The 243793-nt window shown below is 43.8% G+C and overlaps 1 protein-coding gene across 1 annotated transcript; it reads right to left on the bottom strand.

Moving 5' to 3' along the window:
• Positions 1-8209: 8209 nt before the first annotated feature.
• On the bottom strand, positions 8210-170597 carry C1QTNF7 (C1q and TNF related 7). Its single transcript, XM_083366940.1, has 3 exons — positions 170562-170597; positions 30236-30481; positions 8210-8957 (listed from the first exon to the last, which is right to left on the bottom strand). The coding sequence occupies exons 2-3, from the start codon at positions 30471-30473 to the stop codon at positions 8326-8328; spliced, it is 870 nt and encodes a 289-aa protein (XP_083223066.1). The 5' UTR covers positions 30474-30481; positions 170562-170597; the 3' UTR covers positions 8210-8325.
• Between the last annotated feature and the right edge of the window lie 73196 nt (positions 170598-243793).

The following is a 243793-nucleotide window of genomic DNA, read 5'->3' as shown; positions in this document are numbered from 1 at the left end:
TCTAAAAATATGACAGTATCACAAAAGGCTGTTTTAGAAGAGCTAACGGGATTTGAAATAGTTAAAAAGATTAAATATTTGGGGATATATCTGTCAGCCTCAAATGTTAAGTTATAGAAAAATAATTATGAAATGTTATGGGGAAAAATACAAAAAGAATTAGATAGTTGGAAAAATTACAATTATCCTTATTGGGAAGAATTGCAGCAGTGAAAATGAATGTTTTGCCAAAATTTTTATTTTTATTTCAAATGATACCTATACTTAAAAAGGATTTAAATTTGGAGGAATGGCAAAAAGGAATTAATAAATTTGTATGGGCAGGGAAAAACCCACGAGTTAAATTTAAGATAATGCAAGATACACGTGAAAGAGGTGGTCTTAAAATGCCTAATTTTAAATTATATTATGAGGCTGCTGCTTTGTCAGCGATAAGTGACTGGTTTAATTTAACACAAGGGAGATTATTAAATCTTGAGGGTCATGATTTGTTATTTGGTTGGCATGCATATTTATTGTATGATAAGAAGGTGGATAATGTGTTTAAGATACATATTTTAAGGTATGCTCTGTTGCGAGTTTGGAAAAAGTATAGACATAAGTTAAATTATAAGATACCCATTTGGGCAATACCTAAACACGCAATAGAAAATATAAATGTGGGATTTAAACATGATGAGACTACATTATGTAGTCTTATTTAATTCTTTTTTAATTTTTGTATTTTGTATTTTTATGTGCCCTGTTCACTGCCCTGAGTCCTTTGGGAGAAGGGCGGTATATAAATATAATAAAGATAAAGAAGATAAAGATATAAGGAAATCTTAAGTTTAGAGAGGAATGTATGGCAATTAAAGCCATATAATATTTTAAAAGAAGAAAAGATTGTACAAACTTGGTTTCAGTATGGGCAACTACAGGCTAGATGGAAAGAGGACCAGAAAGTTAGTTTTTCGACGATTGATTTAAATTTGGTAAAACAAATTAGAGATCAAGGTCAAGCACATATAAAAGGATATATAATGCTTTGATAGAAATTGATTCAGAAACGGAACTTGTTAAAGACTGTATGATAAAGTGGGCTCAGAATTTTCAAGAGGTTATAACAATGGATACTTGGGAAAAGATCTGGGTTAGAAATGTAAAATTTACACAGGCCCAAAATTTAAGAGAGAATTTTTATAAAATGTTTTATAGGTGGCACTTAGATCATAAAAAATTAGCAAGTATGTATCCGAACTGCCAGCCCAAATGTTGGAGGTGTGGTTGTGAGGATGCAATGTATTTTCATATATGGTGGACTTGTAAAAAGGTTAAAGCTTTTTGGATTAAAATTTGGTGGAATATGCAAAAGATATTTAAGAAAAGGATAAAGTTTTCTCTGCAATTGTTTTTATTGGGTATTATTACAGATACTACTGTTATAGATACTAAGTTGATGTTGAATTTAATTATGGCAGCGAGACTTTTAGTAGCGCAATATTGGAAGAAGGAAGAACTGCCAACTATAGAAGAGTGGACTTTAAAAGTTTCTAACTTGGTGGAAATGGCAAAGATTTCAGCACATTTGAAAGACCAATTGCAACAGAGATACATTGTGGAATGGAGGAGATGGATTGAATATATTCAGAATAAATATGGGACTAAAAAGTTTCATTTAGCATTTGAATAAGTAGTGGATCTGTATGATGTATAACTAGTTAGGAGTTATTTTATTAATATTTTGACGATGGAGAGTTAAAGTGCGACAGAACTTAATGTCTTATTGTTGCTAGCATATTTTAGATTATGCTTGTTTGTATTTTTATACCCTGTATTCAGCTCTGGGAAGTTGGGGAGGGGGGAGGGTAGGGTAGGGAGGGGTTGGGGAGAGGGGAGGGGGAGGAGGGGGGGTTGTATTTAAAAATGTATTGTAAAACTTTTCAATAAAAAAAAACTTCTAGAGAGAGTACAAATAATAATGCTGATAGTGGGCAACCTTGTCTTGTACCTTTTTGTATTTGGAAACTTTTTGTTATAATTACTTTTGCTTCTTGTTTAGAATAAATTGCTTTGTACATGTTTATCAACCTTTCCCCAAATACCATATGTTTAAGTTGTGTCAACATGAAATCATATTTGACATTGTCAAATGCTTTCTGCGCGTCGACGAAGATCAATGCCATTTGTTTTTCATTATGCAATTTGTAATATTCTAGCATATCTAATATGATCCTAACATTATTTATTTATTTATTATTTATTTATTTTAATTCCATTTATATCCCGCCCTTCTCCGAAGACTCAGCGCGGCTTACAATCTTAGCAGTAGCCTTCATTCTATGTATATGCCTGCTTATTAGGGCTTTCATACACCCCCCAAGCGGCATTATTACAAAGTCAACTTAATTGCCCCCAACAATCTGGGTCCTCATTTTACCTACCTCAGAAGGATGGAAGGCTGAGTCAACCTTGAGCCTGGTGGGATGCGAACCTGCACTAATTGCAGGCAGCTGGTGTTACTTAAGGAGGCATTAGCCCACTGCTCCACCAAGGCCTCTTGGGCAAGAAACCGTTTTGATCAGTATGGATAAATTCAACCAAGCATATTTTTAGTCTTTCTGCCATTATTGTCATAAAGATCTTATAATCCATATTTAATAAGGATATAGGCCTATAATTTTTAATGAGAGTTAAGTCTGAGTTTTCTTTAGGAATTAACGTAATGGTTGCTTCTTTCCATGAGTTTGGGATCTTTGCTACTTTTAATACTTCATTAAATGTATCCAATAAAGTTGGTCCCAACAGTTCTTGAAGATTTTTGTATAATTCAGACGGTAGTCCATCAGGGCTGGGAATTTTGTTATTTTTTCATTTTTTAATTGCTTCCATAATTTCCTGAAATGTTATATCCTTGTTTAATATATTTTGGAATTCTTCCGGGATCTTTGGCAGATCAGCATTCATGAGGTATTGTAGTATTCTTCCCTCACTAATCTTTTCACTGTCTTTATAGAGGCTTTTATAGAATTCATACATCACGTTTTTTTCTTCATTCTGGTATACCATCTCCCCCACTTCATTGCATAGTTTACTAATCCATCTTTTATCTTTTTGTTTTTTCATTCTATAGGCCATCTCCCGGGTTTATTTGCCTGTTCAAAAAAATTTTGTCTGATACTTTTTATTTTTTGTGCCAGTTCTTCTTTTTCTATAATGTTCAATTTATGTTTATTTAGATCTGGTTGTCGTTTTAAATCCCTACATTGTGGGGTTTTTTTGTAGTTCTGTTTCCAGTTTTTTGTATTCTTCCTCTAAACTTTTTTGGTACTGCCTTTTTTTAAATTTTCATTAGCCATGTATGCAATTGCAGTTCCTCTCATAACTGCCTTGGCCGTATCCCATAGATTTTGAGTATTAGTCTCCTCTTTCTTGTTTATCTGGAAGAATATCTGCATTTGTTCTTCCATCTTATACTTAAATTCTTTTTGATTTAAGATTGCCTTTTTTAAGGCCCACCTCCTTGTCTAATGTCCTTTCCATTTGATTATAATAGGATTGTGGTCTGCCCATGTATTAATATCTATTGTTACATTTTCTACATCTGAATTTAATTCTTTCGTTGTCCAGACTATATCAATTCTAGACCACGATTGGTGATGCCCTGAATAATATGTGAATTGCTTTATATTCAAATTTCTCTCCCTGCAACTATCCTGAATGTTAAGTTCCACTGCCATTTTTAAAAAAGTACCAGGTAGTATTATTCTCGTTCTTTTCCTTGCATTCTCACTTTTATAGTCTAGTTCTCTATCTACAATTGCATTGAAATCGCCAATTAAACAAATATTCTCATTTTCGATATCACCGATAACCTTATGTAATTTCTTGTAAAGTTGTCTTTGTCTCTTGTTGGGGGCATAAATTCCTACCAGGCCAACTTTTTTTTTATTCAGGGAAATTTCTATTATCAGTATTCTACCTTCTTCATCCTGATAAATTTGTTTTGCTGGAATTTTTTCCTTAACATATATTACTATTCCTCCTTTTTTCTGCTGTGAGAATGATACAAATTTAGTTCCTAACTTGGGGTAGTTTAATAGATCTTGGTGCTGGTTCTTTATATGTGTTTCTTGTAAGATTATTATGTCTATGTTTTTCTTAGTAAACTTGTTCAAAATTTTATTTCTTAGTTTAAACCATTTACATTTAGTGATAGTACCGTTAGTTCTTCTGCATTACTGCCTATATTTTGATCTTGTCGCTCTCGTCGGTCTGTCTTCTTTAAATTCTTTGAGTCTGCTTTCGTCGTCATTGCCATAGTTCATTTTTCCCCCTCTCAATTTCCCATTCTTTGCTTTGTGATTCTCGTGCCTTTCTATTATGTCTTTCTGTAATGTTCTCTTCTCTTGTTTCTCTTTCTTCTAATTCATCTTCGCTACCTAGATATTGCTGAAAAAACTCTTCTGCTTTGTTTATCGTATCCAGCCTGTATCTTTTATCTTGCCAAGTCACCAGGATCCCTTCCGGCATCAGCTACCTAAAATTGATGTTTTGTCTTATTAGTTTTGATGTGATGTGTTGATAGGGCCTTCTTAGATCTCTTACCCTCCTGGGGACTTGTTTAAGAACTGTTAGTTGTTTTTCTCTGTATTCAATCAGGTCATCTCTAGTTCTGTGCAAGATCTCGTCCCTGATTGACTTCTTGACAAATCTAATATGCACTTCCTTAGATAAGTTGTTTCTTCTTGCATAATTTTCGTGAATTCTATATACAGTATTTCATCCATCTCATTTGCCATCCCATCTTTCCTGATTCCTAAAGCTGTCACTAACATGTCCATCATCATTTCTGGGAGGTCCTCCCCCTTCTCTTCTTCCATGTTTTGAAAGCATAAGTAGTGGTCTGCGTTCTCTGTCTCTAGCAAGGTAACAGTTTTTTCTAATTCTTTCTTTGCTTGTGAGAGCTTTTCATTCATTTCATCTACTCTTCTTTCTTCCTTATTCATTCTGTCTTCCATTTCTAATAGTTTCTGTTCATTTTTCAGTATTTGTTGTTGGAAGCATTCGAATTTCCCATCCATTGCTCCCATCTTCTCTTTAAGTTCTCCAGTATCATTCCTTATTTCACCTATTTCTTTTTTCAAGTCTTTGTGGTTTCTCAACATAACCTCTTGCATAGATTGTAACATTGATTGTAGGTCTTTGAGTGAGCCTACTCTCTCCCGTGGCATCATCTCTTCTATTGATCTTTGCCCTGCTGGGCTTAGTTCTGCCGATGTAGCTTGGGTTATCTGCCTTCTTCCAGTCCCACCTCTTGTTAGGTTGGGGATGCTTGGCATCTTTCGGAGTGACGTGAACCAGCCCTCCTGCTTATGTACAATCTTCATCTTTCCCTCCACCACACCTGAAAGATTTGTTATTCTTCTAATATTATAATCACTGATACCTTATATCTTAACAATATTATGTTCTGTTACTAATACAATATAAAACCTCTAACACTGGCACTTCTAATATACAGTAATTAACAGTCTGATATATTTATCGATTTCAAATGTTAATATTACACTGCAATTCTGATTTATCTAAATAATAATATATAATAATAATATAACAATTAGTTAGCCTAAATATTATAACAAATATTTAATTCATTGGCAATACAGTCCAAGTTTTACAATTAAACTCTGGACAGTTATAGGTGTTCAGCAAGGTAGACAAGTAAATGGTTTTTCTCACCCTGTTTAAATTTTCACCCTTTTGTTCTTATTTGGTCTTTTCCAGTTCAATCATGTAATAGGTTATATTCAATTAATTCTTATTTGCATAAACCCTCAGTTCAGTTACAGCTTATTTTCAGAGCAGTTTTAGAGCAGTTTCTTTACATTATTTCTGTGTGTATTTTCTTCCTAACTTGTGTCTCCCTTCCCTCATTTAATACTAATTAGTCTTCAGTTCTTATTCAAAATGTCTGCTCTCTCTGTTCAGTCACCACTTTCACTTTTCAGATTTTTAACTTTCTTCTTAGCTTTGTTGAAAGAGCCCAAAAAAGAAACCACCCTTAGTCGTTAATCCTTTATAGCTTATAAGTCCGTTGCTTTAAGGTAAAACCTCTTTCCCCCGGGACTCCTTACCACCGCTATCTCGCAGGGGAGGTAGTTTTACCCCTTTCGTTCTGGGGTTTCCCTTCTTTTCTTCTTCAAAGTTCTCTGGAATGGTTTTACACTCTGGATCACTTGCAAAGGATTGCTGGGTACTCACGCCACCAGGTTTGTTGTATCATTCTTCCGCTAGATCACCACTATTCTTGTCCAGCTGACAGCTGTCACTTCTTCGTGGCCAACATTCTGGACTGTCTCCTTCTCCCACCCGAGTCTTCCAAGGCTTTCCTGCTTCTTAGGGTTCAGACTGCCGTCCAGGACTGTTCTGCTGGGCGCCTCCCTTTCCAATCTCCCTCTGAGAGATCTGTGGCTTTAAAAAGTCCACCAAGCACGGGGAGGTGGCTGTGGAATCAGTGCACTTATTTGGAGCGCCATCTCAACACAGCCATTCCATTTGACAACTCAACTTATTCCCCCAAATGGAAACAAATTCTTGAGGGATCTTCTTCCTATCCTGTAAACAAGAACAACATCCTCAAAATGGCAGAGCCAAGAACAATCTAACTAGGATGCTCTGTATCTGCTTCTGGATTATTTTTATGGGAATCTCTCATAAAACCAAGTTATAATTGTCCATAGGCAGGCACATCAGGGCTGCATCTGACCCCAAGCTGCTTATTTGAACTTCCAGTGCAAGAATAATTGTATGGTGTATATGGCAATAAAATTGTTTTTCCTTGATGATGGTGGTGATGATCCAGTCAAAAGTATATTGAAAGAAAAATCACATTTTTCAATTATTTTAGTAAGATTCCAATATTTAAAATAGAGCAAAGCTAAACGGTATTTTTATTTAGAGTGGAACCTGGATTAAAATACTAATTATATTGCAACATAATTATTTACACAATGAATATAAGTACAGGGTAATAAAAAATGATTAGAAACAAATGAGAATATCGAGTTGTAATTAACCAAGAAAGACACATAATCAAGTGAGATGATGATGATGATTGATTATGATGATTTGGACTGTTCAGAGTGATGTTCATGAAGTTAACATTTCATTTTCAGAGAAAAATTACATAGATTTTAATATAGCTCTTGAGAAAGTAAAGTCTACTACTTATTTTTTAACAATAATTATGGGGAAGAGAATTGTGTTTCATTGCAAAGGAAATGTTGATTATCTAAGAATTTATTCCAAAAAAGTCTTCAAGGTAAAATGGTGCTAAATGGATCAAATCCCCAAAGAAGTACATCATCGATTCTAATTCATTCTTTGAGCAGCAAAATGAGGAATTAATGACAACCACACAGGGTGGTAGGGGAGTTCAGTTTCAATTCAATTTGAGTGGCTGCCACAAAGAAAAGGGGATCAACCTATTTTTCAATGGACCAGAAGGCAAGACAAGAAACAATGGACGGAAACTAATCAAGGAGAGTAACCTGGAATTAAGGAGAAACTTCCTAACAGAACAATTAACCAGTGGATCAGCTTGTCTTCAGAAGTTCTGGGTATTCCATCACTCGAGGCTTTTAAGAAGAACTGGACAGCCACTTGTCTGAAAGGATGTCTTGCTTGAGCAGGGGTTGGACTAGATGACTTCCAAGGTCTCTTCTTCCAACTCCATTATTCTGTTTTTTGTTTTTATAGATATATAATTCTTTTCCACAAAGAATGTAGTTATCATGGAGGGAAGAAGAAATATGGATGTTTCCAGAGATAATCACCAATTCTAGAATTGCTAATACAGAATTGGATTAATCAATTGTTTGACTTAAAAGTCTACAGAAGTTGGTCTATTCATTTTTCTCTATTATGATTGGAGTGAAATCATTCAAAAAAGGCAATTGTAATATCATGTCTTATTACCCCAGACTTACCTCTTTTTTAAAAAATAAAATCTTTACTGCTGATATCTATGTTTTCATAATAATCATTATTCAGCAACTGAAGTAACACCTGTCATTCACAAGAACTATGTCATTACTCAATATGTATTGTCTAAAATATTATGTTTAAATGTGTTTACATAGTATTAAACCTGGTTTTCTATTTCTTGGAATTTAAAAAGAAGCAGACAATCAAGAAAGTTTCTATTATTTGAAAATAAGTCTTTTACTTTGGGATCTTTGACAACAAAAACAAAATTCTAGACAAAAGGATTGGCTTATAAAGAGAGAAGGGCAGATTCTGTCCACTGCCTTTTGTTCATTTAGATGTATGTAGCCATCTCCATCACAGGTCATCTTCATCTGACAGAGCATCAAGGTAATCTGTATCTACATATAAGAGAAATCCTGAAAACAGACTGTCTGCCCATGTGGGATCAGAAAAGAGGCCATTTTGGTCAGTGTAGAAAATCTCAAGCCACACCTCATCCTCAGGCTGAAGATAAATCACAGTTGACCCAGATGCCACATCGTGGTTTCCTGTGTTAGCATCAAATGTTTTTATCCGGAACTTTCCATTATGAACAAGGCCAATGGCAAGATGTTTATTTGCCAGTGTAATGTCATAGGAGAAATAATAAATCCCTGGAATGGCACAAATGAATTTTCCTGTTGAAGGATTATAATGTCCCCCTTCATTAAAAAGGACTTTGTTAAATATGATTGGCAATCTTTCCTCTGGGTAACTTGTAGTAATACCAACAGAGAAAGCTGATCTCAGCATGATTTGCCCACATTTACAGATTCCCGGTGGACCTGTTTTTCCTCTTTCACCTTTTTCCCCATTTGGTCCTGCTGGACCAAGAGGACCTATGTCACCTTTACTTCCTACTAATCCAGTAGGCCCTCTTTTGCCAGGCTGCCCTTGGTCTCCTTTGTCTCCAGTTTGTCCTGCAGGACCCATCTTTCCTCTTAAACCTAAGAGAAAGGAAATCATTTTAATCATACCATTATGTTATAAAGTATTATTAAAGACAAGGTAATAATTCTCTTTGGCAGGGAATGATGCATTTGGTTCCACTAGGACCAGTGTAACCTAGTTACACCTTCTCTCTCTTACTGAAGGCATTGTATGGACTTCTTGACTGATGAAAGCTATAATAGACGGAGGAGGCCAAAACCTACAGTACCCATCTTGTGAGGACCCACAGCATATGGAAGATGGTGACTATGAGATAAGTAAAGAGAAAAGAGCATGTACTGATGAAGAGCATTCAAGAAGGAAAAAGAAGAAGTTTGTGTGATTGCAATGGAAGGATGTAATTTGTGGAGGACATGTAGTCCTCATTGTACTACCACTTTCAGCAACCATTCAAAGTTATGATGGTGTTAAATGACGTGGAACCTGGTAGTTCAGGGGTGTCAAACTCGCCATATCACATGATGTGTTGTGATGTATCACAACTTTTTTCCCCTTGCCGGAGCTGTGGTGGGCGCGGCTTCCACTTGACACATATGGACTGCAGGCCAGCAGTTTGACACCCCTGTTATAGTTGTCACTATTGCAGCATCCTCACAGGCACTTGATTGCAATTTGGGCACTTGGTGACCTGCTTGCAACTGTAACATTGCAATATTCCACAGTCATGTGATCATCATTTGCCATCTTTACTGCCAATTTCTGACATGCAAAGTCAATGGGGACGCCAGCAGAAATTTACAAATTGTGGTCTCATGACCATGGGACACTATAATCATGTGAGATTTGCCTAATGATGGCAACTGATACTTTTGCAACTACCATTGTAATTGGGTGCAGTCACATGACAGTGCACTTTATGACTGAGTTGTTTAGCAATGGAGTTTCTGACCCTAATTATCATCAATAAGCAACGACTACCTGTACATGAATATATAAAAAGAAGTGGAGTAGCATTATTTGGAATAGAAAAGCTAAAGTGTATGTCAGAAAATATCATCTACAAGGTGTCATCTGATCATTAGTAACCAATCATTAGAATTTCTAGAACACAAAAATAATAAATTCCAAGAAAACAAATCAAACAAAGAGGTAGGGAGTGATGAGGAAAAAGAAAAAAATCAAACAACAATCAGGAGATCCAAGAAACATACTTACGGACAGATGTAAAAGTCTTAAATGTTTATATACTAATGCTCAAAGCTTGGGGAATAAACAGGGTGAACTAGAAGCAATAGTAAACGAGGGTGGGTGTGACATAGTTGGCATTATAGAAACCTGGTGGGACGAAACCCATGACTGGAATGGATTGATGGATGGATCCAAATTGTTAAAAAAAACAGGTCTACAAAAAGAGGAGGGGGAGTTGCACTATATCTAAGAGAACACTACATATCTACAGAAATGCATATGATCAAAGATAAAAGCCTCCAGAATGTATATGGGTCAATATAAAAGGGGGAAAAAGTGACATTGCCATAGGGGGTCATACAACCAATCAACAGGCCACCCAACTAATCAAAAGAAATAGATGGACTCTTTGCCAACCAGTTAACAAGTGTATGTAGGAAGCATACCACAGTAGTAACTTCAACTACCCAGATATCAGCTAGGAGACAAACTCTGCAGTGAGCGGGAAATCAAATAGATTCCTAACCAACCAAGCAGACATGTTTTACATTTAGGTAGGAAAAATCAAAGATATAAGTACAGATTAGATGAGACCTGGCCCAAAAACAGTAACTGTGATAGGGACCTTGGAGTCCTAGTGGACAATCACTTGACTATGAGCCAGCAATGTGCAGCAGCAACCAAAGAAGCTAATACAGTCCTGGGTTGTATAAACAGAGGCATAGAATCAAGATCACATGAAATATTAGTACCGCTTTATAAACCCTAGTGAGACCACACCTGGAATACTCCAACCAATTGTGTTCACCATAGTGCAAAAAAGATGCTGAGACCTTGGAAGAAGTTCAGAGAACAGCAACTAAGATGATCCAAGGCCTGGAGACTAAAATATATGAAGAATGGCTGCAGGACTTGGTTTTGGTTGGTCTAAAGCAGGGGTAGGCAACCTTGGCTCTTTTATGACTCATGGACTTCAACTCCCAGAATTCCTGAGTCAGCACAGCTGACTCAGGAATTCTGGGAGTTGAAGTCTATGAATCATAAAAGAGCCAAGATTGCCTACCCCTGGTCTAAAGAAAAGAAAAAATATGGGTGACATGATAGCAGTATTCCAATATTTGAGAGGCTGCCGCAAAGAGGGGGTAACGTTATTCTCCAAAGCAACAGAGGGCAGGACAAGAAACAATGGTTGGAAACTGATCAAAGAGAGAAGCAACCAGGAATTAAGGAGAAAGTTACTAACAGTAAGGACAATTAACCAGTGAAACAGCTTGCCTTCAGAAATCGTGGGCACTCCATCACTGGAAGTTTTTAAGAGGAGACTGGACAGTCACTTGTCTGAGATGGTAAAGGTTCTCCTGCTTGAGTGGGGAGCTAGACTAGAACACCTCCAAGGTCCCTTCCTATTCTATTCTATTCTATTCTATTCTATTCTATTCTATTCTATTCTATTCTATTCTATTCTATTCTATTCTATTCTATTCTATTCTATTCTATTCTATTCTATTCTATTCTATTCTATTCTATTCTTCTGATTGCTGTAGGTATATGAAAGTAGGAATCAACTTTAGGTTTATGAAAGTGCATGTTATGCTCCAATGAATAGCAATAATAGAAGAAGCAGGATGAATAGGGGGAGAGATTTGTAGCTTTCTATTGAACACACTCCAGGAAATTTTTCTGATTATATGAATTGTTGGGAAGGAAAAAGATCAGAGAGCACAAAAAAAGTGATTGAGTCATTTAGAGACTCAAGAATGAATAATAATGGTTTATAAGAACCAAAGAACTCTGTTTCATATATGTAATTAATAGATTACTGTTATGTATTGGGCTTAAGTATAACACCATGTGGTAAGCTGGAGCTAGCTAACAATGTGCAGTGACCTGGCCAAAAATCTGTTCACCCCGATGCTGCTGGAGTCAGTCTCCTACACTGAGCTTAAGAAGAAGCTAGGAGAACATTTCCAGCTGAAGATGTCGGTGATTGCTTGGCATTACAAATTCGAACAGCGAATGCAGCAGCCCAGTGAGATCGTGTCAGAATACATTGTGGCCTTGAGGCAGGCTGCATGCCTGTGTAAATTTGCGGACGTTGTAGAGCGACTGCGAGACCGGCTTGTCTGCGGCCTATGAAACCAAACGCTGCAGCAAAGACTGTTTGCTAGACCAAATTTAACCTTCACTGAAGCCCAGGGAGAAACCATGGCAGACGAAACCACCGGGGGTGCAGTCCAAACAGTCCAGCCTGCCAAAACAACAAAACATGAAGAAACAGTCCACCACAAGGATGCCAAATGCTCAGAGGAATCATCAGAGGAAGAAGATGCCGAAGTCAACAAGCTACACAAGCAGCCCGACACACAGCACCGCAAGCAGCAAGCAACAAGAGACTCCTTACAAGGCAGTTCTCTTACCTAGATGTAAAGGTTGTGGCGGCAGCCACCAACGCGCTGATTGCAGATTGCGGTCAGCCACGTGCAGGGCCTGCGGCAAAACCTTACTGCTAAGCTTGTAAGCCGCCCTGAGTCTTCGGAGAAGGGCGGGATATAAATGGAATTAAAATTAAAAAAAATAAAACCGGCCACATCGCAGCAGTTTGTAGAGTTCGCCAGAGGGACCGGCCACCGAAACACCAGTCGGAAGATCTGACCAGGAGAGGTACCGGGGCCCAGGGACCATTTAGTGTGGGGTTTTGTAAAAGCCGCAGAAGTGTATGCCGCACCGGGGCCCGACGCCCCCTCAAACCAAAATTTAAACTTCAGGTGGAGCTACAAGGCGTAAAATGGAGTTGGACACAGGCTCAGCTGTCTCCATTATTTCCCTGGACACATTTAATTTCGTGTGCAGTTGTAGTAGAAAATGGGCCAAGCTAAGGCCCTCCGACATAATTTTAACTGATTTTCAAAATGCTAAAGTCAAAGTTAAAGGGGAAGCCACCTTGGCTGTAAAATTTAAAGGGTTTTATGGACACCTGGATGTCATAGTAGTAGGGGGCCAGCGAACGAGTCTAATAGGACTCGATTGGTTTGATGCTTTAGGCATTCAAGTAACCGGTATCAACCGGACACAAGCTGCGAATCTAACGTCAGTTTGCGGGGACTTTGCAGACGTATTTGATTCAGCCCTAGGAACATACTCAGGCCCGCCTATTTCATTTAAGCTAGATTCTAGCATGGTCCCCATTAGGGTTAAGCCTCGAAGGGTCCCCTTTGCCCTCAAGCATAAAATTGACACAGAAATAGACAAGCTTGTAGAACAGGGCGTTTTACAACCAGTTGATGGTGGGGAGTGGGAAACTCCTATAGTCACACCACTCAAGGCCAACGGAGAAATTAGAATATGTGCAGACTATAAATGTACTATTAACAAAGCCCTTAAGCAATACCCTGTCCCAGTGGTGAACCACATTTTAGCTTCTTTGCAAGGGGGCACTATTTTCGCAAAGTTAGATTTGGCACAGGCCTATCAGCAATTGCCAGTCAATGAGGCCACAGCCGCAGCTCATGACTCACAGGGGGGCTTTCAAAGTGAAGCGTTTACAATTTGGGGTTAGTGTTGCTCCAGGCATTTTCCAGGGAATCATGGAACGCACATTTAAAGGCATTCAGGGTGTTTGCCCTTATTTTGATGATGTACTAATTGCTGGAGAATCTACAGAGGTATTAGCCAGCAGGCTCAGAGCTGTCCTACAAAGGCTGTGTGAAGCAGGCCTCAAATTAAAAAAGAGTAAATGTAGTATTGGGGTTTCTTAAACTGAATTTCTGGGATTTTGAATTGATGCTAACGGTATTCACCCTGCTGAGTCCAAAGTGAAGGCCATTCAATTGGCTCCTAGTCCTAAATCCAAAGGAGAGCTACAAGCATTCTTGGGCCTCCTCAATTTCTACCATGCGTTTCTGCCTAACAAGGCCACATTGGCAGAGCCTCTTCACAGGCTCTTAGATAAAAAAAGCTCCATGGAAATGGACCAGCATTCACGAGAAAAGTTTCCAGGACCTAAAGGCACTATTGTCAGTTAAATCTACTGTAAGTCATTTTAGGGAGTCTAAACCAGTCTGTTTAGCATGTGATGCATCTCCTTATGGGGTGGGGACAGTCTTGAGTCATTTAGAAAAGAATGGAACACAAGTCCCTATTGCATTTTATTCAAGAACACTGTCCTCTGCTGAGCGTAACTATGCTCAAATTGACAAAGAGGACTTAGCCATTGTAGCAGGAATTAAAAAAATCTATGACTATTTATATGGCAGGGACTTCACGGTCTTCACAGACCACAAACCACTGCTGGGACTCTTCACAAGAGACAAACAAACTCCCCACATACTTTCCCCAAGAATGCTGAGATGGTCTATTTTCCTGTCTGCATACACATTTAACCTGGTTCACAAACCCAGCAAAGAAATGGGCCATGCTGATTGCCTGAGCAGACTCCCACTGCCACTAACAGAACCAGACTCGGCCCCTGCAGCCAGAATTCTGTCCATTCAGGACATACCAGAATTTCTCCTCCAATCTGGGGACATAGCTGTATAAACAGCTACTGATAAAACACTTAGTAGAGTGCTTTCATGGGTACACACGGGGTGGTTAGATAAAAGCCCAGGCTCTGAGTTCCAGAGTTACTTTGTTAGAAGACACAAGCTATCAGCTCACAAGGGGTGCATCCTATGGGGGAACAGAGTCATAATTCCCTCATCACTGAGAGATAGTTTTACAGTCACTACATGAAGGCCATTCAGACATTGTCAGAATGAAAGCTTTAGCAAGAAGCTACCTTTGGTGGCCAGGTCTAGACAAGGACATTGAGGCACAGGTACATGGATGTTATACATGCCAGCAATCAAGGCCTGAAATGCCACATGCTCCAGTTCACAGGTGGGAGGAGACGCACACTTCCTGGTCTAGAATTCACATAGACTACGCTGGGTCCTTTCAGGGACAGCTCTTCCTCATAGTAGTAGACAGCCACTCCAAATGGCTTGAAGTAATCTCAGTTGCAAACATGACTACTGCTAGGACCATCCAGGTAGTGAGAAAACTCTTTGCCACACATGAGTTGCCAGATGTCTTAGTTTCAGACAATGGGCCCCAATTCACTGCTGCTGAATTTCAGGCCTTCCTAAGAGCAAATCTCATCAGACACACAACGTCTGCCACTTTTCACCCGTCCTCTAGTGGTCAAGCAGAACATATGGTGAGGAACACGAAGGAGTCACTTAAACGCATAGTAACAGGGGACTGGCATCACAGACTGGCAGATTTTTTACTTTGCCAGTGTTCTATGCCCTGCACTGCTACAGGCAAAAGTCCTACAGACCTTTGTTGGGGGAGGCGACTGATCACTAAACTGGACAGGTTGCATCCAGACAGAGTGGCAGTAGAAGCCTCTCGAGCAAAATCCCCAAGAGGGCTGCAAGTGGGCGATTGGGTATGGGCCAGAAACTATGGACATGGGAATCTGTGGGTTCCTGGTAAAATTACCAAATCATCTGGTCCCCTCTCTTACAAAGTGGGGCTGGAGGGAGGGCGAGTCGTCAGACGCCACATTGATCAACTCAGAAAACGGTTTCCAGAATGGTCACTAAGGGAGGACTGCATCATAAGTCCCTCCCAAAGTCCCCAAACTTGCAGCCAAGCCAGCCCACACATGGACTATCAAGACTCTTCCTTCATAAGCAATGAGGAATTGGGTGTAGAGGAGGGGAATCCAGAAGTGCAACATGGATCCCTGATGGAGCAAGCCAACCAGATTTTAACAACCGCTGTGCCAACTCTGCTGAACAATCTGACTCTGGGGTGGGCTGACCTGGAGAGGCCAGCCAGAGAGCACCTCATTCCTTTGACTCAAGTGCATTAAGGGACACTGGTCTGCCTGGCCCGATGGGTAAGCTGGTAGACCAGAAAGTGACTGGAACCCTGAAGCGTTCCACAAGGGCACGCAAGCCTCCTACTTATCTAGCAGATTATGTTGTAAAATAAAGGAACTATAATGTTGTCTGTACTGTTGACTTGTTGCTGTACTGAAACAATAATGGAACTATGATGTTGTTAACTGTCTAGTATGCTGTTAATGGAAGCCTATTCATTCTAGTGTTAAAATTGTGTAACTTGCCTAACTGTTGCTATATATGTTAAATCGTGTAACTTGTATTCTTTTGCTTATTTTTGCTATGATGTTGTTCGTTCTTAAATCATTAGATGAGTTAAGACAAGAAAACATAAGTTACTCTTGGTTTCAATATACTCAATTGAAAGCTAGGTGGAAGTCAGATCAAAAGGTTGGCATCACAATTATAGATCAAAATTTAGTAAAACAAATTAGAGATTTAATTTAATTTAATTTAATTTAATTATTTAATTTAATTTAATTTAATTTAATTTAATTTAATTTAATTTAATTTAATTTAATTTAATTTAATTTAATTTAATTTAATTTAATTTAATTTAATTTAATTTAATTTATTGAATTTATATACCGCCCTTTCCCGAAGGACTCAGGGCGGTTTACAGGGTATAATTTTTAAAACATTAATACAAAAATTAAGACCAATTTAAAAAAGATTAAACTAAGTCCCTGCAACATGTAAAACCCCAGTTAAAACCCCAATTAAAACTCAGCCTGAGCCGGAAAGCTCGAAGAGCCAGGTCTTCAGGTCTCGGTGGAATGATTTAAATTGTGCACATATAAAGAGGATATATAATGCTTTAATTGAATTGGATTCGGAAACGGAATTGGTAAAAGACTGTATGATAAAGTGGGCACAAAATATTCAGGAACCAATTTCGTTGGACACTTGGGAGATAAATTGGGTCAGAAATGTTAAATTTACTCAGGTCCAAAACTTAAGAGAAAAATGTTATAAAATGTTTTATAGATGGCATCTGGATCCCAAGAAGTTGTCTAATATGTATCCTAATTTACAGTCTAAATGTTGGAGATGTGGTAGTTTAGAAGCTACCTATTTTCATATGTGGTGGACTTGTAGAAATATAAAAGCTTTTTGGATCAAAATTTGGTGGAACATTCAAAAGATTTTTAAGAGAAAGATAAAGTTTTCTCCACAATTGTTTTTATTGGGTATTATTGTAGATTGTGATGTTAAAGAAACTAATTTGATGTTGAATATGATAACAGCAGCACGGTTACTGGTGGGACAATATTGGAAGAAGGATAGTTTGCCTACTATAGAAGAATGGGTTTCGAATCTTGCAGAGATGTCTAAGATTTCTGCTTATTTGAAAGATCATTCACAGGAAAGATATATTTCAGTTTGGAGGAGATGGATAGATTATATTCAGAACAAATATGGGACTAAAAAGTTCCATTTAGCTTATGAGTAGATTTTAGTGGGATATTGTTATTGGTACTTTGATTGTAGTTATGTTAAAGGGGAGTTAAAGCACATTATGAATTTGGTTAATTGTATATTTGCATAATTTATATTTAGAATATGATTATTATAACTATAATCCTGTATTTAGCTCTGGGAAGTGGGGGGGGGGAAGTGGGCGGGTTTGGGGTGGGGGGGATTTGGGGATATATTGTAAAACTTTGTTTTTGTAAAACTTTTTAATAAAAAAAAATTGTGTAACTTGCCTAACTGTTGCTATGATGTTAAATCGTGTAACTTGTATTCTTTTGCTTATTTTTGCTATGATGTTGTTCGTTCTAAGAGGGTAGGGGTGTTATGTATTGGGCTTAAGTATAACACCACGTGGTAAGCTGGAGCTAGCTAATGGCTCCCAGCTTAATGGAGTTTAATAGGGGTTTTATTTTATTCAAGGACTAAATTTAATTATTTTAATTGTTCTTAACTTTTGTAATTTGTATTGTTATTTTAAATTCCTTGTGAACCGCTCTGAGTTCTATGGGAGAAGGGCAGTATATAAGTCCAATAAACATAAACATAAACATAAAGGGGAATCCAGAAGTGCAACATGGATCCCTGATGGAGCAAGCCAACCAGATTTTAACAACCGCTGTGCCAACTCTGCTGAACAATCTGACTCTGGGGTGGGCTGACCTGGAGAGGCCAGCCAGAGAGCACCTCATTCCTTTGACTCAAGTGCATTAAGGGACACTGGTCTGCCTGGCCCGATGGGTAAGCTGGTAGACCAGAAAGTGACTGGAACCCTGAAGCGTTCCACAAGGGCACGCAAGCCTCCTACTTATCTAGCAGATTATGTTGTAAAATAAAGGAACTATAATGTTGTCTGTACTGTTGACTTGTTGCTATACTGAAACAATAATGGAACTATGATGTTGTTAACTGTCTAGTGTGCTGTTAATGGAAGCCTATTCATTCTAGTGTTAAAATTGTGTAACTTGCCTAACTGTTGCTATATATGTTAAATCGTGTAACTTGTATTCTTTTGCTTATTTTTGCTATGATGTTGTTCGTTCTTAAATCATTAGATGAGTTAAGACAAGAAAACATAAGTTACTCTTGGTTTCAATATACTCAATTGAAAGCTAGGTGGAAGTCAGATCAAAAGGTTGGCATCACAATTATAGATCAAAATTTAGTAAAACAAATTAGAGATTTAATTTAATTTAATTTAATTTAATTATTTAATTTAATTTAATTTAATTTAATTTAATTTAATTTAATTTAATTTAATTTAATTTAATTTAATTTAATTTAATTTAATTTAATTTAATTTATTGAATTTATATACCGCCCTTTCCCGAAGGACTCAGGGCGGTTTACAGGGTATAATTTTTAAAACATTAATACAAAAATTAAGACCAATTTAAAAAAGATTAAACTAAGTCCCTGCAACATGTAAAACCCCAGTTAAAACCCCAATTAAAACTCAGCCTGAGCCGGAAAGCTCGAAGAGCCAGGTCTTCAGGTCTCGGTGGAATGATTTAAATTGTGCACATATAAAGAGGATATATAATGCTTTAATTGAATTGGATTCGGAAACGGAATTGGTAAAAGACTGTATGATAAAGTGGGCACAAAATATTCAGGAACCAATTTCGTTGGACACTTGGGAGATAAATTGGGTCAGAAATGTTAAATTTACTCAGGTCCAAAACTTAAGAGAAAAATGTTATAAAATGTTTTATAGATGGCATCTGGATCCCAAGAAGTTGTCTAATATGTATCCTAATTTACAGTCTAAATGTTGGAGATGTGGTAGTTTAGAAGCTACCTATTTTCATATGTGGTGGACTTGTAGAAATATAAAAGCTTTTTGGATCAAAATTTGGTGGAACATTCAAAAGATTTTTAAGAGAAAGATAAAGTTTTCTCCACAATTGTTTTTATTGGGTATTATTGTAGATTGTGATGTTAAAGAAACTAATTTGATGTTGAATATGATAACAGCAGCACGGTTACTGGTGGGACAATATTGGAAGAAGGATAGTTTGCCTACTATAGAAGAATGGGTTTCGAATCTTGCAGAGATGTCTAAGATTTCTGCTTATTTGAAAGATCATTCACAGGAAAGATATATTTCAGTTTGGAGGAGATGGATAGATTATATTCAGAACAAATATGGGACTAAAAAGTTCCATTTAGCTTATGAGTAGATTTTAGTGGGATATTGTTATTGGTACTTTGATTGTAGTTATGTTAAAGGGGAGTTAAAGCACATTATGAATTTGGTTAATTGTATATTTGCATAATTTATATTTAGAATATGATTATTATAACTATAATCCTGTATTTAGCTCTGGGAAGTGGGGGGGGGGAAGTGGGCGGGTTTGGGGTGGGGGGGATTTGGGGATATATTGTAAAACTTTGTTTTTGTAAAACTTTTTAATAAAAAAAAATTGTGTAACTTGCCTAACTGTTGCTATGATGTTAAATCGTGTAACTTGTATTCTTTTGCTTATTTTTGCTATGATGTTGTTCGTTCTAAGAGGGTAGGGGTGTTATGTATTGGGCTTAAGTATAACACCACGTGGTAAGCTGGAGCTAGCTAATGGCTCCCAGCTTAATGGAGTTTAATAGGGGTTTTATTTTATTCAAGGACTAAATTTAATTATTTTAATTGTTCTTAACTTTTGTAATTTGTATTGTTATTTTAAATTCCTTGTGAACCGCTCTGAGTTCTATGGGAGAAGGGCAGTATATAAGTCCAATAAACATAAACATAAACATAAACTCAGACACCCTATCTTCCGTGCTGCTATTGGCTGCCCCTAGGTAGCAATCGGTTGCTTTAAACCTATTGGCTGCCGCCTAGGGGCCAGGCTATAAATTGCTGCAGGCTGCAGCTCAGTTCCCCAGTTCAGATCCTGCAAGCAAATAAACATGACCATTGCTGAACTCACTTGTCTTGTCTCCATTCCTGTGCAACGAACTCACTACATAACAATTACTATGGTCACATTTATTCAGCAATTGCTTAGGGCCCACACCCCAGTCTAGGCAGCCCTACTCTAGGGGGAAGCCAGGCAGCCTGACCCAGAGCCCAGTAAAGCAGAGACTCCCACAGCCCTCTCCCTGCCTTCTTCCAGCCCCGCAGCCCTCCCTAGAGGAGACCTGCCTCAGGTGGAGGACTGGAACATTGTTCCCTCCCCAGCAAGACCACCAGACCCCTCCCCCGCTTCCTGCTAGCCTAGTCTGGCAGAGGACAAAAGGCCTACAGCAATCCTTTGGCTGTGAGGAATTGGAGGCAGCAGAACCTGAAGGAGGGGGAGAAATGCAGCAGCAGCAACAGAGAGGCTTCAAGCCAGAAAGCTCTCTGATTTCTCAAGCTGAGAGGCCGGCTGAGAGCAGCAGACCAGACAGTGAGTTGAGCCAACCTGAAAGCTGAACGGAGGCCTGACCAGAGCAGAGACAAGCACCAAAGGACAGAAGGGAGCCGGCAAAGAAAACAACAAGAGGCCGGAGTGAAGGTATCAGTTAAGTTTGAGGTCCCAATAGGAAGGGAGGTAAGACCCCCAGTAAAGAATAAAAAGGAATTGGAGCTCAAAAACTAAAGAAAAATAGATGGAAGAAAAGAATAAATAAAACTAACATAATAGTAAGAAGGTTAAATAAATAACAAGGTAGAAGAATGAAACAGGCAGATAAAAGGATAGTAAAAAAACAGGCACAATTGCCTAGAACAGAGAAGGAAGAAACAAGGCTAACAGCAAAGCATATCCACCAACCAAAAAGAGGGATTTTCAAAAAACAAACTCATGGAAGAGGCGACTGATACTATTGTGGTATGTAATACATGTTCCATGTATGTGCTTATGCCCAAAGAACACCCAAATTATACATGCATTAGATGTAAACTATGTGAAAAAGTAAGGCACTTAGAGGCAACTCTAGCCAAACCCCAATCTACGAAAGAAAGCTATACCCAAACCAAACCAAATAATGAAAAAAGAACTCCCAGAAGATTTGAGGAAGACAAATAGAGGTATGTCACACATAGAAGGAAACACAATACTCAAAGAAAGAAACAGCATACAACTAACAAGACTCTTTTGCCCAATCCAACCTAATCAGAAGCAGCCCCATTAAAACTGAGCAATCGATTTCTCCCCTTAGATCAGGGGTGTCAAACTGCCGGCCCGTCAGCCAGATCGTCTTGATGAAACTATGCCCACCCCATTGTCTGCAATGGAAAAAAAGTCACAATACGTCATGACACATCATGTGATGTTGCGAGTTTGACACCCCGCCTTAGATGGAAACAACACAGACCTACAACCTCCCCCTCAAAGAAAACCTGCAGACACCTAGCAAAGAAACAACTTCAAATATCCCTTAAAAAGTCGCTTCAAATATCCCTAAAAACATCACATCAACAAACACACCTGAAATAAACAGAAAAGCACTCCAGACTGCAGCCTCCCAAAAAAAGGAAGGTGAGTGTTGGTAATAGGACATTCTATCCTCAAAGGAACACAATCATCCATCTGCAGACCTGGTTGGTGTCACCAAGAAAACTTTGGTTTCCTGGATCATGGACTGCATTTTGGACGCAAAGGACTCTTGGCAAGGGAAAACAGGCAAAAATATTTCTTGGAAAAAGACTGGCCAACTCATCAGGAGGGCTTTAAACTAAAACTGAGTGGGGAGGGTGACCAATCTTTAGAACCCAAAACCAATCATAAATCCTAAGAAAACAAATCAAACAATGAGGTAGGCAGTGATGAGAAAAAAGGAAAAAACAACAATCAGGAAATGCAGGAAACATACCCACGAACAGGCATAAAAGTCTTAAATGCTTATATACAATGCTCAAAGCTTGGGAACAAACAGGGTGAACTAGAAGCAATAGTACATGAGGGTGGGTATGACATAGCTGGCATTACAGAAACCTGGTGGGATGTAACCCATGAGTGGAATGGACTGATGGATGGATACAAATTGTTCAAAAGAAACAGGTCTACAAAAAGAGGAGGGGGAGTTGCATTATATGTAAGAAAACACTACATATCTATAGAAATGCACGTGATCAAAGATAAAATCTCTCCAGAATGTATATGGGTCAATATAAAAGAGAAAAAAAGTGACATTGCCATAGGTCAGGGGTCGGCAACCTAAAAAAGAAAAAGAGCCACTGGGAACCGGTTCCATCACAAATTAAAAAAAGAGGGAGCCGCGTGCGTGTGTCCATGCACGCGCATGCGCAAAAAGGTTTTTTGCGCATGCGCGGACGCACGCGGCTGCCATTTTTTTAAAAATGAGATGGAACCGGTTCCCGGTTGCCCGATGGCGACGGCCCGTCTGCAAAGCTGCCGCTTTCGGCAGCTTTGCAGACGGGCCGTGGCAGCTTCCTCAAAGAGCGGCGCCCCTGCCCATTCCGAGAGGTGCGCGCGCACCTCTCCGAACGACCGGAGGTGCGCGCGTACCTCCGCGCGAATGGGCAGCGGTGCCGCTCTTTCAGGAAGCCCGCCGCGGCCCGTCTGTGAAGCTGCCGAAAGCGGCAGCTTAGCAGACGGGCCGCGGCAGCTTCCGCAAAGAGCGGCGCCCCTGCCCATTCCGAGAGGTGCGCGCGCACCTCTCCGAACGACCGGAGTTGCGCGCGCACCTCCCCAAACCTTTGGGGAGGTGCGCGCGTACCTCCGTGCGAAGGGGCAGCGGCGCCGCTCTTTAAGGAAGCTGCCGAAAGCGTGGAGTTGTCGTTGTTGTTGTTTTCCCAGCAGTTACGTCCCCCAACTGTTGCAGCAGTACAAAGCCTGCCTTCCCGACCGACGACACGCGGCCGACGCCCCAAGGGACTTTAGCGAGGAAACTGAGGAAAGTTCGTTGCGCGGCTGCCCCTCCCCCCACCCCCGCCGGCCTCCTCTCCTCTCCTGCCGCTCGAGACGGGACGGGAAGCCCCGCCCGCTCAGCTTCTCAAACTTAATTTCCAACGGGCAACTTCGACTTCCGCTTCGGGGGGGGGAAGCGCCCGGCCGAGTTTGCGCAGGGAGCCCGCCAGCGCGCGCTGCTGCGCACGAGTCTTTCCTCCCCCCTCCCCCCCGCCACCACTCCCAACTCCCGCCCGTCTCGAGAGTCTATAGGCGGGGGAGTTTTCCAAGCGCCGGAAACTTGTCCGAAAGTTCCGAGAAGCAAAAAAAAAAAAAACACAACCTCCCCCGCCCCACCCCGTTGCCAGCGGTGGCGTTTTTACGGGTTCGGCGTCGCTCGGAGTGAAGTGGCGTGAGGGAGTGAGTGAGGGAGGGGGCCATGTCCGGCGCCTCCAACGTAGCCGCTATGAAGAAAGTAGTGCAACAGCTGCGGCTCGAGGCCAGCGTGAGCCGCGTGAAGGTGAGCCCCAGAGTGGGGCGGAGACCCAAGGCCGCCCGCTCGCTCGCCGGCCCGTCGGAGCGCCTCGGCCGCCATTTGCGCACCTCGGGGGAGAAGGCTGCGTGGGCGCTCAGTTTACGGCAGTTTACGAAAGCGGCAGCTTCCTGAAAGAGCGGCACCGCTGCCCGTTCGCGCGGAGGTACGTGCGCACCTCCCCAAAGGTTTGGGGAGGTGCGCGCGCACCTCCGGTCGTTCGGAGAGGTGCGCGCGCACCTCTCGGAATGGGCAGGGGCGCCGCTCTTTGCGGAAACTGCCGCGGCCCGTCTGCTAAGCTGCCGCTTTCGGCAGCTTCACAGACGGGCCGCGGCAGCTTCCTCAAAGAGCGGCACCGCTGCCCATTCGCGCGGAGGTACGCGCGCACCTCTCCAAAGGTTTGGGGAGGTGCGCGCGCACCTCCGCCCATTCGGGGAGGTGCGTGTGCACCTCTCCAAACGGGCGGTGCCACTCTCCATTTGGAGAGGTGCGCGCGCACCACTGCCCGTTGGAAGAGGTGCGCGCGCACCGGGCGGCTGGGAGCCGCAAGAGACGGCTCAAAGAGCCGCATGCGGCTCCGGAGCCGCGGGGTGCCGACCTGTGCCATAGGTGTATATTACAGGCCACCCAACCAATCAGAAGAAATAGAAGAACTCTTTGCCATCTAGTTAACAAATGTATGTAGGAAGCATACCACAGTAGTAATGGGAGACTTCAACTACTATCCAACATCAATTGGTAGACAACCCTGCAGCGAGCGGGAAATCAAACAGATTCCTAACCAACCTAGCCAACAACTTTGTCACCCAAAAGGTGGAGGAGGGAACTAGATGTAAAGCTATACTGGACTTAATCCTTACAAACAGAGAAGAAGTGATAGAGGGAATTAAAATTGCCAGAACCTTGAGTGAAAGTGACCACGTCATACTGGAATTTAATATAATACAAACACTAGCAATAGAAAACAATCCAACCAGTATCTTAAAGTTCAAAACAGCTGACTTTAACAAACTCAGAGTGAACCTAGGAAAGATCTCATGGATGAAAATCCTAAAGGTGAAAGCAACCCAAGAAGTGTGGGAAACTCTGAAAAAAAGTATTAGTACCGCTTTTTTAAAAACCCTAGTAAAATGACATCTGGAATACTGCAGCCAGGTTTGGTCCCCATATCACAAAAAAGATGTTGAGAGTTTGGGGAAAAAAATCAGAGAAGAGCAACTAAAATGATCAAAGGCCTGGAGACTAAAACATACAAAGAATGGCTGCAGGACTTGGGTTTGGCTAGTCTAAAGAAAAGAAGAAATAGGGGAGACACGATAGCAGTATTCCAGTATTTGAGGGGCTGCCACCAAGAAGAGGGGGTCATGTTATTCACCAAAGCACCAGAGGACAGGACAAGAAACAATGGTTGGAAACTGATCAAAGAGAGAAGCAACCGGGAAATAAGGAGAAACTTCCTAACAGTGAGGACAATTAACCAGTGGAACAGCTTGCCTCCAGAAATCAAGGGTGCTCCATCACTGGAGATTTTTAAGAAGAGGCTAGAGTCTAGACAGTCACTTGTCTGAGATGGTATAGGTCCTCCTGCTTGAGCAGGGGGCTGGACTAGAAGACCTCCAAGGTCCCTTCCAGCTCTATTCTATTCTATTCTATTCTATTCTATTCTATTCTATTCTATTCTATTCTATTCTATTCTATTCTATTCTATTCTATTCTATTCTATTCTATTCTATTCTATTCTATTTTTAGGAACCCCTAACAAATCAATTTAAAAACCGTATTTAACCTTATAGTGTTTGCAAACTTTTTATTTCTTTTTTGTAGGCTTTTTTTCTTATACTTTTTCTGGATTCTTCTGCTTTTAAACATCTGTTATAGATAACAAGAATAAATAAGCACAATTGAGTTTCCTGTTTATGATGAAAAACTGACAATTAATGAAGGATAAAAGAACGATGAAGGACTCTGAATGTGGGACAGACCATTATTTGGTAATGTTAACAGTGAACTGTGGGAAAATAGATATGGAAGGAAAAGATGAGAATGAAAATGAGAATGAACCTGGAGTGCACATGGAATGACAAGTCCTATATGAAAAAGTATTGGAAGTTAGATTCAGTTCTCAATAGAATGAATGACTTGTTAGTGAAGATTAAGAAGACATAGAGGTTGCTTTGAATTGATTGAAAAAAGTTAAATCCAAAAATGTTTGGTTGGAATAATGATATGAAAGAGACTGTGAATGATAAAAATGCATGTAAGAGAATGATTGCTCCAAAATGAGAATTCAATAATATTATGTAATGTATATATTTAAAAAGATACTTGCAAGTAATGTTGTCAAAGAGAACAAGCAATGGTTAAAAACTATTAAGAGAGAAGGATAAAATGCAGAGAGATATTCTTGGAAATGAAATAACATTTTGGAAATGGGTGAAAGGATCTAAAAAGGGATCTTCTATTGGAAGAAATGAATGATATTTATTTGAATGAAACAAATCAGAGAATGATGGAAGGAGTATTAAAAAAATTTGTATGGGAAAGATAATTGTAATTGTAATACTATAAACATTAGTGCCTAAGTAAACAATGATGAACAGGATGTAATAAATGTTTATGACAATGTTGAAAAATGTTAAAGCTGTAGGAGGAGATGGTTTAACTCAGGGGTCTTCAAACTTGGCCTTTTTATGACTTGTGGACTTCAACTCCCAGAATTCCCCAGTCAGGCATGCTGGCTGAGGAATTCTGGGAGTTGAAGTCCACAAGTCATAAAAGGGCCAAGTTTGAAGACCCCTGGTTTAACTGAAGAACTATGAAAATAGCTTTTGGAATGCCTGTGTAACTGTTCTAATATGTTGTGAAGACTGCATCATTATCTGAAGATTGGTAGAAAAATGAATGCAAAAATTAAAAGGACATTTGTTTAATTAAATATTCCTGAAAAAGTTTATAGCAAAAGTTTGATTTGGGAGGCTACAAAAGATGACAATGAGCAAAATGTAGAAAATGATGATGAACAAAGGATATAAATGTGGAAAGCTGTATTGTACAAATGTTGATTTATAAAAAGTATAAAAGCATATGGTAAAGTAAATAGACTTCCATTATGGAACATTTTGCATGCATATGATATAGGAAGGTTATTGGTAAGAGTTGTATAAGATGTAAACATAGCATATCCTGCTTAAATAGGGAGTTAGACTAGAAGACCCCCAAGGTCCCTTCCAACTCTGTTATTCTTCTGTGGGAAGACTATCTAGAAATCAGCAAATAGTTCACAATTGAACAAAGATATGTAATGTTTACTTGGTTGCTATTACTTATGTAAAATAAATGCTTGCAGAATATTAGAGTTGTGAGCTGTTTAGGAATGTCAATGTGCATGTAATTTTGTATGTAGACAATGTTGTTGACTGAGAATCTGAATAATTTTCAGTAACCACTGGGTGATTTGTATGATGCATTGAGGAGCATGAATATGAAAACTACTGTATCAAAGGTTATGTTAATTGTTTTTGCCAGAGAAAATGGAATGAATTGTTAAAAATTCTATATAAATGGCAGAAAACAAGATCAAGTAGATGAATTTGTGAACTTTGATAGATTGTTACTGAAGAATAGGAAATGGAGACATTTGTAAATGCATAAATTATGCTGGCAAGGTAATAGAATATGTAGAAAGAAATGAAAATGGCTATACAGTATATCAGAAAAGACAGAAATAATAAGTTTAAAGTACAAAAACAGTTTGTGATGTGGTAGATGGATATAGTTGAAGGCTAGTTGGCTAGGGCATAAATTTTTACTTGCATTAAGTTTTATTAATTGATGAGTCCATTGTTCAAGTATAAATTGAGAGAAATTTGCATCTTCTGTTAATAAAGTTACTATAAATTGGGTAAACTGATGCAAATGCCATAGTTGTACAATGATATACATTAACACAAATGACATAAATATATTACTTACAGATTTATTGCACATTTGGGTTTAATGTACATCCCACTCCACTTTCATGGGCTCTGAACCCAAGGGTTTGCTGTATTTCTTTTTCCTTTCCTCAATTCATAATTTATTTGACTTATTGCCTTTTATTTCTTTTTGGGCTTTGTGCATATGTTTTAATCATAGCTCAAAGAATAGGGTTCCTTCCTTCCTCTAAATTTCTATGAAGGGGAAAATTCCCCCCATTCACCATCAGCAGTTTTAGATTTGTGTTATTACTACTTAAAGTATGCATTAATCCTATTAACTTTTTGTGTAACCCAAACTTTACTTAAAGGAATGTAAACATTAGCATGAAAATTCTTAAAGTGATCAAAATTGAAATCTGGATATATGAGAGTATTTGGATCTGCATGAACTGATTTATTTAATTTCACTGAGTGAAAATTATATATTGCTATTGACAAATTACTTGAATTTTCCAGGGTTGCTTGATTTTTACTGCTTTTGGACCCAAGAGTTTACAAAATATTTCAGAATAAGGAGATATTTAAACAGCTAAAATATATTTTTCTTTTGCAGATTCCATCTTTTATTGATTTTGGCACTTCCATTGTCTTTACATCTCATTATGAACTCAGCCTCCCTCCCTTTAAATTAGATCATAATACACTGAAGACTTCCTTCTTCCTATAGAGATGTGTCACTAAAGCAATATTGGAATAAATCCTAATTAGCTGCAGAGGATTCATCAATGATCACATTAAATGATCTCAGGCAGCTTTCAGAAAGTCTCTAAAGAAACCAGATTTCCTTCATGTCTGTGGAGATTCTCAGTCATCCGGGTCATAGTTATCCCAAAGATGCTTTTTTACGAAGCAACTGGACTTTCTTGTTTTTCTTTGAAGATGTTTTGCTTCTCATCCAAGAAGCTTCTTCAGCTTCTTCAGAAACATCTTCAAAGAAAAACAAGAAAGTCCAGTTGCCTCGTGAAAAAGCATCTTTGGGACAGATTTCCTTCATTTTTCTCCATTTCCTTAAATGGGCTAGGGGGGCAATTCATCAGGATACTGTTTACAATCCTTCGTTCTTTAGCCATTCTTTTTAGCTAACAGCAAAGTGAGAGAAGATTTCAGAATTTAATTTTCTTTCTTTCTTTCTTTCTTTCTTTCTTTCTTTCTTTCTTTCTTTCTTCCTTCCTTCCTTCCTTCCTTCCTTCCTTCCTTCCTTCCTTCCTTCCTTCCTTCCTTCCTTTCTTTCTTTCTTTCTTTCTTTCTTTCTTTCTTTCTTTCTTTCTTTCTTTCTTTTTCTTTTCCAAACTTCTTTAGTATCTACAAACACTAGATAGCACTTCAAGAATGTCTGTCAGTTGCACCCTTACCTAGATTGGGAGGCCCTGCACTCATGCCTAGTCATCTCTTGGTTGGATTGCTGCAACATGCTCTACATGAGGTACCCTTGAATAATATTCAGAAGCTACAGTTGGTGCAAAATGCAGTGATGCTCATAGTTCTGGAGCTCCTGGGATGGCACTTATAACATTTATAATTGTCCAAACTTCATTGATTACAATTAGCTTCTGGATCCAATTCAAGATGTTGGTTATTCCTTTTTAAATCTATATGGTATGGATCCAGGATATCTGAGAAGCTATCTTACCCTAATGGGATTAGCCCACCCCATTCACACCAGTAGAAGAGGTGTGCTATGGATCCCATCTGCCAAGGAATTCTGGCATGTGGGCCAAGAAGAGCCTTTTCTGCTGTAGCCCTGACCCTATGGAACTCTCTACAACTGTAGGTGAGAACTGCCGCACCATTTTGGCTTTCCAGAAGGGCATTAAAACTTGGCTTTGCTGGTTGGTTTGGGGCCCTGGGGGGGCACTTACCACTGTAGGTGGTTGACGAGGTAAGAAGACCTCATCCCTGTACTGTCAGTATTTTGGTTCCTGCTTGTTTGCATAGTTTTAAAACATTTAAGCTCCCCAGCATCATTGAGGAGATGGGCAGCATATAATTTTAATAAATAAAAAGAATCCAGTTTCTGGCTGACTGAAATTATAAATAGGAACTTCATCATTAGAAGCATAGAAATCCTCATATCCACTACCCTTACCACCACAGTTACTCTGTGAAGGTCAATATTATGCCCATATTGTAAAAGGAGAATTTACTTTGAGAACAAAGTGCTTCTCAAGATTTAAAATGAATTTTTAGCACTGATTTGATGGCTTTCAAGTGTGGTGGATTACATGTCTACTTTTCTATGGGGATTATGAATAAATCTGAAAGGGGGCATGTCAACTTTAAAGCAGGACTGTCCTGATTATTATTTTGTAGCCAATTGGCTGCACTAACTGTAAATAGATTTATTGCTCAGCAGTTCAAAGTTTAGAAAAACTGAAGGCCATATTTTGAAGACTGTTTTGATAATTTGATATTTTTTTTAAAGATTTGAATATTCAGTACCTGCATTTCCTTTCTCACCCTTTTCTCCCTTCTTGCCTTCTCGGCCATCTCGTCCTGGGATCCCAATCCGGCCATGTGGTCCAGGTGAGCCATGGTTTCCAGGAGGGCCTGGGGGGCCAGGTAACCCAGGTATACTACAAACATATTTTGTGGAGTAGTTTTCTCCTTTAAACTGGCTGTGGAGAGGTTGACCATTGATACAGAAAGCAAAACCTGTTATACAGAGCAGCACAAACATCTCTGGCACTGGAAAAAAAAGAATGCTGATGTGAGAACAGTAAAACCCATCTTATTTAAATTAAGTGTTAAGATTATTATACAGCATAATATTTCAGAAGCCTCCCACTAGACATGGTAAAAAGTTAATATGGAAGCTGTGAGAGTATAATCAAGCTCCAATTGCTTTATAAGTGTACCACATGTTGCAATGGGCATAAAAAGAGCAGAGCTTAATCAAACATTCATGGCTGTCATCTTTGTTTTTTTACCACTCTGTGGGCACCCATAATCATTTGCCAAAAGCACAGTTTTCCATTTATGTCTTAAATGTTGACATTACAATATCTTCAAGATGTTTCTTTCTGTTTGTAAAAGAAAGTCTGAGTGAATAGAGTGAATTAATCTACAAGTAATTTATTTCTTCTTACTAAATAAGATTTCATTGACACATCTTTTCCACAACTTCTGCACAGGGAAGAAAATAATTCTTAAGCAATACACAGTATATGTAGGGTAATATAACTGTATAAAATATTTTTTAAAAAACTAATTATATACACTTGTATGAAATTTCCCTAAAATACAATTTTAGTCATCAACTTGGGCAATATTTTTTTGGGTAGTCTAAAGTTTTTTTTTTTAAAAAAGTACTTTTCACATATGAAATTATTTATAAACTTTCATTAAATATCCACTTTTGAAAATACTACACACGTCCAGTAATTTGTAGAAAAAAAGTAGCTTATGGCAGTCATTGCTGTTGGTTATAATATTCTACAGATCCCATATGGAAATGTTATGTAAAGAGCAATATAAAAAGGAATAAATAAATATATTCAGAGCTGTAAATATTCAATAATTCAACAAATGCTGTTAAACCTGAGCATTTCTCAAAAACATAATTTTGAAAGTAAATTTCACAATGTAATACAATGGTATAATTTAGAAATGTGAATCCAAAGTTACTAATTCCTAGGCTGATTTTGGAACCTATTTTTCCCTGTCATACATCTTACAGTATAGTTTTGAGTTTAATGCCTTTTTATTGGTTCCGATACTCTTAGGTATTTTTGTTTAAGAACTATGACATAATCCTGTGACTCCTGAGGAGGTGGACAGGATTATGGGGAGGCTGAGCTCTACCACCTGTTTATTGGACCCGTGCCCTTCCTGGCTGGTTTATTCAGCTCGGGAGGAGACACGAGGCTGGTTCCAGGCAGTGATATCTGCTTCTTTGAGCGAGGGTGTCTTTCTCGCCGCCTTGAAAAAAGCAGTGGTGAGACCCCTTCTCAAGAAGCCTGCCCTGGATCCAGCTATTTTGAATAACTATTGTCCAGTCTCCAATCTTCGCTTTTTAGTGAAGGTTGTTGAGAGTGTGGTGGCGCATCAGCTTCCTCTGTTCCTGGAGGAAACTGATTATCTTGACCTGTACCAATCAGGTTTCAGGCCCGGGTACAGCACGGAGACGGCATTGGTCGTGCTGATGAATGATCTCTGGTGGGCTCGGGACAGGGGTTGTTCCTCTGTCCTAGTCCTATTAGATCTCTCAGCGGCTTTTGATACCATCGACCATGGTATCCTGCTGCGACATCTCAGGGGGTTGGGAGTGGGGGGCACTGTTTTGCAGTGGTTCTCCTCCTACCTCTTGGGCCATTCGCAGTTGGTGTTGATGGGAGGGCAGAGGTCCGCCCCGAGGTCACTTGTTTGTGGAGTTCCTCAGGGGTCGGTCCTCTCTCCCCTCCTGTTCAATATCTATATGAAGCCGCTGGGTGAGATCATTCATGGTTTTGGGGTGGGGTATCATCAGTACGCCGATGATACCCAACATTTTCTTTCCAACCCAAACCAACTCAGTGATGCCCTCGACGTGATGTCCCGTTGCCTGGAGGCAGTTTGGGTTTGGATGGGGAGAAACAGACTCAGACTCAGTCCTGCCAAGACTGAGTGGCTGTGCGTACAGGCATCTCGAGTGAACCATTCTATTCCATCTTTAATGATGGGGGTGAGGTGTTACCCCCCGTTGATAGGGCTCGCAACTTGGGTGTCCTCCTGGATTTGCGGCTCAGCCTTGAAGATCATACAGGAGCTGTGACCAGGGGGGCTTTTGCCCAGGTTTGCCTGGTGCGCTAGTTGCGGCCCTATCTGGACCAAGATGCCTTGTGCACAGTCACTCATGCACTCGTGACCTCCCGGTTAGACTACTGCAATGCTCTCTACATGGGGCTGCCCTTGAGGACCACTCGGAGGCTTCAACTGGTGCAGAATGCAGCCGCGCGAGTTGTGATGGGGGCCTCCCGATACTCCCATATAACACCTGTGCTCCGTGAGCTGCATTGGCTTCCGGTTGCCCTCCGGGTGAGATTCAAGGTGCTGGTGATGACCTATAAAGCCCTAAATGGCTTGGGTCTGGGATATCTGAGGGAACACCTGCTGCCGGCATCAAGTTCCCTTCGTCCTGTGAGCTCCCACAGGGAGGGCCTTCTCAGGGTGCCGCCGGGAAAGGATTGCTGGCGGGCAACACCCAGGGGGAGGGCCTTCTCAGTGGGCGCGCCTGCCCTCTGGAACCAGTTACCCGTAGAGCTTAGGACTGCCCCTGATTTTCGTTCATTCCGCCGGGACCTGAAGACCTGGCTCTTTGAGCTTTCTGGCCAGGACTGAGGATTTTTTAATTTTTTTAACTTATTGTAATTGGGTTTTTAATCAGAGATATATGGGTTTTAGATTTTAATCAAGGAAAATTTAATCTATTTTAATTGCTATTAATTTTTGTATTGTAATGTTGTTTTAATTGCCTTGTGAACCGCCCTGGGTCCTACGGGAGAAGGGCGGTATATAGGTTTAATAAATATAAATATAAATATAATATATTAATTTTTATTGCTATAAATACTTTAAATTATGTAGGATTAGAACTTCCTCTCTGTGATCTCCTGTGAAAATATTTTGGGTTTCATGGATACCAATTAGAGATGTTAAAAGCACAGGGCTGGTGTGGTGACTTTTGTGTGAACTACAGTATGCAAGGTGGCAATGATGCAGAGAGCCCCTGGTGAAGACTTAGGAGACTGACAAACATGAAAGTTAAACAAAACAGAAACCAAAAATGCTTGATCCATAAGCAAGATATCTGCAGCATTGAAATTGGTCTTACTGTGCACTTAATGCTGTGTTTTATAAAGCTGTGCCAATTCATTGAGACCTAATTTACATGGAAAATGAATAAAATGCAATGATCAGCAACCAAAGAATAGCTATTTCCTCCCGAGCAGTCCTGTTAGTTTTATTGTATAGGAAGTCCTTATTCTGCAACTAAAACTGGGATTGGCAACCTGGTCATTAATTGTAGTGGTTACTAAGTGAAACTACAGTTGTGCTAATGATCTTACTTCAGCTTTCTTTGCTTTATGGACTTGCAAAGGTTATAAATATGAGATTGGTCACAAAGATGCTTTTTCATCTCTGTTGTAGCTGTGAACAGTCACTAAACAAGGTACTTGCTAAATTAGTTGTTGTTCATCTCTTTAAAAATTGAGATAAATCTTCAAATTGTGGAGTGGTTCAAGAGAACAAGAATTTTTTTTCTGCAGCACAGAAACAAAATAGGATGTTGGACAAGATGGATCCATTGTCATTTGCTGCTGGAAATGGAGACAAATGTCCCTCTTCCTGGAATATTATCACCTACTCCTAACTTCTACTGTACTGCCTTGGAACATCATCTCCAACCAACCCTCTAGCGGCTAGCCTCTGCTTGCCTTCTCCAAAATTTCTTCCGTAGTTGTGCAGTGCACACTCAGTTTTACTTGGCCTCAACAGGCAGAACAGTCTGCCAAAGCCTCATTGGCTGTGTGGTTGGTTTTGTGGATGATGTTATGTGGTTGGATTGTTTTTATTTCTTCTCCCAAAGTGCTTTTTCAGGAGGCAATTGGACTTTCTTTTTTCCTTTGAAAATGTTTCACTTCCAATCCAAGAAGCTTCTTCAACTCTGATTAGAAAGTGAGGAATGGAAGGATTTATATTCCTTGCAGACAGCCGGTCATTTGCATTCTTTTAGAGCAGGGATCCCCAACCCCCAGTCCATGGACCAGTATGGGGCTGCAGCATGCCAGCAACCAGTCTGCACAAACAAGCAAAGCCCCACCCATGGGATGCAGGCAGCACACAAAACCATGAACCCTCCGGTCCACAGAAAAACCTCTCTCCATGGAACTTGTCCCTGGTGCCCAAAGGTTGGGACCTCTGTTTTAGAGAGTCATTGAAGCCATTAGGAGGTTTACCTTTGTCCTCAGGGTCACCTGAGTAGTGCAAATGTGTGTGGAGCCTTGTTGGTTGCAGGATTATTTCTGTCCTGTGTCCCTTCATTGTTGAAGATAGGCACAGACTTTGAGGATGAGTTCGTGTTGTTTGCATCTCAAACTGAAGCTTAAATAGTTCCAGTAGTCTGCAATGTTTTCTGGAAATCTGTTCATACTCCCTCACCATTCAAAGGGTGTCCATCCCAATGTCTTCAAAGAAAAACAAGAAAGTACAGTTGCCTCCTGAAAAAGCACCTTTGGGACAACCATGACCTGATGACTGAGAATCTCCATAGACATTTAGCTATGCACTTTGGGATGGACAACACAGACTGATCCCTAAAGCTTGCACCTCTCTTCAACAGTGATGTTGTCTATCCCACATTTTCTATCTTATCAAAGAGTAGATTATTGTCTACTTTATCAAAGGCCTTATTGGAGTCCAAGTCCATTTCTCATCCACTAATTTTGTCACTTTGTCAAGGAATGCAATAAGATTTGCCTGACATGATCTCTTTTGACAAACTCATGTTGGCTTTTGGTTATGATTTTGTTTGCCTGTGTTCGCAGATTCATTGCTTGATTAACTTTTCAAGAATCTTCCCAGATATGATAGGTCTATAGTTTCCTGGATCCATTTCCCCCCTCTTTTTTGAAGATGGGAAGATCAACCCTTTTCCAGACACCTGGTAGTTCCCAGTTGCTCCAGGATCTTTGAAAGATATGGTTCAGTGATTCTGAGATCACGTCTGCCAATTTCTTCAGAACTTTGGGGTACAATCCATTTGGTCCTGGTGATTTGAACTTATCTAGAGTGGATATTTTAACTATTCTGTAGCGAGTCAGAGATCAAACAGATTCCTAAACAACCTAGCTAACAACTTTGTCATCCAAAAGGTAGAGAAGAGAATTAGAGAAAAAGTTATACTAGATGTTAAGTCATGGGCTGTGGAGAGCAGGAATGACGACACGAGGCTGAGTACAGAATAACTCATACTTTTATTCTTGCTGGAACTGTACTGAAGTTTGGGCTGCAACCAGCCACAATATATAGTCTATCCCCTAGGCAGCAGCCAATAAGTTTGAACCCACGCTTGCCACCTGGGGATAACCAATTGCAGGACTGGAGACAGCCTGTCTGTGTTGCTGGAGAGCTGTTAGTGCCTCCAGAAATGCACGTGGTGTAACACCACAAGCCCAATACATAACACCCTTAGTCTTAGATCAGACTATGACACCCTTAAAATAGTCTTAACAACTGTCAAGACTTATTAATCACTCCCAAAAACCATAATAAAAATAATAAATCAATAATAAATCAATAATTTTTGCTGTGGCTACAATGAAATTAAACAACGTCTGAACAGGCTTACCATGCAGTAAGAGCTACAATGAGATTAAACAATGTCTCATGAACAGGCTTACATTGCAGTAATGGCAGTTTTACAATGCCCAAGTTTCTGTAGGTAGTGGTACAAGTTTCACAACACTATATACATCACTTTATTTTACAATATAGTCTGTGATGTACTATATTGTAAAGGAGGCTTGTGTGGCCTAGAGGAATGTCTTGGAGTTCCCCTCACTTTGTGGTCTACCAGCTTACCCAGTGGGCTGGGTAGACCCATATCCCCTTGTGCTCCAGTGTCAAGGGGAATTGAAACGCTCTGGCTGGCCTCACCAGGTTGGCCCACCCCAGTCAGTCTGTTCAGAAGAGTAGGCACAGCGGTTGCTGAGGTTCGGCTGGCTTGCTTGGTCAGGGGTTCCATGTTGCACTTCCGTGCTTCCCAGTTCTTCCTCAGATTCCACTTCTGCTGAGAAGGGGAAACCCTGGTGGTTCCAGTGTGGGCTGGCTTGGCTACCAGTTTGAGGACCTTGGGAGGGACTTTTGCCGCAGTCCTCACTTAGTGACCATTCTGGAAACCTTTTCCTGAGTTGGTCGATGTGTCTTCTGACCAGTCGCCCTCCCTCCAACCCCACTTCATAAGATAGGGGTCCGGATGCCTTGGTTATTTGACCAGGAACCCATAAATTCCCTGGACCATAGTTCCTGGCCGAAACCCAATCACCCATGTGCAGCCCCCTTGGGGGTTTTGGTCTAGAGGCTTCTGTTGCCACTCTGTCTGGATGCAACCTGTCCAGTTTAGTAATCAAACGCCTCCCCCAACGTAGTTCAGCAGGACTTTTACCTGTAGCAGTGCAGGGTGTAGAATGCTGGCAGAGTAAAAAATCTGCCAATCTGTGATGCCAGTCACCTGTGACAATACGCTTGAGTGCCTCCTTTGTTGTCCTCACCATGCGTTCAGCTTGTCCATTAGAAGAAGGATGAAATGGTGCAGACATTGCAGGTCTGATGAGATTAGCTCTAAGAAAAGCCTGAAATTCAGCAGCAGTGAATTGGGCCCCATTATCAGAAACTAAAACATCAGGCAACCCATGTGTTACAAAGAGTTTTCTCAGCACCTGGATGGTCCTAGCAGTAGTCATATTAGGAACTGGAATTACTTCCAGCCATTTTGAGTGGTTATCCACTACTATCAGGAAAAGCTGCCCCTGAAAAGGCCCAGCGTAGTCTATGTGAATCCTAGACTAGGGAGTGTGCGTTTCCTCTGACCTGTGAACTGGGGCCTGAGGCATTTCAGGCCTAGGTTGCTGGCATGTATAACAACCATGAACTTGATCCTCTATAGCCTTATTAAGGCCAGGCCACCAAAGGTAGCTTCTAGCTAAAGCTTTCATTCTGACAATGCCTGGATGGCCTTCATGTAAGGAGTGTAAGACCTTGTCCCTTAGGGAAGTGGGAATTGTGACTTTGTTCCTCCATAAAATGCAGCCCTTATGTGCAGACAACTCATGTCTCCTGACAAAATAACTTTGAAATTCAGAGCCTGGACTTTTTTTTCCAACCAGCCCGTGTATATCCATGACAACACTGTACTCAGAATTTTATCTGTGGCTGTTTCAGCAGCAATATCCCCTGCGTGGAGGGGAAACTCAGGTAAGTCCTGTATGGACAGTATTCTAGCAGCAGGAGCTGGATCAGGATCCATTAGTGGCAGTGGTAGTCTGCTGAGGCCATCAGCATGGTCCATTTCCTTCCCTGGTTTATGAATTAACTTAAAATTGTGTGCAGACAAAAAAAATAGACCATCTCAACATTCTTGGAGATAGTATGTGCGGGGTTTGTTCGTCTGTTGTGAACAATCCCAACAGAGGTTTGTGGTCAGTGTAGACAGTGAAATCCCTGCCAAATAAATAATCATGAAATTTCTTAACTCCAGCATCTATGGCCAGGGTTTCTTTATCAATCTGTGGATAGTTGCGCTTAACAGAGGATAAGGTCCTAGAGTAAAATGCAATAGGAACCTGTTTCCCATTTTTCTCTATGTGGCTTAAGACTGCCCCCACCCCATAGGGAGATGCATCACATGCAAGACATACAGGTTTAGACTCTATGTAATGAGTTACAGTGGACTTTTCTAATAGAAGAGCTTTCAAATCCTGGAAGCTTTTTTCGTGTAAGTTAGTCCATTTCCAAGGGGCTTTTTTTTATCAAGCAGCCTGTGGAGGGGCTCTGCTATTGCAGCCTTATGAGGTAGGAATGTGTGATAAAAATTTAGGAGGGCCAAAAATGCATGCAGCTCTCCTTTTGATTTTGGCCTAGGAGCCATTTTAATGGCCTTCACTTTAGAATCAGCGAGGTGAATACCATTAGCATCAATGCGGAACCCCAAGAATTCTGTTGATGAGACCCCAATACTACATTTGTTCTTTAATTTGAGGCCCGCTTCGTGAAGCCTCTGCACAACAGCCCTGAGCCTTCTGGCCAACACATCTGGGGATTCCCCAGCAATAAGAACATCATCAAAATAAGGGCAGATGCCCTGAATACCCCTTAAGTGTGTGTTCCATAATCCCTTGGAAAATACCTGGTGCAACACTGACTCCAAACTGTAAGCGTTTGACTTTGAATGCCCCTCTGTGAGTCATGATCGTTTGAGCCACGGCTGTGGCCTTGTCAACCGGCAATTGCTGATAGGCCTGTGCTAAATCAAGTTTAGCAAATGGTTCCCCCTTGCAAGGAGGCTAAAGTATGGTTGACTACAGGAACCGGGTAAGCATGTTGTTTGAGGGCCTTATTTAATGTGCATTTATAATCAGTGCAAATGCGAACTTCTCCATTGGACTTCAGTGAGGTGACAATAGGAGTTTCCAACTCCCCCCATCAACAGGCTGTAACATGCCCTGTTCTACAAGCTTTTCAATTTCAGAATCAATTTTGTGCTTTAAGGCAAAGGGGACCCTTCGAGGTTTAACCCTAATTGGAACAATGTTAGGATCTAACTTAAAAGAAATTGGCGGGCCAGTTTATGTCCCCAGGGTTGAATCAAAAACATCTGCGTATTCTTTGCAAACAGTCATGAGGTCTGCAGTTTGTGTCCGGTTTATGCCAGTAATCTGAATATCTAAGGCATCAAACCAATCAAGTCCAATAAGACTCGTTCTTTGGCCCCCTACTACTATTACATCCAGGTGCCCCAAAAACCCTTTAAATTTTACCAATAATGTGGCTTCACCCTTAACTTTAACGTGAGCATTCTGAAAATCTGTTAAAATGATATCTGAGGGTCTTAGTTTAGCCCAATTGTTGCTGCGCCTACATACGAAGTCAAATGTGTCTTGTGAAATGATCGAGACTGCAGAGCCGGAGTCCAACTCCATCTTACATGGAACTCCTTGTAGCTCTACCAAGAGCTTAATTTTAGGCTTGAGGGGCCATCGAGCCCCGGTGTGGCAAACGCTTCTCCGGCTTCTGAAGAACCCCACACTAACTGGACCCTTGGCCCCAGTACCTCTCCTAGTTGGTTCCTCCAACTGGTGTTTGGGTGGCCTGTCTCTCTGGTGGGCTCTGCAAACCACCGCAGTGTGGCCGGTTCTTCCACAAGCTCTACACATGGCCGGGGGGACTTCCGGTGGCAACGCCGCACCGAATGGCGGCTTCTCTCTGGCCGCCCGTCCTGAGGCTTCGTTAGATCCACGGAGACGGTGACAATCAGCTGTCCCTGTCACTGCACTTTTTTTTTGTTCGTCAGAAAAGTTCATTTTTACCTGTACATTTTTCCCTGCTCTCTGCACCTGTTGTGATAACTTATCTGGTAACCATAGTGAATCCCATATGACTAGTTATGTTATGGTTTCAGTCTGTTTAGTGTGCATGTCTTGAAAAGGTTCCCACAGTTATTTCTTTATTGTGTTTCACTTTGCTGTTACTGTCTGTTACGTTAGGATGTAGTGAGCTAGCTCTCTTTATAATATATATTTAGTTTTTATATATTTTTGTAAGTAAAAGGTATTTAGTAAGATTATGCGTCGTGTTTTTATTGCCTTCCTGCATGCACATCATGCATTCTCTGAAGCACGGTCCTTCGCCCTCTACAAAGGTGATTTTTACCTTGACATTTTGGTAGCAAAGGATGGTTTGATTTATGTTTTAGAGATGCATGTTTCTGCGGCTGTTATCAGTTAGTTAGTGCTAGCGAGGCAGCGGTGATTAACTGCTGAAACATGTCAGGAAGGAAGCCACGGCTGAAACGGGAGGCCAGGAGTCTGTCTGTGGGGCATCTCCCTTCAACTTTAAGAACTCCGATAGCTTCGGCCACACACCTTGGAGAAGACGCACCTGCTCCTGTCGACGATGCAAGGTCAGTCACTCCTTTTTCTACTTTTCCAAGCTCCCTGGCAGCTGCTTTTGAAAATGTTCATACTCCAGGGGCTCACGATGACTTTCAAAGGCTTGGAGCGAAACCTAAAGTTCAGCCGAAGAAAATTCCTTCTGCTCCTTCAGGCCCCAAGCAAACTATGCGAGATAGGGCTATGCAAGGCTACTGTGAACAAATTGGGGTTTTTGAAAAGCGTTTGCAGCAGGCAAAGGAATATGTGTCAATGGTTCAGCAATATGAGAGAAATTATGAGCATGAACCGGCCATATTGCCACACCCACAAGGAGAAGCCATATTGCCTCCTTCTTCCCCAAAGCCAAAGTCACGCCCATCATTGAGTGTCATGCAAGACGAATGGGAACCAGAGGCTCCTATGTCACATGATTATGGGTTGTCCCAAAGGCCATACAGAGCCACAGTGATGCCTGAAGCAAATGTTATAGCACCATCTACTGGTGAAGCTGCATTAAGACATAAATTGGAGCTCTCACTCTTGCAACTATCCATGGAGGAGTCTTTGCTCAGAGATACAAGATTTCTGCCGTATCTGACGCTCCAGTCCCTGATGGTGCTAGGATTCCTGTTACTATTGCTTCTCCTGTTAATATTGCTTCTATGCAAGTCCCTCTACCTGGCAGAGCACAGCCATATTTAACCCACATGCAATTGCCACCAGGTTCTTATATGCGAAGGCCAGTGTCATCTGCAGGTTATGCTACTGCACCAGCCCCAGCGCCAGCGCCTCCTGCTGGCCAGGGTGGAATAGCAGCTCAAAGACAGTCACAGCCAGCACCAAGACTACGGGTAGCTTCAATGCAACTGCCGCATGTCCAGGCACAGGCACAGATGCCACTGGTGCCCCCTGCAGGTTATGGTCAGATTGCACAACCTGCACAGCCAGTACCTCAATTGTATATGCCTCATCAAACACCTTCCATTGTACCACTGGCTGGTGATTCAAAATTAAGAAAGTCAGGACAGAATTACAGGGCATGGGTCAGTGAGGTTGGACTTTTATTACGCAGAGAAGGTACTCACATGATGGTGTTTAATCCTCCTGCCCAGCCATGGACTCCTGACATATGGGACTTGGATACTAGAGCATGCACAACATTATTGATGTCAATGGACACTGAATTGCAGGTCACGTTTTCACAAGATGCAACTGCCCAACAAATTTGGACTCAGTTAGAGACATGTTATCGGCCTACATCAATTGAGTCTACATGTTTACTTTTGTCTGAGTTCCATGGTTCCAGATTAAAACCTGGTGAACATATTGGAGCACATTTGACTAAAATGAAAGGCATTAGAAAAGAACTGGGTGAAAAAGGCTATCCTATTGATGATTTTCAAATGATCAGCATTATCATCAATTCTTTGAATCATGAGTGGAAAGATGCTATTTCCAAGATCAATCAAGTGCCTATTGCTCAACGCACAGTGGATCATGTATGCAGGATTTTAGCCGAAGAAGAGGCACTTATGCAAGCTGCGCCACATTTAAGGAAACCACCTGCATCAAGAGCTTCAGCGAGGTGTGCCTTCCATGGAAGGACCTACGTTCCAAGGATGCCAAGATGCTACATCTGCAATCGTGTGGGACATGCCACCCGGGATTGTCCCCAACGAGTTCCAGCGCCTGTCACATACCAGCCCAGAGGAACAGATTCCAGAGGAGGCAGAGGTAGAGGCAGAAGACAAGGTCGTGGTCGTGGTTCCAGGCATGATCCACAAGCTCCACTTGTCACATTGGTTGTGGCCAACGATCCACAGCCTCAACCAGAGTACGACAGACGACTTCTTTGGACTTTGGACAGCGGAGCAGCATTACATGTTACCTACAGAAAAGAGCTTTACACAGAGATGCACGAGCCTGAACCTGAACTTCATGAACTTTACTCTTTTTCCAATCATCCTGTTCAGGTCATGGGAAAAGGAACTGTTTATATTGAAGAGCTCGGTGCTCTCATTCCAAATGTTTACTATGTTCCGTCTGCCAGTAGTAATTTGCTTAGTCAGAGTCATTTGTCTAGGTTTTCTCATTTTCAGGTCCACCATCTTGAAAAAGCAAGTTATATAGTCAAAGACAGAGATATTGTTGCTGAAACCATGTTGATTGGTGGTGTTTATTACTTAAAACCAAAGTCTAAGCAGCAAGAGCAGACAAGTATACAAGCTCCAAAAAGGGAAAGCACAGGCCCAGAGAGAGACGTCCCAGAGAGAGATCCTGTTGCTACTCCAAAGGTTCCTAATAATGATAAAAATACAAAAAAGACACAGGTTGCTCACAGCAAGCCTGGGGTTCCTAACAAAAATGCTGTAGTTGAGAATTCACTAACAGGTAAACCTTTGCATTCCAGGTGTATCCATAAGTGGCACAGAAGATTGGGTCATGCCAGTTTCCGTGTTCTGAAGAAGATGCCAGAGTTCGCAAGAGGTTTGGATCTAAAGGGGTGTAAGGTGTTCTTGGACTGTGCTGTCTGCAAGAAAGCCAAATCCAAGGCAGCAGCAATTCCAAAACGCGCTACACGCCTGTCAACACGCATTTTTGATTTGGTACACACTGACATAGTTGGTCCTTTTGCACCAACACTTGGTGGTAAAAGATATTTCTTGACAATTGTTGATAATGTTGTGACTCAGGGCCAGCCTGTGGGTCCGACAGCCGGGTCCGATGTATCGGAGGACTCAGATGAGGGGGAGGAGGGAGACGAACCGGCTGATGATGGTTTGGAGGCTTTGCAGAGTCCTCAGCCGGGGACCTCTTCTCAGCTGCGTGAGCCCGAGAGTGCGGAGGATGATGACCCACAGCTGGCCCTGTTCAAGGACGCCCGACGCAGGAGGCAGTCGAGCAGGAACAAACAAAGAAAGGCTATGGGACTCCTCGGGAGGAGGCACAGGGAGACCACGCCCTGAGCTCTCTATAAAAGGAGTGTTTGGGGAGGGGCTGGTTGCTGAAAGCAACTTTTCCGCTTGAGAAGACAAGCTCTAGTGTTTTTGTTAACTGCGTAATTAAATCTTGGCAGAAGCCTTTTAGCCTTGGACGCTCTCCAGTCTCTTCTTTTGAATAGGGGTTTGATAGAAGAGGGCTGGTTCAGAACAGTTTGCTTTCAGCCACCCACCCCTTATTACTACGATGGAGCAGCTTCTTGCCGAGAATGCCCAGCTCAACCAGCAACTCACCTTGCTGGCCACTCAGGTGGCACAACTGCAGGCTCAGGTACATGCTGCCCCCCCACCCAGGAGGAAATGTCAGATAGCTATGCCGGATAAATTTGCTGGTAATCCAGAACTGTTTCCTGCCTTCCTGGGACAATGCCAGCTTTTTATCAGCGTGAGGGCGGCTGATTTCCCCACTGACCGAGATAAGGTGGGATTCGTGTTGAGCCTTCTGTCGGGAGATGCAGCTCGTTGGGGCACGCCTCTGTTGGCACAGCCTAGCCCTTTGTTGGATAACTTTGGGGGGTTTTGTGACCATATGCGCCTCATGTATGAGGACCCAATTAAGGCGCAGACTGCCACCCGACGCCTGAAAGCTTTGAGGCAGGGTCAGCGCCCCCTACAGGCCTACATCAGCGATTTCCGGCTGCTTAGCCAGGATTCCGCCTGGAATGAGGCTGCGCTCATGGATGCCTTCCAGGATGGCTTGTCGGAGGAGATGTTGGATGAGCTGGCCCGCGTGGACATTCCCTCAGACCTGAATGGGCTGATCCATCTTTGTCTGCGGATCGATGCCCGGCTGCAGCAGCGTAAGAGTCGCCGTGCCACCCCACAGACCCCTGCCACCCCTGTTGTGCGTGAGCCCCCAGTCCAGAGGGAGGAGCCAATGGAGCTGGGTGCCGCCAGGTCCCGTCTATCGGTGACGGAAATGGACAGACGACGATCGGAGGGGTTGTGTTTTTACTGTGGGGACCCTGGACATTTGGCTGCTTCTTGCCCGAAGAAGCGTCAGCGGGCGTCAGTGACCAAGCCTGCCCCGAGAAAGTCCCCTGCTTTGCTATCGGGAAATGGCCCGAGCCCGATCTAGACGGTGTGAAAGATCGGGCGACCCACAACGACCACGCCGAGCGACGCCGTTCCGACGGTGCCTGTGAACCTCCACGGCATTTGATTTTGGAGGCACGACTGATCCTTCCTGGCAAGCCAGAGGGGATTCCGGTCCATGCCTTAATTGACTCTGGGGCTACCACTAACTTTATGGACTCGGCCTTCGTGGCCAAATGGGCTGTTCCCCAGTGTCCAGTGGATCCGCCCATGCTTGTGGAGACCATCGATGGTCGAGTGCTCCTGTCCGGGCCTATTACGGCCGCCACGCAACCCGTGTGTATGGCCATCAGTACCCATGTGGAGGCCATCCAGTTCTACGTCACTTCGGATCTGCACTTCCCCGTGGTCTTGGGACTGGCGTGGCTCCGGGCGCATGATCCACAGATCTATTGGTCTCAGAACTTGGTCACCTTCCCAAGTTTGCAGTGCGTGGACCACACCCGCCATATCTGTGCCGGCCAGGTGGAGGGTTCCCCAGGGGTTTCCTTGCCTCCCGAACTGTCCGACTTTGCTGACGTGTTCAGCGAGTCAGAGGCGGACCAATTACCCCCGCACAGGCCCTACGACTGCTCCATTGACCTAGTCCCTGATGCGCCTCTCCCAGTGGGGCGTTTGTACTCCATGTCGGAGCCCGAGTTGGCTGCATTGCGGGACTTCCTGACAAAGAATTTGGCTCGCGGTTTCATCCGGCCCTCGTCCTCGCCAGTGTCTGCGCCCGTGCTTTTCGTCAAAAAGAAGTCGGGCGAGTTACGGCTTTGCTGTGACTACCGGAAACTCAACGCCATCACGGTGCGTAACCGCTACCCGCTGCCCCTCATCCCCGAGCTCTTGGACCGACTCCGGGAGGCTAAGATCTTCACGAAACTGGACCTGCGTGGAGCTTACAACCTCGTCAGGGTTCGGCCGGGTGATGAGTGGAAGACGGCGTTTGGTACTCGCTATGGACATTTCGAGTACACGGTGATGCCGTTTGGCCTGACCAACGCCCCCGCTGTGTTTCAGCATTTTATGAACGATATCTTTCGGGATCTGTTGGACCAGTTTGTCGTGATTTACCTGGACGACATCCTGATTTACTCCCCGTCGCGTGAAGCGCATCATCAGCACCTCCGTCAGGTCCTGCAGTGCCTCCGGGAACATCGGCTGTTTGCCAAGTTGGAGAAGTGCCAGTTCTACCAGGTGACCATCGATTTCCTGGGTCACCGCATTTCTCCTGAGGGCATCGCCATGGAGCCGAGTAAAGTCGAGTCGTTGCAGAGTTGGCAACCCCCGCGTCGCGTGAAGGACGTTCAGCGATTCCTTGGATTTGCCAACTACTATCGAACATTCATCCCTGGCTTTGCTGCCTTGACAGCCCCCCTCACCCGGCTCCTGCAGAAGAAGACTCGGTTCCAGTGGAACGCCCCCGAACAACAGGCGTTCCAGGCTTTGAAGGACGCCTTCATGAAGGAGCCCATCTTGAAACATCCCGACCCGCAACGGCCATTTGTCGTGGAGGTGGACGCCTCCGACATTGCCATTGGGGCCGTGTTACTCCAGGCAACGACGCCCAGTGGTACCCTTTTCCCTTGCGCGTATCACTCTCGGAAATTGAACCCCTCGGAGCGCAACTATACCATCTGGGAGAAGGAGCTGCTGGCCATCAAGGCGGCGTTCGAGGCTTGGAGGCATCATCTGGAGGGGGCGCGGCATCAGATCGAGGTCCGGACGGACCACAAGAATCTGGAAAGCCTGCAGACCGCTCGGAATTTGAATCAACGCCAGATCCGGTGGTCCCTCTTCTTTGCGAGGTTTGACTTCCGGGTGCGGTACATACCAAGCGGGCACAACCAGAGAGCGGATGCTCTGTCCAGGAAGCCCGAGTACACCCGAGTGGAAGACAAGCTTCCGCCCAGGACAGTGATCCCCGTCGAGTCTTTTGCTGCGGTGCGGGAGCCGGTGGATATACGGGCTCGGATCCGGGAGGCGCAGCAGCAGGAGGCGTGGGTGGCTCAGCGGAAGGAAGAGGTGGGGCCAGATTCGCCTTGGTCGGTCGCGGATGGACTCCTGTATTATCGTGACCGGCTCTATGTTCCAGGAGGGCCACTCAGGGGACTCGTCCTCAGCCAATGTCATGATAACCCGGCTGCGGGGCATTTTGGCCTGTTCAAGACTCTGAACTTGGTCTCCCGTACTTTCTGGTGGCCCCGAGTCCGACACGATGTCCAGTCTTATGTCACCTCCTGCGTCCCATGCAGGCAGGCCAAGTCAGCGACAGGGGCCCCGCCTGGTTTACTGCAGCCTTTGCCAACGCCCAAGAGACCCTGGGGGGCTGTGTCCATGGACTTTCTGATGGATCTACCCCCATCCTCCGGCTTCACGACAGTGTTTGTGGTGGTGGACATGTTGACCAAGATGGCGCACTTCATCCCCTGTCGCGGCTTACCGTCAGCTCGCGCCACTAGTCGCATGTTCATCCAACAGGTGTTCCGGCTGCACGGCCTTCCCGATAGGGTCGTCTCCGATAGGGGGGCCCAGTTTACAGCCCGCTTTTGGCAGGAGTTGATGCGGGCGTTGGACATTAAGGTTTGCCTCTCGTCCGCGCATCATCCTCAGACCGACGGGGGTACAGAGAAGGTCATCGGCATCTTAGAGCAGTATCTGCGCTGCTATGTTAACCTGCAGCAGGACAATTGGGTAGACTATTTGGCCATAGCCGAGTTTGCCTTTAATAACTCGCAACACACCTCCACGCAGATGACACCGTTCTTGGCCAACGTGGGTTATCACCCCAGGTTTTTCCCCCTTTCTCCCGTGGACTCACCGGAGCCGGCAGCGAACGAATTCATGGCGGAGTTACAGGCGATCCATCGGTTGGTGCGACGGCAGCTGGAGAAGGCCAAGGCCGACTACAAGAGGTTCGCCGATCGGTCGAGAAGGGATACGCCTCCACTATCGGTGGGGGATCGGGTCTGGCTGTCCACCAGGAACCTACCATCCACTCGGCCGGCGAGGAAGCTGGACCACCGTTACCTTGGACCGTTCCCAGTCGAGGCCGTCATCAATCCGGTCGCCTATCGTTTAACTCTGCCACGTTCCCTGCGCGTGCACCCCGTCTTCCATCGGTCCTTGTTGGTCCCCGAACAACCGGCCTGTCCACTTCGCCAAGCGGAACCTCCCCCATCAGGAACTCGTGATGGAGGCAGCACCCCCGAGTACGAGGTCGCCAGCATCAGGGATTCCCGCTGGCTGAAAGGTCGCTTCCAGTACCTGATCGAGTGGAAAGGGTACGGGCCGGAGGACTTCACATGGGAAGACGCGACCGCCGTTCATGCCCCTGCGTTGGTGACTGCGTTTCACGAACAGTTCCCATCCCGACCACATCCGGATCGGCAGACCCGGGGGAAGGGCCCTGCAGTGCGGGATAGTGTTGTGACTCAGGGCCAGCCTGTGGGTCCGACAGCCGGGTCCGATGTATCGGAGGACTCAGATGAGGGGGAGGAGGGAGACGAACCGGCTGATGATGGTTTGGAGGCTTTGCAGAGTCCTCAGCCGGGGACCTCTTCTCAGCTGCGTGAGCCCGAGAGTGCGGAGGATGATGACCCACAGCTGGCCCTGTTCAAGGACGCCCGACGCAGGAGGCAGTCGAGCAGGAACAAACAAAGAAAGGCTATGGGACTCCTCGGGAGGAGGCACAGGGAGACCACGCCCTGAGCTCTCTATAAAAGGAGTGTTTGGGGAGGGGCTGGTTGCTGAAAGCAACTTTTCCGCTTGAGAAGACAAGCTCTAGTGTTTTTGTTAACTGCGTAATTAAATCTTGGCAGAAGCCTTTTAGCCTTGGACGCTCTCCAGTCTCTTCTTTTGAATAGGGGTTTGATAGAAGAGGGCTGGTTCAGAACAGATAATTATTCTAGATATGGATATGTATATCCTATGAAAGAAAAATCTGAGACCTTTCAGATCTTTAAAGACTTTGCTAGTCTTGTCTATACCCAATTCGAGGTCAACATTGCCAGAATCCAGAGTGATCACGGTGCTGAATTCATGTCTCAGCGTTTCCAGGACTGGATGCGTGAGAATGGGATAGTACATCAGACATCTGCTCCTTATACTCCAGCTGAAAATGGAGTGGCAGAACGCAGAAATGGAGTTCTGCAAACCATGATGTGTTGCCTCCTTGAAGATGCTAACCTCAGTCTTCCATACTGGGGTGAAGCTATCAAATATGCTAACCATATCATCAACCGCACTTGGAGTAGTGTGATAAATCAGACCCCTTATTTCATGTTGTATGGACACAAGCCTGATCTCTCACATCTCCATATTTTTGGTTCATATGCTATGGTGAATATTCCTTTAGCCCAAAGAAAGAAAGGGGGTCCTGCAGCAAAAAGGATGAGATTTATGGGCATTGATGATAATTCAAAATGGAGCAAATACATTGACTCTCATCATGTTATTGTGGTTTCACAATCTGCTACTTTTGAGGAAGATGCTGACTGGTCCAGGATTCATTCTAACGATCCTGGAGTTTATTTTCCTAGAGATGACATTGCTGATGCCACACAACCTGATGATCAAGATTCACAGGATAATGTTCCTTCCACGAGTTCTTCTCAACCTACTGTTCTGTCTTCGCAAGCCGCCGATGTTGCTGCTGGCGACAATGATGAAGACGAGGACGACACGGAAGAAGAATGGACGGTTGGCCCGAGACGTTCCAAGAGGACCACAAAGGGAATCCCTCCAAAACGTTATTCGTGGCAAGTAACAAAAACACCTGTACCTTTGATTTGTAATGTTACACTTCCACCTGAGAAGTTCACACAGATCAAACATCTTCCTGAATCAGAACAAGATAAATGGTTTGAGGCAATGCAGGCTGAAATGGACAGTCTAAAGAAACTCCAAGTGTTTACGCCTGCAAGCCCTCCAGCAAACAAGAAAGTTATTGGTACTCGATGGGTCTACAGAATTAAAAAGAAGCCGAATGGTGAGTCGTTGTACAAGGCCAGACTCGTAGCCCAGGGTTTCCCTCAACGTTATCCTGAGTACTATACAAATACATACTCACCCACAGTGCGGACTGAAAGTGTGAAAATTGCTTTAGCCACTGCAACTATCCTTGGCCTAGAGGTTTTCCAGTTCGATGTTGAAACGGCTTATCTACACGCTGATCTTGATGAAGAAATTTATGTCAAAGGTCCTCCAGGGTTCAAACAGCAAGAAGGGGATACCTGGTTTCTACACAAAAGTCTTTATGGTCTGAAACAGTCTGGTTTAATGTGGTACTTATGTCTTTCTGAGAAACTAAATTCAATGGGCTTTATTAAGTCCGAAACAGATGAATGCGTGTTTACTAAAAGATCTGGTAATAGGTATGAGATAATTCTTATGTCGATGATATTGTTTATATTGGTCCAAATAAGCAGATGAGTGAAGTTTTTGCTAAAGCTTTACAAAAGTTTTTCACATTGAAGTGTTTAGGGTGTATTAACACTTATTTAGGTGTTCAAATTGCCAAAACTCAGAAGGGGTTTAGTCTCACACAAGAAGAGAAGATTGAACAACTGTTACATCACTGTAACATGGAGGACGCTAAGCCTGTGAGTATACCCATGCAAACTGACTTTCACATTTTGGCACATGAACCAAGTCCTGAGTTCGAAGATCAAACACTATATTTCTCAGTCATTGGGTCGCTGCTGTATATTAGTAGTTGGACTAGACCCGACATTGCACTTAGTGTTAATCTTTTATCATGACACGTAGGCAAGGCAAAACAATTTCATTGGACATGTGTTAAAAAGTTATTGAGGTATCTAAAACACACCAAAGACATGAAGTTGTTGTTGGAACCAACACATACTGACAATGCAGAGTTATGTTGTTATGCAGATTCAGATTGGGCGAGTGATAAGAAGTCACGGAAAAGTACATCAGGTTGCATGATGTTCTTAAATGGATGTCCTGTTTACTGGCATGTGCGTAAACAGACTTTTGTTTCTTGTTCCTCTACAGAAGCTGAGTATGCTTGTGTGTCTGATGCATGCAATTCTTTAACCTGGTTTGATGCTTTAGTCACCGATATCTGGACACATCCGATTTGACCGATCACTGTGATGGAAGATAATGAATCTGTGGTTTATATTTCTGAAACACGTTTTACAGGTTCAAGGTCCAGACACGTTGACATCCGATATCAAAACATAAGGCAACTGGTTAAACAAGGTTTTGTGACATTACAGTATGTGCCTACACATGATCAAATTGCTGACATGCTGAACAAACCACTTCCTACAGCCCAGCATGAGTATCTGCGTGAGAAGATGTGCCTTACTTGAGTCTTCACTTTGCTGACGAAAGAAGGGGAATGTCACTGCACGTTTTTTTTTGTTCGTCAGAAAAGTTCATTTTTACCTGTACATTTTTCCCTGCTCTCTGCACCTGTTGTGATAACTTATCTGGTAACCATAGTGAATCCCATATGACTAGTTATGTTATGGTTTCAGTCTGTTTAGTGTGCATGTCTTGAAAAGGTTCCCACAGTTATTTCTTTATTGTGTTTCACTTTGCTGTTACTGTCTGTTACGTTAGGATGTAGTGAGCTAGCTCTCTTTATAATATATATTTAGTTTTTATATATTTTTGTAAGTAAAAGGTATTTAGTAAGATTATGCGTCGTGTTTTTATTGCCTTCCTGCATGCACATCATGCATTCTCTGAAGCACGGTCCTTCGCCCTCTACAAAGGTGATTTTTACCTTGACAGTCCTGTGGCTTGTAAAGTTCCCCCTTGGGAGAAGAGGTGGAGGTGAGCTTTCCTCGGGTAGTGGTAGAGCTCCCCAAGACCTCCCAGAATTATCTGGGGGTCGGAGGGTGAGAGCTCCTACGGAGCCCGAGGCTTTCTCCGAGTCCAGGACGCCTTTGCTCCGTGCAGGGGCGAAGCCAGACGCTGCATCCACATCTGTGGATTACAGTGATTTATGATTGCTTTTAAAGCAGACAGAGCTGACCAGGAGGAGTAAAGTTGCAAGTATTCAGAACTTTAACCTGAGGTGCTTTAATCTTCTCCATACATAAATTAGATTTTGAAAGAGAAAGAGAAAAGATGGCGCCGAAATGTTTTTTTTTTGAAAGAATAAAGCATGAAGATTTTGTTAAAATCTAAACAATATATTGGACTTTAGAGTTTTAAAGAATTTTGTTTATCTTCCTTTTTTAATTATTATTATTATTAAGGGTTCCTCTCCTTTTTTGGATTTTATTTTTATTTTATTTTTTGAAGTGTAGAGGGAAAGGGAAAGTGATAAGAGAAAATGAATTGTAGCAAGTTGGAAAATGGCTTCAAGACGGCAAGCAGTTCCTGTTGTTTCCAAAACCTCAATTTCTTCTCCTGTAATACAATCTGCAACACAATCCACTTCAAAGCCCAGATCCCCTCCACCCTCTCCTCCACCACCAGCACTTACACTTAAAGACTTGCAGGATGCTTTGAAGCTGCAGGCACAAGAAATGACTCAACAAATAAAGGAAGAGGTAGCTGATCTTCTTGAGTTTAAAAATAGAGAGATGAGAGAAGACATTTCGTTTGCATTTCAAGGACTGGCTGCACATATTGAACATTTAGATGACCGTGTGGATGAGGTTGTGGAAAATAGTGAAAAACCTGAATTGCTAAAGCAGAAAATAAAATTGTTAAAACTGAGGATGAGGTGATTATTTCACAATATAAAGAAATGGAATTTGCTTTGAGAATAAGGGGGTTGAGAGAAAAACCTCGTGAGGATTTATTGGAAGAGGTGATCAAAGTCATTGCTCCCATCTTGGGATGGGATCCTAAGGAGTTATCAAGGGAGGTGGAAAAATTTTTTAGGGTCAATTCTTGGATTGCGAGGCAGAAAAATTTACCTAGAGATGTGGTGATTTATTTTTCTAAGAGGTCACTTCGAAATGCGATCATCCAGGCCTTCTATCAACAGAGATTTCAAATTGCAGGTCAAGATATTATAATTCTGAAAGAAATACCTCCTAAGATGTTGAGAAAAAGGAAGGATTTTGGTTTTCTGTCTGATGAGCTTAAAAATCAACAAATTCAGTTTAGATGGGAGATACCTATTGGAATAGTGGTGAATTATGCAGGGACATGATATAGACTTGATATGATCGCAAAGGCAAAAGATTTTTATACCTATGTCCTGAAAGCAGGTTCACCACCATCTCCATTACTTAAGAGAGTGGAAGAAGATAAACAACAGGTTGAAGGTGCATCAGCACAGTCTGTTGGAGAGGCACAATTGGCTGAATCCACTGGACAGAGTTTGCTGTTAAAGGGAGATCCAAAAGAGCAGCAAATGATGTGTGCTGCACACAAACGGAAAGAAAAGGAGCAATTGAAACAGAAAGTGGACTCTAGGTCTATGATACAAGGCCCTGTTACTACGGAGCCGGTGGGAGGGGCGCGACCAAAGAGACCAACTGCAGATCTCCAGGTGGCGTTCCTGAGGTTCCAGGTCGCTGAGGATGGCAATAAAGTTCTTGACATGGAATGTTAATGGTTTAAATTCACCACAAAAAAGAAAGAAAGTGTTTCACTACCTGAAGCAACATAAAAATGATATTGTTTGCTTACAAGAAACTCATATTTGTGCAAAAGATCAAAAGTATTTGATTAACTCCCAGTTGGGACTACATTTTATAGCATCTGCTTCAGATAAAAAGAGTGGTCATCTATTTAAGAAGAGACTTATCTGCTACATTAATTGAGTCTGATCCACAGGGAAGATATGTTATTATTGAATTACTGCTACAAGGCAAGAAAATTCTCATTATTGGATTATATGCTCCTAACCAACAGCAAAGAAAGTTTTTACATGATAAATTAACTCAATTGGATTATAAATCTGTCATTTTGATGGGTGATTGGAATGGTGTTTTGGATTCAAGTAAGGACAAGAAGGGGTCTTTTAAAAATTCTCCTAACTATTCTAGATTGCCTAAAGTTTTTTTTTTTGACTTGAAAGATGACTTGGAATTAAGAGATATTTGGCAGGAGTGGAACTTGGAGGACAGAGATTTTACTTTTTTTCGGACAGGCATCAATCGTTTTCTAGAACTGATTTTTTTTAATTACTGGTGATTTTATTTCCAGAGTCAAGAATGTCAAGATTTTTCCTAGAATATTGTCGGATCATAGTCCTGTATGGATGGAACTATCTAGGGAAGATGGGATAAGAAGATCTTGGAGATTGAATGAAAATTTATTTAGATATGATGTACTTTCAGAGAAATGTAAAGATTATTTGAAAGAGTTTTTTGTTTTGAATATGCATAAAGGAACATCAATTGAAATGGTTTGGGATGCCAGCAAAGCTTACATGAGGGGGATTTTGATTCATATGAATAATGGTCATAGGCGTAAGCAGATGCAAAAACGTAAAGAATTAGAAGAAGAGATTAAATTGAAGGAGAAAGCTTTTATTTTGAATCCATCAGATAAGAGACTAAGGATATCAATAAATTTGTTGAAAGAGCAATTTAATATGTTAATGGCAGATCAGGTTGCAACTAATTTGCGATATGCAAATTTTGTAATGCAAACAAGCCTGGTAGGTGGCTAGCTTATCAATTAAGGAAGAAACAGAAGTTACATACTATAGAGAAAATAGAATATAAGGATAAAGAAACATATCAACAAAATTTGATTAAAAAGGGTTTTTTGGATTTTTATGAAAACTTATATGTTAGCGAGAATATACAAACCTTAGATATAGATAAATATTTACAGGAAGCGCATATTCCTATGCTTTCAAATGAACAACGGGAAGGGATGAATTGTTTAATCACTTCTGAGGAAATTATATCAGCAATTAAACAGTTAAAAGTGGGTAAGGCTCCTGGTACAGATGGCTTAACAGCAATTTATTATAAAACTTTACTTGCAGAGATGGTAGAACCTTTAAAGGAACTATTTAATAATATCCAGGCTGGAGGGGAGGTGCCTCCATTCTGGAGAAGGGATTTTATATTGTTGATCCCAAAGGAGGATCAAGATCTTACTCAGCCTAAGAATTATAGACCTATATCGCTCTTAAACACAGACTATAAGATTTTTGCAAAAATATTGGCAAATAGATTAATGCTAGTTTTGAAACAAATGGTTCATACTGATCAGTCTGGATTTATAACTGGAAGATATATGAAATATAATGTAAGGCAAATAGTTAACTTAATTGAGTATTTGGATAAGAATAACCAAGTCCTTGCAGCATTGATATTTTTTTTATTGAAAAGTTTTAACATACAATTTTCCTTTAAAACCCCCCTCCCCCTCCCTTCTCCCCCCCTACCTCTCCCCCATCCCCCCCTCCCCCCCCGACTTCCCAGAGCTAAATACAAGGTATATATATAAAAAGCAATCATAAACAATCATATACTAACAACTATAAACTCTAAAATCCATCACTCTCTAGCTTATATAGGATAAAACAAGCCTTAGTAATATTAAATATATATAAAAAAACCAAAAGAAAAAAAGAAAAAAAAGAAAGAAGACTTATTCAAATGCTACATAAAACTTCTTAACCCTATACTTGTTCTGGATAAACTCAATCCATTTAATCCAATACAGATTACAAGATATTTGCTAAGGTTTTGGCTAATAGACTGATGAGGGTTCTGCAACAGGTGATTCATGGGGACCAAACGGGGTTTATTAGTGGTAGGCAAATGAAAAATAATGTGAGGCATATAGTTGATGTGTTAGAGTTTTTGGAAAGCAACAACCAGATCTCTGCGGTGCTAATTTTTTTAGATGCTGAAAAAGCTTTTGATCAATTGAATTGGCAATTTTTGTTGAAAGTTTTAGACAAAATGGATTTTGGGGGAAATTTTTTGCAAGCGATTAGGGCATTATATCAGAAACAAACTGCCCGAATCATAGTTAATAATAGCCTGACAGAGGCATGTAATATTGAGAAGGGCACAAGGCAAGGGTGTCTGTTATCGCCCTTGTTATTTGTGTTAACATTAGAGATATTATTGGTTAAAATATGGAACTCGGAAAAAATTAAGGGGATACAAATTAGAGATCAGGATTATAGATTGAGAGCATTCGCAGATGATCTGGTTGTTACAGTGACCCAGCCAGAGAACTCTGTCGTGGACCTGATGGAGATAATAACACAATATGGGAAGGTTTCTGGATTTAAAGTTAATATACAGAAAACCAAAATTTTGGCCAGAAATATGACAGTTTCGCAAAAGGCTCTCTTAGAAGGATTAACTGGATTTGAGATTGTTAAAAGGGTTAAATATTTGGGGGTGATTTTGTCGCCCTCTAATACAAAGCTATATAAAAATAATTATGAAAAACTATGGGGGAAAGTTCAAAAAGAATTGGAGACTTGGGAAAAATTGCAATTGTCTTTGTTGGGACGGATTGCAGCAGTGAAAATGAATGTCCTGCCTAAATTTTTATTTTTATTTCAAATGATACCTATTCTTAAGAAAGACTCTAATTTGGAGGAATGGCAGCGAGGTATCAATAAATTTGTCTGGGCAGGGAAAAAGCCACGAGTTAAACTTAAGATTATGCAGGATACTCGTGAGAGAGGTGGCCTTAAAATGCCCAATTTTAAACTATATTATGAAGCTGCTGCATTAGTAGGAATAAGTGATTGGATTAATTTGACACAAGAGAGATTATTAAATCTTGAGGGCCATGATTTGTTGTTTGGCTGGCATGCATATTTGTTGTATGATAAGAAGGTAGACAATGTGTTTAGAATGCATATTTTAAGACAGGCATTGCTGAGAGTTTGGAAGAAGTATAGACATAAGCTAGATTGCAAGATACCACTGTGGGCAATTCCAAAACATGCAATAGAAAATATACATGCTGGTTTCAAACATGATGTGACTACATACAAGGAGATCCTAAGTTTGGAAAGAAATGTCTGGTGTTTGAAATCATATAGCCTCTTGCGAGAAGAGAAGGTTGTTCAAAACTGGTTTCAATATACTCAGTTACGGGCCAGGTGGAAAGAAGACCAGAAAAATGGTTTTACAATGACTGATGAAAATTTGATAAAGCAAATTAGAAATCAGGGTCCAGCACATATCAAACGGATATATCTTGCATTGATAGAGATTGACTCAGAAACAGAGCTTGTTAAGGATTGTATGATAACATGGGCCCAAAATATCCAGGAAGCTATCACAATGGACACGTGGGAAAAGATTTGGGTGAGGAACGTAAAATTTACACAAGCTCAAAATCTAAGAGAGAATTTTTACAAAATGTTTTACAGATGGCATTTAGATCCTAAAAGGCTTGCAAGTATGTATCCGAATTATCAGCCTAAATGTTGGCGGTGCGGTGATGAAGATGCAACATATTTTCACATATGGTGGACATGTAAAAAGGTTAAGGCTTTTTGGATAAAAGTCTGGTGGAACATGCAGAAGATTTTTAAACAGAGGATAAAGTTTTGTCCGCAACTTTTTTTGTTGGGAATAATTACAGATGCTACAGTTGTGGACACCAAGCTGATGTTGAATTTAATTACGGCAGCAAGACTTTTGATAGGTCAGTATTGGAAGAAAGAGGAACTGCCGACCATAGAAGAGTGGACTTTAAAGGTTTCCGACCTGGCAGAGATGGCGAAGATTTCGGCCTATTTGAAAGATCACTCGCAAGAACGCTATATTATGGAATGGAGAAAATGGCAGCATTGATATTTTTGGACGCTGAAAAAGCCTTTGATCAGTTGAACTGGCAATTTTTATTGAAAGTTGTGGATAAGATGAATTTTGGGGATAAATTTTTGCAATCTATTAAGGCCATATATCAATAACAATTGGCGCAAATTATAATTAATGGGGGATTAACAGATGCATTTAAAATTGAAAAAGGTACAAGACAGGGGTGTCCCCTGTCACCATTACTGTTTGTTTTAACATTGGAGATTTTATTGATTAAAATTCAGGAATCAACTAAAATAAAGGGGATAAAAATAAAGCATAATGATCATAGGTTAAGAGCATTTGCGGATGACTTGGTTGTTACATTAACTCAACCGATTCAATCGGTTATAGATTTGATGGAAATCATAATTCAATATGGGAAAGTTTCGGGTTTTAAGGTAAATAATAATACTAAAATATTATCTAAAAACATGAGTATGAATGAAAAGGAAATGTTAGCAAAATTGACAGGTTATGAAATAGTGAAAAAGGTTAAATATTTGGGAGTATATATTACAGCTTTTAATGTGAAATTATATAAGAATAATTATGAGATGTTATGGTTAAAAGTACAAAAGGATTTAAATAATTGGAAAAAATTACAATTATCTTTGTTGGGAAAAATTGCAGCTGTTAAAATGAATGTTTTACCAAAGTTTTTCTTTTTGTTTCAAATGATACCTATTTTGAAAAAGGATGCTAATTTGGATGATTGGCAGAAGGGTATTAATAAATTTATTTGAGCGGGGAAAAAACCGAGAGTTAAACTTAAGATTTTACAAGACGCTTGGGAAAGAGGAGGACTTAAGGTGCCTAATTTGAAATTATATTATGATGCAGTGGTTTTAACACTGGTTAGTGATTGGCTCAATTTAACCAATAAAAGTATACTTTATCTGGAGGGATGGGACTTATTATATGGGTGGCATGCATATTTGATTTATGATAAAAAAGTTGACAAGGCTTTTAAATCTCATATTCTAAGAAGTGCTTTATTGCGTGTTTGGAAAAAGTATTATTATAAGTTGAATTATAAAATACCAATTTGGGGGATTCCTGGACACGCAATAGAGGGTGTATCTATGGGTGTGAATTTGGATATGATTTCTTATAAGCAATTACTTAGTTTGGTAGGGAATGATTGGCAATTAAGGTCGTTAGTCGAGTTAAAACAAGAAAATATCATACAGTCTTGGTTTCAGTATACCCAATTGCAAGCTAGGTGGAAGTTAGATCAGAAGGTTGGTTTGACACTGATGGATGAAAATTTGGTAAAACAGATTAAAGATCAAACTCGAGCGCATATAAAGAGAATTTATAATGCTTTAATAGAATTGGATTCGGAAACTGAATTGGTGAAAGATTGCATGGTAAAGTGGGCTCAAAATATTCAAGAATCGATCCCATTGGATGTTCGGGAGGTAATTCTGCTTACTTGAAGGATCATTCACAAGAAAGATACATTTTGGTTTGGAGAAGCTGGATAGATTATATTCAGAAAAAATATGGGACCAAAAAGTTTTATTTAGCTTATGAGTAAATTTTAGATTGTTATAACTTAAATTTCTTTTATAAGTTGGATATTTTTAGAGTGTTTGTAATTTGTAATTATAATTTATTATGCTGGAAAATTTTTTTATTATTATTATTAGTTATAATAATGTATATATTATACGGTATTATTATTGTATTAGTATAAGTTGGATACTTTTAGATTGTTTGTAATTATGTTATAGGCGGGTTAAAGTGCATTATGTATTTGGTTATTTATATAGTTGGTTAATGTTAGTTAGATTATGGTTATTATATATTTGTAACCCTGTAATCAGCTTTGGGAAGTGGGGGAGGGGGAGGGGGGTTTAGGGTTGGGTTGGGGATGGGATAATATTGTAACTTTTATCAAACTTTTCAATAAATTTTAAAAAAAGCTCTACACGTGGCCGAACGAAATCTGCAGTTGGCGCGAATATGGTTGCCTCTGCACTCTTTACATCTTGGTAAAAGAACTGCCTTGTAATCGTTCTCTCGCTGGTGTCTGCTGTGGTGTTGCGTGTTTGGTTTCCTTTGGAGTTTGTTGATTTCAGATTCTTCTTCTAATGATGATTCTCCGGCGCGTTTGGCGACCTCAAGATGGATTGAATCTTCAACTTTTGGAGGTTTGGTGGGCTGAACTGTCTGCACTGCACCCCTGGCGGCTTCGTCAGCCATCACCTCGTCCTGTGCCTCGGAGAATGTTAGATTGGGTCTAGCAAACAGTCTCTGCTGCAGGGTTCTGTCCCATAGGCCACAGACGAGCTGGTCTCTTAGTCGTTCTTCTAAGTTTGAGAACTTGCAAAGGCGTGCAGCCTGCCTTAGGCCCACAATAAACTCCGAAGCTGTCTCCCCGGGTAGCTGCACTCTTTGGTCGAATTTGAATCGGCCTGCCATCTCCGACATCTTGGGCTGGAAGTGCCCAGTCAGCTTCTTCTTAAGGTCTGCATATGATACTGCTTTGATGGGCGTCTGTGCGAAAAGGTTCTCTGCTAGGTCCAAGGTTGCTGGGCCATAGACGCAAAGCAACATGGCGGCCTTCAGGCCTTCCTCCGCAATTTGATTTGTTCTCAGATAGTTCTCTACTTGCAAAAGGTAAGACAGCCATTCTTCTGGATGCTTCACATCGAACTCTCTTAATTTGCCAACCTTCGGCATCTTCCTTAGATTCCTACGTTCTTCGGATCCTGCTTCTAGGCTCAGGGAATGCGTTCTCTGAGCACGTGGCCGCTAGCGTGGCTTACTAGCCGGCCTAGGGGGGGGAAATGCCTCTTCCCTTCAGCGTGTACTGCCGACCCCTCATTGACTTCAGCCCTTAATTGGTGAAGCAGGATCCCACCTTCGTCGCCACTGTTAAGTCGTGGGCTCTGGAGAGCAGGAATGATGACACGAGGCTGAGTACAGAATAACTCATACTTTTATTCTTGCTGGAACTGTACTGAAGCTTGGGCCGCAACCAGCCACAGTATATAGTCTAGCCCCTAGGCGGCAGCCAATAGGTTTGAACCCATGCTTGCCGCCTGGGGCTGACCAATTGCAGGACCGGAGACGGCCTGTCTGGGTTGCTGGAGAGCCGTTAGTGCCTCCAGCAATGCACGTGGTGTAACACCACAAGCCCAATACATAACAGTAGACCTGAAGTGTCTTAAGTAAGGATCACGCGAGACAGCTGGCTCAAGTTTAACAACCTTTAATGGTGAGGAACTGGGTGCCTGACAGTCTTTCAGCGCCTGCTTTTATACCCCAGCTGGCACGCTGGCTAGCCAATCCGAACCGCGCCAGTTTCCCGTGGTCGGTGAGGGCCAATTGGCAGCGGCTGGTTTTGACAGCCGGAGCTGTCACTGTTAGCCGCGCCTGTGCTGTTTGCAAGCGCTTTGACAGCTGAGAGCTGTCAAACCCTCGCACTTGCACGTTAGCCCTCGGCAGCTTTTGACAGCTGTCAAAAGCTGCCAGTTTACCTCATGTACTTAAACACTTAATGCATAACCAACCATATCATTAATACATAACGTTAATTCGTACAGTAATACATAACAACCCTTACCCCTCCCCTGAACTGGTGGGGTTACCCCCTTTTGGTTGTCATTTACTTATGCCCCATTCATAGTCTCTTAAGTATGCCAGGGGTTTCTTGGTTCTTACTGAACGGTGAAGGGGTGTTTCTGCATTTGGTTCCCCTTCCCTTGGTTCTGGATGCGCCATTACTTGTGTGGGGTCTGGATCCAGAGATCCCTGGTTTCCACCGTTGCTCGAGCTTATTGGGGGTGTTGCGCAGGGGGTGTCCTTCCATTCGGGGATGGTGCTGGGCGTTGGAAATGACCCGCTGTCCCTTTCCCCCATGTTTTGAGTGCCGCGCTGCTGAAGTTGGTCAATATGCTGACGTAAGGGGCAATTATCCCCAGTGTCAATCATGTATGATAAGGGCCCTGTTTGCTCAGTTACAACCCCCAGAATCCATTTGTTCCCTCCCCCATAGTTTCTTGCCCAGACAGTTTGACCCCTTGCAAATGTTCTGTGTGGCAGAGGTTGTTCAGGATCCGCTGTTGCCCTGTCGGGGTGCAATCGGTCAAGTCTGGTCACCAGGTGTCGCCCCCAATGAAGTTCTGCTGGTGACTTCCCTGTAGCCGTGCAGGGGGTGGTGTGCTGGGCAAGAAGGAATTGGGCCAACCTGCGGTGCCAGTTTCCCATGATGATTTTCTGCAGCGCGTCTTTCGTGGATTTCACCATAACCTCAGCCAAGCCATTCGTTGAGGGGTGGAAGGGAGCTGACGTGACATGCCTAATAGAGTTCTCCCTTGTGAAAATCTGGAATTCCGCGGAAAGTAAATTGGGGGCTGTTATCTGAGACCACTGCATCTGGAAGGCCATGTGTGGCAAAAAGCCCCCTCAGAACTTGTACTGTGGCAGCTGTAGTTGTGCTGCTGACAGGGACGACCTCCAGCCACCTGGAATAGCTATCAAGTGCTATCAAAAATACTTGACCCTGGAAGGGTCCTGCAAAATCTAGTTGCACCCGAGACCAAGGATTTTTTGTTGCCTCCCACTTATGAACTGGGGCGTGTGGTTGTGCAGGTCTGGTTAGTTGGCAGGGTTAGCATCCGGCTACATGTGCCTCAATATCTTTATCAATGCCAGGCCACCAGACGTAGCTTCTCGCCAATGCCTTCATTTTTACTGTCCCAGGGTGTCCTTCGTGCAATGTGTGTAAAACTTTGGGTCTATGTTTGTCAGGGACTATGACCCTATTTCCCCATAGAACGCACCCCAGATGGGAAGACAGTTCCTGTCTTCTGGAGAAATATGGCAGGAATTCAAGACCGGGGGATTTTATTTGCCAACCGGAGGTGACCCAGTTTAGAACTCTGCTAATGGTCTTGTCCGTGGCTGTGGCAGTGGCTATATCCTTTGCGGATAATGGGCATTCTGGTAGTTCTAAAATGGCAAGGATGTTGCCCACTGGGGTGGGGCCGGGATCATTGGTAGGAAGGGGAAGTCTACTAAGCCCATCGGCATGCCCCATTTCTTTCCCTGGCTTGTGAATTAATTTAAACGAATACGCAGATAGAAAGGTAGACCACCTTAATATTCGGGGAGAGAGAATTTGGGGCGTCTGCTTATCCCATGTAAAAATTCCTAACAGTGGTTTGTGGTCTGTGAAGATTGTAAATTGCCGACCATACAGGTAATCGTGAAATTTTTTCATGCCGGCAACTATCGCTAAAGCCTCTCTATCTATTTGCGCGTAATTATGCTCCAGTTTTGACAGTGTTCTCGAGTAAAATGCAATTGGTTTTTGAGTTCCATTCTCAGTCAAGTGACTTAGAACTGCTCCGATCCCATATGGGGAAGCATCGCATGCTACGCACAGGGGAAGTTCTTCCCTGAATAGCGTTACTGTGGCATTTCTTGTGAGTAGACTTTTTAAGTGCTGGAAACTGGTGTCGTGCCGGGGGGACCAGGACCAGGGGGTTCCCTTGTCCAGTAGCCTATGCAGGGGTTCCGCTATCGTTGCCTTATGGGGCAAGAATGTATGATAAAAATTTAACAGTCCTAAAAAGGCTTGTAATTCCTGTTTGCTTTTCAGAGTGGGGGCGGATTTAATGGCTTTTATTTTTGTGTCAGTGGGGTGGATTCCTTGGGAGTCGATCTTATATCCCAGGAACTCTACAGAGGGTACCCCAATAGAGCATTTGTCTCTTTTTAGTTTGAGCCCCGCTGCTCTGAATCTGCCTAGGACTTCGTGCAATCTGTCTGCTAGGTCTACTTCTGACTCGCCTGCTATTAGTATGTCGTTGAAGTAAGGGCAGACCCCGGGAATTCCTTTAAGGGTTTTTTCCATAATTTCTTGGAAAATTCCTGGCGCTGCTGAAATCCCAAACTGCAGGAGCTTCACTTTGAATGCCCCGCGGTGGGTAACGATTGTCTGCGCATCTGCAGTTTCCTGGGTGACGGGTAGTTGCAAATACGCTTGCGCCAAGTCCAAATTGGCGAAGATGGTGCCTGATCGTATAGCCACGAGGACGTCTTTCACTGCTGGGATCGGGTAAGCATGCAAATTCAATGCTCGGTTTAGGGTGGCCTTATAGTCAGCACAAATTCTTATTTTGCCGTTAGGTTTAATTGAGGTTACTATAGGGGTCTCCCAAGTGCCGCCCTCGACCGGTTCTAGAACCCCGAGTTCAACCAGTCAGTCTAGTTCGCTCTCAATTTTACTTTTGAGCGCGAACGGGACTCTTCTGGCTTTTAATCTTATTGGTAATATTTTGGGATTTAATTTTAGGGATACTGGGGGACCTGTATACCTCCCTAGCGAGCCATCGAAGACGTCCGCAAATTGATTGCATACGTCCTCGAAGCTTGTGGCCTGGGTTGCTTTAACTCCGGTTAGGGCAATTCCTAAGGCCTCGAACCAGTTGAGGCCTATTAGGCTAGTTCGGTTCCCTTGGGTTACTAGAATTGTTAAAAATCCCTTGAAATGTTTAAACTCCACCTGAATCTTAGCTTTTCCCTTAAGTGTGATGGGGGCTTTTTGGAAATCGGCTAGGTATATTTGGGTGGGTTGTAAGGGAATTTGCTGCTTACATTGGTGGCAAATTTCCCGAAAGGTTTTTAACGAAATGAGGGAGACCAAAGACCCCGAGTCGACCTCCATTTTGCAGGGGACCCCTTGGAGCTGGACTTTGATTTTGACCTTCGGTTTAAATATTTGATGGACCACCAGTGAACCCTTATACCTAGCTACGGTTTGCACTAGGGACCCCGGGGCCCTTTCCCTATCGGTCGTTGTTGGTCTCATACGTGCAGATGTCACTTCAAGCTCATGCAGGTTCTCCCGGTTCTGGCTTCGGCATACGGCTCTGAGGTGCTTAGTTTTGCCACAGCCATGGCATTTTGCGCTACAGAAACGGCAGGTGGCCCTGGGGTGGCTTCCTCCACAGCTGGAGCATCTGGGGAGGTTTTCTTGGGGATTGCCCCTTTGGTAATTGGGGTTTTTGCTGGAGGTTTTGTTGCTCGGCAAGCCCCCGCGACCGTCGTGGCGGGTCTGGAGTTTTTCGAACCTCCGCTGGATGGCATCTACATCACTCAGCACGTCGTTCTCCCCGAAGTTGCTGGGGGCTATGTCCTTCTGGTGTACGGACCCGAATGGTCCGTTTCCTGGTTGTCCGGTTGTTTCGCTGTGGCTGTCCTCGTAAGCCATGATTTTCATGGATACCTCAGCCAAACTCAAGGTGGGCTTCGTTACCAGCTTCTTTTGCAGTCACTCGTCCTTAAGCTCGATGACTATCTGGTCGCGGATGCAGTCCTCCAAATCCGGGAACCGGCATCTCCGTGCAACGTGCTGGACCCCCGCTATGAAATCTGTGGCTGATTCCTCCGGGAGTTGGCACCGTCGTACAAAGTTCACGTGCCAGAAGAGTTCAGATTTAGTCAGCATGAAATGCTTACTTAGCCCTTCCGTATATGATACTGAGGCGATGGGTTCCGGGCTGAAAAGTCCGACGGCCACGTCATACACGGCTGGTCCGCTGAGGCAGAGGAGTGCTGCTGCCTTGGACCGATCATCCGTGATTTTGTTGACCAGCAGGAACCCCTCGACCTGGCCCCAGTGCGACTCCCAACATTCTGGGTGACGAATGTCAAACTCGCGGATATGCCCGAGGTTGGCCATGCTTTCCCGGTTCTGGGTACTGCTTCGTGAGTAAGTTGAACTTGAGGAAGTTGAACTTCTCGCTCAGTGACTTCAGCTGTGACTAGTTCTGAGCCGTGGAAGAGATTCTCTTTCCCCGGCTAGTGACTTCAGCTTTGCGCAGCTGTGTATCCCACCTTCATCGCCAGTGAAGTGTCTTAAGTAAGGATCACGCGAGACAGCTGGCTCAAGTTTAACAACCTTTAATGGTGAGGAACCAGGCGCCTGACAGTCTTCCAGCGCCTGCTTTTATACCCCAGCTGGCACGCTGGCTAGCCAATCCGAACCGCGTTGGTTTCCCATGGTCGGCGAGGGCCAATCGGCGGCGGCTGGTTTTGACAGCTGGAGCTGTCACTGTTAGCCACGCCTGCGCTGTTTGCAAGCACTTTGACAGCTGAGAGCTGTCAAACCCTCGCACTTGCGCGTTAGCCCTTGGCAGCTTTTGACAGCTGTCAAAAGCTGCCGGTTTACCTCACGTACTTAAACACTTAATGCATAACCAACCATATAGTTAATACATAACGTTAATTCATACAGTAATACATAACAAGACCTAATTCTTACTAATGGAGAAGTGATAGAGGGAGTTGAAATTGCTAGACTTTGGATGAAAGTGGCCATATCATATTGGAATTCAATTCAACACAAGCAATAGAACATAATACAGCCAGTGTCTTAAAAATTAAAAGAGTTGATTTTAACAAACTCAGAGAGAGCCTAAGAAATATTTCATGGATGAAAATCCTAAAGGGGAAAACAACTTGAGAAGTGTGGGAAACTCTGAAAAATGTGATCATAAAGGCCCAGTCAAGCACAGTACCATTGAAAAAAAAAAGAAATCAGCATGGTTGCCCAAAGATCTCTCTGATGAACTGAAAGACAAAAAGGACAAGTACAAAAAGTGGAAAGTGGGATACATAATCAAGGCAGAATACCAGCATATAGCCTGAATATGCAAAGATGAAGTTAAGAAAGCTAAGGTTTAGAATGAACAAAGACTTGCAACAAAATTTAGAGATAATAAAAAATAATTCTTTCAACATATAAATAACAGGAAAAAGTCAAGGAAACAGTAGGTCCACTAAAGAGAGGATGGCAAGGAAATAACAGGCAGCAGGGAGAAAGCAGAGTTGCTTAACTCATTCCTTCCAACAGTCTTCATGTAAAATGAAACTTTAGCCCAACCTACCAAAAGCCTAACTTTAAAAGACAAGACTAGAAATAAAAATTAAAATAAGCAAGAAAATGGTTAGAGAACAGCTATCTGATCTTGATGAATATAAATCACTGGGACCTGATGGTTTATATCCCAGAGTTCTGAAGGAGCTGGCACATGTTATCTCAGAACCATTGTACTATATCTTTCAAAAATCCTGGAACACCAGGGAATTACCTGAGGATTGGAAAAGAACTGATGTGGTTCCCATCTTCAAAAAAGGGGGAAAAACAGATCCCGGAAACTACAGACCAATTGGCCTAACATCAACACCTGGGAAGATACTGTAAAAGATAATCAAAAACAGATGTGTGAACATCTAGAAACAAATACAATTATAACTAAAAGCCAGCATGGTTTCTTACAAACAGATCATGCCAAACCAATCTTATTTCATTCTTTCACAAAGTGACTAAATTAGTAGACCAGCAAAATACTGTGGACATAGTATACTTAGACTTCAGGAAGTCATTCAACAAAGTAGACCACAACTTATTTCTCGGTAAACTAGAAAAATGTGGGCTAGACAGCATCACCACCAGATGAATTTGTAACTGACAAACCATATTCAAAAAGTCATCTTTAATGATACTACATCTACATGGAGGGACGTAAACAGTGAGGTGCCATAGGATTCAGTCCTAGGCCCAGTACTCTTTAATATCTTCATAAATGTCTTGGATGAGGGAATAGAAGAGGATGCAGATGGCACTAACCTGGCAGGAATAGCCAGTACACCAGAAAACAAGCTCAGGATCCAAAAAGATCTTGACAGACTTGAACAATAGGCACTATCCAACAACATGAAATTTAATGTGGAGAAAAGCAAGGTTTTACACTTAGGCAGGAAAAACCAAAGATACAAGTACAGTTAAGGTGAAACTTGGCTCAGAAACAATAACTGTGAGAGGGACCTTGGAGTCCTAGTGGACTATCACTTAAATATGAACTAGCAGTGTGCGGCAGCAGCCAAAAAAGCTTGTATTAATTCTTCGTTGTATAAACAGAGGCATAGAATCAAAATCACGTGAAGTATTAGTACCGATTTATAAAGTCTTAGTAAGACCACACCTGGAATATTGTATCCTGTTTTGGTCACCACATTACAAAAAAGATGTTGAGACTTTGGAAAAAGTGCAAAGAAGAGCAACTAAGATGATTAAAGGCCTGGAGACTAAAACATATGAAGAACAGTTGCAGGATTGGGGTTTGGCTAGTCTAGAGAAAAGGAGTAGGGGGTGACATGATAGCAATATTCCCATATTTGAGAGGTTGCCACGAAGAGGAAGCAGTCAACTTATTTACCAAAGCACCTGTAGGCAGGACAAGAAACAATGGATGGAAACTAATCAAGGAGAGGAGCAACCTGGAAGTAAGGAGAATCTTCCTAACAGTGAGGACAATTAAGCAGTGGAACAGCTTGCCTTCAAACATTGTGTGCTTCATCACTGGAGGTTTTTAAGAAGAGACTGGACTGTCACTTGTCTGAAATGGGATAGGGTCTCCTGCTTGAGGAAGGGGTTGAGCTAGAGGACCTTCAAGGCCCCTTCCAACTCTATTATTCTGTTATTCTATTAATACAGGCACCATTATTTTATCACATTTGATTCACTATCAAATACAAATATGTCATTAAGTACAGTATGCTCTTAAAAGTGGTTCAGGTTGCTACAAAGGGACTATTCCTACCTACAATGTTTGTACCTCATTTTCAACTAATTGCACCCAAACTCACAGTGTTACCCTGACTGTAGCTTTCTGAATTCAAGCTTCAAAATTAATATTAATATTAATCTCCACTTAACAATGTATGAAGGGTATGACATTCCAAACCAAGGAAAAAGATACCTATTAACCTCATTGCTCTTTTTTAAAAAATTCTAAGGCAGTCATGTAGCTATTCCTATTAAACTGAACAGCCTGCACTCCTAGCATATCATTACAGAAAGCAAAAAATGGCAAGTAAACATGTATCTCTCTCAAGAATCTGCTTTAGAACTAGTATTGTTTAGATAAGTGTAAATTGATGCACCCCTTCACGGATTACTGCCTTGTCGTGGTGTAGGGGCTTGTGTAATTCAATGAAGCTATGAGCTATGCCATGCAGGGCCACCCAAGACAGACAGGTCATAGCAGAGAGTTCTGACAAAACATGATCCCCTGGAGAAGGAAATGGCAACCCACTCCAGTATCTTTGCCATGAAAACCCCATGGAAAGTACCAAAAGGAAAAAAGTTGAGCCCCTCAGGTCGGAAGGCGTCCAATATGCTACTGGGGAAGAGCAGAGGGCTAGTACTAGTAGCGCCAGAAAGAATGAAGCGACTGGGCCAAAGCCGAAAGGACACTCAGCTGTGGATGTATCTGGTGGTGAAAGGAAAGTCCGATGCTATAAAGATTTTTTCTCCATAGGAACCTGGAATGTAAGATCCATGAATCAAGGAAGGCTGGACGTGGTCAAACAAGAGATGACAAGACTGAACATTGACATCTTAGGAATCAGCGAACTAAAATGGACAGGAATGGGTGAATTTAATTCAGATGACCATCAGGTATACTACTGCGGGCAAGAATCCCTCAGAAGAAATGGAGTAGCCTTCATAGTCAATAAAAGAGTAGGAAAAGCAATACTAGGATACAATCCCCAAAATGACAGAATGATCTCAGTTCGAATCCAAGGCAAACCATTCAATATCACAGTAGTCCAAGTCTATGCCCCAACCACCGGTGCTGAAGATGATGAAATTGACCGGTTCTATGAAGCCCTACAGCACCTTATAGAACTAACACCAAAAAATGATGTCCTTATCATCATGGGGGATTGGAACTCTAAAGTAGGAAGCCAAAAGATAAACGGAATAATAGGCAAGTTTGGCCTTGGAGTACAAAATGAAGCAGGGCACAGGCTGATAGAATTTTGTCAAGAGAATACGATGGTCATAGCAAACTCTTTTTCAACAACCCAAGAGACGGCTCTACACATGGACATCACCAGACGGTCAACACAGAAATCAGATTGACTGTGTGCTCTGCAGCCAAAGATGGAAAAGCTCTATAAAGTCAGTAAAAACAAGACCAGGAGCAGACTGTGGCTCAGACCACGAGCTTCTTGTTGCAAAATTTAGGCTTAAATTGAAGAAAGTAGGGAACAGCACTAGGCCACTCAGGTATGAATTAAATCATATCCCTGATGAATATACAGTAGAGGTGACAAATAGATTTAAGGAATTAGATCTGATAGACAGAGTGCCTGAAGAACTATGGACAGAGGTCCACAACATTGTACAAGAAGTAGCGGGTTAGAAATGTAAAATTTACTCAAGCCCAAAATTTAAGAGAAAATTTTTATAAAATGTTTTATAGATGGCATTTGGATCCTAAAAAGCTGTCTTGTATGTATTGCAATTTACAGCCCAAATGTTGGAGATGTGGTAGTTTGGACGCTACTTATTTTCATATTTGGTGGACTTGTAGAAATATAAAAGCTTTTTGGATTTAAATTTGGTGGAACATTCAAAAGATTTTTAAGAGAAAGATAAAGTTTACCCCACAATTATTTTTATTGGGTGTTATTACAGATGGTGATACTAAAGAAATTAACTTGATGTTGAATTTGATAACAGCTGCGAGGTTATTGGTAGGGCAATATTGGAAGAAGGACTGCCTGCCTACTATAGAGGAATGGACCCTTAAAGTGTCAAATTTAGCAGAAATGGCTAAGATTTCTGCTTATTTGAAGTATCATTCACAAGAAAGATACATTTTGGTTTGGAGAAGATGGATAGATTATATTCAGAAAAAATATGGGACTAAAAAGTTCCATTTAGCTTATGAGTAAATTTTAGATTGTTATAATTTATTATACTGGAAAGTTCTCTTTTTTCTTTTTTATTATTAGTTTTAATTATACGGTATTATTATTGTATTAGTATAATTTGGATACTTTTAGATTGTTTGTAATTATGTTATAGGCGGGTTAAAGTGCATTATGTATTTGGTTATTTATATAGTTGGTTAATGTTAGTTAGATTATGATTATTATTTATTTATTTATTTATTATTTATTAATTTAATTTGTATACCGCCCTTCTCCCGAAGGACTCAGGGCGGTGAACAGGGCAATACATAATAAAAACAAGATACAAAAATTAAAAATTATTAAAAAGTAATTAAACAGCGATGCCCGTAAAATTAGTACAGATTAAAAGTTAAGACCAATTTATAAAACCCAACCCCATCCCATCAGGTCAGGCCGGCTTGTTCAAAAAGGTGGGTTTTAAGATCGCGCCGGAAGGAGCGCAGATCAGGCACCATCCGGAGCTCGACCGGAAGATGATTCCATAAATCTAGTGCGCCCACAGAGAACGCCCTGCCCCTGGGGGCCACCAGTTGGCATTCTTTGACCAGTGGCACCCTGAGGAGGCCCTCTCTGTGGGAGCGTACTGGGCGGAGGGAAGTTGACGCCGGCTGCAGGTGCTCCCCAAGGTATTCCGGACCCATGCCATGTAGGGCTTTGTAGGTCATTACTAACACCTTGAACCTCACCCGGAAGACAACTGGAAGCCAATGCAGCTCGCGAAGCAAAGGTGTGACATGGGAGTGTCGGGAAACTCCCAACACAACTCTCGCGGCTGCATTCTGTACCAGTTGGAGCCTCCGAGTGGTCTTCAAGGGTAGCCCCATGTAGAGAGCGTTGCAGTAGTCAAGACGAGAGGTCACGAGCGCATGAGTGACCGTACGTAAGGCATCCCGGTCTAGATAGGGCCGCAACTGGCACACCAGGCGGACCTGGGCGAAGGCCCCCCTAGTCACAGCTACTATATGGTCTTCTAGGGAAAGCTGTGAATCTAGGAGGACTCCCAAGTTGCAAGCCCTATCTACAGGAGGTAATAACTCACCCCCCCATAGAGATGTCTTGGATGTCCCGAGATGCCGGTACGCACAGCCACTCAGTCTTGTCAGGGTTGAGTCGAAGCCTGTTCCTCCCCATCCAGACCCGGACCGCCTCCAGGCAACGGGACATCACGTCGAGGGCATCACTGGGGAGGTTTGGGGTCGAAATGAAAAGCTGGGTATCATCAGCATACTGATGATACCCAACTCCAAAGCCACGAATGATCTCACCCAGCGGTTTCATGTAGATGTTGAACAGGAGAGGCGAGAGGACCAACCCCTGAGGAACTCCACAAACGAGAGGCCTCGCGGTCGACCTCTGCCCCCCTGCCAACACCGACTGCGAGCGTCCCAGGAGATAGGAGGAGAACCACTTGAAGGACCGTGCCTCCCACTCCCAGTCCCCTGAGGCGCCACAGCAAGATACCATGGTCGATGGTATCGAAAGCCGCTGAGAGGTCTAATAGGACTAGGACAGAGGAATATCCCCTGTCCCGAGCCCTCCAGAGATCATTCACCAGCGCGACCAATGCCGTCTCCGTGCTGTACCCGGGCCTGAAGCCCGATTGGTACGGGTCTAGATAATCCGCTTCATCCAGGACCAGAGGGAGCTGATGCGCCACCACACTCTCAATAACCTTCGCAAGAAAGCGAAGGTTGGAGACCGGATGAAAGTTATTTAACACAGCCGGGTCCAAGGCAGGCTTCTTGAGGAGAGGTCTCACCACCGCCTCTTTCAAGGCGGCGGGGAAACTACCCTCACTCAAAGAGGCAGATATAACCACCTGGAACCAGCCTCGTGTCCCCTCCCGGGCTGCATAAACCAGCCAGGAAGGGCACGGGTCCAATAAACATGTGGTGGAGCTCAGCCTCCCCATAATCCTGTCCACTTCCTCCAGAGTTACAGGATCGAACTCCTCCCAGGTAACATTGACAAGACCACCCGTGTCCTGATCGTCCGACTCTGCCCAGTCAGAGTCCAGACCGGTCCGAATCCGAGCGATTTTGTCCGACAGATGTTGACTAAACTCCTCGTCACGCCCCTGCAAGGGTTCCTCACTCACCTCCTGATTAAGGAGGGAGCGGGTCACCCTAAACAGGGCGGCTGGGTGATTATCTGCGGACACGATGAGGGCAGCGAAGTAGTTAGACCTCGCCACCCTCATCGCTGCAAGATAAGACCTAATATGGGTTCTTAGTCGCAATCGGTCGGATTCAGTTCGGCTGGACCTCCAACCGCTCTCTAGGCCCCGTCTCTGACGCTTCATCTCCCGGAGCTCTGCGGAAAACCATGGGGCCCACTGGGATGTGCGCCGGGTCAGGGGCCGCAAGGGTACAACTCGGTCAAGTGCCTCTGTGGCCGTCCTTTCCCAGGCTTCCACTAAGGCATCTGCCGAGCTGTGAGCAGAGGAGGCAGGTGGGGACCCCAGTGCTGCCTGGAACCTCTCAGGGTTTATTAAACATCTGGGGTGGAACCATCTAGTTGGCTCAGCACCCCCACAGTGGGGAGTGGCAAAACGGAAGACCAGCCGCAGGTGATGATGATCGGTCCATGACAGGGGCATAACAATTGGAGAGCCCCACCAAGATCATCTAACCACCGTCTAGATAGGAAAACCAAATCCAGGGTGTGACCTCCCACATGAGTCGGTCCATGAATTACTTGCATCAGGTCCATGGCCGTCATGGAAGCCATGAACTCCTGAGCTAACTCAGATACTCCTCCCAGGGATGGTAGATTGAAGTCACCCAAAACCATGAGTTTGAGGAACTCAATCACCAGCCCCGAGAGGATATTGAGAAGCTCAGGCAGGGCTGCTGCTGCACGACTAGGCAAAAGGTACACCAGCAGCAGACCAACTGCGCCCTAGGACCACACCTCAGTAAGAGAGATTCACACCCGGCTATCTGAAGAACAGTGGCCTCCTGCGGACATAAGGTCTCCCTTATAACCACAGCCACTCCCCCACCCCTTCCCTGAGTCCAAGGCCGGTATAGCATCCGGAAGCCTGGTGAGCAAAGATCAACCAGGGGGATACCACCCTCTGGGCCCAACCAGGTCTCCGTGATGCAGACCAGGTCCGCATGCTCACCCTCGACCAGATCCCGGATGAGAGGAGCCTTATTAACGACGGACCTGGCATTCAGGTACACTAGCCGGAGCTCAGGTGGCTGCACATCCTCGCTCCTGGAGCCTTGGGGTGAAGACAGAGGGTCGGAGTTCCTCACCGCTTGTAGATAGCGGAGATGCCCTCCCAGACATCGATACGGCCCTCTGTTTCTACACCTGCTGCCATTCCCTAACGTCGTGGGAATAGGAAGTCCCACTACCCGCTCCCAAGCTCCGGAGGCAGCAGACTCCAGCTCCTCCCCTCCACGATCTGTCCCAGGCCTGGCCTGACCAGCAATTGGTGGATTACCCCCCATTTCTGACCAACCACAACCCTCCCCCCTCCCTAACCCTAGAAAAAATTTAGCTAAAAAGGTAATCAGGGGCCTCTTATTAAATTTATACTGGAGGCCCCTGCCCCTTCCCAACCATCTCTCAGGGTCCCGGCAATCAGGCCCTTCATCAAGAGGAGGTGTAAAGAGTAAGGCGGGTTGCTCCCAGGATGGGGGGGCCCTGAGGGTGAACAAAACCGTGCTCGGATAAGTCAGACGCATGGTGGTTGTTAAACAAGTCCAGCAAAAAGACAACAAGGCAAGCCCAGATCGAAACGGGAGGATCTCAAAATAAATAAAAAGGGAGAATGTCCAGAGTGCCAGCCCAGCTCCACTACCACTAGAGCTGGGAAACCCCGGGACAGATCGAATCCCGCCCTCTCATGACGGTCAGAACCGGGGAGCAGCCTGGTACATACAACCGGGAAAAGCAATACCGCCTAGAGCTCTCACCTCTAGGAGGTAGCAGATGTACAGTCTCAACCACTCTCCCACAGTGGTTGTAACCCGGGCCTCCCAAAATCATAGGGAAGGGGAGGAGAGAGGAGGGAATTAGAGCAAAAATGTCAGCAAAATACATCAGGGCTGATAAGCCTGTAGAGTCACAGAATGGTAGGAGAGCTCCGGTTACACAGTTCAATTTCATGTTGTAAAAGGACCAGATGATAGTCAGCCAGGAAGGGAAACCAAGACCATGGTAGTTCAACAGAACCACAAAACATGGTCTAGTCAGTTTCTGGCGGCGCAGAGGTTAAATTGTGCCTCATTAACGTCCGAGGCATCAGCATCCGCGTTCCCCCACCAGGCCAGGTCACCATACCAGAGAGGCCGCGGTACTCCAACTCCCTTCGCCGCCAGCCATCTCAGACACCAACCAGGCGGCATCTCCACCAGTCCACCACTTCCACGCCAACGCTGCTCCATATATTTGTAACCTGTAATCAGCTTTGGGAAGTGGGGGAGGGGGAGGGGGGTTTAGGGGTGGGTTGGGGATGGGATAATATTGTAACTTTTATAAAACTTTTCAATAAAAAAAGAAGTAGCAACTAAAACCATCCCAAAGAAAAAGAAATGTAAGAAAGCAAAATGGCTGTCTGAGGAAGCTTTGCAAATAGCTGAGGAAAGGAGGGAAGCGAAAGGCAAGGGAGAAAAAGAAAGATACACCCAATTGAATGTACAATTCCAGAGAATAGCTAGAAGAGATAAGAATGCCTTCTTAAATGAACAGTGCAAAGAAATAGAAGAAAACAATAGAATAGGGAGGACTAGAGATTTCTTCAAGAAAATTGGAGAGATGAAGGGAACGTTTCATGCAAAAATGGGCATGATAAAGGACCAAAATGGCAGGGACCTAACAGAGGCAGAAGAGATTAAGAACAAGTGGCAAAGTTCAAGATTGGGAAAGGAGTCCGGCAAGGCTGAATACTGTCACCCTGCCTGTTTAACTTATATGCAGAGCATATCATGAGAAAGGCAGGGCTAGATGAATCAAAAGTTGGAATTAAGATTGCTGGGAGAAATATCAACAACCTAAGATATGCAGATGACACCACTCTAATGGCAGAAAGTGAAGAAGAACTAAAGAGCCTCTTGTTGTGTGTTCTGAACCAGCCTGCTACCGGCCTTGTAATAAGGCAAACCCCTATTCAAACAGTAGAGACTGGAGAGCGTCCAAGGCTGAAAAGCGTCTGCCAAGATTTATTACTCAATTAACAGAACAAGAAACAAAAACACTGGAACTTGAATCCTCAAGCGGAAGGGTTGCTTTCAGCAACCAGCCCTTCCCCAAACACTCCTTTTATTTAGAGTTCAGGGCGTGGCCTCCCTCTGCCTCCTCCCGAGGAGACCCGCAGCCTTTCTCTGCTTGGTCCTGCTCGACTGCCTCCTGCGTCGGGCGTCCTTGAACAGGGCCAGCTGTGGGTCATCATCCTCCGCACTATCGGGCTCACGCAGCTGAGACGAGGGCCCCGGCTGGGGGCTCTGCCAAGCCTCCAAGCCATCATCAGCCAGTTCATCTCCCACACACTCCTCCTCCCCCTCATCTGAGTCATCCGATACATCTGAGCCAGCTGCCGGGCCCACAGGCTGGCCCTGAGTCACAACACTATCCCGCACCGCAGGGCCCTTCCCCCGGGGCTGCCGATCCGGATGCGGTCGGGATGGGAACTGTTCGTGAAAAGCAGTCACCAACGCAGGGGCATGAACGGCGGTCGCGTCTTCCCATGTGAAGTCCTCCGGCCCGTACCCTTTCCACTCGATCAGGTACTGGAAGTGACCTTTCAACCAACGGGAATCCCTGATGCTGGCGACCTCGTACTCGGGGGTGCTGCCTCCATCACAAGGTCCTGATGGGGGAGGTTCCGCTTGACGAAGTGGACAAGCCGGTTGTTCGGGGACCAACAAGGACCGATGGAAGACGGGATGCACGTGCAGGGAACGTGGCAGAGTTAAACGATAGGCGACCGGATTGATGACGGCCTCGACTGGGAACGGTCCAAGGTAACGGTGGTCCAGCTTCCTCGCCGGCCGAGTGGATGGTAGGTTCCTGGTGGACAGCCAGACCCGATCCCCCACCGATAGTGGAGGCGTATCCCTTCTCGACCGATCGGCGAACCTCTTGTAGTCGGCCTTGGCCTTCTCCAGCTGCCGTCGCACCAACCGATGGATCGCCTGTAACTCCGCCATGAATTCGTTCGCTGCCGGCTCCGGTGAGTCCACGGGAGAAAGGGGGAAAAACCGGGGGTGATAACCCACGTTGGCCAAGAACAGTGTCATCTGCGTGGAGGTGTGCTGCGAGGTGTTAAAAGCAAACTCGGCTATGGCCAAATAGTCCACCCAATTGTCCTGCTGCAGGTTAACATAGCAGCGCAGATACTGCTCTAAGATACCGATAACCTTCTCGGTACCCCCGTCAGTTTGTGGATGATGCGCGGACGAAAGGCAAACCTTAATGTCCAACGCCCGCATCAACTCCTGCCAGAAGCGGGCTGTAAACTGGGCCCCCCGATCGGAGACGACTCTATCGGGAAGGCCGTGCAGCCAGAACACCTGTTGGATGAACATGCGACTAGTGGTGCGAGCTGACGGTAAGCCGCGACAGGGGATGAAGTGCGCCATCTTGGTCAACATGTCCACCACCACAAACACTGTCGTGAAGCCGGAGGATGGGGGTAGATCCGTCAGAAAGTCCATGGACACAGCCCCCCAGGGTCTCTTGGGTGTTGGCAAGGGCTGCAGTAAACCAGGCGGGGCCCCTGTCGCTGACTTGGCCTGCCTGCATGGGATGCAGGAGGTGACATAAGACTGGATGTTGTGTCGGACTCGGGGCCACCAGAAGGTACGGGAGACCAGGTTCAGAGTCTTGAACAGGCCAAAATGCCCCGCAGCCGGGTTATCATGACACTGGCTGAGGACGAGTCCCCTGAGTGGCCCTCCCGGAACATAGAGCCGGTCATGATAATACAGAAGTCCATCCGTGACCGACCAAGGCGAATCTGGCCCCACCTCTTCCTTCCGCTGAGCCACCCACGCCTCCTGCTGCTGCGCCTCCCGGATCCGAGCCCGTATATCCACCGGCTCCCGCACCGCAGCAAAAGACTCGACGGGGATCACTGTCCTGGGTGGAAGCTTGTCTTCCACTCGGGTGTATTCGGGCTTCCTGGACAGAGCATCCGCTCTCTGATTGTGCCCGCTTGGTATGTACCGCACCCGAAAGTCAAACCTCGCAAAGAAAAGGGACCACCGGATCTGGCGTTGGTTCAAATTCCGAGCGGTCTGCAGGCTTTCCAGATTCTTGTGGTCCGTCCGGACCTCGATTTGATGCCGCGCCCCCTCCAGATGATGCCTCCAAGCCTCGAACGCCGCCTTGATGGCCAGCAGCTCCTTCTCCCAGATGGTATAGTTGCGCTCCGAGGGGTTCAATTTCCGAGAGTGATACGCGCAAGGGAAAAGGGTACCGCTGGGCGTCGCTGCCTGGAGTAACACGGCCCCAATGGCAATGTCGGAGGCGTCCGCCTCCACGACAAACGGCCGTTGCGGGTCAGGATGCTTCAAGATGGGCTCCTTCATGAAGGCGTCCTTCAAAGCCTGGAACGCCTGTTGTTCGGGGGCGTTCCACTGGAACCGAGTCTTCTTCTGCAGGAGCCGGGTGAGGGGGGCTGTCAAGGCAGCAAAGCCAGGGATGAATGTTCGATAGTAGTTGGCAAATCCAAGGAGTCGCTGAACATCCTTCACGCGACGCGGGGGTTGCCAACTCTGCAACGACTCAACTTTACTCGGCTCCATGGCGATGCCCTCAGGGGAAATGCGGTGACCCAGGAAATCGATGGTCACCTGGTAGAACTGGCACTTCTCCAACTTGGCAAACAGCCAATGTTTCCGGAGGCGCTGCAGGACCTGACGGAGATGCTGATGATGCGCTTCACGCGACGGGGAGTAAATCAGGATGTCGTCCAGATAAATCACGACAAACTGGTCCAACAGATCTCGAAAGATGTCGTTCATAAAATGCTGAAACACAGCGGGGGCGTTGGTCAGGCCAAACGGCATCACCGTGTACTCGAAATGTCCATAGCGAGTACCAAACGCCGTCTTCCACTCATCACCCGGCCGAACCCTGACGAGGTTGTAAGCTCCACGCAGGTCCAGTTTCGTGAAGATCTTAGCCTCCCGGAGTCGGTCCAAGAGCTCGGGGATGAGGGGCAGCGGGTAGCGGTTACGCACCGTGATGGCGTTGAGTTTCCGGTAGTCATAGCAAAGCCGTAACTCACCCGACTTCTTTTTGACGAAGAGCACGGGCGCAGACACTGGCGAGGACGAGGGCCAGATGAAACCACGAGCCAAGTTCTTTGTCAGGAAGTCCCGCAATGCAGCCAACTTGGGCTCCGACATGGAGTACAAACGCCCCACTGGGAGAGGCAGATCAGGGACTAGATCAATGGAGCAGTCGTAGGGCCTGTGCGGGGGTAATTGGTCCGCCTCTGACTCGCTGAACACATCAGCAAAGTCAGACAGTTCGGGAGGCAAGGAAACCCCTGAGGAACCCTCCACCTGGCCGGCACAGATATGGCGGGTGTGGTCCACGCACTGCAAACTTGGGAAGGTGACCAAGTTCTGAGACCAATAGATCTGTGGATCATGCGCCCGGAGCCACGCCAGTCCCAAGACCACGGGGAAGTGCAGATCCGAAGTGATGTAGAACTGGATGGCCTCCACATGGGAACTGATGGCCATACACACTGGTTGCGTGGCGGCCGTAATAGGCCCGGACAGGAGCACTCGACCATCAATAGTCTCCACTAGCATGGGCGGATCCACCGGACACTGGGGAACAGCCCATTTGGCCACAAAGGCCGAGTCCATAAAGTTAGTGGTAGCCCCAGAGTCAATTAAGGCATGGACCGGAATCCCCTCTGGCTTGCCAGGAAGGATCAGACGTGCCTCCAAAATCAAATGCCGTGGAGGTTCACAGGCACCGTCGGAACGGCGTCGCTCGGCGTGGTCGTTGTGAGTCGCCCGATCTATCACACCGTCTAGATCGGGCTCGGGCCGTTTCCCGACAGCAAAGTAGGGGACTTTCTCGGGGCAGGCTTGGTCACTGACGCCCGCTGACGCTTCTTCGGGCAAGAAGCAGCCAAATGTCCAGGGTCCACACAGTAAAAACACAACCCCCCCGATCGTCGTCTGTCCATTTCCGTCACCGATTGACGGGACCTGGCGGCACCCAGCTCCATTGGCTCCTCCCTCTGGACTGGGGGCTCACGCACAACAGGAGCGGCAGGGGTCTGTGGGGTGGCACGGCGACTCTTTCGCTGCTGCAGCCGGGCATCGATCCGCAGACAAAGATGGATCAGCCCATTCAGGTCTGAGGGAATGTCCACGCGGGCCAGCTCATCCAACATCTCCTCCGACAAGCCATCCTGGAAGGCATCCACGAGCGCAGCCTCATTCCAGGCGGAATCCTGGCTAAGCAGCCGGAAATCGCTGATATAGGCCTGTAGGGGGCGCTGACCCTGCCTCAAAGCTTTCAGGCGTCGGGTGGCGGTCTGCGCCTTAATTGGGTCCTTGTACATGAGGCGCATATGGTCACAAAACCCCGCAAAGTTATCCAACAAAGGGCTAGGTTGTGCCAGCAAAGGCGTGCCCCAACGAGCTGCATCCCCCGACAGAAGGCTTAACACGAATCCCACCTTATCCCGGTCAGTGGGGAAATCAGCTGCTCTCACGCTGATAAAAAGCTGGCATTGTCCCAGGAAGGCAGGAAACAGTTCTGGATTGCCAGCAAATTTATCCGGCATAGCTATCTGACATTTCCTCCTGGGTGGGGGTGCAGCATGTACCTGAGCTTGCAGTTGAGCCACCTGAGCTGCCAGCAAAGTGAGTTGCTGGGTGAGCTGAGCATTCTCGGCACGAAGCTGCTCCATCGTAGTAGTAAGGGGTGGGAGGCTGAAAGCAAACTGTTCTGAACCAGCCTGCTACCGGCCTTGTAATAAGGCAAACCCCTATTCAAACAGTAGAGACTGGAGAGCGTCCAAGGCTGAAAAGCGTCTGCCAAGATTTATTACTCAATTAACAGAACAAGAAACAAAAACACTGGAACTTGAATCCTCAAGCGGAAGGGTTGCTTTCAGCAACCAGCCCTTCCCCAAACACTCCTTTTATTTAGAGTTCAGGGCGTGGCCTCCCTCTGCCTCCTCCCGAGGAGACCCGCAGCCTTTCTCTGCTTGGTCCTGCTCGACTGCCTCCTGCGTCCGGCGTCCTTGAACAGGGCCAGCTGTGGGTCATCATCCTCCGCACTATCGGGCTCACGCAGCTGAGAAGAGGGCCCCGGCTGGGGGCTCTGCCAAGCCTCCAAGCCATCATCAGCCAGTTCGTCTCCCACTCACTCCTCCTCCCCCTCATCTGAGTCATCCGATACATCTGAGCCAGCTGCCGGGCCCACAGGCTGGCCCTGAGTCACAACACTGTGATTGAAGAAGGAGAGTACAAAAATTGGGTTGAAACTAAACATTAAGAAAACCAAGATCATGGCATCTGGCCCTCTCAATTCCTGGCAAATAGATGGGGAAGAAATGGAAGTAGTGACAGATTTTATTTCCCTGGGCTCCAAGATCACCACGGACGGGGACTGCAGGCAAGAAATTAAAAGACGCTGGCTTCTGGGGAGGAAAGCCATGGCAAATCTAGACAGCACACTAAAAAGCAGAGACATCACCCTGCCAACAAAAGTGCGTATAGTCAAGGCTATGGTCTTTCCAGTTGCAATGTATGGCTGTGAAAGTTGGACCATAAGAAAGGCTGAGTGCCAAAGAATTGAAGCCTTTGAACTATGGTGCTGGAGAAGATTCCTGCGAGTCCCTTGGACTGCAAGGTGATCAAACCGGTGAGACTTAGAGGAGATCAACCCTGACTGCTCTTTAGAAGGCCAGATCATGAACTTGAAACTCAAACACTTTGGCCACCTAATGAGAAGGAAGGACTCACTGGAGAAGAGCCTAATGCTGGGAAAGATAGAGGGCAAAAGAAAAAGGGGACGATAGAGAATGAGGTGGCTGGATGGAGTCACTGAAGCAGTAGGCGTGAGCCTAAATGGACTCCAGAAGATGGTAGAGGATAGAAAGGCCTGGAGGAATGTTGTCCATGGGGTCATGATGGGTTGAACACGACTTTGCAACTAACAACAACAACAAAAAGTGATGCACACTGGGACAAAAATCCCAATGGAGTATGAGATGTTTGTGACTAATCAAGATAAAGTTCTTCACATACTAGTGGAAATCTCAGTAAAGGCAGTGGTGGGATTCAAATATGTGGATTCAAATATCCACATCTCTGTATGGATGCTGCTTCTGGAAGTCCATTCTGGGCCTGGGCAACAAAAAATTAGCTACCGTTTCTGTCAAAGTCGTGTGAACTGGCTGAATTCAACCACTGAGTAAAAATATCAACTTTGTGAAGCATCTTTGGAAAAAGAAAATTCCATCTTGGAAAGAATTTGGAAAGGACTAATATAAAAATCTCAACATTTACGGGACATCTGCCATCTTGAGTATTCTGGATGTTAAGGACAAATAGAAGTGGAAATAGTGCAAAACAGGCAAGCAAAATAAACAAGGAGCTTTGTGGGGCCTTTGTATTTTAGAAAAAGGGCAAACAAGAGGGATATAATAATTATAAAAATGGCAAAGTGGAGAAAAGAGGGTTTCGCCCCCTCTTCTAAATATTGGAAGAATATGTGGAACAGAACAAAGGGAGTACATAATTAATCAGCATTAATTATCACATTACACAGTGGTAGCTAAAAATGTGATGCTTCCCAAAGAGGAATGGATTCATTCATAGAAGATAGATCTATTCAGGCAATTGGTTTTGAAGACCAAAGTAAGTTTTGGATTAGGGAGAGTTTGCGTCTGAGTACTAATCACAAGGATCCATTGATAAGAGAAAAGAATGTCTCCATCTCTTGTTTGGCCACTGGAAAAAGCAAAATACAGGAGTAATATTAGAATCATAGAACTGGAAGAGACCTTGGAGGTCTTCTAGTTCAACCCCCTGCCCAAGGCAGAATACCATTCCAGACAAATGGTTATCCAATCTTTTCTTGAAAACCTCCAGCGATGGGGCACTCCAGCTCTGGGAGGCAAGTTGTTCCATTGATTGTTCTGTTGGGAAATTTCTCCTTAGGTCCAGGTTGGCTCTCTTGTTAATGATCTTCCACCTATTGCTTCTTCTCCCCTCAGATGCTTTGGAGAGTAAATCAACCCTGTTAGGCATATGGTGTTAGCCTACAGTGTTGGGTTGAAAATATATTAACCATAATGCTATGACTTTAAGAAGTTAATTGGCCAATGGGTGTGTAAGTGTTCTCATGGCCATAAGAGGAAGCTAGGAACGTAGCTTCTCTCTCTCTCTGAATTCACTGATCTCTACTATTTCTGTTTTTGCTCTGCTGTTGGTTTACTACTGGTTTACTACTGTTGTAAACCTGAACTGTGTATTGACCTCTGGACCGGTAAGAAGACTTTGTAGTTTGGATTACTCCTTGGACTGTTGCTATTGTGTATGACCTGGACTGTTTATTTTTTGACTGTGCATTTTTGTTCTTACACCACCTCAAAAGTAAACTACTTTTTGTTTTTATAACTCAGTGTATTCTTGTGTGACTTTTACTGCTCTCAGTGCCCTTCCTTGTCTGTGCAACTCTTTGGTAGCACAAGGAGACCTCTGCACAACAAATTCCTTAACAAACCCTCTCTTTTCTAAGACAGTCCTTCAAGTACTGGAAGACAGCTATCAAATCACTCCTAATCCATTTCATCATTACACTCTAGACATATCTAGTTCCCTCAAATGTTCATTATATAGTTTAGACTTTAGACTCCTTATCATCTTTGTTGCTCTTCTCTGCACTCTTTCTAGAGCCTCAACATCTTTTTCATGTCTATTATATTATATATTTGTATTCTCATTGGCCTGATATACCAGAAATGAAATTGAATTGCAGAAAGAGGCATTCATTTTCCTTCACCTACTCATCATTAATACTTTTGATCTTAGGCTGTCTGTGGTTCTTATGTAATTGTATATAACAATTTAACATGAATGAAAATAGTGAATGGTCTGGCTAAACCTTTATGTATTACCTTTGAGCAATACTGGAGAACTCATAAAAAAGAAAAGAAAATGCTGACCCCATCTTCTAAAGAGTGATTCCTCAATCAACTTGAAATATGGGATGGATGAAAAGATGACTCTATCATATTTACCAATGACATAAAACTATAATATTCTAGAAGACAAAATAAACTTTAAAATAATTTCAAGAGGTTAGAGAAAAGGCTGAAAGTAGCAGAATAAAACTGAATGGAGACAAATGCAAAATGTTTCATTTTGAAAATACTGAATGCGCTGTTATTGAATGGTGACATTTCACTCATATTATTCATGAAAATGGTTTTAGATTAGAAGAATGCAATCTTAATATGAATCAGTGGCATGTGGTGGCTGAATATATAAAATTTAGGCAGAATCAACACAAGTTCCAATTTCAGGAATAAAGTGATAATTCCATTATTTATTCCGCATTAGTCAGATCCCATCTTTAAATCTGAACTTTCTTTCAAAAAAGATCAATGTAGATAATCCAGGGACTAGAAATTATGCTACAGGAAGGGAAATTGATAATTAGTAGGTTCAGGATTCTCTGCATCAACAGGATAATTCTCTGGTAAAAGGAAAACAACAACGGAAAACAGGACCATCTTGGTGTTGTAGGAGAAATTGGCAAAAAGAAAGATCAGGTTTGAAAATGGATCAGATCCAGCTTGAGCTAGGTGGGAAAGCTATCCTCCAAAGGACACTCTGGGAAATGGTAGAGAAAAACTCCAGAAGCCATTGTCTGCATATTTTTTTAAAATTTCTTCAAATTAAATCTGGGCTGATTCACACAGGTTGAACAAACAGAACCTTTTGGGGGGAGACTTGTGGTTAGAGAGGCTGCTATTTAAATATACTTGAATAATTCAAAGTTTGCTCCTCTTTCAAGGGATCTGTCAGAACTGCCATCTCATGCCTTCACTTCACATTGGCTAGCTGCCAGTTTACTATGAACTATGGGGAGGGAACTGGATGGGAAGGGGGAAAGCTAACGACTCATTGTACCTTCTAGAGACACAACTTCAAGGTCAGACAGCTGAGAAAGGCATACATCTCCACACCACTTACTCTATAGTTGAAGAGACTGTTTCCAAAACATTTTATTTGAATATGATTGGACAATGAGGGGATAACAACAAGGGGAAGGGACAAAGGGGAAAAAGTTAACTGGAAAAGTTTGGTGCATGAACCTCAGTTCTGGCTTTGCTATACTCTAATTCGCTTGGCCTTTAGTAAAGTAAAGCTTTCATACCAAATGTAGTAGAGGGTTGTTCTTGCTTAAGAGACCAAGTTGGGGCAGGACTGACAGGATGAGTTTTTCCATAAGAAGGTATAGGGACTGGGAAGTCCTCTCAACTGGAGTTCCAATCCAAGTATGGTTAAGATCCATGACCTGGTAGTCACAGAAAGAAATAAAGATAAATACATCAGTGTCTGCCAGATCCGGACTCTGTCTATTTCGTTCATAGCAGGAGAAAGATCTAAAAGTCTGCTGAACTTTCAGTTTTCATTCTGTGAGAGTAGAAGGTAGGATATTGACTGGAAACATTAGCAGAGAAAGTCAAACCGGATTTCTTAGATTTTTCAAAAAAAAAAAAGAGGAAATCCTGCGTGGTTTATTCTGCTTCTTACCTATTTCTTTAACCTCAGCCTTGTCCCACTAAGTGCTACTGGAAAAACACATGAGAGTTACCCTTATAGATAATTTATCCTGGACAATGGTACAACTGATCCAGGTCTGATTTTTCCCTTCCATCTATTTTTGAGGCATCAAATGAAATAATATGACCCCAAATTAAAGATGACTGAAAAGGCAAAGCAACTGGGGTTATTAAAAGCACCTTTTCTGTGATGGTGAGAAGTCTTTTGGTAGAGATTCTTTCAGCTGCTATAAAACCTCCTATCATACCAGCCCTTCCATTCCTCACCTGAGAGATCTGGAAAAATAAGATGTGGCTGTTCCAGTTTGTTGAGTAGATCTTAGACTAAGTTGCTGATGAGAGTTGTTATGGTTATTATTGTCCTTCAGGGTGCCAGTGCTTTTCAATATTTACTTGAAGTCATGAGGAGATTTGATGTTGAAGGAGGTTATCAATGTGCTTATGAACACATCTCAATATTCTGTCATATCTTTAATATATATATATATCAAGTTTCATCAAAGCGATCCAGATCTGGGCAAAGGAAAGGGTGCCAAAATCTCAGCAGTTTTCAGAGTCTCCATATGAAATCTTACTTGATAAGAGATCTGGGTTATCATCCTTACAAATGGATGTCATGACCAGATCTGACTTTACACGTATTTGAGCCAGTAATATTAGGCCTCCTGAAGCCTACCTCTCTTAAACTAGTCTTAAAACTAGTCTTAAAATGAAATTATGCAATCTGGCATAAAAATGGCAATAACATTTTTCTACTCATTTGCCAGTATACGCAGCACTGGCTGGCAATTTGGTTGGCTGCTGTGTAAGTTAGCTTCACAGATCATTCTTTCTCCTCTGCTTCCAAACGTCTTCTCTGACCTCTCTCAGGACATGAGTGTAGGCAATCAAGACCTTTGGCTTCCAAAGGATTATTGCTATGGATTATTCATCTGCAAAGTTTTTTCCTTTTGCACTGTTGACTCACAAAGATTTTGCTTGCTTTGAGTTCAAGTTAGAATTTCCATTCTTTCATTATGTACATTTAACTCAACTCCACAGACTGGATTCACATTCCAAGGCACATTTAATTTCTTCATCATATCTGCTTCACATTGCAATATTTCTATGGACATTCAGAGAATTCTCCAAACCATCATTTTGAGAAAATTGGAATTGATATACTCTATCTTTTTTATTTCCTTTAACTGTGTTTTCTCTCACATACCAAGACTTCCACTTCAATAGTTCATTCAACTTCTAAACCTTTAAAGTGTGCAATTAAATGTTATCAGGGCACTTTATGCCTTGTATATTCACTGATTGTGTGATAATAATATGCAGATTTATATATATATTTGTAAATCTATTCTAGACCTTTCTCTGAATTTGTCTAAAAATATATGTTTCCATTTTTATGGCATAGAAAGATTGATTAAAAAAATAAATGGATACTTTTTGACTTAGTAGCTACTTAGTGGATTAGTGATACATGATCGTTCTGTTTGTAAAGCTTTTCCAGATGGAACATAAGTGTTGGGGACTCTGATAAGGTTTGCTATAAAAATACCAGCACAAAGATCACAAAATGTAGTTCGGTAAAGAGGTTACCAAACTGCTATGGATGCAAGGGAAAGGCAATACTGTATCTGTCCTGGTTGAAGATACAGTAGAGACAAAATGCTGAGATGAGCGTGAATTGGAAGCTAAGGTGTCAGATGTCAGATGACAACCCCCCAGGGAAATGATACATCTGGAATGAACACAAATATACAAAAGTATAAACAATTTATCATTTACAAAACACTTTTTTACTTTGGTCATTTAGGGCAGGGCTTTTCAATCGGTAGTACATGGCTGGTGGTACACGAAGGACCAATTGAACAGCACTGTAACAAAAAATGTAAAAAAAAAGTTAAAAAAGCGTTTTTTACTAACCTTTCAGCTGCATTCTGTTTCTCCATTCGCTTCTCAGCCTTCAGTGTTTGTGGGACAAAAAAAATGCCATGAGACTTTCTAACTTCTCACGAGATCTCACGAGAAGTTAGAAAGTCTCATGGAAATTTTTTTTCTTTTTTACCGATAGTCCCACAAACACATGGGGAAGGCTGAGAAGGGAACAGAGAAACGGAATGCAGCTGAAAGCAGGTTAGTAAAAAAAATGCTTGGGGTAGGTGAGGGCATCTGGTTGAGGGTGGGGGCAGTCACCTTTCCCTGCATGGTGGTGGGAGAGTTAACGGGTGTGGGGGGCCCAGGAGGAGCTGTGTAAAGCAGGCGGAGGGGAGGCCAGATAGATTGTGGGCACTGCTTGGGGCAGAGGGCAATTGCACATGTGAACAGGACAGCCACACACAGCAGAGGTGATGCTCGGAGCCAGAGGGGAGGCAGGGCTGATTGCAGGCACTGGCAGCAGCACTGGCATGGAGGGCGAATGCACATGCAAGTGGGACAGATGCTCATGGCAGAGGTGCTGCTTGTGGCCGAACGGTGATTGCACGTGCGAGCGCCCTCTGTGCTGGCACCACTGCCAGTGCCTGCAATCTGCCTGGCCTCCCCTCCGGCCCTGAGCAGCACCTCTGCCGTGTGTGGCTGTCCTGTTCATGAGGCCTTCTCTCGCCTATTGGATATCAGCAGCCCAGATTTGGTAGATCCACTTAAGACCTGCTGAGGTGATTTCTCTTTCCCGAGCGGGAGATGTGACCCAGTGCCTGCTGCTGCGGCTTGCTACTGTTCACCATGTTTTCCAAATGACAACCTGTAGCTGCCCTTGAAAGTGGCTGGCTGGAACGGGGGATCTAAAAGCCTGATCAGCCGAGACATCTCCAAGCCAGGGACATGGCTGCGCATTGCTCCTCCATCCTCCTTTGCCTGCCTGGTTGCCTGGGTGGGACCCAGCCCTCCCAACTGGTTGTGACATGGAGGCTCCCGTGAAGTGCTGCTTCCAGCTGGCGGAGGCTGCTGTGGCAGCAGGCGGGCGAGCAGACAAGGGAGGCCTGGTGTCGGCACCCTCCTCTCCTTCCTTCCTTTCCCCTCCTCTTCTCCCCGTGTCCTTGTCTCGGCATAGATCAGGCTGAGCAAGCATGCAGGAGGCAGTATCCTCCGGGCATGCACTGGGAGCCATGAGAAGGCTGCAGCGCACGAGGATCCAGAACAAGCTCAGCTTCCTTCTTCCCAGCTCCAGGAAGCCAAAGCCCTCCGTGCCTGCTGCGGCCACCACCTGGCCTGCCGGTACCTCCTAGGGAAGGAAGCTGTCTCACCCTGCCCCCGAGGTGTCTTCTCCCGCAGCTGTGGGAAGTGGCCTGACTATCCTTGCCTTTGCTCAGCGGCTTTTCTCTGCTGCTTGGGCTGTCCAATTGCAGCAGCTGGAGCAGCCCCTGAGCAGTTATGCTGGCTCAGGAATTCTGGGAGCTGAAGTCCATGAGTTATAAAAGAGCCAAGGTTGCCTATCCCTGCCTTAGCCCTAAAGGTGCACCTGACTTGGGAACCGGGCAGGCGGGCGGGCTGGCAAACAAAGGCGCCCCGCTTGAAAACCTGGAGTGGATCTCCTGTTTGGTCTATGCAGGGAAAGTGGGACCAATTGGAGGAGAAGCTGCAGCCAGAGGCAGAGTCTGGTGCATTCTCTCTGCTCTCTCCTCACCAGCCCCTCCCCCCCTTCCCCCAAGCCTTAGACTTAGGGAGGGAGGGAGGGAAGGAAAAAAGGAAAGAAGAAAGGCAGGGATAAACAATAACATGCCTATTGAAAAGTTTGGTTTCCCTCATGCCCACTGACAATAGTAACCCATGGATTCCTCCCCCACACACATAGGCACTGTCAGAATCCATTTATATCATATTCATAAATGTATGTTTAAAACATTATTCCATGGATTCTGCCATCTCCCGAGGAGGAAGGAACGAATGTGGATTCAGCCTGCCTTAGGCATTTCAAAGATTCAGAGAAGCCTTTTGAACTGGGGGAACAAAAGGGAGGGTTAGGATAGGAGGCATCTGGCTTGTGTCTCCTTTTGAATTTGTAAGGAAAGAGCAATAACCATAAAAATCCAAAGTTCCTTTTCCCACAGAAGGGATGACACGAGGTGAATGATGGGGGGCTGACCAAATGGGGTTAGGGAAGGGGGGTTGAACAGGGAACTCTTTATAAGGTTTCAATTTGTAGAACAATATTAGATCCTGTCTTGTATTCCCACAGCCAAGCATGTCATAGTAAAGATTTCTTTTTGGACTAGAATTGTCTCCAAGAGTTTTGTCTTCCTAAGACATGGTTTGGGGTGGGTCCTGACAGTAGACAGGATCTGCACTAAAAGTCAACCTGGAAGGGAGAAACCTTACCGGGGGATTTTTCAATAAACATGATGTCTGACGACGAAGCAAGAGAGGAGGGAAGCCCCATGGAGAAGGAGTCTTCCTCCCAACCGAAATCCCAGAAATGGTGGGAAGCTGAAGCATCATATTCCTCCTGGTGGTCAATGGGTGTCAGAAGGAAAAGTGAGTGGGAAAAGGCTTCAGGAGAAGTGACCCTGAGATGGAGCGACCACCAACTGGAATGGAGGCAAGAGATGGAGAGCTCCCTGCATGCCAGTGGGGAAGAGCGGATTCTGGAAAAAGCTATTGACCTGATGAAAGCAACCCTGAGCCCAATAAGGGAGGAGAGAGCTGGAAATTGCAACCGACGCAACGCCTGGGGCTGCAACTGGAGAGATAATGGAGGGGATCCAGTACCTGAAACCCCGGGGCCGTCCAATGGAACAGGAGTCACTGACTCAGCAGTACACCCCCAGACCCACAGACGGGGATCAAGATGAGGAGCGATACCCTCCACGGCACAGACAATGCTCCAGTCAAAGATTCCCGCCCCTGGAAGCAAAGTTCAAGGGGGAGCCATCACGACTGGGATTTTTCCTAACCCAAGTCCTCAGCTACATGGAAGAATATGGACGGGATATCCCCAGTGACAAAACCCGCATTTGAATTGTGCAATCTGCCCTGGATGGGACAGCTGCAGACTGGGTGGTGAACCTGCATGACTCCAACACCCCAGAACTCAACGACTTCAACTGATTCATGTCATCCTTGAGGCGGCAGTTCGAGGACCCCTTGGCTGACCGGAAGGCCCGGGAGAGAATCAAAATGGTGAGGCAGGGCAGGTGAACAGTGGCCAAATATACCCAAGAATTCCGAGCCATTGCCAGCAAGCTGAACTGGCCAGAAGACATCCTCCTTAGCCACTTCAAAGATGGTCTAAACTACGAACTGTATGACACTTGCCTGCCTCGAGGAGACCCCTACCATCTCGACGACTGGTATGTCCTGGCGGAAGAAGTGGAAATAGACCTATTGAAGAGACAACGCAGAGGAAAACCATGGGCCCGCCTGCCAGTTGAGCAAACATGTGAGGGGGAAAATCCACCGGGCCATGGCTAAAAAATCAAAGGGATGTTTCAATTGCAGGAGAGAGGGCCACCGTGCTGCAGAATGTCATTCGAAAGCCCCTCCACGCAAAACAGAGGCATCGTCTTCTAAAAAGCTGGAGAAGCCTCAAGGCAAGGAATCTTCCATGAAGGGGACAGAGGCTGTAAAGTCCACAATTCCTGCCAAAACCTGGGATTGGACTCTGGCCTACACCGCAGGGGTGATGGACACCTCGGAAGACAGCTCAGAGGGAGAACCATTGGTAAGTGGACCCCTTCCACCCATACTTAAGACAGTGACTATATTAGCTTCCTCTATGCCTAAAGCCTTTGAAATAAATGCTCTGATACACTCTGGCTGCATCTGCTGCCTCATCAGCCCAATGCTGGTGGAGAGATTGAGCATCCCAGTGAGGAGACTAAAACAACCAATTTTCTTTAGTCAATGAGATGGATCTATAGCAAAGGGGGGACCAGCTACCCTAGCCACTTTACCAATTCACATGTCCCTGGGGTCTCATGAGGAAGACATAACTTTTATAGTGGCCCCAGGCATGGAATGCCCAATGATTTTGGGACTGGAATGGCTGAAGAAATGGAACCCCGGGATAAACTGGAGGACAGCAGAACTCAACTTCCCAAAAGGGGAACAGGAAAACATAAAACCCCAAAACAACCCCCCCAACCCAAAGGGAGGAAACAGCAGCAGTGAGGAAAGAGAAGGGGTTACCAGAGATACTGGAGGAATACAGGGACCTTGCTGAGGTTTTCAGTGAGGAGCGGGCAGATGAGCTTCCCCCCCACACTGCCCCACAGACTGCACCATAGAATTCAAACCTGGGGCAAAGCTCCCAAAACCCAGGATGTATGCCATGAGCCCAAGGGAAATGGCAGAAATGGAAAGATTCATAAAGAAAAACTTAGATGATTTATTGAGCCTGCCAGACCCAAAGTGGCCGCCCCAGTTCTGCTCAGGGAGAAGAAGGATGGTTCTTACCGCTGTTGTATAGATTATAGAAATTAGAACACAATTAGTGAATGTAATCTGTACCCCTTTCCCCTAATGAAGGATATGCTATCCCACCTATCAAAAGGAAGGATTTTCACTAAACTAGACCTGAGGGAAGCATACTACCGTATTAGGATTAAGGAAGGAGATGAATGGAAGACTGCATTCAACTGCCCATTGGGTTGCTACCGCCTTTTGTAATAAAGGCGGATGCGAGCAATGTAGCAGTCAGAGCCATATTACTACAGGAAAATGATGAGGGGACGTTGCAACCTTGCTCATATACATCCAGGAAACTCACGGAAACAGAACAACGATGGCCAATATGGGAGAAGGAAGCATTCTCATTAAGGTGGTCGTTATTAACATGGCGCCAATTTTTGGAAGGAAATAAAATACCTTTCCAGGTCTGGACAGACCATAAAAATTTAGAAGCACTAAAAACGCCCAGGAAACTCACTCCTAAGCAAGCCCACTGGTCCCAAAATTTTCACCGATTCAATTTCACTCTCAAACACTTGCCGGGGGGGGGGGAAGAACTTCCTGGCAGACGCATTATCTCGCATGCCCCAATATAACAGCATACGGGTAACTGACTTTAAACCACTCATACCAGAACAACAACTGGCAGCACCAGTCACCACCAGGGCACAAGTAAAAATGAAGCCAAAAGTGGATAGCCAAACCGGAATAGAGTTCCGAAAGTCCTTGGAAGGGGATGAATGGTTCCAGAAAAATAGGCATGTGTGCACAATTATAGATGGACTACTCTGGGTGGGTGAGAAGTTATACATACCTGCCACCCAAAGGACCAATTTCATGCAACTGTGCCATGATACAAAATCAGCAGGACATTTCAAGTTTGTAAAAACATTACACTTAACTAAAAGGCAATTTTGGTGGCCATCTATGAAAAAAGACATAGAAAGCTATGTGAGCAGTTGTCTAAATTTGCGCAATGGCTAAGAGGTTACAATGGAAATCTCCAGGACTGTTACAACCGGTGGCGAATCCCTCAGCCCCATGGAAAGAAATAGCCATGGACTTTATCGTAGAACTATCAGAAAGCAATGGAAACACCATTGTCTGGACTGTCACTGATCTGTTCTCTAAGTAAGTCCATTTCATACCTTGCCAAAAAATTCCAACTGCAAAAGCATTAGCAAAACCTTTTGTACAGCATACTTACAGATTGCATGGGGCACCACAACGCATCATATCTGACAGGGGGGTGCAATTTACCTCGGCATTTTGGAAGGAATTTTTATCCCTGTTAGGAACTTCCCAAGGATTGACATCTAGTCATCACCCTCAAGGTAATGGGCAATGTGAACAATCTAATGCAGTACTTGAGCAATATTTAAGATGTTATATAAATTTCCAACAGACGGACTGGGCGGACCTACTGCCTTTCGCAGAAGTGGCATATAACAATGCAGTTCACTCCAGCACAGGTTACACTCCTTTTCAAGTAGCTACAGGCCAAAGCTTCAACCCCATACCTGAACTAACCCCAAAAGAACCGGTAATTCCAGAACTAAAGGAATGGATTGCTCAGTTACAATACACCTGGCCTATTGTCAGAAAAGCGTTAACAGAGGCTAGATTAGCACACAAGACACAGGCAGACAAGAAAAGAGCCAATCCCACACCGTTCAAGGTGGGAGAGATGGTATATCTGTCCACAAAATACCTTAAGTCTCTCCAACCCTGTAAAAAACTAGGACCAAAATACTTGGTGCACTTAATTTCCCACCCTGAACTACCTTTGAGGGTTTCTCTTCCAGTCAGCTTGCTTTTTCTGGGCCTCTTGTGCTTTCCCTAGTGCCTTGCCATGTAACCCATGTGCCTCTCAGAGAGCCAATCCATTCCACCAGTGTTGCAGAAGTTGTGGTCCCAGGGGGAAGCTCTGGCATGGCTATGAACTGAACCTTAAAAAGGGTAAGTTCCATGCTGTTATGCACTGAGTTATTGTAGGTCACCTCAGCAAACAGCAGCAGCTCAGCCCAGTCTGCTGATAATTTACATAACATCTTAGGTATTGTGGGACTTCCGGTAGCGCTGCCATGCCGAATGGCGGCATTTCTGAAGCCGCCCGATCTTGGGATGCATTAGAGCGCCCGGAGGCAGTGAAAATCAGCTGTCCCGTGGCGCCGAAGTCTCTCCCTCGGGAGAAGAGGGAGAGGCGAGCTTGTTTGGGTAGAGGTAGAGCTCCTCTGTGATTCCCCCAATGAGTTTGGGGGCTAACGGAGTGAGTTCCCTCGAAGCCCAGGCTTTCTCCACTCCCAGGACGCTTTCACTCCATAAAGGAGTGGAACTAGACACGACAACTACATCTGCTGCTTAGATGGGACTGTGAGTATTTTTTTTCTTTGAGAAGCAGGCAGAGCGAAGCAGGAGGATTTGAATTTTCAAGTTGGATTTTAACTTTAACTCAGAATCATTATCTTCTTCAAGTTTTAAGCTGATGGAAATGGAGTAAAAATGGCGCTGGAATGTTGCTTTCTTGTGTGAATTGGCTGTTTTGGAAAATTGTTATATTTTGCAACATAGCAAGAGATACAATTTGCAACTGATTCTACCCAGTACCGGATTTTGTGTATTTGAAAGCTTGTCCTTTTTTTACTGAAGGATAAGGAACTTTGGGAGAATTTTTTTTTATTTTTTCTCCCTTCTCCTTTCTTTCTTTCTTTTTTCTTTTTTGAACTTTGATTCTGCTGGGAGAAAGGAAATCGAAACCTAAGAGATGGCTGCAGGGCATGGGGGAGGCCCTACAATCTCTAAAAATGTTATTTCTTCACTTTTACCACAAGCTGCAGGGCAAACTACAACGAAACCTACAGTACAACCACCTTCCCCACCACCACCTGCATTTACATTGGCAGACATTCAGCAAGTTGTGATGCAGTCAACACAAGTATTAACACAAGTATTACAGCAAGAAATAAAGGAAACAAAGGAAGAATTTGTTAATCAACACAAACAGATGAGGAAGGATATAGTGCTTGCACTTCAGGGCTTGGCTGCACATATTGAACTCCTGGATGTTCGTGTGGATTCAGTTATGGAGTATGTGGAGAATCTCGAAAATAAAATCATCAGTACTGAACAGAAAATAGACAGAGCAAAGGTTAAAATTGATAGAACAGAAGATGAAGTAATCATCTCACAATATAGAGACATGGAGTTTGCATTGCATATCAGAAGCCTTAAAGAGAATCCTAAAGAAGATTTGGAATGGGAAGTGGTACAAGCAGTGGCTCCTGTCTTGAAATGTGAACCTGAAGAATTACTTAAAGAAATGGATAAGACATTTAGGGTTAATTCCTGGATTGTTAGACAGAAAAATTTACCTAGAGATGTAGTGATTTACTTTTCCAGGAGATCAACTAGAAATTCTATTATCCAGGCTTTTTATCGGGAAAGATTTCAAATTGCAGGCCAAGATATTATAATTTTAAAGGAGATACCTCCAAAAATTCTTAGAAAAAGGAAAGATTTTGCTTTTCTGTCCGATGAGCTTAAGAAGCGACAAATTCAGTTTAGATGGGAAATACCCAATGGAATTGTGGTGAATTATGCAGGGACGAGGTACAGGTTGAATACAATTTTAAAAGCAAAAGATTTTTATACTAAGGTCCTTAAAACAGACTCACCACTGTCTCCTCGAGTTAAAAGAACAGAAGTAAGACAAGAAGACAAACAATTGAGTGAAGGGGCAATATCATTGCCTCTTGAGGAGATGCGGCAGGCTGAGATTATGGAGCAGAGTTTGGCATTAAAGGAGGACCTGAGAGAACAGAGGATGACTAGGGCTGCATACAAGCATATGGAAAAGAGCAAAAACAGAAGCTTGTATCTGGTCTAACTACGCAAGATGCGGCTGTTTCAGAGCCTGTGGGAGGAGCACGTCCAAAGAGAGCAACAGGTGATCTTCAGGCTATGTTCCAAAGGCTCATGGTCACCAGAGATGGTGAAGTTCCTGACATGGAATGTTAATGGCTTAAATTCACCACAGAAAAGAAAGAAAGTATTTTATTATTTGAAACAACATAAAAATGACATTGTTTGTTTACAAGAGACACATATTGTATTAAAAGACCAAAAGTATCTGGCTAATTCCCGATTGGGAACACATTTTGCATATTTTGCTCTGGACAAGAAGGCTGGAGTGGTCATTTATTTAAGAAAAGATTTTTTGGCTAGATTAATTGAATCGGACAAACAAGGGAGATATGTTAGTATTGAATTAATGCTACAAGGAAAGAAAGTTCTTCTTATTGGATTATATGCTCCAAATCAACAACAGCAAAAGTTTTTCAATTTTTTACATCAGAGACTAATTGAATTGGATTAGAAATCTATTATTATGATGGGGGACTGGAATGGAGTTTTGGACCCATCTGAAGACAAGAAGGGATCCTTCAAAAACTTTTCTAATTCGAAATTGCCCAAAGCTTTTTTTGATTTGAAGGAGGATCTGGAATTAAGAGATGTATGGTGGGAAAGGAATATGAAAGACAGAGATTTTACTTTTTTTTCAGATAGACATAAATCTTTCTCTAGGTTTGACTTTATTTTAATTACTACTGATCTTTTCTCTAGGGTTAAGAACGTTAAGATTTTTCCTAGGACATTGTCGGATCATAGTCCTGTTTCGTTGGAGTTTTTTTTGCTGAAGATGGTAGTAGAGGATCCTGGAGACTGAATGAAAATTTATTTACAAATGAGGTATTCTTGCAGAAATGTAGAGAACATGTGAAAGAATTTTTTGTTATAAATATGCATAAAGGTACATCGATGGGAATGGTTTGGGATGCCAGTAAAGCTTATATGAGAGGGGTCTTGATTTATATGAACAATGCTTATAGGCGTAAGCAAATGCAAAAACGTATAGATCTTGAGGAAGAGATTAAATCTAAGGAGAAAGATTTTATTTTGAATCCATTGGATAATAATTTAAGGATTTTGATACATTTATTGAAAGAACAATTTAGTATGCTATTGGCTGACCAAGTAGCAACTAATTTGCGTTATGCCAAACACAATACTTTTTGTAATGCTAATAAGCCTGGTAGATGGTTGGCTTACCAATTAAGGAAGAAACAGAAATTACGTACTATAGATAAAATAGAATATAAAAGAAAAGAAGTCTATCAACAAAAGCTGATTAAGAGGAGTTTTTTAGATTTCTATTCGAAATTATATTCTAGAGAAAACATACAAGCTTTAGATATAGATAAATATTTACAGGAAGCTCATTTTCCGAGACTTTCAAAAGAACAACAACTTGAGATGAAACGCTTAATAACATCAGAGGAAATCTCTTTAGATATTAAACAGTTGAAAGTGGGCAAGGCCCCAGGAACAGATGGACTAACAGCAATTTATTATAAAATGTTGTTGGTTGAAATGATTGAACCTTTAAAGATCTTGTTTAATGAAATTTAGACTGGAGGAGCAGTTCCTCCATCTTGGAGGACAGCTTTTGTATCATTGATTCCAAAGGAGGATCAAGACCTTACTCAACCTAAAAATTATAGACCTATATCGCTTTTGAATACAGATTATAAGATTTTTGCTAAAGTATTGGCTAATAGATTAATGCAAGTTTTAAAGCAAATGATTCATAGTGATCAATCGGGATTTATATCTGGAAGGTATATGAAATATAATGTAAGACAAATCGTAAATTTGCTTGAATATTTGGATAAGAACAACCAAGTCCCTGCAGTCCCTGAAGACCTGGCTCTTTGAGCTCTCCGGCCCAGGCTGAGAATTTTTAACTGGGTTTTTTTTAATTTTAGGGATAATTTAATCTTTTTTAATTTGTTTTTAACTTTTGTACTGGTTGTTTTAAATACCCTGTAAACCGCCCTGAGTCCTTCAGGAAAGGGCGGTATATAAATCTAATAAAATAAATAAATAAATAAATATACCCAATTGAAAGCTAGGTGGAAGTTGGATCAGAAGGTTGGCATCACAATTACAGAGGAAAATTTAGTAAAACAAATTAGAGATTTAAATTGTGCACATATAAAGAGGATATATAATGTTTTAATTGAATTGGATTCGGAAATGGAATTAGTTAAAGATTGTATGATAAAGTGGGCACAAAATATCCAGGAACCAATTCCGTTGGATACTTGGGAGGTAATTTGGGTTAGAAATGTTAAATTTACTCAGGCTCAAAATTTAAGAGAAAATTTTTATAAAATGTTTTATAGATGGCATTTGGATCCCAAAAAGTTGTCTAACATGTATCCTAACTTACAGTCTAAATGCTGGAGATGTGGTAGTTTAGAAGCCACCTAATTTCATATGTGGTGGACTTGCAGAAATATAAAAGCTTTTTGGGTTAAAATTTGGTGGAACATTCAAAAGATTTTTAAGAGAAAGATAAAATTCTCTCCGCAATTGTTTTTATTGGGCATTGTTGTAGATTGTGATGTTAAAGAAACCAATTTGATGTTGAATTTGATAACAGCAGCATGGTTACTGGTGGGACAATATTGGAAGAAGGATAGTTTGCCTACTATAGAAGAATGGGTGTTTAAAGTATCAAATCTTGCAGAAATGTCTAAGATTTCTGCTTATTTGAAGGATCATTCACAAGAAAGATATATTTCAGTTTGGAGGAGATGGATAGATTATATTCAGAATAAATATGGGACTAAAAAGTTCCATTTAGCTTATGAGTAGATTTTAGAGGGATATTATTATTAATTTTAGTGTTAGTACTTTGTATGTATCTATGTTAAAGGGGAGTTAAAGCACATTATGAATTTGGTTAATTTTATATTATGGATAATTTTTAGTTAGAATATGATTATTATATCTATAACCCTGTATTTAGCTCTGGGAAGTGGGGGGGAAGGGGGGTGGTTTGGGGTGGGTGGGTTTTAATAATAATAATAATAATAATAATAATAATAATAATAATAATAATAATAATAATAATAATAATAATAATAATAATAATTATAATTTAATTTGTATACTGCCCTTCTCCCGAAGGACTCAGGGCAGTGAACAGGGCAATACATAATAAAAAACAGGATACAAAAATTAAATAGTGATTAAACAACTATGCCCGTAGTAATTGATACATATTAAAAATTATTAAAAATTAAAACTAATTATAAAAAACCCAACCCCATCCCGTCAGACCAGGCCAGCTTGTTCAAAAAAGAAGGTTTTGAGATCGCGCCGGAAGGAGCAAAGGTTGGGGGCCATCCAGAGCTTGACCGGTAAGCGGTTCCATAGGTCTGGCGTGCCCACAGAGAATGCTCTCCCCCTGGGGGCCACCAATCGGCATTCTTTGATCGGAGGCACCCTGAGGAGGCCCTCTCTGTGGGAGCGCACTGGACAGAGGGAAGTTGATGCCGGCCGCAGGTGTTGCCGTGTGTAATCCGGACCCATGCCATGAAGGGCTTTGTAAGTCATCACTAACACCTTGAACCTCACCCGGAGAGCAACCGGTAGCCAATGCAGCTCGCGGAGCAAAGGTGTAACATGGGAGTATCGGGAAACTCCCAAGACAACTCCCGCGGCTGCATTCTGCACCAGTTGGAGTCTCCGGGTGGACCTCAAGGGTAGCCCCATGTAGAGAGCATTACAGTAGTCTAGATGAGAATTCACGAGCGCATGAGTGACTGTACGCAAGGCATCCCGGTCTAGATAGGGCCGCAACTGGCGCACCAGGCGAACCTGGGCAAAGGCCCCCCTAGTCACAGCTCCAATATGCTCTTCCAAAGAGAGCTGTGAATCTAGAAGGACCCCCAAGTTGCGAGCCCTATCTACAGGGGGTAATAGCTCACCCCCCATGGCCAGAGATGGAATAATCGGAATTTCCCGGGATGCCGGCACGAACAGCCACTCAGTCTTGTCAGGGTTGAGTCGAAGCCTGTTCCTCCCCATCCAGACCCGGACTGCCTCCAGGCAGCGGGACATCACATCGAGGGCATCACTGGGGTGGTTTGGGGTCAAAATAAAAAGCTGGGTATCATCAGCATATTGATGATACCCAACTCCAAAGCCATGAATGATCTCACCCAGCGGCTTCATGTAGATGTTGAACAGGAGAGGCGAGAGAACCGATCCCTGAGGAACTCCACAAATGAGAGGTCTCAAGGTCGATCTCTGCCCTCCTGCCAACACCGACTGCGAACGTCCCAGAAGGTAGGAGGAGAACCAGTGGAGAACTGTGCCTCCCACTCCTAACCCCCTGAGACGTCGCAGCAGGATACCATGGTCGATGGTATCAAAAGCCGCTGAGAGGTCTAAAAGGACTAGGACAGAGGAGCAACCCCTGTCCTGAGCCCGCCAGAGATCATTCACCAGTGCAACCAATGCCGTCTCCGTGCTGTACCCGGGCCTGAAACCTGATTGGTACAGGTCTAGATAATCAGCTTCATCCAAGAACAAAGGGAGCTGTTGCGCCACCACGCTCTCAACAACCTTCGCCAGAAAGCGAAGGTTGGAGACCGGACAAAAGTTGTTTAATATTGCTGGGTCCAAGGCAGGCTTCTTGAGGATATTTTTGGGGATATTTATTGTAAAATCTTTTTTGTAAAACTCTTTAATAAAAAAAAACATCTTAGGTATTGCTCCACCACTGAGTTTGCTCATTTTGCTGCCCCATTAGTACTGGGATGAAAAGCAGAGCTAGGCCCTTTTGATGAGCCTATTAGGCTCACAAACTCCCACCAGAACTTTGCAGTAAACTACACCCCCTGGTCCAAGATAATCTTCTTTGGGACTCCGTGCAGTCTGTAAACGTGCTGCACAAATTTTTTTGCTAGGTGCCGGGCTGAGGGGACCTTTAGGCATGGTATGAAATGTGCCTGGTTGGAGAACAGGTCAACAATGGTCCATATTATAGTGTTCCTCCGTACTCTCTGGCAACTTGACTATGAAGTCCATGGCTATCTACTCCTATGGCTGGGTTGGGTTGGCTACTGGCTGCAGCAATCAAGAGGTTTTCCCTGGCAAAAGCTTCATAGATGCACATACAGGGCAACTTGCAACATAGGATTCTATGTCCTTCTTCATCCTTGGCCACCAAAATTGCCTTTTTATAAGGTACAGTATCTTTATAACTGAGCTTTTAGCAGCTTCTCTAGCAGAGCCCTCACTAGCTTTATGTGCTCTTCCATGGTCTCAGTATAGATTAAAATATCATTCAAGTACACCAACACCCCTTTATACAGGTTTTTGTGTAGGACTTTATCAGTTGTATGAACATGGTGGGTGTCCCTTGCAGCCCAAAGTGCTGTTGAATGCGGTCTTCCACTCATCCCCTTCCTTAATTCACAATTGGTAGTATGTTTCCCTTAAATCCAACTTGGTGAAAATCTTCCCCTTGGACAAATAACCCAACATATCCTTCATTTGCATGTCTCCGTGCAAATGGCATTTATCCCCAAACATCCTCAGGAATCCATCTTTCGTTTCTCTGAAGATCATAAGGGCGGTCACCATCGATTTGGCTGGCTGGCTGAAGCCCCTGGCTAAGTTCTTCTCTATGTATCCCCTAAGCCCCTTCATCTCCCTGGGTGTCATGGAATACATGTTTGGCTTCAGCAGTTTAGTCTCCAGCATAATTTCATTGGTGTAGTCCATTGGATGGTGAGGCAGCAGCACATCTGACTCCCTCTTGCTGAACACCTCAGCAAGGTTGCAGTATTCCTCCAGAATGGGCAGTTCATCATCCAGACATTTTGCCAGGTCTAGATATATTCCTATATATTCCTCTGGGCAGTCACATATATAAAAAGCACATGGACATATATTGACTTTTTTGGCCATATCTGCAGACCTCCCTGCCTTTTAAGCAGTAGCCCAGTCTCTTAATTTTGAAGCACAATCTGTTGCTCATTAGTCATTTACTAAGCAATAGAATTTAAACTAATGCATTGTAAAATGATATGAAATTTGGCAATGAATACCTAAAAATGATATTTCACCATTCTTTAGAGGATTTACTGATTAAATTTACTTCCTTTATTTTATTTTTATTTTTTATGTTTGGTAGTTGAATTTCACCTGGTACTTCAACCAGTCAATTGGCTTACTAGGAAATCAGTTTAAAATTATTTTTACAAATCCTAACAAACAATTGTGTTGGTCTGATATGAACTAGAATGAATTCTAGTCTTGTAGCTTTAATTCAATCTGGGGTACATCAGTGTTCATTAGGCAAAACCATGCCTAGAATAAAAACTCTCCTTCCTAAATATGATTGGCCAATTGGTACCATTTTGAACTCTTTGGACTAAAATGATGAGAAATCTGGTTTTCAGAGGAAACCTCTGCAAACACACATTCTCAATGGAGAGACTTACCACTGCTTTTCTCCTGTGTGTGTGAATGTATGCTTCTTCGTATTTCTCTGTGTGGTGACACAACAGATGGACTTTGTGGGAATTGTTGCTTGGAGCTATACATGTGGACAAGGTAAAAAATAGATAACTTTAAATTTCAACAACATTGTAAGATAGTGTTGCATTTTTTATTTTTATTTTTTGCAATAGGAGACACATTGAAACAGCCTTCATTTTTTTTCTTGCTAGCATTTTGTCCCACTTAGCAGAGGGTCTGTTTCTTTTGCACTGTGTTCACATTATTACATACATACATATGTACAATGAAGTTATCAAGAAACAATGCACAAGGAGGTTGTTTCAGTTAGCTTGTTGGAGAGCCTGGCTAGCTCTGTAACCAGGAAATGACATCATACTCCAGTAAGAGAAAGTCTTCTTTTGGTGGAAGAAATCTATACAATACTACCCAGCACATTCCTGTGCACACAAAATATATGAGCAAAGCATTGGAGGATTAGGAAGAAATGAAAATCTCTGTTTAATCAGAGATAAGGAGAATACCCAAGAGCTTTATTCTGTAGAATGTACACCTGTGATGGATCAATGAAACTTATGATAAATAACCATGAGTTCCTCCTCCTCCTCCTTCTCCCCCCAACTGAAACATTAAAATACAGATTCTTGTCTACTCAAATAGAATGGTAATGTTGAAGGTTCAAAATTTTCAAAGTTTATTTTTCAAAAATTTATACCTGGTGAAAAATCCATTTTGTAACCTTCCACAAATGGTGAGAAGGAAAATCAGACTGAATGAGGTGGACTATATAGCATAAGAACATTTTTGGTCACATGATAAGGGGCTAGTGTGATGTTTCCCTTGGGTGACTCCTCAGATTCCTTCTCAGATGTCAGCTCAGGGGAGGTTGAGCCCATTCTTGGCATGTCAGGAACTGGGTTGATTGATGGCTCTGAGGATTGCAAATTATTATTGAACATTTATGGCCCAGTTTGCCGTGATGACCACTGCCTTGACTTGGTTGCTGCAGAAAGGGGTGGGGTTCACATGGGGGACAGTCAAGCTGCATACCTTCAAGTTTCTGAAAAAGGCTTTTGCTACAGACCCCATTCTTCACCATCCTGATCTGTCATGACCATTTGTGGTGGAGATGGATGCATCAGATGTTGCGGTGGGGCAGTGTTGTTACAAGCCCTTTTGAACTCAAAGCAATTCTTCCTTGTGCTTACTACTTATGCAAGCTCAACCCTGCTGAGTGGAACTACATGATCTGGGATAAGGAGTTGCTGGTGGTCAAGGTGGATTTCTAGGTGTGGCAGCACCACCTAGAAGGGGCTAGGCACCAGATCAAAATGCAGAAAGACCATTAGAACCTGGAGCACCTGAAGACAGTCAAAAAGTTCAACCAGTAGCAGATCTGATGGTCTCTCTTCTTCACCAACTTCAATTTCTGAATAACCTATAGTCCCAGGAGCCAGAACCAGAGAGCTGACACCTTGTCATGCAAGCCAGAATACACCCAGGCCAGGGATAAGGTGCAGCTCTGGTCAGTGATTCCAATAGAAAGGTTTGTGATGACCTAAGAGCCTATTGATCTGAAAGAGCAAATCAGGCTGGTGCAGCATCAAGACTCCTTTGTCTGGACAAGAGAAGCAGAGTTAGACTTGATCAGAGGCCTTTCAGGCCCTTAGTCATGGTTGAGGTTTCAAGGGAGGATTTATGTGCTGGTGTCATGACAACCCTGTGACAGGGCCTTTTGGCCTGTTCAAGACTTCGCATTTGGTGAGGCAAGTATTCTGATGACTGCAAATTCGCCACGATGTGGAGATCTATGTGGTATCGTGCCCAGAGTGCCAGTAAGAGAAGAATGCACTGGGATCACCACCAGGACTGCTGCAGCCATTGCCCACACCAGAGAGGCCTTGAGGAAGTGTATTCAAGGACTTCATCAACAATCTCCTGAAGTTGCAGGAAGCCATTTTGTGCCAAGCATGGGGTTGCCCATGGTGTGGTAGACAGCACAGTTATTTGTGCTTCACATCTTATGGCTGCATGGCCTACCTGAGTGTATTGTGTCAGACTGAGATACCCCATTCACAGCCCAGTTTTGGCAAGGATTATTGGATCTTCTATAGGTGCAAGTATATCTCTCACCCTTGCATCATCCTGAGATGGATGGAGGCATGGAGTGGTGGAATGCCATGCTAGAGTAGTATTTGCATTGCTATGTGAATTTCCAACAGGACAATTGGATGGATCTGCTGGCACTGATGGAGTTTGCGTACAATGCATGCTTCAACTCACATGTCTCCATTCTTGGCGACCTATAGATTTCATCTGCATTTGTTCCCTCTGACTACCATGGATTCACTAGTGCCTGCGGCAGCAGATTTCCTGCAAAAACTCACTGCTGTGCATCAAATGTTTCAGGAACAATTGGAATGGGCCAAGGAGAACTATAAAAAGTTTGTGGATTGGCACCATCAAAATGTGCCTCCCTTGGTGGTCAGTGACTGTGTTTGGCTCTCCATCCGGCACCCACCCATGATGCGACTATGATGCAAACTCAACCACCACTTCCTAGGCCCGTTCTCAGTGGAAGTGGTCACCAGTCCGGTGGTGTACCATCTGACCCTGCCTGCCTGAAAGCACATCTACCCGGTATTCCACCAGTCTTTGCTTGTGTCTGTTTCACTGGTTAGTCCTCACCAGCTGGTTAGATTCCATGCAGGAGCTATTGTTAGTGCAGGGGGAGCCGGAATATGAGATGGTACACATTGTAGATTCTGGTATTCACCAGGATGTCTTCAATATTTACCGGATTGGAAGGGCTATGGCCTTGAATGTGTCAGAGATTTTCCCAAGTGACAGCTGCTCTGACTCCTCTGGCTCGGCAGATGAGGCAGAAACTGGGGAGAACCTCTCAAAGACAAGATGGTTCATCAGCATCAGGAAGAAGGAGGACTGGGAAGAAAGATCCTGGAAAGTAACCATCCATTGCAGCAGCTACCAGCCAGGTTGAAAATACAAAATGGAATGGTCGCTCAACCTCAGCGAGGAAGAAAAACTGACCTGAACCTATTGCTTCCTTAAGCAAGCTATAAATCTGATGGTGGAGGCTTTTAGAAACCTCAAAGAGGAAGAAATGGACCCCTGATGAGGCAGGGTTGAGGGAAGGCTGGAGGAGGAAGAGGAAAGGGGGAAGAGTGAACCTGCCAACACAGGCACCTCTACCAGCACCACAGACACTGCAGGACCCATGACTGCAGTCACGATCCCAGCTCGAGCCACACCAGCTGGGGATGATGGGCACAAAGCCAGAAGGAGGGAGAGTAAAACTCCCCTCTTTGGTGTGAGGTATGATGGGGATCTTCAGCAACTGGGTTTCTTTCTGGCTGAAGTCCTGAGCTATAAGTAGGAGTATGATTGGGAGATCCCCAGCGAGAGCACCCGGTCACAGTCATCACCATGGCCCTAGAAGGTGCAGTGGCTTGGTGGATGGTCACCCTACACAATGCTGACACTCACGAGCTTCAAAACTTCAACCAATTCATGGCAGCACTGAGATGGAGATTCAAAGATCCCTTGGCCCATTGGAAAGCCAGGAATTGCATTAAGACTGTTAGGCAGGGCTACCACCCAGTGGCCAAATACACAGAAGAGTTCCGAGATGTGGCTTGCTGTCTCAACTATCCAGAGGATATCCTGGTGAGTTGTTTCAAAGACAGGCTGAATGACAATCTCTACCATGCTTGTATTGCCCAAGGAGCCCCTGCCTGCCTTCAGGACTAGTGCATCTTAGCCGAGGAAACAGAGATCTATCAAGCCAAAAATCAACATCCTTCCCTGCCAGAGAGGAAGTGAGAGGTGACGAAAGCCCCCATAGTGGCACTGCGCTCAACTACCTGCTTTAAATGTGGTAAAGAGAGCCCTCTTTGGAGGGCCATTTGGAGTGCCATTTGGAGACTCCGGTGAGAAAAGGATATTGGCCCGGGGGGGAGGGAGCCCGTAAAAACCCCACAATGCCCCAGGGAGATGGTGATAAAAAGTTGTGAAGTTCCAACCTGCCAAAAAACTGGGAGGGGGAACTCCAACCCCACTAGAGAAGGGACCAGAGATGTCTGACAGTGACTCCAATGATAAGCCCTTGGTAAGTGGACCCATTGCACCCATTACCAGGCCCATAGAATTGTTGATCCCACGGATGGATGGCGTCCAGGCCACCCTCACCATGAGGCCAGTAAAACTGACCATGGGGGACCACACTGAGACTTTGACTTTTATAATGATCCTCAGCATGGAATGGCCTCTAATTCTAGGACTAGCATGGTAAAAAAGGGGAACCTGTGGGTGAACAGGAGGACAGAAGAATTGAGATTCCCAAAATGGAAACCCCACTCACCCAATACCCACTGCGGCACCAGAGCAAAGCATGAACTTAAAGTGGTGGCAGGAGTCAAGATCAGAAATCAGGAAGCACATCCAGGGAGTACCAGGACCTGGCTGAGATTTTTATCGAAAAGGGATCCGATGAATTGCTCCCTCACCATTCCATAGACTGTGCCATTCAGATTGTCTCTGGAGCTTAGCTGCCAAAGCTCAAGTTCTATTCGATGACCCCCCCAAGATTTAGAGGAGCTGTGCAAGTTTATATATAAGAATTTGGCGCATGGTTTCATTCAACCAGCAAGACCAAAAATGGCCTCCCTAGTGATATTCTGTGAGAAGAAAGATGGGTGTCTTTGCGTCTGCATAGATTATAGATGCTTGAATGTGGTGTGCGTGAACAATGTCTACTCCTTGCCACTCATGAAGGACATGCTGGTCCATCTCTCAAAGGGAAAGATTTTTTCCAAACTAGATCTGTGAGAAGCATACTACTGGGTTAGAATCAAGGAGGGGGATAAATGGAAGATCGCGTTTAACAGTCCCTTGGGATGTTTCCCATTCAAAGTACTCCCATTTGGGCTACAGGTAGCGCAGCTGATTAACAAGGTCCTCCATGAGCATTTATACAAGGGGATTTTGGTGTACTTGGACAATCTACACAGAAATGAGAGCCGAGCATGTTACATTAGTCAAAGCAGTTTTAAATAAGCTTCACACAGCCAAACTGAATGCTAAACTTTCAAAATGTGAGTTTCACGAAGAAAAGATCGACTATTTGGGCTACCGGATTTCTCACAAGGGGGTGGAAATGGACCCAGAAAAGGTGTGAGCTGCTCTGGAATGGGCCCCACCACTCACTTGGAGGCAGCTGCAAAGCTTCCTGGGCTTTGGTAACTTCTATTGGCAGTTCATCCACTCCTTTGCTCCAATCACACTCATTACTAACTTGCTAAAAACAAAGAGGTAGGACAAGGCAAAATCTAGCCAGCCGCTGAAATGGACTATGGAATGCCAGATGGTATTTGAAAAATTAAAAAGGCTTTTCTCCACAGAGCCAGTGCTTAAACACCCAGATCCAGAAAAACCATTTGTCATCCAGGCTGATACCAGCAACGTGGCAGTGGGGGCGGTGCTGATCCAGGAAAATCAGGAAGGCCAATTACAACCCTGTGCCTACACCTCAAAAAACTCAGAGACCGGCTTTCGGTTTGCAATCGCAGCGCTGGCGGACATGTTGGGAGATCGCTCTCTCCACTGCCCGGTGCCAGGGGACCCTGAAGAGGCTCAGAAGTCGCCTTGTAGGGGCGATGAGTGTGAAGAGGACCCCCGAGTGATCGCAGAAAGGCAGCAGCCCTCCCGTTTGATCCAGGGCAGCTCTTCAATCTGATGGGGAAAGATTGGCCACTAATATGGCCCATCATCAAGCTGCTGATAGCCAAGACCAAATTTATTAACAAGCACCTTGAAAGCAACATGGAGGAATTGGGTGAGATCTTACCTTCTCTATACCCCAAGTATTTTTCCTGTTAAAAGCTTCTTGAAAAATTTTCCCTTTGTGAGGAAAGAGGGAAGGGAATTTTTTCTTTCCCACCCTCTAAAATGGCGGCATCTGATCACTGAGGGGAAACAAAGCATTGAAAAGATCAACTTCATATAATTGGATATTTATTTATTTATTGGAATTTGGGGACCCAAAAAGTTCCTATTCTTACTAGAACCTTCTATTTTATTTTATTTGCAAAAATGAATTTAGCCTAGGATCTGAAAAAGACTCCAAATGCTAGCAGGGACATCTTGTGGTGAAGCTTGGTACAACAGTTTATTCCTTCTGACAAAGAAACTTGCTCACAGCCCAGACCTGACCTTGGTATTATCTATGAGAGATTTCACTCTGAGAGAGCAGCTGGGCAGTGGAATTGGTTTCTAGGAATGGTGGAAGTGTACATTTACTGACTTTTGTTTAATAAATAGCCTTCACTAGAAAGATTGTTTATAACTCTGTCAGAAATGGAGGAGGATCAGCAAAAAACCTTGGCTATGTTAAAATTTGTACTTGAAAGTATGCTTGCAAACACTGAGAAACTCAAAGCTCGTTTGAAAGACAAAAGTGCCAGCCTAGAGTCACAAAACAAAGCCCTGATTGCAGCTAAAGAACTATTAATCCAAAAAAACAACAGGAGTGGAAGAAGTGAATACTAAGATAGAGGACTTTACAGATCAACAAATACAGTTTACTGAAAATCCAGACAACAAAACAATAACTTTAAATCTGGAAATGACTTTTCATACAAACCAGAAGAAATCTGAGAAAGAAGACCAGATTAAACTGAAGACAACCATATCAGAACAAACACGGGCCAGATCTTTCAGAAAATGAGCAATTAGATGGTCTCCATCAATCCAAGTAAGATATACAAGAATGAATGAAGTGAGATCTATTCGATGACTTAAAAGCATTGGTATGGAAGCCTGGTTGGCAAAAGAAGAAAGCTAGAATTAGGTTGAAAAACTGGGCCTTTTTGGTTTACTAGAGAGGACCCTAAACTGTCGACTAGTGGGCTAAAGGGAGATTCTGAGACAAAGGGAAATTTGATTACTAGATTTAAAAGTTGGAAAATACTAATAAATAAGGGATTAATCTGTCTAATACTAAGGATTTAGATTTACAAGGGAAATGTAAACTCACTATTAGGAAATAGGTTTGAATTATTGACTAGCCCAGATAATATAGACAATGGATTTGAACTAAGAAAGGATACTCTATTATTAAGGTGATGACATATTAGGATGAGAAATAGAAAATGTTTTACAAAATAGAATAAGAATATATTTAAATAACTAATATGTGTATTTTAGACATTATAATTTTTATGAAATGAGATAAAGCAAATCTGGGTTACCTGAAAGTTAAATACTATGGATATCAAAGGTCAAATTGGAATACTGTAATTAAAAATTAAAAATTGGGTAAAACTTAATAACAGGACATGGATTGTTTATTGAGATTTATTAAGATATGTATAAGCAAAAAAATGTATTTATAAATGCAATAATGAAGTTTTTACTGAGTTTGTTACAATTAGAAATTTATTAGCTTAAATATGAAATAGTAAATGTTAAGGGAAACCGAGAAAAAATATTTGATGATATAACCTGAGATACCTACTAAAGTTTTTGTTTTTGAACTATTGTTTAACCCATTTGCGACATTGCTTTCCAAATACTCAAATGTAAAACTGGAAAACTAATAAAATATTTTTAAAAAAAACCTCACAGAGACCAAGCAAAGGTGGGCATTTTGGGAGAAGGAGGTTTACGCTGTGCACTGGGCCCTCCTCACTTGGTGGCACTTCCTAGAAGGGAACAAAATCCCTTTCCAAGTATGGACTGACCACAAAAACCTTGAAGCCTTAAAGATCCCTAGGAAGCTGTCCCCCAAACAAGCTCGATGGGCCCAAAACTTCCACCAATTCCATTTTACCCTCCAGTATTTACCTGAGGGAAAAGCTTCCTGGCAGATGCCCTGTCATGGATGCTGCAGTATAACAGTATGAAAGCTGAAGTGGTCAAACTACTGCTGTCCACAACCTACGACCCAGAGATTAAAGTTCATGCAGCTCTGCCATGATTCTTTACTGGTTTCTGTAGTCTCTGCAGCCCTCAAAGAAATTAGGGCCAAAATTTGTGGGACCATTCCCTATTAAACGCATCATCAACCCAGTCACAGTAGAACTTGAACTCCCTAAAACATTAAGGTAAAGCTCCAGGACCAGATGGCCTTACAAGTCAATACTATAAGGTCTTCGAGGAAGAGCTTCTATAGCCACAAAAGTACATAATGAATGATATACTGTACTTCAGGAGGGAAGGATACTCCAAACATGGAAGGAAGGCAATATTGTTTTATTACTGAAGGAGGGTGAAAATCCTACAAAGACAAAGAATTAGACCAATTTCACTACTGAACAATGACTATCAACTCTTTGCTGCAATTTTGGCAGAAAGACTAAATAAGATTTTACAGGTATATATTCTTGAAGACCAACCTGGCTTTCTGCCAAAAAGACAGTTAAGGGATAATGTGAGGGCTGTTCTGCATATCATTGAATACTTACAATACCACAATGAGAAACAGGTAGCTTTAATATTCCTAGATGCAGAAAAGGCCTTTGACAATTTAAATTGGACTTTTATGTTTAAAGTCCTGGGAGAAATGGCTTTGGAGAGAGCTTTATTCAAGGAGTTAAAGCTATTTACATGTCACAGCAAGCAATAATTGTTATTAATGGTGATTTAATCAATCCATGTGACATTCAAAAAAGGTTCTTTTGAAGTTTTTTTGAAGAGTTTCATCTGTCAAAAGCATGACAGGCAGAGGGATATCTCTAAATTCATATGGCAAGGAAAGAAACCAAGTGTCATGGTTCCAACAGATGAAACTGTTCAAAAGAACTTTGAGGCATTGTTTACCTTAAAGGAACTTTTATTCGAGTAGCATAATATCGGCACTGCATAATAGAAGCCAAAAACTGATTTCCCCTCCCCTGAGCACGTAGTATCAAACCACAATTCCCTCTTCCAATTAACAGTCATAAATCACATTCTCCAATTAGCTTGAAGCACGGGCTTCCTCTCCAGCTCTCCAGCCCACCAATTCTTTATCAGCTCTGGGCTCAATAGCCTTGATTCTTATGCTATGTTTAGTGTTGTTATGTCTAGCTGGACTCTCATTCACATTCCCCCTCCTTCCAGCATCATCTAACTCTAAAAGTGAAAGGGAAAAAATGGCTACATTTTCATCTGTTGTCAATGCAAAACATCCAATGTTAGCAGCATTGACATCTGCCCCCCCCTTAAAAAAAGGACAAATCCTTTAATATAAACAAAAGCACAGGTTAGGGATTGCCTCTCGGTTTATTAGGATGTTTCTTATAGAACAGTGATGGAGAACCTTTTAGAGACTGAGTGCCCATACTGCAACCCAAAACCCACTTATGTATTGCCGATGCCGGGTGGGCGTGGCTACGGTAGTCATGGCAGCATGGATGGGCATGGCCAGGGTGGGTGTTGCCACCTCGATGTTGCTCCTGCAGAGTGATGCCTGTGGGGGCTGGGCAGGGTTGGGGGAGATCCAGGGTGTCTCTGGTGGGTGGGACAGTGGGCAGGAGCCTCATCTTGTTTTGACAATGAACCAATCAGATCACAGTAGGATTCAGTTATTGATGTCATGTATTGAAGCTGAGAAAAGGACATTTGTCAGTGTGGTATGTGATCGCTATCAAGTTGGTTGGGTTTTTTGTGTTCTTTCATTTAGTGAGCTTGTAAAATGTAATAAAATTAAAATAATGGTGCAAAGATTTGACTGGTTGCTCAGAAAGCAATGTAAAACAGCATTATGAAGTGAACAAGGCTACAGTTATAAAGAAATTAGAAGAAAAATTGGTGGAAACCTAACCAAAGGTGGCATTTCTACTGTACACTTTTCCCAAAAGATTTCCACAATTTTGGCCACTACTGTATGAGGGAGGAATTAAACAATGAAAGCACAGTGTTTTGGATTTTACAGGTTGTTGGAAAAGTACTCATTCATTTTACCAGATGCTGAAAATAACAGAAATCTGAAGCAGAATGCCTGTACTAGCAGATGCAACTGATATAAAATCTGGATGAAGAATGGTCAATAAAGCATTCTTGGTTGTCTATTTTATCTTTCCTAATAAGCTGTAACCAACTTCCTCACTTAACTTTGCAAAACCTGGGGGTCCCACGCCTTTCCACATACCTGCAAGAAAGCAGCTGCAATCCAAGTACTCTAACTCAGGGCTTTTCCAGTCACCTAGCAAGGTGTCAAAAACCTGATGACCGCCCCTCCCCAAAAAGAAAAAAAGTGATAAAGTACAGTAGTCCTTGACTTACATCAGTTAACTTAGTGACTGTTCGAAGTTTCAAAGGCACTGACTAAAGTGGCTTATGACCATTTTTCACTTATGAACCTTGCAGCAACCCCAGGGTCATGTGCCTTCCTCCTTCTCATTCCCATCTCCTTCCTTCCTTCCTTCCTTCCTTCCTTCCTTCCTTCCTTCCTTCCTTCCTTCCTTCCTTCCTTCCTTCCTTCCTTCCTTCTGTCCCCCTCCCCTCCTTCCTTGCCTGCTACCCTTTCTCATTCCCATTTCCTTCCTTCCTTCCATCCCCTCCTTCCTTGCCTGCACCCTTTCTCATTCCCATTTCCTTCCTTCCGTCCCCCTCCCCTCCTTCCTTGCCTGCCACCCTTTCTCATTCCCATCTCCTTCCTTCCTTCCTTCTCTCTCCCCTCCTTCCTTGCCTGCCTCCCTTTCTCAATCCTATCTTTCTTTCTTCCCTTCCCCTCCTTCCTTGCCTGCCTCCCTTTCTTTCCCATCTCCTTCCTTCCTTCCTTCCTTCCTTCCTTCCTTCCTTCCTTCCTTCCTTCCTTCCTTCCTTCCTTCCTTCCTTCCTCTCTCCCTTTCTCCAAAGTGCAAACACACAGGTCCACCTCCCCCCCGCCCCATGAGCTTCTGCAAAGCACAAATGGATGCCACGTCCCACCTGCTTCCTCCAAAGTGCAAACACGCACGTCCTCCCCCCATGAGCTTGTGCAAAGCACAAATGGACACAGCGCACCTGCCTCCTCCAAGGTGCAAACATGTGCGTCCTCCTCCCCCAGCCCCCCACAAGCTTCTGCAAAGCGCAAAAGGGCACCACTTTCCTCCAAAGTGCAAACACACACCTCCTCCCCCTGCCCCCACACCTTTCACCACCACTGCTGCCCATGAGGCTGAGGCAAGGCAGCTTAAGCAGGTGGGCCACCCCCTGCCCCCCGTGTCTTTTGCTGCCACCACCGTTGCTATCCCCGCCACCCCTCCTCCTCCTCCTCCTCCCCTGCTAGGCTGGTCGCTGAAACTTACTACTGTCAGCTCATGCTCGCTCACTTGCTGTCTGCTCCGGCTCACGCTCACTTGCTCGCTGTCTGCAGTAAATGCTGGTCCTGCCGAAAGTTGCTCCTTTTATAGCCTTTCACCTATTCCCAGACTGTGCATGTGTAGAGAGCTGCGCATACGCAGAGAGGAGAGGGAGCAGCTTGGTCCAGCAATGGCGCGCATGCCAACAGAGATGGCTCTGCATGCCACCTGTGATTTTAAATTGATAGCTCCCCATGGGACAGTTAAAAGCGGTCTTCCACTCATCTCCCTCCTTTATCCTCACCCAGTAATATGCCTCTCTCAGGTCTAACTTAGGGAAGACACTTCCCTTTGCCAGGTGGGTTAGTAAGTCCTTCAGGAGGGGGAGGGGGTATTTATTTTGCACACTAACTGCGTTCAGACCCTTATAATCCACGCAGAGAGGAAAGTGACCCATCTTTTTTTTTCTTTAAACAACACCAAGGCTCCCACAGCAGACGTGGCCTGTTCAATGAATCCCCTTGCTAGGATTTTGTCTACATAATGCTGCATCTCCTCCATTTCAAGGGGGGGCATAGTATACATCCTCAGTCATGGGAGTTTGGCTCCTGGTAACAGTTTGTTGGAGGAACAATAGGTTGATGGGTAGGCAGGGTGTCACATTCTTTCTCACTAAATGCCTCCACTAGGTCCCAGTACTCACTGGGGATGAGTGGCTTGCCTGGTTGCAATAAGACAGCCATGTGCGCTAGCTCGTTGGGTGGGCTAAAATCTCCTGTAATGTCCATTGAGTTAAGGTGGGGCTTGGGTCCTGTGGGTAACCTCACAGTCCTCATTCCCTTCTCCCATCAGGTAAATGGCTTCCATTTGTCCAACCAGGCTAGCCCTAGGATCACAGCCTCAGTCATTTTCGGAGCCACCATTAAACAAATGAACTCCCAGTGCTCACCTATTTCTAAGCATAGGGGTTCAGTCAATTGCATGACTAAAGTTCCTCCCATTAGGGAGCCATCGGCTTGCTCAAACCTCACAGGTTTGGAGAGCAGGTTTGCTCATATGCCCATTTTCAGGGCAAGTAACAAACTGATAACACACCGGGAGCATCCAGAGTCGACTAGTACTTTTAAATAATCTACCTGTGCCCCTGTCTTAGGGATTATGGGTTTGGCAGGTACAAAAAAAGGTGGGACGTGTCAACTCACCATCTGTTCGTTCTCTCCGTCGTCGCTGTCATAGGAGGGTAGAGCAGCGGCAGGTCCGGCTTGGGTCTCAGCACTCTCCTGCGTGGAGGATGTGACTTGGGCAATGGGTTCCTGAGTGATGCAGTTGGATTTCTCTTTCATTGGCTGCTGGGCTGGTTTCTTCCTCGCTGGTGGTCCCAGTCTATTCTGCTGCTGGGAGTAAGGGACTGGGCAATTCGCTGCTCGGTGTCCCTGCTGTCTGCATCTGAAATACTTGTTCAGTGGCCCAGCAGGTGGTCTGGGATTCTCAGTAGCCACAGTGGTTGGAGGCTTTCGGGGGGGAGGTGGTGGCTGTCATTTGGGTTGATTTGGCCTTGACTCAGCTTCCTGTGAGGGTGGCTTCTGATGGCGGGTGAGCTGAACATCAAGTCTTACTGCTGTCTGGTACCATTCTTGCAGCTGATCAGGGACTGCTCGATAGATACAAGCCTGGGAGAGGTGGTCGTCTAGTCCCTCCTTGAAATGATGGATTAGGGATTGCTCAGGCCACCTCTCTATTCGTCCAGCTATCTTGCAAAACTCTCGTAAGTATTCCAGGCCAGACCTGCTGGCTTGCTTTATTTTGTGGACTTGCTCCTCTGCTTTGAGGGCAATGGATGGGTGCTTGAACCTTGCTCTCAGTCCTAGGAGGAAGAGGTAGTTGTCCTCTAACTTGGGTGCTTGCTCATTATATAAATTGTTCAGCCACTTGGATGCTTCTCCTTCCAAGCTGGATACAATCATATTGACCATAGTGGCTGGGTTCAGATAGAAATAGGCAAGTGATAGGCACCTGGTTGAGGAAAAATATCAACTTCTCTGGGTCCCCATCGAAGGTGGCTCTAAGAGGTGGCACCATCAGTGATTGATGACCTCCCCACTGTGGATGTTGCATCCCCAACTGTTGCTACCCCCCCCCATGGTGGCTGCCACATCCCCAGTTGCTGCAAGCCTCCCAGCGGTTGTTGTGCACCCGGGGGCTGTTGCTATGCCCATGGCTGTTGTTGCATTGCTGGTGGCTGTGGCACCCCCATTTGCTCTACGACCCCCACCGGTCTCAGCAGCTGTTGCAATGGCACCCCCAGATGCTATGGGCCTCCCAGCGGTTGCTGCATGAGTGGGGCCTGTTACCCTCCCCACTGTGGTGTGGTGCCACCAGTTGCTGCAGGCCCTCCTGCGGCCTTGGAGGTGGTTGTTGTGGATCCCCATCAGTTGCAAGCCCCTCAGTGATTGCTGCACATTCGAAGGCGGCAGCAAGCCCCACTGCTGCTGTAGTGCTCCCAACAGTTGCTGACCCTCTGGCGACTAAATCATTCCCAGTTGTTGCAAGGTTCCCATCTGCTGCTGCACATTCGGGGGCTGTGGCCATCCCCAGTTTGGCTGCTGCAGTGCCAGCAAATTTGGCTTCCCACCTGGGAAGACTGCAGCATTCCCCATTGTTGTACAGACCCTGGGCTGGGTGGCCAGTAAGCACATCAATCTGGAGTTTGGCTGACCCGGTGATGACTCGGGCTCTTATCCCATTGGCAGCAATATGGGCTTTTGGAGGGGCGATGACTGGAGCTGTCTTTCCCTGCGGGGCTGGAGGCCATGGTCAGTGCTTCAAGGACAGGGAAGCTGCCTGATCTGCACAGGGAGGAATGGGTACGAGTTGGTGGCTGCCTCGCTGATAAATCAAGATTGCTCGTCTATGGGGAGCAGGAAGTTTGTTCTCCACTCTTCATCTCTAGCTCCTCAAATCTTTCCACCAACTTCTGCATTGACTGACTATGGGCTGCAGACAGGTACTTCCACTCACCCAAGTCCTGAGAGGTAGATGATTTTGTGGTTCTCCACTGGTCTGGGGAACGCGACATGCAGGAACCCCTTCTTTGCAGCTCAACCTCATCTGCCTTTGAAGCACTTGAGGGTGACAAGGGTGTCTTGAGGTATCTGGAGTCTCTGCTAGGTACGGTCCATTCTGATGACCAGATCACCTGTCCTTGCACCTTGGGTTTTGCCCCCAGCTGGAAGGCCTCAAAAGGTTCCTCCTCCACCGGCACGCTGGCTGTCGCTCCCCCCTCTGGGATAGCAGCCGTCACTGGGGTGCTGGTTTCAGGTGCTCTTTCTTTCTCCATGTTGATATCTTCCCTGAATCTTTGTTGGCTTATCCCTCAACTCTAGGGATAGCGATTGGGGCTCAGGATCCCAAGATAGTTAGGGGGAAAAATGTAGTTTTTGGCTTAATGTCATGGTTCCGACAGATGAAACTCTTCAAAAGAACTTCGAGGCATTGTTTACCTTAAAGGGTCTTTTATTCGAGTAGCATAATATTGGCACTACATAATCGAAGCCAAAAACTGATTTCCCCTCCCCTGAGCACATAGTATCAAAGCACAATTCCCTCTTCCAATTAGCAGTCATAAATCACATTCTCCAATTAGCTTGAAGCGTGGGCTTCCTCTCCAGCTCTCCAGCCTGCCAATTCTTTATCAGCCCTGGGCTCAATAGCCTTGATTCTCATGCTACATTTAGTGTTGTTATGTCTAGCTGGACTCTTATTCACATCCCCCCCCCCCATCATCATCTAACTCTAAAAGGGAAAGGGAAAAAGATGGCTACATTTTCATCTGTTGTCAATGCAAAACATCCGATGTTAGCAGCATTGACACCAAGAATCAAATATAAGTTATTGCAAGATGCCAAGGAAAGAGGGGGTCTGGGTCTGCCAGATTTGAAATTGTATTTTGATGCATGCTGTTTGGTTTGGTTTGGTTTGGTTTGGTTAAAAAAGTGGGTGAACCTCCAGAAGTAAATGTTGATTTTAATAATCATTTTATTAGATACACCATATTAAGAGTTTGGAATAAATATAAAACTTTATAAAGTTGCCTCTTTGGCTGTCCCTCCCCCAGAAGCTTTTTTTAGAAAAGAAATGGTGGTAAAACCATCCTCAAGTCTAGGGAAGAATTACAATTAGAAGGTCATGCTTGTCACTGGTTTACATATCAACAAATGAAGGAAAAATTCAAACTACGTAGACGAAAAAGGCTTAAAATTCACATTAAATTATAACCTAAAAGAAAATTTTTACAAACTGATGTATCACTGATACTTAACACCAGATAAGTTATCTAGAATGTAGAAAGGTATTTCAAATTAATGTTGGAAATGCAAATGTAAAGAATGGACTTTTTATCATTTACGGTGGACATGTGATAAGGCAAAGAAATATTGGAGTAGGATTCATATATGAATGCAGAAAATTCTTAAAATGAACATAAAGATTAAATCAGAAACTTTCCTTTTAGGCCTAAGGGAAAGAGAACTGGGAAAAAATGTGGAACTCTGATTTTATATATGGTGACGGTAGCAAGACTGCTCTATGCACAAAAGTGGAAGGATGCCTTGATTTCTACCATGGATGAATGGTTACAAAAGCTGATAGAATTAGCAGAGATGGCCAAACAGACTGTGCTGATAAAAGAACATAAGTACTTTTGTTTCTACTTGGAAACCGCTTCTAGATTTTGTGCTTGAGGTGGAAAAAAATGATATCATGATTTTGGGTTTTACTGATTAGACTGATTTGCCAATACAGAAATGGCTAGTTCATACTATTATAGAAATGTAAAAGTTGAGATTTGATTTTAATGTCTGATTTTACTGCAACAGAAAGAGTCAGAAGTCAATGCCTTTTGTTTCTTTCCCTCCCCTTTCTTCACACCTTTTTTGTTTTCCCTTTTTTACTGTTGTCCCCTACTATTTGCATTTGTATTTTCACATGTTATGCTATAAATGAATAAAACTAATAATAAGAATAAAAATGTAGGTATCTCATGGAGAAGTGGACCTTTCTCATAACAAACCAAAGAAATATGATTGGCCACATGAAAACATGATGGGTGGGGACTATGGAAAGCTATTGTTAACTAACCAGATTTTCATGCAGGAAACTTAAGAGTTGATTTTACTTCTTCAGTACTGAGATGTGTATTCAATAATGTTTATCTTTTATGGCATCTCAAAGCTGTAGAATTTCCTCAATGTTGAATTCACTAGTCGGACAATTGACACTGAGGACATGTTGTGAGAAAATGCCAATGCTGTGCAGTTGGTTCCACTGCAAGTATCCATGGAAACCTGACCTGGATGGGCTCCGGGAGGATAAGCCATGCTGGGTGTGCTAGTGTTATGTCTCCCTTGAGCGACTCCCAAGATTCCTCCTCAGATGCCAGCTCAGGGGAGGTTGAGCCCATTCCTGGCACATCAGGAACTGGCTTGATTGATGGCTCTGAATGGCTGTCTGAGATTTGGAGGAGGCTTCAGCTGGGGAAAGTTTGCAATGGCAGATGGCTAGCAAAGAGGAGGAGGAACTGCCTTCTGCACCTCATCCAAGAACACACAGAGCAGAAAAAAGGCAAGAGCAGACTACTCGAAAGGAGAAAATCCCACCCGTCTTGATGGGCTACACCAGAAAACTCGCTATTTACCACAGCAGACAGATAGAGGAGTTGCTGAGAACAACATGATGGTTATCTAGCTGTTTGATCGTTGTGATTCCTGCTTCACTCTGGATTGACAGTGTTTGGAATTTTGCCTTGGAGACTCTGAACTTTTCTTGCCACGTGAGCTCTCCTGTGTGTGGATTTAAGTTTTGCCTGGTGGAGTTTTTTTGTTTCAGCAACTTTCAATTGCTTGGTGGACTATTAGGCCATTGCTCTGTGGACTAATTTTGGCCTGCTTGTGGCTGGATTTAATTGGGACAGTTCTAGTTTTAGTGAAGGAACTTGCTGGGGAATATTAATAAACTCCCTGAAGTACAGTTACATGCGTGTGTGAGTGAGTGGGGCAGTACAGCTAGCAGGAATCAAATTTTTTGGTATCTAAAAGGAAGTTTAGGAATATAACCTTCTGCACATTCCAGGAAAGCAAGTCATAATGAACAAAGAGCAAAATTTATCTGTGTGAAGCTACATATGATCACAATATTAATATTTGGTCATTGTAGAAAAAACCTAGGTAAGCTGCCTAGTATAGTATAGGAAAATGCCATAGAAATAACTGTAGAGATTTTTTAAAATTATTAGAAAAGAGATTGAAAACAATGGCCCTAAGAATACCAGAATAAATGCTGGCCAGTTGAAATGTTGATTAAAGAATAATGCATAAATATTATTCATAAAAGGTTATACAAAGTAGGTATAAATCTAAGAAACAAATGAAAATAAATGGTTTAGCAACAATGCAGTGGTATGTTCCCAGGATGCTGTACATCTACATATCCTTCTTTTCTTCTATTTATAATCAAAGAAATTAACTACCTGATGCAACTGACTATATCAACTGACTATATCAGCTCTGAATCAACTGTTTACAGTAGATTGTGACACTAAGCAGAGTCAGCAACTCTCTGGTAAAAGTCTCCTGCATACGTAAGAGGATTTTGGGAGCAAATAGGAGGAAAATGCCCAAGGGCTGTTGAAAGAGCCATCACATTGAACCCAACAGAACATGAAATTTTGAATTCCCCCATTGGTGCCTCTGCATCTGATATAATATCATTGGCTCAATTTCTCATATTGGTTTAACCTCACATATTCAATGAATTCCATGTGGATTAGATCTAACCAACTAGTTTAATTAAATTGTGAAGAAAACTGACTGCCACCAACAAGGAAAAAACCCTGATTGTCTAACAAATACATAACTTAACAGGGCAAATATGTCAGAATCTTTGGATTTTTCTCAGTACAGTTATGTAAAAAAAGAGAAAAGAAATAGCTGTATCTTTTTATTGTAGGAGCAATATTGTTACCAAGCTGCTTTCTCTATCGTTAAAAATATATTTGTTTTAAATCTAGTTATTGGAAAGAGAGAAGGATGAGAGTGGAGAGAAAGAGAGAGGGAAGAAAGAAAGAAAGAAAGAAAGAAAGAAAGAAAGAAAGAGAAAGAAAGAAAGAAAGAAAGAAAGAAAGAAAGAAAGAAAGAAAGAAAGAAAGAAAGGAAGGAAGGAAGGAAGGGAAAGGAAAGGAAAGAAAAAAGGAGGAAGTTTGATATATGTCATATTAAATTCCAGTTTCCTGACAGCATCACCATCTGCAAAGAAATGATACATATGATAAAACAAACATTCCTTTTTTTTCCTTGCAAGGTGAAATGCAGAGTGAAAAATTCAATGCATTGCAGAAAAATGTCTGGCTAAGGAACAGGATAGCAATTTCACATGGAAAACACTCCTATCTACCATGGCCACACATTCTCAAGAAAGCAAATGAATAATGTTAACAGGTCCCTTTGGAAAATTAGTTTTCAGGGTGTGGAAAAATAAAGGGAAATATGATTTAAATAAAGTTCTTTTTTTACTTACATGCTTGAAAGAGTTCTGAACAGCTGGAGCCTCAAGATTACAATGTCTGCAGATGTTGTGTTTCGTTGAGCCTCCCCCCTCCCCTCCCTCAAACTTTGGCACCAACATTTCTGTAATGCTTGAACTTGATAAGTAATTTCCTGGTTCCCCTTTCTGAAATTCTCACATACTTGATCACTGATCCACCCTAACGGCAGAAGAATGCAACTAGATTAGACACCCTGTATTTCTTGCTGAGGAACACAGCCTTTCTGGCTCTCTTGGTCTAAATGAGAGATTCTCTCAGCTATACTGCCCATTGTCCCCAAATATTATTCCTTGGATCAGTACTGAATGAATAGTTCTGCAATAATACATGATCAAGCCATTGCAGTATTACATGATGGCAATTACCATGTGAATCGTAGACACAAGAGAGACACAGCCCCAGCAGAAAATTGGGTGTCCCTAACTGAGAATGTAGAGCATTTGGGAATCATCTAACTTAATCTGGAATTCAACTGACAAAGTACATGAACTAAGAAGACAAGGAGAGATCATATTGAATGTAAACATGGACAAAATCTACCTCCCTAGTCTTCAAAAATGCAATTGCTTCTCAACATAGATTTGAATATAGTGAAGCATAAATACTTCTGTCTATAAGGTGAGCATGACTGCTAGAAAGCCCTTATGGTTTTGGTGACCAACCTGACAACTAGTAGCGCTTATCACTGCCACAAAACATTATTTTTTTACACTCGTATTCTACCTGCAGCATGCACAGGTCTGAATAAATCTTTCTGCACATTAAAGTTAAAAAATATTTCCTACTCGCCATTCTCTTTAATCACTACCAATGCAAACGATAAGCTGTCAGATTCCTCATCTGCATATTTACCAATCTGCCTGTTTTCTATTTGATTTTACAAACCAGTCTTATTCATTTGTCAATTTCACACTTATAAATTTGCCAAGCCTGATTTTCTCTGCTTTTATAAGTAGCACGACATTTTCCCAACCACTAGCCCATAGCAGAAACTGGTAGGAAAGCAAGTCATGGTAGTTAGCTGCATACCAAAACTTTAATTACCTAAAAGAATAGCCTTAGTTCTAGGTTGCTTAGTTTCCATCCATTGTTTCATGCCTTGCCTTCTGGTGCTTGGAATACTGCTATCATGTTTTCCCTAGTCTTTCTGTCAGGACCCACCCCAATCCACATCTTAGGAAAGAAGAACTCTTAGAGACAGGATTGTCCAAGCAGGAACTTTTACTAAAACATGATTGACAGTGGATAATCTAGACAGGATCTGGAAACTGTGTTGCAGATTGATACTTTTAAAGTGTCCCCGAGTAAAAATCCCTCCCCTCAGTCCATTTGGTCAGTCCTGGATCAGTTACGTTTCATGTGTCAAAACCTTTCATGGGAAAAAAAAACTTCCATGCATTTACAACATTTGCTTCCTCCCCTTCAAATTCCAATCGGAGATACAAACCAGAATCCCCCCTGTTTCTTTGTTCTTCTCAGTTCAAAGGTTCTTTCCCTGGTCTTTGATGATGGCCCCCAGGCAGGCTGAATAAATAACCTTGCATCTAATGCATAGGGATGGCCAATTAACATCTTCTCTTCCCCTCCTTGGGAATGGCAGAATCCAGTAAGGGGGTGAGATTTAGTGTTGCACAGATAGGGGGTTAGGAATGGAATATAAATGGATTCTGACACTTTCTTTACACTAGACTGGATATATCCAATTCCTGAAACAGTTCTTCATAAGCTTTCACCTCCAGCCCCCTAATTATCCTTGTCACTCTTCTTACTCTTTCAAGTGTCTCAACATCTTTTTTACATTGTGGTGACTGGATGCAATATTTCAAATATACTCTTACCAATGACTTATAAAGTGATACTTATACTTCATGTGATCTTGTTTCTACCCTTTATTAATGCAGCCTAGGATTGCATTGGCCTTTTTGACTGCTACCGTACACTTTTAACTCATATTTAAATGATTGTCCACTAGAATTCCAAGATTTTTTTCCCACAGTTATTCAATAGTCACATTTCACCTAATTTATACATGTACAATTGTTTTTTCTCAGCTAAGTGTAAAACCTTACTTTTATCCACATTGAATTACATTTTGTTCAATAGAGTCCAGTGTTCAAGTCTGTCAAGACCCTATCTTCCAGAGTGGTAATGTCAGAACTGCCACCTCATGTCTGCTTTCTGCAATCATTTCAGTTCCAGTCTTCCCCAGTGGGGAAACCAGCAATGGGGAATGCCTAAGCAAGCAAAAGTTTTTACTTGGAGTTTTGGTGTGCGAACTCCAGTTCTGGCTTTGCTTTACTGTATTCTGCTTGACTTTTAGTAACCTGTGCCTTTTCCATCAAATATAGTCAAGGGTTACTCTTATTTAAAGGTACAAGCTGATATAGGGCTGACATTTACACAGAACTGCATTTTCAATCCTCCTGGAGAATTAACCTACTGTAGGGATTGTGCAACCATGCCTTTTTCCAATGGGGAACAGGAGGAGATGGAATATAGAGAAGGCACTGCAATGAGACTGGAGGGCATCATATCCCCAAATTGGAAGAGGAACCAGAACTCTATCCCAGACAGAGTTGGACTTGGTGCAACCAGGCTCACTCTGGCAGCTGGCTAAAGACATCAGAGGGGAAGCCAGCACCATCCCTCAAGAGATGGAGGGAACCATCCTTGTTGAGAGGCCGACCCTGATGATCCCTGGAAGTCGGGAAGCTAGAGAAGCCCCAGTGAGAGTGACATTCACATGAGAGTCTGGACCCAAAGTACACCATCCAGAGGTACCATTTGAAATGATACTGGCTGAGAGGATTTCTAAGCCATAGCAGTTGAGCAAGCAGTTGATCTGTTCAGAGTGGAACTTATGCTTCATGATCCCCTGGAACTGCCTGACCAAGCACCAGACCTGGCTGCCTGCTGCTCAGCCCAGCATTACTGATCCCAGCAGCACTGCCAGCACAGGCTCCCCAGCGGCCAGAGTCAACCATTGGCCACCTGGGCTGACTGTGAAGTTCAATGGAGAGGTGAAGCAATTGGGATTCTTCTTTACCTAGGTCTGGGATTTCATGGAGGAGTACAGTAGGGCTCTAGAAGGTGAGGCTGCCAATTGGGTCATGTCATTGCACAATGAGGATGCTGAAGAGTTACACAACATCAATGCTTTCATAATGGCCCTAAGATGACAGTTTTAGGACCCACTGGCAGATTGGATCAGAAGTATCAGGCAAGGGAGGCAATCCATCACAACCTATGTTCAGGGGGAGAGCCAGCAAACCCTTGGGTTGATCCCATGAAATATTACTCCAGTACTTCCGTCTGAGCCTGAATCACAAGGTGCTTTACACCTGCTTATCCCAAGGGTCATCAAGTACACTCTGAGGTTGGTACGTCCTGGCTGGCAAAGTGGAGACTGACCTAACCATGTTCCATGACCACCCCAGGGAGGGAACCACAATACTTCAGAATTCCAAAGAGAAGAAACCCCCCCCAAATACGAACAGAAGAGGCCTCAGCCCTAGACAAGCCCTAACAGGATGTTGTCAGTGTGGCAAAGATGGCCATAGAGCCATTGACTGCCTTTACCTGTGATCAGTGGGGGCTACCCCAAAGGCTCCACTAAAGAGGAGCAGGGTGATGTCCAAGCCCAAGGAAGTGGCATATAAAGCGATCAAGGTCATAGACTTCTCCCCACCATCTAGTGAAGGTGAGGGCACTCAAACCAAGAACCCGAGGCTGACCAGAAAGAGTGACAGTAGCAGGAATGATGAGCCACTGGTAAATGCAAATATGAAACTAAAGGTAAAGGTAGCTTCCTTGGGAAGAAAGGGCATACTAACAACCTTGCTAGATTCCGGGTGCATCCAAAGTCTAGTTAGCCCCAACCTAGTGGAGAGGCTTGGAATAAACCTCTACAAACTCAAGGTGTCAATAGTTTTCACCTAGTTAGATGGTTCTCTAGCAGGAGGAGGTACCACCACTTTCATTAGTGAACCTCTGGAGATGAAAATGTGGGCCTTTGTAGAAGCCATTAGTTTATTATAGCTCTTGGCATGGACAGACCTATGATCTTGAGTCTTGCTTGGCTGGAGAAGTGGAACCCCATGGTATATTGGGTGAAAATGATCTTTAAAATCCCTAGGAAAAGCCCCAATGAGAAAGCTGCAATGAAAGTGGCTCTATGCAAACTTGCCTCCCTCATTAAGGAGAAGAAAGGAATTAGTACTCTGCTAGCCCACAAAGGAGGTGAAATGGTCTGCCTGATTCCAAAAGAATACTGGGGACTAGAGGAAGTTTTTAGTGAGAGGGAATCAGAAGTACTCCCCCCTCATTGCCACATACACTGCTATCAAAATCTTGCCTGGGGCTAAGCTACCAAAACCCAAACTGTATTCAATGACACCAAGGGAATTGGAAAAGCTCAGGACTTTTATTGATAAGAAAAATTCATTCAGTTGGCAAAATCATGCATGACAGCACCTGTTTTATTTCAGGAAAAGGACAATTCCCTCCATGTAGATTATCGAGGACTCAATGCTATTTGCATGGAAAATGTGTACCCCCTGTCTTTGATGAAAAACATGCTAAGCCACTTGGCCAAGGGGAATTTGTTTTTACCAAGTTGGATCTAAGAGAAGCTTATTACTGGGTGTGAATAAAAGGGGATGATGGCTGCTAGGATGTTTTCAATTTTGGGTCCTCCCATTCATTCTACAAGGGGCACCTGCCATATTTATGCAACTAATTAATGTAGTACTATAAGGACTCTTGTTCAAGGGAGTCCTGATTTACTTAGATGACCTTTTAATTTACACAGAAACCATGGATGAACACGTAAAGCTGGTGAGGGCTGTCCTAGAAAAACTTCTTGCTGCACAACTGTCAGAATCCAGTTATATTTCATTTCTATGTATCTTCTCTGATTTAAAAAACAATCCTTACTATCTCCTAGATTCTGTCATACTAAAAAAGGAGAAGGGGTATGCATGGGGTTTTTACTACTTTCACTTCCTGTATTCACTACAAAGTAACTTTTTGTTGATTCAGTTTGGGTCTGCTAACCATAACAATGTGGCCATCTGCCTTTCATCCTATGGCTCTCTGAAGCTCTTCTCTTTACTGACAGCGCGGGAAAAGGGGAGGGGGAAAGATGCAACACCTGGAATCTGGGTAATAAGAGGATTGAATGATCGTGCCGATGGAGCTGGACTGATGTTATTTTTCCTGAAGTTAACACCTAGAAATCTGCCAGTTTGAATCACCCGGAATAACTGCGGGTGCGGGGCTGCTTGGGAACACTTTAAAACATTGAATGGTGGGGGATCCCCCAGTTCCTGTCTAGCATGCCTTCAGTCAATTTCACTTAATAAAAATTCCTGTTGGAAGAAACTGTTTCCAAGAGTTCTGTTTTCTTAAGATGTAGATTGAAGTGGGTCCTTACAACAACTATATGTGAAGCTCTCAGTGCAAGTTTCACAAAACTAAGCTAGACTACTTAGGGTACCATATCTCTCATGAAGAAGTGGAAATGGAGGCAGAAAAATGAACAGTTGTTGAGTGGGAAACACCATGCACCCCGAAACAACTGCAGAGCTTCCTAGGCTTCACAAACTTTTACAGACAGATCCTCCCTGTGTCAAGGTTCTGACTAATGAACTCAACTGAGCACCATTGAGATGATCCGATTTCTTAATGCAAAATTTATTGAGTACATCATTTTGGCACAAAGGAAGCAAAACCAGCTCTGGCTATTTCCCATGCAATCCAATATAGTTAAAATATAGAATTCTTCTTCCCCCTATTAGTGCAGGTCATATGGTCCAATCGAGTGTCAAGATATTGTTATGAGAAAGTGTCTCTGTATGTTTGCAAATATCTGCTGAAATGTCCTTGGTTTACACGGGTTGACTTTGTGTTGTCTGGAGCCTACATTCCTTCTCCCCTCCCCATCCCCCAGTGCATTGGCAAGCTGAGAAGCAATAATTGTGGCAACATCATACACATGCTTTGAACATGACAGGCAGACCCCCTTTAAAATATAGAAGGTACCTGAAAAATGGTAAACACACATTAATGGCAAATAATTTTGTCATCTCCTCTCTTAGGAGGACCCTGGCTTTTGAGGATATTTTGCATGGAATCTATTTATTAAGCGATCTGCTCTAATATTGTGGGCTTTGATCCACCTTGCTTCTGTAATTGGGTAACCTCTCCATTGCACCAGGTATTGTAGTTTCCCCTTGTAGAGCCTGAAATCTAAGATTCATTTAATCTCATAATTCTTTTCACCTCCCACTATTAGTGGGCCCAGGGCATCTTTTCCCACTGGTCTTAATCTAGATGCTTGGGCAGCCTTTAATAAACTATAATGGAATACTGGGTGCATTTTACCCAATATTCTGGGCAGTTTTAGTTCTACAGTAACCGGGTTAATGACTCTCACAATTGGGAAAGTGCCTATGTAATTGGGACCCAGTTCTTTGCATGGCAGTCTTAGTTTGAGGTATTTCGTGGATAGATTCATTTTATCTCCTAGGTGGAACATCCTATTGGGGAGTTTGCTTCTTGTCTGCCTGTTTCTTCTGACTCTCAGTCACTTTTGTTAGAGCTTTTTTTACATTTTCTCTTTTTTTTTAGAGGGAGCCTACCCACTCAGTTAGGTGACTGAGGAAGGTTCTTTTTTTTTATTGAAAAGTTTTATCATACATTTTATCTTTAACAATCCCCCCTACCCCTCCCCTATCCCTCCCTCCCTACCCCTCCCCCCTCCCCTCCCCCCCTGACTTCCCAGAGCTAAGTACAAGGTATAAAAAACAAAAAGAACAATCATAAACATCCATATGCTAACAACCATAAACTCTAAAATCTATCACTCTCTAGCTCATATAGGATAACTACAAACACTATTAATATAAAATATATAAAAAAGAGGAAAAAAAAGAAAAGAAAGGAAGACTTATTCAAATGCTACATGAAACTTTTTAGTCCCATATTTGTTCTGGATATACTGAATCCATTTTCTCCACTCCATAATATAACGTTCTTGCGAGTGATCTTTCAAATAAGCCGATATCTTTGCCATCTCTGCCAGGTCAGAAACCTTTAAAGTCCATTCTTCTATGGTCGGCAGTTCCTCCTTCTTCCAATACTGACCTATTAAGAGTCTTGCTGCCGTAATTAAATTCAACATCAACTTAGTGTCCACAACCATAGCATCTGTAATTATTCCCAACAAAAAAAGTTGCGGACAAAACTTTATCCTTTGCTTAAAAATCTTCTGCATATTCCACCAAATTTTTATCCAAAAAGCCTTAACCTTTTTACAAGTCCACCATATGTGAAAATATGTTGCATCTTCGTCACCGCACCTCCAGCATTTAGGCTGATAATTCGGATGGTTGTATGGTTTCAGACACCAAACATTTCTTTCCAAGCTTAAAATCTCCTTATACGTAGTCACATCATGTTTAAAACCAACATTTATATTTTCTATTGCGTGTTTTGGGATTGCCCACAATGGTATCTTACAGTCTAACTTATATCTATACTTCTTCCAAACTCTCAACAATGCCTGTCTTAAAATATGCACTCTAAACACATTATCTACCTTCTTATCATACAACAAATATGCATGCCAGCCAAACAACAAGTCGTGGCCCTCAAGATTTAATAATCTCTCTTGTGTCAAATTAATCCAATCACTTATTCCTGCTAACGCAGCAGCTTCATAATATAATTTAAGATTGGGCATTTTAAGACCACCTCTTTCACGAGTATCCTGCATAATCTTAAGTTTAACTCGTGGCCTTTTCCCTGCCCAAACAAATTTGTTGATACCTCGCTGCCATTCCTCCAGATTAGAATCTTTCTTAAGAACCGGTATCATTTGAAATAAAAATAAAAATTTAGGCAGGACATTCATTTTCACTGCTGCGATTCGCCCCAACAAAGACAATTGCAATTTTTCCCAACTTTCCATTTCTTTTTGAATTTTCCCCCATAATTTTCCATAGTTATTTTTATATAACTTTGTATTAGAGGGCGACAGAAGCACCCCCAAATATTTGACCCTTTTAACAATCTCAAATCCAGTTAATCCTTCTAAAAGAGCCTTTTGCGAAGCTGTCATATTTTTGGCCAGAATTTTAGTTTTTTGTATATTAACTTTAAATCCAGAAACCTTCCCATATTGTATTATTATCTCCATCAGGTCCACAACAGAGTTCTCCGGCTGGGTCACTGTAACAACCAGATCATCTGCGAATGCTCTCAATCTATAATCCTGATCTCTAATTTGTATACCCTTAATTTTTCCCGAATTCCGTATTTTAACCAATAAAATACTGGGTTGCTCCGAGCTGCTCAGCGTCTCTGCTCTGGGATTTTTGGAGCAGAGCCAGGCGTTAGCGACCACCCTTGCCAGAAGGAAAGACTTTGGAGTAATAAGGAGCAGGCAGAGCGGTACAGGAGGTTAAGGTGGAGTGGATTTTTATTTTTACTCCCTAGCTCAATGGACTTTATAGCTTTAAAGTGAAAGTACGCAACAAGTGAAAGTGGGGAAAGATGGCGGCTAAATCTTCCTCTAAAGTTCTTCGGAGTGCGGGAAATTCCCCGGTGCAACAGACATCATTGCAAGCTTTGCTTCCTCCTGCACCTCCTGTGGCATTGACGCTTAAGGACTTACAAGATGCCTTTGCAAAGCAATCCCAGGTAATGTCAGAAATGATGGATGATAAGATGGCAAAGCTGGAGGAGAAACTGGAGAAACTGGAGGAGAGGATGAAAGAGAAGTTTAATGTAATGGAGGAGAGGATGGAAGAGAAGTTTAGTGCAATGAGGGTAGACATTTTGTCTACAGTTGAAAGCGTGGCTGAATGTGTGCAACGTCTGGATGAAAAAGTAGAGGATCTTAGTCAAAAGAACTCTATACTAGAAATAAAGGTACTGGAGAATGAAAATTTAAGGGATAAAATGGACGGAGAATTGAGTCTTGTCCAGTACCATCAGATGCAGTATGCTATTAGAATCAGGGGCTTAAAAGAGAATCCTAAAGAAGACTTAAAGCAGCTGATTTCTGAGGCTTTGGAAGCAGTATTGGGCCAGCCAGCATCTGAAATAGAGGGATGTATGGATAAAATTTTTCACGTAAATTCATGGATTGCAAGGCATAGAAAGCTACCTAGAGATGTGGTGGTCTATTTTACAAAGAGAGCAACTAGAGATGAAGTTATTCAAGCTGCTTATGATACTAAAGTTGTGGTTGCTGAGCAAGAAGTCCTGGTTCTAAAAGAGATTCCTCCAAAGATTTTAAGGAGAAGGAAAGATTTTGCATTTCTTGTACAGGAACTTAAGCAATGTGATATTAAGTTCAGATGGGAGATTCCAGTCGGATTGGTGGTGATGCATGAAGGTAAAAGATATCGTCTGGTTACTGTGACTCAGGCGCGTGATTTCTATAGCAATGTTTTAAAAGCAACCCCTCTATCACTCCTGGAAGCTGCAAAGGGATCTGGAGAGGGAAAACCTCAAGAGACTGAAGGTGGACAGACAGAATGGTGCTGGAGGGGATCAAATTATAGTTTCATCGGCTGCTGTTGGAGAGCAGAGGTTGACGCGTGCCGCTTTAAGACGAGCAAGACAAGTACAAGAGCAAGACCAGCAGAAGTTTATGGAACTCTCAAAGCGTACTTACAGTGAAGCTGTGGGAGGAGCGCAGCCCAAAGAAGATACAGGGGCTATTGAGGATGTGCTCCAAAAGCTTCAGGGCTCCAAGAATGGCGACTAAATTTCTAACTTGGAATGTTAATGGATTAAATTCACCACAGAAGAGAAAGAAAGTTTTTCAATATTTAAAACAATTTAAGATTGATGTTATATGCTTGCAAGAAACGCATATTAGGGTTATGGACCAAAAGTATTTATCGAACTCAAGGTTGGGCACGCAATTTGTTGCCTCTGCGATGAATAAGAAAAATGGAGTGGTTGTCTACGTTAAAAGTACTCTAACAGCGGAATTAATTTAATTTAATTTAATTTAATTTAATAACATTTATATACCGCCCTTCTCCCTGAGGACTCAGGGCGGTTCACAGGGCAGAATAAAATAGTGAATACAAACATTAAAAAAGATTAAACAAATTGCCCTAATTAAAACAGTATAAATACAACACTAAAAACCCCCAGAAAAGTTAAAAAAAACAAAAATAAAATAACCCCAACACTCCCCCTCAGGCTAGGCCGGCTTGTACAAACAGAAATGTCTTAAGATCGCGACGAAAGGAGCGAAGATCGGGCGCCATCCGGAGCTCAACCGGTAGCTGATTCCACAGCTCCGGAGCGCCCACAGAGAAGGATCTCCCCCTGGGGGCCACCAATCGACATTCTCTGATCGGTGGCACCCTGAGGAGGCCCTCTCTGTGGGAACGCACAGGGCGCAGGGAGCTTGATGCCGGCAGCAGATGTTCCCTGAGGTACTCCGGCCCCATGCCATGGAGTGCTTTAAATACCGTTACCAGTACCTTGAATCTCACCCGGAAGACAACTGGCAACCAATGCAGCTCACGGAGCAGAGGCGTAACGTGGGAGTATCGGGAGACTCCCAACACCACTCTCGCGGCTGCATTCTGTACCAGTTGGAGCTTCCGAGTAGTCCTCAAGGGCAGCCCCATGTAGAGAGCGTTGCAGTAGTCCAGACGAGAGGACACGAGCGCATGAGTGACCGTGCATAAATCGTCCCGGCTAAGATAGGGCCGCAACTGACGCACCAGGCGAACCTGTGCGAAGGCCCCCCTAGTCACGGCTCCTATATGGTCTTCCAAAGTGAGCCGTGAATCTAGGAGGACCCCCAAGTTGCGAGCCCTATCTACGGGGGGTAATAGTTCACCCCCCATAACTAGAGGTGGAATGTCCGAATAAACCCGGGACGAAGGTATGCAAAGCCACTCAGTCTTGTCGGGGTTGAGCTGGAGTCTGTTCCTCCCCATCCAGACCCGAACCGCCTCCAGGCAACGGGACATCACGTTGAGGGCATCACTGGGGTGGTTTGGGGTCGAAAAGAAAAGTTGGGTATCATCAGCGTACTGATGGTACCCAACTCCAAAGCCACGAATGATCTCACCCAGCGGCTTCATGTAGATGTTGAACAGGAGAGGCGAGAGGACCGACCCCTGAGGAACTCCACAAATGAGAGACCTCGCGGTCGACCTCTGCCCCCCTGCCAACACCGACTGCGAACGTCCCAAGAGATAGGAGGAGAACCACTGTAAAACTGTGCCTCCCACTCCCAATCCCCTGAGACGCCGCAGCAAGATACCATGGTCGATGGTATCGAAAGCCGCCGAGAGGTCTAATAGGACTAGGACAGAGGAATGCCCCCTGTCCCGAGCCCTCCAGAGATCATTCACCAGCGCGACCAATGCCGTCTCCGTGCTGTACCCGGGCCTGAAACCCGATTGGTACGGGTCTAGATAATCCGCTTCATCCAGGACCAAAGGGAGCTGATGCGCCACCACACTCTCAACAACCTTCGCAAGAAAGCGAAGGTTGGAGACAGGACGAAAGTTGTTCAATACAGCCGGGTCCAGGGCAGGCTTCTTGAGGAGAGGCCTCACCACCGCCTCCTTCAAGACGGCGGGGAAGATACCCTCACTCAAAGAGGCCGATATAACTGCCTGGAACCAGCTGCGTGTCCTCTCCCGGGCTGCATAAACCAGCCAGGAAGGGCACGGGTCCAGTAAACATGTGGTGGTGCTCAGCCTCCCCATGATCCTGTCCACTTCCTCCGGAGTTACAGAATCAAACTCCTCCCAGATGATATCGACAAGACCACTCGTGTCCTGATCGTCAGACTCTGCCCAGTCAGAGTCCAAACCGGTCCGAATCCGAGCGATTTTGTCCGACAGATGTTGGTTAAACTCCTCGGCACGTCCCTGCAAGGGATCCTCCCTCACCTCCTGATTTAGGAGGGAGCGAGTCACCCTAAACAGGGCGGCCGGGCGATTATCTGCGGACGCAATAAGGGTGGCGAAGTGGTTAGACCTCGCCTCCCTAATTGCAGCGAGATAAGACCTAATATAGGCTCTTAGTCGCAATCGGTCGGGTTCGGATCGGCTGGACCTCCAACCGCTCTCTAGGCCCCGTCTCCGACGCTTCATCTCCCGGAGCTCCGCAGAGAACCATGGAGCCCGACGGGATCTGCGCCGGGTCAGGGGCCGCAAGGGTACAACTCGGTCAAGGGCCTCAGTGGCCGTCCTTTCCCAGGCCTCCACTAGGGCCTCGGCCGAGCTGTGAGTGAGGGAGGCAGGTGGGGACCCCAGCGCCGCCTGGAACCTTTGGGGATCCATTAAGCGTCTGGGGCGGTACCATTTGAGTGGTTCCAAACCCCCACGGCGGGGGGTGGCAAAACGGAAGACCAGCCGCAGGAGATGATGATCGGTCCATGACAGGGGCATAATAATTGGAGAGCCCCCACCAAGATCATCTAACCACCGTCCAGACAAGAAAACAAGGTCAAGGGTGTGGCCTCCTTCATGAGTCGGTCCCGTAATTACTTGCGTCAGGTCCATGGCCGTCATGGAGGCCATGAACTCCCGAGCTAACTCAGATGATCCTCCCAGCGATGGTAGGTTAAAGTCCCCCAAAACTATAAGTTTCGGGAACTCAACCACCAGCCCCGAGAGGACATCAAGCAGCTCAGGCAGGGCTGCTGCTGCGTGACTAGGCGAAAGGTACACCAGCAGCAAGCCCAACTGCGCACCAGGGCCGCATCTCAAAAAGAGAGACTCACACCCGACTGTCTGGGGAACGGTGGCCTCCCGCGGACACAAGGTCTCCCTCACAACAACAGCCACTCCCCCACCCCTACCCTGAGCCCGAGGCCGGTGCAGCACCCGGAAACCTGGTGGGCAAAGATCAACCAGAGGAACACCGCCCTCTGGGCCCAACCAGGTCTCCGAGATGCAAGCCAGGTCAGCCTGCTCACCCTCGACCAAGTCTCGAACGAGAGGAGCCTTATTAACGACCGACCTGGCATTCAAATACACCAGCCGGAGCTCAGGAGGCTGCACATCCTCACTCCCGGGACCTCGGGGCGGAACCAGAGGGTCGGAGTGCCTCACCGCTTGTAAGCAGCGGAGAGGCCTTCCCTGAGACCGATACGGCCCTCTGTTCCTACACCTGCTGCCATTCCCTGTTGTCGTGGGAATAGGCAATCCCACGACTGGCCCTGGAGCCCCAGAAGCAGCCGACCCCCGCTCCTCCCCATCGCGATCAGCCTCAGCACTAGCCTGAACATCGGTAGATGGACTGCCCCCCTCGTCCAAACAACCAAGAAAAGAACCCTCCCTCCTCCCTAACCCCCAAAAAAATTTTGACAGAAAACAAATCAAAGACCTCCTATTAGGTCTACGTCGGAGGTCCGTAACCGTGCCCGGCCATCTCTCAGGATCCCAATAGATGGGACCTTCCTCGAGATTATACTCGGCTGGAAAGGCGGGCCGCCTCCAGGAGGGGGGAGCACCCCTGAGGGCGAGCAAGTCCGTAGAGGAGTACCTCAAACAAGGCATAAAGCAGTCCAGATATAGGCAGTCCATAATCAATTGATTTAAGGAGGGACCAAACAGAGAGCAAGTAGATGTCCCGAGCCTCCACCCAGCCACTGCCACTCAGCTGGGTGTCACCCCAAGACAGGCCAACCACCGCCCTCTCACGACAGTTGGAAAGCCTATACCAGGGGGGAATAGTCCGAAACATCCATCCTGGGTACAGCATGACCCCTAGAGCTCTCACCTCTAGGGGCAGCAGATGTAAGTTCAGGCCACCCTCTCACTGTGGCCAATACCCAGGGAACTCTGAATCCTTTGGGGCCGATATGTGAATGGCAATAAAGAACAGTCCGAAGGCAGGGATAAGATAATATAATACATCTTCAAAGTCTGCACTACTAGGTGGCCAAATCCTCCGCTGCTCTGTCCTTCGAAAAAGTTTATCATGGCCAATCCTGCAGTCATTGGGGTCTTCCAAGTTATCTAATTCTTTTAGGTCCACAAATCCGATGGCACCAACCAGAGTCACAACTGGTGTCACAGGAAACATAGATCTTTCAAGGGACCACTGGGCTCCACTGGGATCCACCGGCATTAACCGGCTAGCCCAGGAACCCTCGAGGCCACCAACAGCAGTAAGAGTACCAGGCCATCCAGAAAGAACAAAGCAAGCAGAGGAAACAATAAGTTGATTACAGCGTCGCCGCTGAGCCACCAGGGCGACCGCCACCACCGGAGTATTGCTGCAGACGCCACCGCCATTGCTGCCGCCGCCAGGACGCTGATGGAGCCGAGAATGATAAACATTCGATGGAAAGGGAGGCCTAAAGCAGCCCCGGCACAACGCCGCCGCCGCCGCCATCCCCGTCGCCATCCGAGCGAGCCAGGAACGCCGCCGCCGCCACAGCCGAGGGAGACCAGGCCGACCACAGAAGCGGCCCGAACGGCCCAAAGCGCCTCCACCGAAACCGCCAGAAGCGAGGGACCATCCGAAGGCCGGCTCCGCAACGCCGCCGCCGCCGCCATCCCCGTCGCCATCCGAGCGAGCCAGGAACGCCGCCGCCGCCACAGCCGAGGGAGACCAGGCCGACCACAGAAGCGGCCCGAACGGCCCGAAACGCCTCCACCGAAACCGCCAGAAGCGAGGGACCATCCGAAGGCCGGCTCCGCAACCGCCGAGGACACCCAGCAAACGGCCGATGGAAAGGCGGGCCCAAAACGGCCCCGGAGAACGCCGCCGCCGCCGACGCCGTCCCCGTCGTCCCCGGAACGAACCAGCAACGCCGCCGCCACCACCGCCGAGGGAGAGCCGCAGAAGACCAATCCGGCCACAGAAACGGCCCGGAACGGCCCGAAACGCCTCCGCCAAGGCCACCAAGGCCGCCAGCAGCCAGGGACCTCCCGTGAACGCCGGGTCCGCCATCGCCGAGGACGCCGCCGCCGCCGAAGCCGCCGAAGCCGCTGGCCGCTGCAACCACCAGGCTCGCGAAAACGGCCCGAAAAACGCCCGAGGGAGCAGATAAACGCCCCCAACATCCAGCTGAAAAAACGGCAGGGCCGGCAGCTAACGGAGTCCAAAACCTCATCCTTCAGCTGCCTAAACTATTGCACTCACTATCCCCCCAACCCAGAGGGTGTAAACACCCCTGGGGGGCTCCTAGGACACCTATTTTTCCGAGACTTGCAGAGCTCACTCAAACAGATCCGCCCGCACGTCCGCCATTTTAAGTTGTTAAATTAATTGAAGCAGATAAGCAAGGAAGATATGTTATGATAGATTTGCTGTTAGAAGGTTAAAAAAACGCTTCTAGTTGGACTGTATGCTCCTAATCAACAACAAGCTGATTTTTTTAGTTTACTTCATACAAAGCTTACTCAATTGGATTACAAATCGTTTATTTTTATGGGGGACTGGAATGGTGTTTTGGATGTAGAGATGGATAAGGCTGGTTCTTTTAAGCGTGTTCCGAGTCATGCCAGATTGCCTAAATCTTTTTTTGAAATGAAGGACAATTTGGAACTGCGAGATATCTGGCGTGACACACACCTACATGAAAAGGATTATACTTTTTTTTTCTGACAGACATCAAACTTTTTCCAGGATTGATTTTATTTTGTTGACTAATGATTTTTTTCCTAGGATTAAGAAGGTAAAGATCTGTGCAAGAACTATTTCTGACCATAGTCCAGTTTGGTTAGAGATCAATAAGGACAATAGGGATAGGCACTCGTGGCGTGTAAATGAGAATTTGTTTAGAAATCAGAGAAATGTGGAAGAATGTAAACAGCAGATGAAGGATTTTTTTGAAATTAATATGAACAAGGATACCTCTATGGATATGGTTTGGGATGCTAGCAAGGCCTACATGAGAGGAGTGTTGATATATATAAATAATAAATGCAGACGTACTTTGGAAGCCAGAAGGAAAGAACTGGAGAATGAAATTAGGGAAAAAGAAAAGGCCTTAATTTTGAATCCATTGGATGTGAAGACTAAGGAGGTTATCAAGTTATTAAGAGAATAAGCCAGGTAGATGGCTAGCTTACAGACTAAGGAAAAAGCAAAGGGCTTCTAATATAGATAAAATTGAACATAAGGGAAAGGTTGTGTTTCAACAGGATCTTATTAAGGAAGCCTTTGTGGATTTTTATTCTAAATTATATGCTAAGGAGAAGATTAATGAAAAAGACATTGATGTATATTTGGAGAACGCTAGCATCCCGGTTCTTACGCAAGCACAAAAAGAGGAGATTAATCAATTGATAACAGAAGAAGAAATTCTTATAGCAATTAAGGAATTGAAGGTGGATAAAGCGCCAGGTACGGATGGTTTGACTGCGGCTTACTACAAAAATTTACAATTAGAGTTGATAAAACCGTTAAAGGAACTGTTCCAGACAATTCAGAGAGGGGGAAAGGTGCCTCCGTCTTGGAGAACTGCTTTTATCTCTTTGATTCCGAAGGAAGATCAAGATGCTACTCAAGTAAAAAACTATAGACCGATATCACTTTTAAATACAGATTACAAGATATTTGCTAAGGTGTTGGCTAATAGATTGATGAGGGTTCTGCAACAGGTGATTCATGGGGATCAAACTGGGTTTATTAGTGGTAGGCAAATGAAAAATAATGTGAGGCATATAGTTGATGTGTTAGAGTTTTTGGAAAGGAACAACCAGATCCCTGCGGCGCTAATTTTTTTAGATGCTGAAAAAGCCTTTGATCAATTGAACTGGCAATTTTTGCTGAAAGTTTTAGATAAAATGAATTTTGGGGATAAATTTTTGCAACCAATTAGGGCATTATATCAAAAACAAACTGCCCGAATAATAGTTAACAATAGTTTGACTGAAGCATGTAATATTGAGAAGGGCACAAGGCAAGGGTGTCCGTTATCACCTTTGTTATTTGTGTTAACATTGGAGATATTACTGGTAAAAATATGGAATTCGGAAAGAATTAAGGGTATACAAATTAGAGATCAGGATTATAGATTGAGAGCGTTTGCAGATGATCTGGTTGTTACGGTGACCCAGCCGGAGAACTCTGTTGTGGACCTGATGGAGATAATAATGCAATATGGGAAGGTTTCTGGATTTAAAGTTAATGCACAAAAAACTAAAATTCTGGCCAAAAATATGACAGTATCGCAAAAGGCTCTTTTAGAAGGATTAACTGGATTTGAGATTGCTAAAAGGGTCAAATATTTGGGGGTGTTTTTGTCACCCTCTAATACAAAGTTATATAAAAATAACTATGAAAAATTATGGGGAAAAATTCAAAAAGAAATGGAGAGTTGGGAAAAATTGCAATTGTCTTTGTTGGGAAGAATCGCAGCAGTGAAAATGAATGTCCTGCCTAAATTTTTATTCTTATTTCAAATGATACCGGTTCTTAAGAAAGATTCTAATTTGGAAGAATGGCAACGGGGTATCAATAAATTTGTTTGGGCAGGGAAAAGGCCACGAGTTAAACTTAAGGTTATGCAGGATACTCGTGAAAGAGGTGGTCTCAAAATGCCCAATCTTAAATTATATTATGAAGCTGCTGCGTTATCAGGAATAAGTGATTGGATTAATTTGACACAAGAGAGATTATTAAATCTTGAGGGCCACGACTTGTTATTTGGCTGGCATGCATATTTGTTGTATGATAAGAAGGTAGATAATGTGTTTAAAGTGCATATTTTAAGACAGGCATTGTTGAGAGTTTGGAAGAAGTATAGACATAATTTAGACTGTAAGATGCCATTGTGGGCAATTCCAAAACACGCAATAGAAAACATAAATGTTGGTTTCAAACATGATGTGACTACGTATAAGGAGATTTTAAGTTTGGAAAGAAATGTCTGGTGTTTGAAGCCGTATAACCTCTTGCGAGATGAGAAGATTGTTCAAACTTGGTTTCAATATACTCAGTTACGGGCCAGGTGGAAAGAAGATCAGAAAACTGGTTTTGCAATGACTGATGAAAATTTGATAAAGCAAATTAGAAATCAGGGTCCAGCACATATCAAACGGATATATCTTGCATTGATAGAAATTGACTCAGAAACAGAACTTGTTAAAGATTGTATGATAAAATGGGCCCAGAACATCCAAGAAGTTATTACAATGGACACGTGGGAAAAGATCTGGGTGAGGAACGTAAAATTTACACAAGCTCAAAACGTAAGAGAGAACTTTTATAAAATGTTTTATAGATGGCATTTAGATTCTAAAAAGCTTGCAAGTATGTATCCGAATTATCTGCCAAAATGCTGGAGGTGTGGTGGCGAAGATGCAACATATTTTCACATATGGTGGACCTGTAAAAAGGTCAAGGCTTTTTGGATAAAAATTTGGTGGAATATGCAGAAGATTTTCAAGCAAAGGATAAAGTTTTGTCCGCAACTCTTTTTGTTGGGTATAATTACAGATGCTACTGTTGTGGACACTAAGTTGATGTTGAATTTAATTACAGCAGCAAGACTTTTAATAGGTCAATATTGGAAGAAGGAGGAATTGCCGACTATAGAAGAATGGACTTTAAAGGTTTCTGACCTGGCAGAGATGGCAAAGATCTCGGCTTATTTGAAAGATCATTCGCAAGAACGTTATATTATGGAGTGGAGAAAATGGATTGAATATATCCAGAACAAATATGGGACTAAAAAGTTTCATTTAGCATTTGAATAAGTCTTCCTTTCTATTTCTTTTTTTTATATGTAATATTAGTATTGTTTGTAGTTATCTTATATGAGCTAAAGAGTGATAGATTTAAGAATTTATTGTTGGTAGCATATGGATGTTTATGATTGTTCTTTGTTTTTATACCCTGTACTTAGCTCTGGGAAGTCGGGGGGGAGGGGGGAAAGGGGGGGAGGGGAAGGGAGGGATAGGTGGGGGGGAGGGGGGATTGTTAAAGATAAAATGTATTTTAAAACTTTTCAATAAAAAAAAAGCCGCTGAGAGGTCAAGTAGGACCAGGACAGAGGAGCAACCCCTGTCCCGGGCCCGCCAGAGATCATCTACCAGTGCGACCAATGCCATTTCCGTGCTGTAGCCAGGCCTGAAACTGGACTGGTATGGGTCCAGATAGTCTGCTTCATCCAGGAATTGCGGGAACTGATGCGCCACAACACTCTCAACAACCTTCGCTACAAAGCGAAGGTTGGAAACAGGACGATAGTTATTCAACGAGGCCAGGTGCAGGGCAGGCTTCTTGAGGAGGGGCCTCACCACTGCCTCTTTTAAGGCGGAGGGGAAGACACCATCTATCAATGAAGCCAGCCCCCTGTCACCTCCCCTGCAGCCAAAACCAGCCAGGAGGGACATGGGTCCAATAAACAAGTTGTAGTGCTCAGTTTATGCATAATCCTGTCCACATCATCCAGAGTCACAGGGTCAAACTCATCCCAAATGGTATGACCAAGACCTGCCCTCTCCACTCCGCCAGATTCCACCCAGTCGGAGTCCAAGCCAGTCCGGATCTGAGCGATTTTGTCCTGCAGAAACTGTTCAAATTCCTCAGCTTTACCCTGCAAGGGGTCATCCCTTGGTTCCTGGTTAAGCAGTGAGCGGGTCACTCTAAACAGGGTGGCTGGGCGGTTATCTGTGGACGCAAGCAGAAAAGTAAACATGCTTTGCCGCTTTCATCGCCACTAGGTAAGACTTAAGATCTTAGCTGTGTTCGATCAGATTCGGATCTGCTGGACCTCCAACAGCTCTCTAGGCATCTTTTCTGGCGCTTCACCTCTTGGAGTCCCTCGGTGAACCAGGGGCCACCCGGGATCTGTGCTGGGTCAGAGGCCACTGCCTACTTCAAATGTGGAAAGGAAGGCCATAGAGCAGCCGAATGCACAGCAAAGTCCCTGGCAAAGAAGGGAGAACATACACAAAGTGGGAAAGCCTCCAAATTGCAACCCTGTGTGAAGGAGACAGCCCTGAAGAACATGGAGATCGTGGAGTTCAACCCCTCACCCAAATGGAGGGAAGGAACTCTGACCCTACTGGCAGAAGACCAAGGGTGCAGCTCTATGGACATAGTTACTGGTGCAATCGGCCTGCTTACCAAGTAGTTGCCATTGTAATCAGGGTTCTCAGACCATGATTACAATGACAACTCCTTGGTAAGCAGGCCAATTGCACCAGTAACTATGCCCATAGAGCTGCATCTTCCAGGTACTGGGCAAAATGTATCACTGAAGGCCCTATTAGATTCAGGATACACCAGATGCTTAGAGAACTGAGCTCTAGTAGAGAAGATGGGGAGCCGCTTAAGAAGGCTGAAAACCCCAATTGCATTCTGGGTCAATCACAGGATGCATCCCAAACACATTTGCCATCAAACCCCTAGAGATGACAATGGGAGCTCACTCAGAGGCTTTTCAGAGTAGTTCCTGGGATGGAAAGGCCACTTATCTTGGGGCTGGCCTGGCTGAAGAAATGGAACCTGCAAGTGGATTGGTGGAAGGGGCTTTTGACCTTCCAACTGAGTGGAAAAGCTCCACGCAAGGTAGAGCACCTCCCCCAAAGGGCTCTCCACCAAGAGATTGGGGCAGCAGAAAAAGGGAAAGACTAGTCAAGAATACTGAAAGAATACCAAGACTTAAAGGATGTATTCAGTGAGCAAGGGTTGGATGAGCTCCCCCCTCACTGACCCATAGACTGCACCATTGAAATCATCCCAGGGGCTAAGTTACCAAAACCAAAGCTCTACTCAATGACCCCTAGGAAGCTAGATGAGCTATGTGATCCCATTGACAAAAAAATTAGCCTAGGGGTTTATCCAGCCACCCTGACCAAGGGTGGCTGTCCCTGTCCTATTCCAAGAAAAGAAGGATGGCTCTCTTCATTTCTGCATTGACTATAGGGAGTTGAATATGGTGTGTGTGGAGAATGTGTACCCCTTCCCTTCATGAATGATATGAATGATATGTTGGCCCACCTGGCAAAGGGGAGGATTTTTTTTCTAAGCTAGACTTGCAAGAGGCTTACTACTGCATTAGAATCAGGGAAGAGGATCAATGGAAGACCACTTTTAACTGCCCAATGGGCTGCTTCCAGTTTAAAGTGCTCCCTTTTGGCTTAAAAGGGCCCCCCAAGGTGTTCATGTAGCTGATAAATGAGGTGCTTCATGAACATCTATAGAAAGGGGTTCTAGTGTATGTTGATGACATCTTAATTTAGACAGAAACTAAAGCAGAGCATGTGAAACTGGTCAGGGCCATTTTGGAAAAACTCCATGCAACCAAGCTGTATGCTAAATGTTCAAGTGTGAGTTTCACAAAGACAAAATCGATTACCTGGAGTATCATATTTCCCATGAAATGCAGAGAGTATTAGAGTGGGCACTCCCACACACCAGAAAGCAATTGCAAAGTTCCTAGGGTTTGCCAACTTTTACTGACAGTTCATTCCCCTCATTTGCTCAGATAATAATAATAATTTAATAATAATAATTTTATTTATATACTGCCCTTCTCCCGAAGGACTCAGGGCGGTGTAATATAATAGCCCTCCCCATCACCATTTTGCTGAAAAGAAAGGGCGTGGATGAGCCAAAACTCAGCCAACTTCTGAAATGGACTATGGAATGCCAAGTAGCATTCAAAAAACTCAAAAGACTTTTTTCTGCTGAACTGATGCTGAAGCATCCAGACCCTGAGAGATCTTTTGTTATTCAAGCCAATGCCAGCAATGTCAATGTCTACTACTGCAGAAAAATGAGGAAGGCCAACTTTAGCTATGCACTTACACATCAAAGAAGCTAAATGAGACTGAACAACATTGGGTTGTATGGGAGAAGGAGGCTTATGCTGCCAGATGGGCTCTCGTCTCCTGGAGACATTTTCTAGAGGGGAGTAAAATCTCATTCCAGGTCTGGACTGATCACAAAAACCTGGAAGCATTAAAAATCCTTTGAAAGCTATCTCCTAAATAAGTACGGTGAACCCAGTACGTTCAACATTTTGACTTCACCCTACACTATTTACCAGGGATGGGGGAAACCTTTCTGGCAGACGCTTTACTAAGGATGGATGCCGCAATACAATACTTCAAAGGTGAAAATAATCAAGCTTTTACTCCCCTCACACCAGCTGGTGGCCCAGGTGAACACAAGAATGCAGCAGAAGGGAAAACCACCCATGGACAATGCTACCACAGTGGCTTTTAAAAAAGCTCTGGAAAAAGAGTGGTTTGGCAGCCACAGAAACATCTGCTCTATGCAGGACGGACTGGTCTGGGTAGGTGGAAAGTTGTATGTACCTGCTAGCAGAGACTAAAAACCATGCAAACATGCCATGACTCAAAGTTGGTGGGGCACTTTGGATTTGTGAAAACTTTGCATCTCCTCAAGAGACAGTTTTGGTGGCCCTCACTCAAAAAAGACATTGGGAGTTATGTCTCCAGCTGCCCTATATGCGGATGCAAGGGAAAACACCAGGGCTGCTTCAAACAGTAACTGAACCATCAGCACCCTGGAGAGAGATCTCCATAGATTTTATTGTAGAACTTCCCGAAAGCATGGGAAACATGGTGATCTAGTTCCTGACTGACATGTTCTTCAAACAGGAACATTTCATACCCTACCAAAACAGAAGGGGCTGGCAAAAATGTTGCTGCATAACATTTACCACCTGCATGGAGCACCGCAACAAATCATCTCTGACAGAGGGGTCCAATTCACATCTAAGTTTTGGAGATCTTTTTTGGACCTTTTGGGTACCGATCAGGGACTCAGTTCCAGTCACCATCTACAAATGAATGAATGAACTCAGTTCTAGAGCAGTACCTTCATTGCTTCCTCAACTACCAACAAGATGACTGGACTAACCTCCTGCCTTTTGCCAAAGTGGCATACAACAATGCTGTACACACCAGCACTGGATTCACACCTTTCTGAGTGACAATGGGACAAGATTTCAACCTGATGCCTGAATTGCCAACCAAAGACCGCACAATCCCCTCCTTAAAAGAATGAATAAATCAGTTAAAGAATACCTGGCCAGTTGTACATAAGGCCTTTGCTGAGGCTTGGGCAGCTTACAAAACACAAGTCGACAAAAAAAAAAGCTAGAACCAGTGGTGGGATTCAGCCAGTTCACACCACTTCAGCAGAACCAGTAGCTATTTTTTTTGTTGCCCAGGCCCAGAATGGACTTCCAGAAGCGGCATCCACACATAGAACTGGTTGTTCACATATTTGAATCCCACCACTGGGTAGAACCTAAACTATTTCACATTGGGGACCATGTATACTTGTCCACACAGTTCCTACAGTCCTTACAGTCCTCAAAGAAGTTAGGACTGAAATTTGTAGGGTCTTTTCCCATAAAGTGAATTATTAACCCAGTCACAGTAGAAGTGGAACTACTTAAGTTGCTGAAAAAAAATCCACCCCGTTTTCCACTGCAGTCTTCTAAAATCGGAGGTGATTTCATCTTTAAGGGCAACACTTCCTCCAGTACCTGAACCACTTATGGTGGAAGGGGAACAGCACTTTGAAATCAAAGGGATCCTTGACTCATGCATGCACAGGGGGGCCACCCAATACTTAGTAGCATAGAAAAACCTCCCTGGAGCTCAGAAAAGAAAAACATTAAAGCTCCTAGGCTACTTAAGTGCTTTCATAACCACAACCCTGATAAACTTAAATGAATGGACTGCATTTCCTACACGAAGGACTCTTGGCAAGGGATGGGCTACACCTCATAAAAACAGGCAAAAATGTACTTGGAAACAGACAATACAAAAAACTTCTTCCAACATATTAACAACAAGAAAAAAAGTCAAGGAAACCCCGAAGCCTGACTTTGCTCCGGACTCCAGGATTTTAGCATCTAATCTCGTGTTACTTTGACTAAGTTCTTCCACGAGGTCATCCAGACGCTCAATACACACTGCCAGCCCTTGAAATGCAGCCAAAATGTCTGCTCTTATTTCAGTATTCTTCTCCTCAATAAGTTCAGCTATTTGTTGGGATTGTATTTTTAAAGCATCCTGCAAATCTTTTATTGTTAAAGCTGGTGCGGGTGCGGGTGCCGCAGGAGGAGGCATCAAAGCCTGTAATGAAGACTGCTGAAGCCTTGGAGCAGAGGCATCCTGGAGTCCGGAGCAAACTCAGGCTTCGGGGGGGCTCACACCCTTCAACCACCAGAGTTAAAACTCTGGTGATCTAGGGGAGCTCTACCCCTGCCTAAGCGCTCACCCCCTCCTCTTCTCCCGAGGAGCGGGTTTCCGAGCCGCCAAACAGCTGATTGTCACTGTTTTTAGCAGCTCTACGGAAAGCAGCGGGGCTGACGGCCAAAACGGCCACCATCAATGGAGCCTTGCCACCCAGAAGTCTTCACCTTGTTTGTTTCTAGGTGCTCACAAATCTGATTATATTTTCCAGGATTTTCCCAGGTATTGATGTCAAGCAGATTGGCTTATAATTCCCTGGATCTATGTGTAAAAATGTCTATGTGTATTTTACCCATGTAGCATGGCTGCAGTATTTATCCTTGTTATCTTCTTCATTCCCCCACATTGGGATGATGATGATTCTGTTGCTTTGCATGTACAGGTAATCCGCCAATACAAGCATTTATTTAGCGAGATTTCCCAAAAATGAAATTCAGAAAGAATACTTACATTTGAAATTAAAAATTGCGATCAAAAACAGGCCTCTGTAGCTATGTGACTTGGATTCAGTCTCGGCTTCTGCAGCGGCCATTTTAACTGTGTAACTTGCCTGGGCCTGTTTGGACCTATGAGAAGCTGAAAGTGGTGTTTTTGTTTTTTGTGCCTGGTCACATGGCCAAACAAGATTTTTACAGCTGGCACTGACCATTTGTTTTTGTTTTCCTGGAGCTGTGTGGAAGATCTGCTGCTTGCTGGGCTTGAAGACTACAGTACTGTAGAGCAGGGCTTTTCAACCTTTTCACCAATTATACCACTTTTAGGATATGGCAACATCCGAGTATCACCAGTCGCCTAGCAAGGTGTCAAAAACTTGATGACCAAAAAACAAAAAGGAAAAAAGTGATGAAGTACAGGTAGTCCTCGACTTACAACAGTTCACTTAGTGACTGTGAATGGCACTGAAAAAAGTGCCCCCCAAGCCACAGCCAAGCAAGATACCTGCCTGCCTGCCTGGCGGCGCTCTTCCTCCTGTCCAAGGTTTTCATTGTTGTGAGCATTTCTGTTGAGGATTGGCAGCGGGGGTGGGGTGGGGGGTGTTTGGTTTTTATTTCCCCCCCATCTGCTGGGTGGTTTCAGCAGGTTTTGGTCACTTCGCATGACCCTGGGTCACTGTGACCATCCTAAATATGAATCAGTTGCCAAGCATCTGAATGTAAATCACAAGACCCTGGAGATGCTGCAACATTCCAGCTGATCGGCACTTCTTCTGGGCTCAGAAGCAACAGGATCAGCACCGAGATCCAGCTGGAGCCTGGTGCTGATCCTGGCACTTCCACTGAGCCCTGACAGCCCTTCAGCTCCAGCCATCTCTCGCTCAGGCTTGTGCGGTGCTGCCACCGGTTCAGCTCATTCCTGTCCCCCATTACCACTTTTCTAGGATGGTCGCGTACCACCTGCCAGGTGCCAATGTACCACAGGTAGTAGCCCTGCTGTAGAGAGCTAGAATTACTTCTGTAAGTATTTTAAAATATTCTTTTTTGTTACCCTATAGTACTGTACTGTATTGTTTGGGAACTGCTCTGCTTTTTATTGTATCTGTAAGTACAGTACTTTGCAAGATTGTTTGTTTGCATTTGCCTGAAACTTATAGCATATGGCTGCTGCTGCCTCCTCTCCCTAGCATAGACCCACCAGAGATTCTGCTGACACTTACTGGAAGAAAATCCCCACCCCCACCCCCACCCCATTTTGGATTTTGCCTGGAGAGGTTTGTGCTGATCAGGGACAGTGTTTTTTTTTAAGGTTTTAAATTAAAATTACCTCCAGAAGTTGTGAGTGTTCCCTCACTGGAGGCTTTTAAGAAGAGACTGGATAGGCATTTATCAGAAATACAGTACAGTACTGTACTCTCTTGTGAGAGCAGTGGGTTAGACTAGATGACCTCAAGGTCCCTTCCATCTTGGTTACTGTTGAAAGCCAACAGTTCTGTAAACTACACCTCTCTGCATACCTGCCTGGAGATGCTTAAAGCTAAAGCTGCTTACTTTTGTGGCTACTGCAATTTGGAGAGTTCTCCACCACCCCCCCTCTGAAGAAGCTTGAGCTGCCTAGCAACAAATGATTTAAAAAAAAAGCCTGCTGCCTGCTTGGGAGGCAATTTACAATACTGTAGTTCCTAAAACCTGAAACAGCTGATTTGCGGCTGGAAACAGCTTGCAGCAGCAGTTCAGGCAGCCATCAGAGGAAATAATAAGTCAAATCTTCATTTATTTAACAACCCATTTTATTCAATTAATGAGTTTGATTTTAAAATTTTGTAATATTGAGTCTGATTCATTTGACGATTATGAGCCCAATGGGCAGGCTCTATTAGGCTTATACCTTGGGGATTACCTGTATATTGAGAGCTTCTGCACCGGAGACAAATTCCTTGTGTGTCTAATCACACTTGGCCAAATAAAGTATTCAATTCAATTCAATTCAATTTTTCCACTTTTTGTTGGTTGAAATTACATTAGCCAATTTCCAGTCCTCTGGTAGTTCTCCTGTGTTATATGAGCTTTGAAAGATTCAGTAGCTTTGAAATTATATCTGTTAGCTCCTTCAGAACCCTGGCACATAAACTATCTGTTTCAAGTTATTTGTACTCATCTAGAGTAGATATAGATTCTCTAACTAATTCCATGCCTATTTTGACTTGTATATTATTTGTTGGTATTCTGTTTCAGCTATGTGGCCCTCTTTATATTTTTTATATTTGACCTTTTTGTCCCTCAATTTGTCATAGAAGTCTTTGTGCAATTATGCTGGTCTCTTTTGGTGTTTTTTGTTTTTCTTTGTGGTATTATTTTTATTTGGGACTTCATTATCTCATTTTTCAGTTTCCCAAGTGTCTTGAACTATTTTTCCTTTTATGATATCCATCCATGGAATCCTTCTAGTCTGTCTCTAGCTCTCTTAAATTCCAAAACACTAGTCTGACTTGATTCAGTTATCTATGATTCCACTATGGTGACTTCAAGTATGACATTGAAAAGTTTTTTGTAAGGACTTGAGAGTTCTCATTGAGGCTGCTTGTCAAGTTGTTTGGTATTGAAAGGAATAAAGTATTATTCAGAAATTTCTAATGAGTCTAAAGGTTGAAGCAGAAGCCAACTGAAGATCAGGAATAATAATATATATCTTATCTAAGTATTGACAGGTACAAATGTGAAAAGCAGAAATTACAGCTAACTTTGCAAGCGGAAATATCGAAATAACTGTAGGAGACAAACTGTGCTAACAGATGGTGAAAGATAGGATATGGACAAAGGGGCTTCCTGCAACATGGGAAGGACAGTCGTTTTAGGTGGTCCGGATAGTTTATCGGATGATTAGGGAAGGGGCGTTGAGTGCGATAGGGGAGGGGGAATGTGCGTCGGGGCTAGAATATAAAAATGTGTCAAACAGCTCTCTAAGGTGTGGCTGAACTCCTATGTGTGTTTCAGTCCACCAACCCTTTGCAAATGCTTTATTTTGAATAAAACTTTGTTGCTGGAATTCCAAGTGAGTTTGTTTGTTTTGGGATCTTGAGCCATGTTCCAGACAGTATTGTGTGTGTTTATAAAGTTACTTTATGGTATGGTCTGCAATGAATTATTGTAAAAAATATCAAACATTCCACTGGATAACACTCTTCTGACTTTCAGCAGATTTTTGAATACAGGCCTACAAAAATTAAAAGCAACTATGCTATTATAGTAATAGACTTTTTGCTTGTTATTTTTAATTGGTTGAGTTTTACAGTTTCAAAATGATTTATATGTCTTTTAACTCTTGATTGGGAGCCACCCAGAGTTGGTTGAAAAATAAGTCATTATATAAATTATAGGAAGTTAGCCCCCCTTTTCTAAAATATTTGACAAACTTCCCTTCCCAAAAGCAAGGAAAAAACTTCCCTTTGACAAGAACCGACTCCCATCTTTCCACTAATAGGAAATTGCCCAGAGCAGTTTTTGCGATAAGCCAAAGTGCCTGTGAATGGAAAATTTGTATCCATTCATAAAAGTGAAACATTTTCTGTAAATGGAAACTTAGTAGGTGGACAGCTTCATTCATAAACAAAAGCATTGCCGGCTGCAGCCTATTCATAGGCAAAGCGCTGCTAGTTACAGCTAGCAGAGAGCCGAAAACTAATAGATTAAGCATATAAGGACAATACCACTCAAATTTGCATCCCCCCACCCAACCTCAAGGATAGGGCAGCTATAATAGCTATAATAGAAACCAAGCCACCACAATTACAATAACCAAAGACACACTCTTGAATTTATTGCCCAAGAAGCCCAGAAATCTCAATCACACAACCCTAAAATAATATAAAAGTCCATCCACTCACCAGACCAGGTTGCCAGTGTCCCAGAACCGATTGCTATGTCACTTCACTTCTGATTCCTAAATAAATGGAGACTTCCTTTCCAATTGTACCAATTGTACCTTGCTTCCAAATTCATTTCTCCTGCATCTTTCTCCTGGCTTGGAACCGTACTGGATTTTACTTCCAACAAATGTTTTCAGTAAATAAAGTAAATACTGATGGATCCTTTCCTTGCTTGTTCAGTTTATATCCTGCCTTTCTCCAAAGCTCAGAGAAGCATACATCCTTTCTCTCACTACAGATTTCCACTTAACAATTATGTGAAGAAGATTGGCTGAAAGAGACAGATTTTGCCCAAAGTCACTAAGTAAGTTCTCATACCTAAAGATGAATTTGAACTATAATCTATAAGATTATATAAAGCTTCATGCATCTCTCTTCATTTTTACCATCTTATTCATCTAATGTTTTTGTAGGATTGAATTGCTAAGATGCTTGCTAACCTCTGTCACTACTCATCTTGCCATAGAAACAGAGGTAAGGGGAAGCTTGAGACAAATTGGATTTTTTGAAATTATCTATTGACCATGAGAACCAAGGTCACAAAAGCAGATATCTGATGGAGAAGTGGACCGTTCTCATAACAAACCAAAGAAATGTGATTGGGCAACGTGAACACTTGGTGGGTGGGGTTATGGAAAGCTACTGTTAACTAATCTGATTTTCACACCTGCTTCTTCAATACCGAGATGTATATTCAATAAAGTTTATCTTTTCCTCAATGTTGAATTTGCTAGTAGGACAGTTGACAGTTTTTTTTAAATTACTTGTGAAATATAATAAATAACTACAATAACATCATAATACACATGTAATTGGACAAATAGATTACAGTACTTAAATTGAAGCAAATTACATTAAAATATCTAAGGATGGGTTAAGTGTTCTTCAGTACGCAGTGTAACAAAAGAGACAAGAAATTTGTCCTTCCCTAATTTATAATTTATATACAAGCCAGAAGATAGTTATCTTTCTAGATTTGTTGTTTACAACATTTGCAGCGCATCTGTCCAAATAAGATGCCTAACAAGAAAAAAAAATACAGGAAAAACATTATAGAATGGAAAATTGATAATATGTGACTTGTAAGTCAGAAGGTGTATCAGTACAGGAATAGTAGTAGAAAAATTTAAAAAACACCAAAATTTTTGCATGAAAATTATGCTTGTAAATGTATGAAGTAAGGAGAATGAATTAATGGAGAGAAGCACTGTAAGAAGAATGACTTTCATCTTTCTGTTTTTCTTATCCTTACTTCTTCATAGAAAAACATAGCAAATCTTTTCCAATTGTTCTCTCTTGTGATATTGAAAGGGTGCTTGGCAACTGTTTGAGACAGAATGCTATTAGATAGTCTTCACAGAATGTTATTATTAGATAGTCAATGCCTCTTTTCATACTTGAAATAAACTAAAAATAAAAAAGCAATGTAAGGATAAGAAGATGAAGGACAAAACAAACTTTCTGTGATCAGTTAGCCCAGGGGTCGGCAACCTAAAAAAGAAAAAGAGCCACTGGGAACCGGTTCCATCACAAATTAAAAAAAGAGGGAGCCGCGTGCGTGTGTCCATGCACGCGCATGCGCAAAAAGGTTTTTTGCGCATGCGCGGACGCACGCGGCTGCCATTTTTTAAAAAATGAGATGGAACCGGTTCCCGGTTGCCTGATGGCGACGGCCCGTCTGCAAAGCTGCCGCTTTCGGCAGCTTTGCAGACGGGCCGTGGCAGCTTCCGCAAAGAGCGGCGCCCCTGCCCATTCCGAGAGGTGCGCGCGCACCTCTCCGAACGACCGGAGGTGCGCGCGTACCTCCGCGCGAATGGGCAGCGGTGCCGCTCTTTCAGGAAGCCCGCCGCGGCCCGTCTGTGAAGCTGCCGAAAGCGGCAGCTTAGCAGACGGGCCGCGGCAGCTTCCGCAAAGAGCGGCGCCCCTGCCCATTCCGAGAGGTGCGTGCGCACCTCTCCGAACGACCGGAGTTGCGCGCGCACCTCCCCAAAGGTTTGGGGAGGTGCGCGCGCACCTCCGGTCGTTCGGAGAGGTGCGCGCGCACCTCTCGGAATGGGCAGGGGCGCCGCTCTTTGCGGAAGCTGCCGCGGCCCGTCTGCTAAGCTGCCGCTTTCGGCAGCTTCACAGACGGGCCGCGGCGGGCTTCCTGAAAGAGCGGCACCGCTGCCCATTCGCGCGGAGGTACGCGCGCACCTCCGGTCGTTCGGAGAGGTGCGCGCGCACCTCTCGGAATGGGCAGGGGCGCCGCTCTTTGCGGAAGCTGCCACGGCCCTTCTGCTAAGCTGCCGCTTTCGGCAGCTTCACAGACGGGCCGCGGCGGGCTTCCTGAAAGAGTGGCACCGCTGCCCATTCACGCGGAGGTACGCGCGCACCTCCGGTCGTTCGGAGAGGTGCGCGCGCACCTCTCGGAATGGGCAGGGGCGCCGCTCTTTGCGGAAGCTGCCGCGGCCCTTCTGCTAAGCTGCCGCTTTCGGCAGCTTCACAGACGGGCCGCGGCGGGCTTCCTGAAAGAGTGGCACCGCTGCCCATTCGCGCAGAGGTACGCGCGCACCTCTCCAAAGGTTTGGGGAGGTGCGCGCGCACCTCCGCCCATTCGGGGAGGTGCGCGTGCACCTCTCCAAACGGGCGGTGCCACTCTCCATTTGGAGAGGTGCGCGCGCACCACTGCCCGTTGGAAGAGGTGCGCGCGCACCGGGCGGCTGGGAGCCGCAAGAGACGGCTCAAAGAGTTAGCCAAAGAGTGAGAAAATATTTACTAAACAAAGTAGTCAAGCACAGAGAGATATTTTTCCAGCAATCACCAGCAATTTCCTCATGAATAAAGCCAATCATTAATTTGCAGTCTACTGCTTTGGGATCTATGGAATGCTTACTATTCAGCTAGGAAGATAAGTGCAGCCAAGCATTCTGGTCTTCAAAAATTGGCATACTAACCTAGCTGATATTAATCATGATGTTCAGCAACATTCTGAATCAGAGGTTTTAATTCTAACTAGTTTTTATGCATTTGTTTTGATGGAGGAGCTTTACAGAGCAGATCTGGATGTAGGAAAGGAGGAGGATGCAATATTTACATCTGACAATTCCTCCAAAGAGTTGAAGGCAAGGCAAAGGAGGAAAAGGTGATATGAAAAACAATAGACAAGATAGGTGTGGCACTGATATTGGAAATGATTATTAAGCAATCAGTTTGTAAGGATTTAGAAAATAATAGTTTGTTTTGGAGAAGACATTGGGAATTTCTCATGAATAAAACATACCAAACCACTAATGCAATCATTAGATATTTAAGCTATAAAGCTAACAGCTATGTGCCTGGAGCAATTAGACATTTTAAAGCAAGTGCTATGTGTTTCATTATATGGTGCACAACATTGCACTTTCTGGGACATCTGTGCCTTAGAAGATAAAAAATCTAAATTTCTGAGATCCTCACTTCAGGTTTCCTGCTTTGCAGCTAATGTACTTCTCCAGTTAGAACTTATTTGTATCTCAGTCAAAGCTCAATGAAAGAATATTGAATATAGAATAACAAGGTTGGAAGAGACCTTGGAGGTTTTCTAGTCCAACCCCATGCTCAAGCAGGTAATCCTATACCATTCCAGACAAATGGCTGTCCAGTCTCTTCTTGAACACCTCTGGTGATGGAGCACTGGAGAACTGCATGGAGCATCCACAATTACATCTCTCCTGGTTGAAGTACTGGCTTAAATAAATTTATGGAAATGATTTTCAAACCCAACCTGTCTTGAAAGATCGCAATGTTCTAGGAAGAAATGAGGCTCAATGTGTACTCACCCCAAATCTGTATCCATGTTAGGCTGAAGAGAGCTGAAGCAGAGAATTTTATATCCTGATTTACAAGAGAGAGAGAAACAACTCTTTTGGCACATTTTTGGTACAAAAAGCTCATACAGTCCCTTTTTAAATTTCCCCAATAACTTTATTAGTTCCAGCTCACAGGAGGCCCTTCAAAGCAGTGTATTTGGATGCTCTCCCCTCAATAGCACCTTGGGGCAGATACATTGGTGTTCCTTACCAAGAGATGAGACTTTGGAGTTAAGACAGTGGTGCATGGTCATTCTTGGACAGCAGATTCAACCATCCTTCTAGTTACACATATTCAATGTGTATACCACATGCTGAATGACTAGGATTGAGAAAGCTCTAGAACTGTTGCCAAAGGACGTCAGAAAATAATTCCACTAACCTTGAGATTCCACCAAAGATGGCAAGATGTGGGCTGGATTGTACTACTGTTAGAGGGATATGAGCTGGTTAAACACTTCTACTGAATGAGGACATGTTAATAGCTTCAGAAGGAAATGCTGAACACAGTAACGCAGAATTCCATTATAAACCCATGTTGTTCAAAATGCTTACAAATTATTTGGATGAGAGGAAATAAAATATTAGTATCAAATTTGCCAATGAACCAAAAAGGGCAGACTAGCAAAGGCTTTATAGGACAGTACCAACCTAGAACCAAGGATAGAAACCAGCAGAATGAAGAATAGAATAGAATAGAATAGAATAGAATAGAATAGAATAGAATAGAATAGAATAGAATAGAATAGAATAGAATAGAATAGAATAGAATAGAATAGAATAGAATAGAATATAGCTGGAAGGGACCTTGGAGGTCTTCAAGTCCAGCCCCCTGCTCAAGCAGAGAACCTATACCATTTCAGACAAGTCTAGTCTCTTCTTAAAAGTCTCCAGTGATGGAGCGCCCATAATTTCTGAAAGCAAGGTGTTCCACTGGTTAATTGTCCTCACTGCTAGGACGTTTCTCCTCAATTCCAGGTTGCTTCTCTCTTTGGTCAGTTTCCAACCATTGTATCTTCTCTTGATCTCTGGTGCTTTTGAGAATAGTTTGACTCCCTCTTCTTTGTAGCAGACCTTCAAATACTGGAATACTGCTATCATGTCACCTATTTTTCTTCTTTTCTTTAGACTAGCCAAACCCAGTCCTGCAGCTGTTTTTCATATGTTTTTGTCTCCAGGCCTTGGATCATTTTAGTTGCTCTTCTCTGAACTTTTTTCAAGGTCTCAACATCTTTTTTGTAGTATGGTGACCAGAATTGGTTGCAGTATTCCAGGTGTGGTCTTACTAGGTTTTTATAAAATGGTAATAATACTTCATGTGATCTTGATTCTATGCCTCTGTTTATATAACCCAGCATTGTATTAGCTTTTTTGGCTGCTGCTGCACACTGCTGGCACATAATCAAATGATTGCCCTCTAGGACTCCAAGGTCCCTCTCACAGTTGCTGTTTTTGAGCCAGGTCTCACCTAATCTCTACTTAAACCTGTCAGAACCCATTCCTTTCCTGGTGTGGGGGGAGGGAATCTATTTCAATTATTTCCATTTCTTTCTGTGGGTTCTGCCATTTTCCTGAGGGGGAGGGGGGAAGGCTCTGTGGTATGCTTTTCGCTTTGCTACAATGTATGCTTCCCACTGTTTCTACATACTTACTCTTTGAACTGTCTCTCCCTTGTCATCAATATGGGTGAGAAAGGAATGTGCATCTGGCCATCTGGCTTATCTCTCATTGAGGAAGGGAAGATGCAAAGACCCAACAATATCTTCACAAGCATGGGAATGGACCCCGTTATCAATTTGTTCCCGCAGTGGACTTAACACCTGGGGATTGGTTCATTTTAACTGACTGGATGAACTATTGGGGTGGGGTTTGCTTGGGACTCTTTTAACGTATTGATTTGAGTGGAAAACCCTCAGATTCTGCCTTCTATGTCTGCTATCAGCTTCTCCTAATAAAAGGTCTACTTTGCTATTGGGGGTAGGGGACTGGGCAGTTCGCTGCTCGATGTCCCTGCTGTCCGCATTGAAAACACTTGATCAGAGGGCCTGCAGGTGGCTTGGGACTTTCAGTAGCTGCAACAGTTGGAGGTTTTCGGGGGGGGGTGGCTGCCATTTGGGTTGCTCTGGCCTTGACTCAGCTTCAGGGGGTGGGCTTCTTATAGCGGGCGAGCTGAACATCTAATCTTACCACTGTCTGGTACCATTCTTGCAGTTGATTAGGTACTGCTCGATAGATACAGGCCTGAGAGAGGTAGTTGTCCAATTCCTCTCTGAAGTGATGGACTAGGGATTGCTCAGGCCACCTCTCTATCCGACCGGCTATCTTGCAAAACTCTCATAGATATTCTAGTGCAGGCCTGCCTGCTTGCTTTATCTTATGGATTTGTTCTGCTTTGAGGGCAATGGATGGGTCCTTGAACCTTGCTTTCAGTCCTAGGAGGAAGAGATAGGGGTCCTCCAATTTGGGGGCTTGCTCATTATATAAATTGTTTAGCCATTTGGATGCCTCCCCACCTGGATGCAATCATGTCAACCACAGTGGCTGGATCTGGATAGAGATAGGGACAGCGGTTCAAATGAGACCGCACTTAGCTGAGGAAAAAAATCAGCTTCTCTGGGTCCCCATCGAACGTTGATCTGAAAGGTAGTGAAATCAATGGTTGCTGGCCTCCCCACTGTGGCTGTTGTACCCCTGGCTGCTGCTGACCCCCGACAGCTGCCACATCCCCGGTGACTGCACGTTCAGGGGCTGTTGCCACCCCCTTGGCTGTTGATGCATTGCTGGTGGCTGTGGCATCCTGAGTTGCCATAGGTCTCCCAATGGTTGCTGCCTGGATGGGGTCTGTTGCCATCCCCCCCTGCTGCTGGTGTCCAGGGAACTGTGGCATCCTCAGTTGGTGTAGGCCTCCCAATGATTGCTGCCTGAGTGGGGGCTGTTGCCATCCACTCTGCTGTTGGCCTGCAGGGAGCTGTGGCATCCTTAGTTGCTGTAGGCCCACCCCTGTGGTCCAGGAGGGGGTTGTTGCTGGATCCCCATCATTTGTGGGCCCCTCAGCATTCGCTGTACTTTTGGTGGCAGCGACTGCCCCCTGCTGCTGCTGTCCTCCCACCGGTTGCTGGTCTCCTGGAATCTGTACCACCCCAAGTTGTTGCAAGGTCTCCACCAGCTGCTGCATACTCAGGGGCTGCGACCACCCCCTCCTGCTGTTGCACCAGCAGAGACTGCTGGCCTCCCATCTGTGGGGGCTGTGGTTTCCCCCATTGCTGTATGGGGCCCAGGTTGGATGGTAGATAAGCACGTGGGTCTGGGGATAGGCTGTCCCGGCGACAGCCTGGGGTGTTATCTCATCTATGGAGATCTAGGCTTTGGGAGGGACAACGGCTAGAGCTGTCCATCCATGCGTGGCTGGATGCCCTGGTAGGGGGCTTCAGGGACAGGAAGGCTGCCTGATCTGCAAAGGAGGGGCTGGGGGATCCCCTTGGCAGGAGTTGGTGGCTGTCTCGTTGATCATCCTGATCGCTGGTGTATGGGGAACGGGAAGGTTGCTCTCCGCTTCTCATCTCTAGCTCCTCGCACCTTTCCACCAACTTCTCCACTGACTGACTATGAGCTGTGGACAGGTACTTCCACTCACCCAAGTCCTCAGTATCAGATGATTTTGTAGTTCTTCATTGGTCTGGGGAACGCAACATGTGGGAATCCCTTTGTGGTAGCTCAACCTTGTCTGCCTTTGAAGCACTTGAGGGTGGCAGGGCCGTCTCAAGGTGTCTGGAGTCTCCACTGGGCTGGGCCCATTCCAATGACCAGATCAGCTGTTTTCACGGCTTGGGCTTTCCCCCCAGTTGGGAGGCCTGAAAAAGCTCCTTCTCCACCGGCGCGCTGGCTGTTGCTCCCCCCACTGGGGTAGCAGCTGCTGCCGGGGTGCTGGTTTCAGGTATTCTCTCTTTCTCCATGCTGAGATCTTCCCAAATCATTGTCAGCTTATCCCTTGATTCTAGGGACAGCGACTGGGGCTCAGGATGCCTAGATACTTAGGAAAAAGTTGTAGTTTTTGGCTTAATGTTATGGTTCCGACAGGTGAAACTCTTCAAAGAATTTTTGTCCTTGATTTCTGTTGCAAGTCTTTGTTCATTCTGAGCCTTTGCTTTCCTGACTTCATCTTTGCATGTTCGGGCTGTCGGCTGATAATCATCTTTTGTTATATGTCCCTCTTTCCATTTTTTGTACTTGTCCTTTTTGTCTTTCAGTTTGTCAGAGAGATCTTTATGCAGCCATGCTGGTTTCTTCTTGACTTTCTTGTTTTTCTTTTTCAGTGGTATTGCACTGGACTGGCCCCCTATGATCATACTTCTCAGAGTTTTCCACACTTCTTGAGTTGTTTTCCCGTTTTAGGATTTTTGTCCATGGAATCTTTCCTAGGTTTTCTCTGAGTTTGTTAAAACCAGCTGTTTTGAAGTTTAAGTCTCTCTTTGGATTATATTCTATTTTTTCTGTTTGCATTATATTGAATTTCAGCATAACGTGGTCACTTTTACCCAAGGTTCCAGCAACTTCAACTCCCTCTATCACTTCTTGGTTAGTAAGGATTAGTTCCAGTATACCTTTACTTCTAGTTACCTCCTCTACCTTTTGGATGATAAAGTTGTCAGCTAGGTTGGTTAAGAATCTGTTTGATCTCCCACTCGCTGCAGAATTTGTCTCCCAGTTGATATCTGGATAGTTGAAATCTCCTATTACTACTGTGGTATGCTTCCTACATACATTTGCTATCTATTTCTTCTGATTGGTTGGTTAGCCTCTAATATACATCTATGGCAATGTCACTGTCAGAATCCAGTTATACAGAATTTCATTTCTATCTTCTCTGATTTAAAACCAACTCTTACTATCTCCTGGATTCTGTCATACTACTAAGGGGGAGGGGGGTATGCATGGGGTTTTTACTACTTTCACTTCCTCTATTCACTACAAAGTAACCTTTTGTTGATTCACTTTGGGTCTGCTAACCATATCAATGTGGCCATCTGCCTTTCATCCTATTCCCCTCTGAAACTCCCCTCTTTACCGGCAGTGAGGGAAAAAGTGGGGGGGGAAGAGATACAACACCTGGGATCTGGGTAAAGAGAGGATTGAATGATCATGCCAATGGAGCCAGACTGATGTTATTTTTCCTGGAGTTAACACCTAGAAATCTGCTGGTTTGAATTGCCCGGAAGAACTGCGGGGTGGGGGGCTGCTTGGGAACAGTTTAAAACATTGAATGGTGGGGGGATTCCCTCAGATCCTGTCTAGCATGCCTACTATCAATTTCTCTTAATAAAAATTCCTGTTGGAAGAGACCGTTTCCAAGAGTTCTGTTTTCGTAAGATGTAGATTGAAGTAGATCCTTACATTAGACAGGATCTGCAATAATTTTCAACCTGGAAGGGAGAACCTTGCCGGGGGACTTTGCAAAAAATAGAATGTCAGACGATGATGCAGGGAAGGGAGAAACCCTCACAGAGAGGGAGCCTTTTCCCCGACCAAAAACCTGCCAGCTGTCAGGATCTGAATTGTCATACTCCTCAGGAGAAGAAGTGGTGGAGACGCATAACCACAAACCTCGGTGTTCAATGGGCATTGAAAAGAAAAGTGAGTGGGAAAAGAAATAAAGAAAGTTGACCCTGAGACGGGGGCCCAACCAACCAGAATGGAAGCAGGAGATGGAGAAATCCCTGCACGTAAGTGATCCAGTAGCAACCACTTCAGCAACCCGCAGATGGCAATCCAGATGGAAGACAATACAACCAATGATGAAGGCACCAATCCATTCAAAGACTCCCACCACTGGATGCAAAATTCAAGGGGGAGCCGACACGCTTGGGGTTTTTCCTAACCCAATTCCTCAACTACATGGAAGAATACGACCGACACATCCCTAGCGACAAAGCCCGTATCCAGATCATGCAATCTGCTCTGGATGGACTGGCCGCAGATTGGGTGGTGAATTTTCATGACTCCAGTGCCACAGAGCTCAACGACCTCAACCGTTTCATGTCCTCTCTGAAAAGGTGATTTGAGGACCCCCTGGCTGATCACAAAGAAAGAATCAAAACAATGAGGCAAGGCAGACACCTGGTAGCCAAATATACACAAGAATTCCGGGCCATTGCCAGCAAGCTGAACTGGCCAGAAGACATCCTCCTTAGCCATTTCAAAGATGACCTAAATTACAACCTATATGATGCTTGCCTGCCACAGGGAGACCCACACCAACTCGACGAATGGTACGTCCTGGCAGAGGAAGCAGAGATTGACCTACTGAAGAGGCACCGCTGAGGAAAACAATGGAGACACTCACTGCCTGAGCTGACGTATGAGCTAACGAAGCCACCAGCTATGGCCAAGAAGGCAATGGGCTGTTTCAAATGTTGGAGAGAGGGGCATCAGACCATAGAATGCCGCTCGAAAGCCCCCCAGCACAACCCAGACAGATCACTGGCCAGCAAATCCGGGAAGTCCCCAGCTAAGCCAAAAGAATCTGCCATGAGAGTGATAGAGGCTATGGAATCCCCAAGCTCTGCCCAACAAGGGGAAGGAACCCCGGCCTACACTGCAGGGCTAGTGGATGCCTCAGATGACAGCTCAGAGGGCGAACTCCTGGTAAGTGGACCCATCGCACCCATCCTCAAGACAGTGACTATATTAATAATTCCCTCCATGCCCGAAGCTGTCAAGGTGAAAGCCTTAACAGACTCTGGTTGCACCCACTGCCTCATTAGCCCGATGCTAGTGGGGAATCTGGACATTCCATTGAGGACGCTAGAACAACCAATCTCATTTGGCCAGTTAGATGGGTCCATAGCAGGGGGGGTGCCAGCTACCCTAGCCACTTTACCAGCCCACCTATCCCTGGGAAACCATGAGGAAGACATAACATTTGTAGTGACCCCAGGCATGGAGCGCCCAATGATCCTAGGGATGGAATGGTTAAAGAAATGGAACCCCTGGGTAAATTTATTCCATTTATATCCCGCCCTTCTCTGAAGTCTCAGGGCAGCTTACAAGCTTAGCAGTAGCCTTCATTCTATGTATATGCCTGCTTATTAGGGCTTTCACCCCCAAATTGTAGGACGGCAGAAATCAATTTCCTGAAGGGAGACCCTACGGACTTAAAACCCCAACGGGATCTACCAAAATTAGGAACAGAAAAAGCATCCATGGGAGAAGAAAAGGGGCTACCTGAAATACCAGAGGACTACAGAGATCTTGCCGAATTCATCTGCCATGAGCTCCCCCCTCCAACCCACAGACTGTGCCATAGAATTCAAGCTTGGGGCAAAACTCCCGAATCCCAGATTATACTCCATGAGCCCAAAGGAGAAGGAGGAAATGGAAAGATTCATAAAGAAAAACCTAGAAAGGGGGTTCATTGAGCCAGCCAAGCCTAAAGTGGCCGCTCCGGTCCTCTTTAGAGAGAAGAAGGACAGCTCTTTACACTTATGCATTTGTATATAAGCATTTAAGACCTCTATGCCTGACTGTGGGTATATTTCCTGCATCTCCTGATTGTTCTTGGAGTTTTCTTTTACAAAATCCTACATTTTGGTGGGAAAAATCAAAAGTATAATATAGACGTGGGGATGATGCAGGGCAGTAGTACATGAAAAAAGTATCAAAGATCTTAATGAACCAACATGTGATGTTGCTGTAGAAAAAACAAATGCAGTTCTGAGCTGCATCAATAGAAATATCATATCAGTATTGAGAGATTTCCACTTTATTCTGTGTTGATTGATTTTCAGCTAGAATATTGGATCCCATTCTAGGTGGGAGAAAATATTCTCATACTGATAATGAGGATGCAGCAGCTGCATAAATAATTACAAAAAAAATGTACAAGCTGATCTACCACCACAGAAGAGACAAACTTTCTCCCTCCCCCCCCCAGGTTTCATTGAAAAGACAAAAGAAAAAAGCTACAGGCCAGTAATTTTTATTCCTTTCTGTATAAGATACACAAACTATATTAAAGATTAAAACAAGCTCCATTTCCCTGCTAGGAAGAAACTAGTTAAAGTGAGATAGAAGTATATTGCACATTCCAGGGAATTATGCTGCATCTACATAACATAACATACAAATAATGTAAAATAAAAATTAAAAGGGATTTAAAACTAATAACATATGTAATTAAGATTGTTAACATGATTAATAGCATAAAGATATATCAAATAAAACCTTTTGAGGGCACAATTTATTCACCTGTCCAAAATTTATTCACAACATAGTACATGATCTATGGTTAACTGAACCAAGCTAACCTAATTTTCCACTCCTTGGGACTTGGCCCAACCTTTCTGCTAGCCTAAAAATGGATTCCCATCTGCTTATCAGTGTTAGGGTGCTTTCAGTAAGACCGTTCTAATTATTAATTTATTAATTATCCCAATTGAAAGGATAATTTTCTATCCATGCTGGAGACCACCGCGCCCTAAGGATCCATCCTAGGGCCTACGCAGAAGCCAGCAGCACAAGGCAACGCGAGCAACAAGAAACACAAGCAACTCACCATGGCAAAAGTAGGCAAACTCGAAGAATTTGATGTCACACACCTGGAGAGATGGGCGTCCTACATTTCCCGCGTTGAAAATTACCTCCATGCCAACCAGGTCGGCAAAGATGGGTTGAAGGCCATGACCCTTCTCTGTGTGTGCAGCTCCGCCACCTTTGACATTGCCGAGAACCTGGTTGCACCGATGCCACTCGAGTCTGTCACCTACGCGGACTTGAAGAAAAAGCTCTGAGACCACTTTGAGCCCAAATTATCTGTCATAGTGTGGAGGCACACTTTTGAGCAGTGGGAGCAACAGCCTGGTGAGTCTGCTACAAAATTCATCGCTGCTCTTCTTCAAGCGTCCCGACTGCAATTTTGCAGATTTGAAGGAGAGACTAAGAGGCCGTTTAGTCTGTGGACTCTGGAACCGAGAGCTCCAACAAAAACTGTTCACCAAGGAGACTCTCTCACTACAGGAGGCCATGAAGGAGGTCATGGTGGATGAAGCTGCCAGAGGGGCTGTTAAAGCACTGCGGCCCTCCAAAAGCACTTCAAGCACCGAGGCCATCCACCATGAGGACACTGAATGGTTGGAAGACACCGATTCAGTCTATGAAGTCAACAAGCTACAAAAGCACCAGGAGAAGTGACTGTGGCCAGCTGAGAAGGCAGTTCCGTTCCTTAGATGCATGGGCTGTGGAGGCTGTCATCAACGCGTGGGATGCCAATTCCAAACAGCAATGTGCCGGGCGTGTGGCAAACCAGGCCACATTGCTGCCTTCTACCAAGGTCGCCAGAGGGACTGTCTGCAGGAAGACTTAGTCAGGAGAGGTACCGGGGCCCTGGGGCAACACCGAGTAGGGTTCTGCTCCAGCCAGAGGAGCGTGTTCTGCACTGGTGCCCATCACCCCTTAAGCAGAAGCTTTGACTTCAGGTCAAGCTTCAGGGAGTTCCATGCAAAATGGAACTGGACACAGGCTCAGCCATGTCTGTCATCTCCATAGGAACATTCAGGCACATATGCAACAGATGGGTCAACAGATGGGTCAAACTTCCAAAACAGCAACAGATGGGTCAAACTTCCAAAACTCCTGAGTGGTGGTCAAAGATGAAGCCACACTCCTAGTGAATTTCAAGGGGTTTGCAGGTCCACTAGATGTTGTAGTGGTGGAAGGCCAACGCACGAGCCTCATAGGGCTCAATTGGTTTGATGCATTGGGCATTCAAGTAACCGGCTTTCCTGAACACAAGTGGCAGACTTGTCTTCAGTCTGCCAAGAATTTGTGCATGTTTTCAGTTCAAGCCTTGAGGAGTACAAGGGTCCTCCGATAGCCTTCAAGCTTGATCCCCTGGTAACACCAATACGGATCAAAACTTGTCAAGTGCCTTTTGCTTTAAAACCCAAAATCAACGCAGAACTGGACAACCTGGTCAGTCAGGGGGTATTACAGCCCATAGACAGTAGAGTGTGGGAGACCCCCGTAGTAATGCCACTTAAGGCCAACAGAGAAGTATGCATACGTGCTGACTATAAGTGTATTATTAACCGGGCACTTCAACAGCATGTGTACCCGGTGCCAGTTGTCAGCCATATTTTGGCTTCATTGCAAGGAGGCCACGTGTTTGCCAAATTAGATTTGGCACAGGCCTACCAACAGCTGACTAACATTGTTGTTTCAACTCTCTCCCTCTTTGTTTTATTTTCTCTATCTCCAGGTGAACATCTTGTTTTTCTAGGGGGAGCGGCATGTCAGAACCCTCAATTAATCATGCATATTCTCTGGGGTTAGGTTATTTGGGTTCTGCCATTCTCCCATGGGGAGAGAGGGGTAGCTGGGGGCTTGTAGTGCACGTATCCTTGATGAGGTGTGAAAGGAATGCCTTGGGGCCAACTGCCTTATCTCAGCATGCAGGGAGTGACTAGAGAAGACCTAACAACCTTGACAGAGGCACTTTATTGGTTGCTTTTCCGTGGCTTGATGTCACCTGTGGATTGGCCTGTTTGACCCGACTGGATGGACTATTTTGCAGGTTTAACCTATTGATTTGGGCAGGAAATCCTCAGATCCTGCTTAGCTTTCCTGCTTTCTGTACCTGCTAATAAAAGTTCCTTTCAAAATGATGCCTGTTTCAAGAGTTCTGCTTTCTTGGTAGAGAAACGGAGTGTCAGGGCCCACTTCAAAACCTCATCCCAAGAAAGCAGGACTCTTGGAACAGTTTCTTTCCAAAAGGAACTTTTATTAGGAGAAGCTGATAGCAGGCATGATAGGCAGGATCTGAGGGTTTCCCACTCAGATCAATAGGTTAAAAAAGTCCCAAGCAAAACCCAACCCCAATAGTTCATCCGATCAGTTTGAATGGGCCAATCCCCAGATGTTAAGTTTGCTGTGGGAAAGGAGCTGATATCGGGGTCCTTTCCCATGCTTGTGAAGATGTTGTTGGGTCTTTGAACCTTCCCTTCCACAGCGAGAGTTAAGCCAGATGTCCGGAGGAACATCCTTTCTAACCCAAGGTAACATCAAGGGAGAGACAGTTCAAAGAGTCAGCATGCAGGAACAGCAGAAAGGATACCTTGTAGCAAAGCAAAATAACATACCACGGAGCCTCCCCTTCCCCGTGAGTATGGCAGAACCCTCAGAAAGAAAGAATTAGGAAAGAGACGAGATGGATTTCCCCGCCACCCCAGAGAAAAATGGGTTGTGACACAGAGGCAGATCCTTACACTCAGGATCCAAAAGTATCACACCACTTGAATAATGAGCCCTATCCAACAACATAAAATTTAATGTACAGAAAAGCAAGATTTTACACTTAGTCAGGCAAAACCAAAGGTACAAGTACAGATTAGGCAAAACCTGGCTCAAAAACAGTAACTGTGAGAGGAACCTTGGAGTCCTAATGGATGATCACTTAAATATGAGCCAGCAGTGTGTAGCATCAGCCAAAAAAGCTAATACAATCCTTGGTGTATAAAGAGGCATTGAATAAAAATCACAGGAAATATTAGTACTGCTTTATAAAATCTTAGTAAGACCACACCTGGAACACTGTATCCGGTTTTGGTCACCACATTACAAAAAAGATGTTGAAACTTTGGAAAAAGTGCAAAGAAGAGCAATGAATTATTAAAAGTCTGGAGACTAAAACATTCTTTTAGAATGGTTGCAGGGTTGGGTTATGGCTAGTCTAGTAGAAAGAAAGGGGTAATATGATAGCAGCAATCCAATATTTGAGGGGCTGCCACAAAGAAGAGAGGGTCAACTTATTTTCCAAAGCACCAGAGAGGGCAGGACAAGAAATAATGGATGGAAACTAATCAAGGAGAAAAGCAACCTGGAAATAAGGATGAACTTCCTAATAAGTGAGAAAATTAACAGCTTGCTTTTAGAGGTTGTGGGTGCTTCATCACTGAAGATTTTAAAGAAGAGATGGACAGCCATTTGTCTGAAATGGAATAGGGTCTCCTGCTGGTGCAGGGGGTTGAACTAGAAGACCTCCAAGGTCCCTTCCAGTTCTATTCTGAAATAAAACATTTCAACTGAGAAATAAACTCAAGACAACAAAAGAACTGGAGGACAGTCTTTCCACATGGAAGATCATTTATGATTAAATCAATGACAACCAAAGCTGGGCCAGAGGAAGTTGAGGAATAATAATAATAAAACATCTCTAAAATACCCCAAGAAGTTCATCCCTTCTGTGACAGTGAGATCCTACAGCCAGAGGTCATTTCCTTCTTCTCCTCTCCCTCTCCCCATGTTTCTGCCAGGTTTCAGACAATAGAAATGGTTTTTCAGAACACCTGAAATATTCCAAATGCACTCCTGTCCACACACAAACATTCATTTTCTTCTGGAATGGTACTGGGTGAAGTTTAGAAATGAACATGCCATAAAAAAGTGTTTTGACTACTTGATTGAAACATGTTAATAAATAAAATATTTCTCAGCATTGACATTTGAGGTTGTGAGAGTTGAGCACAACATTTTCTCTTATTCTGCTGTTTGTTTATATTGCCTCTCTCATCCCAACTACTAGGTTTGACAGCTCCAATTTGTTCTAGTAAATAGATGTCTTAGGACTGTGGTGGCGAACCTATGGCACACGTGCCACAGGTGGCATGCAGAGCCCTCTCTGTGGGCATGTGCACCATCGCCCCAGTCCTAGGCCTTTAGCTGGGTTTTATAAAACCTTTTTGCTTTAGCCTTCTACCACTGTGTGCAAAAAAAAGATTCATTCAATCAATCAATCAATTTCAACTTCTCATGGGAAAAAAAAGATCTCACAAAGTTGGAATTTATTTTTTATTTTTTTTTATTGAAAAGTTTTACAGTACATTTTAACTTTGACCATCCCCCCTCCCCCCACCCCTACCTAACCCTCCCTATCCCTCCCACACATTCCCCCCTCCCCCCGACTTCCCAGAGCTAAATACAGGGTATAAGAACAAAGAACAATCATAAGCATCCATATGCTAACAACAATAAACTATTAATTCTATCACCCTCTAGCTCATATAAAATGATTACAAGCAATATTAATATTACATATAAAAAGAAAAGAAAACAGAAAAGGAAACTTACTCAAATGCTAAATAAAATTTCTTAGTCCCATATTTGATTTCTAAACAAATTCTCATTTACGCGCCAAGAGCGCCTATCCCTATTGTCCTTGTTGATCTCTAACCAAACTGGACTATGGTCAGAGATAGTTCTTGCACAGATCTTTACCTTCTTAATCCTGGAAAAAATGTCATTAGTCAGTAAAATAAAGTCAATCCTAGAAAAAGATTGATGTTTATCAGAAAAAAAGTATAATCCTTTTCATGTAGATGTGTATCGCGCCAAATGTCTCGCAATTCCAAATCATCTTTCATTTCAAAAAAAGATTTAGACAATCTAGCATGACTCGGGACACGCTTAAAAAAACCAGCTTTGTCCATCTGTACGTATAGGACACCATTCCAATCTCCCATAAAAATAAAAGATTTATAATCCAATTGGGTAACCTTTGTGTGTAGTAAGTTAAAAAAGTCAGCTTGTTGTTGATTAGGAGCATACAATCCAACTAAAAGCATTTTTTTACCTTCTAGCAGCAAATCTATCATAACATATCTTCCTTGCTTATCTACTTCAATTAGTTCCGCTGTTAGAGTACTTTTAACGTAGACAACCACTCCATTTTTCTTGTTCATCACAGAAGCAACAAATTGCGCACCCGACCGTGAGTTCGATAAGTACTTTTGGTCCATAACCCTAATATGCGTTTCTTGCAAACAAATAACATCAATCTTAAATTGTTTTAAATATTGAAAAACTTTCTTTCTCTTCTGTGGTGAGTTTAATCCATTAACATTCCAAGTTAGAAATTTAGTCGCCATTCTTGGCGTCCCGAAGCTTTTGGAGCACGTCTGCAATGACCCCTGTGACTTCTTTGGGCCGCGCCCCTCCCACAGCTTCACTTTGTACGCTTTGGAGGTTCCATAACTTTCTGCTGGTCTTGCTCTTGCTCTTGTCTCGCTCGTCTTAAGGCGGCACGCGTCATCCTCTGCTCTCCAGCAGCAGCCGATGAAACTGTAACTTGATCCCCTCCAGCACCATTCTCCTCTGTCTGTCTACCTTCAGCATCTTGAGGCTTTCCCTCGCCATATCCCTTTGCAGCTTCCAGAAGTGATAGGGGGGTTGCTTTTAACACATTGCTGTAAAAATCACGTGCCTGAGTCATAGTAGCCAGACGATGTCTTTTACCTTCGTGCATCACCACCATTCCGACTGGAATCTCCCATCTAAACTTGATATCACATTTCTTAAGTTCCTGTGCAAGGAATGCAAAATCTTTCCTTCTTCTTAAAATCTTTGGAGGAATCTCTTTTAGAACCAGGACTTCTTGCTCAGCAACCACAAATTTAGTATCGTAAGCAGCTTGAATAACTTCATCTCTAATTGCTCTCTTTGTAAAGTAAACCACCACATCTCTAGGTAGCTTCCTCTGTCTTGCAATCCATGAATTTACACGAAAGATTTTATCCATACTTCCCTCAATTTCAGATGCTGGTTGGCCCAATACCGCTTCCAAAGCCTCAGAGATCAGCTGCTTTAAATCTTCTTTAGGATTCTCTTTTAAGCCCCTGATTCTAATAGCATACTGCATCTGATGGTACTGGACAAGACTCAATTCTCCGTCCATTTTGTCCCTTATATTTTCATTCTCTAATACCTTTACTTCCAATATAGAATTCTTTTGACTAAGATCCTCCACTTTTTCATCCAAACGTTGCACACATTCAGCCACTCTTTCAATTGTAGACAAAATGTCTACCCTCATTGCACTAAACTTCTCTTCCATCTTCTCCTCCAATTTCTCCAATTTCTCCTCCAGCTTTTCCTCCAGCTTTTCCATCTTTTCATCCATCATATCTGACATTAATTGTGAATGCTTTTCAAAGGCATCTTGTAAATCCTTAAGCGTCAATGCTGGAGGAGGTGCAGGAGGAAGCAAAGCTTGCAACGAAGTCTGTTGCACCGGGGAAGCCCCCGCACTCCAAAGAGCTTTAGAAGTTTTAGCCGCCATCTTTCCCCACTTTCACTTGTTGCGCACTTTCACTTTAAAGCTATAAAATCCATTGAGCTAGAGAGTAAAGATAAAAGTCCACTTCACCTTGACCTCCTGTACCGCTCTGCCTGCACCTTGATACTCAAGAGTCTTTCCTTCTGGCAGGGGTGGTTGCTAATGCCTGGCTCTGCTCCAAAAATCACGCAGCAGAGACGCTGCGCAGCTCGGAGCTAACCCAGGCTTCGGGGGGGCTCGATCCTTCAGCCGCCCAAACCTTCAGCTCAGGCGGCCCTGGAGAGCTCAACCCCTACCTGGGGCCTCACCATTTCCTCTTCTCCCGAGGAGGGGGCTTCAGATCCACCTAAACAGCTGATCGGCACTGTTTTCGATGGAACAAACACAGCTGTGGAGCGGACAGCCCGGAGACGGCTGTCTTCGGCATCGCGTCGCCACCGGAAGTCCAAAGTTGGAATTTATTGATTGAACTTTTTAGTCCTACCCAGTCTGCCGTTACCACCACAGCCACATCCGCCCAATGGGCCCCACCCATCCAATGGGCCACGCCCACCCAGCACCCAACAGTACATAAGTGGGTTTTGTGTTGCAGTTTGGGCACTTGGTCTCTAAAAGGTTCGCCATCGCTGTCTTAGGACTTTGCGAAGGGAACAGTAATACCCACTTTGGCTTACCAGGCATGTGGCCCCAAACTTTATTTTGAATTGATAGAACAGTTAGGCAGACAAGTGTCAGCCTATTGCAACAATGGAAAACAAATGCTTGGATTGATATTCTCATTTTCACAGAAAAGCCAAACTTCAGCTTTTGGTGGAGAAACACTAACTCAAATCAACAAGAAGGGGTTATGAAGTCACTCCAGAGAGCAGGATACAAATCATGTATTTGAAATACAAGAAAGGAGATTATAAGTGACTGTTAGGGGGGGGGGAAACTTTCTAACAGGAGGACAGCCCAACTATGAAACTCCTTCCTCAATAAAGTAGTGGGTTCTCCTTTCTTGGATACATTCAAGCAGAGGCTGAACAGATGCTCTGATTCACATTCCTGCACTGAGTAGGAGGCCTGGGGTTGATGGGCTCAAAAACCTTTTCCAAGTCTTGGATTCCAGGAAATAAAATAAAATAAAATAAAATGGGGTGGGCGCGGTTTCCTGGTGACGTGTCTGGCCCGTGGGTTGGCTGTTTGACACCCCTGCTGTAGAACATGGCTGTTACACCATCTTGTTAACGAGACTCCTGACAATCCTGTCCAGAATAATCCAATATTGTGATATTCTGTTTCAGGATATACTGGGGATTTATCTACAGATCTTCCAAAGTTGGGATGCAAAAATCTGGATGAGTACTAGGGGACAGCCATGAACAACAGCTTTCAATGTTTCTTGCTTAACTTCTAGCATTTGTCCAGATGCTTGCTGTCCATGATGAAAAATGCAGTCAGGTTAATTGATAGTACAATCAATTCTTAGACAAGAATCCAATTCATTGGATTCCCATCCATGGGAAAATTGGATGGAAGGCTTGGAGAGCAAAAGAAGGACTGTTTCTGAAGCCATTGTTCAAAGCCACAGTTACAACTGTGCACTGCTGGAGCCTCAACATTTTTAAATTATTGGGTTGAAATGCTAAACTTTAAATGTGAAATGTATACCATTGCACCCAGACCAGGCATTTTTCTTCCTCTAATGTCTGATTTGTTTTTCTAGCTTTAAATAAAGTAATCACCGAAAATAGGATTTGGGGTTACTGATCAGACCCTATTACCAGCTCTTCTTTCCTTTCCCATCACTCCTAATTCCAATCTCACACACATTTACCAACTCTCTCTCAGTTGTGTTAGCCCCTTCCCTAACTTGGTACTGAGGCAGCATGACAAAGGAGTTTTTGAACTTTTCAGCTGTCATTTAACTAATTTTTAAAACAATTCAGTAGTATCAGATTCAGCTCAATAATGAAAATGTCTACAGACACCACCAAAGAAAACATCAAATTAGACAGAGAAGAATCTAGAAAGAATATCTGTGCTTTGCAACCCTTTTAAGTGAATTTGGAGTGCTGGATTTAATTAATAACACAGCACCAGTTTATTTCCAGAAAAGAGAAACAATGATTTTCTTTTAAATCTATAAAGGTTGCACCAGTCAGGATCACATATCTACTTTCTAATGAAGTAAGCTAAGTTGCCTTAAATTTCATTTAGTCTTTGTCTAATATTTCATTGTTTTGTATCCTAGCTAGAAAACAACTGGAAATTTAAAAGAAAATTAATAGGATTATTTATCCTCTCTCTTCTCAATCATTTGCATAATTAGCAAAATATTTGCTAATATACAAGCAAGCATTCTAGATTTAGTGAACTGGAACATGACATACATTTGAAAGAAACAGACTTTAACAAATCTTCATTTATACAACCAAATAATTAACAAAACTCAGTTTTGCTTGGAATTAAGTTTTGGACATTTAGTATGTAGATCTCTGTGAGATCCACTGGGTTGCTAAAGCAACTCTTTTTTTGCACAAACCTGTATTTTATTCAAGGTTTGCATTTCCCGTTAGCTGCTTTTCAAAGAGCTTCACAAGAAAATCACCAGCCTCTTACCTTGCTTTGGAGCCACTGAACTCACATTTTCCAGCAAAACCATATGTTTCCTTTGGAGTTCCAACATACTTTTAAAAGCCTTAGCAAATAAAGATGTGCCAAACTGATGCAAGTCTTTCCAAAAACAAGAAGTATCTTACGAATAATGGCCTTCCCCAGGCTCAGTTTCGAAGTTGTGCAACTGTCTTTTTTAGCTAAATGAACTCCCACTCTTTGTCTTGGACTGCAGCCAAAGACTCTAATTTAAAGCAACTGTCAACTTTGCTATAAAGCTTTCAGAAGAGGTCCACACAAATAGCAAAAGGGGCAGAAAATCCTCTTGGCTTCCAAACTAAGAAAATTGCAGCATATCAGGAAGTACAATAAATCTCACTGAAGTCCATGAGACTTTTTGTCCTGAGTAGATATATCTTAAATTATATTGCAAATCTAAAAGGATAATATCTTCTAGGCAATAATGCAGTACAATATTTGTGCATATTAATTATTTAAATCAGGGGTCCCCAAACCCCAGGCTGCAGCCCAGTTCAGAACCAGGAAGCAGTAGGCAGCTCCATTTGTATGAGCAGAGTGCATGCGTGCCTGTCACTTGCTGCAAATGGAGTTGTGTCCATGTGCTTGCTCATCCACCATTTGTGCGGAGTCATCACCTATCCCTCCTCTGCTGGTCCACAAAGCCGGAAAGGTTGGAGACCACTGGTTTAAATTGGCGTGTGTGAAAAGAAAACATAAAAGAAGAGAAACTCTTATGTTTCTGACCAAAGGAGCCATTTATGGTAGAAGTGAACTGGGGGGATCAGAACAGAACTTGTGAGTGCAGCTGAGCCAAGGGAAACAAGATTTTGTGGCTTTAAAATTTAATAGTTGTCAGAACCCACCTCTTCCGACTTCTTAAGAAAGCAGCACTCTTGGAGACAGGGTTTTCCAAGGATGATCTTTTACTAAGAAATAGGAGATAGCAGGCATAACAGACAAGATCTTATTTATTTATTTATTTATTTATTTAATTTATATACCGCCCTTCTCTCAAGAGACTCAGGGCGGTTAACAGGGCAATACATAAAAGACAGATACAAAAGTTAAAATTATTAAAACATGATTAAACAATGCCCATAGTACAAATTTAAAATTAAAGTCATAATAACGAACCCACCCCGTCCCATCAGGCCAGGCCCGCTTCCTTAAAGAGATGGGTTTTAAGGTCGCGCCGGAAGGAGCGGAGGTCGGGCGCCATCCGGAGCTCTACCGGAAGATGGTTCCATAAGTCCGGTGCACCCACAGAGAACGCTCTCCCCCTGGGGGCCACCAGTCGGCATTCTTTGACCGGCGGCACCCTGAGGAGGCCCTCTCTGTGGGAGCGTACTGGGCGGAGGGAAGTTGACGCCGGCTGCAGGTGCTCCCCAAGGTATTCTGGACCCATGCCATGGAGGGCTTTGTAGGTCATTACCAACACCTTGAACCTCACCCGGAAGACAACTGGCAACCAATGCAGCTCGCGGAGCAAAGGTGTAACACGGGAGTATCGGGAGACCCCCGACACAACTCTCGCGGCTGCATTCTGTGCCAGCTGGAGCCTCCGAGTGGTCTTCAAGGGTAGCCCCATGTAGAGAGCGTTGCAGTAATCAAGACGAGAGGTCACGAGCGCATGAGTGACCGTGCGCAAGGCATCCCGGTCTAGATAGGGCCGCAACTGGTGCACCAGGCGAACCTGGGCGAATGCCCCCCTAGTTACAGCTACAATATGGTCTTCTAAAGAGAGCTGTGAATCTAGGAGGACTCCCAAGTTGCGAGCCCTATCTACAGGAGGTAATGACTCACCCCCCATAATGAGGGGTGGGATATCCTGAATATCCCGGGATGCCGGTACGCACAGCCACTCCGTCTTGTCAGGGTTGAGACGAAGCCTGTTCCTCCCCATCCAGACCCGGACCGCCTCCAGGCACCGGGACATCACATCGAGGGCATCACTGGGGTGGTTTGGGGTTGAAATGAAAAGTTGGGTATCATCAGCATACTGATGATACCCAACTCCAAAACCACGAATGATCTCACCCAGCGGTTTCATGTAGATGTTGAACAGAAGGGGCGAGAGGACCGACCCCTGAGGGACTCCACAAGCGAGAGACCTCGAGGTCGACCTCTGCCCCCCCGTCAACACCGACTGTGAATGTCCCAGGAGATAGGAGGAGAACCACTGAAGAACCGTGCCTCCCACTCCCAATCCCCTGAGACGCCGCAGCAAGATACCATGGTCGATGGTATCAAAAGCCGCTGAGAGGTCTAATAGGACTAGAACAGAGGAGTATCCTCTGTCCCGAGCCCTCCAGAGATCATTCACCAGCGCGACCAATGCCGTCTCCGTGCTGTACCCAGGCCTGAAGCCCGATTGGTACGGGTCTAGATAATCCGCTTCATCCAGGACCAGAGGGAGCTGGTGCGCCACCACACTCTCAACAACCTTCGCAAGGAAGCGAAGGTTGGAGACCGGACGAAAGTTATTCAAAACAGCCGGATCCAAGGTAGGCTTCTTGAGGAGAGGTCTCACCACCGCCTCTTTCAAGGCGGCGGGAAAACTACCCTCACTCAAAGAAGCAGCTATAACCGCCTGGAACCAGCCTCGTGTCCCCTCCCGGGCTGCATAAACCAGCCAGGAAGGGCACGGGTCCAATAAACATGTGGTGGAGCTCAGCCTCCCCATGATCCTGTCCACTTCCTCCGGAGTCACAGGATCGAACTCCTCCCAGATGACATCGACAAGATCGCTCGTGTCCTGATCATCCGATACTGCCCAGTCGGAGTCCAAACCGGTCCGAATCTGAGCGATTTTGTCCGACAGATGTTGACTAAATTCCTCGGCACGCCCCTGCAAGGGATCCCCACTAACCTCCTGGTTGTGGAGGGAGCGGGTCACCCTAAACAGGGTGGCCGGGTGATTATCTGCGGACGCGATGAGGGCAGCGAAATAGTTAGATCTCGCTACCCTCATCGCAGCGAGATAAGACCTAATATGGGTTCTTAGTCGCAATCGGTCGGATTCAGATCGGGTGGACCTCCAGACGCTCTCTAGGCCCCGTCTCTGACGCTTCATCTCCCGGAGCTCCGCGGAAAACCATGGAGCCCATTGGGATCTGCGCCGGGTCAGGGGCCGCAAGGGTACAACTCGGTCAAGTGCCTCTGTGGCCGTCCTTTCCCAGGCCTCCACTAAGGCATCCGCCGAGCTGTGAGCTGGGGAGGCAGGTGGGGCCCCCAGCGCTGCCTGAAACCTCTCAGGGTCCATTAAGTGCCTGGGGCGGAACCATCTAGTTGGCTCAACAACCCCACGGTGGGGAGTGGCAAAACAGAAGACCAGCCGCAGGAGATGATGATCGGTCCATGACAGGGGCATAACAATTGGGGAGCCCCCACCAAGATCATCTAACCACCGACCAGATAAGAAAACCAAGTCAAGGGTGTGGCCTCCCTCATGGGTTGGTCCATGAATTACCTGCGTCAGGTCCATGGCCGTCATGGAAGCCATGAACTCCCGAGCTAACTCAGATGCTCCTCCCAGGGATGGTAGATTGAAGTCTCCCAAAACCATTAGTTTAGGAAACTCAATCACCAGCCCTGAGAGGATGCATTCCCTTACATCTTGATAATTTTAAAGTGCCCCCAAACAAACTCATCCCACATTCATTTGGTCAGTTCCAGATCAGCCAATCTCCAGATGGTAAGCCCATCGTGGGAGAGGAAAGATAACAATCTGTTGGCAGCACGATCATTTCCACAGCTCTTCACACTTCCTTCAAAGAAACAAACCAGATCCTGGAGGGTCATAATTCTTGCCCCCACCCCTTTTCTAGTTACCCGGTAAGTTCAAAGGGAATGCCTAGTAAGAAAGCAATTGGTTACATTGTAATGGATAACAGACAGGTGGAATAAACAAAAGGTTACATTTAATGAAGGAAGTGAAAGCAATAAAGCCCCATGCTTGTTCCCTTTCCCCCCTGGGAATGGCAGAATCCAGGGGAAGATGAGATTTGGTTTTTGCACAGAGGAGATAGTTAGAAATGAAATATAAATGGATTCTTACATCCTGCCCCCCTTAAAAATAGAAGAGCTCCACCTGTAGAAGAAACAAAAATATATATGTTAGTCTGGTTTGTTGGGATATTCTGTATGAAACTTCAGTGCTTCAGTGCTCTGATGTGACGTTTATGGACCCACTCGTTTTCTGCGGAGGGAAGGTGTTTCCAAGCTTCTAGGTATTGAATTGCTCCATGATACTTTCTAGAATCTAGGATTTGTTTTACTTTGAAGTTTTGTTCTCCTTCAACCATGATTGTTGTTGTTGGTGGTGAGGTTTTTGGCCATAAGGGTGACTGTTGTTCCCTTTTCAGCAAGCTGCAGTGAAAAATTGGGTGTATTTGCCTATACGACTAGCACGCATGTGCGGGGGAACCTTTACCTTTTAATTCTACTGTTACTGGGTTTATGATTCTTTTAATTGGAAAAGGTTCTATATATTTTGGTCCAAGTTTTTTTATTTTTTATTTATAAGTTTTTTATTTATAAGTTTTAAAATACATTTTTAGAACATATACCCCATCTCCCCCACCCCCCCTCCCCTTCCCGCCCTTCCCAACACACACCCCCAATTTCCCAGAGCTGAATACAGGGTATTACATCATACAATCTTACTCTAAAATAATCTAATTACTATAATTACTCTTTAAATCCTATCGCACTTTAACTCTCCTTAGCCATAGAAAAGATAAATAATATATCCTCTAATTATAGTAACTAATAGCTATTCATATGTTAAATGATACTTTATAGTCCCATATTTGTTCTGAATATAATCAATCCATCTTCTCCATTCCACTATATATCTTTGTTGCGAGTGATCTTTCACATATGCTGAGATTTTGGCCATTTCTGCCAGGTTCAAAACTTTCAAAGTCCATTCTTCTATAGTAGGCAGATCCTCCTTCTTCCAGTATTGCGCTACCAAAAGTCTTGCAGCTGTTATTAAGTTCAGCATCAATTTAGTTTCTATAGCAGTACAGTCAGTGATAATACCCAACAAAAACAATTGTGTTGAAAATCTTATCTTTTTCTTAAAGATCTTCTGCATATTCCACCAAATTTTGATCCCAAAAGCTTTAACTTTTTTACAAGTCCACCATACATGATAATACGTTGCATCATCACAACCACATCTCCAACATTTTGGTTGACAATTTGGATACATACATGCTAATTTTTTGGGATCTAAATGCCATCTATAAAACATTTTGTAAAACTTCTCCCTTAAGTTTTGCGCCTGTGTAAATTTAACATTCCTAACCCATATTTTCTCCCAAGTATCCATTATTATTGATTCTTGAAAATTCTGGGCCCATTTTATCATACAATCCTTAACCAGTTCCGCTTCTGAGTCAATTTCTATCAATGCATTATATATCCTTCTTATATGCGCTCTACTTTGATCTCTAATTTGCTTTACCAAATTCCCATCTGATATTGAAATGCCAATTTTCTGATCTTCTTTCCATCTGGCCTGTAACTGCCCATACTGAAACCAAGTTTGTACTATTTTTTCTTCTTTTAGAATATTAAAAGACTTCAATTGCCATTCATTCTTTTCCAATCTAAGAATTTTTTTATATGTTATCACATCATGTTTAAATCCCACATTTATATTTTCTATTGCATGTTTAGGTATTGCCCAAATAGGAATTTTATAATTCAACTTGAATCAATATTTTTCCCAACCTCTCAACATGGCAGACCTTAATATATGTGTTTTAAAAACTTTGTCCACTTTTTTGTCATACAATAAATAAGCATGCCAACCATATAACAAATCACACCCTTCAATATCACCCTTCAATCTCCTTTGTCTTAAATTAAACCAATCACTAATTGACGATAATACTGCCACCTCATAATATAATTTAAGATTGGGTCCAAGTTTTTTACAGGGCTGTAGGGATTTTAGGTATTTTGTAGATAAATATACCATTTCTCCTACAGTGAATGTTCGGCTCTCTTTTTGTCTGCTTGTGCTTTGTATGCTTGCCTAGCTTCATCTAAAGGTTTCCTAACAATTGACCAGGTGTTTTGCAATTGTGCAATCCATTCCTTCAGGGATGGGATTTCCGGTTCATTTGGGATTAGTTCTGGCATAGGGTTGAAACTTTGACTGCTGGCTATTTGAAAAGGAGTGTAGCCTGTGCTGGAGTGGACTGCATTATTGTAAGCAATTTCTGCGAAGGGGAGTAGGTCCATCCAATTTGTTTGCTGGAACTTAATAAAGCATCTTAAGTATTGCTCAAGTACTGAGTTTGAGCCTTCTGATTGGCCGTTCCCCTGAGGATGGTGACTAGATGACAGTCCCTGAGTGGTTCCTAAGAGGGAAAAAAATTCCTTCCAAACTTTTGACGTAAATTGCACTCCCCTATCATATATAGCCCCATGCAGTCTATAAATGTGCTACACAAATAGTTTCGCTAAGGTTTTTGTGTGGGAATTTTGCAGCAAGGGATAAAATGCACTTGTTTGGAAAACAAATCCATAACTCCCCAGATGACAGTGTTCCCGTTGCTTTCTGGTAATTCAACTATAAAATCCATGGCTATTTCTTTCCAGGGGGCTGAGGGGGTTGCCACTGGTTGTAACAGTCTGGGCGACTTCCCTTGCAACCTCTTAGCCATTGAGCATGTTGCTCTCACCACCACATTGCTTGCGTCTGCCTGTATTACGAAAGGCCTATCTGGCACCGGGTGCTTCAGTACGGGTTCAGCAGAAAAAAGTCTCTTTAGCTTCTCGAATGCCGCTTGACATTCCATTGTGCACTTCAGAGGCTGGCTGGGTTTCACTGCCCCCCCACTTTTAACAAGTTTGTGAGGGGCAGAGCTATTTCGGCGAACGAAGGGATGAATTGGCGGTAGAAGTTTGTGAAACCCAGGAAACTTTGTAATTGCTTCCTTGTGTGAGGTGGTGCCCATTCTAATACTGTCCTGACTTTCTCAGGGTCCATTTTGATCCCCTGCATGGATATGCGATACCCCAGGTAGTCTATTCTTTCCTGATGGAATTCGCATTTTGATAAGTTGGCATATAGGTGGGCAGCCCGCAATATTTTTAAAACCACTCTGACTAGGTTAATATGCTCCTTTTTGTTCTCGGTGAAGATAAAGATGTCATCTAAGTAAACCAGGAACCCCTTAAATAGGTGGTCTCTTAGCGCTTCATTGATTAATTGCATAAAAACTGTGGGGACCCCTTGCAGTCCAAACGGCAAAATTTTGAACTGGTAGCAACCCATGGGATGATTGAATGCAGTCTTCCATTCATCCCCTTCCTTGATCCTAACGCGGTAGTATGCTTCTCTTAGGTCTACTTGGTAAAAATCCTTCCTTTCAATAGGTGGGATAACATGTCCTTCATGAGGACTAGGGGATACAGATTACTTTCACTAATTGCATTCACGGCACAGTAATCCACTTCCATTGGATCATTCCAATAGAGAACATAGTAACAGATTGGATGGGAGAGTTAACTTCACTCCTTCTGGATCACAGCACTGCTGGCTAAGTCAGAATAGAATAGAATAGAATAGAATAGAATAGAATAGAATAGAATAGAATAGAATAGAATAGAATAGAATAGAATAGAATAGAATAGAATAGAATAGAATAGAATAGAATAGAATAGAATAGAGCTGAAAGGGACCTTGGAGGCCTTCTAGTCCAGCCCTTTGCTGAAGCAGGAGGTCCTATACCATCTCAGACAGGTGAATGTCTAGTCTCTTCTTAAAAATCTCCAGTGATGGAGTGCCCACGATTTCTGGGGATAAGCTGTTCCACTGGTTGATTGTCCTCACTGTCAGGAAGTTTCTCCTTCATTCCAGGTTGCTTCTCACTTTGGTCAGTTTCCAATCATTCTTTCTTGTCCTTCCCTCTGGTGTTTTGGTGAACAACCTGGCCCTGTCTGCCTTGTGGCAGCCCCTCAGATACTGGAATACTGCTATCATGTCTCCCCTATTTCTTCTTTTCTTTAGACAAGCCAAACCCAAGTCCTGCAGCTGTTCTTCATATGTTTCAGTCTCCAGGCCTTTGATCATCTTCGTTGCTCTTCTCTGAATTTTTTCCAAACTCTCAACATCTTTTTTATGATATGGTGACCAAAATTGACTGCAGTATTCCAGGTGTGGTCTTACTAGGGTTTTATAAAGCGGTTCTAATGATCTTGATTCTATGCTTCTGTTTATAAAACCGAGGATTGTATTAGTTTTTTTGATTGCTGCTGCACACTGCTGGCTCATAGTCAAGTGAACGTCCACTAGGGCTCCAAGATCCCTCTCATAGTTACTGTTTTTAAGCCAGGTCTCGCCCAATCTGTATTTGTACCTTTCATTTTCCTGCCTAAATGTAAGACTTTGCTTTTCTCCACATTGAAACTCATTTTGTTGGATAGGGACCATTGTTCAAGTTTGTCAAGATCTTTTTGGATCCTGAGTGTTTCTTCTGGGGTGTTGGCTACTCCTGTCAGTTTGGTGTCATCTGCAAATTTGATGAGTTCCCCTTCCATTCCTTCATTTAAGTCATTTATGAAGATATTGAAGAATACTGGGCCTAAGACGGAACCTTGTGGTTCCCCACTGCTTACTTTTCTCCATGTGGATGTAGTGTCATTGAGGACTACTCGTTGAGTACAGTTTGTCAGCCAGCTACAGATCCAGCTGGTGGTGATATTGTTTATTCCATGTTTTCCTAGCTTACCAAGGAGCAGGTTGTGGTCTACTTTGTCAAATGCCTTACTGAAATCTAAGTATGCTATGTCCACTGCGTTTTGCTGGTCTACTGGTTTAGTCACTTTTTCAAATGAGATAAGATTGATTTGGCGTGATCTGTTTTTAACAAACCAGTGCTGGTTACTTGTTATGACTTTGTTTACTTCGACTTGTTCGCAGATCTGTTTTTTGACTATCTTTTCTAGGATCTTTGCAGGTATTGATATTAAACTGATTGGTCTGTAGTTTCCTGGGTTGTTTTTTTTTCCTTCTTGAAGATGGGGACTACACCAGCCCTTTTCCCAATCCTCAGGTTCTTCCCCAGTGCTCCAGGATTTATGAAAGATGTGGAGCAATGGTTCTGAGATAATATCTGCCAGCTCTTTCAGAACTCTGGGACGTAATCTGTTGGGTCCCGGTGATTTAAATCCATCAAGGTTGGATAGGTGTTCTTTTACCATTTTCTTGCTTATGTTAATTTTTGTTTCTAGTATATCTTTTACAGTGGTTTTTTGGTAGTTTCTTTTTGTGTGAAGAATGATGCAAAGTATGAGTTAAGCAGCTCTGCTTTCTCCCTGTTGCCAGTAATTTCCTTGCCATCTTCTGTCTTTAGTGGGCCTACAGTTCCCTTGACTGTTTTCCTGTTGTTAATATGTTGGAAGAAACTTTTTTTATTGTCCTTGATTACTGTTGCAAGTCCTTGTTCGTTCTGAGACTTTGCTTTCCTGACTTCACCTTTGCATGTTCTGGTGTCTGCTGACAATCAGCCTTAGTTATGTGCCCCTCTTTCCAATTTTTGTATTTGTCCTTTTTATCTTTCAATTTTGTCAGAGAGATCTTTGTGCAGCCATGCTGATTTCTTCTTGGATTTCTTGTTTTTCTTTCTCAATGGTATTGTGCTGAATAGAATACAGCTGGAAGGGATCTTGGAGGTCTTCTAGTCCAGCCCCCTGCTTGAGCAGGAGAACCTATATTGTCTCAGACAGGTGGATGTCCAGTCTCTTCTTAAAAATCTCCAGTGATGGAACACCCATGATTTCTGAGGGTAACCTGTTCCACTGGTTGATTGTCCTCACTGTCAGGAAATTTCTCCTTAATTCCAGGTTGCTTCTCTTTTTGGTCAGTTTCAAACTCTTGTTTCTCGTCCTTCCATCAAATGCTTTGGTGAACAACCTGGCCCCCTCTGACTTGTGGCAGCCCCTCAGATATTGGAATACTGCTATCATGTCTCCCCTATTTCTTCTTTTCTTTATACAAGCCAAACCCAAGTCCTGCAGTTGTTCTTCATATGTTAAAACATATGAAGAACAGCTGCAGGACTTGAGTTTGGCTTGTCTAAAGAAAAGTCTCCAGGCCCCTGATCATCTTAGTTGCTCTTCTTTGAATTTTTTCTAAACTCTCAAGATCTTTTTTGTGGTATGGTGATGAAAATTGGCTGCAGTATTACAGCTGTGGTCTTACCAGGGCTTTATTAAATGGTAATAATACTTCTCATGATCTTGATTCCATGCCTGTTTATACAACCCAGGATTTTCTTTTTTGGTTGCTGCTGCACACTGTTGGCTCATAGTCAAGTGAGCGTCCACTAGGACTCCATGGTCCCTCTCACAGTTACTGTTTTTGAGCCAGGCCTCACCCAATCTGTATTTGTGCCTTTGTTTTTTCCAGCCTAAATGTAAGTCTTTGCTTTTCTCCCCATTGGAACTCATTTTGTTGGATAGGGCCCATTGTTCAAGTTTGTCAAGATCTTTTTGGATCCTGTGTTTGTCTTCTGGAGTGTTGGTTACTCCTGCTAGTTTGGTGTCATCTGAGAATTTGATGTGCCCCCCTTCTATTCTCTCATCTAAGTCATTTATGAAGATATTGAAGATTACTGGGCCTAGGATGGAACCTTGTGGTACCCACTGGTTACTTCTCTCCATGTGGATGTAGTGCCTTTGAGGACTACTCGTTAAGTACGGTTTGTTAGCCTGTTACAGATCCATCTGGTAGTGATGTCTATCCCACCTTTTCTTAGTTTACCAAGGAGTAAGTTGTGTTCTACCTTGTCAAATGCCTTACTGAAGTTCACTGTGTAATGGTGCTCTACTAGTTTAGTCACTTTACTGAAGAATGAGATTAGATTGGGACTTTCGGGTGGGCTTCAGTGGCAAGGACGGTCGGATTCGACCGCCGGTCCTTCGATCCTGTTGAAGCGGCGGAATAAAAGTGCAGAGGCATTGTTTGTTCAGCAATCTGGAGTGCAGTCTTTGAAGTTACCTCCCAAAGCTGCTGCATTGACTTTAAACGATTTACAATATGCTCTAAATGATGCCTTAAAAATTCACTCTGAAAAAATATTTGAGAAGGTGGCAGAATTTATTGGAAAGGAGAGCAAGAAAATAAGGGAGGATACTTTGATGGCACTTCAAGTGTTTTCAGGCTGTATTGAGAATCTGGATGAATGCGTGGAAGAAGTGGGAAAAAAATAATCTGATGCTGGAGGCTAAAATGGGTGAAGTGGAGAATAAAATGGAAAAACTTGAAGATGAAATGATGATGATGCAATAATAGAGATATGGAATTCGCCTTGAGGATCAGAGGTTTGAAAGAAAATCCACAGGAGAATCTGAAAGAGACGTTGGTGGATGCCCTGGTGCCTATTTTGGGGTTTCAACTTGAGGATTTTTTGGGGAAGATAGATAAAGTATTTCGTGTTAATTCTTGGATTGCTAAACAAAGGAAATTGCCAAGGGATGTGGTTGTGTATTTTACAAAGAGAAAGATTAGAAATGAGATTATTCAAATCTCTTATAACAAAACACTTAAAGTGGCTAATCAGGAGGTTTTGATTCTGAAAGAGACTCCTCCAAGAATTTTGAGAAAAAGGAAAGATTTTTTTCCCCTGACAATGAATTAAAGAAACAACAGCTTCGGTTCAGGTGGGAGATACCATTGGGGATTGTGGTGAATTATTCTGGAGAAAGATATTGTCTTAATACAGTAGGGAAGGCACGTGATTTTTATTCTAATGTATTTTTTTAATAAATGAATCTTTATTTACATTTCATGTTAAAAACACACCATACACCAACACAGACAAAAAAAACATTTACAATATACAAAAAATGAAGAAATAAAAAAATTGAAAACCATTTCAAAAATTTCACATAATATCTACTTCTAAACTAGCAATTATATTCCACTCATTAAGTCTCTTATAACTATTCAACTCCAAAGCTTATTCATTAACAAAGACTATATCACTTCATTTTTGACCAACCTCCAAGCCACCCTCATTTCTTTAATCTTTTATCCATCCAAATATACCATTTATTCCATGATAGAAATGCTGGTGTCTCTCTTTACCCTTCAACTTCTTGGTCAATGTGTCTGCTTCTGCACAATCAAGTATTCTCCTAATTATAACTTCATCCAGCGGGGTATGATTTGCCTTCCAAAATTGAGCATACCCCATCCTTGCCGCCGTTAAGATATGTAAAACCAAATACCATATTTCCTTTGTAATATTTCCAGGCCTGGAGCCAAGCAGATACGTCTCTGGTTTAAGATCAACTAAACACCCTGTGATTTCCTCTATCCATTTTTGGATCCTCATCCAATATCTAACCACTTCTGGACATGTCCACCATAAGTGATAGTATGTGCCAATCCCTTTACCACACTTCCAACAATCGGCCGACAATCCGGGGAACATTTTGGAAAGTCTAGCCAGAGGGAGATGCCATCTATAAAGCATTTTGTATATGTTCTCCTTATATGACGTGGAAACCACCAGCCTCATATTAGTCCACCAAATTTCTTCCCATTTCTCAAGTGGAAGTGCATAACCAAAATTCTTCCCCCAGGCAATCATCGCATCTTTTACCACCTCCTCCCCTACTACCCTAGTTAGCAACAATTTATAGCACTTAGATATCATCCCTTTCTCCGGACCCAGCAGAATCTTACCTAATTCCTGCAGATTCAGATAAATACCCCTTCCTTCCTTATCCTTCTTATACCTTGACTGGATCTGCAGGTAGGCCCACCACTCCAATTGAAACCCTTGCTGAGCCAGATCTTGTCGTGTTTTGAGTTCTCCCCTGCTATCTAAAAGTTCTTTATAAGTTGGTCTTCTTCCCTTCTTGAGTAGGGTCGGATGGGTCAAGGCTTCCAAAGTTGATAACCAACACGGAATTTGCGCATAGTACGTAGCCCTTATCTTATCCCAATTCTGAATCAGTATATCCCTTATGTAGCGGCGAGTAAACTGTTTGCTTGGAGGAGTACCTTCCCGCCAAAGAGCTGCATGCCATCTCTGCAGCAAATCAAATCCTTCCAAACTCAACAATCGATTATTCCTTAGACTTATCCATTCCTTGCCCCAAACTAAGAGGGCAGCCTGATAGTAAAGTTCCCAGTTCGGTAGGCCAAGCCCCCTCTTTCCTTAATTTCTTGCATCATTTTTTCCCCAATCCTGGGCCATTTCCCCTGCCAAACAAATCTAGAAACTACCCCCTCTAACTCTTTTAAAAATTTCAGCGAAAGTTTAACTGGTGCTGTCTGAAAAAGAAAATTCCATTTCAGCAAAACATAAGATTTCACCGTGGCTACCCTTCCTAATAATGACAACTGTATCCTACCCCATTTTCCCAGGTCCATTTTTGTTTGTATCAGTAATTTAGAATAATTATCCTCCCTAATACTTGAACATCTTCCGGTCAACCAGATTCCTAAATATTTCACCTTCTTCACGATTTTAAAACCTGTAGTGTCCTCTAACATCTGTTTACTTCTGTTTGAAAGATTTTTCGTCAATATATTTGTCTTATCTTTATTTACTTTCAGACCAGCCACATTTCCAAATTCCTCAATCCTTTTTAGTAATGCCGTGCTAGATTCCAGAGGGTTTTCCAAAACGAAGACCATATCATCTGCAAATGCCTGCAGTTTATAAATTTGGTCTCTTATCTGAAGCCCAGTAATCTCCTCATCTTTCCTTATTATTCTCAGTAGGGGTTCTAAGGTTAAGATAAATAAAAGTGGGGAGAGTGGACAACCCTGCCTAGTGCCCTTACAGATTTCAAATTTGTCAGTTAAATTCCCATTTATCAACAATCTCGCTTCCTGCTTAGTATAGATTGCTTTAATCATATTACAGAATTTAGCCCCAAACTCCATATGTTCCAACTGACACATCAGGAAATCCCAATTAACCCTATCAAATGCTTTTAGAGCATCGATAAATATTAAAGCTAATTGTTTATCTGGTCGGCTTTCATAATACTCCAGAACATTTAATATAATTCTGAGATTATCTTTTATTTGTCTAGTGGGAAGGAACCCATTCTGGTCTGTATGTATGAATTGGTTTAAGTAAATTATTAATCTATCTGCAATTATTGTTTCAAATATTTTATAGTCTGAATTAAGAAGGGATATTGGCCTATAATTTTTAATATGTTTCGAAGGGAAGTCATCCTTAGGAATCAAACTAATATTTGCCTCCAACCAAGTTTGCGGGACTATAGCCTCATCCAAAATTTCATTAAATAGATCTTTCATATGTTTTCCCAACACTTCCACTAATACCTTATACAATTCTGCAGGAATTCCGTCAGTGCCTGGGTTTTTTTGACATTTTTGTTGTCTGACCGCTTTTTCAATTTCTGCTATTGTTATCTCCTGATCTAAGGCCTCTTTCTCATTGGGAAATAACTTAGGAAGGTCTGACTCTGTCAGGTATTGTTTAATCCTCTCCTCAGGAACCTTTTCTTCCTGATATAATTCTGTAAAAAACTCAATCGCTATCTTTTCTATCCCTTGTTTATCCCCTATCAGTGTCACTCTCTTATCCTCTAACTGCTAAATTCTTCTACTTTCCTTCTCTTTCCTTATTCTATAGCTAATCCATCTCCCTGGTTTATTGGCATATTCAAAATAGTTCTGCCTCGCCACCCTAATTTGACGTGCTATTTTCTCTTGGACAACAAGGTTGAGTTTATGCCTCCAAAAATCCACCTGCTCCTTCCCGTACACTTTCTGTGGGTTTACTTGGAGAGCCTTCTCTGCCTTAGTAAGCTGCTCAACAATTTCCCTCCTACTTTCCTCCTCCTTCCTACGTTTAACTGCCATCTGTTTTATTATCAAGCCTCTCAAATAAGCTTTAGCCGTATCCCAAACTATTCGTAGGGGCATCCCTTCCATCCTATTTTCTAAAAAAAACACAGATTCATCTCTTGTTTAATTTTTTGTACAAAAACCATATCCTTCAGGGTCTCCAGGCTCATCATTCATCTACTCCTCACTCTACTCCCCCTTATCAATCTAATAGCCACCGGGTTGTGCTCTGCCCATTCGTTTGTCAAAATCATGGCATCTTTTGCATAAGGTATCAGCCCATCCGACAACCATACCATATTCAACCTAGACCATGAGTTATGCCTGGGGGAGTAGTAGGTATAACGTTGAGAGGCTGGGTTAATCACACGCCATATATCCCTAAGGCCAAATTCTTCACACATATCCCTAATACTTTGGGTAAGACCCTCCTATCTTTCCCTTTTTTCTTCTTCAAATCAACCCTCCCTGTTTTGTAATCCTTAGCCCTATCTACCACCGCATTAAAGTCCCCCAAGAGACACATCTGCTCATACTCCAGATCTAATATTTTCCGATATATTTTCTGGAAAAAGTCTCCCTGATTGTTATTAGATGCATATATGCCTACCAGTAACACTTTGCTTCCCACCATTTCTATCTCCAGCATCAGGCTTCTCCCCTCCGGGTCCACCCATAATTCTTTAGGACATAAGTACTCCTTAACATACATTGCTACACCTTTCTTTTTCTCCTCAGCAGATGCTACAAATAATTTCCCTAGTTTAGAGTAACTCAACAAATTAATTTGGCTTTTCTTAATATGAGTTTCCTGAAGGCATAATACATCAGCTCCACATTTCCTTAATCTGGTTAAGATATTTTTTCTCTTAACAGGAGCACTGAGACCATTAACATTGAGTGTCAAAAAATTCACCCCTTGACACATCCTTACTTACGTGGGGCCTTAGATTTGGTAGTCTGTCTAGTTACCCTCTTATATTCTTCTCCCTTTCCCTCTCCACCCCCCTTCCCCCCCTCCCCCCTCCGCTCCCCCCAGATTCCTCTCCTCCCTCTGACTTCTACTCTCCACTTCTCCATCACTCTCCTGGTCACTAGTCCCACAAAAAGTTTTATAGAAATCTTGTGCGTTGCGTAGACTCTCAATCTTTATCTTTCGGTCTTCCCACATCACCAGGAGCCCCTCTGGAAGCAGCCATTTATATGTCACACCTTTTTTCCTCAGTTGCGAAGTAACAAATTGATAGCGTTGACGTTGCTCTCGGACCCTTCTTGACAGTTGCTTATGAATTGTAACCGGATGACCTTTATACTGAATTAGTTGATCTCTAGCTCTATGGAGCACTTCATCTCTAAGCGCCTTTTTGGTAAACCTAACATGCACTTCCCTAGGGAGGCTGTATCGCCTGGCATAATTGGTATAAACTCGAAAAGCCTCATCAATATCGCACCGAACCTCTTTTTTCTCTTTCCCCTCCAGGTCTGCAATCATTTCTCCTACCACTTCTTTCAGCTGTTCTTCTCTGTCTTCCATAACATTTTGGAAGCGCAAAAAAAAGGCCGCTTTCTCCATCTCCAGGTACACCATATCATCTTCCAGCTTCTTGGATGCTTGCGTGCACCTGTGCTCCCATTTCTCCATCCGCTTCTCCATATTCTTAGAGTCTTTTTCTACTGTTTTAATTCGCTCTTCATGCGTATCCAGAGTCACCTGGACTGCACCCAATTTTCCTTTAATTTCCTTCATCTCCTCTCTCATGTCCCCCAACTCAGCCTTCAAACTGTCAAAATTCCTCTCAATTATGTCCTGCATATTTTGTAACATTGTATAAATCCCTTGAATTGTAGCAGATTTTTCTGTCGCTGGTAGGTTCTCCATCGACTTCCTAGCCCCTGGTGGCATCGTAACTGGAGAGGCCGCTGTTGTCAAGGTAGGGGCCTTCCTTAAGGTTTTAGTTGATGTTGTCGTTAAAGACATTTCAGTTTGTCCCAGGAGGTTTCTCCACACTACTGTACACCACAGGTTGACTCCTTCCCAGAAACTTTATCACAAACCCCATACTTCCTTCTAATAATTTCACTTCCGCTCTTTAGGTAGAAAAAAAAGAAAGAAGGAGTCACATCAATATCCGTCAATTTCTATAAGTCCGCAAAGCAATACACTAACTTTTTCAGGGAAGAGAAAGCTTCCACCAATCATGTCATATTTGTAGACAAGTCCATTTAAGCCTCTAATCAGCATTCACGGCAGCAAAAGACAAGAGGGGTAACAAAAAAGAAAAAAAAGAAAAAAGAAAAGAAGAAAAGAAACATATTTGTTGCCAAAACCACCTCCAATAACTGGCTGCCACTCCTTTCACTTCTGCTTAGCACCCCGCCGGCGCGCTCGCTCAGAAAGTCTTTGAACTCACTTCCACTCTTTCTCACTTCCCTGCTTTTTCTCAAACTGCTGAGTCATTGGCTTCGGGGCTGCCAAACTGTGGCCCTCTTTCAAGCCTCCGGATCCTCGGGGTGCTTTCCTTTTTCCAGCGAGGTGATTGCATCACACCTCGCCTCCAAAGATGCCCCCTCCGCTTCTCCCAGCCTCTCCAGGGCTGGAAACGGCAGAATATCGCCGCAGGAGGCCTGAAAAACAACAAGAGGCTCGGCTGTCTATTGCCTCTCCTCCCAAGGCAGTGCCATCTTGGACTCCAGCTTAAAAAACAAACAAACTATATTCTAATGTATTGAAAGCAGGCTTACCGTCATCCTCAGAAGTCAAAAAAGGAAAGGAAGAAGGAGAGCAACAGTTACAAGAAATAGTTTCGAAAGCTGTGCAATCCTTGGTTTTATTTAAAGATCTTAAGATTCAAAGAATGACACGGGCTGCATTCAGATTTAAGGAATAATAATAATAATAACAGTAGAGATTAATGGAGGACTTTGATAGAAATAAGATTTAGAAATGGAACTTGTTAAAGATTGTAGAATAATCAAGATCTAATAATGGTGGATATTTGGGGATGGTATTTACAGTAGATCTTAAAAATTAGTATGTATATATTTAAATTGTTACTCTAAATGTTGAAGATATGGTTGTGATGATGCAATGTATTATTATGTATGGTTGAATTGTAAAAGATTACAATTTTAAAAGTTAAAGTAATTTAGTGGAATATGTAAGATCTTTAAGATATTGGAACAAGGTTGGTTTGTTTATTATAGAAGAATGGATTTTGAAAGTTTTGAATCAGATAGAAATGGTAGAATTTGGAATATGTGAAGAATATTTGTAATGGAGATATATTATGATGTTTAAGGAGAGTTAAAGCGTGACTGGATTTAAAGTGTAATTATAGTTAGTATATTTTAGATTAAGATTGTGAAAATAATACCCTGTATTCTGCTTTGGGAAGTCGGGGGGGAGGTAGGGGTGTTGGGTGGGTTAGGGTATGGGTTAGGGGTAGGGGGGATGGGGTTTATGTTAAAAAATGTACTTTAAAACTTTTTAATAAAAAAAAGAATGAGATTAGATTGTTTGGCAATTTTGCTGGTCTGGGCTTTTGAGATCGCATTTTTCAGGGTTTCCCACACTTCTTGTGTTGTTTTCCCCTTTAGGATTTTCATCCATGGGATTTTTCCTATGTTCTCTCTGAGTTTGTTAATGTCGGCTCTTTTGAAGTTTAAGACATTGGTTGGATTGTTTACTATTGCTAGTGTTTGCATTATATTAAATTGCAGTATGATGTGATCACTTTCACCCAAGTTTCTGGCAATTTTGATTCCCTTTATCACTTCTTCTCTATTTGTAAGTATAACTTTAGGTCTAGTTCCCTCCTCCACCTTTTGGGTGACAAAGTTGTCAGCTAGGTTGGTTAGGAATTTGTTTGATCTCACGCTCACTGCAGAGTTTGCCTCCCAGTTGATATCTGGATAGTTGAAGTCTCCCATTACTACTGTGAAATGCTTCCTACATGCATTTGTTAACTGGTTGGCAAAGAGTTCATCAATTTCTTCTGATTGGATGGCCTATAATATACACCTATGGTAATGTCACTTTTTTTCTCTTTTATATTGACCCATATACATTCTCAAGAGATTTGATCTTTGATCATGTTCATTTCTGCAGATATATACTGTTCTCTTACATATAGTGCAACTCCCCCTCATCTTTTTGTAGACCTGTTTCTTTTGAACAATTTGTATCCATCCATCAGTCCATTCTATTCATGTGTTTTGTCCCATCAGGTTTCTGTTATGCCAACTATGTCATTTCCTCCCTCATGTACTATTGCTTCTAGTTCACCCTGTTTGTTCCCCAAACTTTGAGCATTGGTATATAAGCATTTTTTAATTTTTTTTATTTTTTATTGCTTTTATATAAACATATATTTAAACAAAAAAAATACATATAAAAAACAAGACATGACATAAACAATACAATCAACAACAAAAATACAAAAAGAATACTTAACTTCCATTATTCCTAATCTTTCTGATCATTTTCAGGTGACTTCCTCGAATCCCAGCTATCTGCGTTTCTTCGTTAATCCTCATTAGCAATTTCTATTTCATAATTTTAAATCATATTTAATATCTACCTATATTTAATTTCTTATCATTTAACAATCATTATTTCATATTATCCTTAATACTAAACATAAAATTCTAAAACTACAACCTATAAACACCTCCAAGTCCATTTCAAACTAGTTGGTATAGCAATATTTCTTCAAATAATCCTTGAATTTTTTCCAATCTTCTTCCACTGCCTCTTCTCTCTGGTCACGGATTTTCCCTGTCAGTTCAGCGAGTTCCATATAATCCATCATTTTCATCTGCCATTCTTCCACCGTTGGTATTTCTTGTGTCTTCCAATTCTTGGCTATCAAAATTCTCACCGCTGTTGTGGCATACAGAAAGAAAGTAACATCTTTTTTGGGAATTTCTTTTCTGACTATACCCAATAAGAAGGCTTCTGGTTTCTTAATAAATGTATTTTTCAAAACTTTCTTTAATTCATTATAAATCTTTTCCCAGAAGTCTTTTACTATGGGGCAAATCCACCACATGTGGTAAAAGGTTCCTTCTACAGCTTTACATTTCCAGCATTTATTATCATATGTATGATAAATTTTAGCAAGTTTAACCGGTGTTAAATACCACCTATACATCATCTTCATCATATTTTCTTTCAAAACATTACATGCTGTAAACTTAATACCCTTATTCCACATCCTCTCCCAGTCCTCCATCATAATGTTATGCCCCACATCATTAGCCCAATCAATCATCACTGATTTCACTTGTTCATCTTCTGTGTGCCACTCCAGCAATAAATTATACATCTTGGAAAGATTCTTTAATTTTGTATCTGTCAGTAACATTTCCAATTTGGATTTCTCTATTTGAAAACCTCTTTTTTTATCCATTTTATACACTTCATTCATTTGGTAATATTGAAACCAATCATCAACATTATCTTTCAACTTCTCATATGTTTTTATCTTAAATTGGTCTCCTTCGTGTACCAATATATCCTTATATTTCAGCCACTTGGTTTCCATATTTGACCTTTTCTGGGTCTTAGCCTCTAGCGGCAAAATCCACCTGGGTGTTTTTTTTTCCTATAATAATAAACCTTTATTGTCAAAGTACAACATGTGTACATTGAGATTAGCTGAGCCTCCCCCCGTGCTCTCTCCCCCCAACACACAGTGACAACAAACCCTCCATCCCACCACACTATGTGAACCAACTACACCACACACCGGTCTCCCAAGTCAATTCTGCATAAGATTATGTCCCATTTAAAAGCCTAACAGCCCACGGATAAAAGCTATTTTTCAGCCTGTTGGTACGGCTGGCTACATTCCTATATCTCCTACCGGAAGGTAAGAGAGTAAAGAAATACCGTCCAGGGTGTGAGTCATCCCTGAGAATCTTCCTCACTCTTCCAAGGCAACGAGCCCTGGCGATGTCATCCAGTGGTGTCAGGGAACAGTCCATAATGTCTTGTGCTGTGCTCACTACCCTCTGTAATACTCTCCTATCCGCGGCTGTCAGACCAGCATACCAAACCACAATACCATACGAGAGGACGCTCTCTATAGTAGACCAGTAAAAGAGGGTCATTAGCTGTTGTTCTACCCTGTTCTTCCGCAAGACCCTAAGAAAGTGAAGCCTCTGTTGGGCCTTTCTAGCCACCTGAGTTGTGTTAACTTTCCAGGTCAGATCTTCACAGAGGTAGACTCCCAGAAATTTAAAGGAGGAAACTCTCTACACAGTTCTCTCCGATGTGAAGTGGGGCAGGTTCCTCCTTTTTTCTCTGGAAGTCTAACACCATCTCTTTCGTCTTGCCGATGTTTAGGTGCAAGTTGTTGTTACTACACCATATGGATAGTTTTTGTACCTCCACCCTATATGCTGTCTCATCCCCACCTGTAATAAGACCCACCACAGTCGTATCATCTGCGAACTTGATTATCGCAGTGGATGGGTCAGATGATACACAATCATAAGTGTATAAAGAGTAAAGGTAGGGGCTAAGCACACAGCCCTGTGGCGTGCCAGTGCAAAGCTTCAGGGGGGTGGACAAAGCAGAGCCGACCCTCACTGTTTGTAACCGATCCCTAAGAAAGTCTTGAATCCAATCGCAGATGGTGGGGGAGAATTTCAAGTCAGTCAGCTTCTCGATGAGAATGCTCAGCAAAATGGTGTTGAAAGCTGAGATGTAGTCAACAAAAAGCATCATGACGAAACCCTCCAGGCTTCTCGAGATGACTTGCTACAGAGTGTAAAGCAGTAGCTATGGCATCGTCTGTCGACCTATTTCCCCTGTAGGCAAATTGATGTTTATCAAAGTCCAGTGGGAGGCATTGTCCTAAGATGTTGGAGAACCAATCTTTCGAAGCATTTCATGACTACAGACGTTAATGCAATAGGTCTGTAGTCATTCAGGCACTCAACTGCAGTTTTCTTGGGGACTGGGACAATGGTAGCTGCTTTCAAGCATGATGGTACACATACCGTTTGCAAGGAGATGTTAAAAATCCTTGTCAGGACCCCTGCTAATTGATCGGCACAATTCCTGACCACTATCCCCAGCACCCCATCTGGGCCTGCGGCTTTGCTGGGATTCACAGCCTTCAATACAGCTTTCACTTGGTGTTCACACAGGGTGAGTGGCTGAGAGTCAGAAGGCCGGCCAGCAGAGACTACGGGGTCTGGTCTTTTAACCTCGTAGCGGGCAAAGAAGATATTCAGCTCCTCAGCCAACTAGGCATTGGTGTTTGCCATGCTTCTAGTGCTGCCCTTATAGTTGGTTAAGTGCTGCAGTCCCTGCCATACCTGCCTCGGATCGTTGTTCGCTAAATGGTTCTCCACCTTTTGTTTGTATTGTTGTTTTGCCATCCTAATGCCTCTTCTGAGATTTGCCCTGGCCTCTCTGTATCTGTCCCTGTCCCCCGCCTTAAAGGCAGAATCCCGGGCTCTCAGGAGTGTTCGTATCTCTGCAGTCATCCAGGGTTTACAGTTCCCGTAAACTCTAATGCACTTATCCGTTGTTACACTATCAGTGCATGTTCTAATATAAGAGAGTACGGCATCTGTATATGAATTTAGATCTTGTTCTTCGAATACACTCCAGTGAGTGGTTTCAAAGCAGTCCTGCAACTGACTGAGAGCACCCACTGGCCAGGTTCTGACCCTTTTTGTGACTGCCTGAGTCCTTTTCCTGAGTTTTACTTTCTAACAGGTCTTTATTTCTCATCCACACATTAATCAATGACTTTCTAATTATATAATTTTTAAAGCCTTTGTGGACCTTTGTCTTATCGTACCATAAATATGCATGCCATCCAAATACATTGTCAAAACCTTCCAAATCTAATACATCGGTATTCTCTAACACAAACCAATCTCTCTACCAACAAAAAGCAGCAGCTTCAAAATAAAGTTTCAAATCTGGCAGGGAGAAGCCCCCTCTATCTTTTGAATCTGTTAATAGCTTGAACTTAATTCTAGGTTTTTTCCCCTGCCAGATAGAAACAACATTTTTGGCAATACATTCATCTTAACAACTGAGATTCGGCACGTCAAAGACAATTTCAAATTTGTCCAGATATCTAGATCTCTCTTAATTTCATTCCACATTTTGTCATAATTATCTTTATACAAATTCAAATTTTCTGCCGTCATATTTACACCCAGATACTTCACCTTTTTTACAAACATCAAACCAGTGGCTTCCTGTAACTTATTTTTTTCCTCTAATGACAGGTTTTCCCCTAAAACTTTGGTTTTACTCTTATTCAATTTAAAACCTGCAACATGTCCGAACTCTTGTATTATTTCCAGTGCTTTGATTGCACTGGTCTCTGGATCTTGTAATGTTAACACCAAATCATCAGCAAAGGCTTTTAGCTTATATTGTTTCGAACCTACTACAATCCCTTTCACACCTTCCTCTTTCCTTATCATATTCAGCAAGACTTCCAGAACCGTAATAAACAACAGAGGGGAGAGTGGGCACCCTTGCCTGGTACCCTTTTCAATTCTAATTTCCTCTGACACCACATTATTAACTATAATTTTTGCTTTTTGCTCAGAATAGATTGCATTTAAACCATTCATAAAACTGTATCCATCCATCAGTCCATTCTATTCATGTGTTTTGTCCCATCAGGTTTCTGTTATGCCAACTATGTCATTCCCTCCCTCATGTACTATTGCTTCTAGTTCACCCTGTTTGTTCCCCAAACTTTGAGCATTGGTATATAAGCATTTAAGGCTTTTAGCCTGTCCATGGGTATGTTTCCTGTATCTCCTGATTGTTGTTTGAATTTTTCTTTTTCTTTTCCATCACTGCCTACCTCATTTTTAATTTGTTTTCTTGGGATTTGTGATTGGTTTTGGGTTCTAGAGATTTTAGAGATTGGTCCTCCTCCCCCTTCAGTTTTAGTTTAAAGCCCTCCTGATGAGTTGGGCCAGTCTTTTTCCAAGTACATTTTTCTCTGTTTTCGTGAGGTGTAGCCCATCCCTTGTCAAGAGTCCTTCACATAGGAAATGCAGTCCATGATCCAGGAAACCAAAGTTTTCTTGGTGACACCAACCCTTTAGCCAATGGTTTGTTTCTAAAATTCTTTTTCCCCTCAATGGGTGTTGGCCTATCATTGGGAGTACTGATGAGAACACTACTTGTGCTCCTCACTTGTTAATTTTATTGCCTAGTTGTTTGTAATCCCTCACTATTGCATTCAGGTTCAGTGGCGTAGCGTGGGGGGTGCAGGGGGGGCCGGCCGCACCGGGCGCAACATCTGGGGGGGCACCCATTAAGCTCGCCGGAGGGGGACGATTCCGCTTCGCCGAGGGTCGGAGGAGCGAGCGAGCGAGTGAGCGAGCGGAGCGTAGAAAGCAACCGCATTCGCTGCACCCAGCCAGAGTGGGATCCCGTCCTCTCGAGGCTGCGGATCGCCTCCTTTCTCGGGTGGGGGTGGGGAGGCTTGGCGGCGTCTTGCCTCCCTCTCTTTCTCCCGCCGCAGCTCTCCTCCGCTTGGCTCTCAACCTGCAAGCCCGGCCCCCCCGACCCAGCTCCCGCCCCGTCTCCTCCTTTCCCGGAGGTAAAGGTAACAACTGCAGCCACCGCACCTGCGGCTGCTTGCTGCTCCTCCTCCTCCTCCTCCTCCTCCTGCCATATTGACTCTCTGCGGCCACTCGGTTCCCCCTGCAGGAGGCGATCAGGACGCCCCCCCGACACACGTCGCCAGCAGCGAGAGTTTTCAGCCAGGCCGGTGAATCTTTGGGGTGAGGTGCCAAAGAGAAGGAGGCGGCTTGGCTTGGATAAGCAGCGTCTGGGCAGAAAATAGGTTGGGCGCTGCAGCAAGTATGAACTCCTGGGGTTCAGCCTAAGCAGGCAAAGCTGCAGGGTGGGTTGGTTGGCTTTTCCGGCTTTGGAATAACCTTGGGAAGCTGAGGCATTGTAAGTTGGAAGTCATTGTTTGTCGCCTAACATGTTGGGTCAACCCCACGCCACATGCTAAGCCATAAACCGTGGTTGGTATCCAGGGTTTAGGACAAGATGGAGAAAACTAGCCAATTGTGGGATCATAAATCTTGATGAAGCCCATCATCGCTCCATGTGATGTATGCACTCAATCTACAAACGTAGTCCAAGCCTATTCACATCTGTTGTAAGGTCATTCTCTCGTGGGGTTTATCTTGACGTCCACTAAGAGTGGAACAAACATGCCCCATTAACCATTTTCAACGCCATGTCCTCTCTTTGTCTCATCCTAAATCACAGCTGAGGCACCTTAAAGTTGCCTTGTTTCAGTTTTAAACTAGCATTTTCCCTCTTCTCCAGAGACCCTTTTTTGCCTTGAACCTAACTCAGGGGTAGGCAACCTTGGCTCTTTTATGACTCATGGACTTCAACTCCCAGAATTCCTGAGCTAGTGGAAGAGACTCGAGTGCTAAAATCCACAGGTTAGGGGGCGCAAATTACTTGCCTTGCCCCGGGTGCTGACAACCCACGCTACGCCACTGTTCAGGTTGTTTGTTGTGTTGTTTGTCCCAATGTGGTGGTGGAGGACGGGTAGTAATCTGTGGGCGTAATTATTTTGGTTAGGTTCTCAGCCACATAGTTGATTTTTGCTCCAGGGAGACAGCATACCTCCCTGGATTGTATGTCTGGTCTGCAGATGGATGGTTCTGTTCCTTTGAGGATAGAGTCTCCTATTACGAACACTTCTTTTTTGGGTGGGGGCTGCAGTCTGGGGTGCTTTTCTATTTATCTCTGGTGTGTTTGTTGACATGACTTTTGGAGGGATATGTAAAGTGACTATTTTGAAGTTATTCTTTGCTAGGTGTCTGCATGTTTTCTTTGAGGGGGAGGTTGTGGGTCTGGGTGTTTCCATCTAAGGGTAGAAATCAATTTAATGAGGCTGCTTCTGGTTTGGTAGGATTGGGTAGAAGGGGTTTGTTTGTTGTATGCTGTTTCTTTCTTTGGATATTGTGTTTCCTTCTGTGTGTGACATACCTCCATTTGCTTCCTCCAAGGGTTTATCAGTAGGATCAAGTCCTCTGGGAGTTATTTGTTCATCATTTGGTTCGGTTTGGGTGGAGTTTTCTTTCTATGTTGGGGTTTGGCTAGAGTTGCCTCTAAGTTCCTAATCTTTTCCTGTAGTAGTTCACATAATTTGCATCTAATGAATGTATAGTTTGGGTGTTGTTTGGGCATCAGTGCATACATGGAACATGTATTTCATACCACAATAGTATCAGTCACCTGTTCCATGAGTTTGGTGTTCGATAGTCCGTCTTTTTGGTTGGTGGATGTACTTTGCTGTTGGCCTTGTTTCTAGCTTCTCTGTTCTGGGTAATTATGCCTATTTTGCTGTCCTTTTTTCTACCTGTTTGTGCTTGTTTTTGTGCCTTGTTATTTTGGTGTAGATGAAGTATGAGGTAGTACAGGGCTTTTCAACATTTTTACAGATTGTACCACTTTTAGGATATTGCAGTATTCAAGTACCACCAGTTGCCTAGCAAGGTGTCAAAAACTTGATGACCAAAAACAAAAACAAAAAGGAAAAAGTGATAAAGTACAGATAGTCCTCAACTTACAACAGTTCACTTAGTGACTGATCAAAGTTACAATGGCACTGAAAAAAGTGACCATTTTTCACATTTATGACTGTTGCAGCATCCCCAAGGTCATGTGATTTACATTCAGATGCTTGGCAACTAATCATATTTATGATGCTTCAGGGTCATTGATCCCCTTTTGCAACTTTTTGACAAGCAAAGTCAATGGAGAAACCAGATTCACTTAAAAACCATGTTACTAATTTAACAACTGCAGTAATTAACAAATGTGGCAAGAAAAGTTTGTAAAATGGGACAAAACTCATTTAACAAATTTCTCACCTAGCAACATAAATTTTGGGCTCAAGTGTGGTCGTAGGTTGAGGACTATCCGTACACCCACTTACCACACTTTTACTGGGAAACCTGTGCCTGTTTCTCTAACATTAATCTTTGTGCTGTTCTATCCCTTTCTCTCCATCTGCTTGTCTCAAAGAAGCCTCTCCTCCATCTCTCTTTCTCCATCCACTTCTCTTTCCCTGTTGTCTTTTTTTTCTCTACCATTCCCACCAAAACCTCCTCCTTTTATATCCTCTCCTCTCTCCACCCTCCTCCTTCTTTTCTCTTCCAGGTACGACGATCAGCATGTAACTGCGTGTGCTGATCCTGGGGCCTCTGTCTCACCCCTGCAGCCTGCAGAAGTGCCGATCAGCCGGTAGTTGTGCGCACTGATCCTGGGGCTTCTGCCGAGTCCTGACAGGCTTGCAGCACCAGCTGACTCCCTCAGGCTTGTGCGGTTCTGTCGCTGCTTCAGCTCATTCCCCTGCCCCGCTACACTTGCCTAGGAGGTCACGTACCACCTGCCAAGTGCCAAAGTACCACCAGTGGTACACATACCACCAGTTGAAAAGCCCTGAGATAGTATACTTCACATGATCTTGATTCTATGCCTCTGTTTATGTAACCCAGGATTGTATTAGGTTTTTTTGGCTGCTGATGGTGATCATCCACTAGGAATCCAAAGTCCCTCTCACAGTTATTGTTTTTGAGCTAGGTCTCACCTAATCTGTACTTATACCTTTGATTTTTCCTGCCTAAATGTAAAACTTTGCTTTTTTCCACATTAAAACTCATTTTGTTAGATAGGGCCCATTGTTCAAGTTTGTCAAGATCTTTTTGGATCCTGGATCCAATTTTATAAAAATCATTAAAAAATTAAAAAATAATAATTTTGGATTAATTGTTCTAACTTTCAGGAAATTTTTCCTTAGTTCTAGGTTGCTTCTCTCCTTGATTAGTTTCCATCCATTGCTTCTTGTCCTGCTTTCAGGTGCTTTGGAGAATAAATTGACCCTTTCTTCTTTCTGGCAGCCCCTCAAATATTGGAACAATGCTATCATATCACTCCTAGTCCTTTTTTTAAAAAATGTTTTATAAATTTTTTAACATAAAATATTCAATAATATTCATTAAACAGTGTGTTATCTGAGTTTACATTTAAGAAACATTCACTAACACTTGATTTCTATAATCTATAATCCACATAATACTTTTACTTGATTTCCTCTTTTTCCCATAATGTTCCCTTTTACCAGCCTTAAGTTAATACAATTCTTGTTGTTTTAATGAATGATTGAGTATAAAAGTTTTCTAATATTTCTACTGATAATAATCACATGAATATAATATTCCTTTTCTATCTAGTCATTCTGGTTGTCTCATCATAAATCCTGTTTACAGTTCTTGTTTACATTTGTTTTTCCCACAATGTTCAAAACATTCTTACTAGTTAAGATTTTCTCAAAGTTAATTACATTTAAATATTTAAGTCTATTTTTTCTCATGTAAGCCAACCCAATATTTTTACCTTTCTTAAGGAATAAATAAGACTAAAAAAAGAAAAAAGAAGAATAAGAATAAAAAAAGAGCCTAATGCTGGGAAAGATTGAGGGCAAGAGAAGAAGGGGACAACAGAGAATGAGGTGGCTGGATGGAGTCACTGAAGCAGTAGGCATGAGCTTAAATGGACTCCAGAAGATGGAGTTGTCCATGGGGTCACAATGGGTCGGACACGACTTCGCAATTAACAACAACAACAGCAATACATATTTATTTATTTTTTCATTTCTTTTTTTACCATAATTAAAATATATTTAATCTTTAAATATTCCATTTAATAAATCTAGTCTGCTAGTCTTTTAATTCTTATTCAAAACATTTTTTAATCCATTGTAATTTTCTTAGTCAATCACCTTTAGATATCTAAAACGTTTCCTTTATATAAGCCATTCCAACTCTTTTATATTACTCATATCAAAAAATAAAATCAAAAAAGAAGAAAAAGAAAGTACTATGTTACTTGAGGGGCTCTTCCCTCTTAAAGTCAAATTCTGTACAAATTCCTCAGCCCTACCTTGCAAGGGGTCATCTCTCGGTCGCTGATTAAGCAGTGAGCGGGTCACTCTAAACAAGGCGGCTGGGCAGTTATCTGCAGATGCAATGAGAGTGGAAAAGTAAACATGCTTTGCTGCTTCCATCGCCACTAGGTAAGACTTAAGGTAAGTTCTTAGCTGTGTTCGATCAGATCCGGATCTGCTGGACCTCCAACAGCTCTCCAGGCATCTTTTCTGGTGCTTCATCTCTCGGAGTCCCTCGGTAAACCAGGGGGACACCCAGGATCTGCGACAGGTCAGAGGCCGCAAAGGCACAACTCAATCCAAGGCCCCAGCAGCCGCCCTCTCCCAGGCCGCCACTAGGGCCTCGGCAGAGTCATGGGCAAGGGAAGCAGGAAATGACCCAAGCTCCATATGGAACCTTTCAGGGTCCATCAGGCACCTGGGGTGGAACCACCTAGTCGGTTCTGCCTCCCAGTGGCGGGGGGGTGGCGTACTGAAAGTCTAGCTGGAGAAGGAAATGATCGGACCATGACAGGGGTTGGATGGTTAAATCTCCCCTACCCAGACCATTAATCCACTGCCCAGAGATAAAAACCAGGTCGAGTGTGTGCCCTCCATTATGAGTCGGGTCCTGAATTATTGGAGTCAGGTCCATGGCCGTCATGGAGGACATGAACACCCGAGCCAACTCAGATGCCTCACCCATGGAAGGCAGATTGAAGTCCCCCAGAACTATGAGCCTGGGGAACTCAATCGCCAACCCGAACAAGACATCGAGAAGTTTGGGCAGGGCCACTGACATGCAGCTGGGAGACAGTTACATAATCAATAGGCCCAACTAAACTCCAGGACCCCACTTCAAAAGGAGAGACTCACACCCTCCTATCTGAGGGATAGTGGCCACTCGTGGACAAAGACTCTCCCTAATAATAACCGCCACCCCCCCACCCCTGCCCTGGGCCCATGGCTGGTGAAGCACCTGGAAGCCTGGTAGGCATAATTCTGAGAGGGGGACACCCCCCTCTTGGCCCAACCAGGTCTCCATGATGCAGGCCAGGTCTGCGTTCTCTTCCTCAATGAGATCGTGTATGAGGGGAGCCTTGTTCACCACGGACCTGGCGTTAAAATAAACCAGCCTAAGTCCTGCAATCCTATGCCCCCGGGGGAGCGAGAAGAGCAATGAGGGCGGGAACAGGCAACCGCTTGAAGACAGCGGTGGTCCGTTCCCCGATTACAATAGAGCCCTCTGCTTCCACACTCTCTGCCCCTCCCAATCACCGTCAAAATAGGAAGACCCTCCTCACTCAGAACTGAGTCTACCCCCAAATCCCTACTACACCCCCCACGACCATCTGATGGTCTGGACTGCTGTCCAGGTCAAACTCCCCCAAGTTCATTCCGGATCCCTTGGGCCTCCCCCTCCTGGATCCCCTTAAAATTTTGTTTAAAAATCTCAATAAAAATCCCCTCAAACTCCTCTTTGCAGCATGCCATCTCTCAGGGTCCCACAACCCATCATCAAGAAAGATCTTCTGCAAAACAGATGGATGCTCCTGCAAGAGGGGGGAATCTCACAGCGAGTAAAGTTCTTCTAAGGTATACGCTGGCATATAAAGGGAGATGGTAACGGTAACATCAGGCAATGGAGGGTGCCAGTAGATGGAATCGATGAAAAGTTGAAAAGTTCAGAAAAGTTCAGTCGGTCGGTGACAGGTCCCAAAAGCCACAATCATGATGATAATGGAATAATCAACGGTGGCGACAGCAAAAGCCATAATGAGGTAGAGATGACAAGTCCAGAAGAGGGGGGAGGAGGCAGCCCGATGACAATGCCGATGGACTCAAAACAATGGGTTCAGGCATGATGGACAGGGACAGCTGTGACCTCCGTGGTGGCAAGGAGAAGGAACAGCAGCAGCAGCAGACCCCACAGCCACAACCACAGCACCACCAGGTCCACCGCACTAACAGAGCCAACTCGCCGAGTGGTGGGGGAGAAACATGATATCGAAGGCCCCTTCCCGCCTGCCATAACCCAGGTCTCACAATAAAGCAAATAAGCACGAGCTGAGCCCAAATTCTGACTCAAGTTCACTTGGGGTCCAGCTCCACTCGGCACAACAAAGGCTCGGCACAACAAACAAACAGTCAGGTCAGCCCCGCCCAGCTGCCAGTGTCCTCTCACTGAAGTGTTAGATGGTCGGCTTCTCCTCCTCCATCCTCCGTCATTACGAACTGCATCCAGATGGGGGAGGGCGCTAATGCTCCACCGGAAATTCAACCAACCGAACAGGGGCCAAACGATAGCAAAAAAGCTCCATGGCCACCCAGCAAAGCCAAAAACTGTTCCATGCTAAAAGCTCAAGACCAGCAGACAGCCATCTTGGACATGCGCAAAAGGAGGGTATTATTCTACTATTGAGCTAGTTTTGTTAAATAGGGCTCAGTGTTCAAGTCTTTCAATATCCTTCTGTACCTTGAGCCTATCTTCTGGAGTGTTGGTTATTCCTCCAGCTTGGTGTCATCTGCAAAGAAGAATTCCCCTTCTATCCCCTTATCTATATCATTGATAAAGATATTGAAGACTACTGGGCCTAAGAGACAACCTTGGGGTACATCATTGCATACTTCCTTCCATGTAGATTCAGTTCCATTAAGGAATATGCATTGAATATAATTGGTTAGCGAGTTACGGTGGTGATGTTGTCTATCCCACAGTTTTCTATCTTATCAAATAGTAGATTGTTGTCTACTTTATCAAATGCCTTACTGAAGTCCAAATACATTATATCCACAGTATTTCTCCACTAATTTTATTACTTTGTTAAAGAAGGCAATAAGATTTGCCTGGCATGATCTCTTTTGACAAACTCATGTTGGCTTTTGGTTATAATTTTGTTTGCCTGTAAGAATTTGCAGATTCATTGTTTGACTATCTTTTCAAAAATTTTTTCCCAGATATTGATGTCAGGCTGATAGGCCTATAGTTTTCTGGATCCACTTTTCCCCTCTTTTTTGAAGATGGGAAGATCAGGCCTTTTTTCAGCCATCTGGTAATTCCCAGCTGCTCCAGGATCTTTGAAAATTATGGTTCAGTGGTTCTGAGATCACATCTGCCAATTTATTCAGAATTTTGGGGTGTAATCCATTTGGTCCTGGTGATTTGAACTCATCTAGAGTGGATACTTTAACTACCCTGATATCAACTGGGAGACTAACTCTGCAGCAAGTGGGAGATGAAACAAATTCCTAACCAACCAAGCTAACAACGTTGTCAACCAAATGGTAGAGAAATAGAGAAAAAGTTATACTGGACTTAATTCTTATTAATAGAGAAGTGATAGAGGGAGTTGAAACTGCTGGAACTTTGGATGAGAGTGGCCATGCCATATTGGCATTCAATTCAACACAAGCAATAGAACATAATACAGCCAGTGTCTTAAACTTTAAAAGAGCTGATTTTTACAAACTGAGAAAGAGCCTAAGAAAAAATTCATGGATGAAAATCCTAAAGAGGAAAACAATTGAAGAAGCGTGGGAAACACTGAAAAATAAAATCATAAAAGCCAAGTCAAACACAATACCACTAAAAAAAACAAGAAATCCAAGAAGAAACCAGCATGGTTGCCCAAAGATCTCTCTGATAAACTGAAAGACAAAGAGGGCAAGTAAAAAGTGGAAAGAGGGATACATAACTAAGGCAGAATTCCAGCATATAGCCAGAATCTGCAAAGATGAAGTCAGGAAAGCTAAGGTTTAGAATGAACAAAGACTTGCAACATAATAAAAAAATTCTTTCAACATATAAGTAACAGGAAAAAGTCAAGGAAACAGTAGGTCCACTAAAGAGAGAAAATGGCACGGTTTGCTGCGCAGCTGCCATGGATGGCTGGGAGACTTGCTCTCTCTCCCCTGTCCAGTTTTGCATCACTGGGGGGCTCTGAAAAGGGCCGAAAGTTGCCCTGAAGTGGCGACCAGCAAGGAGGGGCGTTCACTGGATCATGGGAGATCCACAACTCTCCCATTAGACCTGGCAATCCCTCCAAACCAGCAGACAAAAGGACCAGCCATTATGGCTCATCCCTAGGCTGCAAACAGCCAAAGTCACATTTTCCACCAGGCAACTCTTAATGCAGCACAGAAGAGACTGGGTGAGATCTACCTCTTTTACACCCTAATTATTTTCTGTACCTCCTTAAGTTGCTATGCATTTTTTTCTCTGTGGTGAAGGAAGGGGGATTTTAGCCCTCCCTCCAGAAAAAGCGGTGACCATTCAGCCAGGGGTGTTTAAAAATGTTGAAAAAGTAACTGAATCCCAATTGGAATTTTATTTCTCAAAGCTTGTGGACTGAAAGACTTTTTACTTTTTATTTTTCATTATCTACATCTGTTGAGAATCTGGGTTTTTCCTTATAAAAAGAAGAAAACTGAAAGGATTAAAAATAAAGGATTAAAATTGTGCTGCCACCACGTGGCTGTTTTGGAGAAATTACAATGTGGGCAGTCAGACCCTCCTACCCTATTTCTTCTTCCCTCCCCTTTCTGGGATGGACTTCCTCCTCCTTTGGCTCTGGAGAGAATCCCATCCTCTATTGTCCAGCTAACATGTGACAACAGCAGATGTGCAGATGCTGGGAATATTACCATTTTCTGACCTTGGGGACACCTTGGAAATATCTTGGAAATGCTGTACAATCGTCATCTTAATGCACCCCACTTGCTGTATTTGACTCTACATGCAATAAAGGTATTTCTATATGATAAAAGGTGTTTCCACGAGTTCAAACTGTCTGAAGAGAGCTGTTAATGTTAAGGAAATCTGCTTATCTAGACCATAGAGGTCTTATCAAGAGATTAATTAATGCACAATCGCTTGGATTCAGAATAGTCAGAAAATGGTAATATTTCCAGTGTCTGCACATCTGCTGTTGTCACATGTTAGCTGGACAATGGAGGATGGGATTCTCTCCAGAGCCAAAGGAGGAGGAAGTCCATCCCAGAAAGGGGAGGGAAGAGGAAATACATCATAGGGTAGGAGGGTCTGACTGCCCACATTGTAATTTCTCCAAAACAGCCACGTGGTGGCAGCACAAAAATAACTTTGGGACTCAACGGAAAACATTAAAAGGTAGAGGCGACACTTTGTGGTCACATTTGGTATTTTAATCTGTTATTCTTCAGGGACCTGGCTGACAGCCTAGAGAAATAGATAAGAAACATAAAATTTTTTTGAAACAATAGCTGTGAAAGGCTCTGTGTTCCTTACCCAGAAAATTTTTTTTACTTGCTTTTGGATTTCCTGAGTGTAAAGCCTTTAGTCTAAAATACTAATATGGAAGAAGACCAGGAACAAAATTTCCTTATAGATGAAGATCAAATAATTCAAACTCTTATCACAGCCAATGAAAAACTAAGTGGCTATGGGAGGGAACAAGAAGACAGCCCAGATATGAAAGCCCAAACTTTGACCACAACTAAAGAATCATCTATACAAAATACAATAGAAAAAATGATACATTTAAATACCATGACAGAAGAATCAACTATTCAACAAATATTGACATTTGAAAATCCAGAAAAGACATTGACAACTTGGAAAAGGGAAAAGTTTTCCTATACACATCAGAAGGAATTGGAGGATCTAGAAAAAGAACATTTGGATGAGAAGATAAACAATTCAAAACAACCACATCAATATGGAAGAATAAAGAGACAACCCACCAGATCTACAAGTCCTCTCAAAAAAATGGTGACTGGATGGTTTCGCCAACATCAATTAATATATATGACATTACAAGGAGATTGGTTTGATGTCCCAAAAACAAGGACATGGAAGACGATTTGGCAAAGGAAAAAAGAATAAGACTGAAGAAGAATGGAGTTTCGACCATCAAAATCTAAAATAGAATATACTTAAATAGATAAAATGTGCATGTTGAACACAAGACATTGTTAGGAACTGAGATAAAGAAAAGTTATTTGTCATTAAAACTTAGCAGTATAAATACTAATAGCTAAATTTGAATATTGATTTGTGCATAAAGGTCATGTAAAGGTGAATAGGATGTAGATAAGCTAAAACGTATTGATGAAAGTAATGAACAGTCTATATGGAATGTCAAAAACAAAAATTATTAGTTTAAGCAAGAGATAGCAGATACAAAGAGGAAGAGAGAGAAGCATTAAATACTGAAATAAAAAGAAATTTTGATTATTACTTAAAAAAATCAAAAACTAGCAAAAAGGAAGGATATCATATTTTATACTTTGTTGACATTGAGGGTGAGAAGCTAAATAGACAAGATGTGTATTTTGAATATTAGATTTTGTGAGGAATGGTGATAGAGGAATTGGGAGTATATTAAAAATCTTGGGAATGATAAATATCAAATGTTAAATGTAAATGTTAGTGGAAATTAAAACTGGAAAAATCTATTAGGTCATTGATTGTCTAAAAGATTATATGCTAAAACAACGTATATATAAACTTAAAACTATTGATATATGTAAGAAAGTTATTTTCCATGTGATTGATTGGATAAAACTTGTTTTTAAATTTACAAATAGACAGTATATATGAAGCGGAAAAGAGAGGAAATTTTTATGGTAGCAATTTGAAATCTGTACTAATGATATCTGTATGTAATTGAATTACTACTACCCAGCCACCATGTTGCTTTTCAAATATGTGAATGTAATGTTAGAAAATCAATAAATTTTAAAAAAACTAAAGGGAGAAAATGACAAGGAAGTAACAGGCAGTAGAGAGAAAGTAGAGCTGCTTAATTCAATCTTTACATCAGTCTTCACACAAAAAGAAACTTTAGCCCAACATACCAAAAACCTAATTGTAAAAGACAGACTAGAAATAAAAATTAAAATAAGCAAGAAAATAGTAAGAGAACAACCTATCGGATCTTGATGAATATAAATCACCAGGACCTGATGTTTTATATCCAGAGTTGTGAAGGAGCTGGCAGATGTTATCTCAGAACCATTATACCATATCTTTCAAAAATCTTGGAAAACTGGGGAGTTATCTGAGGATTGGAAAGATGTTGAGACTTTGGAAGTGCAAAGAAGAGCATCTAAGATGATTAAAGGCCTGGAGACTAAAACATATGAAGAACAGTTGCAGGATTTGGGAATGTCTAGTCTAGAGAAAAGAAGGACTAGAGGTGACATGATAGCAATATCCCAGTATTTAAGAGGTTGCCATGAAGAGGAAGGGGTCAACTTATTTAGCAAAGCACCTGTAGGCAGAACAAGAAACAATGGATGGAACCTAATCAAGGAGAGAAGCAATCTGGAACTAAGGAGAAACTTCCTAACAGCAAAGACAATTAAGCAGTGGAACTCATGGTGACTCTGGTGGGACTTCATAGCGAGGCAATGTTTCACTGAGGGCAGGCCGACCCCTCGGACCCGATGAGAGGCCACTCCTGAAACATTCTCCAGGCGCCATGGGGGAAAGCACCTCTGGGAGACAGCAGTGACACCTCTACGGGGCCGACGGTGCAGACGGCTAGTCCAAGATCCCTTGAGGGAAGGAAAGGAGGTCTGAATGCAAATCCTGGCCAGGAAGGGGAGAGGACGAGTGTGAAGACGCCTCAGTCGAGTATGTGTTAAAGCAGTAAAGTACCTATCTCACTTGAAGATAGAAGAGGGGGACTGATCACCCTCCTGGACTCGGGACGTCGATCCTAAAGTAGTTTGTGTTAGGCTGTGTGGGAGGTTAAGCCATTGCAGTTCCTATCGGTGACATATTGGAACATCCGGCACCGTAGGTCAGTGGCAGTGTTCTTAGAATGGGGGGTCGAAGCAGTGTTCCCAGCACACTGCCAGCTCATCGATGACCTATGGGCCATGATAGCAGCAAATGAGGAGAAGTACCCCAATCAATATCAGTATATAGACCAGTGGTGGAACGTAGTAGCAGAGAAGGCAGATGACTTATTGCAATGTCAGGCTGAGATGGTTCGCCTCTGTATTGCCAGATCTAAGGGAAAGAAGCTAGGGGTTGTGTCAAAGAGATTTAAGGATGTGAAAATATCCGAAACTGAGGTGTCCGATACCAAGAAAGAGGTGCTGGTCAAGGAAGAGGAAGTAATTTTTAGACCCCCTCCTTATGTGCCGCGTCCACCCCCACTGCCTCAACTGTTAGTGGCAGCAGCTGCTGCAATGCCAAGTGAAGTGCAGCCAGCAGTAAGAAAGAAGCAGAGGAGAGAATAAGCTATGCACAATGCTGGAAAAATGAACAAATGCCGTCAGAAAAAGAGGTAATAAAGAAGATATTGGAATGCGCAGAGATGGATAGATTGACTATGAGACTAAAAGACAAAGAAGAATCAGAATATTATCAAAGCTGGAATTTATTTTATAAATGGTTAGAAGAGAGAAACAAAGAGTAGGATCTGACTATGTATTAGCGTGTTATGAACCTAGTTCACATGTTGTTTGAAAAACTAACATATGTATGTAGAGATTAAAAAATAACAATAAATTCTTTTTTAAAAAAGAAGCAGAGGAGAAAGGAGCCCACGGCTCCTAAGGAAGAGCAGGATCCTTTTGTGGCTGGGAAGGGTGAGATAGGTAATGATAATAATAATAATAATAATAATAATAATAATAATAATAATAATAATAATAATAATAATAATAATAATTAAAAAAAAATAATAATAATAATTTAATTTCTATACCACCATTCTCCCGAAGGACTCAGGGCAGTGTACAGGCCAAATACAATAAAAATACAGTATACAAAAGTTAAGAAAGAAATAATTAAATAATGTAGCCCAATTACAATAAAAATTAATACAATTAATATTAAAATAATTAATATTAAAATACCCCAAACTCATCAGACCAGGCCGGCTTGTTCAAATAAGTATGTTTTTAGGTCACGGCGGAAGGAGCGAAGGTCGGGAGCCATCCAGAGCTCAACCGGTAAACGGTTCCAAAGGTCTGGTGCGCCCACAGAGAACGCCCTCCCCCTGGGGGTCACCAGTCGACACTCTTTGACTGACGGCACCCTAAGGAGGCCCTCTCTGTGGGAGCGCACTGGACGAAGGGAACTTGATGCCGGCAGCAGGTGCTCCCGTAAGTAATCCGGACCCATGCCATTTAGGGCTTTATAGGTCATTACCAGCACCTTGAATCTCACCCGGAGGGCAACCGGAAGCCAATGCAGCTCGCGGAGTAGAGGTGTTACATGGGAATATCAGGAAACCCCCACCACCACTCGCACGGCTGCATTCTGCACCAGCTGAAGTCTCCGAGTAGTCCTCAAGGGCAGCCCCATGTAGAGAGCATTGCAGTAGTCCAAACAAGAGGTCACGAGTGCATAAGTGACTGTACGCAAGGCATCCGGTCCAGATAGGGCCGCAACTGGCGCACAAGGTGAACCTGGGCGAAGCCCCCCCTAGTCACAGCTCCTATATGATCTTCCAAGGAGAGCTGTGAATCTAGGAGGACACCCAAGTTGCGAGCCCTATCTACGGGGGGTAATATCTCACCCCACATGATTAGAGATGGAATAATCTGAATTTCCCGAGATGCCGGCACGTACAGCCACTCAGTCTTGTCGGGGTTGAGCCGAAGCCTGTTCCTCCCCATCCAGACCCGAACCGCCTCCAGGCAACAGGACATCACATCGAAGGCATCACTGGGGTGGTTTGGGGTAGAGATGAAAATCTGGGTATCATCAGCATATTAATGATACCCAACCCCAAAACCACGAATGATCTCACCCAGCGGTTTCATATAGATGTTGAACAGGAGAGGCGAGAGGACCGACCCCTGAGGAACTCCACAAATGAGAGGCCTCAAGGCTAACCTCTGCCCTCCTGCCAACACCAACTGCGAACGTCCCAGGAGGTAGGAGGAGAACCACCATAAAATGGTGCCTCCCACTCCCAACCCCCTGAGACGCCGCAGTAAGATACCATGGTTGATGGTATCAAAAGCTGCTGAGAGGTCTAATAGGACTAGGACAGAGGAACAACCCCTGTCCCGAGCCCACCAGAGATCATTCACCAGTGCGACCAATGCCGTCTCTGTGCTGTGCCCGGGCCTGAAGCCCGATTGGTACGGGTCCAGATAATCAGCTTCCTCCAGGAACAAAGGAAGCTGATGTGCCACCATGCTCTCAACAACCTTCGCAAGAAAGCGAAGGTTGGAGACTGGACGATAGTTGTTTAAAACAGCTGGGTCCAGGGCAGGCTTCTTGAGGATGGGTCTCACCACCGCCTCCTTCAAGGCAGCGGGAAAACTGCCCTCACTCAAAGAAGCAGTTATCACTGCCTGAAGCCAGCCTCGTGTCCCCTCCCGAGCCGCATAAACCAGCCAGGAGGGGCACGGGTCCAATAAACACGTGGTGGAGCTCAGCTTCCCCATAATCCTGTCCACCTCTTCCAGAGTCACAGGATCGAACTCCTCCCAGATGACATCACCAAGACCGCCCATGTCCTTACCGTCAGACTCTGCCCAGTTGGAGTCCAAACTGATCCGGATCCGAGCGATTTTGTCCGACAGATATTGGCTAAACTCCTCGGCACGACCCTGCAAGGGCTCCTCCCTCATGATGATGATGATGCTAAGCATGGATTCTTAGCTCCCTTAAGGCAGACAGACCAGCAAGTTATAAATCAACAGGGTCAGGTGGAGTTCTGACCTATGTTTCAATATGTCCCATTCACAACCACGGATCTCCTAAACTGGAAGCAGCATTATGGTCCTATGACCACTAAGCCAACAGAAATGGCGGAACTGTTCCAGACCATCATGCAAACACACAACCCCACATGGCAGGATGTACAGCAGTTGTTGAATACACTATTAACTCTGGAGGAACAGGAGAAGTGGAGAGCCGCGGTTAGGAAGTGTGTTAGAGACAGATACCCTACCATGCAGGATATACAGGCAGAGTTACTGATAAGGGCACCAGAGCAGGATCCAGGTTGGGATGTTAGGGATGCAGCGCAAATGACATTGTTGCGGGAATATCAGAATTTAACGGTAGAGGCACTTCGGAAGGCAGGGAAACCCCCTGTGAATATGTCTAAGCCATCTTTGGTAACGCAGGGAGCAGATGAAAGCCCAGAGAGTTTTTTGCAATGGTTGATTGAGGCTTATGAGCTGTATACATAGATAGATCCGAGATATGCAGACAATGTACAAATGTTAAATGAGAGATTCATAGCAGAGGTTGGAAGGAGCTCTGGGAAAGAATAGCAGTGAATTGCTGGAGGTAGCAAGGAAAGTGTATGTTAATAGAGACAAAGTAGAGAAGAAAGAGAGGGAAGCATGAATGCAGAGGAAAATGGAATTGCTGGTGGTAGCTTTACAAGGGAAAACACCGCTGGGGCCAAATCAATGTGCATATTGTAGGGAAGAAGGTCATTGGCAGAGGGAATGTCCGAAACAAGGGATGAGAGGACAAGGCTGGAGAGGAAGGATAGGTCTTGGAAGAGGAAGGTCTATAGGCACGACACAGACTGGATTTTCTTTGAGAGGTAGAGGATCACGAGGGAGCCAAGGAGGTAGAGGAAGAATGGAGAGTGAACGTGAGATAGAAGGGATTGGATTGGCAGGGACAAGTTGGATGGATTGACGGAGACCGGGCTTAGAGGAGCCCCCCCCCCTGAGCCTTTGGTACCTATGAATATAGGGGGCCATAAGACGACGCTTTTGGTAGATACGGGAGCAGGAAGGTCAGTCGTAAATAGCCCAGTCTCAGCACCTTGACCCCACCAAATACAGGTTCAAGGAGTGTCAGGACAGATAATGGGATAGCAGGTCCTGAAACCAGTCACATGTCTTTTCAATGGATCGCAAATTCAACATGAGTTCTTATATATCCCTGAATGCCCAATACCCTTATTAGGCAAAGATTTGCTTAGCAAACTAGGAGACACAATCTCTTTTGATGAAGGCCAGCAGAAACTTAAAATAAAACACCAGCCTGAAGCAATGTGGAGACTCATGGTAGCTAGGTCAGCTATTGAGGGAAACAATGAGGAGAAATGGAGGGAATTTGAGATTCCAGGTATATGGGCAAAGGATAACCCTCCCAGATTTGCAGCTCATCACCCTCCGATAATAGTGGAGGTGAAGCCCCTGGCTACGCCAGTTCATATTCGTCAGCACCCATGCTCTAATGAGGCTATAACTGCAATATATGAAAGTGTTCAAAAATACATTAAAGCAGGAATTTTGGTGCACATTCAGTCACCTTGGAACACTCCCATTTTGCCAATCAAAAAGCCAGATGGAAATTTTCGCCCCGTACAAGATTTAAGGATTATCAATTCAATAACGGAAACCATACATCCTGTTGTGCCAAACCTGTATACACTCCTTAGTTTGATTCCACTGACTGCTAGGTGGTTCTCAGTAATAGACTTAAAGGAAGCCTTTTTCACAATCCCAATCCACAAGATTAGTCAGCCATTATTTGCATTTGAGTGGGAGAGCCCAGGGACAGGTCAGAAGAGGCAATATACATGGACTCGGCTTCCCCAGGGGTTTAAAAATTCACCCACCTTATTTGGTACTGCCCTAGGAAAGGACTTACAGCATTATGTACCCCGGAAACCTGGGGATATAGTTTTACAGTATGTAGATGATGTCTTGGTAACAGGCAAGACAGAGGAATTGTGTTGGGAAAATATGAGAACCTGTTTGTTTCTCTTATTGAAATGTGGTTATTGGGTGTCCAGAAAGAAGTCACAATTAGTACAGCAGAAAGTAAGATACTTGGGATATGATATTGAACACGATCAGAGAGCCCTAGGACAAGAATGGAAGTATGCGATTCTAGCCATTGATGAACCAGCAAACAGAAGGCAACTGTGAGGTTTTTTGGGGTTGGCTAGTTTTTGTAGGATCTGGATACCTAATTTTGCACTGATGACAGATCTGCTTTATACAGCTACAAAGGGGGGTGACTTTGAACCTTTTCAGTGGGGAGCAGAACACAGAAGGGCCTTTAAGGACATTAAGCTTGCTCTTAAAGCAGCACCAGGTTTGGTTTTACCCAATTTCAAGAAGGCTTTCAATCTGTACGTAGATACCAAAAAGAATGCATTAGGAGTGTTGACACAGCAATTGGGGCAGTGGCAGCAACCAGTGGCTTATCTGTCCAAACAGCTGGATGGTGTGGCGCAAGGGTGGCCACATTGTTTAAAGATCTTAGCAGCTATAGCACTCCTTTTGCAGGATTGTAACAAGCTAACCTTCTCGTGTCCTGTTAACATCCATACTCTTCATGCTGTTCAGTCTATTCTGGATAATAAGGGACATTTATGGATAAGCAATCAAAGTCTTTTTAAATACCAAGCAATGATGATCGAGAATCCACAAGTTAAATTGGTAGTGTCTAATTGATTGAATCCAGCCACCCTCCTGCCCATAGAGACTGAATTGGAACATGACTGTTTGCAAGTATTGGACAGTGTCTATGACAGTCGGCCACATCTGTCAGATATCCCTCTTCAACAGGCTGAGCTTAATTGGTATACAGATGGCTCTAGTTATATGCATGAAGGACGGAGGGTTGCAGGTTATGCCATTATAGATGATGATGATGTTGTGGAAAGTGGTCCTCTAGGGACTGGACATAGTGCGCAGGTGGTGGAACTGTGGGCACTTATTAGAGCGCTAGAGTTAGCTGAAGGAAGGACACTGAACATGTGGACAGATAGCAAGTATGCTTTCTTAATGTTGCATGCACATGGTGCTGTTTACAAGGAAAGAGGGTTTAGAGACTCGGTGGGCAAACAGATACAGCATGGACATTTAATTCTGTGCCTCATTGATGCGGTTAAAAAATCAATGAAAGTATCAGTAATGCACTGTAAGGGACACCAGAGAGGAAGTGATAAGGTGGCTATTGGGAATAGGAAGGCAGATTTGGAAGCAAAACGTGTGGCTACAACAGATCTGTCAATACATGTGGCTATGGATCTGGGAGTGTTGTCTGCTGAAATAAAGCCAACATATTCTCAGCAAGAATGTATAAAGGCAGTAAACGACCTCAAAGCAACTGTTAGGGATGGTTGGTATCTGTTACCAGACAAATGCATCTTCGTGCCAGCCTCTGTGGCCTGGACATTGGTTCAAGCATCCCATGATACTACTCATATGGGGAAGACAGGACTAGAAATGGCATTGGGAAGGGATTATTTCATCGATGGACTTGCAGGCATGGCAGCGCGCATAACATCTCAGTGTACAACGTGTGCAAGGGTCAATCCCCAACAAGGGCCCCTCTTACCACCAGGAACCATACAGATGACATATTTCCCAATGGACTCTGTAATGATAGATTTTACTGATATGCCACAGAGTGGACTATATAAGGCTTTGTTAGTGATTGTTGGCATGTATACACTCCTTGAGATCGCCGCCAACCTGTTTGACCCGGTGGCCATCGATACCGTCTCGTACCGGGACCTCGTCGCCAAATTGAATGCCAACTTCCAGCCCCGCATGTCCAAGCTGGCTTTGAGAGCCCAGTTCGAGAAAAGGGACCAGCGACCCGACGAATCTGGAGCTGACTTCATCGCCGCCTTACGAGAAGCCGCCGTCACCTGCAAGTTTTCCAACTTGGAGGAGCGGCTTTGAGACAGGCTGGTTTGCGGCCTACGCGACACAAGGCTGCAGGAGCGCTTGTTCGAGAAGGAGGAGGTGTCACTCCAGGAGGCCCAGGATGCCATCTTGGCCCACGAAGCGGCCTGCGGGGCCGTCCAGGTGGTCCAGGAGACCAAAACCGGCAGCCAGGCAGCCAGCATCCACCAGCAGGTCGACTCAGCCAAGGATGAGGAGGACAAACAAAGCATCGACCTCCTCCGGTGGAAGCCGACCCCTAACAATCGAGGTGGATGCCCAGACAAGCCCAAACTGGTGAGCAACAACCCCAATTCACAGAGGTGCACAGGCTGCGGCGGGAACCACGTGCGCAGCCTCTGCAAGTTCCAGTCAGCCACGTGTCGGGCCTGCAAGAAAACAGGCCACATAGCCGCGGTCTGTCGTAGCCGCCGCCCCCGAGAAGAAATCCACGAGCTGTGCCCGGAGGAATCGCTGCTCGAAGGTACTGGGGCCCCAACCAAATTACGAATTGGCTACGTTGAGAGCCGGCTGGCCATCCATCACACGGGTAGCCACCGGCTGCTCAAATAAAAAAATAGACTAACAATCCGCTTGCAGGGCATTCCTTGCAGCATGGAGCTTGACTCCGGATCAGCGGTCTCCGTCATTTCGGACGAGACCCTTAACTATATCAACAGCTGGAGCAAGCAGCGGATTAAATTACGGCCTACAAATTTAACCCTGACCGACTTCCAGAATTCGCCGGTCAAGGTAAAGGGGGAGGCTACCGTTTTGGTGGGCTTTAAGGGCCACGAAGACCACCTGGAGGTGGTAGTGGTAGAGGGCTGGAGAGCCAGCCTAGTTGGCCTAGACTGGTTCGAGGCCCTGGGAATCACAGTCTCCGGGATCCACCGGATCCAGGGAGACTCCGTCGAGGCTGTCTGCAAAGAGTTCGCAGACGTCTTTGATGGTACGCTGGGCAGGTACACAGGGCCCCCCATCTCGTTCAAGCTAAACCCAAATGTTCCCCCCGTTAGGGTCAGGCCACGGCGAGTCCCCTTCGTGCTCAAGCACAAAATTGAGTGCGAACTGGATAAGCTGGTGGCCCAAGGAATCTTAGAGCCCATAGATGGGGGGAGTGGGAAACCCTGATCGTCACCCTGCTCAAATCCAATGGAGAGATAAGGATCTGCGCCGACTACAAGTGCTCTGTGAACCGCGCCCTAAACCCGCACGCTTACCTGGTCTCCACGGTCAGCCACATTCTCGCTTCCCTCCAAGGCGGCGCCATTTTTGCAAGGCTCGATCTTGCACAGGCGTACCAGCAACTCACAGTTACCAGGGCAACAGCTGACACCCAGACTATAGTAACTCACAGGGGAACATTCAGGGTGAACAGGCTGCAGTTTGGGATCAGCGTAGCTCCTGGCATTTTCCAGGAAATTATGGAGAAAACACTCAGGGGCATCCCAGGAGTCTGCCCTTATTTTGAAGACGTCCTGATTGCAGGAGCATCAGCAGAAGAGCTGGCAGGTAGGCTGAGGAAGGTACTATCCAGGCTGCGCACAGCTGGCCTCAAACTAAAGAGGGAGAAGTGCAGCATAGGTGTTCCATCCACAGAATTTTTGGGATTCAGGGTAGATGCCAAGGGAATCCACCCCACAGAGTCCAGGGTTAGGGCAATCAAACTGGCACCCACACCCAAGAACAAGGCAGAGCTACAGGCATTCCTGGGCCTGCTCAATTTCTGTCACACATTCCTCCCACACAAGGCAGCCATTGCAGAGCCACTTCACAGGTTACTGGACAAAAAGGCAGCATGGGTCTGGACTTGCGTCCATGATCAAAGCTTCAGAGCATTAAAGGCGCTTCTGTCTGACAAGTCCACAGTAACACACTTCATCGAAACAAAGCCCATATGCATTGCATGCGATGCATCCCCTTATGGCATGGGTGCAGTTCTAAGTCACCTTGAGCCTAATGGGGCTCAAATTCCCATAGCCTACTATTCCAGGACGCTGTCTGGAGCAGAGAGGAACTACGCCCAAATTGATAGGGAAGCTCAATCATGGCAGGAATTAAGAAGTTCCATGATTATCTGTATGGCAGGGAGTTCACTGTCTACACGGACCACAAACCACTCCTGGGCCTGTTCACAACGGACAAGCAGACTCTTCAAATTCTGTCTCCCAGAATGCTCCGGTGGTCCATCTTCCTTGCAGCTTACAATTGCAAGCTGGTGCACAAGCCAGGGAAGGAGATGGGCCACACAGACGGCTTAAGGAGGCTATCCCTTGACACCACTGAATCAGACCCGGCACCAGCAACACAGATCCTGGCTCTGCAGGAACTACCAGAATGCCCAGTTCATGCCAAGGACATTGCCAGCAACAGAGCCACTGACAACATCATGAGCAGGGTACACTCATGGGTTTGCACAGGGTGGCAGGACAAGTCTCCGGGGCCTGAGTTCCAGGCCTATTTCACCAGGCAACACGAGATCTCCACGCACAGGGGTTGCCTCCTCTGGGGAAGCAGGTTCATCATCCCCACCGCAGTCCGGGGCAGGGTATTGGAATCCTTACATGAGGGACATCCGGGGGTGGTTAGGATGAAGGCACTGGCCAGAAGCTACCTCTTGTGGCCAGGGCTGGACAAGGACATTGAGGAACGGGTCAAGGCCTGTTACACGTGCCAGAGATCCAGGCCAGAAATGCCCCATGCACCAGTACACAGGTGGGAGGCCACACATATACCCTGGTCCCACATCCACATTGACTATGTGGGGCCGTTCCAGGGCCAACTGTTCTTAGTGGTAGTGGACAGCCACTCTAGGTGGCTGGAGGTAGTCCTTGTTCCCAACATGACCTCGGCTAGGACAATCCAGGTGCTCAGAGCTCTCTTTGCCACACATGGCCTCCCCGACATCATTGTATCCGATAACGGGCCTCAGTTTACCGCTACTAATTTCCAGGCGTTCTTGAAGGCGAATTGGATTAGGCACACCACCTCTGCGCCCTTCCACACATCGACCAATGGGCAAGCTGAACGGATGGTAAGGACGACCAAGGACGCACTCTGGCGCATCGTTAGCGGGGACTGGCATCACAGACTGGTGCAATTTCTGCTTGCCCAACACACCACACCATGCATTGCCACCGGGAAGAGCCCAGCAGAACTGCGATGGGGACGGCGCCTCATCACCAAACTTGACCGGTTGCACCCGGACCGAGTGGCAGCAGACACGGACAGACCATCATCAGCATCAGCATCAGCATCATCAGCATCACCACACAGGGGACTCAACGTGGTTTGGGCAAGGAACTATGGGGTAGGGCACCCATGGATCCCAAGGACAGTGGTTGAAAAAACGGGTCCTCTCTCTTACATCGTGGGGGTGGAGGGGGATCGACACATAAGGCGACATATTGACCAGCTCAGAGGAAGGGTCCCTGAGTGCACCACAGACGATCAACAGGATAGCCACACCCCAAGGGAGGTCAGGCCAACCATAAACAACGCAGAACCTGAACGAGAGGAGGATGGCCTCCTGCAACCAACACTTCTCAACCCAGCACAGAGACATCCTGAGCCCACTGTCCAGGCCCAGGGCCAAGCCACACCCAGATGGTCTACCAGGCCTCACAGGACACCAGCATACTTAGCGGACTATGTGTGCAAGTGACCACCCCACAACTGCATGTGTTTAGCTCACACTGTATATAGTCATGCATGTACATAATTGTAATGTTGGGTCCATAACTTGTCATGTGGTTCTTCTCTAAGGGGGGAGGGGTGTTATGTATCTACATAGCAACAGCCACCAGGGGGTGTTGGCCTGGACGGTTTTGGTGGGAACCTTAGTTTCTGTTGTGATTCAGGGTAGGCCTGTGGGTTCGGCAGTTGGGTCGGACGACTCAGAGGAGGAGGAGGAGGGGGGTGTTGAAGTGCTTGCTGAGGGGGTTGGACAGCTTGATGAGAGCCCTCAGCCAGGCCCCTCTCACCTGGTCACGACGCAGACCCAGCTGTGTGAGCCTGACAGCGTGGATGAAGATGACCCACAGCTGGCCCTGTTCAAGGACGCCCGACACAGGAGGCAGTCAATCAGGAGTAAACAGAGGAAGGCAATGGGGCTCCTCAGAAGGAGGCAGAGAGAAGCCATGCCCTGAACTGTATTTAAGGGGGAATGCGTGGGAGGGCTGGTTTGCTGAAGGCAACCACTTGAAAAGCTCCTGTTTCTTGGTTCGTGTCTTGTTCTATTTGTTTTTGTAGCAATAAATTTGGCAGGCGTAATTCCAGCCTCTTGCCTTCTTGTAAAAGGGGTTGTCCCTGCCTTTTCTGCAGGGCCGGTAGCAGGCTGGTACAGAACAGTTTCGGCGGGAAACCTAGGGCCAACCCCATTGGCTGCACGCCTACCTGGCTGGGTATTTAAGGAGGCCAGGTAACCCTTGTTCCCCAGTACATTCCCCCCCACAATAGAGCTGAACACGTACTCTGGCTGGCATCTCTTCCTTGCGTCGGACCCACTACACAATAGCAGGTTTTGGTTATTTCGTGATATTCTGCTTAGTTATGTGCCCCTCTTTCCACTTTTTATACTTGTCCTTTTTGTCTTTCAGTTTCAGAGAGTTCTTTGTGCAGCCATGCTGGTTTCCTTTGAGGTGTCTTAATTTTCTTTTTCATTCAAATTGTGCTAGACTGGATTTTATAATCTCAGTTTTTAAAGTTTCCAAGCTTCTTGGGTTGTTTTTCCCTTGAGGATTCTCTTCCATGGAATCCTTTTCAAGATGTCTCATGTTTATTGAAATCAGCTCTCTTAGGGTTAAGTGCCAGGAAAATTTCAGGCATAAGCCTCACAAGATTAAGACATTGCAGAGTAATAAAGTATACCATGATGGAATTGTAGGATTTCATTCTTTGGGAATTAAATGAGTGAAAGTTTGGACAGGCTTATGCCACTCTTTGGACAAGCTCCATCACACAGCCTGAGAGTCCTGGTTGGAGACATCCATTAAATCAAAACTTCTACCTGTGAAATTGCTGGATCATATATGTGACTTTGGATCAGATTTAGGAAGGACTTCTTATGACTTGAGATCTCAACTTGCTTCTGGGCTTTTGTCGGAATACAGTAAAAGAAACTTGGTTGAGCTGAGAGAGTATACACTAGAATCTGGTTTTATAGACCTGAGGGAATGGATTGCCCAACTTCTCTAGCTTTAGTTCAAGGAACTATTTTGTGGGTTTCCACCATTTTCTTTTAACTTTTAAAAGGGCATTATACTGTTTCTGTAGTTCATCCTTCTTTTGTGAGTGAAGACATCTGCCCTGTCCAAATTGAGAATTCCATCTGCCTTTTGAGAACCTCTGCCAAGTATTTGTAGTTCTGCTTTATGCTGCAGCTGTGCTCTCAGGATTCCTGGGATGGCAAACTGCCCATTATGGCCTCCAGCAAAGCAAGTGGTTTTCCTGATTCTCTTTGCTAGGAGAATATAATTCAACATCTCTTTCTCAAATCTAATATTTGACTGAGCTGGGAAATTTAATACTAATAGTGAAATTTTGCTTTCATTATTCAGCTGGTTTAAATCAAGCATGGTCACCCTCACGCTCGTGAGGCAGCAGTAGACAGAGAACTGGAAATCTCTTAGAGCAACATGGAGATTCTCTGAATACCAGTAAAGATGTATTTATCTTACAGTCACACTTTTAACATATGCACAGTTTTTTAAAAAAATATTCAGTTTCCATTGATATAGAGGCATACAATCAATTAATTAGCACACTTGCCATCTTTGTTTTGAAACTTTGAAGGTGCCTGAGGTAAAAATCCTAAATGGGACAGACTGACCCTCACCAGAATCACTTTCTTTCAACCTGTGCCTAGAAAGCATCCATATCCTTCCACAAATGGCTTCACAATCAATGGTTCCCACATGTTAATGAGAAACATCTTCAGCATTTGCTTTTATAGTCACACTGTAAAGGGATTCTGTTTCACTCCAGAATTTGACAAAGTACCTGTGTGCCAGGAGATTGCCTATCCAAATTTGGTCCTGTGAGCAGCTCAAGACCATAAGCATGGGATGGGGGCACCAAAGTCTTAATTTTCAGAAGACCTCTTCTGCTGGCATCTTCATTGAGATGTTCAACTAAGAGGTGCAAAATCAGTGCTTTTTTGTAAAAAAAAAAAAAGGTGCCGGAACTCACACATGTCATACAACCTGCCTTGCCTACCCTACAAGTTTCCATCCAAAAAAGGTGCCGGAACTCCGTTCTGAGCGTTCTATGAGAAAAAAAGCCCTGTGCAAAATAGTAGCTGTGATTGTCATGTAGGGTGTACTATTCAGCAGTACTTCATCTTTTACAGTTCACCTTCTGAAAGATCATAAGAATCCTTGTTCTTCCATGTGCCAAAAAAATAACTACTCAGTAGCATCAAGAGATGTTGAATAGCTAAGTCTTGTTCCTAACAGAGGTTAGAATGGATGGTGCATAGGAGAGGGAAGAAGAGGAAGGCCAATGCTAGCCAGAAATACTGTGGAGAAAAGGGAGAAAAGGGAAGGGGCAGAGGGAGATGATGAAATGCATGTGAAACATCCTGCAAATGCTCTGATTTGCACCTGGATGGCTGCTATATTATAACAGTTGTGGGAAGCACGCGCACCCCCCACTCCTAGAGAATGAAATATTTTGGGGAAGAGGCAGAATATTATATTTCTCCTAAAGGAGAAGATGAGAGACATCTTCTTAAAGGCAGAAAACAACCCCAATCTTCCTGCCTCAAGCAGAAACCTGAAGAGGCTAATCTTTAGGAATGAAGATTTTGTAATCCATTCAGAAAGACTGGGCCAACCTATTCATTTAAAAAACACCTTCAGCCACAGCTCCCACAGAAAGCTGGAGCTGATGTGATTAGAAAACCAAAGATTCCTAAAATATACATTCCCCAGTCAGCTTCAAGGACAGGGCATGACCTCCCAGCCACAATGGGAGTCATGCAACAATAATTAGACTACTAAAAGGACACAATCAAGCACAGGTCAAAGTACATTTCACAATGTACAGGCATTTCAAACACAAAGCTCCAAAGAATGTATAAAAACCCACCTACTCTTAATTCCATTTTGTCAGCTGTCCCAGAACCACATGCTGTTGTTGATTCTGCTCATCAATAAACAGAGACCTTTTTTCCTAAGCAGCTAGCCACCATTTTATTTTTCAGCGTCTTTCTCCCAGCTTGGAACCGGACCTGGTTTTTCTTCCCACACCGTGTTTGCATGTTGATATAATCATGTTATTACTCTGATATGCAGTTTGGCACTGACGTTGGGGGGGAGGGGGTGAAGGGATAAGAGCAGTGGAAAAATATTTCAGAATGTTATGTTTGAACCTAGAGGAATACTGGTGAACAATTAAGGTTTTAAACTCGTCAGAATGAGAATATTTGTGTGAGAGAGGAGAGGGGAAAATAAAGCAAGTATACCCCTCCCCTCTTTTTTAAAGAAAGCAGATGAATGAAAAGTTTTACAAGGGAACCCAACAAGATTTGTAGGATCAGGCTGAGAAATTGCTGGAGACAAGCTACAAAGATATATACATACAGCTACAAATATTAGAGGAATTTTATTAGGAAAATCTACTTAAAGACCAGTGAGAAGGAACCAGATTAAATCCAAAGAGTATCTGAAGATGGGTCATATAATTGTTCTGAATTAAGGAGGGGACCATGTTTTCCCTGTGAGAAGATCAGGTCAGTTGCCTTATTGACTCCATAATCAATATGATTGATTCAAAGAAATTTAATAAATAAAATAAAATAAATTGATTGGAGGAAATTTAGTCACACCAGGAGGAATTTTTCTAATGTTTCTTTTGAGACAAAATATGGTATTATTTTCAAATTTAATTGAACATAATTTAGGGGACTGTGTTCTTGGAAAGATGTTTAAAACTTAAACAACCAAAGACATTAAAACTGGATTGTAAATTTACAAAACGTATTTAACTTTGGTAAACTGTTAACCAAATTAATTTAAATTTAAAAAAAAATTTAAAACAGTCTACAAATCTACAGGCCCAAATGTTATCAGGGAGGGAAAGACATTAACAGGATTGTCTGAAAGTTATAACTATTCAGTATTTGCAGGACTGGAATGGAGTCCCACCTTTTCCAAACTAGCAAAATGTTAGGATAATTTCAAGCATTTAGGAAAGCCAGACCTCTAATTTATAATAAAGACTCTTTCTGTGATGTACAATTTCAAAGTTATCAATAACACCAGGAAATGCCCCAGGGGTGTCCAAAAGTTTATCAAGGTGGCATTTAAAATTCCTACCATTCTGACATTTACATCAGAGCAAACAGAAGAATTTTTATTTACTAAGGGTTTGCAATTACCCCCCCCCCAATTATTTCTTGTATTCTCTAGTGGAAATTAGCCCCCATAATTTCTTGTATTCAGCTCCCTACTGCTGTCAACCTCACCCTCTTTCTACTCACATCAACTGTTTGGATAAGTCTGTACAGATGGAATGGTGGCTGAAAATTAGAAATGCAGCTTATGCTTATGTGGAGAACAGCTGTGAGTTGTCCTAGATTGTTCTTTGTTAAGCTTTCTCATGCTTCTTTTCTCAAGATGCTCTTAGATTTATCAGATTCCAATCAAGGTCTGCCAAAGTGCCAAACTTAGGTCTGGACCAGTGATAGCAATGAATAATTAGAGCTCTGCATGCAATATAGTGAAAACAGATGTCAGAATCCATTTATATCATTTCTAAATATCTCCTCTGAGCTAAACCCAAATCTCATCTTCCCCTGGATTCTGCCATTCCCAAGGAGGAAAGGGAACAGGCATGGGATTTTATGGCTTTTATTTCCTCCCTTAAATGTAAACTTTGTTTATTCCGCCTGCCTGCTATCCATCACAATATAATCAATTGCTTTCTCACTAGGCATTCCCTCTCAACTAATGGACAACTAGGAAAGGGGGTGGGAAGGGGAGAAGTGCAACCCTCTGGAATCTGGTTTGTTTCTCCAAATGAAATGTGAGGAGGGTGGAAATGATCCTGCTGCAAATAAACTGTTATCTTTCCTTTCCCATGATGGGCTTACCGCCTAGTAGTGGGCCGTGGCCCACAGGTTGGGGGCCCCTGCTCTATGTAATTCACAGAATCCAACAGATACTGTATGATTCATTTAATAAAAAGGTAAAAGTTTCCCTGTCAAAGTGTTACCTATTAATCTATTTGCATTTGCATGCTTTCAAACTATTAATTAATCTATTAATTAACTATTATTAATCTACTTGCATTGCATGCTTTCAATTCATTAATAGGATGTAACAATAAAAATTGCAAAGAAACACTGAGGTAAAGCAATGTTTCTCAATCAAAGAAACTTCTGACCCCGGTGACTGACCCAGATTGGATCCTGGGACACATGTATTTGCCTTCATTTGCAGTAACTTTAAGATGTGTGGACTTCAGTTCCCAGAGTTCTCCAGCTAGCATAGTAGAAATCTACATTTTTTTAAAGTTGTTGAAGTTGAGAAACACTTATGAAAAGGAATGCATTTGAATGAAAACCAAAATAGGCAAACTACATGGTGTTCCTGTTCAATACTCTTAGAACAGAATAGAGCTGGAAGGAATCTTGGAGGTCTTCTAGTCCAGGGCTTTTCAACCGGTGGTACGTGTACCACTTCCTCCCCCCCCCCATATCACGCCCATGCACCAGCCTTGCTGCGTCAACCTGCTGGGAGCTCTCCGTGGACTGGAGCCCGTCGGCGGAGGTCAGAGCCGGCCATACGCACCAATCAGCTGGCAACTCCATACGGCCTGCCCTGACCTCCGCCGATGGGCTCCACTCCACAGAGAGCTCCTGGCGGGTCGATGGCTTCCCGGCAGCAGCCTGGGCCAGTGAGGAGGCTGGGAGGGAGGTGGTGGCCTGGTGCTGGGGCTGCCAGGGCTCAAGGGCAAGGATCAGTGCCTCTTTGCCGCTGATCAGCGCTTCTTTGAGGCTGTCAGGGCTCAAGCCCCAGGATCAGCGCCACTTTACAGCTGATCAGTGCTTTTTCAGGGCTGCCAGGGCTCAGCAAGGATCAGCGCTGCTTTGCAGCTGATTGGCGTTTTTTCGGGGCTGCCAGGGCTCAAGCGCAAGGATCAGCACTACTTTGCAGCTGATCAACGCTTCTTCAAGGCTGTCAGGGCTCAAGTGCCAGGATCAGCACCGCTTTCCAGCTGATCGGCACTTTTTCGTGGCTGTCGGGGCTCAGCGGAAGCGCCAGGATCAGCGCCAGGCTCCAGCTGGAGCTGCTGAGCCCCGAATAAGCACCAATCACCTGGAAAGCAGCACTGATCCCGGCACGTCTGCTGAGCCCTGAAGAAGCACTTATCACCTGGAAAGCAGCATTGATCCCTGCTCACACACACACACACACAAACACGTGCGAGCAGTTACAGCTGAAGGTGTTTCAGTCTTCAACTACGGCTTCCAGTCCTCCAGCATTTGGAGAGCCGTTCCTCTCCCATCGCCCTTTGCAGGCCTGCCATAGAGCTAGACATGAAGCGCCTGGGGAAGGAACCACGGAGGCGGGCAGGTAGTGAGTTCCCTTCGAAGAGTTCCCCCCAGGCTCTGCCCCCACCTGATGCCACCATCTGAGGGTGGACTTCTAGCCTCCTTCTGCGTGTCTCCGCTAAGGAGCAAGGCCTCTCACATCTTCTGAGGCAGCCAGAGCCCGCATGAGAAAAAAATGATCTTTATGGAAGCAAAATAAGCCCAATTTCGGGACTTTAAGGGCAACTGAAATGGAAGCGTGACTGTGTCTGATACCTCCCTATCTTGGTGTTATGTATGCAGGCATCTGCATACCAACAGCCATCAGGGGGCGTTGGCCTGGACAGTTTCGGCGGGAAACCTAGGGCCAACCCCATTGGCTGTTAGCTTACCTGGCCAGGTATATAAGGAGGCCAGGTAGCCCTCATTCCTCAGTTCACTTCCCCTTCCAATAAAGAGCTGAACTCACACACCGGCTGGCGTCTCTCTTGCGTCGGACCCAATACACAATACTTGGACTTCAGAAAGCGGTTTTCCTAAACCGAGAGTGCCTGGTAGCAAGAGGAAATAATGGGGAAAGGAGGTGGGGTGGGGTGGTGGAGTTGGACTTATTGAAAGCACAATTACTCGGAGAATGGAGGAGAAAAGAAGAGAAGAAGCGACCCAAAAACCTTAGGGAAGAACTGGGAAAACAAAAAGTTGACAAAAGAAGAAGCCCAGAATTGTGAACTGCTGAGAATGAACTGAGGTTGGTGGAGGAATAAAAAGAACTTCTTCAAATACGATCAAGTTAAAAGAAATAAAAACAAGGAAGGAAGGAAAGAAGAAAGGTAGGGACAGTGGGAGAGAGGGAGGAAAGGAAGGAAGGGACAATGGGAGGGAAGGAAGAAAGGAAGGACAGTAACATGCCTATTGAAAAGTTTGGTTTCCCTCCTGCCCATTCACAATAGTAACCCATGCATTCCCCCCCCACACACACACACAGGCACCCTGCAACCTGAGGGAGGGAGGGACGGAAGGAGGAAGTGACAAAGAAGGAGGAAAGAAAGGAAGGAAAGAAGGAAGGAAGGGACAATGGGAGAGAGGGAGGAAGGAGTGCACCCCCCTAGTCCCACCCCCCTCCACCACAGACCCATGGATTCCCCACACACAGACACCCTGCAACCTGACTGATGAGCTGCCCCCCCCCCATTGACTTTGCTTGTCAAAAAGTTGCAAAAGGTGATCACATGACCCTAGGACACTGTGACTGTCATAAGTATGAATCAGTTGCCAAGCACCCAAATGTAAATCACATGACCCTGGGGATGCTGTAACAGTCATAAGTGTGAAAAATGGTCATAAGTCACTTTTCAGTGCTGTCGTAACTTCAAACAGTCACTAAGCAAATTGTTGTAAGTCGAGGACTACCTGTACTTTATTATTTTATTCGGGGTTTTTGGTCAATTTTTTGACACCTTGCTGGGCGACTGGTGGTCCTCGGACATTGCCTTATCCTAAAAGTAGTACAATGGGTGAAAAGGTTGAAAAGCCCTGTTCTAGTCCAGCCCCCTGCTCAAGCAGGAGAACCTATACCATCTCAGACAAGTGACAGTCTAGTCTAGTTAAAAATCTCCAAGTGATGGATGCTCACGATTTCTGGAGGCAAGCTGTTCCACTAGTAAATTATCCTCACTGTCTTCATCAAATCAATCACTACTTAAGATTTTGTTGCATACAATCAATCAAACTGGGTCAAAATCCCCCTTCAAAAAATACAAAATTTCCTGCCACTTTCTCATGAGCTGATGCAACAGAGTAGTACTAACAGTATCTGCTTGCATCACTGGTCCTTCTTCATTAACCAGCAGGTTCAGCCACTAGAGCCAACACTTCTGTTCCTAGACTTAGACTATGAATTCCAGTGAGAAGAAGTTTGGTTTCTCAGCCCCTATTCTTGTTTATTGTTGGAGAGTTAGTCATTCAAAGAGCAGTGCAGTGGCTCTGTGGTTAAGATGCTGTGCTTGTTGGCTGGAAAGCCGGCAGCTCAGGTTAAAGATCCAAGCACTATGTGACAGGGTGAGGTCCCATCCTCGCCTCAGCTCCTACCAATCTAACAGTGTGAAAGCATGAAAATTGTGATTAGATAAAAATTTCCCACTTTGGTGGAAAGATAATAGCACTTTGTGATGTCATGCTGGCCACATTACTGCAGAAATGTTTTCAGAAAGTTCTGGCTCAATGACCTTGATCCAGAGATGAACACCACCCCCTATAGTTGGCAACAACTAGCAAAGTAAAATCTAAAGGATTCCTTTAGTTGTTGAAAGCAGAGAGGTGGTCTTGTGTGATAGTACTGATTTGGTGGAGTTAGTTTAACCTTGTATATAGAGCACGTCTGTTTAGTGCAAAACTAAAATTCTCTGTTGTGTGTTGTGATGTTTTGTTTTTTCTTACATTTTTAAATAATGTCTTTTAGTATATTTATTATTTTAATTAATTGATGTATGCTTTTCATAGTCACCTTTTGTGAAATGGGTAGCCGTATAAATTTGACAAATAAATAAAAAAATCCTACAGTCTATTATAGAATTTACCAGATTAAGTGACTGTCTATGGAAATTCTCCATCATCCAGTTCATGGTTGTCCCAAAGGTGCTTTTTCAAGAGGCAACTGGACTTTCTTTGAAGACTATTTGCTTCTCATCCAAGAGTTGCAAAAGCCTCTTAGATTAGAAGTGAAATGTCTTCAAAGAAAAACAAGAAAGTCCAGTTGTCTCTTGAAAAAGTGCCTTTGGGACAGATTAAGCAACAGAAAAAATTACTCTGGCAAGACTTAGCCTTGGCAAATTCATTCTTTTTTTCTGAATTATTGCTTATACCTCAATTTCTTTATAGCCTACTGTAGATGGTCTAGGACAACTTGCTTTGGCCAACTTGTGATGGCCAACACCAACTCACCTCTGCCAATTTTCCGCATGGCCAACTCTCTGATGGGACAATTTGCTATGGGACAATTTGCCCTGCATTGAGTGACAACAGCAATAGACCACAGCTGGAGGGAGAGCTCAGTGGGTGGGCAAGCAAGCAGGTGAGCAGAGCATGGAGGGTGCAGCAAGAAGATGGACTGCATCACCAGCAGCAGTAGCAGCAGCAGCAGCAGTCACCAGAGCCATAGAGCATTCCCACCATGCAGTAGCAGCAGCTGCAGTCACCCTCCTGCCTGGTGCCTCTGATGTGACCATGGCTGCTGCTCATGCCTGATGCACAGCCAGCATATTAACTGTCCAGTTAGCATTTCCAGACATATTTTTACCAAGAGTATAATATTTCACTGAAAAACTACATTGGCACAGAAGTGAAACCAGCTCTAGGTTTCCCATACAAATGCAAGCATAGTTATTTCCCCACTTTTCCCTCCAAGCCACACAGTCCATTACGTCCACCAATCACTTCTATTCATTTTGTTATGAGAAAACAGCTAGCCACACTCATCCTTAAAAACTTCCAGAGATGCCTCGGTTGCCTAGATACCATCCCTCCCACCTTTGCACTCCATTCCACCACCCTGCCTTTTGAGTCAAACTGTGAGTGAAGGAGAAAATGTAGGTGAAAGGGCAAATTAGTTTTGATACAGCGCTCCACCACCACCACACCGGGCTCTGGGCAGAAGAGGCTGGGGACAGTGGAGGCGGCTGTTACTGCCTCCCAATCATCTGTCATGACCTCTGCCACCCCATCATCCCTGGACTCTTCTGTCTGGAGCCTTGTGTGATGGTGGTTGGGGTGGGCAATGGGGATGCGACTAGCCTTATTTTTTGTAATGGTTAATCCAGGCCTATTCTTTTTTTTTTGTCTGTAAATTAAATGTAGTGGGAAACCCTGATGGTCTTGCTTCTATACATTAAAAATAATGTCATAACAGATCTAAAGTGAGACCCAGTGCAGTTGGGTGATTAAGGTGTTGGACTGGTCACATCAGTGAGCTGGCCATGGCAAGTTGTCCCATTCCATACTGTAGAATATTCCTAGGTTCTGGTATCAGATTATAACAGGATTACTAGGCTTTATAATAAGGTTATTATATTTGTTCTGCCAAAATCCAAGCAACCAATAAATGGGAGCAAACAGATATTAAAAAAATATTAGTTCTGGTATACATCGTATTTGTTTATTTATGGTCCTTGACCAGTGAAGTAGCTACAGCATTAAAGCAACTTATAAAAGCAATACGAACAGAACAATAAGCTATCATTTAAAGTTTACAAATATAAGAAGTAAGACATTTGACAAAGTAGATGACAATCTACTCCTTGGTAAGCTAGAAAAAGGTGGAATAGACAACATCACCATCAGATGGATCTGTAACTGGCTGACAAACCATACACAACAAGTAGTCCTCAATGGCACTACATCCACATGGAGAGAAGTAACCAGTGGGGTACCACAAGGGTTCATCTTAGGCCCAGTACTCTTCAATATCTTCATAAAAGATTTAGATGAGGGAATAGAAGAGGAACTCATCAAATTCGCAGAAGACACCAAACTGTCAGGAGTAGCCAACACCTCAGAAGACAAAGTCAGGATCCAAAAGGATCTTGACAAACTTGAACAAAGGGTCCTATCCAACAAAATGAGTTTCAATGTGGAGAAAATCAAAGTCCTCTACTTAGATAAGAAAAAACCAAAGGTACAAATATCAGATTAGGCGAGACCTGGCTTGGAAGCAGTAACTGTGAGAGGGGCCTTGGAGTCCTAGTGGACGTTCACTTAACCATGAGCCAGTAATGTGCAGCAGCAACCAAAAAAGCTAATAAAATCTTGGGCTGTATAAACAGAGGCATAGAATCAAGATCACGTGAAGTATTAGTACCACTTTATAAAGCCCTAGTAAGATCACACCTTGAATGCTGTAGCCAATTTTGGTCACCATATCACAAAAAAGATGTTGAGAGACTGGAAAAAATCCAGAGAAGAGCAACAAAGATGATCAAAGGCCTGGAGACCAAAACGTACAAAGAACGGCTGCAGAATTTGGGTTTGGCCAGTCTAAAGAAAAGAAGAAATAGGGGAGACATGATAGCAGTGTTTCAGTATCTGAGGGTGCCACAAGGCAGAGGGGGACAGGTTGTTCACCAGAGCACCAGAGGGAAGGACGAGAAACAATGGTGGGAAGCTCATCAAGAAGAGAAGCAACCTGGAATTAAGGAAAAACTTCCTGACAGTGAGGACAATCAACCAATGGAACAGCTTACCCCCAGAAATTGTGGATGTTCCATCACTGGAAGTTTTTAAAAAGAGACTGGACAATTATCTGACTGAGATGGTATAGGACCTCCTGCTCAAGCAGGGGGCTGGACTAGAAGACCTCCAAGGTCCCTTCCAGCTCTATTCTATTCTATTCTATTCTATTCTATTCTATTCTATTCTATTCTATTCTATTCTATTCTATTCTATTCTATTCTATTCTATTCTTCTATTCTATTCTATTCTATTCTATTCTATTCTATTCTATTCTATTCTATTCTATTCTATTCTATTCTATTCTATTCTATTCTATTCTATTCTTAAACAAGTATTAACTAGAATTGTCTGCAATTATATTTTTAATATTTTCTTAAGAATAATTGTCCACACATTTGGGGTACATTTGCATATTGCATCTCCTACCATAAAATCCTACTTAATACTGCTTTGAATGTAATAAAAATAATTTATATTCTTTTTTTTTTAAGTCCAAGATATGTGTTTGACTACACTCCAGTTTCCCTTAAAATCAAGAACTGCAAATTGTGGAATCATATTTCTCATCTTTCATTTCTACTTCTCAGTTAAATCTTCCCTGTTGGTCATTATCTGGTCAAGAATAACTAATGCTGTGTGCCTTCCTTCACCCTGAAGAAAAGAGTTGTCAGCAAGCCAAACTCAGGAATGTCTTGAGTATCCTGCTTGACAAAGTCTATTTCTCAGCAGATGTTGAGGTAATTAGTCCCCCCCACCCATCATTGCCCCCTTTAAAACTCTCTACAGTTAATTGTTGCTTTTAGGGGAATTTGGATTGAGACCATTGTGAGTGGATGCAAACCATATTGGCTCTATGCTTTTTATAATGGAGAAAAACTGTTAGAAATTTCAGTTACAAATTTCCCATGGCATGGTTGGTTTGATGCCAAGTTGTGAACAACAGCTGAAAGAATTTGTTCAAATCTTTCTTCTCAGATCTCTGTCCAGGAGACAAGGCAAGGAGGAGACTGATGAGATGGTTTCACTGATCTTCCTTCAAAATGGGCTTTTGTGATTCCAGACCCTTTGGTTAAGTAACTTTAATTGTACCTTAGTTGAAGCACCATTACTCCAATGTTTTTCAATAGGGCACATCAAAAATATCAGGGATCTGTAATGCAAAGTAGTGCTTCTCCAACACAAATAGTTATGTCATTATATAATAATGGGTTTTGTGTAACATATCATTTTCTAGCAGCTGCTTTGCAATAAGCAAGAAAAGTAGTCTTTGAAGAAAAGGAATAGTATTGCAATAGACATAGTTTTTACTAGCAATTGTTCCTAGCAACTGCATTCTCTGAGATAGACCCATTCCTCACGCACCCACACCCCACACTAATGAATTTAAGAGTTTTCAATTTTCATTCCTATATTTTACAGTGCAATGTAGTGATTTGTTGTGGAACACAATGTGAGAGGCCTCACAAGACCGATGGCTTATTGAGGCGATTCCAAGCAAAAGGCAGCACACAGGGATGCAATCATGTGAAGCTTTATTTAGATATAAAGCAGAGAGAAAGAGTTCCCTGGCATGGAGGCACCCATGCCTGGATTGAGCCCATGGATCAGTCCCAAAGGGAGCTAGAACAAGAGCTAAAGAGCAGCCCCTGTGCAGAGGTTTTTATGGGGGTCCCCAGCCCCTCCCTTACCAATGAGAGTGAGGAGGCCGGAGGGCCATTAACTCTCTCCAATAGGGCTGCAGGGGCCGGAGACCCCAGACCCACCAGTGGGAGCAAAGGTGCCTCTTTGCTCCCATCTGGTGAACTTTTGGGGAACTGCCATGGCTGGCGCAAAAACATCTAACAAATCCCCTTCTTGCCAATGACAGGGACCAGTGAGTGTATGTGAGGGGGCGAGCAGGTGTCATAGACATACACGTTCAGAAGACCAAACACAAATGCTTACACAGAAGGTTGTGCCGGTCAATGGGTACAGGTTTGGTGAACAGGTCAGCTATCTGGTCAGTTGTATTACAATATCTGACATGTATAAACCCCATTCTGGCAAGCTGCCTGACATTTTTATAGCTGATGTCTATGTGGCGGGACCTAGAGCCCACCGCGTATGCCCCCGAGATCCCAATTGCGGCCATATTGTCCTCTTGAATTTGGATGGGCAGAGGAGGAGGTGCCCAGATGCTCGTTACCAGAGCATCGAACCAAATCAAATCATTGGCCGTGTCCGACAGACTGGCATATTCCGCCTCGGCCGTGGAGCAAGAAACAAATTTTTGCTGCCTAACATGCCAATGGATAGGACAGCCATTCAGCAATATGAGGAAACCAGAGGTGCTCCATCTACTCTTGGTGTCACCAGCCTAGTCTGCATCTGAGTAAGCGGAGAGCTGGGCTGGCTTCCCCTTCTCTGGCTCCAGCACAAGGAGAGCATCAGCCGTGCCCCTGAGGTACCTAAGTACCCTCTTAACAGCAGTCCAGTGGAATTCCTTCGGGTGTTCTACATGCCTGGACAATAGATTCACAGCTAAAGCTATGTCAGGCCTGCTCCAATTGCTGATATATAGCAAGGAGCCAATCACAGATCTGTAAAGCTTATTATCTGTGAACTCAGGACTGTCCTCGTGAGTGTGACTGTAATAGTCAGTTTGTATTGGGCTACGCGTTGGGTTAGATTCTGCCATTTTGCATTTGGCCAACAATTCCTCAATCTTTTCTTTCTGAGATAGGGCGAACCCCTTCTCAGTGGCCAAGATGTGCACACCCAAGTACCTGTCAACCCGCCCCAAGGATTTCAGGGTAAATCTTTCCCCCAGGGCCTTGGAAAATTCATCACACCTTTCCTTGCTAGGCCCTACATATAGGAGGTCGTCCACATAAACTAACACCCGTTCTGTGGTACCCTTGGAGTTGCGTGTGAAAACACACTCATCTGCATGGGATGCCCTGAAACCAACTCGTTCTAAACTTTTTCTAAGGCAGTCCTACCATAGTTTCCCTGACTGCTTGAGGCCATATAACCCTTTTCGGAGCAGCCATGTGTTTCCCCCCTCCTGCTGGTAGCCAGGAGGGGCCCTCACGTAGATCTGCCAGTCCAAGTTGGCATGGAGGTAAGTATGTCGAATTGATAGACTTCCTCCCCCAGAGCAGCTGCAGTTACGAGGGCGGCCTTGACGCTCTCTGCCCGGATGGTTGGAGAGTAGGTCTCCCCGTAGTCTTCCATGTAGCGCTGGACGAGCCCTTGCACTACCAAGCAGGCCTTATACAGGTAGCGGCCATTGGCAAGTGGTTTGGCCTTGAAAACCCACCTTGTGCCAATGACTTTTCTCTCCTTCGGTGGTTGCTGGGGGGTGAAGACCTTAACCTTTTTCAGGCTCGCCATCTCCCGCTCCATTGCGAGCTGCCACTTCTCCTGTTCTTCGATGGGCAGCTCCTGGATGTCAGAGAAGGATTTTGGGGTGACCACAACGCTGTTGACGGATGCGATGTGCCCAATGTCGATTCTCTTTGGCGGGACCCCTTTGTTGGACCGCTTTGACCTCCTGACCTCCTGCCACTCACCGCCCTTTTCTTCTGCGGGTTCCTCATCAGCCAGCCATTCATAACTGGGATGTGAAGACCCTCGGTCCCAGGTGCTGGGTATCGCGGGTCTCTGAGGCATCGTTGGAGGCGAAGAGTTGGGCGGCTCATCCTCCCCATCTGGACCAGGTGGGATGACCTCTTCGTCTTGTTCCTCACTCTCGTCGGTGGCAGGGTCTGTGGTCATCTCAGGTGGTGTCGTGGTCGGTGCGTCCTTGCTGGGTTGGTTGACATATGGGCCCAGATCATTTGAATGGATCTGGGTCCAATTGGAGTCCTCTTCGAAGGAGGCAGATTGGGAAGTCACAGTCCTGCCCCCCTCTCCCAGGAAATGGTAGGCCTTGGAGCCAGGAGCATAGCCCAAGAACCTTAGTCTCTGGAAGACAGATCTCCCCTTCTTCCTCAGCTGCTTGGGGATGTGCACCCAAGCGTAGGAGCCAAACACACGCAAGTGTCCCAGACTTGGCTTCCTACTGTGGACCAGGAAATATGGGGTCTGGTCCACAACACTGCTCCAGGTGCGGTTTAAGGTGTAATTGGCATAATTGGCATAATGCAGTGCCTCCGCCCAGTATGATTCCACGACCCCAGTCTCCACAATCAGACTATGCACCATAGTCTGCAGGATTCCATTTCTTTTCTCTGCCATGCCGTTCTGAGCAGAAGTGAAGGGCACTGTAAGAAAATGGCAGATGCCCTTACGCCTTACTCAGTCCTGGAATTTTCAGGACATGAACTCAGCCCCGCGGTCGCTCTGCAGCTATGCAATCTTGGTCTTGTGCTGAGTCTCCACAAAGTTGTACAGTGATCTTATGGCGTCAAAGGCTTCGGATTTTTCTGTGAGGGTATACACATGGCCGTACCGTGAAAAATCATCAACGGCAGTGAGGAAATACTGCCTTTTCCCTAGGGATGGTGTAAATGGCCCAACCAAATCAACATGTACTAGTTGGTACGGGTATTGAGTCTTACGCAGTGACACCTTAGGGATGGGGGCAGCCTTCCTCTTTGCCTTCTTACAGATGGCACAGTCCAGGAACACCTCACAATCCTTGAGCTGGACCCTCTCAGCAAACTCTCCCATCTTTTTAACCACAGGGAAGCTCGCATGACCTAATCTTCGGTGTAAGAGATGGGCACACTTATCATGGAGTGGCCTCCCCACTGACACCCTCTTGGCTCTGGCTGCCTTGAGCGGTGCTGGCACCTTAGGCTCTTTTTTGGGCTTACCTGCTTTAGGTGCCTGCTGAGGCTCGGGTTTCTTGCCCACACTGCCCTTGGAAAGCCATGGGGCTGGCTGAGGCGGCCTGGGTGCAACCGCTTCAGCTTTGCACTCCTTAGACAGCCTTGGGGCTGGCTGTGGGGCCTTTCTCTCATTCCGTGCTCAAGCCCCTTCTGAGGTGGCACCCAATGAACTGTCCTCTGTGTCTGGGCCCTCAGGGGAGAAGTATGGTAAACCATTTATGATGGTAACACTCCCAATGACCTTCTGGTCCTGAATGACATGACCTCCCCCTTTGCAAAATAAAACCTCCACCCTGTCATCATCACATAACTTGATAATGCTTAACAGATTGTTGGCAATGGAGGGAGCATGCAATACCCCTTCAACATTTCCCAGCCCCGGTACAGAGTCAGTGCCCTCCCCAACAACTAAAGCCTTATCACCATTGGCAACCTTGGCAGAGGAGTTAATTCTCTTCAAACTTTTAAAACCTTGTTTCATGTTGGTAATATGAGATGAAGCTCCAGAGTCCAGTAACCATAGGCCAGTGGGGCTACCAGTCTTTGTGGTGGGGGTGAGAGCACAAGTACATACAAAATTGCCCTTGGCACCACCACCTTTGCCCCCGCCACACCCCCTTCTCTGCCCCTTGCCCCTTCCTTGATCAGAACCATGCTTGGGGCCTTGCTGGTGATGGGGGCAGTCCTTCTTCAGATGCTTCTCAGAGCCACAGATGAAACACTTAAGTAGAGCATTGACCTGCTTTGAGTTGTGGTGCCTCCTGCTGGCGCACTGAGTGGTGGCTGTGGCGTATTCTCCTGCATCTCTACACCTCCTGTCCTCCTCATTGAGCCTCCCTGTGAGGTAGGACAGAGTCATGGCTTCCTTCCTGGTCCCCTCCAGCGAAACAATGAAATTGCTCCAATTTTTGTCCAGGGAAGCCAGAATGACAGCGATCATGTTCACCTCAGTTACAAGGTAGTCTCTGAGCATCAGTTCTGCCCTGAGTGCCTTCAATTTTCCCAGGTGCTCAGCCATGATAGCCCCAAACCTCAGCTTGGTATTGTAAAACTCAGATGTGAGTCTGGTGGTCGAACCGAGGCTGTTGCTGTTGAACAAATCATATAACAACCCCCAAACTTTGCCAGCTGTGAGCCCATCTGGAATGCTGGGGTACAAGTTAGCATCCAGTGAGCTCAGTAGAGTGGTATATGCTTTTCTATGATACCACTCTTCTTGGGGTCCCCAGGGAAGAGGTGGGGGGGTCCAGAACCATCTCTAGAGTCCCTTCCTTTAATAGACACACCTGCACTTCTTTATTCCAACTGCTAAAATTTTCCCCCCCAAGATGCATTTTTTCAAAATTATTTGAGAGGGCAGAAGCAGATGTAGGGGAATAAAGGAAATTTTCCCCAGCTCTTTGTCCATTTCTATACATCTGTGAGCTTTCCATTGAGGTGAATGGAAGAGGGATCCCTCTGCTGGCAAGTGTTGGTATTTTTCTCTGATTTTTAGATGGCCCCGACTGAGCATGCTCAGAATTCATTTGAGCCCAGGAGGCAGAGGGAGCGGATGTGTCTCTCTCTGCCTCTGGGCCAGGCCCAGGCCTAGGCCTGCAGGCTGGGATCTGCGCCCGAAGTGGAGCTGAAGGCTGCAGAAGCCCCGAAGATTCCTCCGGAAGCCCCCCCGGCACTGGAACACTCACCGGGGGGCGAAGACTGCAGGATGGGGCCGGGATGGCCCAGAGATGCTGAGGATCGCCCGGAGGAGCCCATCGCTGGTCCTGAAGACCCTGGAGGTGGCTGAAGATGGCGCTGGAGGAGGGGGCCTCGTCCGGAGGCCCCCCGAAGACCATCTGGCAAGCAGGGCATCTGGGCAGCGGTGTAAAGTAGGCCGGAGGGCCTGGGGGTTCCCCAGAGGCCCTCTGGCATTGCAAGACGTAGCTGGGAGGCTCCAGGCCGGATGCCTCCTGGCAGTTAGGCCCCAGGGAGAGGGTTGGAGGCCCTCTGGAGATGCAGGGTGCAGCTGGAGGGCTCTGGATTGGATGCCCCCCATAGTCAGGCTCTTGGGGGTAGCGAGGGAGGCTGGGTACCCCCAATGTTGAGGCCGCGGTCATTGTGGCCTCCAGGGCCGCAACCAGGGCCTGGATGGCTGCTTTAAACCCTGCTGTAGCAGGCGCGGCTGGGCTGGCTTCGAGGCCATCATAGGCCTTGAGGCTTTCCGGTGGGGAAGACCAGGCGGTTTGCGTGCCGCTTCGGCTGGCTGCCACCGGTTGCTGGGCCTCGAGGCCTAGCTGAGGCCTATCAAAGCACATTGGTGGCCTGGGGGCCGCCATGTTGCTTCCGGTTGGCCTCGGAAGCTGCAGATCACAGTTTGGCAGGAAATTTCCTGCCCAAAGCTCCAGGGCCCCATGGTCCCCCAGTGTGGCTGGTGCCATGTTAGGGGGCCTCGTGGGTGCTGGGGAAGGACTTACCCGGTGTCCAGAGGCCCCCTGTTCTGGTATCCCTCGTGGAGAGGCTTGTGGTGTCCTTCTTGCTGCAAGGAGTGTTCGGAGCAGCTCCCTGCATTCCCATTCAGTCATCTGGTCTACACTGGTGGTGGCCTGGTCCCAGGCCACTTCTCCAGTGTCTGGGCAGTCTTGGGCAGACTTCAGGCCTTCCATGCTTCCCTCTGTGGCTTGCAGCTGTAGGGAGGCATGCGAAGGGGTCCCTGGCGCTCTGCTGGGTCTTCTGGGGGATAGAGATCATCTGTATTCTCACCTGGACCAAAGCTTGCATCAGGGGCTGGATGCAGGGCTGCCATCCTTGATTGAAGACTCCTGGTCACAATCGGGGATCTCCTGCCATCCATCTCAAATGGGTTCTTGCTGAAACCTCCAGGCATCTTGCTTCTTGCTGCTGGCTTGGAAGCGTTGCCTCAAACCATCCTGTGCTACCAATTTGTGAGAGGCCTCACAAGACCGATGGCTTGTTGAGGCGCTTCCAAGCAAAAGGCAGCACGCAGGGATGCAATCATGTGAAGCTTTATTTAGATATAAAGCAGAGAGAAAGAGTTCCCTGGCATGGAGGCACCCATGCCTGGATTGAGCCCATGGATCAGTCCCAAAGGGAGCTAGAACAAGAGCTAAAGAGCAGCCCCTGTGCAGAGGTTTTTATGGGGGTCCCTGGCCCCTCCCTTACCAATGAGAGTGAGGGGGCCGGAGGGCCATTAACTCTCTCCAATGGGGCTGCAGGGGCCGGAGACCCCGGACCCACCAGTGGGAGCAAAGGTGCCTCTTTGCTCCCATCTGATGACCTTTTGGGGAACTGCCATGGCTGGCACAAAAACATCTAACACACAATGAATTACATTACTGCAAAGAGTGAAATGAATTGATTTCTAGACAATCATGCTCAAAAAGGCAGATGATATAGTGAGATAACCAGGAAGAACTTTAATTAAAACTGAGCTTGGAATTAATTGTTCTCATATTTTGGAAGAAACAACAGCTATGGGTGGGCCTTGATCTGAATTTGGAATCACTGGAGATTTTTAAGAAGAGACTAGACAGTCACTTGTCTGAAATGGTATAAGCTCTCCTGCTCGAGCAGGGGGCTGGACTAGAAGACCTCCAAGGTCCCTTCTATTCTATTCTATTCTATTCTATTCTATTCTATTCTATTCTATTCTATTCTATTCTATTCTATTCTATTCTATTCTATTCTATTCTATTCTATTATCAGTGCAAGAATCTAATCCTTTCTCTCTGGGAAATGCCCCTCCCCCATCTGCTATTTGCATCCCATCAGACATTTGAAAACATTTTGTACTAAATTTTTCAAAATTTTGCACTAAGAAACTGTCTTATGGCCTAGCATCAGGTAGTTAGGGAGGATGAAATTGATTTAAAAATGGTTTACTTACCATTTTACTTACATTTTTTTGTAAGTTTACTTACAATTACCCAATCCACATTGGTTATGACTATTAACAAGCTGGAGGTCAGGAATCTCATCAGAGAGAGGGCAAGAGGCATAATTGCAAGCTGTATTGTTAAGCTGTGAGGCTTTCAAGACTATATTACTATTAGACAGCTGGATTAGTACAGTATTAGATAGCTGGATCAGCCTAGGAAGGAAATTTACAGAATAACAGAGTTGGAAGGGACATTGGTCTTCTAGTCCAACCCCTTGCTCAGGCAGGAGACCTTATACCATTCCGAACAAATGGCTGTTTGGTCTCTGCTTAAAAACCTCCACTGATGGAGCCCTTACAACTTCTAGAGACAAGCCATTTCACTGATTAACTGTGTTCACTGTAAGAAAATTTCGAATTAATTCTAGGTTGGATTTCTCTTTTATAAGTTTCCATCCGTTACTACTTGTCCTGCCCTCAGGTGCTTTGGAGAATAAGTCAACCCCTCTTCTCTGTGACAGTCCCTCAAGTACCAAAAAACAACTATGATATAACCTCTAGTTCTTCTCTTCATTACGCTAGATATACCAGTTCCTGTAACTGTTCGTCATATGTTTTAGCCTCCAGACCCTTAATCAACTTTGTTGCACTTCTCTGCACACTTTCTAGATCTCGACATCTTGTTTGTATTGTAGTGACCAAAACTGGATGCAGTATTCCAGATGTGACCTATTAGAGCAGTATAAAGTGGTACTTGCACTTCAAGTGATCTTAATACTATCCCTCTGTTGATGCAGCCTATGACCAGATTCGCTTTTTTTGACAGCTGCAGCACACTGCTGGCTCATATTTAAATGGTTGTGCACTAGGATAACTAGATCACTATGATGATTATTGTTGAGCCAGGTACTACCTATTGGATACCTAGGCATTTCATTTTTATTGCCTAACTATAAAACCTTCCTTTTCTCACTACTGAATTGCATTTTGTTGCATAGGGTCTAGTGCTTAACTCTGTTGAGGTTCTTCTGAATCTTGATCCTAACTTCTAAGGTGATGACTGTTCCCCCCAGCACTAATTTTGATAAATTCCTCACTTATACCTTCATCTAAATCATGATCTCAGAAACACTGAACCATATCTTTCAAAGATCCTGGAACACCAGGGAACTATCAGAGGACTGGAAAAGAGCTAATGTAGTTCCCATCTTCAAAAAAAGGGGGAAAAACATAGACCCAGGAAATTACAGACCAATCATCCTAACATTAATAAATTGTCCTTTTTCTTTTTCAATTCATCAAAAAGACCTCTTTAGGCAACAATGCTGGTTTCATCTGGAGTCTTTTATTTTTCTTTCTCAATAGTATTGTACTTGACTTTTAGAATCTTTTATAATCTCACTTTCCAGAGTTTCCCAAGCTTTTTGAGTTGATTGTTATGTTGCTTATGCCAGCATTTTGTTGAATTCCAAAATGACATAGTCACTCTCTCCCAAAGCTTCTGCAATTTCAACCCTCTTTATCATTTCATGTCTGTTAGTAAGAATTAAGTCTGGTATAGCTGATTCTCTAGTTCCCTCCTCTATCTTTTGGGTGACAAAGTTGTCTGCTAGGTTCATCAGGAACCTGTTCAATCTCCCACTTGGTGCGGAGTTTGTCTCCCTGTCAGGACCCACCCCAATCCACATCTTAGGAAAGAAGAACTCTTGGAGACAGGATTGTCCAAGCAGGAACTTTTACTAAAACATGATTGACAGTGGATAATCTAGAGAGGATCTGGAAACTGTGTCACAGATTTATACTTTTAAAGTGTCCCTGGGTAAAAACCCCTGCCCTCAGTCCATTTGGTCAGTCCCAGATCAGTTAAGTTTCATGTGTCAAAACCTTCCATGGGAAAAGAGAAACTTCATGCATTTACAACATTTGCTTCCTCCCCTTCAAATTCCAATCGGAGATACAAACCAGAATCTCGTTCCTTCTTTCTTTGTTCTTCTCAGTTCAAAGGTTCTTTCCCTGGTCTTTGATGATGGCTGAATAAACAACCTTGCATCTAATGGATAGGGATGTCCAATTAACATCTTCTCTTCCCCTCCTTGGGAATGGCAGAATCCAGTAAGGGGGTGAGATTTAGATTTGCACAGATAGGGATTTAGGAATGGAATATAAATGGATTCTGACAATCTGCTCTCCTTAAAAGAAAGATAGGTCCACCTGTAGAGGAAATAAAATATAAATGTTAGCCCGGTTTGTTAGGATATGCTGTATGAAACTTCTTAAGCAACTTTGGTGCTCTAATTTGATGTTTATTGATCCACTCATTTTCTAAGGAGGGGAGGTGTTTCTAACTTACTAGATATTGAATTGCTTCATGGTGTTTCCTGGAATCTAGGATTTCCTTGAAGTGTTGTTCTCCTTCCATTATGATGGGAGGTGGTGGTGGGGGGGTTTTTGTTCATAGAGGTGACTGTTGTTCTCTTTTTAGTAAACTGCAGTGAAAAATTGGGTGTATTTGTCTAAGATTTTTGGGTAGTCCTAATTCAACTGTTACTGGGTTTATGATTCTTTTAATTGGAAAAGGTCCAATGTATTTTGGTCCAAGTTTTTTACAGGGTTGTAGTGATTTTAGGTATTTTGTGGATAAATATACCATCTCTCCTACCCTGAATGGTTTGGAATCGACTTTTTTTTGTCCGCCTGTGTCTTGTATGCTTGTCTAGCTTTGTCTAAAGCTTTCCTAATGATTGGCCAGATGTTTTGTAATTGTGCAATCCATTCCTTCAGTGCTGGGATTACTGGTTCATTTGGAGTTAGTTCTGGCATGGGGTTGAAACGTAGACTGGTAGCTACTTGAAAAGGAGTGTAATCTGGAGACTTCTGGGTGGTGCTTCAGCATTGAGGACGGTCAGGATCGACCACCAGCCTTCCGATTTTGTTAAAGCCGTGGAGTAGCCGACAATCAGCTGTTCTGTGGCTTAAAACCGTTCCCCTCGGGCAAAGAGGAGAAGGGGAGTCTCTGGGTAGGGGTAGAGCTCCCCTAGAGCCCCAGAATGTTTATTCTGGGGCTTGAAGGGTGAGAGCCCCACCGAAGCCCGGAAACACTCCAGGTCGGAGGATTTTTCTGCTTTTAAGCAGAACAAGATGCTGAATCCACTCCTGCTGAATTTGTTTGTTTTTTGGAGTAATTGATGCAGGCGGAGTGGATGCAGGAGCAATATAAACAGCAAGTATAAGACTTTAACTCTGGAACTTTAACTTTTTTCCTGTTTCAATTTTAAAAAGGACGGAAAGATGGCACCTGAGTGATTCTTTGTAACAAGCATTGAAAATGTCCTTTTTCTTTTTCCTTTTTTCTCTTCTCAAAGTGAAAGTGATTGTTTGGATACTGAGGAGGAATATCTAAAGTGGATTTTCAGAACTTTAAGATTTTGTTACATTTTGGAGCTGTTTAAAAGTGACTAGAAGACTTGGATATTTAACATTTAAATTACAATTGCAAGAGGGCGGAAAAGTGAAAGTGTGTAAAGAAAGTTAATTAGGTGCTAAAATGGCCTCCAAACCGCCTAGAATTCCTGTTTCTAAAAGTCCAGGGGCATCACCTGTTCAGCAATCTGGAATTCAATCTTTGATGTTACCTGCTGCAGCTGTTGCACCTCCACTGACTTTAAAAGACTTACAAGATTCTTTAAAAGATGCTTTAAAACTTCAGTCTGAAAAAATATTTGAGCAGGTGGCAGAACTTATTGAAGAAAAAAATAAGGAAATACGGGAGGACATTTTGATGGCATTTCAAGGGCTCTCAGATTGTATTGAGAGTCTGGATGAATGTGTGGAAGAAGTGAAACAGAATAATTTGATGCTGGAGGCTAAAATGTCTGATGTTGAGAATAAAATAGAGAAAATGGATGATGATGTGGTTATGACACAATATAGAGACATGGAGTTTGCCCTGAGGATTAGAGGCTTAAGAAAAAATCCACAGGAAAATCTGGAAGAGATGTTGATGGATGCTCTGGTGCCTATTTTGGGAATTCAACCGGAAGATTTTTTGTGGAGATGGATAAAGTATTCCGTGTTAAGTCTTGGATTGCTAGGCAAAGGAAACTGCCAAGAGATGTGGTTGTGTACTTTACAAAGAGAAAGATCAGAAATCAGATCATTCAAGCTTTTTACAACAATAGATTTAAAGTGGCTAATCAGGAGGTTTTGATTCTGAAAGAGATTCCCCCAAGAATTTTGAGAAAAAGGAAAGATTTTGTTTTTTTTGGCAGATGAATTAAAAAAACAACAGCTTCAGTTCAGATGGGAGATACCAATGGAGATTGTGGTGAATTATGCTGGAGTAAGATATCGTCTTAATACAGCCCTGAAGGCACGTGATTTTTATTCTAATGTTTTGAAAACAGGTTCACTGCCATCTTCAGAAGTTAAAAGAGGAAAAGAAGAAGTTAAAGGAGGAAAAGAAGAAGTTAAAGGAGGAAAAGAAGAAGTTAAAGGAGGAAAAGAAGAAGTTAAAGGAGGAAAAGAAGTAGAAGAGCGACAGATGCAAGAAGTACAGCAAATCTCGGAAACTGTGCAACCCATGACTTTAATGGAAAAATCTAAGACCCAAAGAGTGACACGGGCTGCATCTAGACTTAAGGAACAACAACAACAACAACAACAGCAACAGTGTTCAATAACTACAAGTCAGGAACCCATTTCTAGTGAAGCATTGGGAGGAGCTAGGCCAAAGAGGCAGATGTCTGTGGATCTGCAAGAAATGCTCCGAAAGCTTCATGTCTCAAAAGATGGCAACAAAGTTTCTAACTTGGATTGTTAATAGATTAAATTCACCACAAAAGAGAAAGAAAGTATTTCAGTACTTGAATCAATTTAAAAATAATGTTATATGTTTGCAAGAAATGCATATTCGCGCATCTGATCAAAAATATTTGATAAATTCTAGATTGGGTAAACAATTTATTGCATCTGCTCCAGAGAAGAAAAATGGGTTAGTTATTTATGTAAAGAAAGACATAACAGCTAATTTAATTGAAGCAGATAAACAAGGAAGATATATCATAATTGAACTATTAATAGAAGGGAAGAAAACACTTTTAACTGGAGTATATGCACCTAATCAACAGCAAGGAGAATTTTACAAACTGTTACATGATAAAATAATTCAATGGGATTATACATCGTACATTTTGATGGGAGATTGGAATGGAGTGCTGGACACTCAGAAAGATAAAAAAGGGTTTTTTAAAAATACTCCAAGCCATGCAAGATTACCAAAATCTTTTTTTGATTTGAAAGATGACTTGGAATTGCGAGATGTCTGGAGAGG

The sequence above is a fragment of the Vipera ursinii genome (assembly GCF_947247035.1).
Source record: "Vipera ursinii genome assembly, chromosome: 7".
NCBI classification, from domain to species: domain Eukaryota; kingdom Metazoa; phylum Chordata; class Lepidosauria; order Squamata; family Viperidae; genus Vipera; species Vipera ursinii.
This window is presented reverse-complemented; position numbering and strand designations above follow the sequence as displayed.

Excerpts from the sequence above, each read along its gene's own strand:
- C1QTNF7 (XM_083366940.1), bottom strand. The coding sequence starts at position 30,473 with ATGTTTGTGCTGCTCTGTATAACAGGTTTTGCTTTCTGTATCAATGGT. Across the intron at positions 8,958-30,235 it reads GGGTGAGAAAGGAAATGCAG|GTTTAAGAGGAAAGATGGGT; the intron begins GTACTGAATATT and ends CCTTTCTCTTAG.